Raw genomic sequence first — 288358 nt, forward strand, 5'->3', positions numbered from 1 at the left:
GGTCAAGACACACATTTACCTTTATTTAACTAGGCAAGTCAGTAAAGAACAAATTCTTATTTTCAATAACAGCCTAGGAACAGCAGGGGCAGAATCAAATCAAATTGATTTATATAGCCATTCGTACATCAGCTGATATCTCAAAGTGCTGTACAGAAACCCAGCCTAAAACCCCAAACAGCAAGCAATGCAGGTGTAGAAGCACGGTGGCTAGGAAAAACTCCCTAGAAAGGCCAAAACCTAGGAAGAAACCTAGAGAGGAACCAGGCTATGTGGGGTGGCCAGTCCTCATCTGGCTGTGCCAGGTGGAGATTATAACAGAACATGGCCAAGATGTTCAAATGTTCATAAATGACCAGCATGATCCAATAATAATAAGGCAGAACAGTTGAAACTGGAGCAGCAGCATGGCCAGGTGGACTGGGGACAGCAAGGAGTCATCATGTCAGGTAGTCCTGAAGCATGGTCCTAGGGCTCAGGTCCTCCGAGAGAGAGAAAGAAAGAGAGAAAGAGAGCATTAGAGAGAGCACACTTAAATTCACACAGGACACCGAATAGGACAGGAGAAGTACTCCAGATATAACAAACTGACCCTAGGCCCCCGACACATAAACTACTGCAGCATAAATACTGGAGGCTGAGACAGGAGGGGTGAGGAGACACTGTGGCCCCATCCGAGGACATGGGAATGACAGATTTTTACCTTGTCAGCTCAGGGATTTGATCTTGCAACCTTCACAGTTACTAGTCCAATGCTCTAACCACCAGGCTACCTGCCACACATGGACAGACTATGACAATACTGCCTTGTACACGCTTGCCTGCATCTAGTTGATATAGGGTGTATTCATTAGTCCAACAGTTGCAAATGAGAGTTTCTATTTGACAAATGCAGTTAGGTTTATCCCCGTTTTGTTCCGTTTGCTTCTGTTTAAGAAAAGTTTTTCAACAGAATCGGTGGAATGAATACACCCTGATCATGCGTAAAAACAGTTCACTTTCATAGCAGCCACATTGTATTCCTTTTCGCATCTATACCCTCTCCTCCTCTCATCTCCTCCATTTGTTTGTGGACTTCAATGCACCACACATCAGCTTTAAGTGACCAGGGGAAAAATCCTTTCCAAATTAAACTGCTGCACACAGCCTACATCGTTGTCACCCTATTAGCTAAAGTAACGTCATAGTCAGCATAGCAAATAGAAATAACATGTTAGTAAACTCGCTACAATCATGCAGTAATGTGAGTGTACAGTCAGTACAGTTACACCGGCAGGCCCCGGTGCCAATAAATTAGTAATATCAAAAGCTTACCTTGACTTGGAAGAGTTCCCGTGTTGTGTTGGAAAGTCATAGCCAGCTAGCTAACATAGCATCCCTCTGTTTGAGCAGTGTGTTTCAGTATAGTAAACTAGCTACCTGCATTTGCAAGCTAAGTAAGTGAAACTGAAAGTGAAAAAAAATGAAGAAATCTCTCTCTTTTTCTCTCTTTCTTCTCCTTCATTTTGGAAAAACATAATTTGTACAAACTGTTCAACTAATTGTCTTTCTCTCTCTTTGAGTCAACTACTCACCATATTTCATACACTGCAGTTCTAGCTAGCTGTATCTTATGCTTTCAGTACTAGATTAATTCTCTGATCCCTTGATTAGTTGAACAACTTTGACAGGCTGGAGGAGGTTCTCCAGAAGTTGTCATAATTACTGTGTAAGTCTATGGAAGGACCATGAGCTTCCTAAGTTTTGTATTGAAGTCAATGTACCCAGAGGAGGACAGAAGCTAGCTTCGGCTACACCATGGTGCTACTCAACAGAGTGCTTATGAGCCAACTGTAGACCTTCTTTGCAAAATAGTGTGTTTTAATCAGTTATTTGGAGACGTGATTATATTTAGTATAGTTTTATCTAAAAAAAAGGATTACTTTTGAAATGTTTTACATTTTTTTAAATGAAATGAAATGAACTGAGGAGGTTGGTCCTCCCCTTCTCTGAGAAGCCTTCACTGTTCAAGACATGGCATATGGTGGGGTAGTGAGATACCCAATGGGCGGCTGGACGATTCTCTTCTCATCACTCATCTTGAAAAAACGTATATTAAAAACTTGGAAGTCAAACAACCCGCCATCATTGACACAATGGAAAAATCTAATGATTTATTATTTCAATTTTGAAAGGGAAAGGGATAGGGGGATACATAGTCAGTTGAACAACTGAATGCCTTCAAAAATAGCATGGGCGACCAAGAAAAATAAATTAGAACAATTTAAGGCCAAGTGGCAAACAATAATGCAGACACTTGGGATGGAGGTGTGAGCATGCGGGTCTGGGCAGATTAGATGTAGTCATTGTTTGTGTGTCTGTAAATTGATGTTTGTATGTATACATTTGTATATGGAGTAATGGTATAGGTCTATGTTTTGCCTCATTAATAAACTGCAGTAACAGTGTCCAGCCAGCCAGAATTATCATATTTGTTATATTCAAATTCATTGGCACCTTCCACTCAGTGACTCCTCAGCTTGATTCTCTTAAGTGCTCGCAACTTACTTCTGCCTTCTTTACTGATCGATCAAGTTGAGATCTTTCTATTCTCCAACAGTGAGGCATGGAGGTGAAGACTTATTGTAGTCCATTTAGCTAATGACATCCTGCGGTAGAGAAATTACAGCATTGCTGTTTACAGTAAATGTGCCAATTAGTACATACTGTATATCCATTTTACAAGGCTCTTTTACGAAACGGTACTGTGCATCTCACTCAGTAATTATGAGGTTGTATCCATTTTTTTCACACTGTAACATTAACAGGAGGCATGGCTAGTGTATATCCATTGTGTCTTCAGGATATTGATTTTGTAGTTTGTACTTTAGACACTGTTACCTTGAATAACCTACAGACTTCCATAAAATCATAACCATCTATAATTCCCATCAAGTCATAACACTGGGAGTTTCCAGAATACTCAGAAGGTAATGTTCCTCCATTTCTGGTGTTCTGATTTGTTGCTCTGATTTGGTGTCTGATTTGGTGCTCTGATTAGCGCGCTGACTTACTCACTACTGAGTCGATTTCAATCGTGACTCCAGAAAGCACCATGGCTCCAGATCCCATAGCCTCACATTTGGGTGAAAATAATATTATTTTCTTGTCTGTGTAATGACTGATAATAGTAGACTTTAGCATTGTGCTCACAATAATGGAATAATGGAAATGTCTCTGCTTAAGTGTAAGGTGTGTACACTATATCAGACAGTAGAGGCCCCTTTCTGCTTGTCTCAATGCATGTCCACACTCATCTCCCTAGCCTCAAAGACAACCAATCACAGTACTATACATCCAGCTAGCTGACATGTCATATGTCTTTGTGGATGTAAAAGGCACCAGGCCTCGACATACATGTTCTCAAAAAGTATTTAACAATAACTCTAAAAAGTTGGCACATGATTCCATGGCACATGGTTTATGAACTTATACACAAAATGACAGATTCAAAATGTAGAGTTTTTCAATTAAAATGATCAGAATGTTATATATATACGGGTGATACAACCATCCCAGCTCTGCAGATTTTGCTGCGAAGAGACATAATCATTAGATCATTTGTTTTGTTACTGTCCATATGTAGCTTCATATGAAGCTTGTTTTTGGTCAAGGTTCAGGAATGGCTGAAGAATTGCAACATTTACCTGGAGCTAACTCTGCAAATAGCACTGCTGGGTAATTTGAAAAGTCATAGTCAATCGATCAATAATTTAATAATACTCTTAGCAAAAATGTTTACTTTGCAATCTGTAGAAACTATGGGAATAAAAATCTAAACTGGAGGGTGTTCAGAGATTTGAGGGGAGCTGAGAAGGAGGGACTAAAAATGAAACAACATAACTAATGTAAGATATACTGTGTTCCAAAAATGTATATAGGTTCAGAACTTTTGTGAAACATCACGGCACAGTTGAAAAATAGATGGCAAATAGAAATCCAAACTGGATAGATGGGAAGGTGTTGAGGGTAGCTGAAGGGTGGGACTAGGTTTTGTCGTGCCCTTTTCACAACTGTCTTGGTGTGCTTGGACCATTTTAGTTTGTTGGTGATGTGGACGCCAAGGAACTTGATGCTCTCAACCTGCTCCACGACAGCCCTGTCGATGAGAATGGGGGTGTGCTCGTTCCTCCTTTTCCTGTAGTCCACAATCATCTCCTTTGTCTTGATCACATTGAGGGAGAGGTTGTTGTCCTTGCACCACACGGTCAGGTCTCTGACCTCCTCCCCATAGGCTGTCTCATCGTTGTCGGTGATCAGGCCTACCACTGTTGTGTCATCAGCAAACTTTATGATGGTGATGGAGTTGTGCCTGGCCGTGCAGTCATGGGTGAACAGGGAGTGTAGGAGTGGACTGAGCATGCACCCCTGAGAGGCCCCTGTGTTGAGAATCAGCGTGGCGGATGTGTTGTTACCTACCCTTACCACCTGGGGGAGGACCGTCAGGATGTTTAGGATCCAGTTGCAGAGGGAGGTGTTTAGTCCCAGGATCCTTAGCTTAGTGATGAGCTTTGAGGGTACTATGGTGTTGAACGCTGAGCTATAGTCAATGAATAGCATTCTCACATACTGTAGGTGTTCCTTTTGTCCAGGGGGGAAAGGGCAGAGTGGAGTGCAATAGAGATTGCATCATCTGTGGATCTGTTTGGGCGGTATGCAAATTGGAGTGGGTCTAGGGTTTCTGGGATAATAGTGTTGATGTGAGCCTTGACCAGCTTTTCAAAGCATTTCACAGCTACAGACATGAGTTCTAAGGGTCGGTAATCATTTAGGCAGGTTACCTTAGTGTTCTTTGGCACAGGGACTATGGTATTTAAAACAAAAAATGTTTTTTTTATAATACAAAAACCAACTTACATTGCTACATCAAACATGTCTAACAAAACAAAACACAGGTATTAACAAGAAAATACTCAAACATACAAAAAATATGAATAAATTAGTACAAAAAAGAAACAATTTTAGTGCAGTTGTATTCACTCTGAAAAAATCGAATTATAATGATTCAGGAAGATGTTATTCTTGTTGTTATTCACTAGGGTTAATGTTTTAATAAGAAAATTAAATTCAATCAGAAAAATTTGCCATATTGGTATAGAATTTTGGATTTTTTGTTTGTGTATGAAGTATTTGGCAACAAGAAGAAAAAAATTAACAATAATTTCAGTGGTCGTGTTATCATTGCAATAGTAACATGTGATATCTTTCATGTCAAAAACAGTGTTCATAATGGTAAATAAGTTTTTTGCTTCTGACACAAATTCTGACACAAATTTACATTCAAAGAACAAGTGAGACAGATTCTCACATTTCTTTTTCACAGAAAACGCAGATATCATCAATAGCCACAAATTTGGATATCATAGAATTACATGGATATATCTTATGTAAAATTTTGAAGTGCACTTCCTTAACTTTGTTTTGTATACACTATTTGTAAGGCCTTAACCATGCATTTTTCCAGACAATGTCAGGAATAAGCATGTTCCAGAAAAACTTTCCTCTCGGTGTAAGTTGGTTTTGTGAATGAAAAATTGATTTTATATATTTATTACAACAAGATCTCTCAAGTAAAGCCCACGCCTTCCAATCTGAGTTCTGGATAAACTTTGTGATCATTCCCAAAATTAAGATGAGGGACTATGGTAGTCTGCTTGAAACATGTTGGTATTACAGAGTCAGACAGGGAGAGGTTGAAAATGTCAGTGAAGACACTTGCCAGTTGGTCAGCGCATGCTCGGAGTACATGTCCTGGTAATCCGTCTGGCCTAGCAGCCTTGTGAATGTTGACCTGTTTAAAAGTCTTACTCACATCAGCTGTGGAGAGCAGCGTGATCACACAGTCATCCGGACCAGCTGATGCGCTCATGCATGTTTCAGTGTTACTTGCTTCGAAGCAAGCATAGAAGTTATTTAGCTTGTGTAGTAGGCTAGTGTCACTGGGCAACTCTCAGTTGTGCTTCCCTTCGTAGTCTGTAATAGTTTGCAAGCCCTTCCACATCCGACAAGCGTTGGAGATGCTGTAGTACGATTCGATCTTAGTCCTGTATTGATGATTTGCCTGTTTGATGTTTCGTCGGAGGGCATAGTTATGGTCAGATTTGTACCTGTCTCTGTGTGTGGAGTAAAGGTGGTCTAGAAATGTTTCACATGCTGATAGAAATTCGGTTTAACTGAGTTAAAAGTCACTGGCCACCAGGAGCACCACCTCTGTGTGAGCGTTTTCCTGTTTGCTTATGGCATCAGGCAAGTAAGTTAAGAATAAATTCTTATTTTCAATGATGGCCTAGGAACAGTGGGTTAACTGCCTTGTTCAGGGGCAGAATGACAGATTATGACCTTGTCAGCACAACCTTCTGGTTACTAGTCCAATGTTCTAACCACTAGGCTATCTGCTGCTCTGTGGTGGTATGTAGACAGCTACGAAAAGTACAGATGAAAACTCTCTGGGTATTTAGTGTGGTCTATAGCTTATCATGAGATACTCTACCTCAGGTGAGCAAAACTTTGAGACTTCCTTAGATATCGTGCACCAGCTGTTGTTTACATAAATGCGTAGCCCCCCGCCCCGTGTCTTACCAGAGGCTCCTGTTCTGTCTTGCCAATAGAGTGTATAACCCACCAGCTATATGTTCTTAATGTCGTTGTTCAGCCACAACTCGGTAAAACATAAGATATTACAGTTTTTAATGTCCCGTTTGAGGGATATACGTGCTTTCAGTTCGTCCCATTTATTTTTCCGCGATTTAACGTTAGCTAGCAGAATGGAAGGCAGGGGCAAATTAGCCACTCGTTGCCTGATCCTTGCAAGGCACCCAAATCTTTTGCCTCTAAATCTCAGTTTCCTTCTCCAGCGAATCACGGGGATCGGGGCCTGGTCGGGTGTTTGCAATATGTCCCTCGTGTCTGACTCACTGAAGAACAACTCCTTGTCCAATTTGAGGTGAATAATCTCAGTTCTGATGCCCAGAAGCTCTTTTCAGTCATAAGAGACGGTAGCAGCAACATTATGTACAAAACGAGTTACCAACAACGCGAAAAAACAAACACAATAGCATGATTGGTTGAGAGTCGATAAGAAGGCAGCCCTACCCTCCGGCGCCATCATAAAGGAACAAGAGTAGCGTCTGAACATAACACAGAAACAATACTGCCTGATGGGTGATAACAAAGGAGTGCTAGATAAAGGGGGTGTAATCAGGGAAGTGATGAAGTCCAGGTGTGTCTAATTATGAGGCGAAGGTGTGCGTAATGAAGGTTGCCAGGTGAGCATAACTATGGATCCCAGGGCTGGTGGTTAGTAGACCAGCGACGTCGAGCGCCGGAGGGGAGGAGTGGGAGTAGACGTGACAGGAGAGGTGGTAGGTTTAGAAGAAAATAATAAAGGACATTTTATTTAAAAAAAAAAATAATTGCAGCACTGTTTCTGTGTCCATTTCACTCTCCTGTGAGTCAATGCCTCAGTGACGTTACCGATTGTCTAAAATGACAGTATGCATCTTGAAGCTGCTGTCACAGTTAACATACCTGTAGTCATATTCCAACTGTGTTGTAATGTTTGTGAGGTCAAATTCTCCAGGTAACAGTGTGTCCGATTGCGTAACAGAGGGAAATAAATAATTCACCTCTACACTATCCTGTAGCGATGAAAAAGTGAGAAGAGATCCTGTTGACATTGTTTCTGGATTGTGCTGTTCCTCAGTAGACACCATGGAATGATATAGCATGCACCATGTTGTATTTTATCTTTAGTCGCCCACGTTCAATCCAAAGCCTAGGTTTGCAAAACCATATTTTGTTGGAGAAAAGTAATCTCTCATATGAGAGGGATGGGATGGTTACCTCAGAGGAACAAGGGAGAATTATGAAACACAGAATGTGGGCTATTTGTAATACAGATGATGGAAAAACAGACCTATAGTATGCAATGTGTGTTGTACTGTATATGACATACATTCTGCACATGACTCCAATGCAACACAATGCACACGTCAGTATACATCCATATGTAGTTCTGTCCTTGAGATGTTTGTGTCTATTCATGTCCTGTATTATGTCATGTTCCATGTTTTGTGTGGACCCCAGGAAGAATAACTGCTACTTTTGCAACAGTTAATGGGGATCCTAATAAAATACCAAATACCATATGCAACATCCATGTACTGTAGTATTATCCATGATACAGATACATGTAGTTCATACAAATCAACAGCTTTGCTACCGCTAATGCCATGCTACAATATTCCCCACTGGATATATTAAAAGCTGATAAACATGTTATCATTACTATAATACAATTCATTCGGTGGTGTAAAAAACGAGCAGTCTTATTAAGCACAGCTCCTTAGGGGGTTGAAATGAATTGATACTTGTGAAAACAAACCGGAGCCTCCTCTCCCAGAAGAGGAACTGAAAAGAGAGGTCAAAGTAGTGGGAGAACAAGCACGTCAATTAGGGAAGACAAGCAGGCGTGAAGCTCTGCAACTCAGAGTGTGTCTTCACAGAGACCCAGGAGACTACATTGCCTTTAACAATGCACAAAGGAGCTAATAAGGCAATAACATGTGGGCCTTGTGAGTTGTGTCTGCAATCTGTTGACAAGAGGTCAGAGTAACTGTCGCCATCTTTACGGCAGAATATATTTTACGTGCAAATCACTACCTCACAAAGCCAATACACAACTCTGATGTGGAAGCTCTACTATTGATAAGGATTGTAAACCTCTTTCCATCCCTTGATTTGGTTTAATGTATACCAGAAAAACTTTTCATTACTTTTATGCTCAGTCCCATTTATATTTCAGAAATATTATTAATAATGTCAGTCACTGCAATTTGTATTCACCCCAACACAGAATATGCATTAAACCTCAAAATAACTGAAACAATAAAATAACAGTGCTATGAAAATATCTTTATTCTTTATTCATGGATAAATGTAAATATAACAGAATAGTTATCCCAGTGGGTGATGTGTGGCTCTGTGACATGTGATTTAGCTGTGTAGGGTGTAGTATCTTGGAGAGACCATGTGGGCGCTTGATTAAATTGGGGACAGCAAAGCTAATAGAGATGCTGTCTAAATCATATTGGCAGGGCTGGGCGTGGACCTGGCTACAGAAATACACTGAAAATACTCTAGATCGGTATACCTAAGTCACAGACTAGTGCAAGATCCCACATATAGGCCTATGTTACTGAAACATATGTACCTATATGTGCCATTATTAAAGTCATTATTGATCTGAAACCAATTATCATGTTATTGGTGACATCAGTATGAAATATGAAAAAAGGATGTCTTCATAAGTTCAATGGAGAATACAACTAGAACGTTTGATATAGACTACGTTCTCTGTATTGTTGGTACTCATTTGTTGTGTTTAGGGAGTAAGATTTTTTATTTATTTGACCTTTATTTATTAATAAACAGTATCAACATGGTCCTGGATGTGGTTGTGGTATGTGAATAGCCTTTTGCTTTTGTCCTGGAAAGATCCGTGTATAAACACTATATACCTTTTCTTACATGTGGATACATGCATGATGTTTGTTCTGTAACCATTAGGTCAAATTCAATTAAAGAATATTTGGTATATAATGTGGAACGCTGCATTGTGATCAAGGCTATGTTGATGAGCTGAGCATATACAGCATGATACGTTGGAAATAAAGGAAATGTTAATTAAGTGCCATGTACCATAATAAACTGCCCATGTTGGTAATGTTAAGTGTCATGTACCATAATAAACTGCTCATGTTGGTAATGTTAAGTGTCATGTACCATAATAAACTGCCCATGTTGGTAATGTTAAGTGTCATGTACCATAATAAACTGCCCATGTTGGTAATGTTAAGTGTCATGTACCATAATAAACTGCCCATGTTGGTAATGTTAAGTGTCATGTACCATAATAAACTGCCCATGTTGGTAATGTTAAGTGTCATGTACCATAATAAACTGCTCATGTTGGTAATGTTAAGTGTCATGTACCATAATAAACTGCCCATGTTGGTAATGTTAAGTGTCATGTACCATAATAAACTGCTCATGTTGGTAATGTTAAGTGTCATGTACCATAATAAACTGCATGTGTTGGTAATGTAAATGCCATGTACCACAATAAACTGATCATGGTGGTAATGTTAAGCGTCATGTACCATACTAAACTGCTCGTGTTGGTAATGTTAAGTGTCATGTACCATAATAAACTGCTCATGTTGGTAATGTTAAGTGTCATGTACCATAATAAATTGCTCGTGTTGGTAATGTTAAGTGTCATGTCCCATACAAAACTGCTCATGTTGGTAATGTTAAGTGTCATGTACCATAAGAAACTGCTCATGTTGAAAATGTTAAAGGTAGTGTACCGTCAGCTCTGTCTGCTCTTTACGATTCAAATCCCTTAGAGTCGATTGATCTGTGCTACAAACAAATAAGTCACCACCATCGACAGACAAACATGGCAGGCTCTACGACATCCACAAGCTGAACTCTGTCGCAGACGTCCTCATTTCGAAGAGGTCTTCACACAAAACTGACTGTCCAGACCGAACAGTCAGAGCTACAAACTAACACGAAGGTGTCGGTTGTTCTGCTCTAAGACACACACAAGCTTTAGTCTGAAGGTAACCCAATACCAGGGTGTAAAAATGGCAAAATGTGCCACTAATAACATGACCAGATTGCCAGATATAGGACAGTCACTTCAAAACCTTATTCCTTATTATTTATTTTTTGACTGTCTGTTTTGTCATATACAAATGTGGCATTCAATGTATTTCTATGGACTATAGCAGTAAAGACCAAATTCTATGTTTCACCAAATTATTTTTTTAAATATATATATATATATATTTTTTTATACCTAGAGACTCCTAAAATTCTAAATCAAATGGCTAAATGATCCATTTTATGACCATCTTAAAACAATTCCATGTTAGCTTAGTAGATATTGTGATATAAGGGCTTAGATAGATCATTGCAGAATAAAACAAGTACACCGACCCATATGTATCTAAAATACATTTTAATCTTGCTTAGATTCACAATTGTTACAATATTTAGATTCTTCTATCTTTTTCCTTTCACTCTTTAAACATACTGTACAATTAATGAAACGTGAAGAAGTGGTCAACATCAAGGCACAAGACACAGCCATGGTCAGGGAGCTTGTGGGGGCGGAGCTTGATGTAGTCTCCGCCCCCCTGCAGTGTGCTGCTGACACAGGAGAGAGGAGGGGTGGGGAGTCAGGGTCAAACTGTACATGTGCTCTAAGCCAAAACGGGACAGAACCAACTGGCTTGTACAGGGTAATGATCTGGAGAAAATTGACATAACAGAAGTTAGTTCTTTAATTTTTGTTGCAATCTTTTCTAGTTTGTTGTATCTCCTCATGGTTATAGAGCAAAAATGAATATCAGTAACACAGAGTATGCAAGAGGTATGCAGGAAATCAGTTCTGTAGTTTGAAGGTTGTCTTTTTAAAACAGTGAAGCGTTGTCATTCCCAGATGTCTGTAGTTGGTTCAGGACAGGATGTACTGTTGTCTCACTAAAGGGCTCATACTCTGCAGGGAGAGAAAATGGAAGGAAATTACTGTTTATCCTCCTTTCTACTGAACTCTAACTCCCAACTTGTATTCATCCATAAGACATAGACCAAATTTGAAGGCCGGCAAAGTTACAAAGAGACTGTCTGAAGAGTACTGAAGTAGAATAGATGTGGAAAGACAGAGGCTGGGGAAAGAGCATTAGAGATACAGTAGAGACAGACAGAGGTTGACAGAGGCACAGCAGTGGGGAGTGTAGAATGTTGTTATACCAAATCCCTGAGGCCTGTTGACACATTCACATAGGTGCTGTCATGGGGCTGTCTCTCCTTCGTCGTCCGAACGCCTTGGCGCCCACGTTGGTGGGGACGAAGTTACTGTTGCCCATTCCTCCTGATCTGTTCAGGAAGTCAGCCAGGCGGTGGGTGACACATGTGGCAGTATTACACGCACGCTTCTGTGCTGTAACGCTGCTTTTAGGAAGAGAAAGGACTGGTCATACAAACCTCTACTGAATTGAGGATTTATTACAAAGATACAAATCTATGAATTACAATAAAAAGTACAAAGGTACAGTACATTACTGTTTGCTGGAGAAAATGTATAATATATATCATGAAATTGAAAATAAAGACATTCAGAGATCTAAACAATTAGTTATTCAACTTACCTCAAATGTATTGTGAATTTACATTTACATAGCAAATAAACTGTGGCTTATATTGTTCAAACTGTTGTGAACTATTAAAGATGTTAAAAGGCTTTGTTTCACTTGAAAAATTAAGAAGGAAAATATGTTCTGGCATAAAAAAATATGTTTATTAAACAAGAAACCTAGTCATGGTTGAAAGAAGCATTGATTAAGATTTTTGTTTTGATTAACACTTTTAAATATTGTGAATGATCTGTATAGTAAAGGGATATCATACACCTTCAGATAGGGAAGTGAATCTAAATCATTATTCACTTTCTAAATCTAAAGGATTGGACTCTGCTTTGTACTTATATATTTTATTCTCTGTCAAAATGGGGGATTTTAACAAAAGAAAAAGAGAGCAGGGACATTGCGGGACATCAAGGTTTCTCTGCAGTCGGTCAAGCAAGATTCACATGCATCAGCAATCATCAGGCTAGGCTGGAACAGAGGGGTCAGGTTAACTAGGGCTGATGGAGGGGAGGACCGCTCAAATTCCATCATATGAGTCTCCATAGCTTGCATAGCGGTTGCTCTCAGGCAAGCTGCGTTTCTTGCCAGGCGTGCCACTTCCTGTGTTGGTGCGGGGGTACGTCTGCAATTTATGCAGCTCTTGGGACAGTTTGCCCAGCACACAGGTGCTGAGGTTGGAGCAACGCTTGGACATAGGCCTATCCAGGCTGTTAGAGAGAGAGACAAACATGCAGAAACAGGCTCATAGTAACCATGGCATGCAGATGCATCCTGCTGTTATCCACATGCTACAGTAATAACACTGTATTCCAACATCATGCATTTCAAAGTCAGTTTTTACTTGCATTTATATAAAAACAACAGTTTAAAGCCATGCTATCAAGTCCAACACAGGCAATTGAAAATAGTCTATAGCTATAATGACCTCAGTTACTTAGGCTCATGCGGCAATCCTGTTTATAGCATCGTAGTTAAATTATAACAAACAGCACAACTGCTGTCATGCGTCCCATTTCTCTTGCACTAATTCCCATGCTTTCTTCCAATTCTTTCGGGTTATTTATCATTTAGCATTCCGCAACAGGCTTTCTCATAAACAATGCTTAAATAATGAATACATTAAAATGAAGTGTTCCAAAAACCCATGCATAGATAAACACAGGGAATATATGCTTTAACTCTAGATCTCCCTGTTGATGGTTGGGTGATGTCCATACCTCTGTGTCTTTAATAAATACCCATAGCTCTGACTGCTATAGGAGGCAGCAAAGGACTGGCCACATATTAGACATTTGGGGTTATATGTTTTCTTGAATAATAGGAACATGCGTCATCCATATAGTATACACCAAGTAAAGAAAATGAAAATGAATGTTAATAAAAACAAGTTGTGGAGATGAGGAGAACTGTACCTACCTATTTCCTCCATTGGCTTGTTGCTCCAGTTCCTCTGAAGTCATTTGAACAAACTCCTTGACGATGGCGTTGAGTAGCCTTCGGGCTTCATAGTCAGTTAGCGTGACTTGGTCTGTCATGGACTCTAAACCAGTTCTGAAAACACATAGGCAATTAGGTTGATCACTTGATGAACTGCACCAGCACTGGGTTAAAAATAGTATGACGTAGGTTATGTGAGTTTGCTCCAGCTAAAAGCCATTGACTCCTGCTTTAAGGGATACGAGCCAAACTCAAAACAATCTGCTAAAAGTGTTCCTTTTAAAAAGCTGACAGGTAGCCAACTTAGAGCTTTATGACTAAATCAATATTGTAGTAAGAACGGTGACCAGGGTCTCTCTATCCAGAATATTGAACACCCATGTATTCTACAACCATTTGGAAATATTCTACATGCAATAGCAATCATCTTAGCCTATTGCTGTGGCATTAAGTTGGATTGTTTCCAAATGGATAGAAGTGGTTAGGAGGTTATACACAGAATGGCTTTATGAGTCACCGGATTGATTAGATTACGATATCGTAATGCAATTGGATCATTTTACTGAAAAGAGGGCATTTAATGTAACGTAATGTATGGATTTCTGTAATCACATCATGTTATCTGAAAACAAAATAATCTAAATTAGCATACATAAGATTTATGTGGCAGCCAAGATACCTCTTTAGAAAATGATCAATGAAATAACAGATGGCGTTTCCTTTTGGGATTGCTACAAATGAACATCTCTGTAGTCTATACATACATTTCAGTGACTGACTGGACATTACAGTGTATATAACGTGCTTTGATCCTCACCTGGCTGGAGCTGCATGTGAGCTGTACATCTGACAAATGACCAGGAAACAGGCAATGAGGAGGGCAGAGAGCTTCATCATAACCATGGTCCCTGCTGTAAAACATATTACATCCACAACCACAGAAACTTGGCTTTAAAAACATTCACATTTCTCTCAAAGCAGAATGAAATAAGCATTTCATCAAAACAAACATTTTCGTATGTCCCTACACATGATGTATCGCATGTAAGCTCCATCCATCCATCTCAGTTCAGTTTCTCACTGTTCTACTGGGAGTGAAGAAGCTGCCCATCTCACTCTCCCTGTCCCAAAGCATTCTCTTCCCTTCTGCGATGAGACAGTCCTACCAAAGTCCCTAGTTCCCTGCTATCAGAGTGAGCCATCTAGTCTCAGTGCTCCCCTCTAACTGAAGAGAAGAGCTGGGCTTGGAGACGCAGTACCAGACATTGAGGAGGAAGGCATTAGTGATACTATCTAGATTATGAGTTGGAGCCCCAGCCAGCCAGCCAGTCAGTGGCTCCCACAGGAGCCCATGCATTAGTGGAATGAGCTGTAGTCTAAACCCAGCTGTAGTTTAAACTCACAATCACCTCATCTACCCTTGAAAAGCCATCTGAACTGCATTTCTCAGCAGCATCTCACAGAGGGTCAACGGCCTAGGCAAAGTTTATGCCATCTCATTCTGTCCCCTCTATCATCACTGGAACACTCTGCAGATTTAACAGAATATCTAATAGCCACAGAAATGACATCCCATCCATGCTAACCCAATGCATCATGTACACAGAAAAGTGGTTGAAATTCTCTGCTTACCGTGATTGGTTGTTTTCGTGGACGAAGGTGGAATGAGTTGAGGTACTTCAAGCTTTAGACCAACTTGTGAATCTGTTGCACCCTGCTACAATGTCCTGTCTTATATATCTACCACTTGGGTTTCTGTATTGACTAAGAAGTTGTTAATTATCTAATTTTAGCCAATCAGAGCATTCAGCCCCATCCACTAGCCAATCAGGTACCGTCCAGCGGTTACGAGAAACCAGTAAAGACGATAGAACACAAATGACGTCATCGTTCTGTCACAAAATGCTCCATTCACAAAAATCTGCCAGTCATTTGCACCATTTGATATCATCATTTCCATTGAGGAGAGGGCCAAATCAGACAGGCAGATGCTGAAATCATCCCAAAATAGTTCTAAATATTTTAAAGGTCCCAACAATGTTCCATTGCTTTATGTTTTTGAGGAATCAAGAGAATAGGACATCCTTGTTGGACTTGCTGGGAGAGCCACCTACTGTACAAACAGACACATTGCAGCTCTTCAACTCCTGAGACACATTTGTTGTGTTTGTTTCAATGTCAAAGAATGAGACTGGGAACACTACTAAACCGTGCTTTGTTTTCCCAACTCCGGTCCTCCAGTTACTAAACAGCACACATTTTTGTTGTAGCCCCGGACAAAAACACCTGATTCAACTTGTCAAGGGCTTGATGATTAGTTGACAAGTAGAATCAGGTGTGCTTGTCCTGGGCCACAACAAAAATATATACTGTTGGGGGTACTCGAGGACTGGAGATGGGAAACGCTGTACTACAGAATTATCAGGCAACGATCATGTGTTGTTATATTCATTTAAAATATACATGTTTGGGTTTTTTGATAACAACTGTTATAATATTTTAATTGATGATATTGGAACATAATTGTTGAGTTGGTCAGGCTGCTTAATTTTGATTACAAGAATTACACGATTATCAGAATATACAGCATTCTTAGGGCTTTTCTACATCCAAAAATGGATGACATGTGTAACATTTTAGACATTATAAATTCAAAGATGTTGGCAGTTTAAACTAGCTCTGTGAAATGCTTGGACATTAGTCTTGTGGTATTTTTTGGAACAATGACATAGTTAATACTTCATATTCCATAATCAATTCCCATCCCCTTCTCCATACATTACACTACTGACTCCTCATTGAACTGCTCTTTTCAGGGAATCGATGGTGTGGCTGACAATAGTCGGCCCAATTTCTCAGACCCAATTACAGAGCTGTTGGTCTCTGGGCATCATCTTGTTCCCCTTACTTTACATTATTGGGTAAGGTATCGTAAAGCATCCTGCCCAAGAGTCTTCTTTTGCGTCACGGAGGAACCCCATTAGTGTGGATGAGGCTTTTAGTGCTATTGAACAGAGTGCCGGGCCTATGACGGAGCCACTAAATCAGGGAAATTGGACAGAGCCAGGGTCCACCCCCCTCGGTGCTCCCGGAGACAGCGGAAACTGCGGTTGTGTAGGCGTACAGGCTTGCCTGACTATAATTAATTGCCACTCCAGAATAAAGGCCTAACTATAAGAGAACAGATGCAGCATGACCACATATCTATGGATCATCTCAGTCCCTACCTCAACTTTCTGTTCCCCGTTTCTAACTTTCAATTCAATACAGTAACCTTTCCAATCTATTTTGGTCAGAGTATCTCACGGTGCATCAACCTGGTGTAAGTTATATCAGGAGACAGACAATCATTGTCTTATCTGAACAGAGAGGGAGGGAACACTGACATGTGACATGATGCACTGTACTGTAAATAAGCTTAGCTGTATCTATTTAAAGGGTGTTGAGATGACAGAAACACATTCATTATGCCTCCCAAATCAATACCACACTATGGTATTGGAATACAATATCAATGCCAAAATAGGAAAGATAATTTCAATGTCAAAGAATGAGACTGTATCATACGTGTCTGAATGCAAACATTAATGGCACTCAATACATACTGTAGCGCAGGCTAAGCATCTCCTACAAAAAGTAGGGAATTGACAATGTTTGATTACATGGAATAAAGACTGGAGACTGACACAAGCTTCTGCCACTTGATGCTCTCCATGGAAGGTTTGACCACCTGGAGACTGTGGTGACACAGGGATTACAGACTTAAACATGTACACTTGACCTGGCTGTCCTGTCAGGGCTTCGCTAGGGAATTGGATGGATGTTATCTAAAATCCACTTTGAAATGCAACTTACCTCATCTCTGGCGGAAGCAACAAAGTTTGCACTGTGCATCCTTGCTGGGACATTAAGGAAATGAGATGTAATCACAGAGCATAGGTTACCCATCAATCAGAGCTCTTCTGTTCTGTGTGATCACACTTCAGGATACTGCCACCTCTCTGACCTGGCCTGGCCATGGCAGCTCTCTCTGCATGGGGCTGGGCAGGCTCTCTTCTCCTGTGGCATAATGAGGAGAACCCAGTTAATTGCCGGTGCTAAAATTATACTTGTGAGAACCAAACAGCAGATTTTTATATTTGTATTAATAATATTTAGATTTATTAAATTACATTATTGTTTGTGTCATTGTGAGTCATGGGTGCATAGTCCTATGGGAGTAGCTGACTAGAGCTGGGTTGTGGACAAAAGAAGACAATAGAAGTCAATAGAAGAATAGAAGAACAGAAGAATATAATATAACAGACGACAATAGAAGACAATGGAACATAACATAATAACATAGAATACAATAGAAGACAACATAATATAACAGAAGACATTATACAACGGGTGGGCCTAATCCTGAATGCTGATTGGTTAAAACCGTATTACAGCCAGTGTCTATTTCACAAGTTACCACCCGCTAAATCTATAACGTTAACTATTTACTCGGTTCCATCTGACTGCACAATCCACTGTCTCATCAGCCCAGCCAAGCAATTTATAAACTTGATCTCCACTATAAAAAGCATCTAGAGATTTTCTCATATTTCTTTTAGATTAACATTTAGTTTTCAACAGCGGAGAGTTGTATAAATCTTGCTGTCTGTCTCTCCAACATTTGCAATATTGTTTCAATATTCAAATTCGTTTATTACTATTGCACAGCAAATGCAGCTACTGTGCTGTTATTCAACTGGTAGCGTCTTTAGCGACGAAACCGATAGAACAAAAGCCTGCTTGGGGAGCAACCCTAGATTTGTGTAGGGACTATATCTTGTGGAAGCATGAACTTGTATGAAAACATAAGCCAGTGTTTGGAGGATATATTGGCACTGGTGTTCGGCAAACAGTGCCAATATATCGACAAAACACCGGCTTCAAGGGCCAATATATCCTCGCTAGGGATAATCACACTTCTAAACCTATGACATTCAAATAATAATTATTATTTATTTATTCATACTATTTCATCCTTCCCCAAGATATAGTCCCTACACAAATCTAGGGTTGCTACCCAAGCCGGCTGGTTGTTTGTTCTATTGGTTCGGTTGCCTGAGACCTGACGCAAGCGTTCAGTGTTTTTGTTCAGTATCTATGGACGTGACCCAGTAGTTTGTTCCATTGCCAATCTGGCTGGCAACGTTCTTATCCCTTGCTTGCTAGCTAGACAACTACGGCTAACTTACAGTCACATCAAAAATAATAACAACAGTAGCTGCATTTGCATTTGTTTAAGCTCTTTTCTAGTGATATTTATTTGGATACATCCATAACACTGAGCTAATGAGGCGTGATTTCGCTTGACATGTTAGCCAACAACACAGCTAACACAATCACTTCAAACACTGAAGCTGTAAAGACCGCAAATTAGCTGCACTTTGTTTAGTTTCACCTATTTTCAATTAACATTTATTTGTATATATCCATAAAAATGATGCCAGCTGATTCCTGATTTCGACTGGCTGAGAAACGCTGACTACCTGTCTCCTCCCGACCCCAACACGTTCATTACTATGGGACAGCTGGAGATTGAATTTGAATATTTAAACAATGTTGCAAGACAGTAAGGTTTATAGAAATCTATGCTGTTGAAAACTAAATGTGAGATAATGTCTAGATGCTTTTTATAGTGGAGATCAAGTTTATAACTTGCCTGGCTGGGCTGAAGAGACAGTGGATTGTACAGTCAGATGTAACAGAGTAAATAGGCATTTGAATGTCCTAGGTTTATTGGTAACTTATGGAATAGACACTGGCTGGAATGCGCTTTTAACCAATCAGTATTCAGGATTAGACCCACCATTGTATAAGTGTGATTATAAACTGGTTGGTTCGAACATGAATGCTGATTGGCTGAAAGCTGTGGTATATCAGACCGTCTACCATTGGTATGACAAAACATTTATTTGTACTGCTCTAATTACACTGATAACCAGTTTTTAATATAAATAAGGCACCTCAGGGTTTTGTGATAAACGGCCAATATATCACGGCTAAGGGCTGTGTCCTAGCACTCTGCGTTTCGTTGTGCGTAAGAACAGCCCTTAGCAGTAGTATATTGGCCATATACCACACCCTCTCTGGCCTTATTGCTTAATTATAAATTGGGTGGTTCGAGCCTTGAATGCTGATTAGCTGACAGCTGTGGTATATCAGACTGTATACCAGGGGATGACAAAACCTTTATTTTTACTGCTAATTACGTTGGTAACCCGTTTATAATAGCAATAAGGCACCTCGGGGGTTTGTGGTATATCAAATCAAATCAAATGTTATTTGTCACATACAAGTGTTTAGCAGATGTTATTGCGGGTGTAGCGAAATGCTTGTAGTGTGGTATATGGCCAATATAACATGGCTAAGGGCTGTATACAGGCCCCCTGCATTGCGTCGCATTTAAAAACAGTCCTTAGCTGTGGTATATTGGCCACATACCACACCTCCTCATGCCTTATTGCTTAAATAGATAACAATGACAAGTCATCTGGAGAAAACGATCTCAGAATGAGTTTCTGTTTTACACCTAAGTAGCTGCAATAAATGACAAACTTAAGGTTGCTGATGTATATAATGGTCGATGAGGTTATATTTAAACATCTGTTAAAAAGATGCTTGAACAAAACTTGTCAACATATTTGACGTTGTGCCTACAGTATTCATGCAGTAAGGCTGATTTCCAGTAAACACAAGATCTGTTGGTCTGCCCTTCCCAACACAGTCACAAGTGGACATTTCCATTCAACAGTGAGAACAACTTAATTCAATGATGTCTTTGATTGATGTGTAAAATGCTTCCTGGACAGTTTGTTGTATCTGAGGGGCTGGCAGGAAGTAGAAAAGCAGTTCCTTGAATGTCCTCATTAAGTAGTGATAACAAATCCAAATCATTGGGCGAGGTCTGGGGAGACCAGTTTGTTACATTTGGAGAAAAAATAAGCATCTCTGCCAGCTGCCTCAACAAGAAGGAATGTCTGGCTGGGTAAACAGACATCACTGGTACTAATGAGGAGCAAGTCACCACACACTGAGTGGACAGGCAGTCGATACAGAAGACCTCCAGAATCAACGGGCACACTATTATTTGATCCAGATTTGGGCCCATATTCAAAAAGCTGGCATGCTTTATGAATATGAGCCCAAATCTGGATCAAAGGGTCGGTATTGACATAGACAGGAGGTACCTGATTCTGGATCGACACTCCTGTCTCTGAGATGCTTTATAAATACAGGCCCAGATCTGTGTTTATGTGTGTGATTAGTGAACAGGCACAGCTTAATTAATGATTCCATTTCATTTCCTTCATTTCTGCCAGTAGCCTATGGACAGAGCATAAAGGTGAGTCAAATCAAACCAGGTCAACTACAACTGGAAGAGGAAAGTTTGTGTAGCATAATGCATGAGAGGATAACTCTATAAGAGGGTTTGAATTATTCCCATGCTATGATGACTGTGACAACCCTGAACCAGTCCTGACCAGTCCTGTCCTGTCTGATGCCACCAGGGAGTGATGTTCTGAATCCACCTCAGACACTGTGCTTCTTTACAAATGGCACCATTATTCCCTATATAGTGCACTATTTTTAACCAGAGCCCTGCTCAAAAGTAGTGCACTATAATAGGAATAGGGTGCCATTTGGGATGTAGCCTGTGTTTCCTTTAGCCATCACAATAGCGCCATGGTGGTTGCAGGAAGGTTTCGTATATGTTCTAGACCCTTTCACAACCTCCACTGCTATCTGCAGGGCCTAAGACACACAACTGGAGAAATGTGTGGTATTTCATTGAAATGGCTGAGTAGGCTTTCCTTCCACACCCCAACGTGACCTGTTGGAGACTTGCAGTGGTGGAAAAAGTACCCAATTGTCATACTTGAGTAAAAGTAAAGATACCTTCATAGAAAGTTACTCAAGTAAAAGTGAAAGTCACCCAGTAAAATACTACTTGAGTAAGTATCAATAGTTATTGTAATTGCTAAAATATACTTATGTCTCAAAAGTAGAAGTAAAAGTATAAATCATTTCAAATTCCTTATATTAAGCAAAGCAGACGGCACCATTTTTAAATGTATTGGTGTTTAGTGAGTCCGCCAGACCATAGGCAGTAGGGATGACCACATGTTCTCTTGATAAGTGGGTGAATTAGAAAAATGTTCTGTCCTGCTAAGCATTCAAAATGTAACGAGTACTTTGGGTTGTCAGGGAAAATGTATGGGGTAAAAAGTACAATATTTTCTTTAATAATGTAATGTAGTAAAAGTTGTCAAAAATATAAATAGTAATGTAAACTACAAATACCCAAAACAACTACTTAAGTAGTACTTTAAAGTATTTTTACTTAATTACTATACACCACTGGAAATGTCCTCAGGTTCTCTCGATCCTCCAAAGGGCTGCGACAAGGTTCATTATAGTGCATCGAGTAGGAAGAAATGTGCCATATAGCACACGCATTGCTATTGTAATAATTTGTGATTGTTTTACATGATATGACAGAGACATTCTACACATTTGCTTGCAAGTTGCAAGTTGTTTGCTTTAATGACTGACACTAAAGTGGGACACTTGGGGAAAGACAATCATCTTTATATTGTAATACTCTTAATGTACAACCCAGACTACATACGGGTGCTGGTTTAGCCTACCAAAAGAAATACAGCCCAGACAGAATGGCACAATTGTAAAGAAAGTGATTGATCTATTCTTGTATCCTACTGATTGTAGGGTGTTCCAACAACACAGTATATGGCAACGTTTATATCCTAATACAACAACACTGTATAGGATGAAGTATATATCTTAATGCAACAACACAGTATAGGGTGAAGTTTATATCCTAATGCAACAACACGGTATAGGGTGAACTACAGTATATATCCTAATGCAGACAAGGACATGTTTTACCCCGTGACCTAGGTCTTTTAAAATTGTGTTATAGGTTAGGCCTATGTGTTATAACTGTTATAACTGTGTTATTTCACATGAATTTGAAATAAATATTGTATTTTATTATTATACAGCATTAGGCTATGAGTTATAGAAATAGCTCTCTTGAATCAATCAAACATGAACCTTGCTTTGACTGCACAATGCAATTTGTCTAGATATAAGACACTCACATAGAAAGTATGATATGACAATGGGATCAGCCAATTTGGACTCAGCGGTAGACGTAACACATAAAAATAAAAAAACGTATTCCAAGACACACAAATTAGTATGATATGTTAGGTTTGGTATGGTATCTATTAATTTGTCACTCTCCATCATCCATTTCATATGATATGTTACGAATTACAATTCGTATGATATGTTACGAATTGCAATGCATGCAATATGTTACGAATTTGCAACACATATGACATGTTATGAATTCCAACTTGTTGCGGATAACTTTAGCTAGGTGGCTAATGCCAACGTTAGGGTTAGGAGTTAGGTTAAAGCTTAGGGTTAAGGGGAAGGGTTAGCTAACATGCTAGTTGAAAAGTAGTTGCAAAGTTGCTAATTATCTACTCTGACTTTTGTTTTTGCCTTAAGTAAAATTCTGGATTATGTAACCGAAACAAATGTAATATATCATGCTGTTTTGAGTGTCCCGGGGGTTTCGTTTACTATGATATGTCTAGTCTATGAGACCAAGCTGGATCCGCGGTGACGAAATAAAGCTTTTAAATTACCAATTTGATCTGTGTGGTGCCAGCTGGCCGGCAAGTTATGCTGCATGTCAACAAATGGTCAGAAATCATCATTGGGAAATCAAATCCTCAGAAATAGCAGAATCACGATTTGTTGATTGCTAGAATTGATCGAAGGCTGATCAAAGTTCATCGATAGTCATTACAGCTAAACTTCCAGCCAATCTTTGCCTTGTGGAGGGAGAAGCATCCTATTGGGTAGAGGCAGGGAATATAAACATGTGCAAGATGATATAGCCTACATAACTATTTTCCTTGTAGAGGGAGAAGCATCCTATTGGGTAGAGGCAGGGAATATAAACATGTGCAAGATGATATAGCCTACATAACTCTTTCACAGAGGAGAGCTTAGTCTAGAAAGCAAAGTTAGAGATAGAAAAATGGTATTAATTCAGTTATCATCTCTAGTCTCAGAATTGTCGCATGGACAGGCTTTCTTAGGTCTGTGTAGTTTATTTATTTCCCTTATTGTTCTTTTGCTGATCCGGCAGCTTGTGAAGCAGAGGAGACCCCGAGGATTCCCTCCTGGACCGTCACCTATCCCTGTCATAGGGAACATTATGTCTCTAGCAACAGAACCGCACGTCTTTATGAAGAAACAGAGTGAAATCCATGGGCAGGTACGGTACTTAAATTATTGTGTCAAAGTGGCTTGACTAAACCTAGGCATTTTTTTGTGTTGGCTACTTGTGTGCACCCCCATGTAGGCTACTCTTCTTTTGCTCAAACCGGTTTAACTCTTGCGGTTTAGCCTGTTGAGTGTTCATTTATTAATTTTGCATTACAATAGATGTATTTTATATAGCGCTTTTCATTCCAGAACAGAATCTCAAAGTCGCTTTAATTTCACTGGTGAAAAAACTGTGCGAAATAAAATTTGTAATGGGGCGGCAGGTAGCCTAGTGGCTAGAGCATTGGGCCAGTGACCGAAAGGTTGCTGGATCGAATCCAGAGTTGACAAGGTAAAAATCTGTCGTTCTGTCCCTGAACAAGGCCGTTAACCCACTGTTCCCCGGTAGGCAGTCATAATAAATAAGAATTTGATCTTAACTGGCTTGCCATGTTAAATAAAGGTAAAAAAATAAATATCAAATCAAATCAAATCAAATTTATTTATATAGCCCTTCGTACATCAGCTGATATCTCAAAGTGCTGTACAGAAACCCAGCCTAAAACCCCAAACAGCAAGCAATGCAGGTGTAGAAGCACGGTGGCTAGGAAAAACTCCCTAGAAAGGCCAAAACCTAGGAAGAAACCTAGAGAGGAACCAGGCTATGTGGGGTGGCCAGTCCTCTTCTGGCTGTGCCGGGTGGAGATTATAACAGAACATGGCCAAGATGTTCAAATGTTCATAAATGACCAGCATGGTCGAATAATAATAAGGAACAATCCGGAACACACACATACCATAATTCCTAAGTGTGTCAAAGGTTAGTTAGGGTGGACGCTCAATTCTTGACCCTATGTCTTGCGTCAGCCTATAAAAAAGCTCAGAAAACTGAACAAAAGAGGCTCACTATTCGCAAATTTATGGCAGGCTCCAGCTGCGCTAGCAGGGTTTCTAAAAAATGGCGAATGTCCGCTTAGTCAGCATGCCTCGGCAAATAGAGTGAGGGCTACTTTCCTATTTTTGGACTAGCCTAATAAACTCAGCAAAAAAAAAAAAATGTCCTCAAGGAGGGGCACTTTTTGCCAGTCCTGTCTGGTCCAGTGACAGTTGGTTTGTGCCCATAGGCGACGTTGTTGCCGGCAATGTCTGGTGAGGACCTGCCTTACAACAGGCCTACAAGTCCTCAGTCCAGCCTCTCTCAGCCTATTGCGAACAGTCTGAGCACTGATGGAGGGATTGTGCGTTCCTGTTGTAACTCGGTAGTTGTTGATGCCATTCTGTACCTGTCCCGCAGGTGTGATGTTTGGATGTACCGATCCTGTGCAGGTGTTGTTACACGTGGTCTGCCACTGCTAGGATGATCAGCTGTCTGTCCTGTCTCCCTGTAGCGCTGTCTTAGGCGTCTCACAGTATGGACAATGCAATTTATTGCCCTGGCCACATCTGCAGTTCTCATGCCTCCTTGCAGCATGCCTAAGGCACGTTCACACAGATGAGAAGGGACCCTGGGCATCTTTCTTTTGGTGTTTTTCAGAGTCAGCAGAAAGGCCTCTTTAGTGTCCTAAGTTTTCATAACTGACCTTAATTGCCTACCGTCTGTAAGCTGTTAGTGTCTTAACGACTGTTCCACAGGTGCATGTTCATGAATTGTTTATGGTTAATTGAACAAGCATTGGAAACAGTGTTTAAAATCTTTACAAAGAAGATCTGTGAAGTTATTTGGATTTTTACTAATTATCTTTCAAAGACAGGGTCCTGAAAAAGGGATGTTTCTTTTTTTGCTGATTTTAGATCATTTGCAGTTTAGATGTTATGTCATACTGGACTATAGTCTACTTAAAAAAATTGGATGTCTATTTATTCAAGTATTTTATCTCAGATTTTCAGTCTTGATTTGGGAGGCTACTCAGCAGTGGTTTTGAATGGATATGATGCCATCAGAGAATGCCTGTACCACCAGGCTGATGTCTTTTCTGACCGGCCATCTCTGCCTTTATTTATGAAAATGACCAAAATGGGAGGTAAGAAAGTCAGTTATTAATGTATTCTGAATATGGACGTTATGACATTGTTATATTGTTATTAGTTATTATATGCAAATACAAGCTTGGTGTTATCGAACTCTAGGCTATTTGATGGTATTGACATGAAAATAGGTCCACCTATCCTGAGAATAATATTTAATATCTTCACCCATGCTCAGAACTAATCTCAATATCTTCCTTCTCAGGACTTCTGAATGCTAAATTTGGCAACGGATGGATTGAACATCGTCAACTGGCCAGCAACTCCTTTCGTTACTTTGGAAGTTTTCAAATGCCCATCGACCAGAAGATCTTGGAAGAGTGCATGTTTTTCGTGGATGCCATCGACAAACACAAAGGGAAACCCTTTAACCCAAAGCACCTGGTGACCAATGCTGTGTCCAACATCACCAACCTCATCATCTTTGGCGAGCGTTTCACGTACGACAACTGTGACTTCCAGCACATGATCGAGATCTTCAGTGAGAATGTGGAGCTGGCCGTCAGTGGCTGGGCCTTCCTTTATAACGCATTCCCATGGATCGAGTACCTCCCCTTCGGAAAGCACCAGAAGCTGTTCCGCAACGCAGCCAAGGTCTATAACTTCCTGGAGCAGATCATCAGGCGCTTCTCGAAGGGCAGAGTGAGCAACTTCCCACGCCACTACATCGATGACTATCTGAACAAGTTGGACAAGTGTGCTGGCGACTTGGGCACCCCGTATTCCAGGGAGAACCTAATCTACTCTGTGGGCGAGCTCATCATCGCAGGCACGGAGACCACCACCAACACCCTACGCTGGGCTATGCTCTACATGGCCCTCTACCCCAACATTCAAGGTCAGTGTGCTGCTTTATAGCACAGTAGGCCTCAGCATCAAGTCCTCTGCCTTGTCCACACTCGGGCCTCATAGCACCCTGCCTTGTACTTACTCAGGCCTCATAGCACCCTGCTCTGTCCTCATTCAGGCCTCATAGCACCCTGCCTTGTCCTTACTCAGGCCTCATAGCACCCTGCCTTGTCCTCTTTCAGGCCTCATAGCACCCTGCCTTGTCCTTACTCAGGCCTCATAGCACCCTGCCTTGTCCTCATTCAGGCCTCATAGCACCCTGCCTTGTCCTTACTCAGGCCTCATAGCACCCTTCCTTGTCCTTACTCAGGCCTCATAGCACCCTGCCTTGTCCTTACTCAGGCCTCATAGCACCCTGCCTTGTCCTTACTCAGGCCTCATAGCACCCTGCCTTGTCCTTACTCAGGTCTCATAGCACCCTGCCCTGTCCTTACTCAGGCCTCATAGCACCCTGCCTTGTCCTTACTCAAGCCTCATAGCACCCTGCCTTGTCCTTACTCAGGCCTCATAGCACCCTGCCCTGTCCTCATTCAGGCCTCATAGCACCCTGGTTTGTCCTTACTCAGGCCTCATAGCACCCTGCCCTGTCCTCATTCAGGCCTCATAGCACCTTGCTTTGTCCATACTAAGGCCTCACAGCACCCTGCCTTGTCCTTACTTAGGTCTCATCATGTTATGTGTTGCATAAAACCTCCACAACGTCCCTCCATCTCTTCCTGTCCTGTTCTATTCATCTTTTTTCAGATGAGGCCTATTCCGGAGATTAAGCTCAGTTTCAACGGTTCGCTAACAGGTCATCCTTGGTCTTTTTTTCTCCTCTTCTCCTCTGGTGTCCAGTAAAGGGACTTGCCTTGTCTTTATTTAACCTTTCTCCAAGCCATAATATACAGCAACTTTTATTTGCATACGTTAGATAACTAAGGTATAGATTTTTTTCTTTCAACTGTACAAAGGTATACACTCCCTCCCCTCGGACAGTGAAGCTACAATTGTAAATGTGTCTCTATACTTAACGGTTTTCTTCCGCTGAAGGAGAGGAGGACCAAAACGCAGCGTGGTTAGTGTTAAACATCTTTAATAAAGACGATAACCGAGAACACTACACAAATACAAAACAATAAATGTGAAAACCGAAACAGTCCTGTGTGGTGAAACAAACACAGACACGGAAACAATCACCCACAAACAATCAGTGAAACCCAGGCTACCTAAGTATGATTCTCAATCAGAGACAACTAACGACACCTGCTTCTGATTGAGAACCATACTAGGCCGAACACAGAAAAACAACCTAGACACACAAAACATAGAATGCCCACCCAACGCACGTCCTGACCAACTAAAACAAACAATTAACACAATAATTAGGGTCAGAATGTGACAACCATTTTAGATTTGAGAACAAATATTTAATATTAGGTGACAGTACAGAATGTCACCTTTTATTTGAGGGTATATATATATATATATATATATATATATATATATATATATATATATATATATATATATATCTGTTTTACCGTTTAGAAATGAAAGCATGTAGCTAATGTAGTTATGACATTTGAAGATGTCATAAGTATTTGGACAAGTTCACTTATGGTGTTTTAATGTAGTAAATAATGTAGTATTTGGTCCCATATTCCTTGCACACAATGACTACATCAAGCTGTGACTTTAAACACTTGTTGGATGCATTTACAGCTTGTTTTGGTTGTGTTTCGGATTATGCTTGGCCCAATAGGAAGTGAATGGTGGACAATGTATTATGTAATTTTGTAGAGACTTTTATTGTAAGCAAGAATAAAATGTGTTTTTGAACACAGCTACATTAATGTGGATGCTACCATGATTATGGATATCATGAATTAGAAATCAAATTACTCCAGTCATCATCCATCATTCATAACCCAAAATCAACCAAACCAAACTCCAAATGCATCCAACGAGTGTGTAGTCACAAGCTTGATGTAGTCATTGCGTACTAGAAATACGGGACCAAATACTAAACATTAGACCTCTTTAATACACTATAAGTGAATGTGTCCAAATACATATGATATCTTCAAATGGGAGGACTAGATACAGTGGGGCAAAAAAGTATTTAGTCAGCCACCAATTGTGCAAGTTCTCCCACTTAAAAAGATGAGAGGCCTGTAATTTTCATCATAGGTACACTTCAACCATGACAGACAAAATGAGATTTTTTTTCTCCAGAAAATCACATTGTAGGATTTTTTATGAATTTATTTGCATATTATGGTGGAAAATAAGTATTTGGTCAATAACAAAAGTTTATCTCAATCCTTTGTTATATACCCTTTGTTGGCAATGACAGAGGTCAAAAGTTTTCTGGAAGTCTTCACAAGGTTTTCACACACTCTTGCTGGTATTTTGGCCCATTCCTCCATGTAGATCTCCTCTAGAACAGTGATGTTTTGGGGCTGTTGCTGGGCAACACAGACTTTCAACTCCCTCCAAAGATTTTCTATGGGGTTGAGATCTGGAGACTGGCTAGGCCACTCCAGGACCTTGAAATGCTTCTTATGAAGCCACTCCTTCGTTGCCCGGGCAGTGTGTTTGGGATCATTGTCATGCTGAAAGACCCAGCCACGTTTCATCTTCAATGCCCTTGCTGATGGAAGGAGGTTTTCACTCAAAATCTCACGATACATGGCCCCATTCATTCTTTCCTTTACACGGATCAGTCGTCCTGGTCCCTTTGCAGAAAAACATCCCCAAAGCATGATGTTTCCAACCCCATGCTTCACAGTAGGTACGGTGTTCTTTGGATGCAACTCAGCATTCTTTGTCCTCCAAACACGACGAGTTGAATTTTTACCAAAAAGTTCTATTTTGGTTTCATCTGACCATATGACATTCTCCCAATCTTCTTCTGGATCATCCAAATGCTCTCTAGAAAACTTCAGACGGGCCTGGACATGTACTGGCTTAAGCAGGGGGACACGTCTGGCACTGCAGGATTTGAGTCCCTGGCGGCGTAGTGTGTTACTGATGGTAGGCTTTGTTACTTTGGTCCCAGCTCTCTGCAGGTCATTCACTAGGTCCCCCCGTGTGGTTCTGGGATTTTTGCTCACCATTCTTGTGATCATTTTGACCCCACGGGGTGAGATATTGCGTGGAGCCCCAGATCGAGGGAGATTGTCAGTGGTCTTGTATGTCTTCCATTTCCTTATAATTGCTCCCACAGTTGATTTCTTCAAACCAAGATGCTTACCTATTGCAGATTCAGTCTTCCCAGCATGGTGCAGGTCTACAATTTTTTTTTCTGGTGTCCATTACATACACCGTAGCCAAATACATTTAAACTCAGTTTTTCACAATTCCTGACATTTAATCCTAGTAAAAGATTTCCTGTCTTAGGTCAGTTAGGATCACCACTTTATTTTAAGAATGTGAAATGTCAGAATAATAGTAGAGAGAACAATTTATTTCAGCTTTTATTTCTTTCATCACATTCCCAGTAGGTCAGAAGTTTACATACACTCAATTAGTATTTGGTAGCGTTGCCTTTAAATTGTTTAACTTGGGTCAAACATTTTGGGTAGCCTTCCACAAGCTTCCCACAAAAAGTTGGGTGAATTTTGGCCCATTCCTCCTGACAGAGCTGTTGTGACTGAGTCAGGTTTGTAGGCCTCCTTGTTCGCACACACTTTTTCAGTCTGCCCACATATTTTCTATAGGATTGAGGTCAGGGCTTTGTGATGGCCACTCCAATACTTTCACTTTGTTGTCCTTAAGTCATTTTGCCACAACTTTGTAAATATGCTTGGGGTCATTGTCCATTTGGAAGACCCATTTGCGACCAAGCTTTAACTTCCTGACTGATGTCTTGAGATGTTGCTTCAATATATCCACATAATTTTCCACTCTCCTGATGCCATCTATTTTGTGAAATGCACCAGTCCCTCCTGCAGCAAAGCACTCCCAGAACATGATGCTGTGCTTCACCGTGCTTCACGGTGTTCTTGGTGTTCTTCGGCTTGCAAGCATCCCCCTTTTTACTCCAAACGATGGTCATTATGGCAAAACGGTTCTGTTTTTGTTTCATCAGACCAGAGGACATTTCTCCAAAAAAGTGTGATCTTTGTCCCCATGTGCAGTTGCAAACCGTAGTCTGGCTTTTTTATGGCGGTTTTGGAGCAGTGGCTTCTTCCTTGCTGAGTGGCCTTTCAGTTTATGTCAAAATAGGACTCGTTTTACTGTGGATATATATACTTTTGTGCCTGTTTCCTCCAGCATCTTCACAGGTTTGCACTTTCCGCACCAAAGTATAGTTATATCTAGGAGACGTCTCCTTCCTGAGCGGTATGACGTGTCATGCACAACGTAGATGTCCTAACCGACTTGCCAAAACTATAGTTTGTGAACAAGAAATTTGTGGAGTGGTTGAAAAATGAGTTAAATGACTCCAACATAAGTGTATGTAAACTTCCGACTTCAACTGTATGCACTGTCCCACAAAATTGCTAAACATAGCAAGCCATTCGCTGAGGGTGAATTCATTAAAGAATGTTTAATTGCCTCTGCAGCAATACTTTGCCCCGACAAGAAAGAGCTGTTTGAAAATGTTGAGGACATGTGTTGAGAATATAGAACAACAGTTGAAAGACAAGGTAAAGGAATTCACCTATTTCTCCTTGGCCCTGGATGAGAGCAGTGATGCATGTGACATGGCACAGTTGTTGATATTCAAATCAAATCAAATTTATTTATATAGCCCTTCGTACATCAGCTGATATCTCAAAGTGCTGTACAGAAACCCAACCTAAAACCCCAAACAGCAAGCAATGCAGGTGTTGAAGCACGTTGGCTCGGAAAAACTCCCAAAAACCTAGGAAGAAACCTAGAGAGGAACCAGGCTATGAGGGGTGGCCAGTCTTCTTCTGGCTGTGCCGGGTAGAGATTATAACAGAACATGGCCAAGATGTTCAAAAGTTCATAAATGACCAGCATGGTCAAATAATAGGTCTGGGACAGGTAGCACGTCCGGTGAACAGGTCAGGATTCCATAGCCGCAGGCAGAACAGTTGAAACTGGAGCAGCAGCACGGCCAGGTGGACTGGGGCTCAGGTCCTCCGAGAGAGAGAAAGAAAGAGAGAAAGAGAGAATTAGAGAGAGCATACTTAAATTCACACAGGACACCGGATAAGACAGGAGAAGTACTCCAGATATAACAAACTGACCCTAGCCCTCCGACACACAAACTACTGCAGCATAAATACTGGAGGCTGAGACAGGGGGGGTCAGGAGACACTGTGGCCCCATCCGATGATATCCCCGGACAGGGCCAAACAGGAAGGATATAACCCCACCCACTTTGCCAAAGCACAGCCTCCACACCACTAGAGGGATATCTTCAACCACCAACTTACCATCCTGAGACAAGGCGGAGTATAGCCCACAAAGATATTCTTACGAGGCATAACCCCAGACTTTGAAATTATAGAGGAGCTTACTTCAGGCAATGCAGAGCACAACCACAGGGAAATATTTATTGGAGGAGCTTAATAAGTGTGTGGCAAAGCTGGGACTGAGTGGGTGTGCAAATTTGACAGGAAAAAACATTGGCCTTTTGAAAAGGATACAAGATCAAGTAGCCGACCTGAACCCAGATCAGAATACATTTTTCTTGCATTGCATCATTCATCAGGAGGTGCTGTGTAAATGTGTTCTGAAAATGAGCCATGTTGTGGATACAGTCACTAAAGTGGTAAACTTCATAAGACCAAAATCTTTAAACCACAGGCTGTTTGTCTCACTGTTGGAAGAGACAGAGTTGGGTCATGCAGATCTCCCCTACCACACAAATATTGAGATGGCTGAGTTTGGGGAAGGTGCAGAAAAGGGTGTGGGACCTCAAGACTGAGATTTCTGAGTTTTTGCAAATGAAAGGAAAATATGTGGATTTCCCTCAACTGCAAGATAAAGAATGGTTGGCTGATTTTTCCTTCACAGTGGACATCCTGGCTCTCATGAATGAACTGAATTCCAAACTACAAGGGAAGGGCCTTTTTGCACATCAGATGTACAGCCTGGTCAAAGCCTTCAAGGGAAAATTACTCCTCCTGACCCGCCAAGTAGAAGCCAACAATCTCACCCACCTTCTGACACTACTAGTCTGTTCCCTATCAGATGACCAGATGGAGAAGTATACATCGCTGCTGCGTGCTTTGAACAGTGAGTTTTCTTGTCGTTTTGAGGATTTCAAAGTGTTGGAAAATGACATGCTGTTGGTTTCCTCTCCTTTCACCTTCAATGTGGATAACTCTCCCACTGACCTGCATCTTGAGCTTATTGATCTTCAGTCTGATGCAGTGATTGGAGAACTATTCATAACAATGTCACTGATGAGGTTCTATGCATCTCTCGATGAACAAAACTTTCCAAAGACTCTGGAAGTGTCGGGACAAGTTGTAGTTTTTCAAGACAGAGATGCTCACTTTGCACGCTAAGCACACAGCTTTTCCTTATATCTCAATAAATAAACATTTTGTTGTCCACTCTTGCTCATTATCTACTTTCCTTTTCTTTGAAAATCTAATTTTTGGGCCTCTGTGTGGCGCAATGGTTAAGGGCACTGTACTGCAGCGCCAGCTGTGCCACCAGAGACTCTGGGTTCGCGCCCAAGCTCTGTCGTGACCGGGAGGTCTGTGGGGTGACGCACAATTGTCCTAGCGTCATCCAGGTTAGGGAGGGGTTGGCCGGTAGGGATATCCTTGTCTCATCGCGCACCAGTGACTCCTGTGGCGGGCCGGGCGCAGTGCGCGCTAACCAAGGTTGCCAGGTGCACAGTGTTTCCTCCGACACATTGGTGCGGCTGGCTTCCAGGTTGGATGCTCGCTGTGTTAAGAAGCAGTGCGGCTTGGTTGGGTTGTGTATCGGAGGACACATGACTTTCAACCTTCGACAAGATAGTAGCTGCTAAAACAATTGGATACCACGAAATTGGGTAGAAAACGGGGTAAAATTCAAGAAAGAAAATCTCATTTTTTGTGCAATTTCTAGCTAGCTACTATTTGTAACTGTGACGTGTGTGTCAGTCACTGTCTGTCATCATGCAGTTGTTATTTATACGTGCCTTCAAAATAAATGTACCACAAGCGGTGGGAGTTAAATCATTACACAAAGGCGAGTATTCATTTGGCTTTACATTTGAATAACAAATATGTTTTTCAAAACTTTACTATCACAAATTCTTTATGTGATCTGAGCATGATTCCGGGGGCCGTATTGAATCAGGTCGCGGGCTGCATTACAGCCCCCGGGCCAGCCTTTGCCCAGCCTGTTATAGAAGGTTCAACAGGTCAGCACCTCAGGAGTAAATGTCTGTTGGCTTTTCGTAGTCGAGACAGCAGGTGAGGTAGAGAAAGAGATGCAGGGAGGGAGAGGGTTGAAAACAGCATCTGGTGAACAGGTCAGGGTTCCATAGCCAGCAGCACTACCAGGTGGACTGGGGACAGCCAGGAGACATCGGGCCAGGTAGTCCTGAGGTATGGTCCTAGGGCTCAGGTCCTCCAAGAGAGAGAGAGTGATGGGAGAATTAGAGGGAGCATACTTAACCTTTTTGTGATAGGGGGCAGCATTTTCACTTTTGGATGAATAGCGTGCCCAGAGTGAACTGCCTCCTACTCTGTCCCAGATGCTAATATATGCATATTATTATTAGTATTGGATAGAAAACACTATGAAGTTTCTAAAACTGTTTGAATGATGTCTGTGAGTATAACAGAACTCAGGCAAAAACCTGAGGTTTGTAGTTTTTCAACTCAGCCCCCATTGAAAATACAGGGATATATTATTTATGTTTCACTTCGAAAGGCTTCCACTAGATGTCAACAGTATTTTGAACCTGTTTTGAGGATTCTACTCTAAAGGAGGTGAGTGAGTGGTCTGGCAGAGTGCCACAGCCTCGGTCTGGCGCACTCACGTGAAAGGTAGCTACGTTCCACTTCATTTGTAGAGACAAAGGAATTGTACGGTTGGAGCATTAATTAAGTTTTATGTTAAAAACATCCTAAAGATTGATTCCATACTTAGTTTGGTATGTTTCTACGGGCTGTAATGGAACTTTTTGAACTTTTCGCCCGATGTTCGGTGCGACCTGAACGACCTTTGTTTACCAAACGCCCTAACAAAAGAAGATATTTGGACATAACTGAAGGACATTATCAAACAAATCAAACATTTATGGTGGAACTGGGATTCCTGGGAATGCATTCTGATGAAAATCATCAAAGGTAAGTGAATATTTAAAATGCTATTTCTGAGTTATGTTGACTACCCAATATAGCAGGTATCTTTTTGGCTGCTTTGTTGTCTAAGGGCTGTACTCAGATTATTCTCCGTAAAGTTTTTTTGAAATCTGACACAACGGTTGCATTAAGGAGAAGTTTATCTAAAGTTCCATGTATAATAGTCGTATCTTAATCAATGTTTATTATGAGTATTTCTGTAAATTTATGGGGCTCTCTGCACAATCACCCCATGTTTTAGAACTACTGAATGTAACGCGGCAATGTAAACTCAGATTTTTTCATATAAATATGAACTTTATCAAACAAAACATGTATTGTTTGTGTAACATTGTGTAACATGAAGTCCTATGATTGTCATCTGATGAAGATCATCAAATGTTAGTGATTAATTTTATCTCTATTTCTGCTTTTTTGTGACTCCTCTCTTGGGCTGGAAAAATGGCTGTGTTTTTCTGTGGCTTGGTGGTGACCTAACATAATCATTTGTGGTGCTTTCACTGTAAATCATTTTTTAAATCAGACACTGTGGCTGGATTAACAAGGATTTTATCTTTAAAATGGTGTAAAATACTTGTATGCTTGAGGAATTTTAATTATGAGATTTTTGTTGTTTTGAATTTGGTGCCCTGCACTTTCACTGGCTGTTGGGGGGGAGGGGTTCCCCACTAGCTGTCCTGGACAGGTTAACTTCTTATGGCTGAGGGGCAGTATTGAGTAGTTTAGATGAATAAGTTGCCCAAAGTAAACGGCCTGCTCCTCAGTCTCAGTTGCTAATATATGCATATTATTATTAGTATTGGATAGAAAACACTCTAAAGTTTCTAAAACTGTTTAAATTATGTCTGTGAGTATAACAGAACTCATATGGCAGGCAAAACCCTGAGGAGAAATCAAAACACTGATCACGCTTATTCCTCATGGTACCCACTTGCGTTCCATTGCTCATGAAGACACGAAGGAATACTCCGGTTGGAACTTTATTGAAGCTATATGTTAAAAACATCCTAATGATCGATTCTGTACTTAGTTTGAAATGTTTCTTCGACCTGTAATATAACGTTTTGAAGTTTTTGTCCGATGTAACGCTGACCAGAATGAGCGTTTGGATATGTATACCAAACGCGCTAACATAGAATATATTTGGACATAACGGATATTATCGAACAAAACAAACATTTATTCCTGGAGTGCTTTCTGATGTAGATCATAAAAGGTAAGGGAATATTTATCATGTAATTTCTTGTTTATGTTGACGCCATCGTTGCGGCTATTGTGATTTTTACTTTTGAGCGCCGTCTCAGATTATTGCATGGGTTTCTTTTTCCGTAAAGTGTTTTTGAAATCTGACACAGCGGTTGCATTAAGGAGAGGTATATCTATAATTCCATGTGTATAACTTGTATTTTCATCTACATTTATGATGAGTATTTCTGTTGAATGATGTGGCTATGCAAAATCACTGGATGTTTTTGGAACTAGTGAATGTAACGCGCCAATGTAAACTCATATTTTGATAAATATTAACTTTATCAAACAAAACATACATGTATTGTGTTACATGAAGTCCTATGGGTGTCATCTGATGAAGATGATCAAAGGTTAGTGATTCATTTTATCGCTTTGTGTGGTTTTTGTGACTGGCTGGAAAATCTTATGCTGGAAAAACTGCTGTGTTTTTCTGTGGCTATGTGGTGACCTAACATAATCGTTTGTGGTGCTTTTGCTGTAAAGTATATTTGAAATCGGACACTGTGGTGGGATTAATAACGAGAAAAGCTTTAAAAGGGTATGAGATACATGTATGTTTGAGGAATTTTAATTATGAGATTTTTGATGTTTCGAAATTGGCGCCCTACACTTTGACTGGCTGTTGTCAAATCGCTCCCGTTAACTTCTTATGGCTGCAATCCCGTTAAGTTCACACAGGACACCAGATAAGACAGGAGAATTTCACCAGATAGGACAGGCTGATCCTAGCCCCCCGGGCACATAGACTATTGCAGCATAAATACTGGAGGCTGAGACAGGGGGATCAGGGGACACTGTTGCCCTGTCTGACGCTACCCCTGGACAGGCAGGATATCACCCCAGCCAATTTGCCAAAGCACAGCCCCATCACCACTAGAGGGATATCAACAAGCTACCAATTTACTACACTGAGACAATGCTGACTATAGCCCAAAAAGATATCCTCCACCGCACAAGCTTGAGGGGGGCGCAACACCGGATAGGAAGATCACGTCAGTGACTCAACCCACTCAAGTCGAGTATAGTGAAAAAAGGCACGAAGTGTCACAGCCTTTCTAGGGACGGCATGGAAGAGCACTAGTAAGCCCCCATAATAAGGTCAGAGGCAGAGAATTCCAGTGGAGAGACGGGAGCCGGCCAGACAGAGAGCGCAAGGGCGATTCGTCACTCCAGTGCCTTGCAGTTCACCTTCACACTCCTGGGCCAGACTACACTCAATCATAGGGCCTACTAAAGAGATGAGTCTTCAGTAAAGACTAAAAGGTCGATACCAAGTCTGGATTTCTCACATGGATAGGCAGACCATTCCATAAAAATTGAACTCTAAAGGAGAAAGCCCTGCCTTTAGCTGTTTGCTTAGAAATTCTAGGGACAATAAGGAGACCTGTGTTTTGTGACCGTAGAGTACGTGTAGGTATGTATGGCATAAACAATTCGGAGAGATAGGTATGAGCAAGTCCATGTAATTGACACGTCTACTCCCACTCCTCCCCTCCGGCGTTCGACGTCGCCAGTCTACTAACCACCGGTCCTGGCATCCATCATTACACGCACCTGCAGATCATCATGATACTTACCTTCCTGATTACCTCCCCTATATCTGTCACTCCCTTGGGTTCCTTCCTCAGTTAGTATTGTTCCTGTATTTACGAGTAAACACCACTGTTATGTTGTCTCGTTTCATGTTTGTTGTTTTATTAAACGTTTCTCTTGTACCTGCTTCGCAACTCACAGTGTCATCGTTACAGTAATGCTTTGTAGGTTAGCAGTAAAACCTTGAAATTAGCCTTAGCCTTAACAGGAAGTCAAAAAGTAGAGAGGCTAGCACTAGAGTAATGTGTTCCAATTTTGTGGTTCTAATCAAGATACTAGCAGCCGTATTTCAAATCAAATTGTATTAGTCACATGCGCCGAATACAACAGGTGTAGACCTTACAGTGAAATGATTACTTATGAGCCCCTAAACAACAATGCAGTTGAAAAAAATATGGATAAGAATAAGAAATAAAATTAACAAGTAATTAAAGAGCAGCAGTAAAATAACAATAGCGAGACTATGTACCTGTACAGAGTCAATGTGTGGGGGCACTGGTTAATTGAGGGAATATGTACATTTACTGTAGGTAGAGTTATTAAAGTGACTAGGCATAGATGATAACAACAGAGTAGCTGCGGTGTAAAGGGGGGGAGCAATGGCAATAGTCTGGGTAGTCTAGGTAGAAGCTGTTTAGAAGCCGGTAGCGCTCCGGTACCACTTGCCGTGCTGTAGCAGAGAGAACATTCTATGACTAGGGTGGCTGGAGTCTTTGACAATTTTTAGGGCCTTCCTCTGACACAGCCTGATATAGAGGTCTGGATGGCAGGAAGCTTGGCCCCAGTGATGTACTGGGCCGTTCGCACTACCCTTTGTAGTGCCTTGCGCTCCGAGGCCGCGCAGTTGCCATACCAGGCAGTGATGCAACCAGTCAGGATGCTCTTGATGGTGCAGCTGTAGAGCCTTTTGTGGATCTGAGGACCCATGCCAAATATTTTCAGTCTCCTGAGGGGGAATAGATTTTGTCGTGCCCTCTTCATGACTGTCCTGTCTTGGGGTGCTTGGACCATGTTAGTTTGTTGGAGATGTGGATACCATGGAACTTGAAGCTCTCAACCTGCTCCACTGCAGCCCCGTTGACGAGTATTCCTTTTTCCTGTAGTCCACAATCATCTCCTTTGTCTTGATCACGTTGAGGGAGACGTTGTTGTCTTGGCACCAAACGGCCAGGTCTCTGACCTCCTCCCTATAGGCTGTCTCGTGGTTGTCGGTGATCAGGCCTACCACTGTTGTGTCATTGGCAAACTTAATGAGAGGGTTGGAGTTCCAGTCATGAGTGAACAAGAGGGGTCTGATCACGCACCCTTGAGGGGCCCCTGTGTTGAGGATCAGCGTGGCAGATGTGTTGTTACCTACCCTTAACACCTGGGGCTGGCCCGTCAGGAAGTCCACGATCCAGAGGGAGGTGTTTAGTCCCAGGGTCCTTAGCTTATTGATGAGCTTTGAGGGCACTATGGTGTTGAATGCTGAGCTGTAGTCAATGAATATCATTCTCATGTGGGTGTTTCTTTTGTCCATGTGGGAAAGGGCAGTGTGGAGTGCAATTGAGATTGCATCATCTGTGGATCTGTTGGGGTGGTATGCAAATTGGAGTGGGTCTAGGGTTTCTGGGTTAATGGTGTTGATGTGAGCCATGACCTGGCTTTCAAAGCACGTCATGGCTACAGACGTGAGTGCTACAGGACGGTAGTCATTTAGGCAGGTTACCTTAGTGTTCTTGGGTACAGGCACTATGGTGGTCTGTATTTTGCACTAACTGAACATTATTTAGTGCTTTATCCAGATAACCAGAGAGTGGAGCATTGCAGTAGTCTAATCTAAAAGTTACAAAAGCATGGATTTGTTTACTGCATCATTTTTGTACAAAGTTACAGATTTTTGCAATGTTACGAAATGGAATAAAGCTACCCTTGAATTATTCTTAATATGTTCATCAAAAGAGAGTCCAGAGCAATCAGAGGTCCTTCACATTTTTGAGACAACTGTACAACCATCAACATTCATTTTTAGGTCAAACAGCAGATCTCTTTGTTTCTTGGGACCTAGAACTTGCATCTCTGTTTTGTCCGAGTTTAAAAGTACAACATTTGCTGCCATCCACTTCCTTATGTCTGAAACACAAGCTTCCAGGTTAGGCAATTTTGGGGCTTCACCATGTTTAATCGAAATGTTCAGCTGTGGGTCATCCGCATAGCAGTGAAAGTTGACATTGTGTTTCCGAATGACATCACCAAGAGGTAGAATGTATAGTGAAAATAATAGCGGTCCTAAAACGGAATCTTGAGGAACACCGAAACTTTTTTTTGATTTGTGAGAGGACAAATCATCCAAAGAGAGTAAATTATATATTTTCTGACAGATAAGTTCTAAACCAGGCAAGAACTTGTCCGTGTAGACCAAAGAGGGTTTCCAATCTCTTAAAAAGAATGCGGTGATAGTGTCCCAAGCGGCACTAAGGTCTAGGAGCACCATGACAGATGCAGATCCTTGGTCTGATGCCATTAAAACGTCATTTACCACCTTCAAGAGTGCCGTTTCAGTACTATGATGGGGTCTAAAACCAGACTTGAGCGTTTCCTATGCAATCGTGGCCAAAAGTTTTGAGAATGACACAAATATACATTTTCACGTCTGCTGCCTCAGTTTGTATGATGGCATTTTGCATATACTCCAGAATGTTATGAAGAGTGATCAGATGAATTACAATTAATTGCAAAGTCCCTCTTTGCCATGCAAATGAAGTGAATCCTCAAAAAACATTTCCACTGCATTTCAGCCCTACCACAAAAGCACCAGCTGACATATTAGTGATTCTCTCGTTAACACAGGTGTGAGTGTTGACGAGGACAAGGCTGGAGATCACTCTGTCATGCTGGTTGAGTTCCAATAACAGACAGGAAGCTTCAAAAGGAGGGTGGTTCTTGGAATCATTGTTCTTCCTCAGTCAACCATGGTTACCTGCAAGGAAACACGTGCCGTCATCATTGTTTTGCACAAAAAGGGCTTCACAAGCAAGGATATTGCTGCCAGTAAGATTGTACCTAAAGCAACCATTTATCGGATGATCAATAACTTCAAGGAGAGCGGTTAAAATGTTGTGAAGAAGGCTTCATGGCGCCCAAGAAAGTCCAGCAAGTGCCAGGACCGTCTCCTAATGTTGATTCAGCTGCGGGATCGGGGCACCACCAGTACAGAGCTTGCTCAGGAATGGCAGCAGGCAGGTGTGAGTGCATCTGCACGCACAGTGAGGCAAAGACTTTTGGAGGATGGCCTGGTGTCTAGAAGGGCAGCAAAAAGCCACTTCTCTCCAGGAAAAACATCAGGGACAGACTGATATTCTGCAAAGGGTACAGGGATTGGACTGCTGAGGACTGGGATAAAGTCATTTTCTCTGATGAATCCCCTTTCCGTTTGTTTGGGGCATCCGGAAAAAAGCTTGCCCTGAGAAGACAAGGTGAGCGCTACCATCAGTCATGTTTCATGCCAACAGTAAAGCATCCTGAGACCATTCTTGTGTGGCGTTGCTTCTCAGCCAAGGGAGTGGGCTCACTCACAATTTTGCCTAACAACACAGCCATGAATAAAGAATGGTACCAATACATCCTCCGAAAGCGACTTCTCCCAACGATCCAGGAACAGTTTGGTGACGAACAATGCCTTTTCCAGCATGATGGAGCACCTTACCATAAGGCAAAAGTGATAACTAAGTGACTTGGGGAACAAAACACCGATATTTTGGGTCCATGGCCAGGAAACTCCCCAGACCTTAATCCCATTGAGAACTTGTGGTCAATCCTCAAGAGGCGGGCGGACAAACAAAACCCCACAAATTCTGACAAACTCCAAGCATTGATTATGCAAGAATGGGCTGCCATCAGTCAGGATGTGGCCCAGAAGTTAATTGACAGTATGCCAGGGCAGATTGCAGAGGTCTTGAAAAAGAAGGGTCAACAAATATTGACTCTCCATCAACTTCATGTAATTGTCAATAAAAGCCTTTGACACTTAAGAAATGCTTGTAATTATACATCAGTATTCCATAGTAACATCTGACAAAAATATCAATGACACTGAAGCAGCAAACTTTGAGAAAATTAATATTTGTGTCATTCTCAAAACTTTTGGCCACGACTATACATTATTGTTTCTTCAGGATGGCAGCGAGTTGCTGCACAACAGCTTTTTGTAAAAATGTCGAGAGGAATGGGAGATTTGATATAGGTCGATAGTTTTTACATTTTCCGTATCAAGGTTTGGCTTTTTCAGGAAAGGCTTTTTTTAGCTAGTTTGGTACACATACGGAGGTTAGGGAGCTGTTATTATGATCAACATAGCAGGGCCTAGCACAGGAAGTAGCTCTTTCAGTAGTGTAGTCGGAATAGGGTCCATTAGGCACCTATTCAGCGTAGAACTTTCTTGTATACTGGAGCCTCAGAATGGAATGAGTTGCCACTGCCCATACAAACGACGTCCTCTCTGGGAAGCTTTAAAAAATAAGTTTGATGTCCTCTGTGCCCATATGACGATGTAACTGCAATGATGAGATGGATGTTCTTTTTATGTTTTATTATCACAATGCCATACTGTGTCCAACTTGCCTAGCTATCTTGTCTCAAGAGGACCACAATGGAAATAAGCCCCAGACTTTGTGTGTTATCCTCCATGATTTTACTCATGTGCATATATGGCTTTTTCAAGTTGTGTGGGCTTGTTTTGTAAATTGGTAGAATTAAACTAAACAAGGTGTTACGGTTTTCTTCCGTCGAAGGAGAGTCGGACCAAAATGTAGCGTGGTTAATTCGATACATCTTTAATGAAGATGAAACACAAACAATACTAAACAACAAACGGACCGTGAAAACCTATACAGCCCAAACACTCAAAGAATATGGCTGCCTAAATATGGTTCCCAATCAGAGACTACGATAATCACCTGCCTCTGATTGAGAACCGCCTCAGGCAACCATAGACTTTTCTAGACAACCCTACTAAGCCACAATCCCAATACCTACTAAAACCCCAATACAAAAACACACCACAAAATAAACCCATGTCACACCCTGGCCTTGCCAAATAAAGAAAGAAAACACAAAATACTAAGACCAGGGCGTGACACAAGGGTAGGGGACAGGTTAAAGAAATATTTTTAAGGATTGAGACATGGATTACAGTGGCAAGAAATGGTAGGTGAACCCTTTGGAATTACCTGGATTTCTGCATAAATTGGTCATAAAATTTGATCTGATCTTCATCTAGGTCTCAACAGTAGACAAACACATTCTGCTTAAACTAATAACACACAAACAATTATACATTTTCATGTCTTTATTGAACACACCGTGTAAACATTCACAGCGCAGGGTGGGAAAAGTATGTGAACCATTGGATTTAATAACTGGTTGACCCTCCTTTGGCAGCAATAAACTCAACCAAACGTTTTCTGTAGTTGCGGATCAGACCTGCACAGCGGTCAGGAGGAATTTTGGATCATTCCTCTTTACAAAACTGTTTCAGTTCAGCAATATTCTTGGGATGTCTGGTGTGAACTCTCTTGAGGTCATGCCACAGCATCTCGGGTTGAGGTCAGGACTCTGACTGGGTCACTTCAGAAGGCGTATTTTCTTCTGTTGATGACATTCTGTTGTTGATTTACTTCTGTGTTTTGGGTCGTTGCCCTGTTGCATCACCCAACTTCTGTTGAGCGTCAATTGGCGGACAGATAGCCTTACTTTCTCCTACAAAATGTCTTGATGAACCCCCTCCACAATACTTTACAGTTGAGATATGAGGTTTTGATGTTGGTGTGCTGTGCCTTTTTTCTCCACACATAGTATTGTGTGTTCCTTCCAAACAACTCAACTGTAGCTTCATCTGTCCACAGAATATTTTGCCAGTAGCACTGTGGAACATCCAGGTGCACTTTTGCAAATTTCAGACTTGCAGCAATGTTTTTTTTGGACAGCAGTGGTGTCCTCCCATGAACACCATTCTTGTTTAGTGTTTTACGTATCGTAAACTCGTCAACAGAGATGTTAGCATGTCCCAGAGATTTCTGTCTTTAGCTGACACTCTAGGATTCTTCTTAACCTCATTGAGCATTCTGCGCTGTGATCTTGCAGTCATCTTTGCAGGATGGCCAGTCCTAGGGAGAGTAGCAACTGTGCTGAACTTTCTCAATTTATAGACAATTTGTCTTACCGTGGACTGATGAACATCAAGGCTTTTAGAGATACTTTTGTAACCCTTTCCAGCTTTATGCAAGTCAACCATTCTTAATCTTAGGTCTTCTGAGCTCTCTTTTGTTCGAGGCATGGTTCACATCAGGCAATGCTTCTTGTGAATAGCAAACTCAAATGCTGTGAGTGTTTTTTTTATAGGGCAAGGCAGCTCTAACCAACATCCCCAATCTCGTCTCATTGATTGGACTCCAGGTTAGCTGACTCCAATTAGCTTTTGGAGAAGTCATTAGCCTAGGGGTTCACATACTTTTTCCAACTTACACTGTGAATGTTTAAATGATGATTCAATATAGACAAGAAAAATACAATAATTTGTGTGTTATTAGTTTAAGCACACTATGTTTGTCTATTGTTGTGACTTAGATGAAGATCAGATCAAATTTGATGACCAATTTATGCAGAAATCCAGGTAATTCCAAAGGGTTCACATACTTTTTCTTGCCACTGTATATATGTGTGCCATTCAGAGAGTAAATGGGCAAGACAAAATATTTAAGTGCTTTTGAACGGGGAATGGTAGTAGGTGCCAGGCGCACCGGTTTGTGTCAAGAACTGCAATGTTGCTGGGGTTTTCACACTCAACAGTTTCCCGTGTATTGTAGGCATGGTCCACCACCCAAAGGACATCCAGTCAATTTGACACAACTGTGGGAAGGGTTTGTATTTGTATTTCTTAGGGATCCCCTACTCTTCCTGGGGTCCAAACATATTAAAGCACTTACATTACATATAAAATAAAATATAAAACAGTAAATCATATAACATTATAACACCATTACATATCTACAATACAAAATGTTTAATACCACCATACGACAATGTAACAATGTATTCATATAATTGTTATATAATTGTTAATAATAATATATAATTGTTATATAACAATAATTGTTATATAACAATATAACATATAACATTGTATGCATATCAGGGTGGCAGGGTAGCCTAGTGGTTAGAGCGGTGGAAAAGCAACTGAAAGGTTGCAAGTTCAAATCCCCAAGCTGATAAGGTACAAATCTGTCATTCTGCCCCTGAACAGGCAGTTAACCCACTGTTCCTAGGCTGTCATTGAAAATAAGAATTTGTTCTTAACTGACTTGCCTGGTTAAATAAAGGTTAAAAACTATAGTGTGTGTGTGTATCTTCACAGTCCCCTGTGCCATAAGGTATTTTTTTTCCTGTGTTTTAAATCTGATTGTACTGCTTGCATCAGTTACCTGATGTGGAATAGAGTTCCATGTAGTCATGGCTCTATGTAGTACGGTTCTGGTCTTGGGGACCCTGAAGAGAGTCCCCACCTCTGGTGGCATGTCTTGTGGGGTATGCATGGGTGTCAGCTTGTTAACACATCTTACAAAAACAAATAGTCAAGAAGTCAATCTCTCTTCCACTTTGAGCCATGCGAGATTGACATGCACGTCATTAATGTTAGCTCTCTGTGTACTTTTAAGGGCCACCCATGCTGCCATGTTCTGAGCCAACTGATGTTTTCCTAAATCCCTCTTTGTGGCAGCTGACCACACTACTGAACAGTAGTCTAGGTGCGACAAACCTAGGGCCTGTAGGATCTGCCTTGTTGATAGTGTTGTTAAGAAGGCAGAGCAGCACTTTATTATGAATTGGAGTCAACATGGGCTAGTATCCCTGTGGAATGCTTTCAACACCTTGTAGATTCCATGCCCCAACAAACTGAGGTTGTTCTGAGGGCAAAAGGGGGTGCAACTCAATATTAGGAAGGTCTCCTTAATGTTTTGTACACTCAGTGTATGTCTGTAGATACTAGACAAGAGTTGAGGAAGCGTTTACACCCCAGTATCTCTACCTGCACATTCATCTTCTTCCGATCTACCATTCCAGTGTTTAATTGCTATATTGTAATTACTTCGCCACCATGGCCTATTTATTTCCTTAACTTACCTCATTTGCACTCACTGTATATAGACTTTTTTGTTTTCTTTTGTTCTACTGTATTATTGACGGTATGTTTTGTTTATTCCATGTGTAACTCTGTGTTGTTGTATGTGTCGAATTGCTACGCTTTATCTTGGCCAGGTCGCAGTTGCAAATGAGAACTTGTTCTCAACTAGCCTACCTGGTTAAATAAAGGTGAAATAAAAATAAATAAAAGATAGAACATTGTGATGAAAAGGTATTGACAGTTTGCTGCTGGTGTTTCCTCTGTGTAGAGAAGGTGCATAAGGAGCTGGACAGTGTGCTGGGAAGTGAGAAGTCCCCCTCGCTGGCGGACAAAAAGAGGATGCCCTATGTGGAAGCGGTGCTACATGAGGTCCTGCGCTTCTGTAACATCGTGCCCCTGGGCATCTTCCGCGCCACCACTCAGGACACACTGGTGAGCGGCTACAACATCCCCAAAGGCACCATGGTCATCACCAACCTGTACTCTGTGCACTTTGATGAGAAGTACTGGTGCGACCCTGGAACCTTCTCACCACATCGCTTCCTGGACAGCAATGGAAACTTTGTCCGACGGGAAGCTTTTCTACCCTTCTCTCTGGGTGAGTCTGGCTTCTTTCCACTCTTAGGCCCCCAAAGAGAGTAGCACACTCTCACACACATACTGTACACACCCTCTTACTTGAATGCCTCTCCTCTTGCCTAATCTGTTTCAAATATTTGTATTAAACACACACAAGAATGGTGTATAGGTATACAAGACAGGTATACAATTCTTATCTAAACATAAAAGAGCGTACAGGAACAACAAGACCCAGAGTTCTGGGTGCAGAACAAATAATACAAAACACGACATACAAAACAAGGACACGTAGAAAGAAAGAGGGAAGATGTCCCCCTATCCCCCACTTATCCCCCCCAACTGCTCAGGTGGCAGGGCCAGCACATGCTGCCCAAAGGTAGATTAAAATATTACAATTGAGAGTGCGTTAATAAATACAAATTCACAGCGCCGACTCGTCCAAGTAGGAGAGGAAAGGCTGCCAGATTTGATCAAATGTTGCTAATTTATTGTTCAGAATATATCAAATTCTTTCTAAGTGTACAGTGTTTGCCAGTTCACTGAGCCATAATTTGGTAGAGGGCGCTTCCCTCCTTTTCCAAAACAACAAGATTAGTTTTTTTGCCGAGATGAGACCGTACGAGATTAGTTGTTTTTGGGGGTTGGTTAATCCGTTTAGGGACTCAGATACTCCCAGGATTATCAGAAGCGGGTCTGGATCTATTGAAGTCTCCAAAACTTCAGAGAGGATCCCAAAAATTCCACACCAATAACCATGCAAGCTAGAGCATAGGGCAAAGCAGTGGAGTAGTGTACCCTGCATAGCCTGACATTTATCACATGTAGGGGATGTGTCAGGAAATATCCTATGCAGTTTAGTTTTGGAATAGTGTAATCTGTGTAATACCTTGAATTGTATGAGACGATGTCTGGAATTAATGGAGCATGTGTGGATATACTCCAAGCTCTCTTCCCAGTCTGCCACCGAGATGTCAGTCCCTAGTTCTTCCTCCCATTTTGCCTTGATGGCATCTGTAGAAGGTGTGCTAACAGATTGAAAAGGATCATATAGACGCGATATCAGTTTATCTGAGGTGGGGCATATTTTTATGCATCCGTCAAACATGGAAGGTTTAGCATTCCCAAATGTTGGGAGGTGTTTTCTAACGTAGTCTCTAATTTGTAGGTATCTGAAAAAATTACTTCTGGGAAGATTATAAGTTTCCCTCAGCAACTCAAAGGAAGCAAAGGTCCCCTCTATGTATAAATCCCCTATGGTACTTATCCCCAACTCTCCCCATCGCTCAAAGGTGTTATCAAGGTTAGAAGGAGGCAAAGGAGGGATTCCTGGCGACAGGGAGCATGAATGACATTGGTCTAAGCTCAAAGTGGACTTTAATTTGCTTCCAGATTCGGACTGTGCTATGTATAATAGGATTGTTACAATAAAGTGACATCTCCAGGTTGACAGGCGACAAAATCACAGCGCCAATAGAGAAGGGGTGACACTCCTCACGTTCCATACTAAGCCAGCTGGATCCCGGAAGTACGTTGTCCAACAGAAACGTAACAACGCGGAGGTTAGCGGCCCAGTAATAAAATATCAAATTTGGGAGAGACAATCCTCCTTCCATCTTGGATTTACAGAGGTGTTTTTTTACCTATCCTGTGTGTTTTATAATCCCAGATGAAAGGATTGATAATTGAGTCCAGTTGTTTATGAAAGGATTTAGGTATGAATACTGGGATGTTCTGATATAGGTAGAGCAGTTGTGGGAGGAAGACCATTTTAATGGCATTAATTCTTCCGAGCAGAGAAATTGGTAGAGTTCTCCAAAATAGTATGTTTGCTTTGAGTTTTTGTATCAGAGAGGGGAAATTCTCTTTAAATAGTAAAGAGTATTGTTTGGTAACTAAAATTTTTCTGAAGATAACTTAAATGGGAGATGTTCTAGCCAGGAGGTATTTTGCGACCGTATGGGCATTAATTCACTCTTGTTCCAATTTATTCTGTATCCCGAGAAGGTACCAAATAAATTGATCACATCAAGAATAGCTGGGATACTAGCCTGGGGTTCTGTTAGATAGAGGAGGATGTCATCTGCGTATAGGGAGATCTTATTTAGGGTATCTTTAGTATTATAGCCGTGTATTGCTGCATGAGATCTAATCGTCTGAGCGAGCGGTTCGATAATTAGGGCGAAGAGCATAGGAGACAGCGCACAACCCTGCCTTGTCCCCCTATTGAGGTTAAATCGGGGCGACAATGATTGGTTAGTGAGTATTCTGGCACAGGGGTTCCTGTATAAAAGCTGGATCCAATTTATGAACCTATCTCCAATATTACATTTCTGTAGGACCTTGAATAGATAGGGCCACTCAACTTGGTCAAAGGCCTTTTCGGCATCAAGAGATATGACGGCAAGGTCCACGTTGGGTAACCTCTGAGAATACATAATATTGAAGAGGCGCCTGAGATTGAAGAATGAGTTTCTGTAGGGATAAAGCCGGTCTGATCCGAATGGACCAACTTGCCAATTAAAGTGCTAAGCCTGTTAGCCAGAGTTTTTGCTAAAATCTTTTGGTCTGTATTAAGGAGAGATATTGGTCTGTATGACCCTACCTCTTCTGGATCTTTACCCTTCTTATGTATAACTGTAATGAACGCTTCGTCCAAAGTAGAAGGGAGAGCTCCATCCTCATTGGCCTGAACCAACATTTTGTGCAAGTAGGGAGAGAGCATGTTGCTGAATGTTTTATAGAATTCACCAGGGTATCCATCTGGGCCGTAGCGTACGTATCCATCTGGACCGTAGCGTACGTGTAGGTATGTACGGCAGGACCAAATCAGAGAGATAGGTAGGAGCAAGCCCATGTAATGCTTTGTAGGTTAGCAGTAAAACCTTGAAATCAGCCCTTGTTTTGACAGGAAGCTAGTGTAGAGAGGCTAGCACTGGAGTAATATGATCAAATTTTTTGGTTCTAGTCAGGATTCTAGCAGCCGTATTTAGCACTAACTGAAGTTTATTTAGTGCTTTATCCGGGTAGCCGGAAAATAGAGCATTGCAGTAGTCTAACCTAGAAGTGACAAAAGCATGGATTAATTTTTCTGCATCATTTTTGGACAGAAAGTTTCTGATTTTTGCAATGTTACGTAGATGGAAAAAAGATGTCCTTGAAATGGTCTTGATATGTTCTACAAAAGAGAGATCAGGGTCCAGAGTAACGCCGAGGTCCTTCACAGTTTTATTTGAGACGACTGTACAACCATTAAGATTAATTGTCAGATTCAACAGAAGATCTCTTTGTTTCTTGGGACCTAGAACAAGCATCTCTGTTTTGTCCGAGTTTAATAGTAGAAAGTTTGCAGCCATCCACTTCCTTATGTCTGAAACACATGCTTCTAGCGAGGGCAATTTTGGGGCTTCACCATGTTTCATTGAAATGTACAGCTGTGTGTCATCCGCATAGCAGTGAAAGTTTACATTATGTTTTCGAATAACATCCCCAAGAGGTAAAATATACAGTGAGAACAATAGTGGTCCTATAACGGAACCTTGAGGAACACCGAAATTTACAGTTGATTTGTCAGAGGACAAACCATTCACAGAGACAAACTGATATCTTTCCGACAGATAAGATCTAAACCAGGCCAGAACATGTCCGTGTAGACCAATTTGGGTTTCCAATCTCTCCAAAAGAATGTGGTGATCGATGGTATCAAAAGCGGAACTAAGGTCTAGGAGCACGAGGACAGATGCAGAGCCTCGGTCCGATGCCATTAAAATGTCATTTACCACCTTCACAAGTGCCGTCTCAGTGCTATGATGGGGTCTAAAACCAGACTGAAGCATATCGTATACATTGTTTGTCTTCAGGAAGGCAGTGAGTTGCTGAGCAACAGCCTTCTCTAAAATTTTTGAGAGGAATGGAAGATTCAATATAGGCCGATAGTTTTTTATATTTTCTGGGTCAAGGTTTGGCTTTTTCAAGAGAGGCTTTATTACTGCCACTTTTAGTGAGTTTGGTACACATCCAGTGGATAGAGAGCCGTTTATTATGTTCAACATAGGAGGGCCAAGCACAGGAAGCAGCTCTTTCAGTAGTTTAGTTGGAATAGGGTCCAGTATGCAGCTTGAAGGTTTAGAGGCCATGATTATTTTCATCATTGTGTCAAGAGATATAGTACTAAAACACTTGAGCGTCTCTCTTGATCCTAGGTCCTGGCAGAGTTGTGCAGACTCAGGACAACTGAGGTTTGGAGGAATACGCAGGTTTAAAGAGGAGTCCGTAATTTGCTTTCTAATAATCATAATCTTTTCCTCAAAGAAGTTCATGAATTTATCACTGCTAAAGTGAAAGTCATCCTCTCTTGGGGAATGCTGCTTTTTAGTTAGCTTTGCGACAGTATCAAAAAGGAATTTCGGATTGTTCTTATTTTCCTCAATTAAGTTAGAAAAGTAGGATGATCGAGCAGCGGTAAGGGCTCATCGGTACTGCACGGTACCGTCCTACCAAGCTAGTCGGAAGACTTCCAGTTTGGTGTGGCGCCATTTCCGTTCCAATTTTCTGGAAGCTTGCTTCAGAGCTCGGGTATTTTCTGTGTACCAGGGAGCTAGTTTCTTATGAGAATTTGTTTTAGTTTTTAGGGGTGCAACTGCATCTAGGGTATTGCGCAAGGTTAAATTGAGATCCTCAGTTAGGTGGTTAACTGATTTTTGTCCTCTGGCGTCCTTGGGTAGGCAGAGGGAGTCTGGAAGGGCATCAAGGAATCTTTGTGTTGTCTGTGAATTTATAGCACGACTTTTGATGTTCCTTGGTTGGGGTCTGAGCAGATTATTTGTTGCAATTGCAAACGTAATAAAATGGTGGTCCGATAGTCCAGGATTATGAGGAAAAACATTAAGATCCACCACATTTATTCCATGGGACAAAACTAGGTCCAGCGTATGACTGTGACAGTGAGTGGGTCCAGAGACATGTTGGACAAAACCCACTGAGTCGATGATGGCTCCGAAAGCCTTTTGGAGTGGGTCTGTGGACTTTTCCATGTGAATATTAAAGTCACCAAAGATTAGAATATTATCTGCTATGACTACAAGGTCCGATAGGAATTCAGGGAACTCAGTGAGAAACGCTGTATATGGCCCAGGAGGCCTGTAAACAGTAGCTATAAAAAGTGATTGAGTAGGCTGCATAGATTTCATGACTAGAAGCTCAAAAGACGAAAACATCATTTTTTTTTTGTAAATTGAAATATGCTATCGTAAATGTTAGCAACCCCTCCGCCTTTGCGGAATGCACGGGGGATATGGTCACTAGTGTAGCCAGGAGGTGAGGCCTCATTTAAAACAGTAAATTCATCAGGCTTAAGCCATGTTTCAGTCAGGCCAATCACATCAAGATTATGATCAGTGATTAGTTCATTGACTATAATTGCCTTTGAAGTAAGGGATCTAACATTAAGTAGCCCTATTTTGAGATGTGAGGTATCATGATCTCTTTCAGTAATGACAGGAATGGAGGTGGTCTTTATCCTAGTGAGATTGCTAAGGCGAACACCGCCATGTTTAGTTTTGCCCAACCTAGGTCGAGGCACAGACACGGTCTCAATGGTGATAGCTGAGCTGACTACACTGACTGTGCTAGTGGCAGACTCCACTATGCTGGCAGGCTGGCTAACAGCCTGCTGCCTGGCCTGCACCCTATTTCATTGTGGAGCTAGAGGAGTTAGAGCCCTGTCTATGTTGGTAGATAAGATGAGAGCACCCCTCCAGCTAGGATGGAGTCCGTCACTCCTCAGCAGGTCAGGCTTGGTCCTGTTTGTGGGTGAGTCCCAGAAAGAGGGCCAATTATCTACAAATTCTATCTTTTGGGAGGGGCAGAAAACAGTTTTCAACCAGCGATTGAGTTGTGAGACTCTGCTGTAGAGCTCATCACTCCCCCTAACTGGGAGGGGGCCAGAGACAATTACTCGATGCCGACACATCTTTCTAGCTGATATGCACGCAGAAGCTATGTTGCGCTTGGTGATCTCTGACTGTTTCATCCTAACATCGTTGGTGCCGACGTGGATAACAATATCTCTATACTCTCTACACTCGCCAGTTTTAGCTTTAGCCAGCACCATCTTCAGATTAGCCTTAACGTCGGTAGCCCTGCCCCGGGTAAACAGTGTATGATCGCTGGATGATTCGCTTTAAGTCTAATACTGCGGGTAATGGAGTCGCCAATGACTAGAGTTTTCAATTTGTCAGAGCTAATGGTGGGAAGCTTCGGCGTCTCAGACCCCGTAACGGGAGGAGTAGAGACCAGAGAAGAATCGGCCTCTGACTCCGACCCGCTGCTTAATGGGGAAAACCGGTTGAAAGTTTCTGTCGGCTGAATGAGCGACACCGGTTGAGCGTTCCTACAGCATTTCCTTCCAGAAACCGTGAGAAAGTTGTCCGGCTGCGGGGACTGTGTCAGGGGATTTATACTACTATCTGTACTTACTGGTGGCACAGACGCTGTTTCATCCTTTCCTACACTGAAATTACCCTTGCCTAACGATTGCGTCTGAAGCTGGGCTTGCAGCACAGCTATCCTCGCCGTAAGGCGAGTACAGCGGCTGCAATTAGAAGGCATCATGTTAATGTTACTACTTAGCTTCGGCTGTTGGAGGTCCTGACGAATCGTGTCCAGATAAAGCGTCCGGAGTGAAAAAGTTGAAAAAGTTGAGGAAAAAATAAATAAATATATGAACGGTAATTAAAAAGTGAAAACCGTAAAGTTGTCAGGTAGCAAAACAGGTTGGCAACAAAACGCACAGCAACTCGAAAACAAGCCTGCAAGTTGTGACCGGAAACATCCCAAAAACTGACATTTTTTCCCATTCCTCCTTTCAAAACAGCTCGAGCTCAGTGAGGTTGGATGGAGAGCATTTGTGAACAGCAGTTTTCAGTTCTTTCCACAGATTCGATTGGATTCAGGTCTGGACTTTGACTTGGCCATTCTAACACCTGGATATGTTTATTTTTGAACCATTCCATTGTAGATTTTGCTTTATGTTTTGGATCATTGTCTTGTTGGAAGACAAATCTCCATCCCAGTCTCAGGTCTTTTGCAGACTCCATCAGGTTTTCTTACAGAATGGTCCTGTATTTGGCTCCATCCATCTTCCCATCAATTTTAACCATCTTCCCTGTCCCTGCTGAAGAAAAGCAGGCCCAAACCATGATGCTGCCACCACCATGTTTGACAGTGGGGATGGTGTGTTCAGGGTGATGGGCTGTGTTGCTTTTACGCCAAACATAACGTTTTGCATTGTTGCCAAAAAGTTAAATTTTGGTTTCATCTGACCAGAGCACCTTCTTCCACATGTTTGGTGTGTCTCCCAGGTGGCTTGTGGCAAACTTTAAACGACACTTTTTATGGATATCTTTAAGAAATGGCTTTCTTCTTGCCACTCTTCCATAAAGGCCAGATTTGTGCAATATACAACTGATTGTTGTCCTATGGACAGAGTCTCCCACCTCAGCTGTAGATCTCTGCAGTTCATCCAGAGTGATCATGGGCCTCTTGGCTGCATCTCTGATCAGTCTTCTCCTTGTATGAGCTGAAAGTTTAGAGGGACGGCCAGGTCTTGGTAGATTTGCAGTGGTCTGATACTCCTTCCATTTCAATATTATCGCTTGCACAGTGCTCCTTGGGATGTTTAAAGCTTGGGAAATCTTTTTGTATCCAAATCCAGCTTTAAACTTCTTCACAACAGTATCTCGGACCTGCCTGGTGTGTTCCTTGTTCTTCATGATGCTCTCTGCGCTTTTAACGGACCTCTGAGACTATCACAGTGCAGGTTTATTTATACGGAGACTTGATTACACACAGGTGGGATTGTATTTATCATCATTAGTCATTAAGGTCAACATTGGATCATTCAGAGATCCTCACTGAACTTCTGGAGAGAGTTTGCTGCACTGAAAGTAAAGGGGCTGAATAATTTTACACGCCCAATTTTTCAGTTTTTGATTTGTTAAAAAAGTTTGAAATATCCAATAAATGTCGTTCCACTTCATGATTGTGTCCCACTTGTTGTTGATTCTTCACAAAAAAATACAGTTTTATATCTTTATGTTTGAAGCCTGAAATGTGGCAAAAGGTCGCAAAGTTCAAGGGGGCCGAATACTTTCGCAAGGCACTGTATATATACATACACACCTATATACATACATATACATGTATGTATACATACCCACACAAACAAATCATATATAAAAATATATATTTAAAGAATATGTATATACATCCATATGCACATATACACATACACACATTCATACCCCAGAATAACAATCTACACTGATTTAAAATATACACATACATAATACTAAAATGCTAAGAGAAAATAGTAATAAAGTACAAATAGTAATTATATGTACACACACCTACACAGACATAAGCACTGCAGAGGGCTGGTGGGACTCTAGTCGGGAGAGAGAACGGCACAAAACATCAACTTGCTAACCAGGTGTCTGCCCCCTCCCAACCACCACCCCCAGTCCCTCGCAAGCAATAAATAAATGGTATGGCAGTAAGAATAATGTAAGGATTGTAAAATAAATAACGAAACAAAACAAAAGTGGGGGAATATAAGTATATCCGTCCGAAGGTGTCAGTGATCAAACCTGGAAGTAAAAAATATGCATCGCTCTGAGCACAGCCGGGATGAAAGTGAATTTAACGTTAAATGAGAGCTCTGACCGCCATTCATTGGTCTGCTCAGCGTCTTACATGTTCGGTAGCCCTTGTTGAGCCCGTTTAATACGTTTTCACCCAATATGGTATAGTATGGATTCGAGGCCTTGAGCAGACCCTAACACACAAGGCACTCTAACCTGTACGGGGGATTGGTGTATATCCCCGGATAAACTTCTCTGCGTCCAAAACCGAGGAGAGCCAAATCTTCTCACCGGAAGGCGGGGTAATTCTTAGTCTTGCAGGGAAGAGTAAGGCTGGGTGAAGATGGAGTTTGTAGAGTTTGGTCATGACATCTCCATAGTCGGCGCGATGCTTTGCCACATCGGGCGCATAATCCTCATAGACACGGAATAGATGCACTTTATGTGACAGGTTGCCCCTCATTCGAGCTTCACGCAGGATAAGATCCTTGGTCTTGAAACTGTGACAACAGATGATTACTGGGCGAGGACATTGGCCCGGTCCAGGCACTGGGACAAGGGAGCGATGTGCGCGGTCCAGCTGGGGATCCGAATCCAAAACATCCGATCCCATTGCATCCTTCAATAGCTTGGCGAAGAAGTCGGTGGGGCGAGAGCCCGCCTCTACCCCCTCTGCCAGACCAACAACGTGAAGGTTATTACGTCTGGATCGGCCCTCCAGGTCCACCACTTTCACAGAAAGCCTCTGCACAGTATCCTGCAATGACGTGCATAGCTTCTCTAACTCGTCGATCCTACCAGCGTTGAATTCAGAAGCTTTCTCAAGGTCCACAATACTCTGGCCATGCGAAGCGACCGTTCGAATGATGCTCTCGATTTTGGTGTCCAGTTCAGCAATAGTGGCCTTAAGATCCTCAGCTATAGCAACACGTAGCTCCCCCAAAGCCCGGGTAAGTTCTGTAAGTGTCACGTTGTTGCATGTGCCTCCCGCCATGTCTGTCTCGTTGTTTAGTGGGGAGTAGGCCTCCGCTGTGGATTTATTGTCCTTTGGTCGCTTATTACTCGGCATTTTCATATAAAAAGTTACAATCTTGTATTAGAAAGAAACGTTTGTTGTAAAAAGTGCCATAAAGTAGATTAAATTAGATTATTTCGCAAAAAAGTTGCAGTTGCATTGGCTAGAACTCAAATTGCTCGCCCACATGGAGGGAAAATAACACAGCACAGCTTCAATTAAACAGTCGCTTTCAAACTAGGGATTTCGTGTCTAATTGAGGTAAGACAGTAATTCTGCTCATAGATTATGCATGTATGAACTACACATTGAAAAATACTTTCTTTGTCGCCAAAGTACCGGAGCATGTCTTTAATGTCTTTAACCGTATACCCCAGCTATGATCTCATTTCATTTTACCTACAATGAGTCAAATGTAATAAAAGCTAGAGCCTCTCTGGTATGAAGGCCCAGTAATCTATTTGAGTACTTAATTAATAGACTGGTGAGCAAGCCTGTCCCTGGGGCTATTGCAGACTACAATGCTGCCATTAATAAAGGAAAGTACTGTTAAGACAGAAAAACACCACCATGTCAGTTCAAACAAAACAAATTCTCTCACCCATACATGTGGTTTCCTCTATTGCTCAAGTTGCGCTGTGTATGCAAGTGTAAACCTTTTCCCAGCCATATCATTGGATTAACCTATATGCTAAAAAGGTAAACACTAAACAGCTGATAACAGTGATAGTAAAGGACCTTTACTATCACTTAACAGATACATTGAGTACAATAGATATGTTGTATTGGTTGAATGTTCACTGGAAAACAGTAGTCAGTAGTAGCTGGTGTCACTAAATCGGCAGACGGCTCATTGTAATGGCTGGAATGGTTTGATACCGTTCCGTTGATTTCATGTCAGCCATTACGACAAGCAGTCCTCCCTTCACCAGCCTCCTCTGAGTAGAGTAGATGATACAAAGTATGACATGATCTTCACAAAACTCAATCCATGTTGTGTGGTTTGTCCTCAGGGAAGCGTCACTGTTTGGGCGAGCATCTGGCCAGGATGGAGATGTTCCTGTTCTTCACCACCATGCTGCAGCGCTTCCACCTGCAGTTCCCCCCCGGCACAGTGCCAAGCCTCACCCCCAAACTGGGCATGACACTGCAGCCGCTGCCTTACTCCATCTGCGCCGTCCGCAGGCAGCAGTGACAGATTCTCAGAAGGCACAGCCCGAAGGGGTGGGGGGGGTTGGGGGTTTAGTCAGAACAGAACAGGGGTCTAGAGCTTGGACTCCTACCCTGTGTTTTACACAGAACTGCTAGAATTCTAAACATCAGCCGATGGTTGTTTCTGAGCAATTGCATGTTTACACAACACCATTTGCAAAGTCACAGGATCACCAGAAATGTTACTGGCGAGATCCTGAAATATCAGGTGGAACTTCTCAGTAAGTTTAATCGAGAAGATAAGAAGTGTGAATATTTAAACAATACATACAGACATATACTATGAATTAACCTTGAATTAGAATTGACTTTTTATCTGTGTCCTTATAATCAAATGTCTCATCTTCCCTGCGGGATTACATCAATGATTGACAGGATGGACCTCTATGATGGTTCACAGCCCTGTCTTCTCTCTCACAGCCTGCCTAGATGAGAAATGGGAACATTACCCACTGGGCACACACTGGTTGAATCATTGTTGTTTCCATGTCACGTTGAATTGATGTTCCCAGTGGGTAGTTTCAGCTGTTTCTACAGCACAGTGAAAATAAGTGGACTAGCAGCCAGCCTTTCCTAGAAGGCTCTGGACATGGTGTTTAGTCTGGATCAGCCCCTTGTCAGTCTGAACTAACAATGAACCCTGATCTCTAGGGATTATTCCTTTAAGTAAATTGTACTTTTGTCTATTATGGTCATACTTTGTAATAAGAACAATGCCATTTGACCGTTTTTACAATGTTTATAGTGTGCCTTTACTAAGAGCAATTCAAGTCACGTAGGTTTTATGCCGCTTGTTCTTTTTCTTCAACGTGCTGACAGTATTTCTCTTAATAGGTTACAGGTCTATGTTTTCTCTTTCTCTTCCCATCTAAACTACAGTACAGGACTAGTCAGACATGGACTTTTGCAGTGAGCCGGCAGAATGTGTCCAGACTGGGTCGTCTAGGGACACAGACACAGCCATTATAAATAATCTTCATGTGGTTGGAGCTGAGCCTAGGGCGGCATCACCCATTTCCTTAAGTGACCTCTCACTTCTACTCTTTACTCAACAGACCAAAGGGCTGGAAAAAGACTCCAATGCAATGCTGTGCATACCTCAGACTTACTGGGTAATATTTCATATTGATTTGATGCCTCTAGCTCTTTTTGGCACCCAGCATACCTCTATTAACTAGTAACTGCACTTCTCAGAAAGTTATGCCGAGGTAGACAGACACTGCCAATTCACCTGGATGAGAGCCTTGTCTGTGTGCATTGGAAACTGACATTACAGTCATTTCAGCAAACATCACTGTTCCAACTGTGGTTGTTGGCAGGAGGATCTAAACACTAAGGGCAAAGTTATAATACAGTTACATTCAAGGGGATTTTTATGCCACACTCCTCACACACAAACAGTTACAATTGAGTAGGTGTGTGTATGTATCAATAAAATCATTTGAGAGAACAGTTATTTTAGGGATGGTGTTTTATGACAGCTATAAATAACAAAAATCATTTCCCCCACAATTTTGATATGGTTGAACAGTTACAACAGACATACAATATCTCAATGCTACATAAGGGTAACAGCCATTCATAGACACTTTTATGACAAGAACATTAGAGGACACTGTGGTTCGTGAGACTGCACAGTGACAAGCCAACAAACAAACTTTTACAACATAATGAGCCATACAATGTGGGGGGAGGTGGCTGGAGGTTGTAGAGGCATCACAATTCACCATCAGAACTTAAGTAAGAGACACAGTGTCGCTCAACCCGAACGGACTGAAGGGCCACGGTTAGGAGTCGTGAGCTCTCCTCCACAACACCTGGGCTGGGCTTCACCAGCATCACTTTGAGCCTGCTGTGGGACATGGAGCTCAGAGAGACCTCTGGGGCCAACCATAACAAGCCCAGTGTATGAGAGCCCAGAGGCTGGGCAGTGGGCAGTGAGCAGGGACAGTTTGGCACTGGTTGGGTGGATGGGTGGACTGAGTAGACAACAGAGTTAATAGAGATTACCAAGAGAGAGAAAGTGGTTGTGATAAGGAGCAGGGAGATGCTGAACCCAAAAGAAAAACACCAAACCCCACAGTTCAACATCTGTAGTATCAGATAAAAACTCTGGAAACAGGATGAGAAGTACAGGGTCTCACTGTACAATATATGTCAGCTGTGTGTAGAAAACAGATGCATTCTGTTGATTAATTAAAAAATATAATATATATTTATACACCATATTTATATGCAGATATTATTTTTGTGCAGAGGCTAAACACTTGTTTGGTAGTAAAATGTGCACATTTATATATATATTTTTTGTCTTTAAATATACTAGCTTGAATTACACTTCCTCCTTGAGAACTTCCTTCTCCAGAGAAAATGACTTGATAGGGTGATAAGTGAGTTCGGCTTGCAGGTCTGCCATCTCTTTCATTAAACTCTTTCTAGTGGAATGCCTAGAGTTTTTGCAGACAGAAATATAGAACTATTAGTATTAAACTGTCTTATGGTACAGAGAATAATATAAAAAACAAAACCAAAGTGAAGGTGAAACCCTGGATGACTTAACCCCCTTTACACACTGGCCTGGTTGTGGGTTTGGCAAAGATCTATAGTTTTTGTCAAAACATCAGTGTCTGTAGAATGACAAATGAAATGAAGAGGTTAGCTAGACAGAGTATGTGTAAAAACAATGCCAACAGCAATGCACTCAAAAACACCTTTACCTATACTGGTACATGAATAATCATGGGATTTTACTGTACAAAATGTTGCCTTGCTGCAAACAGGTCTTTTACAGTCAACTGACAATCAAGGATCCCAATTCTACAGTGAGGTCTTTAGAAGATCAAGCCAACGGCGCTGCCTGTGGGGCCCCGGAGTTTGACAGAAACACAGGACATACTTTGCTCTATCACAGAGGAGCAGTTCAATTGCTTGAATGTGTTTGTTTTTCAAGTTGTTCTTACAAAGCTTAAAAACTATTTCAATCACCGAGATTTAATTCTCTTTGTTTTAAAGTCAATTACTTAAATTCTTGCAAAATAATTATTCAACTTCACGAGAATCCTGAGTAACCGTGAAAAAATATATATAAATCAAAAGAAAAAAAACATCCCTTCATTGGAACAACAGAGAACATCTCATCTCTGATAACATTTCAATGACTGGCGACCAAGCGTTCCTGAAGAAAACACACACACACACACGCTCACACCAACTTAATTAAACCAACAAAAAAAGAAGGAAACATAAAAGGCAGGTGGTACACATGAATAAAAAGCATCAAAAACGATGCAGGTATAATGCTCATTTCCACAACGTCTCTGTGACTGAGTCAGTGATACAGTGTGTCGCCAGCAAGGGGAGAGGACTGCACAGACCAACCTAGGGTCTGGACCAGGGGACTCAGTAAAGGTTCAGACAGGCACATTTGATATATAGATCTAGAATATTCCTGACAGTGAGCCTGAAACAGTCTCAGTCTCTTGTCTTTCCACGTTTGAACTGTTCGCTTTGGTAACGGATGTCAACCACGTCAAGGTGTTTTTTCTTTTCCTTTATTTGAAATCATAGGATTTATTTTAGTACCGAAGGGAGAGTTAAGTGCTCTGCGTTCAAGGCAGCATTACAGCCAGATCACCATGGAGGGCACATCCAGACCCTTTTCCTCTCTTCCTCTCCACACCAGTGTCCTCAGCTCTGGTGTTTGTTCTTGGTCTACTCTCCATGGGGTGAAAGTGCATAGGAGTGGGGTTCCCAACATTGCAGCAAGAATCCCCTCACAGTAGTAAGGCCTTTTTTCAAAACAACATGACTGCATTAGCGTGTCGGCACAGTGACAATTTCAACGTGTGGAGATCCAGCAGGGTCATCCTGTGTGTGTATGTTTGTGTATATATCTATAATATGTGTGTGTATGTATGTGTGTCTATAAATGTGTGTGTGTGTGTAAGAGAGAGGAGTTGAAGGACTTTCTCTTTCACTGTTCCGCCCTTCCCGAGCATCCTGGCTCTGTCCCTCCTCTTCCACTTCTTCATCTTCCTCATGCTACTGGCGCTCCTCTCCTTCCTCCTCCTCCTGAATGACCTGGATCTGTCCCTCTTCCTCATCTTCCTCATGCTACTGGCACTCCTCTCCTTCCTCCTCCTCCTGAATGACCTGGATCTGTCCCTCCTCTTCCTCTTCTTCATCTTCCTCCTGCTACTGGCGCTCCTCTCCTTCCTCCTCCTCCTGAATGACCTGGATCTGGTCGTCGGAGGGCGAAGGGGACAGGCTGAGAGGCAGGCTGTCGGCCTGCTGCTTCTCCTTGCTCTTCTCCTCCTCCTCGATGGTCTTCTTCCACACCTTGTGGTTCTCTGTCAGGTGCTGCATGATGTTGCAGAACAGCCGACGCCGGCCGTTTCTCCTTTCTGCATGGGACCACACACAAAAAAGGATTTAACATCCCATAGCTTTTAGTTGCAATAGCAATGATCCAAAAAACATCCTGCTCTTGATAGAAATGTTAAATGCTCAATGTTAAAATTAATAAGTGTCAACTCATCATATAATTCAGAATGAGAGAAGGATAGAAAATTACGTCTTACTTGGTTCGAGCTCCTCCTCCAGCTCGTCTTCATCAGTCTCTGTGTCCTCCACCTGCTCTTCCTCATCCTCAGAGCGCTCCTCGTCGATCCAGTAGCCAGGGAGCAGGCCAGCGGCGTCGTACGAGTTGCAGAGCGGCCCCACAATGTGTGTGATGAAGGACTCCTGCAGCTTGGCCAGCTGGGGAGAGGAGCGGTCCATGAAGGGGCTGATGGGTAATCCCAAAGTGGCCTCCTCATCCCCCTGTAGATGATAGACAGACAGGCAGACAAACAATTGAACTAATTTGTCAATTAAGATTGTTTTATTCATTAATCTAATTTAACTTAACTTAACTTCCTAAATGGATACATGTGACATTTTGTTGATTCTAGCAGTAACAGACATCAGTAAATGAAGAAACAGTTCTGGGTAGGCTATGTCAGTGTTTTCCAACCCTGGTCCTCCAGTACCCCCAACAGTACACATGTTTATTGTAACCCTGGACAAGCACACCTGATTCAACTCATTAACTAATCATCAAGCCCTCAATGAGTTGTGGTTGTCCAGGGTTACAATAAAATGTGTAATGTTGGGGGTACTGGAGGACCAGGGTTGGAAAACACTGGGTTATGTGATATGTGAAGCATCAGTTCTAGGTAGGCTATGTGATATGTGAAGCATCAGTTCTGGGTAGGCTATGTGATATGTGAAGCATCAGTTCCAGGTAGTAGGCTATGTGATATGTGAAGCATCAGTCCCGGGTAGGCTATGTGATATGTGAAGTATCAGTTCCAGGTAGTAGGCTATGTGATATGTGAAGCATCAGTTCCAGGTAGTAGGCTATGTGATATGTGAAGCATCAGTCCCGGGTAGGCTATGTGATATGTGAAGCATCAGTTCCAGGTAGTAGGCTATGTGATATGTGAAGCATCAGTCCCGGGTAGGCTATGTGATATGTGAAGCATCAGTCCCGGGTAGGCTATGTGATATGTGAAGCATCAGTTCCAGGTAGTAGGCTATGTGATATGTGAAGCATCAGTCCCGGGTAGGCTATGTGATATGTGAAGCATCAGTTCCAGGTAGTAGGCTATGTGATATGTGAAGCATCAGTCCCGGGTAGGCTATGTGATATGTGAAGCATCAGTCCCTGGGTAGGCTCTGTGATATGTGAAGCATCAGTTCCAGGTAGTAGGCTATGTGATATGTGAAGCATCAGTCCCGGGTAGGCTATGTGATATGTGAAGCATCAGTTCCAGGTAGTAGGCTATGTGATATGTGAAGCATCAGTTCCAGGTAGTAGGCTATGTGATATGTGAAGCATCAGTTCCAGGTAGTAGGGTATGTGATATGTGAAGCATCAGTCCCGGTAGTAGGGTATGTGATATGTGAAGCATCAGTTCCAGGTAGTAGGGTATGTGATATGTGAAGCATCAGTTCCAGGTAGTAGGCTATGTGATATGTGAAGCATCAGTTCCAGGTAGTAGGGTATGTGATATGTGAAGCATCAGTTCTGGGTAGTAGGCTATATGATATGTGAAGCATCAGTTCCAGGTAGTAGGGTATGTGATATGTGAAGCATCAGTTCCAGGTAGTAGGCTATGTGATATGTGAAGCATCAGTTCCGGGTAGTAGGCTATGTGATATGTGAAGCATCAGTCCCTGGGTAGGCTCTGTGATATGTGAAGCATCCGTTCCAGGTAGTAGGCTATGTGATATGTGAAGCATCAGTTCCAGGTAGTAGGCTATGTGATATGTGAAGCATCAGTCCCGGGTAGGCTATGTGATATGTGAAGCATCAGTTCCAGGTAGTAGGGTATGTGATATGTGAAGCATCAGTTCCAGGTAGTAGGCTATGTGATATGTGAAGCATCAGTCCCGGGTAGGCTATGTGATATGTGAAGCATCAGTTCCAGGTAGTAGGCTATGTGATATGTGAAGCATCAGTCCCGGGTAGGCTATGTGATATGTGAAGCATCAGTCCCGGGTAGGCTATGTGATATGTGAAGCATCAGTTCCAGGTAGTAGGCTATGTGATATGTGAAGCATCAGTCCAGGGTAGGCTATGTGATATGTGAAGCATCAGTTCCAGGTAGTAGGCTATGTGAAATGTGAAGCATCAGTCCCGGGTAGGCTATGTGATATGTGAAGCATCAGTCCCTGGGTAGGCTCTGTGATATGTGAAGCATCAGTTCCAGGTAGTAGGCTATGTGATATGTGAAGCATCAGTCCCGGGTAGGCTATGTGATATGTGAAGCATCAGTTCCAGGTAGTAGGGTATGTGATATGTGAAGCATCAGTTCCAGGTAGTAGGCTATGTGATATGTGAAGCATCAGTCCCGGGTAGGCTATGTGATATGTGAAGCATCAGTTCCAGGTAGTAGGGTATGTGATATGTGAAGCATCAGTTCCAGGTAGTAGGCTATGTGATATGTGAAGCATCAGTTCCAGGTAGTAGGGTATGTGATATGTGAAGCATCAGTCCCGGTAGGCTATGTGATATGTGAAGCATCAGTTCCAGGTAGTAGGGTATGTGATATGTGAAGCATCAGTTCCAGGTAGTAGGCTATGTGATATGTGAAGCATCAGTTCCAGGTAGTAGGGTATGTGATATGTGAAGCATCAGTTCTGGGTAGTAGGCTATATGATATGTGAAGCATCAGTTCCAGGTAGTAGGGTATGTGATATGTGAAGCATCAGTTCCAGGTAGTAGGCTATGTGATATGTGAAGCATCAGTTCCGGGTAGTAGGCTATGTGATATGTGAAGCATCAGTTCCGGGTAGTAGGCTATGTGATATGTGAAGCATCAGTCCCTGGGTAGGCTCTGTGATATGTGAAGCATCCGTTCCAGGTAGTAGGCTATGTGATATGTGAAGCATCAGTTCCAGGTAGTAGGCTATGTGATATGTGAAGCATCAGTCCCGGGTAGGCTATGTGATATGTGAAGCATCAGTTCCAGGTAGTAGGGTATGTGATATGTGAAGCATCAGTTCCAGGTAGTAGGCTATGTGATATGTGAAGCATCAGTCCCGGGTAGGCTATGTGATATGTGAGCATCAGTTCCAGGTAGTAGGCTATGTGATATGTGAAGCATCAGTCCCGGGTAGGCTATGTGATATGTGAAGCATCAGTCCCGGGTAGGCTATGTGATATGTGAAGCATCAGTTCCAGGTAGTAGGCTATGTGATATGTGAAGCATCAGTCCCGGGTAGGCTATGTGATATGTGAAGCATCAGTTCCAGGTAGTAGGCTATGTGAAATGTGAAGCATCAGTCCCGGGTAGGCTATGTGATATGTGAAGCATCAGTCCCTGGGTAGGCTCTGTGATATGTGAAGCATCAGTTCCAGGTAGTAGGCTATGTGATATGTGAAGCATCAGTCCCGGGTAGGCTATGTGATATGTGAAGCATCAGTTCCAGGTAGTAGGGTATGTGATATGTGAAGCATCAGTTCCAGGTAGTAGGGTATGTGATATGTGAAGCATCAGTTCCAGGTAGTAGGCTATGTGATATGTGAAGCATCAGTTCCAGGTAGTAGGGTATGTGATATGTGAAGCATCAGTTCCGGGTAGTAGGCTATGTGATATGTGAAGCATCAGTTCCAGGTAGTAGGCTATGTGATATGTGAAGCATCAGTCCCGGGTAGGCTATGCGATATGTGAAGCATCAGTTCTGGGTAGGCTATGTGATATGTGAAGCATCAGTTCTGGGTAGGCTATGTGATATGTGAAGCATCAGTTCCAGGTAGTAGGCTATGTGATATGTGAAGCATCAGTCCCGGGTAGGCTATGCGATATGTGAAGCATCAGTTCCAGGTAGTAGGGTATGTGATATGTGAAGCATCAGTTCCAGGTAGTAGGCTATGTGATATGTGAAGCATCAGTCCCGGGTAGGCTATGTGATATGTGAAGCATCAGTCCCGGGTAGGCTATGTGATATGTGAAGCATCAGTTCCAGGTAGTAGGCTATGTGATATGTGAAGCATCAGTCCCGGGTAGGCTATGCGATATGTGAAGCATCAGTTCCAGGTAGTAGGGTATGTGATATGTGAAGCATCAGTTCCAGGTAGTAGGCTATGTGATATGTGAAGCATCAGTCCCGGGTAGGCTATGTGATATGTGAAGCATCAGTCCCGGGTAGGCTATGTGATATGTGAAGCATCAGTTCCAGGTAGTAGGCTATGTGATATGTGAAGCATCAGTCCCGGGTAGGCTATGTGATATGTGAAGCATCAGTTCCAGGTAGTAGGCTATGTGATATGTGAAGCATCAGTCCCGGGTAGGCTATGTGATATGTGAAGCATCAGTCCCTGGGTAGGCTCTGTGATATGTGAAGCATCAGTTCCAGGTAGTAGGCTATGTGATATGTGAAGCATCAGTCCCGGGTAGGCTATGTGATATGTGAAGCATCAGTTCCAGGTAGTAGGGTATGTGATATGTGAAGCATCAGTTCCAGGTAGTAGGCTATGTGATATGTGAAGCATCAGTTCCAGGTAGTAGGGTATGTGATATGCGAAGCATCAGTCCCGGGTAGGCTATGTGATATGTGAAGCATCAGTTCCAGGTAGTAGGGTATGTGATATGTGAAGCATCAGTTCCAGGTAGTAGGCTATGTGATATGTGAAGCATCAGTTCCAGGTAGTAGGGTATGTGATATGTGAAGCATCAGTTCTGGGTAGTAGGCTATATGATATGTGAAGCATCAGTTCCAGGTAGTAGGGTATGTGATATGTGAAGCATCAGTTCCAGGTAGTAGGCTATGTGATATGTGAAGCATCAGTTCCGGGTAGTAGGCTATGTGATATGTGAAGCATCAGTCCCTGGGTAGGCTCTGTGATATGTGAAGCATCCGTTCCAGGTAGTAGGCTATGTGATATGTGAAGCATCAGTTCCAGGTAGTAGGCTATGTGATATGTGAAGCATCAGTCCCGGGTAGGCTATGTGATATGTGAAGCATCAGTTCCAGGTAGTAGGGTATGTGATATGTGAAGCATCAGTTCCAGGTAGTAGGCTATGTGATATGTGAAGCATCAGTCCCGGGTAGGCTATGTGATATGTGAAGCATCAGTTCCAGGTAGTAGGCTATGTGATATGTGAAGCATCAGTCCCGGGTAGGCTATGTGATATGTGAAGCATCAGTCCCGGGTAGGCTATGTGATATGTGAAGCATCAGTTCCAGGTAGTAGGCTATGTGATATGTGAAGCATCAGTCCCGGGTAGGCTATGTGATATGTGAAGCATCAGTTCCAGGTAGTAGGCTATGTGAAATGTGAAGCATCAGTCCCGGGTAGGCTATGTGATATGTGAAGCATCAGTCCCTGGGTAGGCTCTGTGATATGTGAAGCATCAGTTCCAGGTAGTAGGCTATGTGATATGTGAAGCATCAGTCCCGGGTAGGCTATGTGATATGTGAAGCATCAGTTCCAGGTAGTAGGGTATGTGATATGTGAAGCATCAGTTCCAGGTAGTAGGCTATGTGATATGTGAAGCATCAGTTCCAGGTAGTAGGGTATGTGATATGTGAAGCATCAGTCCCGGGTAGGCTATGTGATATGTGAAGCATCAGTTCCAGGTAGTAGGGTATGTGATATGTGAAGCATCAGTTCCAGGTAGTAGGCTATGTGATATGTGAAGCATCAGTTCCAGGTAGTAGGGTATGTGATATGTGAAGCATCAGTTCCGGGTAGTAGGCTATGTGATATGTGAAGCATCAGTTCCAGGTAGTAGGGTATGTGATATGTGAAGCATCAGTTCCAGGTAGTAGGCTATGTGATATGTGAAGCATCAGTTCCAGGTAGTAGGGTATGTGATATGTGAAGCATCAGTTCCGGGTAGTAGGCTATGTGATATGTGAAGCATCAGTTCCAGGTAGTAGGCTATGTGATATGTGAAGCATCAGTTCCAGGTAGTAGGCTATGTGATATGTGAAGCATCAGTTCCAGGTAGTAGGGTATGTGATATGTGAAGCATCAGTTCCAGGTAGTAGGCTATGTGAAGCATCAGTTCCAGGTAGTAGGCTATGTGATATGTGAAGCATCAGTTCCAGGTAGTAGGGTATGTGATATGTGAAGCATCAGTTCCGGGTAGTAGGGTATGTGATATGTGAAGCATCAGTTCCAGGTAGTAGGGTATGTGATATGTGAAGCATCAGTTCCAGGTAGTAGGGTATGTGATATGTGAAGCATCAGTTCCAGGTAGTAGGGTATGTGATATGTGAAGCATCAGTTCCAGGTAGTAGGGTATGTGATATGTGAAGCATCAGTTCCGGGTAGTAGGGTATGTGATATGTGAAGCATCAGTTCCAGGTAGTAGGGTATGTGATATGTGAAGCATCAGTTCCAGGTAGTAGTGTATGTGATATGTGAAGCATCAGTTCCGGGTAGTAGGGTATGTGATATGTGAAGCATCAGTTCCAGGTAGTAGGGTATGTGATACTGTATAACAGGAAGGCATGGCATGGCATTACATTGCTAACCTGACATGTGGGCCATGCAGAGTGGAGGGGTTCTATACCTGCTCATAAAACTCATTGACAATGCCTTCTGTCCACTTGAGGTGCAGATCGCGTCCTTTGGCCGGCCCGTTGATGTCTGCCAGCTTAATGCAGACTTGGCACACCAGCAGCCGGTCATTCTCATTAGTCCAGTCGATTCCTGGACTGTTCACATCATTCACCTATTTATAGCAACACAAACATTCACACAGTGATTATAACTGCCAGGCTCCTCATTTCTAACAGAGATCCAGCATGTTCCTTTAAGTATCAACTCTATTAGCCATAAAGATAAGGCGTATTTTTATTGCCTTTGCCAGTATCGAAATGACAGGAAATACAAAGTATCAACAGAATGGAAACAGATTTTCTGAAAATGTGAGGTTCGTCATCATAATCTCAAACCTTCGAATTGAACTCGGCGAGGAAGTCAAAGTGCTTCTTCAGGTCTGTGGCGAGGATGGCCTCGATGACCAGGAAGCGAAAGCGTTTGAACTCCACGTGGTCCAAGTTGGCCAGGAAGTTGAACTCTGGCTGGGACAGGTAGAGGCTCCAGGCCGAAGCAGCGTGGTGGTTCTCCAGGACCGAACGGTCATTATACAACACCGCCTGGGGAACAGAGGGAGGAGAAGTTGAGGGAAGAAGAGAGTGAGTAGGAGGAAGGGTAGGTTGAGTGGAGAGGGATGTGGGTGGGTCAGAGGACAAGAAGAAGAAAGGAGAGGGTAAAATATGAAAGAGGAGGTTGAAGAAGGGAACGGTAAAAGAGGGAGGGGTGAGCAGGGGCAAGGAATTGGGGTCAGTGTGCTTCAGACTAAATAATGCAGCCGGTCTAGACATGTTGGTGGACAGGTGGGTGATTGACTGACTGCCAACATACTGTTAATCAATATGCCAGGGTTGAGCTGCGTTAGTGGCTACGAGAAAGGCATGGCCCACATGTCAGGTTAGCAATATAATGCCATGCCATGCCATCCTAGTTATACAGTATCGCATAGCCGACTACCTGGAACTGATGCTTCACATATCACATACCCTACTACCTGGAACTGATGCTTCACATATCACATACCCTACTACCCGGAACTGATGCTTCATATATCACATACCCTACTACCCGGAACTGATGCTTCATATATCACATACCCTACTACCCGGAACTGATGCTTTACTTATCACATACCCTACTACCCGGAACTGATGCTTCACATATCACATAGCCTACTACCCGGAACTGATGCTTCACATATCACATAGCCTACTACCCGGAACTGATGCTTCACATATCACATAGCCTACTACCCGGAACTGATGCTTCATATATCACATACCCTACTACCCGGAACTGATGCTTCACATATCACATACCCTACTACCCGGAACTGATGCTTCACATATCACATAGCCTACTACCCGGAACTGATGCTTCATATATCACATACCCTACTACCCGGAACTGATGCTTCACATATCACATACCCTACTACCCGGAACTGATGCTTCACATATCACATAGCCTACTACCCAGGAACTGATGCTTCACATATCACATAGCCTACTACCCGGAACTGATGCTTCATATATCACATACCCTACTACCCGGAACTGATGCTTCACATATCACATACCCTACTACCCGGAACTGATGCTTCACATATCACATAGCCTACTACCCGGAACTGATGCTTCATATATCACATACCCTACTACCCGGAACTGATGCTTCACATATCACATACCCTACTACCCGGAACTGATGCTTCACATATCACATACCCTACTACCCAGGAACTGATGCTTCACATATCACATAGCCTACTACCCAGGAACTGATGCTTCACATATCACATAGCCTACTACCCGGAACTGATGCTTCATATATCACATACCCTACTACCCGGAACTGATGCTTCATATATCACATACCCTACTACCCGGAACTGATGCTTCACATATCACATACCCTACTACCCGGAACTGATGCTTCACATATCACATAGCCTACTACCCAGGAACTGATGCTTCACATATCACATAGCCTACTACCCGGAACTGATGCTTCACATATCACATAGCTGATGCTTCACCACAGAAGAACTGATGCTTCACATATCACATAGCCTACCCAGAACGGATGCTTCACATATCACATAGCCTACCCAGGAACTGATGCTTCACATATCACATAGCCTACCCAGAACTGATGCTTCACATATCACATAGCCTACTCAGGAACTGATGCTTCACATATCACATAGCCTACCCGGAACTGATGCTTCACATATCACATAGCCTACCCAGAACTGATGCTTCACATATCACATAGCCTACCCAGGAACTGATGCTTCACATATCACATAGCCTACCCAGAACTGATGCTTCACATATCACATAGCCTACCCAGAACTGATGCTTCACATATCACATAGCCTACCCAGGAACTGATGCTTCACATATCACATAGCCTACCCAGAACTGATGCTTCACATATCACATAGCCTACCCAGGAACTGATGCTTCACATATCACATAGCCTACCCAGAACTGATGCTTCACATATCACATAGCCTACCCAGGAACTGATGCTTCACATATCACATAGCCTACCCAGAACTGATGCTTCACATATCACATACCCTACTACCCAGAACTGATGCTTCACATATCACATACCCTACTACCCGGAACTCTTGCTTCACATATCACATAGCCTACCCAGGAACTGATGCTTCACATATCACATAGCCTACCCAGAACTGATGCTTCACATATCACATAACCCAGTGTTTCCCAACCCTGGTCCTCCAGTACCCCTAACATTCCACATATCTATTGTAACCCTGAACAACCACACCTCATTCAACTCATTGAGGGCTTGATGATTAGTTAACAAGTTGAATCAGGTGTGCTTGTCCAGGGTTACAATAAACATGTGTACTGTTGGGGGTACTGGAGGACCAGGGTTGGAAAACACAACCTAGACAGTATGCACATTGCTATAATTAGGTCATGACAGTGCAAAACACTATTTATACAGTGGTATAGTTTCTTTGCCAACCTTTGCCATAATGTTGAAGCAAGACAAGGAATTCGCTGAATTCTCAGGATTTGTGGGAACCTTTCCCTGACATGTGAACTAAGTGTATTATTATACCAGTCCCTCACTTCATTGCTTTTACCATGAGATCCAAGGCTGATTAGAATCTGTCTATGTAGAAGGTTTTAGGCCAATAAAGATCTCATCTATGAGTCACAGGGACCAAATGAATGCTGTCTGTGACACAAGCACAACACTTCCCCTTTCCTAGGACTTAACAGCGTGTGGGAACACAAATGGGAACACTTACTGAAGTGACGGGATAGGTTAAACTTTCTCTTCCTGATACAGGTTGTACTGTTGAACAGGTGTGGGTTTGCTAGCTGAGATGGTAGAGCAGTGGCTTTTGGGATAATAGCACTTACCTGAGCTGCGTTAGTGGCTACGAGGAAGGCGTTTGTGCGACCGGGGTGGTCATAGTCATGCATGGCAGCTGCTACATATAGTGCCATGAGTTCCAGAGCAGGGATGTTCCACGCCAGGCAGCCGTAGTTGTCGTCAGAGATGGACGAGCTCTTGGAGGAGGCGTATGATACCCGGCCCGGCGAGATCCCACTGTCTGAATCTAGAGAGAAGAGCAGCAGCTTTCAGCAACGACATACTGGGACCTCACACTGGAACTACATCATAACTGGACTTTACTGGAGAAGACTTGACTGTGTTATAAAGTGAAAACAGCGAACTAGTGTCACATTAAGAACAAAGTATGTAGAGTAGGATTTCTACAGGCAGGTTAAGCTGGTGGCCCAGTGACTCAGACTACTGCACTCCATTTGAAAAATGAAAAGGGCCAAAAGAAGCCCTAAACACGCTGAGCTCAGCACAGATCTCTATCACGACAGAGGCTTGCTCACCACCCCATCTCCCCCTCTCTGTTTCTCCACCCTTCCCTCACCCTCTCTTTATCAGAAGGCAGCTGCTCCTCTGGCAGCTACTGAAGGATCAGTCAGCAAGCGAGCCTTAAATCATTTCCGATGGATCAAAGATGCAGTACATAAAATATAATTAGCAGGGACGGGACTGGGGATCCTGGCATTTTAAACTAAACCATCTGGTGTCTGCCGAGAAAAGGCCAAACACTACAGGAATGCCTACACTGGTACATGAAGAGGCTAGAACTAGAAAAGTCCCTTTCCTAAAGAAAATGTGTGCTTGCTAGCATGTTTTAAAGTATTTATGGTCGTGAAATAAGTTAGAGTAGATATAGTGAATAAAATACTAATGGTACTGACTGGTTAAAGTAGAAAAAGTAGCTAGATGGGAGAATTGAATGATTGATTGATTGAATAGCCTGCCCTGAACATGTGAAAGTTAGTTAGGTATCTCTAGCTTGAACGAGAGTTACTATTATTGTTGGTGGGTTAGTAACAGCCAATTTATGATCATTTGAATTGTTATAGTTTACAAAATGTTGAAGTTGTTTTAATGTATGTAGCTGTAATAGTTAAAGAGCAGTAGCATTTGAAATGAATACCACTGTGTTCTCATGGTTGAAATTGAATCCATTAAGTGTTATGCCAATGTATTATACATTAAAATAGTTTATTGTTTATGAAGGTGTGTTAGGATAGCCTGAATGTTTTAACGTTGGTAACTTCATTTAGCTACCACTGTATTTCTATGGTTCTCATTAAAACCCCACGCTAATTAATTCAGTTGAATAAGTATAGATGGGTGGAAAGATTGATCGATTGATAGGATAGCCTGAACATGAGAAAGTTAGTTTGTTGTCTATAGCTTGAGACAACCTGGAGGAGGAGGAGGGGCTATAGGAGGATGGGAGGGGCTATAGGAGGATGGGCTCATTGTAATGGCTGTAATGAAATTCATGGAACGGAGACAAACATGTGGTTTCCATGTGTGATGTGTTTGATACCGTTCCATTAATTCCAGTCCAGCTTTTGCAGTGAGCGTGTCCTCCTATAGCTCCTCCCATCCTCCTATAGCCCCTCCCATCCTCCTATAGCCCCTCCCACTAGCCATCACTGCTGTTGGTGGGTTATTTTAAACTAATGTCGCTAATTTAAATAGTTTGCTTGGAAAATGCCTAAGTTGTTTTAATGTTTGTAGTTGAAATGGCTAAAAAGCAGTAGTATTTCAAATGTCTACCACGGTGTTACTATGGTTGGCAATTAATCCATGTTTTGTAAATCTATGCAAATTTAAATGGTTTCTAGTTTATAAAGGTTTTAAAGTCTTATAGATTCATTTGTTATAATTTAAAAAGTATAAATCGTATAAAGAATCTGTATAAAGCTAAGTAGGGTCAGTCTGAACATCTCAACATTGGTTTATCATTGATAGCTTAAATGGTGAAAGAGGAGATAGGTCTCAAATTTTTGCGATTGAAATGCATTGGAGATCATATTATATAATGTTGTAGTTAAAAAATTATCAATGAAATAACAAATATTTTGTCAAGAAATCTAAGTTGGGGCAGTTTGCACATTTGGAAGTTGATTTTGTGTTAAAAAGCTTCAATCGTTTAAGCTCTAGAGCGTGCAGAAGATATCAAATAAGAGTATGTAAGAATTCTAGAATGGTCTTGCCTTCAGCAAGCACACTAATAATAGGAAGTACAGTGCCTTGCGAAAGTATTCGGCCCCCTTGAACTTTGCGACCTTTTGCCACATTTCAGGCTTCAAACATAAAGATATAAAACTGTATTTTTTTGTGAAGAATCAACAACAAGTGGGACACAATCATGAAGTGGAACGACATTTATTGGATATTTCAAACTTTTTTAACAAATCAAAAACTGAAAAATTGGGCGTGCAAAATTATTCAGCCCCTTTACTTTCAGTGCAGCAAACTCTCTCCAGAAGTTCAGTGAGGATCTCTGAATGATCCAATGTTGACCTTAATGACTAATGATGATAAATACAATCCCACCTGTGTGTAATCAAGTCTCCGTATAAATGCACCTGCACTGTGATAGTCTCAGAGGTCCGTTAAAAGCGCAGAGAGCATCATGAAGAACAAGGAACACACCAGGCAGGTCCGAGATACTGTTGTGAAGAAGTTTAAAGCCAATGGAATGGTTAAAAAATAAAACATATCCAGGTGTTAGAATGGCCAAGTCAAAGTCCAGACCTGAATCCAATCGAGAATCTGTGGAAAGAACTGAAAACTGCTGTTCACAAATGCTCTCCATCCAACCTCACTGAGCTCGAGCTGTTTTGCAAGGAGGAATGGGAAAAAATTTCAGTCTCTCGATGTGCAAAACTGATAGAGACATACCCCAAGCGACTTACAGCTGTAATCGCAGCAAAAGGTGCCGCTACAAAGTATTAACTTAAGGGGGCCAATTTTTCAGTTTTTGATTTGTTAAAAAAGTTTGAAATATCCAATAAATGTCGTTCCACTTCATGATTGTGTCCCACTTGTTGTTGATTCTTCACAAAAAAATACAGTTTTAGATCTTTATGTTTGAAGCCTGAAATGTGGCAAAAGGTCGCAAAGTTCAAGGGGGCCGAATACTTTCGCAAGGCACTGTATGTATGAAATCCAGAGTGGTCTTGCCTTCAGCAAGCACACTAATTATGCTAATAAATATGTGGCATATTATGGTAATAAATGAGGGCTTGGGGAAGTCCAGAGTTATACCTACTGAGGCAAAGTGAAATAAAGAGAACAGAAATAGTGCTACCTGTGTCACTTCCTGTCACATGCTCATTGTGGATCTGCTGGAACCCTGGAACAGGCCGGGTAGTCAGGTACCAGACAGCATGGAGAACGTCAGTGGCATGGACCCGGTTATGATCTGAGTACAGGCAGAGATTCACACAGGACATCACACATCAGTCACAGTAATACTTCACCACATCATTTACATGAGGTAGAAGCTTCGATTACATATGATGGTGCATGTCATGCTGTATGTAGTGAACTGTAGGCCTATGATTTCTACTTCATGACAACCCTAGGGTTAGTTTCTAAACCTGGGTAAATCATTTCAAATAATACTTGAAGTGGTCATAATTTAGCTGCCTGGAAAAGTCTAAACTAGCATAATTAAGCGGCATTCAAATACCTTCATGTTATTATTTGTACATATTTTTTACCCCCCTTTTCTCCCCCAATTTTGTCATATCCAATTACAATCTTGTCTCATCGCTGCAACTCCCCAACGGGCTGGGGTGAGCGTCCAAAGAAACATGACCCGCTAAACCGAGCTCCTTAACACCCGCCCACTTAACCCAGAATCCAGTCGCACCAATGCGTCGGAGGAAACGATTCAACTGAAGACCGAAGCAGCCTGCAGGCGCACGGCCCACCACAAGGAGTCGCAAGAGCGCGATGAGCCAAGTAAAGTCCCCCCAGCAAAACCCTCCCCTAATCCGGACGACGCTGGGCCAATTGTGCGCCGCCTTATGGGACTCCCGGTCATGGCCAGTTGTGACACAGCCTGAGATCGAACCCGGGTCTGTAGTGACACCTCAAGCACTGCGATGAAGTGCCTCAGACCGCTGCGCCACTCAGGAGGCCCATACCTTCATGTTTTACACCCAGGTCTGATCATTTCTACATCTGAGTAGACAATATACCAAGTGTTAATATGGGCTTTGTGCCTGGACTGAAGAAAGAATAGGTAGCACTATACTCACAGGGAATATCCCTATAGCCGTTCTCCAGAGCACAGAAATAGGACATGAACTCCCTCACGGGGATCTTAAACATCTCAAACAGACAAGTGTCCTGGAACAGAGTGTAGGTCACCTGGGGAGAAAGACAACAAATAAAACACCTAGATTAATTTAAAACACAAATAAAATGTTTGTTTTTTTACATTAACCAAGTCATTCCCCTCAGACACAGACAGTGAGACACTGGGAGAACACAGTGTACTCAAAACAGCACATAGAAAAATCCCCAAGACAACCACGAGCATTCGGGACATCATTCAGTCAAATATCAGTAATGGAGATCATACCGTTCTCAAAATTTAAACCAATCAATCAAGTGAGTTTCTCCAAATAAATAAATTCAATGGCTGAATCACAAAACTACTCTTAGCCCTATGGGTCCTGGTCTAAATTTGTGCACTATACAGGGAATAGGGTTCCATTTGGGATACAGCCCAGGTGTAGTTTATTCAAATATTAATTGATGTAACACAGTGGTTCCCAAACTTTTTATAGTCCCGTACCCCTTCAAACATTCAACCTCCATCTGTGTACCCCCTCTTGCACCAGGGTCAGCACACTCTCAAATGATGTTTTTTGCCATCATTGTAAGCCTGCCTCACACACACTATACGATATATTTATTAAACATAAGAATGAGTGTGAGTTTGTCACAACTCGGCTCATCTTTCAAGCTGTCAGGTATTCCCTTGGCAGCAAGAGCCTCTCGGTGGATGCTGCAGTGTACCCAAGTGGCGTCGGGAGCAACTGCTTGCACACGCGTTACCACTCCACTATGTCTCCCTGTCATGGCTTTTACGTCAGTACAGATACCAACATGAGCAGCAGCTACGTTTGGCTACATACAGACCGTTAGTGGAATTCCCGCAAGAGAGTAGCGGTTAATGTGATTGGATGTTAATTATTTGACTAGGCTACCTGTATTTGACATTGTGTTGTTATTTCTCTGAACACTAGATAGTTTAACTTTTATTTTAGGCAGTGAAACAAGGCTACTCAGGCAAGAAAAAACCCTTGCCCAAATGTATAGCCCCGTTGGAAAATATAAATGGACTGTTTGAAAATGTGAATATTTTCTTTCTCCAAATGTAACAAAAAAAATAAAAAATAAATAGAATGTGAATCACATTTTTATTTGGCGTACCCCCGACGGCATTGCCCCCAGTTTGGGAATACCTGATGTAACAGATCATGGTGTAATGACAGATAGATGGTTGCTATATGGTTGGTATGTGGTTGTACTGACGTAGCTGAGTATTCTTCCTGTCTTCCCTCCTGTTCTGTCCATCAGGTCAAAGATCTGGAAGTTCCAGCTGTTGATCTTCTCCATGAGGTCATCGTGGTTCTCCAGCAGGGGGTCTAGTCTGAACTCACCCTACAGGCAGGAGAGGACCACAGCACACACACATTTTAACACACACACACGTTTAGATAAACACACACAAGACACCACATCGTAAATCTTATGAATCTCATTCCTCTGTTAAGGGGATGGAAGCAGGCTCCAGACTGACTATGTATGCGTTGCTTTTGAATAATTCACTTTTGAATTACCCCACAGAATCCTCAGATGAACCCTACACAGTTGTCTTAACAGCTGGCTTGATTTAACAAGGCTTGGTTTGTCCAATAAAGAAAGTGAGCGCACAGCCCAAGTAAACGGCGGGGGCATTCCAGGACAGAGCCAGATCAACACTACCCCCCCATCACACTGGTTTTACACGGCTGTTAGATACATCACAACAGACTGAAAGACATGCACCCAATGAGTGTCTGAGGAAATCCTTTACTGTGTTCCCAGAACTAACTAGAGGACACATCCTATAGCTAGCTACACTGTTACATGTGTTGGCCTGAGTGTGTTCTCACTCAGAGGGAGTCTCCTGGTTGGGATAGTGTTAAGGGATTTTTATCAATAATGACAAAATTATGTATGCATTTCAATCAGGACTGACTAGTCAGAATACTATTAAATTACTGTATAGATGTATGAATTTTATGTTAATCCTAGTACTGAATATAATGTGTGTAATTATAATCAAGAATTTGAACAAAGACTGTCCGTTCCTTGGTAGAAACTAATTAACTTATCGTCAGACTGGCTAGAATGCTTATCTACACAGGGAGGCCTTGGCTTGGTCGTAAATTATCTAAACCGGTGGGGGTCGATGTAGGAAGGCTTGTGAACTATACTGCCATTGTACCGGAGTGGAGGAGGGATGGGACAGTTTGAAACCTAATGACGTCATTTTCAGTTTATAACCTGTTGTAAATTGTATCATGTTCAGTACTCTCGAGAATAAACGCTATTGCTTGATTTTGAGACTGGTCTCTACCCATTTTATGCAAATAAGTATCTTACAAATCCTTAGAAATGGGCTGAGTGTATTAATTGAATTGGGTAATAAACATATAGGAATTTAATTCCACTAACAGATAGTTTAGCGGCAGCAATGCTACACACAGGAAGGCTAACGAACGCTGTAAGGTGTTAGCATTGACTGAGACATATCCCTTCAAAGCTACTGTTATGTAACAGCGTAGCCTACCTTTGTTTCTTAAGTCTGCAGCACGGCGAGGTTTTATTTTTTAATTTTATTTCACCTTTATTTAACCAGGTAGGCTAGTTGAGAACACCTTTATTTAACCAGGTAGGCTAGTTGAGAACAAGTTCTCATTTGCAACTGCGACCTGGCCAAGACAAAGCATAGCAGTGTGAACAGACAACACAGAGTTACACATGGAGTAAACAATTAACAAGTCAATAACACAGTAGGAAAAAAAAGAGAGTCTATATACATTGTGTGCAAAAGGCATGAGAAGGTAGGCGAATAATTACAATTTTGCAGATTAACACTGGAGTGATAAATGATCAGATGGTCATGTACAGGTAGAGATATTGGTGTACAAAAGAGCAGAAAAGTAAATAAATATAAACAGTATGGGGATGAGGTAGGTAAAAGTGGGTGGGCTATTTACCGATAGACTATGTACAGCTGCAGCGATCAGTTAGCTGCTCAGATGGCAGATGTTTGAAGTTGGTGAGAAAGATAAAAGTCTCCAACTTCAGCGATTTTTGCAATTCGTTCCAGTCACAGGCAGCAGAGAACTGGAACGAAAGGCGGCCAAATGAGGTGTTGGCTTTAGGGATATTCAGTGAGATACACCTGCTGGAGCGCGTGGTACGGATGGGTGTTGCCATCGTGACCAGTGAACTGAGATAAGGCGGAGCTTTACCTAGCATGGACTTGTACCTAGCATGACCTGGAGCCAGTGGGTCTGGCGACGAATATGTAGCGAGGGCCAGCCGACTAGAGCATACAAGTCGCAATGGTGGGTGGTATAAGGTGCTTTAGTGACAAAACGGATGGCACTGTGATAAACTGCATCCAGTTTGCTGAGTAGAGTGTTGGAAGCAATTTTGTAGATGACATCGTCGAGGATCGGTAGGATAGTCAGTTTTACTAGGGTAAGTTTGGCGGCGTGAGTGAAGGAGGCTTTGTTGCGGAATAGAAAGCCGACTCTTGACTTGATTTTCGATTGGAGATGTTTGATATGAGTCTGGAAGGAGAGTTTACAGTCTAGCCAGACACCTAGGTACTTATAGATGTCCACATATTCAAGGTCGGAACCATCCAGGGTGGTGATGCTGGTCAGGCGTGCGGGTGCAGGCAGCGAACGGTTGAAAAGCATGCATTTGGTTTTACTAGCAGTTGGAGGCCACAGAAGGAGTGTTGTATGGCATTGAAGCTCGTTTGGAGGTTAGATAGCACAGTGTCCAAGGACGGGCTGGAAGTATATAGAATGGTGTCGTCTGCGTAGAGGTGGATCAGGGAATCGCCCGCAGCAAGAGCAACATCATTGATATATACAGAGAAAAGAGTCGGCCCGAGGATTGAACCCTGTGGCACCCCCATAGAGACTGCCAGAGGACCGGACAGCATGCCCTCTGCTTTGACACACTGAACTCTGTCTGCAAAGTAATTGGTGAACCAGGCAAGGCAGATGTTAGCCTAGCAGTAGGGTGCATTCACACAGGGAGGGCAACACAGAGTAAAATGACAGAGCCAACACAATGTATTTCAATGGGGAAGGTGCGTTGGAGTAGCGGAGGGGAAGCGTGTCAGGTTGCATGAGGTTGTGCTAAACAACGCACTTCCAAAACACTCTCACAATGGTACATAGCTCATACTCATCTGTTAGCTTGTGTGGGAATGCACCCTTAGAATACTGTAGCACTGCGTACCTCTGTTTCCTGAGTCTGCTGCTCTGTGGTGGCGCTCTGGTCCTCCTTGTCTGTCTGGCCCTGGCTCCCTGCGTCTGGACTCCTGTCCTCCATCGACTCGGCCTCCACACTCTCCTCCCTGATCAGTGCCTCCCCCATGAACTCTGACCCCTCACCTGCTGTGGAGGAGACACATTGCACATCACAGTGAGTTGACCACTAGTTTCGCATTTCGGTGGGAAGCATTATTCTAATGAATTAACTCTCTGGTACAGCATGTCCAAATGGTTCAGTCATTTGAGAGTGGAAACAGTAAGCTAAGCCATGGGAGTGCGCCCAAAAACACTGTGCAGCCTATGTCTGTACAGAGTGAGGCTACATTCCAGCAGGTGTCATACCTGAGCGTCTGCGCTGGGCCTCAGCATGACCAGTGAATGGCAGGTGTCCCTCCCCCGCCTCCATACTGGGCATGTTCTTCAGCATCTGACGACCACAGCTACAGGGTGAGCAGAGGGACAAACACAGCTGCCATTATCATCAACACACATGGTGAAATGCAACTCTACTCTACGGCTGAACTGGCTCTACAACACCAGTAAATAATGGAGGGGGAAGGGGGTAGTAAATTGCCCTACCTGGTGCACAGGGCAGCGGGGCTGCGATAGGGCCCCTGGAAGTCAGCGGAGCTGAGGATGTAGCCCAGGGGCTTGTGCAGGTTGACGCTGGGCTTGGTGAGGAAGTCAGCTGTGTCGGGAAACTCCACCGGGGGGCGCGTAACCTGGGAGGAGAGACCTCCCCCTTGAGGACTGTGGCTGGGGGAGCTGACAGGACTCAGACTGGGGGACGCACCTGTAGAGTGAGAGAGATAGGAAAGAAATGAGAGAGAGAGAGAGCTAGTCAAACAACTTAAAAACACATTCTACTTCCACACAGTGTATCAGACCTGTGTATACAGTAAATCCTCATGATCTCACCTGCTCTCCTGGGCCCGGCATGGTAGGTCAGGGTCACAGAGGAGGACCTCTGCTTAGGGATGGTCAACAGGTTTGCATTTGGCCCATTGGACAGAGACCCCGTGCTGGAACACACACACACACACCATGGCACTTACTGCTAGAACTAATGAGACAACATTAGTTAAAATGCTTCCATATTCAATCTACACCATTATAATGATGAACTTTTTCACACCCGCTCTTATGTATAAAGATGAACTTAGAGAAATGTTACATAGCAAACAGTAACACTAATTATATGACTCATTTGGTGCTCAAAATAAGACAATGAAAATCAACATTGAAAATGTATCCTTGAAGAAGTCAAAGATCCCTAAAAGGTCAAGTGAGTCATTTAAACAGTGTTGGAACAAAGAGAATGAAGGAATGTTATGGTCATTATCTGTTAGGCATATCAGCTTACAGAGCTTGACCACTACTGCCCCCCAGTGGATATAAAGGGGAACCACATCTTCAGGGAGTTTAATCAAAGACACATGGTAACAAAGAATGTGTTGCTGAGGGAGGGCCTGCTTGTTCATATCAGGGTAAAGACAGTGAGTGTGCCATGATGAAAATGACCTGACCTTGAAAGATGTGCTCCAGTACTTTTGTATACGTTTTAATCAGTAGTACTGAAAGTAGTGCCCGCGTGCAAAAGTGGTCCCCGAAAACGCCATACTACCTTGCAAATGTGCAGATATGAGCACCAAGTCATTGCTCTCTTTACTGTGTGTGTGTGTGTGTGTGTGTGTGTGTGTGTGTGTGTGTGTGTGTGTCTTGCTAGCTGTCACTGAAATGGTAGGGGGCTGAAGCTCATTTGCTAAAACTCTAATTGCTAGGGGACTAGCCCACATAGGGGTAAATGTAGAGAAAATGGCACCGCAAAGCTTCCAGAAAAGTTGCTTTCAAACTAGGGATTTCATGGCTAATTGAGGTAAGACAGTAATTCTGCTCATAGATTATGCATGTATGAACTACACATTGACACATCCAGCCGAAAGCGTGAGGTTTAAAAAAAAGTATTAGTCGCCAAATTACCCGGGGCATATATCTTTAACCTTTAACCTGGTGTCTGAACTCTGAAGTCCCACCTGTGTGTGATCGTACCTGGTCATATTGCGATCAGGGTGTGTGTGGTAATGTTGAGGTCAAGGTGTGTGTGGACGTACCTGGTCATATTGAAGTCACTGTGTGTGTGGTAATGTTGAGGTCAAGGTGTGTGTGGTCGTACCTGGTCATATTGAGGTCAGGGTGGGGTCCCGGTCTCTTGCCGTTGTTGCGTTCCCAGCGGGAGGAGACCGACTCCAGAGGGGGGAGAGGGGAGGAGGTGGAGCCGCGGCGGAGTTGGGGGGTTGGTAGGCTGTTCCTGCTGCTAAGACCCTAGGTGTGTGGAGGGGAGCAGGGAGACATTATTACATTATGGTCAATGATGCTATAACACAGTCAAAGGCAGATCTATATTCAGCTCACCACCAGGTTACATAGAGTAGAGCAGGTGTACAACTAAAAACACATAGAAGAGGAACATTCATTATGAGGATAAGATACCATGTATAAGTGGATAATGTGTTAGTGGATAATGTGTTGGCCTGCTAGTCTCAGCAGGCTTCTGTCTGTGTGTTAGTTATGATCTGCTAGTATCACATTCAGAAGGTTGCTGGAGGGCCCACCTTCAGGGGCTTCCTGTCGCCCCTCTCTGCAGGGTCCTCCACCTCGGTACAGGGGTAGAAACCTGGGAAGGGGGTGAAGGGGTTGACCCTGGGCCGACAGGAGCCAGAGAAGGTCCCCATGAGGCTGCTGACGCTGCGCAGGGACGAGACGGTGTGTGGCGACAGGGACGAGTCCATCAGCAGGTCAGACACCATGTTCCTGGCCTCGTTGATGACCGACAGGTCCACTCCGTTACCACTTACCGCTCCCTGGGGACATGGAGGAGACAAGGGGACACATGTCAGAGAGATCCCTCATTCAGCAGAGCACAAACATACAGTAGATACTGTACTAAAGAAGAGAGACTGGTGTCCTTTACAGTTTGTAATGAACCCAGAAAGGATTTAAATGACCAAACACAAAACCTTCTGAAGAAGAAATTCCTTCTTAATTGCCATTTTTTCCTTAACTATGGACTTATGAAGAAAGTTAAGCGAAGTTGCTATTCCTCAAAAAGATTATTGGAAATGTTCTTATGTTACTTCTTATGTATCTCCTTAAGCAAAAAGTAAAAAGAAATGAGATGCTTGAAAATAAAGTGATTCCCAGATAGCTAAACCCTTGTCTTAAACACATGGCAGTGAAAGAATATGCTAATGTGAGCTATTAAACATGTTCAATTGACTCAAACTTCATCTGAAAGTTTCAGTGTTAATTGTTTTTAGCCCAAGTTCATATTTTAGACCAGTAATCACAATTAGAAATATGCGAACATGATTGCCATTGCTAGATAGACAGCTAGCTGGCTGGGTTGCCTAACGACAAACATCTGAAGATTGTTAAGTTCATAAGAAGACACCTGAGAAGTTCATGAGAAAATCATGAATTCATTTTTGAGGATCTACACATATGAACTTATTTTCTTCTTGTTAAGAAGCTTCTTAAGTTTTTGCGTAAAAAGTGTTTTTGCGTAAAAAGTGTTTTTGCGTAAAAAGTGGGCCCAGGACATCTACAGGTATCACACATACGCAGGTAAGACTGTCAGATAGCTGTAACAGGACACTGCTGGCCTCATTGTGATGGGACTGTACTTGTCACTCCTCCTCTTACAGCAGTAGAGGGTAGTGTGAAGGGCAGACAGGCTCAATAGTGAGCTCATGGCATTGATGCTGGGTAATTGAAAGGCTGTTTGGACCAGTGATGTCAGTAATAAAGGGGAGTGGTGCTGGCAGGGCATGGTGCTGGCTGGGCATGGTGCTGGTGTGTGTGCATCTGTGTGGAGTAAAAGTGCAGCACTGGCACTTCCCTGGCCCAGTGACGACAGCTAGGACACTGTGTGTATGTCATGACGCTGACGGAGATCCTGCCTGCACCCCTACCCCTCTTCACCCTGCCTATCCTACTGACTGTTGCTGTGCTGATAGACCCCATATAAAATACTAGAGAGTTTGGAGAACTAGGCTACTTTTGAAGGCCCGGCTCTGTGGCCACAATGAGTGGTGAGTGATGAGTGGGGCAGACGTCAGTCAGAGGAGCACAGCTTCCTGTTGATCTACCTGTACAGCGTGTCTGCAAAACACTGTGGACCCCAACAGGATGACAAGACACACAAGGCACAAAATACACACATGGGCAGGCCTACATGCACAGTTCAAACATCTACACACACACACACATCTACACATACGGGCAGGCCTACATGCACAGTTCAAACATCTACACACACACACACACATCTACACATACGGGCAGGCCTACATGCACAGTTCAAACACATCTACACACACGGGCAGGCCTATGCACAGTTCAAACACATCTACACACATCTACAAATACGGGCAGGCCTACATGCACAGTTCAAACACATCTACACACACACACTCACACGGGCAGGCCTACATGCACAGTTCAAACATCTACACACACATTTACATACACGGGCAGGCCTACATGCACAGTTCAAACACATCTACACACACGGGCAGGCCTACATGCATAGTTCAAACACATCTACACACACACACACACACACACATCTACACACATGGGCAGGCCTACATGCACAGTTCAAACATCCACACACACACACACACCCACACACACACACACACACACACGGGCAGGCCTACATGCACAGTTCAAACACATCTACACACACATCTACACACACGGGCAGGCCTACATGCACAGTTCAAACACATCTACACACACACACATGGGCAGGCCTACATGCACAGTTCAAACACATCTACACACACACACACACACACACACACACACACACACACAGGCAGGCCTACATGCACAGTTCAAACATCTACACACACACACACATCTACACACACATCGACACAAACACACACACACACACACACACACACACATGCTTACAAAAACACAGATGCTTCCATTCTGCGATGCATAAAGTAGACCTAGCATAAAACGTGTGTCAGCGATTTGACAATAAATTGAAACACAAGGCCAGTATACTAGATTAGAAAGATTATGTGGAGGCTCTCCAAAATGTATTGAGATAAATCTGATTTCCTAAAAGTTTGGAGTTGGTAAAAAAAAAAATGCACCTCTGTACTTATTAATTCCAGCCTCAATTCTTTGAAATATGACTAAATTACAGTTACTACACTAATACTATTTTCAGTCAGTATCCTCTTTTACTTACATTTTATCAATTCAATGCCCTCTCTGGGAAATGTAATTGGTTAGAGCATTGGACTAGGGTAGCAAATCTGAGTGGTTAGAGCATTGGACTAAATAAGAATAACTGAAAGGTTGCTTGTTAACTATGTTGATGATCTATAGTTGTATTCATGTTATTACAATTCATTCGTGGATTGAAAGTAAAATATGAAATGATCCCCAACCCTAATGTGAATGATAGACTGCACATGTGCTCTAACAGTGATAGAATATATGTGTGTGTGTGTGTGTGTGTGTGTGTGTGTGTGTGTGTGTGTGTGTGTGTGAGAGAGAGAGAGAGAAAACACACTAACCTGATACTGGGGCTTGTACCACTGCTTCAGGTCCCAGTCCCATAGGATCATCTGAACGAGAGAAACACACAAAGCAGTCAGGAGGCCTTGCTAGGGTGTGTGTTACAGATACATAACTCAGCAAAAAAAGAAACATCCCTTTTTCAGGACCCTGTCTTTCAAAGATAATTTTAAAAAATCCAAATAACTTCACAGATCTTCTTTGTAAAGACTTTAAACACTTGTTCAATTGCTTGTTCAATTAACCAGAAACTATTTATGAACATGCACCTGTGGAACGGTCGTTAAGACACTAACAGCTTACAGACGGTAGGCAATTACGGTCAGTTATGAAAACTTAGGACACTAAAGAGGCCTTTCTACTGACTCTCAAAAACACCAAAAGAAAGATGCCCAGGGTCCCTGCTCATCTGCGTGAACGTGCCTTAGGCATGCTGCAAGGAGGCATGAGGACTGCAGATGTGGCCAGGGAAATAAATACATTTTCCATACTGTGAGACGCCTAACACAGAGCTACAGGGAGACAGGACAGACAGCTGAACATTCTCAGAACACTGAGAATAAATGAGGTTGACAGTGAGAGGACGTTTCTTTTTTTGCTGAGTTATATATATATGCACATGCAGGTATTCATTAATCACAACCAACGATTGTTGTTTTATCATAAGAGGTGAAGTACTTCAACACATGCATCAGTTCTAATACAATAGGTCCATAAAGAGAAAGTCATATTTTACAGTATTAGAGATAGTGTAACTGTTGTAGCATATTAAAGAGGTCAATGAGAAACAGTCTATTTTACAGTATTAGACATAGTGTAACTGTTGTAGCATATTAAAGAGGTCAACGAGAAAGTCATATTTTACAGTATTAGACAGTGTAACTGTTGTAGCATATTAAAGAGGTCAACGAGAAAGTCATATTTTACAGTATTAGACATAGTGTAACTGTTGTAGCATATTAAAGAGGTCAACGAGAAACAGTCTATTTTACAGTATTAGACAGTGTAACTGTTGTATCATATTAAAGAGGTCAACGAGAAACAGTCTATTTTACAGTATTAGACATAGTGTAACTGTTGTAGCATATTAAAGAGGTCAACGAGAAAGTCATATTTTACAGTATTAGACATAGTGTAACTGTTGTAGCATATTAAAGAGGTCAACGAGAAAGTCATATTTTACAGTATTAGACATAGTGTAACTGTTGTAGCATATTAAAGAGGTCAACGAGAAACAGTCTATTTTACAGTATTAGACATAGTGTAACTGTTGTATCATATTAAAGAGGTCAATGAGAAACAGTCTATTTTACAGTATTAGACAGTGTAACTGTTGTAGCATATTAAAGAGGTCAACGAGAAACAGTCTATTTTACAGTATTAGACATAGTGTAACTGTTGTAGCATATTAAAGAGGTCAACGAGAAAGTGTTGTTTCTTTATTCACCTCTAGTAGTTAACCTAAAGTAAACACATGAGGGTAAGATAGAATCAGGTCAAACAGCTTACATAGACGAATTGCCAAACGGTGGACTTTCAACTGCTGTAGTGTTATTTAGGCCGACACACACAGAGACTATTGTGTCTAACTTATGCCTTTTGTAGAAAGGAAAAACACAAAATGCAAACCACCGCAACCAGCCAACCACAATGAAACGTCAACAATGGTACTCTCAGATCTTATCTAGCCCCCATTACGTCAATGACCAGCATTTCCACATGATCTGTCAAGAGAAAAGTCACCAAACAGAGCTCAGTCTCACACAGACAAACTGCTACTATGCCACGAGTGTTGAACTTCCGTTGTCACATACTGGGTTGTAGGTTTACTTACGACACACTACAATAACTAGATCTACAGTGGGTGTTGAATTGATGTGAATTGGTTTCAATAGGCCTAGATCTGCAGTACAACCTCGAACGATACCATTTTTGCCATTTGTTGATATTATTTAATTCACTAGTTTCGCCTCATTTTGGACAGTATTTTCACTCCATTAAAACATTTTAAGTAGGATTGGCATATAAAAGAGTTTAAATGATCAAACTACCACTTCTGGGGAGAATAAAATAACAGCAACAAACACCCAACAGTATCTGTGGATGATCTATAGTCTAGACCGAGCAGAACAGTCTGTCCTGAAGGAAATGTGTCTTGGGAGCAGTTTGCCATCATACTGGGTGATCACTATACATGTCCTCTCAGGGAGGACACAGGTTAGTCGCCAGGTTAAACCCAGAGAGCAAACACTCATTCTCTCAAGACTCAGAGAGCATGCAGTCTTTCTACTGGCCACAAGGGTGTGTGCTAGAGGCATGTGGATGGATGGACACACTTCAAGGCCTCTGCTCTCTCTAGTCTTTAGTCACAGACCACCTCTCAGACTTAAACACAAAAACACACAGCAAGTCACATCTAAATAGACACAAAGCCCAATCCTAGGAAGTATAAGCCTAGTCATTATATAAGATAGTGCATACTGGTCTACTTCAATCTTATAATCACACTGTAAATCATTGGTGCATCGTTGATGCTTAAGTGTTAGTTCACTGGTCCCCAATGCACTGGAACATAGTGCAGGGCTATGAAAACAACCTCCTTTCTGCAATGTAAGAAAGCATTTATTATCCAGGTCTCTTTGTTTCACATAATTGTAAACGTTGACATGAATCACATTCATCCAACATGTAATCCTCAAAGACATTTGTTATTTAGCTTTAACTAACACAGTAAATAAGGATATCTTTGTGATTGCACAGGACCCTTAGTCTAGGTTGTGTGTTCAGTAGTAGACTGCTACAGAGTGTGAGAGCAGGTGTGGTGAGGAGTGATGCACCCTGGGAGTGAGAGTGATACCAGTGCTGTTGTAAATAATAATTCAGTATCAGAGACCAAGAATTGCGACCAGAGATCCTCTGAATGAACACAGAAACCAAAGCATTTATGTCAGGGGAATGTCATCCCAAAGCATATTTTATCTGCATCAAAGGACACCAGACGCAAAGAATACGAGGCCATTAAATAGGTTAGATTGGATGACAAGTGTATCTGTGCTGCGCTTCTATGAGAGGCCTTGTTCCTTCCTCTCCAATCAGAGGCAGTTTCATTGATCAGACCGGGATGCTCAGTGTTTGTCATCAGACTCTGTACAACACGGCCAAACATTTAGTACAGCAAATAAGCACTGCCATGGCAACTCAACAGAGCCCAGCAAACAATGCTCCAAACGCCATGGCAACGGGAGAGGGCCGGAGGAAAGATCTGTCGGACGTCTGTTTGTTTACAGAGAGAGCGGGGCGGAGGAGAGAGAAAGATGGGTCAGAGGGAGAGAGAGAGATGGGTCAGAGGGAGGGGGAGAGTGAGGAGAGAGAGAGATGGGTCAGAGGGAGAGAGAGAGATGGGTCAGAGGGAGGGGAGAGAGATGGGAGAGAGAAAGATGGGTCGGAGGGATGGGTCAGAGGGAGGAGAGAGAAAGATGGGTCAGAGGGAGAGAGAGAGATGGGTCAGAGGGAGGGGGAGAGAGGAGATGGGTCAGAGGGAGAGAGAGAGATGGGTCAGAGGGAGGGGGAGATGGGTCAGAGAGAAAGATGGGTCGGAGGGAGGGGGAGGAGGAGAGAGAAAGATGGGTCAGAGGGAGAGAGAGAGATGGGTCAGAGGGAGAGAGAGAGATGGGTCAGAGGGAGAGAGAGAGATGGGTCAGAGGGAGAGAGAGAGATGGGTCAGAGGGAGAGAGAGAGATGGGTCAGAGGAGAGAGAGAGATGGGTCAGAGGGAGAGAGAGAGATGGGTCAGAGGGAGAGAGAGAGATGGGTCAGAGGGAGAGAGAGAGATGGGTCAGAGGGAGAGAGAGAGATGGGTCAGAGGGAGAGAGAGATGGGTCAGAGGGAGAGAGAGATGGGGCGGAGGAGAGAGAAAGATGGGTCAGAGGGAGAGAGAGAGATGGGTCAGAGGGAGAGAGAGATGGGTCAGAGGGAGAGAGAGAGATGGGTCAGAGGGAGAGAGAGAGATGGGTCAGAGGGAGAGAGAGAGATGGGTCAGAGGGAGAGAGAGAGATGGGTCAGAGGGAGAGAGAGATGGGTCAGAGGGAGAGAGAGATGGGTCAGAGGGAGAGAGAGAGATGGGTCAGAGGGAGAGAGAGAGATGGGTCAGAGGGAGAGAGAGATGGGTCAGAGGGAGAGAGAGATGGGGGCGGAGAGAGAGAAAGATGGGTCAGAGGGAGAGAGAGAGATGGGTCAGAGGGAGAGAGAGATGGGTCAGAGGGAGAGAGAGAGATGGGTCAGAGGGAGAGAGAGAGATGGGTCAGAGGGAGAGAGAGATGGGTCAGAGGGAGAGAGAGATGGGTCAGAGGGAGAGAGAGAGATGGGTCAGAGGGAGGGGGAGAGTGAGGAGAGAGAAAGATGGGTCGGAGGGAGAGAGAGAGATGGGTCAGGGAGGGGGAGAGGAGAGATGGGTCAGAGGGAGAAAGAGAGATGGGTCAGAGGGAGAGAGAGAGATGGGTCAGAGGGAGGGGAGAGATGAGGAGAGAGAAAGATGGGTCGGAGGGAGAGAGAGAGATGGGTCAGAGGGAGAGAGAGAGATGGGTCAGAGGGAGAGAGAGAGATGGGTCAGAGGGAGAGAGAGAGATGGGTCAGAGGGAGAGAGAGAGATGGGTCAGAGGGAGAGAGAGAGATGGGTCAGAGGGAGAGAGAGAGATGGGTCAGAGGGAGAGGGAGAGATGGGTCAGAGAGAGAGATGGGTCAGAGAGAGAGATGGGTCAGAGGGAGAGATGGGTCAGAGGGAGAGATGGGTCAGAGGGAGAGATGGGTCAGAGGGAGAGATGGGTCAGAGGGAGAGATGGGTCAGAGGGAGAGATGGGTCAGAGGAGAGATGGGTCAGAGGGAGAGAGAGATGGGTCAGAGGGAGAGAGAGAGATGGGTCAGAGGGAGAGAGAGAGATGGGTCAGAGGGAGAGAGAGAGATGGGTCAGAGGGAGGGGGAGAGATGGGTCAGAGGGAGAGATGGGTCAGAGGGAGAGAGAGAGATGGGTCAGAGGGAGAGAGAGAGATGGGTCAGAGGGAGAGAGAGATGGGTCAGAGGGAGAGAGAGAGATGGGTCAGAGGGAGAGAGAGAGATGGGTCAGGGAGGGAGAGAGATGGGTCAGAGGGAGGGGGAGAGATGGGTCAGAGGGAGAGAGAGAGATGGGTCAGAGGGAGAGAGAGAGATGGGTCAGAGGGAGAGAGAGAGATGGGTCAGAGGGAGAGAGAGAGAGAGATGGGTCAGAGGGAGAGAGAGAGAGATGGGTCAGAGGGAGAGAGAGAGAGATGGGTCAGAGGGAGAGAGAGAGATGGGTCAGAGGGAGAGAGAGAGATGGGTCAGAGGGAGAGAGAGAGATGGGTCAGAGGGAGAGAGAGAGATGGGTCAGAGGGAGAGAGAGAGATGGGTCAGAGGGAGAGAGAGAGATGGGTCAGAGGGAGAGAGAGAGATGGGTCAGAGGGAGAGAGAGAGAGATGGGTCAGAGGGAGAGAGAGAGATGGGTCAGAGGGAGAGAGAGAGATGGGTCAGAGGGAGAGAGAGAGATGGGTCAGAGGGAGAGAGAGAGATGGGTCAGAGGGAGAGAGAGAGATGGATCAGAGGGAGAGAGAGAGATGGGTCAGAGGGAGAGAGCGGAGAGGGAGTGATGAGAGAGGGGAGTGACAGAGGGAGAGAGAGGGAGTGACAGGGAGGGAGAGAGCGGAGAGGGAGTGATGAGAGAGGGAGTAACAGAGGGAGAGAGAGAGGGAGTGACAGGGAGGGAGAGAGCGGAGAGGGAGTGATGAGAGAGAGGGAGTGACAGAGGGAGAGAGAGGGAGTGACAGGGAGGGAGAGAGCGGAGAGGGAGTGATGAGAGAGAGGAGTGACAGAGGGAGAGAGAGGGAGTGACAGGGAGGGAGAGAGCGGAGAGGGAGTGATGAGAGAGAGGGAGTGACAGAGGAGAGAGAGGGAGTGACAGGGAGGGAGAGAGCGGAGAGGGAGTGATGAGAGAGAGGGAGTGACAGAGGGAGAGAGAGGGAGTGACAGGGAGGGAGAGAGAGAGGCTGCCATGGAGTGTAGTGGTTGACGCAGTCGAGACGTGCTGCTGGCCTGGCTGTCAGACTGGAGCCAGGGAGTGTGTTCCTCAGACACGTGTGTCCCTGTGACGCTTTGTTCACACCTCTGTGAGCACGCACACACATACACATGTACGTTCTGTTCATATCTCTCTGTACACTCTATGTTCCTCTTTTCACCTCAACATGTAGTCTCATTCGAAAAATGCCAAGCTCTGTTCACACATGATTTGACAGTGAACGTAACAGTTCCAGAGACAGGGAAATGTGGGTCAACAGCAGAGTTCAATGGCCACAATACACAGGCCTGTTAGCTAGCCCCTGTGTGTGTAACAACAACATTATGCGCGCACACACACGCACACCTGCCTAATTACAGATTCACCAGTTTGTAGGTCAAAAGAGAGCATCATGTGTTATTCTTAACAAGAAAGAGGAGGATTGTCATGAGGATGAACACATCCAAATAGGCTACACATACAAACACATATGTTTATGTAACATGGTACAATACTGTGTACAACTGTACCAATGCAAATATGTGTGCTACATCCTCTCATCCTCTCCTATTTTAACACAACTCTACTTGCTCTACTTGTAAATTCAAATGGAGGTAAACATACTGGAACATTCTTATCTGTATGAGAGGGTCACAATTGAGGCCTGATAAAGTCACAATATAGGGCCTAGTATAGTCACAATATAGGGCCTAGTATAGTCACAATACAGGGCCTAGTATAGTCACAATATAGGGTCAAATATAGTCACAATATAGGGTCAAATATAGTCACAATATAGGGTCAAATATAGTCACAATATAGGGTCAAATATAGTCACAATATAGGGCCTAGTATCGTCACAATATAGGGCCTAGTATCGTCACAATATAGGGCCTAATATCGTCACAATATAGGGCCTAATATAGTCACAATATAGGGCCTAATATAGTCACAATATAGGGCCTAATATAGTCACAATATAGGGCCTAGTATAGTCACAATATAGGGCCTAGTATAGTCACAATATAGGGCCTAGTGTAGTCACAATATAGGGCCTAATATAGTCACAATATACAGCCTGATATAGTCACAATAGAGGGCCTAATATAGTCACAATATAGGGCCTAATTCCTAATATACCAGGCTGATCATATGTTTACAGCTCAGGTGAAATGTGGTGAAGATAAACTGAACAAAAATATAAACATGCAAGAATTTCAAAGATATGAGTTACCGTAAAGAAACCAGTCAATTTAAATAAATTCCTTAGGCCCTAATTTATGGATTTCATGACTTGGTCACATACACCTAAACAAAAGGTAGGGGGTGTGGATCAGAAAACCAGTCAGTATCTGGTGTGACCACCATTTGCCTCCTGCAGCTTGACACATCTACTTCACAGAGTTGATTGTGGCCTGTGGAATGTTGACCCACTCCTCTTCAATGGCTGTGCAAAGTTGCTGTATATTGACGGGAACTGGAACACAATGTCGTACACGCCGATCCAGAGCATCCCAAACATGCTCAATGGATGACATGTCTAGTTGAGTATGCAGGCCATGGAAGAACTGGGACATTTTCCGCTTCCAGGAATTGTGTACAGATCATTGCGACATGGGGCCGTGCATAATCATGCTGAAACATGAGGTGATGATGGCAGATGAATGGCATGACAATGGGCCTCAGGATCTCTTCGTGGTATCTCTGTACTTTCAAATTACCATCAATAAAATGTAATTGAGTTTGTTGTCCGTATTTATGCCTGACCATACCATAACCCCACCACCACCACCATGTGGCACTCTGTTCACAATGTTGACATCAGCAAACTGATCGGCTACATGGCACCATCTTCCTGGTACAGTTGAAACTGGGATTCATCCGTGAAGAGCACACTTTTCCAGCATGCCAGTGGCCATCGAAGGTGAGAATTTGCCCACTGAAGTCAGTTATGACACCAAATTGCAGTCAGGTCCAGACCCCTAGTGAGGATACAGAGCATGCAGATGAGCTTCCCTGAGACGGTTAGTGCAGAAATCCTTCGGTTGTGCAAACCCAATCCGAGTGACTGGTCTCAGAAAATCCCGCAGGTGAATAAGCCGGATGTGAAGGTCCTGGGCTGGTGTGGTTACACGTGTCTGCTGTTGTGAGGCTGGTTGGACGTACTGCCAAATTCTCTAAAACAACGTTGGAGGCGGCTTATGGTATAGAAATTAACATTCAATTCTCTTGCAATGGCTCTGGTGGACATTCCTGCAGTCAGCATGCCAATTGAATGCTCCCTCAACATCTGTGGCATTGTGTTGTGTGACAAAACTGCACATTTTAGAGTGACCTATTATTGTCCCCAGCACAAAGTGTACCTGTGTAATGATCATGCTGTTTCATCAGCTTCTTGATATGCCACACCTGTCAGGTGTATGGATTATCTTGGCAAAGGAGATATGTTCACTAACACGGATGTAAACAAATTGTGTATGAAACATTTCTGACATCTTTTACTTCCGCTCATGAAACATGGGACCAACACTTTGCATGATGCGTTTATATTTTTGTTCAGTGTAATAAAAAAAAGGTTTACAAAATCTCCAATAGTTCATTGATTGAGAAGACCGAATTTGTTAGGTGTTTTGGTTCTTGGTGTGAGGTGAGGTATTTGTGAGGAGGGAGCTGTGTGTTGTGAGTGGCTGGGAGAGGGGAAAGTGTCAGTATGTGCGTTTCTCACCTGCCTGCCCCTAGCCCTGGGTTATGACAGAGAGCCGAATAACTCCACACTGACATGCTACAGCCCTCAACCCACCCCGCCCCACCCGCCAACCAGGGCCAGCCTGTCAGGGAAGCACACCCAAACAACACCCTATAACACACCCTGGTCCTGCTGCAACACCAGCCATATCCTTTGATGACTGATGACTGCCTGGCCTTAACTGTCAATAACACCCCCACAGTCAGCCACATCCCCACAACCAAACCGGACATTTAACTACTCTACTGCAGTCTGCAGACAGACGGCTTGCCACACCATAGACCAGAGTTCCCCAACTGGCGGCCCGCGTGGTTTTATTTGGCCCCCAAGTTTCTGAGCAAAAGAAAAATCTGTTCAAATTTCTTTGAATTTTGGAAATATGTTCCAAAGTATTCCCAAACATGATTTATAAAATATATTTATCTAGACACTTTGTGTTTTTGATATTGCTACTATGAAAGTAACCATTTCACTGTATTGTTTACACCTTCTGTATCCTGGGCATGTGACAAATACACTTCGATTTAGTTTGATATAGTGTGTGTTTACCAGAGACGGTAATGTGAAGAACAACATGACCTGCACCAAAGTCAGGTTAGGGAATAGACCAAGGACTAGATAGAGTATTTTTACCTAGAGTTTTTCCTTATTGTAGGCTACTACTTCGTCTTGAAATCTTTGGTTGTTTACTAAACTACTCACTCTGCTTAGCACATGGCCTCACATGTGAATCTTTAAAGACATGGGTGGGGCTAAGGCTTAAGAGGGTGTGAACACGTGTCAACAAAGAAGAACTCTCCAGTAGGTGTACCAAAACATTCAATGGCCATTTCCTCAAAAGTGTTGTTAGTAACTTTCAAAGCAGAATTACTTTCCCATTGTTCCTCAACTGCAGTGGATGATATACCACGTTTTACCTCACAATTTTACATTTTGCTACATAGAACCGGATACAGGTGGTGGGTCACACACACCATAAATACAGTTGAAGTCGGAAGTTTACATACACTTAGGTTGGAGTCATTAAAACTAATTTTTCAACCACTCCACAAATTTCTTGTTAATAACAAACTATAGTTTTGGCCAGTCGGTTAGGTCAGCTACTTTGTGCACGACACAAGTAATTTTTCCAACAATCATTTACAGACAGATTATTTCACTTATAACTCTCTGAATCACAATTCACAAAGTTGACTGTGCCTTTAAACAGCTTGGAACATTCCAGAAAATGATGTCATGGCTTTAGAAGCTTCTGATAGGCTAATTGACATCATTTGAGTCAATTGGAGGTGTACCTGCTGATGTATATCAAGACCTACCTTCAAACTCAGTGCCTCTTTGCTTGTCATCATGGGAAAAATCAAAAGAAATCAGCCAAAACCTCAGAAAAAAATGTGTAGACCTCCACAAGTCTGGTTCATCCTTGGGAGCAATTTACAAACGCCTGAAGGTACCGCGTTCATCTGTACAAACAATAGTTTGCAAGTATAAACACCATGGGAACAAGCAGCCATCATACCGATCAGGAAGGAGATGCATTCTGTCTCCTAGAGATGAACGTACTTTGGTGCAAAAAGTACAAATCAATCCCAGAACAGCAAAGGACCTTGTGAAGATGCTGGAGGAAACAGGTACAAAAGTATCTATATCCACAGTAAAACTTGTCCTATATCGACATAACCTGAAAGGCCGCTCCGCAAGGAAGAAGCCACTGCTCCAAAACTGCCATAAAAAAGCCGGACTACGGTTTGCAACTGCACATGGGGAGAAAGATCGCACTTTTTGGAGAAATGCCCTCTGGTCTGATGAAACAAAAACAGAACTGTTTGGCCATAATGACCATTGTTATGTTTGGAGGAAAAAGGGGGAGGCTTGCAAGCCAAAGAACACCATCCCAACTGTGAAGCACAGGGGTGGCAGCATCATGTTGTGGGGGTGCTTTGCAGCAGGAGGGACTGGCACACTTCACAAAATAGATGGCATCATGAGGCAGGAAAATGATGTGGATGTATTGAAGCAACATCTCAAGACATCAGTCAGGAAGGTAAACCTTGGTCGCAAATGGGTCTTCCAAATGGACAATGACCCCAAGCATACTTCCAAAGTTGTGGCAAAATGGCTTAACTTCTTTGTAATCTGAAGATTTTCCGTGGTGCCCTGACTTCCTAATTAATTACATTTACATGATTAGTTTAAGGACAACAAAGCAGAGGTGTGGACTCGAGTCACAAATATGATGACTTGCAACTGGACTTTGACTTCAGCACTAATGACTCGTGACAACTTGGACTTGAGCCCTTTGACTCGGACTGACTTTACACCCTCCCCAAGCCCAAATATTAAAAATGATACTATTTTAAAAAAAAGTGTGCCGCGCATCAACTCTTCATTTAACGGATTACAGTTGGAATCGGACAGCAGCCAATCAAATTGTGGCAGCTGAGAAAAAGATGTGCGTTGCAATGCAGAGGAATGTCGGTGGGTGAATCCAGTCGGAGCCCTCGGAAAGATGATACCCAAAATTATTATTTTTGGATATGAAGACTACGCTGTAGTCAACAAAAACGTAACTAGCAAAACATGCGGGAAGAAAATTCAAAGGAGGCGCATCAAGTTCCAACTTGGTTCGACATTTGAAGCTGCACAAAGAACGTTAAATCGTGGCTAATATATCCGACAGCTATATAGAACTTTGCTTGTATAGCATGTAGGCTAACATAACATTAAGTCAATGAGCCTCCACACAGTCAGTCAGTGCGGGAACGTGATCATTACACCCAAGATTGAGCTACAACTCGGACTTGCCTGCCTTGACATGGGACTTGAGTGCTAAGGCTTGAGACTTACTTGTGACTTGTAAAACAATGACTTGGTCCCACTTCTGCAACAAAGTCAAGGTATTGGAGTGGCCATCACAAAGCCCTGACCTCAATCCTATAGAACATTTGTGGGCAGAACTGATAAAGCGTGTGCGAGCAAGGAGGCCTACAAACCTGACTCAGTTACAACAGCTCTGTCAGGAGGAGTGGGCTAAAATTCACCCAACTTATTGTGGGAAGCTTGGGGAAGGCTACCCAAAACATTTGATCCAAGTTAAACAATTTAAAGGCAATGCTACCAAATACTAATTGAGCGAATGTAAACGTCTGACCCACTAGGAAAGTGATGAAAGAAATAAAAGCTGAAATAAAGAATTCCCTACTATTACGCTGACATTTCACATTCTTAAAATAAAGTGGTGATCCTAAGACAGGGACATTTTACTAGGATTAAATGTCAGGAATTGTGAAAAATTGAGTTATGTTTTTGGCTAAGGTGTATGTAAACCTCCAACTTCAACTGTTGAAAAGTATATCGATTCAGCTATTTCAGCCACACCTGCTGCTGACAGGTGTATAAAATCGAGCACACAGCCATGCAATCACCATCGACCAGTTATTCCCAAACTGGGGTACGTACGCGCAATGCCGTCGGGGGGACACCAAATAAAATGGGATTCAAATCAAATATAAATAGATTTTCTTTCTCTCACATTTTCAAACAGTACATTTATATTTTCCAATGGGGCTATACATTTGGGTCAGGTTTTTCTCTCGCCTAAGTAGCCTCGGTTCACTGCCAAAAATCAAATGAAACTATCTAGTGTTCAATGAAATAACACCACAACGTCAAATACAGGAAGCCTAGTCAAATAATTAACATCCAATCACATTAACCGTTACTCTCTCGCGGGAAACCGCCACAGGAGTTTTTTTAGCGAGAATAAAGATGACTTTATAAAAGCAACAGATACCATTAATAAGAAGGGGCTAGAAGCGTCTTATATGGTGAGCCACCGAGTGGCTAGGACAGGCAAGCCCCATGCTATTGTGGAGAACTTAATTCTTCCTGCTGCCGCAGATATGGCTGGAACAATGCTGGGGGAAAAGGCCAACAAAAACTATACAGACAATACCTTCATCAAACAACACTTTCACAACGCATCAGTGACATGGCAGGAGATGTTTTGAAACAAGTACTGCTTCGCATACTAGCCAGTGAATTATATATGTGTTACAGCTGGATGAGTCAACAGACGTGGCGGGCCTGGCACAGCTCCTGGTATATGTCCGTTATGTTTATGGAGCGTCAATTAAGGAAGACATCCTCTTCTGCAAACTACTGGAAACCAGGACAACATGAGAGGATATTTTTAAAGTACTGGACAGCTTTGTGACATCAAATGGACTTTGGTGGTCAAGATGTGTTGGTATCTGTACTGATGGAGCAAAAGCCATGACAGGGAGACATAGTGGAGTGGTAACACGCGTGCAAGCAGTTGCTCCCGACACCACTTGGGTACACTGCAGCATCCACTGAGAGGCTCTTGCTGCCAAAGGAATACCTGACAGCTTGAAAGGCATTTTGGACACTACAGTGAAAATGGTTAACTTGGTTAAAACAAGGCCCCTGAACTATCGTGTATTTTCTGCATTATGCAATGATATGGGCAGCGACCATGTAAAGCTTTTACAACATACAACAGAAGTGTGCTGGTTATCAAGGGGCAAATTATTGACATGTTTAAAAAAAAATGTTTATTGAGAGACAAGCTTAAAGTTTACTGACCATAATTTTCACTTGTATGACCACTTGTATGATGACGAGTTTCTCACACGACTGGCCTATCTGGGTGATGTTTTTTCTCTCCTGAATGATCTGAATCTAGGATTACAGGGACTCTCCGCAACAATTTATGTGCGGGACAAAATTGAGGCTATGATTTAAAAGTTGGAGCTCTTCTCTGTCTGCATTAACAAGGACAACACACAGGTCTTTCCATCATTGTATTATTTTTTTTGTGTGCAAATGAACAAGCTTACGGACAATGTCAAATGTGATATAGCAAAGCACCTGAGTGAGCTGGGTATGCAATCACGCAGGTACTTTCCCAAAACTGACGACACAAACGACTGGATCCGTTATCCCTTTCATGCCCTGCCTCCAGTCCACTTACTGATATCTGAACAAGAGAGCCTCATTGAAATTGCAACAAATGGTTCTGCAAAAAATAAATTTAAATCAGAAGTCACTGACAGATTTCTGGATAGGGCTGCGCTCAGAGTTTTCGTGCTGAAGCGTGCGTTAAAATCATCTGTCTTCTGCTGCAACACTACCGAGCTCCAAACTGCCTCTGGGAGCAACGTCAGCACAATAACTGTTCTTCGGGAGCTTCAAGCCTAAGATCACCATGCGCAATGCTGAGAGTAGGGTAGGGTGGTGTAAAACTCGCCACCATTGGGCTCTGGAGCAGTGGAAACACGTTCTCTGGAGTGATCACGCTTCATCATCTGGCAGTCCGACAGACAAATCTGGGCTTAGTGGATGCCAGGCGAATGCTACCTTCCCCAATGCATAGGGCCAACTGTAAAGTTTGGTGGAGAAGGAATAATGGTCTGGGGCTGTTTTTCATGGTTCGAGCTATGCCCCTTAGTTCCAGTGAAGTGACATTTAACGCTACAGCATACAATGACATTCTAGATGATTCTGTGCTTCTAACTTTGTGGCAACAGTTTGGGGAAGGCCCTTTCCTGTTTCAGCATGATAATGCACCCGTGCACAAAGCGAGGTCCATACAGAAATGGTTTGTTGAGATCAGTGTGGATGAACTTGACTGGCCTGCACACAACCTGATCTCAACCCCATCGAACACCTTTGGGATTAATTGGAAAGCCGACTGCAAGCCAGGCCTAATCGCCCAACATCAGTGCCCGACCTCACTAATGGTTGTATGGCTGAATGGAAGCAAGTCCCTGCAGCAATGTTCTAACATCAAGTGGAAAGCCTTCCCAGAAGAGTGGAGGCCGTTATAGCAGCAAAGGCGGAACCAACTCCATATTAATGCCCATGATTTTGGAATTAGATGGTCGATGAGCATGTGTTCATATAGCTTTGTTCATGTAGTGTATGTGATCGTATACAAATATAAGCAAGGTTTGAAATGATTAGGTTTAAGTCAAATATTATATTGGTCAATTTGCAGCCTACAAATGATTTTGTGGTCTGTTGGTTTATTCTGTAGGTTGGATTACTTTGAACATCATTGGTGACAGTTTTAAAGCTTTTGAAAAAACTACGATCAGTGCATGTGACAGGAGCAATAATAAATATTCTGTTACACTCTTCAGTTGGCTCCACTTTCTTATATGGATAGTGTCATGACTGGCCTGTTCGGGTCAGGTTACCATGGACTACATTCATACAAGAGACATCTCTCACACCCACCAGAGTGGGAGAGATCGAGGTATCGAGGTGGGGGGTTTTTTATGACACCTCACGCCCATTGTAAATCTCAAGGCAGCAGACAAAATCTCTGTCCTCTCACTGTGGAGGAATGGAAAGTATGATAGGCCTATGGAGAACCTACCTCAGAACAGTAACATGCAATAAATGGACTTTGGGACCATATGACAATTTGGGAAATAGAAACTCAATAAAACCACATTTTCCCATGGTGCCCCAGGTTACGGAGTTAATAATTACCTAATTCATTTAATCACGTAATTATAAACAGTTAATAATTCGATGAACAGCAGTCGTCACATTAATCAATCCAATGTCATGACAAGAGGCTTGAAGAATGATTATTGTGATACTTCATTGAGAATGTATATGCAATTAACATTTGTCCATAGAATCAATGACTGAAAGACGAATTTTCAAAGTATGTAAATGATGTATTTTCAATGTCCGGAAAATCCGTAATATTTTTTGTTTTGATCCTTTTTCTTCCCAATTTCGTGATATCCAATTGGTAGTTAGAGTCTTGTCCCATCGCTGCAACTACGGTACAGACTTGGGAAAGGCGAAGGTTGAGAGCCATGCGTCCTCCGAAACACGACCTGCCAAGCCACACTGCTTCTTGACACACTGCTCGCTTAACCTGGAAGCCAGCCGCACCAATGTGTCTGAGGAAACACCATACACCTGGCGACCGTGTCAGCTTGCAGGCGCCCAGCCAACCACAGGAGTTGCTAGAGCACGATGGGATAAGGACATCCCGGCCGGCCAAACCCTCCCCTGACCCGGACGACGCTGGGCCAATTGTGCACCGCCTCATGGTCTCCCGGTCTCAGCCGGCTGCAACACAGGCCGGGATTGAATCCGGATCTGTAGTGACGCCTCAACCACTTAGACTGCTGCGCCACCCAGGACGCCGAAAACATATTTCCTGGACTTTAAAAAATTAAGTATTTTCGTCTTTCATTCAGCACCTAAAATGCACCTGATTTCAACGTCTGGAAAAGATGTCTAAAAGACGTCATTTTGCATACCCGGTTAATCTTTATCATAACTTAGTCCTGAATATTCTCCTAAAACACAGCAGTGATTTGTGCTGCTAATCAGTCCAAACCAGTCTTACACTGACCTGTTTGTTATATTTCCCCTCCACTAGCACTGATTGTGAGATCAGATAGGGTAGAAATCATAAAAGCAGGGTAATGAGTGCGAGGGGGAATGCGAGAAGGGGGAAACAGGCAGCTTGGGATTTGTATGGAGAGGAGCAGGTCAGTGCTGACGTCAGCCGCTAGCGACACACAGCGCGTCAGCAGCCCTCTTTAGACACACACACACACACACACACACACACAGATAATGAGGACAGAGCTCTTAGAGTCCCAGACATAGTCACATCTGGGAAGAAATACACATCTACAGAGAGCACACACACAACAAAGATAAGAGACACTGAGTAGACTAAATGGCAGAAGGAGACACAAGAACAAATATATCCATAGGGTGGTTCTACACTTTAGTCTGCATCGCTATGAAAAGAGCTGTCCTTAGCTAAGTAGATCACTGTAGCCTGCCTGCAGTCAGTCTCTGCTGCTCTATTCTACTTCTATGGTACGGATAGCCTGGATTGTAATCCAAAGTCTTGGCAGGGGGACTGACGTAGTGAGGAGGGTGCAGGGGACCAGCCGGGGGTCTCAGCCTCAGCCGTGTCACCAGGGCAACCTGGCAGGACCATGGAACATTCTTGGAGTGGGGAATGGGGTTGGAGGACAGCGTCATCCTTGGCTTTTCACACCAGTCTACCACTTCTCCTCTCAAGTGTTGATCTGGGGCTGCACCGTGATACCCCAGACCAAGCAGGCAGTCCCCCATGGCTTGCCTGCGCCCATCTCTCGCCCTCTCATACCAGCGATGGAGATATCATATTAACCTGGATTTTTACAATATGAAATATGTCTAAAGAAAACATTAAATTGTGGAGGGGTATGAGTATATAGCCTATGGTAGATAATTCTGCCAAAAATAAACAGTTGTTTATTTCCTTCAAATACACTGTTGTGCTGAGATGTCTTTATTTGGCTGGACAACAAAAGCCTTCAATCACAAGGTCTCTTTGTGATTATGTCTGTATGTCACAGGATCACTCAAACGTACCATGACAAGTCCTAATTCTTAGGCAAATATGCCAGCAAAGTCCATTTCATCAGATTATACTCAAATTGAACAATGCACTGTCCATCTCATCAACCCAAAATGAATAGAGTTGAGGGCAATAGGTGTGTGTGTGTGTGTGTGTGTGTGTGTGTGAGAGAGCTTATGTCTGTCTGTATGCTAGTTGAGGACCCTATTACTCTGAAAAGTTTCAAGGATTCAACCACCTCTAGATGAGCTAGCAGCTAAATCCTCCTGCTGCTGCAGGACATGGAGGACAGAGAGATCTAGGACACCAAACCAAACACCACCAGCGCAATGACGGCATCCAAATACAGCCAGCAACACATACTGTTGACCCTGCAATAGACTGCCTTCCTGTCTAGGCCTTGTACTTGTACATCAAGCTGTCTCACGCTACAGAAACAGGGGACATGCTCCTGCCCTATGGGCTGTTCTGGCTTGAACAAGGCTACTTTACTTTTGGAGGGGAGGGTTGGTTTCCTGGCTCTGTGTGTGGATCTGATGGCCAGCTGTGGCCCCTCATAGGGAAACACCAGAAACCAGACCAGAGACAAACCACCAAGGGAAAGAAATACGGTCATACAATGCAACATGGAACTCCTGAAAAGTAGATGGAAAAGTGTGTCCTGAGCCAGAGCCAGGAGCTGATCCCAGCACTGTGATGGGGGATGGGGACTGAAAGACAGGGATAGGGTCCAAAACGGGGACTGGGACTGCAACAGGGAATGGGATGGAGCTTGGACAGGGAGTCGGACATGGACAGAGAGTGACTTGGGAGGGAGACACTGAGCTCGGCATCCCGTCTCGAGACGGACAGGACCCGTTGTGGATGCGGGTGTCTGCGGGTCACGGCAGACATGCCCAGTCTTGGCTGCCCTTCCTCTGCACATAGCTTGCTCCTTAGCTGCCTCTCCTCTCCACATTCTTGGCACAGCATAGAAACACAGAACAGGAGGACTACAAACAATTCACAATGGGTTTTAACTAGAAGAAGAAAAAAATGAAATCTGACAAAAATACAAATGCCACCAAATTATACCTGTACACAGCAACATGGTTTTGATTGGAGTCAGTCGTGTGTGTGTGTGTGCGCATCTGGGCCACCGAAAAGCCTGTCTGTACCCGGTCCAGGAGTGTGACCAGCTGCTGCAGCTCAGTGATTTACGTCTCTCCTGCCCGGGGCCACCTGCCTGCAGCCCGCAGCCCAGACAGAGCTGATGACGCAGGCCTGTAGAAGGCCAGGTCTCCCCCCCCGCCGGAGCCTAACCACTACCACTCCCTCTCCCTCCAAACCACTACCCAAACCCTGCACCACAGCAATTAATGAACCACAGAGAGAGACTCCCACGTTAAGCTCCCCCAGGGACTGACCCTGCCCGGGCCACCGCTCCAGCCCCTGTCCATACAGAGGTTTGACAGCTGTGGAACAGGGGTGGCCCCAGGGCATGGGCCAGAAGGCTAGCGGGCAGGGCCAGGGCCCAGACAGGTCACAAGAGGCCTGCTCCTCCAGGGCCTGGCTCTGGGACAGGACGCCCAGCGAGTGTTTGTGGCGCCTGGCGAGAGAAACTCAATCCAGTCAAGCAGTAAATCTAAAGTGAAAGTGTTGTGCTGTTGCTCTGTTCTGCTGTGAAGCCCCAGCTCTGAAGCTTTCTTCTCCTGGGGATGTTTTACTTCCCATCTCCTATTAGCAGGTCTCTACCTCACTCTACCTGCAGTCTTCTCTGCCCTCTCATATGTCTCTACTACAATAAGGGCTGTTGTTATGGAGGGGAAGGATCATCAACCTGGTTCAGTTTTGTTTAGGATTAGAAAATAACAGAAAAAGACAGTGAAACCATTTACAGAGCAGAGAGAGATAAATAAATATACTCCAGTTGTTATGAATGTACGTGTGTAAGACAGACTTCCCTCCAGTATTTAGGCTAAAAGGAGTTGATGAGGTGACTGACGGGGTATTATGTTGAAACAGGAATGCGGAGCTTACTTAGAGGAGAAAATCTCAGCTCCACTGTCAGCTCTGCTTCTCATAGTTGAGGTTTTGCTCCTGGCTGCAGGCCAGACGGAGCGGAGCTTGCATAATGACAAACACGTGTTTTGCAGGAACAACAAAAATGCCACAGTCTGAGTAAGGTCAACCATATTACGTCAATGATGAACTTTTTCCCACAATGGCATGTTTCAGTCTCAAAGGCCCATTACAGTTCTGCTGTGCTCACTACCATAACTCTACAGAAGACCAGCCACCACGGCTCAGCTTAGACTAAGAACACAGGATTGGACCACTTTGTTCCCAAAGTTGATTAAAAGGCAAATTGAGAATTGTGGATCTAAAACTATGGTTTGAAACTATGGTCTGTTTCAGAGAAAGTTCATGCTTTTCAGAGAATTTTTGTCATGTTTTCTGATCTATTTTTGGATATAAAATGCCTGATGGAATATCTGTCAAATAAGCTCCCCTGGAACATCCACCTTTTACAACAACAAAACGATTTACAGGAGACTAGGTGATCATTCCAGATGGGACTTTCCTGGAAAGCCGAGGAGCTCTAGGGGTTGTGTGACAGGCAGTGTCCAGCCGTCACACACAGGACAGGAGTGAGATATAGGCTATTCCCTTTACTCACCAAGCCAAAGCAAAGGCCACAACTCTGCCGAAACGCACCACTAACACACTGTCTTCACTGTAGCCCTTTACACTCATAACCATATACGGGTTGAAAATGTCAGATTTGGGCACTGAGAAGCGCCTAAATTGGAACGCAGTAGCTTCACAGTAACATCCTATAAATTACGTCAGTTCTCAGTGTCTCTGTGTAACAGCTCTGTTTGGGTTTTGATTGACAGCCTTTCTGAACTTGAGCACCCCATCCCTCCTGCTAATTGGGCAACAGCTAGGGGAGCTAAAGAAAATGTTTTAAAAAATACACTTTACAGAAGAGACTTCTTTGGGTCATACAAGTTCATTGAAATGACTTAGGAAGTGTGCACACTTTGGAGAGAAGCGTGGCCACTTGGACACACCAGTTATTCCTCTCACTCAAACCCGTCATTTTTTGTGTCTTATGTTGCACCTACCCCACATTTTCCTGGAATATTCTTATCATGTTACTGAATGTATCCAGAGTATTTTCAGATTTTATTATCAACAAATGCTGAAATCAAATCAGCCTATAATTAATGATATGTGAGTCCTATAGGATTCTACTGGAAAATCACTAATCAATTTAGGATTTTATAGGCCTATATCGTAATAGATTCATAGATTAGCTACATGATCAGAGACAAAAAAAAAATTCAATAAAAGCATTCCTTGCGCATTGTTTAAAGGGAAAATAAATTCAATCTACAAACAGTTTTGTTTTCTGACATGTGAGTTTATATTTTGATTCACATATAATGTATTATAGGCTGATTGATTTCAGTTGCCAATCAATGAGCGATGATGTGGAAGAATTAGAAAAACAAGGAAAAATGTGTTTTCAATTTCATGAAATATCCAAAACAGAACCGAGCAAAATGTAGAGGTTCCATTTATGTAGTTATGAACAAGCAAATAACAAAAACACTGTAATTCTGAGATGATAGGCCTGATAATACAATTTATATACCTTAGATTTAAAAAAAAACCATAACATGTATATTCCCAGTAAAGGGGATTTAATCTCAGCGAGAGGAGTTTGATCTAAAGTTTATTGGCGACAGCTCAGTAAATCATCGTCCTATAAATAGTTGTAGGCAGTGTGCTGTGTTTCATGCACGTTAAGTTTCATCTATGCATAATATCCCTCGACCTGGACCTCAGCAATGCACCAGCCGACGGGCTTTAGAGCAAATAGGGATCCATGATCTGTGGAGAGTATTGGCAGGGTGCCCTGGCAGCATAAATACCTGGAATAGTCCTTCTCAATCATAAGCACTCCTTTTTGCTTTACTTTCATTTGCTGATCTGCGTCTTCATAAAAAGATCCCGGGTTTAACTACTTTTAACACAAGCAATTATGAAAGAGAATGTTGACCCAGTGACGCACAAAATGTACGATTTGTGCGACAGCCCGGGCAGCTTTTATATATCACCTGAAATTTATGAACAGATAATTTATGGACGTGAAATAACTTTGTAGGTCCTCTCCTGAGTGGCTCGACTGTTTCCACTCCCCTTTCAACATGAGTCCAGTGGAAACATCAACCCTGGATTCTTCATTGGCCAGAAGTTCTGTTTACAGAACCTCTTTCTCTTGGTGATCTAACTGTGTGGAAGAACCTGTTCGCTGACAATATTTTCAGCACATCTTTTGGCATTTTTATGTGTTTACATACAGGAACTATAAAAGAACAACACAAACTATTTTTGTCCTGAAATTCCAACCTCCCTAGCTCACTACATGTCCAAGTCAAAATGTAGGCTAAGCCTACTGGTGTTGTGGAAGTAACTTTTCGAGAGGACAGACGGCAGGCAGGCATTTATACTGTAATTACACTGTGAACGATGGGGAGAGTATTAGAGGTTTGTACTCTTCACAGCTCATAGGGGTGACATTACATCCAGAAACCTGGCCTACTGTACAAACCAAGAGAAAACTCCTACTGTTGGCTGACTTCAGCCTGGTGTGGCCCTTACACACTCAGAGATCAAGCTTGTAGTGTATTTTGACATTTCCATGACAGGCCATTTAAAAACATACCTAAATGATCATCAATCTAGAACAGGGGGTCTTCAACTTGTTCAGCAAGGGACCCAAATGAGAAATTCTGTGTTTTCCTTGGACCCAAGCTTAGGAAAATATGCAACTATATGTAAATATTGGTACATTTCATTGCCTTTATGCCTAAAACAAAAACAATATAGTCAAAAACAAATAACAATGAAATAGAAATTTAATTTATATTCCTATTTATTTTTTCCCATTAAAAACACCAATCTGTATAGGTTGGAACTGTTGCTGTTACAATACATAATTTTCATTCTGAAATGGAATAAACTGATTGATCACATCACACGGATGTAAACCAGAAAAAACACACACACAGTCCTAATGAGAGGTGTGGGGCTGGTTGAAGTTTTCAATAAGCATGTCTATTCTGGGCTCAGTTTTTGACAGTCTAACACTGAGGTCATGCTCAGCATTGAGCCCATTTCCTGAAATGGCGCCGGAGGAACAGCGATTACTCACCTCGAACTAAACAAAGATTTGTTCTTGAACGAGCCCGATGCGAAGGATATACTGCTTTCTTGGGAACGGGCCTAAATCCCCGTCACTTGCATGAAGAGAAGACGGAGAGGTTGGGCTGCCTTCTGAGAATTAGTAGGCGAGTGAGTAAACCCCCTCTACCATCAGTCCTATTAGCCACCGTACAATTATTGGATAACAAAATGGATGAGCTCCGATCAAGGACATCCTACCAATGGGACATTAAAAACTGTAATATCTGGTGTTTCACCGAGTCGTGGCTGAAGAACGACATAGATAAACATCTGGCTGGGTTTTTGGTCCATCCGCAAGATAGAACAGCTGCCTCCGGTAAGACAAGAGGTGACGATCTGTGTCTATTTGAAATAACAGCTGGTACACAAAATCGAATATTACAGAAGTCTCAAGGTTTTGATCGCCTGAGGTAGAGTGTCTCATTAAAAGCTGTAGGCCACACTATTTACCAAGAGATTTCTCATCTATATTTTTCAAAGCTGTCTATTTATCACCACAAACCGATGCTGGTACTAAGACGGCACTCAACGAACTGTATAGGTCCATAAGCAAACAGGAAAATGCTCATCCAGAGGCAGCTCTCCTAGTGGCCGGGGACTTGAATGTAGGGTAACTTAATTAGTTAGTTCCTCTGTCCAGTGTCTGTTTTCTTTTGCCCATCTTAATCTTTTATTTTTATTGCCCAGTCTGATACGGCTTCTTCGTTGCAACTCTGCCTAGAAGGCCAGCATCCCGGAGTCACCTCTTCACTGTTGATGTTGAGACTCATGTTTTGCGGGTACTATTCAATGAATCTGCCAGTTGAGGACTTGTGAGGCGTCTGTTTCTCAAACTAGACACTCTAATGTATGTGTCCTGTTGCTCAGTGGTGCACCAGGGCCTCCCACTCCTCTTTCTATTCTGGTTAGAGACAGTATGTGCTGTTCTGTGAAGGGAGTCGTACACAGCGTTGTACGAGATCTTCAGTTTCTTGGCAATCTCTCGCATGGAATAGCCTTCATTTCTCAGAACAAGAAAAGACTGATGAGTTTCAGAAGAAAGCTCTTTGTTTCTAGCCATTTTGAGCCTGTAATCGAACCCACAAATGCTGATGCTCCAGATACTCAACTAGTCTAAGAAGGCCAGTTTTATTGGTTCTTTAATCAGAACAACAGTTTTCAGCTGTGCTAACATAATTCTAAAAGGGTTTTCTAATGATCAATTAGCCTTTTAAAATGATAAACTTGAATTAGCTAACACAACGTGCTATTGGAACACAGGAGTGATGATTGCTGATAATGGGCCTCTGTACGCCTATGCAGATATTCCATTAAAAATCTGCCATTTCCAGCTACAATAGTAATTTACAACACTAACAATGTCTACACTGTATTTCTGATCAATTTGATGTTATTTTAAATGGACCAAAAAAGTAGCTTTTCTTTCAAAAACAAGGACATTTCTAAGTGACCCCAAACTTTTGAACGGTAGTGTACATATCCCAACCAGAAGCCATAGATTACAGGCAACATCCTCATTGAGTTAAAGGCTAGAGTGGCTGCTTTAAAGGAGTGGGACACTAATCCGAGTGCTTATAAGAAATCCCACTATGCCCTCAGACGAACCAACAAACAAGCAAAGCGTCAATACAGGATTAAGACTGAATCCTACCTCACCAGCTCTGACGCTCGTCGGATGTGACAGCGCTTGAAAACGATTACGGACCACAAAGGGAAACCCAGACGCGAGCTGCCCAGTGACAAGAGCCTACCAGACGAGCTAAATGCCTTTTATACTTGCTTTGAGGCAAGCAACACTGAAGCATGCACGAGAGCACCAGCTGTTCTGGATGACTGTGTGATAATGCTCTCGGTAGCCGATGTGAGCAAGACTTTTAAACAGGTCAACATTCACAAAGCCGTGGGGCCAGACGGATTACCAGGATGTGTACTCAAAGCAACTGGGAAGTGTCTTGCCTGACATTTTCAACCTCTCCCTGACCGAGTCTGTAATACCTACATGTTTCAAGCAGACCACCATGGTCCCTGTGCCCAAGGAAGGGAAGGTAACCTGCCTAAATGATTACCACCCCATAGCACTAACGTCGGCATGTATGAAGTGTTTTGAAAGGCTGGTCATGGCTCACATCAACAGCATTCTCCCGGATACCCTAGACCCACTCCAATTCGCATACCGCCCCAACAGATTCACAGATGGCGTAATCTCAATCACACTCCACACTGCCCTTTCCCACTTGGACAATAGGAACACCTTTGTGAGAATGCTGTTCATTGACTACAGCTCAGCGGTCAACACCATAGTGCCCATGAAGATCATCACTAAGCAAAGGACCCTGGGACTAAACTAGAGGTTGATCGATTATGATTTTTCAACGCCGATACTGATTATTGGAGGACCAAAAAAAGCTGATACCGATTAATTGGACGATTTTTATAGATATGTAATAATGCCAATTACAACAATACTGAATGAACACTTATTTTAAATTAATAAAATACATTAATAAAATCTATTTAGTCTCAAATAAATAATGAAACATGTTCAATTTGGTTTCAAATAATGCAAAAAAACAGTGTTGGAGATAAAATAAAAGTGCAATATGTGCCATGTAAAAAAGCTAACGTTTAAGTTCCTTGCTCAGAACATATGAAAGCTGCTGGTTCCTTTTAACATGAGTCTTCAATATTCCCAGTTAAGAAGTTTTAGTTTAGGGCCTCCCGGGTGGCGCAGTGGTTAAAGGCGCTGTACTGCAGTGCCAGCTGTGCCACCACAGACTCTGGGTTCGCGCCCAGGCTCTGTCGTAACCGGCCATGACTGGGAGGTCCGTGGGGCAACGCACAATTGGCCAAGCATCGTCCGGGTTAGGGAGGGTTTGGCCGGTAGGGATATCCTTGTCTCATTGGCACCAGCGACTCCTGTGGCGGGCCAGGTGCAGTGCGCGCTAACCAAGGTTGCCAGGTAAACGGTGTTTCCTCTGACACATTGGTGCAGCTGGCTTCCAGGTTGGATGCGCGCTGGGTTAAGAAGCAGTGCGGCTTGGTTGGGTTGTGTAACGGAGGATGCATGACTTTCAACCTTCGTCTCTCCCGAGCCCGTAAGGGAGTTGTAGCGATGAGACAAGATAGTAGCTACTAAAACAATTGGATACCACAAAATCAGGGAGAAAAAGGGGTGAAAAAAAATGTTAAGAAAAAAATATGTTTTAGGTTGTAGTTATTATAGGATTATTACTCACTATACCATTTGTATTTCATAGGCACGTTAGTATTGCCAGCCTAATCTCGGGAGTTTACTGTATTTGAAGTCATAAACAGCACTGTGCAGTAAAGTTTGAATGAAGTTTGAATGAATGCTTACGAGCCTGCTGCCTACCACTGCTCAGTCAGACTGCTCTATCAAATATCAAATCATAGACTTAATTATAATATAGAAATATGAGTCATTAGGTCATTAATTAGGTCATTAATATGGTCAAATCCGGGAAACTATCATTTCGAAAACAAAACATTTATTCTTTCATTTATTCTTTCTCTCCCTCAATGTGAGCAAGACAAAGGAGCTGATTGTTGACAACAAGAAAAGGAGTACTGAGCACACCCCCGTTCTCATCGACAGGGCTGCAGTGGAGTGGGTCGAGAGTTTCAAGTTTCTTGGTGTCCACATCACCAACAAACTATCGTGGTCCAAACACACCAAGACAGTCGTGAAGAGGGCACAACAAAAACCTTTTCCCCCTCAGGAGACTGAAAAGATTTGGCATTGGTACCCAGATACTCAAAAAGTTCTATAGCTGCACCATCGAGAGCATCCTGACAGGTTGCATCACCACCTGGTATGGCAACTAAGGCGCTACAGAGGGTAGTGCGTACGGCCCAGTACATCACTGGGGCCAAGCTTCCTGCCATCCAGGACCTATATAATAGGAGATGTCACAGGAAAGCCCAAAAAATTGTCAGAGACTCCAATCACCCAAGTCATAGACTGTTTTGCACGGCAAGTGGTACCGGAGCGCCAAGTCTAGGTCAAAAAGGCTTCTTAACAGCTTCATATATCTATATATACACATATCTATACACACATATCTACATACATAGAGTTGAAGTCAGTAGTTTACATACACCTTAGCCAAATACATTTCAACTCAGTTTTTCACAATTCCTGACATTTAATCCTAGTAAACATTCCCTGTCTTAGGTCAGTTAGGATCACCACGTTATTTTAAGAATGTGAAATGTCAGAATAATAGTAAAGAGAAAGATTTATTTCAGCTTTTTTTCATCACATTCCCAGTGGGTCAGACGTTTACATACACTCAATTAGTATTTGGTAGCATTGCCTTTACATTGTTTAACTTTGGTCAAACGTTTTGGGAAGCCTTCCACAATAAGTTGGGTGAATTTTGGCATATTCCTCCTGATAGAGCTGGTGTAACTGAGTTAGGTTTGTAGGCCTCCTTGCTCGCACAAGCTTTTTCAGTTCTGCCCACAAATGTTCTATAGGATTGAGGTCAGGGCTTTGTGATGGCCACTCCAATACCTTGACTTTGTTGTCCTTAAGCCATTTTGCCACAACTTTGTAAGTATGCTTGGGGTCAGTGTCCATTTGGAAGACCCATTTGCGACCAAGCTTTAACTTCCTGACTGATGTCTTGAGATGTTGCTTCAATATATCCACATAATCTTCCTTCCTTATGATTCTATTTATTTTGTGAAGTGCACAAGTCCCTCCTGCAGCAAAGCACCCCACAACATGATGCTGCCACCCCGTGCTTCACGGTTGGGATGGTGTTCTTCGGCTTGCAAGCCTCCCCCTTTTTCCTCCAAACATGACGATGGTCATTTTGGCCAAACAGTTCTGTTTTTGTTTCATCAGACCAGAGAACATTTCTCAAAAAAGTACGACCTTTGTCCCCATGTGAGGTTGCAAACCATAGTCTGGCTTTTTTATGGCGGGTTTGGAGCCGTGGCTTCTTCCTTGCTGAGCGACCTTTCAGGTTATGTCGATATAGGACTGGGTTTCCTCCAGCATCTTCACAAGGTCCTTTGCTGTTGTGCTGGGATTGATTTGCACTTTTCGCACCAAAGTACATTCATCTCTAGGAGACAGAACTTCGACTTCAATTGTGTGTGTATGTATATATAAATAAATAAATAACATGGAGCAACAATAAAGAACAATGCAGTTAATATGTATATATTTTTTTAACTGCATTGTTTAAGGGCTGCATTGTTTAAGGGCTTGTAGGTAAGCAATTAGATTTTTACTTGTTTTTTTAAAGTATGTCAGTATCTTGAGAACCCTGACTCGCATAGGTATGTGGTGCCAAACTGGATCAGAACATCTACTGCTTTCTAATTTAGGCAGGAGACAACTTCCTGCTGTAGATGAGCAACCCAGAACTGTATGTGTTTGCCTCAACAAATTGCTTGCTTCAAATCAGTTTATTCCAGTTCAGAGTAAAAAATTATTACTTGTATTTTAACAGCAACGGTTCCAACCTAGACTTATTTCCAACAATAACTTACATTAAGATGTACCGTAGGACTGATCATTTTTCATCTTTACCTGTACTGTTAGTTAGGGTTGCACTCTCAGTAGCTACATAGCTTGCTTTGGCTAACGTTAGCTATTAGCTGTGTACAAGGCCAGAATATTGTTTGAAAGAGAAACTCACATTTACTACTATGAGAGATAGTACTCCCTTACTATGTCTCATAGTAGTAGATGTCTAAGACACTACATCTCAGTGCAAGGGGCATCACTGCAGTACCTGGTTCAAATCCAGGCTGCATCACATCCGGCCGTGATTGGGAGTCCCATAGGTCGGTGCACAATTGGCCCAGCATTGTCCAGATTTGGCCAGGGTCAGTCATTGTAAATAAGAATTTGTTCTTAACGGACTTGGGTAGTTAAATAAAAGGTTCAATTATTTTTATTAAATCAAATATCTGCTTATCACCTGTTATAAAACGACAACAATTCCATGCTAGCTGACTTACTTTTCCACTTTGGAAGCACTGTTTCCTGAAACATTCTGCTGTTCTGAAAGAATTCCCTGGATTTATCGTCATGCTGTGGATGTTTGGTCAGGACGTGTCGTTACATTCATTTGTTCATTTTGATTGACTCATTACTAAGCACTTCCCCGCACAAAGCACATTGTGTGCGCTCCTCGTTATCTCTCAAAGTTTGTATGAAAGAGAGAAACTCAGTGTATTTCCGTTTTGTGACGATTGAGCTCAGTCAGAACTTGTTGCTAGCATGAGTCCATTTGATGACAGCGGTGAGGGATGAGTCAGTGCATCTCCCTCTCCCACTCGCGTAGCTGCCAAACTGAGCAGAGACCGCTGCTAAGCAGAGAGCGTACTGAGCAGAGAGCGTACTGAACAGAGACCGCTGCTAAGCAGAGAGCGTACTGAACAGAGACCGCTGCTAAGCAGAGAGCGTACTGAACAGAGACCGCTGCTAAGCAGAGAGCGTACTGAACAGAGACCGCTGCTAAGCAGAGATCGTACTGAACAGAGACCGCTGCTAAGCAGAGAGCGTACTGAACAGAGACCGCTGCTAAGCAGAGAGCGTACTGAACAGAGACCGCTGCTAAGCAGAGAGCGTACTGAACAGAGACCGCTGCTAAGCAGAGAGCGTACTGAACAGAGACCGCTGCTAAGCAGAGAGCGTACTGAACAGAGACCGCTGCTAAGCAGAGAGCGTACTGAACAGAGACCGCTGCTAAGCAGAGAGCGTACTGAACAGAGACCGCTGCTAAGCAGAGAGCGTACTGAACAGAGACCGCTGCTAAGCAGAGAGCGTACTGAACAGAGACCGCTGCTAAGCAGAGAGCGTACTGAACAGAGACCGCTGCTAAGCAGAGAGCGTACTGAACAGAGACCGCTGCTAAGCAGAGAGCGCACTGAACAGAGACCGCTGCTAAGCAGAGAGCGCACTGAACAGAGACCGCTGCTAAGCAGAGAGCGCACTGAACAGAGACCGCTGCTAAGCAGAGAGCGCACTGAACAGAGACCGCTGCTAAGCAGAGAGCGCACTGAACAGAGACCGCTGCTAAGCAGAGAGCGCACTGAACAGAGACCGCTGCTAAGCAGAGAGCGCACTGAACAGAGACCGCTGCTAAGCAGAGAGCGCACTGAACAGAGACCGCTGCTAAGCAGAGAGCGTACTGAACAGAGACCGCTGCTAAGCAGAGAGCGTACTGAACATAGACCGCTGCTAAGCAGAGAGCGTACTGAACAGAGACCGCTGCTAAGCAGAGAGCGTACTGAACAGAGACCGCTGCTAAGCAGAGACCGCTGCTAAGCAGAGAGCGTACTGAACAGAGACCGCTGCTAAGCAGAGAGCGCACTGAACAGAGACCGCTGCTAAGCAGAGAGCGCACTGAACAGAGACCGCTGCTAAGCAGAGGGTACTGAACAGAGACCGCTGCTAAGCAGAGAGCGTACTGAACAGAGACCGCTGCTAAGCAGAGAGCGTACTGAACAGAGACCGCTGCTAAGCAGAGAGCGTACTGAACAGAGACCGCTGCTAAGCAGAGAGCGTACTGAACAGAGACCGCTGCTAAGCAGAGAGCGTACTGAACATAGACCGCTGCTAAGCAGAGAGCGTACTGAACCGAGACCGCTGCTAAGCAGAGAGCGCACTGAACAGAGACCGCTGCTAAGCAGAGAGCGCACTGAACAGAGACCGCTGCTAAGCAGAGGGTACTGAACAGAGACCGCTGCTAAGCAGAGAGCGTACTGAACAGAGACCGCTGCTAAGCAGAGAGCGTACTGAACAGAGACCGCTGCTAAGCAGAGAGCGTACTGAACAGAGACCGCTGCTAAGCAGAGAGCGTACTGAACAGAGACCGCTGCTAAGCAGAGAGCGTACTGAACAGAGACCGCTGCTAAGCAGAGAGCGTACTGAACAGAGACCGCTGCTAAGCAGAGAGCGTACTGAACAGAGACCGCTGCAGAGAGCGTAAACAGAGACCGCTGCTAAGCAGAGAGCGTACTGAACAGAGACCGCTGCTAAGCAGAGAGCGTACTGAACAGAGACCGCTGCTAAGCAGAGAGCATACTGAACAGAGACCGCTGCTAAGCAGAGAGCGTACTGAACAGAGACCGCTGCTAAGCAGAGAGCGTACTGAACATAGACCGCTGCTAAGCAGAGAGCGTACTGAACAGAGACCGCTGCTAAGCAGAGAGCGTACTGAACATAGACCGCTGCTAAGCAGAGAGCGTACTGAACAGAGACCGCTGCTAAGCAGAGAGCGTACTGAACAGAGACCGCTGCTAAGCAGAGAGCGTACTGAACAGAGACCGCTGCTAAGCAGAGAGCGTACTGAACAGAGACCGCTGCTAAGCAGAGAGCGTACTGAACAGAGACCGCTGCTAAGCAGAGAGCGTACTGAACAGAGACCGCTGCTAAGCAGAGAGCGTACTGAACAGAGACCGCTGCTAAGCAGAGAGCGTACTGAACAGAGACCGCTGCTAAGCAGAGAGCGTACTGAACAGAGACCGCTGCTAAGCAGAGAGCGTACTGAACAGAGACCGCTGCTAAGCAGAGAGCGTACTGAACAGAGACCGCTGCTAAGCAGAGAGCGTACTGAACAGAGACCGCTGCTAAGCAGAGAGCGTACTGAACAGAGACCGCTGCTAAGCAGAGAGCGTACTGAACAGAGACCGCTGCTAAGCAGAGAGCGTACTGAACCGAGACCGCTGCTAAGCAGAGAGCGTACTGAACCGAGACCGCTGCTAAGCAGAGAGCGTACTGAACCGAGACCGCTGCTAAGCAGAGAGCGTACTGAACAGAGACCGCTGCTAAGCAGAGAGCGTACTGAACAGAGACCGCTGCTAAGCAGAGAGCGTACTGAACCGAGACCGCTGCTAAGCAGAGAGCGTACTGAACCGAGACCGCTGCTAAGCAGAGAGCGTACTGAACCGAGACCGCTGCTAAGCAGAGAGCGTACTGAACCGAGACCGCTGCTAAGCAGAGAGCGTACTGAACAGAGACCGCTGCTAAGCAGAGAGCGTACTGAACATAGACCGCTGCTAAGCAGAGAGCGTACTGAACAGAGACCGCTGCTAAGCAGAGAGCGTACTGAACAGAGACCGCTGCTAAGCAGAGAGCGTACTGAACAGAGACCGCTGCTAAGCAGAGAGCGTACTGAACAGAGACCGCTGCTAAGCAGAGAGCGTACTGAACAGAGACCGCTGCTAAGCAGAGAGCGTACTGAACAGAGACCGCTGCTAAGCAGAGAGCGTACTGAACAGAGACCGCTGCTAAGCAGAGAGCGTACTGAACAGAGACCGCTGCTAAGCAGAGAGCGTACTGAACAGAGACCGCTGCTAAGCAGAGAGCGTACTGAACAGAGACCGCTGCTAAGCAGAGAGCGTACTGAACAGAGACCGCTGCTAAGCAGAGAGCGTACTGAACAGAGACCGCTGCTAAGCAGAGAGCGTACTGAACATAGACCGCTGCTAAGCAGAGAGCGTACTGAACAGAGACCGCTGCTAAGCAGAGAGCGTACTGAACCGAGACCGCTGCTAAGCAGAGAGCGTACTGAACAGAGACCGCTGCTAAGCAGAGAGCGTACTGAACATAGACCGCTGCTAAGCAGAGAGCGTACTGAACAGAGACCGCTGCTAAGCAGAGAGCGTACTGAACAGAGACCGCTGCTAAGCAGAGAGCGTACTGAACAGAGACCGCTGCTAAGCAGAGAGCGTACTGAACAGAGACCGCTGCTAAGCAGAGAGCGTACTGAACAGAGACCGCTGCTAAGCAGAGAGCGTACTGAACAGAGACCGCTGCTAAGCAGAGAGCGTACTGAACAGAGACCGCTGCTAAGCAGAGAGCGTACTGAACAGAGACCGCTGCTAAGCAGAGAGCGTACTGAACAGAGACCGCTGCTAAGCAGAGAGCGTACTGAACAGAGACCGCTGCTAAGCAGAGAGCGTACTGAACAGAGACCGCTGCTAAGCAGAGAGCGTACTGAACAGAGACCGCTGCTAAGCAGAGAGCGTACTGAACAGAGACCGCTGCTAAGCAGAGAGCGTACTGAACAGAGACCGCTGCTAAGCAGAGAGCGTACTGAACAGAGACCGCTGCTAAGCAGAGAGCGTACTGAACAGAGACCGCTGCTAAGCAGAGAGCGTACTGAACAGAGACCGCTGCTAAGCAGAGAGCGTACTGAACAGAGACCGCTGCTAAGCAGAGAGCGTACTGAACAGAGACCGCTGCTAAGCAGAGAGCGTACTGAACAGAGACCGCTGCTAAGCAGAGAGCGTACTGAACAGAGACCGCTGCTAAGCAGAGAGCGTACTGAACAAAGACCGCTGCTAAGCAGAGAGCGTACTGAACAGAGACCGCTGCTAAGCAGAGAGCGTACTGAACAGAGACCGCTGCTAAGCAGAGACCGCTGCTAAGCAGAGAGCGTACTGAACAGAGACCGCTGCTAAGCAGAGAGCGTACTGAACAGAGACCGCTGCTAAGCAGAGAGCGTACTGAACAGAGACCGCTGCTAAGCAGAGAGCGTACTGAACAGAGACCGCTGCTAAGCAGAGAGCGTACTGAACAGAGACCGCTGCTAAGCAGAGAGCGTACTGAACAGAGACCGCTGCTAAGCAGAGAGCGTATTGAACAGAGACCGCTGCTAAGCAGAGAGCGTACTGAACATAGACCGCTGCTAAGCAGAGAGCGTACTGAACAGAGACCGCTGCTAAGCAGAGAGCGTACTGAACAGAGACCGCTGCTAAGCAGAGAGCGTACTGAACAGAGACCGCTGCTAAGCAGAGAGCGTACTGAACATAGACCGCTGCTAAGCAGAGAGCGTACTGAACCGAGACCGCTGCTAAGCAGAGAGCGTACTGAACAGAGACCGCTGCTAAGCAGAGAGCGTACTGAACATAGACCGCTGCTAAGCAGAGAGCGTACTGAACAGAGACCGCTGCTAAGCAGAGACCGCTGCTAAGCAGAGAGCGTACTGAACAGAGACCGCTGCTAAGCAGAGAGCGCACTGAACAGAGACCGCTGCTAAGCAGAGAGCGTACTGAACAGAGACCGCTGCTAAGCAGAGGGTACTGAACAGAGACCGCTGCTAAGCAGAGAGCGTACTGAACAGAGACCGCTGCTAAGCAGAGAGCGTACTGAACAGAGACCGCTGCTAAGCAGAGAGCGTATTGAACAGAGACCGCTGCTAAGCAGAGAGCGTACTGAACATAGACCGCTGCTAAGCAGAGAGCGTACTGAACAGAGACCGCTGCTAAGCAGAGAGCGTACTGAACAGAGACCGCTGCTAAGCAGAGAGCGTACTGAACAGAGACCGCTGCTAAGCAGAGAGCGTACTGAACATAGACCGCTGCTAAGCAGAGAGCGTACTGAACCGAGACCGCTGCTAAGCAGAGAGCGTACTGAACAGAGACCGCTGCTAAGCAGAGAGCGTACTGAACATAGACCGCTGCTAAGCAGAGAGCGTACTGAACAGAGACCGCTGCTAAGCAGAGAGCGTACTGAACAGAGACCGCTGCTAAGCAGAGAGCGTACTGAACAGAGACCGCTGCTAAGCAGAGAGCGTACTGAACAGAGACCGCTGCTAAGCAGAGAGGGTACTGAACAGAGACCGCTGCTAAGCAGAGAGCGTACTGAACAGAGACCGCTGCTAAGCAGAGAGCGCACTGAACAGAGACCGCTGCTAAGCAGAGAGCGCACTGAACAGAGACCGCTGCTAAGCAGAGAGCGTACTGAACAGAGACCGCTGCTAAGCAGAGAGCGTACTGAACAGAGACCGCTGCTAAGCAGAGAGCCTACTGAACAGAGACCGCTGCTAAGCAGAGAGCGCACTGAACAGAGACCGCTGCTAAGCAGAGAGCGTACTGAACAGAGACCGCTGCTAAGCAGAGGGTACTGAACAGAGACCGCTGCTAAGCAGAGAGCGTACTGAACAGAGACCGCTGCTAAGCAGAGAGCGTACTGAACAGAGACCGCTGCTAAGCAGAGAGCGTACTGAACAGAGACCGCTGCTAAGCAGAGAGCGTACTGAACAGAGACCGCTGCTAAGCAGAGAGCGTACTGAACATAGACCGCTGCTAAGCAGAGAGCGTACTGAACAGAGACCGCTGCTAAGCAGAGAGCGTACTGAACAGAGACCGCTGCTAAGCAGAGAGCGTACTGAACATAGACCGCTGCTAAGCAGAGAGCGTACTGAACAGAGACCGCTGCTAAGCAGAGAGCGTACTGAACAGAGACCGCTGCTAAGCAGAGAGCGTACTGAACATAGACCACAGTTGCACTTGGGCAAATCAATTCCAGTAATAAATTAAATAATTATATATCTGCTCTGATACGTCGCGACCAACCATTAACAGGTCTGGGACCCACTTTGGGTTGCGACCCATACTTTAAGAAAGGCTGATGTAAGAGATGGATCAGGGAAAGTAGGGCACACCCCTCACATGGACATCCAGCACAGGTATTTAAACACTAGTTAGGCACATGAATGAAAGTGGGGCTCCATTTTTCCGGTTCCTCGCATATCTGCTTACGTTCTTTTGGAAAATAATCCTGTTACTCTGAACTCACACACAGGGCTTTTTTACACATTACACACTGGGCTTTTTTACACATTACAGTATACATGGTGGGTAGAATTGACACGTTGTATATTAAAAAGGCTCTGTTGTATTCAAGTATAAACACTTCCATTAGTGTCCTTCATATGCAGCTGCGTTAGAGCCAAGCGTAGAGGCGCCCAATTAAAGGCCAGACAGCAGCTAGTGTTGAGCCTGGGAGGCTTGAGTACAACAGGAAGACTATACCTGATATGGACATGAGTGCCAGATCGAGGAGGCTGGAGGCCTTGTAAGGGAACATCTGGCTTTATCATGGAATCAGAGCAGGCTCCTCTCATAAACAAAGCCTAGCGCCTGAGCCCTAGAACTCAGGCCAATAACAAGCATGCGAACAGAGCCACCATCTATCAGAGGGAGAGAGAGAGAGCGGAGGGAGAGAGATGGAGAGAGAGGAGGAGGGGGAGAGCGAGAGAGGGAGATGGAGAGAGGGGAGGAGGGAGAGAGCGCGAGAGGGAGGGAGGGAGGGAGATGGAGAGAGGAGGAGGGAGAGAGGAGAGGGAGGGAGGGAGATGGAGAGGGAGGGAGAGAGCGAGAGAGGGAGGGAGATGAGAGAGAGGAGGAGGGAGAGAGCAAGAGAGGGAGGGAGGGAGATGGAGAGAGAGGAGGAGGGAGAGAGCAAGAGAGGGAGGGAGGGAGATGGAGAGAGAGGAGGAGGGAGAGAGTGAGAGAGGGAGGCAGATGGAGAGAGAGGAGGGAGAGAGCGAGAGAGGGAGGCAGATGGAGAGAGAGGAGGAGGGAGAGAGCGAGAGAGGGAGGCAGATGGAGAGAGAGGAGGAGGGAGAGAGCGAAAGCGAGGAGAGTGAGTGAGAGAAATTGCCTGTCGTCAAGTAAATCATTTACAAACAAGGGCCCACCGCTGGCCGCTGGCCCAGGCACAACGTTTTTATTTTACAATTATCTCAGCGGTCACTTGCCTCCAGCTTTCTCTCTATGTGCATCTCATTCTGGGTGCCAACAGGCCCTGAGGTGACCAAAAACAACACTAAAACAAACACAAACTTAACACTTCTCCTGTTTTCATGATGCTCACACATCATTACACAATGAGAGCAATGGGCCCCATAGCACATTACCATCACCTGAATTTCATAAGGAAACACTAAGGCCCTTCTAGAATCAGTGAAATAAAAGGTCAGCTCTGCTGCCTGCCACAGTGCTGTGTGAGCAGTACAAAATGCCACAGTGGTAGGCTACACAAGATGTTTGGGCTCAACTCACAGCCCTGTAAACTGGGCCTCCAGGCACTGGGAGAAGTTCTAACACAAAGCTATGGAGCATTCCCTTCTAACCCAATAGGATACGGTGGAAACAGCAGATCAGCTTTAGTCAGAGCTGCTCCTGCTCCGTGGGATTTAAAACAGTTTGAATTTGAATCCTACAACTATGTTGCGAAACACCTAAAAAATGTCTTCTTGTAGCCAAGTGTGAGAGTAATAAGTTTATGTTTTATGAGAATAATAAAATGGGGCTTGGGCTGGTAGGGAGTGTTTTCATATCGGCATTGTTGAGTCCCCGGTGTTCAGCAGCACAGCACATGTCATGAACTGAACTGAGAGAGTCCCTTGCCATGTGCCCTGTACTACCAGGGGAGAACAGAGACCCTGCCGCTAGGCTAGACTGACACAGACAGACAGGGAGAAGAACACTCGTCACTAAACACAGAGGAAGGGAGGGAGGGAGGGAGGAAGGGAGGGAGGGAGGGAGGGAGGGAGGGAGGGAGGGAGGGAGGGAGGGAGGGAGGGAGGGAGGGAGGACTGACAGAGAGGGAGAAGAACACTCGTCACTAAACACAGAGGAAGGGAGGGAGGGAGGACAGACAGACAGAGAGAGACAGACAGGGAGAAGAACACTCATCACTAAACACGGAGGGAGGGAGGGAGGGAGGGAGGGAGGGAGGGAGGGAGGGAGGGAGGGAGGGAGGGAGGGAGGGAGGGAGGGAGGGAGGGAGGGAGGGAGGGAGGGAGGGAGGGAGGGAGGGAGGGGGAGGGAGGGAGGGAGGGAGGACAGACAGACAGACAGACAGAGAGACAGAGAAGTACACTCATCACTAAACACGGAGGGAGGGAGGGAGGGAGGGAGGGAGGGAGGGAGGGAGGGAGGGAGGGAGGGAGGGAGGGAGGGAGGGAGGACAGACAGACAGAGAGACAGAGAAGTACACTCATCACTAAACACGGAGGGAGGGAGGGAGGGAGGGAGGGAGGGAGGGAGGGAGGGAGGGAGGGAGGGAGGGAGGGAGGGAGGGAGGGAGGGGGAGGGAGGGAGGGAGGGAGGGGGAGGGAGGGAGGACAGACAGACAGAGACGGAGAAGTACACTCATCACTAAACACGGAGGGAGGGAGGGAGGGAGGGAGGACAGACAGAGAGACAGAGACAGAGAGGGAGAAGTACACTCATCACTAAACACGGAGGGAGGGAGGGAGGACAGACAGAGAGACAGAGACAGGGAGGGAGAAGTACACTCATCACTAAACACGGAGGGAGGGAGGGAGGACAGACAGAGAGACAGAGAGGGAGAAGTACACTCATCACTAAACACGGAGGGAGGGAGGGAGGGAGGGAGGGAGGGAGGGAGGGAGGGAGGGAGGGAGGGAGGGAGGGAGGGAGGACAGACAGAGAGGGAGAAGTACACTCATCACTAAACACGGAGGGAGGGAGGGAGGACAGACAGAGAGACAGAGAGGGAGAAGTACACTCATCACTAAACACGGAGGGAGGGAGGGAGGGAGGGAGGGAGGGAGGGAGGGAGGGAGGGAGGGAGAAGTACACTCATCACTAAACACGGAGGGAGGGAGGGAGGGAGGGAGGGAGGGAGGGAGGGAGGGAGGGAGGGAGGGAGGGAGGGAGGGAGGGAGGGAGGGAGAAGTACACTCATCACTAAACACGGAGGGAGGGAGGGAGGGAGGGAGAAGTACACTCATCACTAAACACGGAGGGAGGGAGGGAGGGAGGGAGGGAGGGAGGGAGGGAGGGAGGGAGGGAGGGAGGGAGGGAGGGAGGGAGGGAGGGAGGGAGAGACAGACAGACAGACAGACAGACAGACAGACAGACAGACAGACAGACAGACAGACAGACAGACAGACAGACAGACAGACAGACAGACAGACAGACAGACAGACAGACAGACAGACAGACAGACAGACAGACAGACAGACAGACAGACAGACAGACAGACAGGGAGAAGAACACTCGTCACTAAACACAGAGGGAGGGGGGGAGGGAGGGAGGACAGACAGGGAGAAGAACACTCGTCACTAAACACAGCATCACTCACTGGAAGGGCTTTAGAGCAAGGCCAGAGCACATTTCACTTCATAAATCAGAACAGACATAGGAAGGAAAGGTTGATCTGATCCGAGACCAGTGCTCTGAGGTAGCCTAACTCTTACTCACAATGGCACAAATACCATCATGTGACAGCTCAGTCTATGGCACGTGTCTAACTCATTCCATGGAGGGCCGAGGGTCTGCAGGTTTTTCACTCCACCTTTGTACATGATTGATGAATTATTGTCACTAATTAGTAAGGAACTCCCCTCACCTGGTTGTCTAGGTCTTAATTGAAGGGAAAACACCCCTGGTCTATGGGAATGAGTATGTATTATTCACAATCCTTTAAATTCAGTCAGACGGAAAAATAAGAGACAACGTCATTTCCTGTTATGAATGAGACTCCACAATCCCACGCTCTTAAATGGTCTAGAATATGGTAATATGGTAACATTAAATGCCAGTTCCTAAAATATATTTGAGTGGCTTTCAACACAGGATGCTCCAATAGCATAGTTCCATCCCTGACAGTTGGCCTATTTCAAAATGTGAAAACAGATAGGCTAACTGGTTTGCTTGACTATTTATTTCCAGCTTTCAATCCATTTGGTCAACAATAGCCCCTGAAATGTCTTTGTGTTAGTCATTGCACTTCAGAAAAACTAAAATACACAAACAATGAGTGTTGCAATAAATCTTTAATGAAGAGGGAACTTTGTTATTGTCTTGCCAGTCTATGATAACAGACATGGTGTGATCGTTTGTCATTTTTATACATAGTATTAATGTTTTATATCTGTGTCCATATTGTCTATATGGTTCAAGAGAAGAAAGACTAATAAATGAAAAAAGTATCTAAATCAACAATGGCATTGTTTTCAATTACCTCATCTAACTATTTACTTTTTTCAGAATTGCCACCAGTTTGATGCCAAAACATTTACAACAAATACATACTGACATAATAAAAGAAATAAGTGTATAAAAAAAAAGTATAAAGGATATTTCATGCTGAAACCCTCATATTAAACACCAATGGTATTCAGAGTTTATGGTTTGAATTTAGGATAATGTTTTACAGCCTTCTCATATATATATATTTGTTTTATCATCTTATTTAATTATATATCTTATTTAATTATTTCATATATTTTACATGTGATAAGGCTTCAAAGAGGGCTAGAGATAATTAGACACCTGTGGTAATTTGAAGTACCCAAAACGCCCACTAGATGTCTTATGATAGATTACATAAAAACCTTGAAAGATACCAAAATTATTGTAGTTTACTGGTTAATTTCAAAGGTTTCAAGTAATCTACCCTCCATTTGCAGCCTTGGATGTAATACAATCATATTCTCAACAATACCATATCTTGGGGGTGTAAACATTGGGCATACCATGCTCTGTTAAGCAGGGAGTGTGTTACATGAACGGAAAATGGAGATACAAAAGTCACATCTTTGGAATGTGAAGGCAAGGGAGATTCCATTACTAGTTCATCATAAAAGATCCCTGAGCATCGACATCCAGGGTTGTCTGAGCAGAGCAGAGAGTCTGGAGCACAGCACAACCCAGTGAGGGCCCGAGCAACATCCAAGTATGAGCGCAGACTGAGGCAAACCCTGCCTTTTGTCTCCAGAGAGAGACCGGTGCATAAACACAAACGCTTCTTCCTCGCTCTCTCTCTCTCTCAGCAGAAGCAGGCTTACGGTGTCAGTAGAAGCAGGTTTACGGTGTCAATAGAAGCAGGTTTACGGTGTCAATAGAAGCAGGTTTACGGTGTGAATAGAAGCAGGTTTACGGTGTCAATAGAAGCAGGTTTACAGTGTCAGTAGAAGCAGGTTTACAGTGTCAGTAGAAGCAGGTTTACGGTGTCAATAGAAGCAGGTTTACGGTGTCAATAGAAGCAGGTTTACGGTGTCAATAGAAGCAGGTTTACGGTGTCAATAGAAGCAGGTTTACGGTGTCAATAGAAGCAGGTTTACGGTGTCAATAGAAGCAGGTTTACGGTGTCAATAGAAGCAGGTTTACAGTGCCAATAGAAGCAGGTTTACTGTGAAGACCGGTAAAGAACGCATAGTATATGTTACATCTGAGCTGAGAAAAAAAAACACATCGCAAAAATGACAGATCTCCGCAGAACACATTTTTCCCATAACTTGGCATTTCATGTCGTCAAGATAGTGCCGTGCTCTCTAGAAGAAATGGCTACACTTGAGTAAATTATCGCGTATAATTCTGACTGATGTCTCAATGAAATGATGAATTGATGCCGTGAATGTCGGTCTCTTGGTTTCCTCATCGACCATTCAGAGACACTAGAATTCCCCCTTTGTCTTATCTTGTCTATCCCCCCAAAGTAAAGTGACACACACGGCGTCCATTTGCACATCATCCTCTCCAGCCGACAGACACCACATCTCATTCTGGCCCACTGGCTCTTGGAACATTGATTAAAGGGAAAAGAAAATCACTAATACCAACAGCAGAAAGAAAGCCTGGTGAATTACAGGTCAATCAAAACTGTAATGAATGATCCTAGACCAGCAGCTGCAAGAGTCTCTGCACAGGTATAAATAAAAGCAGAAATGACATTTGCATGATTTCAGGGGTCTTAGGTTATCTGAAAGAAATCAAGCACATTCCACAGCTTGTAGGCTAGTCTTTAAATTACCTTTTAAATAGCTTGGAAATCTTCCCCATATCCTTTTGTCATTGTAATGGGACAGTGTTATTTTAACAAAGCACATAAGATCACAGCAATTTGGGCACAGTCAATAAACACTGACTATTCTCACTGACTGTGCCATTTACAACCCTAGCTAGCTTCCATAGTAGTCACATCACTGTCCCCGTCTGCTCAGAGTGTAGGCCTGTCTGTATGAGGGACACACAATAGTCTACCCCCAACCAGCTCCTGCTGCTCTCTGTCCCTGCTGCCCAATACCAAGGCCCATAACACCAGGAGCCCATAACCACAGAACCTCTGCTGGATCCTCTGACAGAGCAGCAGCAGCACAGGAGAGCCAGGCCACAGAAAGACACACAAACCAGCTGTTACCATCATTCCACACACAGCAGAAAGCAGCCAACACCAACAGACTGCACTCACAATCTCACTTCACACACAGGGAACCACAACCCACTGCACAAAACCAGTGAGCCAATTGTAATGTCAAGAGAAATGAAAAAAGTATCTACTTCTGAAGTGGGAATTAAATTATTCTCAATTTCAATATTATTAGCCAAGTACTTTGCTACAATGATCTGTATTAGGCTGCTCTGCCTAGGTTCATAGTTGGGCTGCACAATTAATCAAATTCACATCAAGATCTCAATATTGACATGTGCAATACCACATCGCAAGAAATAGATATCATAAGAGATATCCATATCACAATATTCTGAAAAGGCCACTCAGTGTAATGTCTGTTTTTATAGTTTACTCTGTCATCTCTCTCCCTCTATCCTCTTGCGGCTGCTTCCCACACAGAACTCCTCACTCCCCGTCACACAAGCAGGGCAGGTCCTCCTCCTCGCTGTTAGATTCACTAGAAGTTTGCATGCTGTACTGTTAGGTCAAATGCAGTCAACAGATTGTTCCAAACATGAACTCATTCCTCCATACGCTTTCAATAAAAGAAAGAATGTCCACAATTCACAGATTTCTCAACTGCTCTTTGACAGCGGAGCAGAGCTAGCAGGGCACAAAAACATCAATGTACAGAATCACTTGGGACATTTTGGATTTTAGGTAAGCTTCCCATTTAATATAAATCATTACATTTCTATGACTCCAACAGTTCACCCAGGGGTTTTGACCTTTATCGCAAGTCAAATTGCAATCACAAAGTTACAATATATACTGCTCAAAAAAAGGGAACACTTAAACAACACAATGTAACTCCAAGTCAATCACACTTCTGTGAAATCAGACTGTCCACTTAGGAAGCAACACTGATTGACAATAAATGTCACATGCTGTTGTGCAAATGGAATAGACAACAGGTGGAAATTATAGGCAATTAGCAAGACACCCCCAATAAAGGAGTGGTTCTGCAGGTGGTGACCACAGACCACTTCTCAGTTCCTATGCTTCCTGGCTGATGTTTTGGTCACTTTTGAATGCTGGCGGTGCTTTCACTCTAGTGGTAGCATGAGACGGAGTCTACAACCCACACAAGTGGCTCAGGTAGTGCAGCTCATCCAGGATGGCACATCAATGCGAGCTGTGGCAAGAAGGTTTGCTGTGTCTGTCAGCGTAGTGTCCAGAGCATGGCGGCGCTACCAGGAGACAGGCCAGTACATCAGGAGACGTGGAGGAGGCCGTAGGAGGGCAACAACCCAGCAGCAGGACCGCTACCTCCGCCTTTGTGCAAGGAGGATCAGGAGGAGCACTGCCAGAGCCCTGCAAAATGACCTCCAGCAGGCCACAAATGTGCATGCGTCTGCTCAAACGGTCAGAAACAGACTCCATGAGGGTGGTATGAGGGCCCGACGTCCACAGGTGGGGGTTGTGCTTACAGCCCAACACCGTGCAGGACGTTTGGCATTTGCCAGAGAACACCAAGATTGGCAAATTCGCCACTGGCGCCCTGTGCTCTACACAGATGAAAGCAGGTTCACACTGAGCACATGACGCCGTGGAGAACGTTCTGCTGCCTGCAACATCCTCCAGCATGACCGGTTTGGCGGTGGGTCAGTCATGGTGTGGGGTGGCATTTCTTTGGGGGGGCCGCACAGCCCTCCATGTGCTTGCCAGAGGTAGCCTGACTGCCATTAGGTACCGAGATGAGACCCTCAGACCCCTTGTGAGACCATATGCTGGTGCGGTTGGCCCTGGGTTCCTCCTAATGCAAGACAATGTTAGACCTCATGTGGCTGGAGTGTGTCAGCAGTTCCTGCAAGAGGAAGGCATTGATGCTATGGACTGGCCTGCCCGTTCCCCAGACCTGAATCCAATTGAGCACATCATGTCTCGCTCCATCCACCAACGCCACGTTGCACCACAGACTGTCCAGGAGTTGGCGGATGCTTTAGTCCAGGTGTGGGAAGAGATCCCTCAGGAGACCATCCACCACCTCATCAGGAGCATGCCCAAGCGTTGTAGGGAGGTCATACAGGCATGTGGAGGCCACACACACTACTGAGCCTCATTTTGACTAGTTTTAAGGACATTACATCAAAATTGGATCAGCCTTTAGTGTTGTTTTCCACTTTAATTTTGAGTGTGACTCCAAATCTAGACCTCCATGGGTTGATCAATTTGATTTCCATTGATCATTTTTGTGTGATTTTGTTGTCAGCACATTCAACTATGTAAAGAAAAAAGTATTTAATAAGAATATTTCATTCATTCAGATCTAGGATGTGTTATTTTAGTGTTCCCTTTATTTTTTTGAGCTAGATAGATAGATAGATAGATAGATTTTTTTATTACATTTTTATTGCCGATATTGTGCATCCCTAGTGATATTTGATACAGTGCCTTGCGAAAGTATTCGGCCCCCTTGAACTTTGCGACCTTTTGCCACATTTCAGGCTTCAAACATAAAGATATAAAACTGTATTTTTTTGTGAAGAATCAACAACAAGTGGGACACAATCATGAAGTGGAATGACATTTATTGGATATTTCAAACTTTTTTAACAAATCAAAAACTGAAAAATTGGGCGTGCAAAATTATTCAGCCCCTTTACTTGCAGTGCAGCAAACTCTCTCCAGAAGTTCCGTGAGGATCTCTGAATGATCCAATGTTGACCTAAATGACTAATGATAAATACAATCCACCTGTGTGTAATCAAGTCTCCGTATAAACGCACCTGCACTGTGATAGTCTCAGAGGTCCGTTAAAAGCGCAGAGAGCATCATGAAGAACAAGGAACACACCAGGCAGGTCCGAGATACTGTTGTGAAGAAGTTTAAAGCCGGATTTGGATACAAAAAGATTTCCCAAGCTTTAAACATCCCAAGGAGCACTGTGCAAGTGATAATATTGAAATGGAAGGAGTATCAGACCACTGCAAATCTACCAAGACCTGGCCGTCCCTCTAAACTTTCAGCTCATACAAGGAGAAGACTGATCAGAGATGCAGCAAAGAGGCCCATGATCACTCTGGATGAACTGCAGAGATCTACAGCTGAGGTGGGAGACTCTGTCCATAGGACAACAATCAGTTGTATATTGCACAAATCTGGCCTTTATGGAAGAGTGGCAAGAAGAAAGCCATTTCTTAAAGATATCCATAAAAATTGTTGTTTAAAGTTTGCCACAAGCCACCTGGGAGACATACCAAACATGTGGAAGAAGGTGCTCTGGTCAGATGAAAAAAAATTGAACTTTTTGGCAACAATGCAAAACGTTATGTTTGGCGTAAAAGCAACACAGCTCATCACCCTGAACACACCATCCCCACTGTCAAACATGGTGGTGGCAGCATCATGGTTTGGGCCTGCTTTTCTTCAGCAGGGACAGGGAAGATGGTTAAAATTGATGGGAAGATGGATGGAGCCAAATACAGGACCATTCTGGAAAAAAACCTGACGGAGTCTGCAAAAGACCTGAGACTGGGACGGAGATTTGTCTTCCAACAAGACAATGATCCAAAACATAAAGCAAAATCTACAATGGAATGGTTCAAAAATAAACATAACCAGGTGTTAGAATGGCCAAGTCAAAGTCCAGACCTGAATCCAATCGAGAATCTGTGGAAAGAACTGAAAACTGCTGTTCACAAATGCTCTCCATCCAACCTCACTGAGCTCGAGCTGTTTTGCAAGGAGGAATGGGAAAAATTTCAGTCTCTCGATGTGCAAAACTGATAGAGACATACGCCAAGCGACTTACAGCTGTAATCGCAGCAAAAGGTGGCGCTACAAAGTATTAACTTAAGGGGGCTGAATAATTTTGCACGCCCAATTTTTCAGTTTTTGATTTGTTAAAAAAGTTTGAAATATCCAATAAATGTCGTTCCACTTCATGATTGTGTCCCACTTGTTATTGATTCTTCACAAAAAAATACAGTTTTATATCTTTACGTTTGAAGCCTGAAATGTCGCAAAGTTCAAGGGGGCCGAATACTTTCGCAAGGCACTGTATATGTCCTTGAGTGTCCTCAGTGGCCAGTTTATGTACACCACCCCGTTCATGAAAACGGTTTGCTCCTGCCTGGTGTAAACAGTACAGGCAAGTGGTGGTGTAAAAAAAGCCTACCTGCACCTAAAATAAATGAACGTCCCAGAGATCCATGTAGCCAGTCTTTTATTTCTGGCCCAGCTCTCATTTGCTAGCTAACAAGGTTGAACAGTTCGAATTGTTATGAACATACCCTTCTGTCCGTCTCCAACTGTTTGAAAAGCATGTTTGCCTCTCCACTTTGTTCAATGTTGAAATCAAGTGGCCTACCTTATTTCTCAGAATGAGATCGAGTTGCCAATTCTTTATATAGTTGTGTTTATTCTTACTCCACATTTATAAAACACAGACTGCTAGTGGTACCCCAATGCTGCGCAGGACAAACTGAGCAGAATCAATGTTCATTGATACTCTCGTTTTAGTAGTGTCTGCTCTGCCCACAATTTGAGTAGTTGTGACCTAAAAAGGGTATCATTAGAAAAGTGAACTTCTCCTCTATTACAGTAAAATAATGTCTCAAAGTGTTTTGGTGGACCAAATCTCAAATGCAAATAGCGAGTTGAAACCGCTGGTCAGAGCAATATGACATCTCTGAACTTTGTTGGAGTGAGAGACGGGGGGGGACGTGCTTGATGTGTGTGTAAATCATAGAGGCGAAGCAAGAGGTTTCACTCTCGCTAAAAATCTGTCCAAAATGAGGCCAATGCGTTTCTATGGGCTTATTTTGGACCTAAGCCTGTCGCCTGCCTTCCCGCCTTTGGGACAACGAATCCCATTGTTAGGGTGGAGATGTGCATCTCTTCATTATATACAGATCTCTGGTGTAAATGGGAAGGTGCACACAGCACAGAGGAGCGAAAGAGATGAGACCAAAAATACAGAATGAGAACAAGCAGCTCATAACAAAGTCGAGTCTTACGATAAAAGCATTTGGAATATCGCGCAAAAACATACATTCTAATGAATCAAATCAAATGTGATACATTGCCCAGCCCTACCAGGCCACGTGATTGTGTCCTGTGGACAGTACACCCATCTCTCTGACCCTTCCTTACAGCAGGCATAGTACACAGTGGCTGGTTTATCTGTAGTGACAGCACACGTCATTCATAACTGACACACCAAAGACAGGAGGCTTTACGCACTTCTTCCGGCAGAGCTAGGCGAGAGTGGACACACACGCCGTTGTGGCTTTTGTGTTTTGCTACTGACGTCTTCATGAGTGCTTTTTTTCTCGTTTCAAGTGTTGACATAGTTTTCATCTAGGCCCATCGCTATCTCCACTGTGTAGTTTAGTGTGTGACAGTGAGTCTGATTGAAAGGCAGAGAGTGAAGAAACGCAGTGACTGAGGATAGAGACAGACACTTGGGAGAGAACAATATTAAACATGAATGACCAGTGCTGTTTCTCTTCTTTCTCAGAAACACAAAACCCTCTGTTCCTTTCCAAGCATGTAAAAGAGCTATGAGAATATAGAGCTATGAGAATGTAGAGCTATGATAATGTATAGCTATGAGAATAGACAAAAGTTTGAACAAAAACAAAACCACAGGCAAATGTTTTTTTTAACCTTTAGCGTGTGAATAGCACTACATACATCCCTCAGTAGAGGAGGAACACTATAACATGGTGTTCAAAAGGCTGTTTCACAGCATCTCAGACAGTGTAACAGGACAGGGGTGAGATTCTACCACTGGAGGGCTGGAACATAATGAGACAGACAGGCAGAGCTGGGATGTGTTAACCCCCAGGGGAGGGAGTCAGGCAGCCAGACACCACAGAGGAAGGGTCTAGGATGGATGGTTGGTTATACCCGTATGCAGGTAGGGAGGCGGTTCTCTTCACTGTCAGGTGGCCAGGCTTCCTGGTAGCTCGAGACTCTTCAAAAAAATGTTGTGTCTGACTCTCCTTGGTAGGGGAGAACTGATGAGGACTTGAACTGGGGACAACATCCAAAGCAGCAGCAGAAATAACGAAAACAACAGTGACAACAATACAAGCAATGCAATTGTGCAAAAACAATCAATAACCAGAGGAGTTCCATCAAAGTATTGCTGAGGGTAAGATATATACATTGCCTATAAATACTTTCTATTAGGGTTTAATATTTTCCCGGTATCGTTTTTTAAATGTTCCCTCTCGGGAATAAATCCCATTTCTCCCGGGTAACCCACTATTTCCCGCAAAAACCTGAAGTGTGATTCTTAAGCATATAAAGCATATATACTAAACAAAAATATAAATGCAACATGTAAAGTGTTTGTCCCATGTTTCATGAGCTCAAATGAAAGATCCCATAAATGTTCCATAAGCACAAAAAGATTATTTCTTTCAAATGTTTATGCACAAATTTGTTTACATGCTGTTAGTGAGGATTTATCCTTTGCCAAGATAATCCATCAACCGGATAGGTGTGGCATATCAAGAAGCTGATTAAACAGCATGACACACAGGTGCACCTTGTGCTGGGGACAATAAAAAGGCCACTCTAAAATGTGCAGTTTTGTCACACAATATAATGCCACCGATGTCTCAAGTTTTGATGGAGCATTCAATTGGCATGCTGACTGCAGGAATGTCCACCAGAGCCATTGCAAGAGAATTGAATGTTCATTTCTATACCATAAGTCACCTCCAACGTCCACAGGCCACAACCAATAGCCTGATCAACTCTATGCAAAGGAGATGCGTTGCGCTGCATGAGGCAAATTATGGTCACACCAGATACTGACTGATTTTCTGAACCTTACCTTAAAAAAGTATCTGTGACCAACAAATGCATATCTGTATTCCCAGCAGTGTAGGCTCCTCAGAGGAGGAACATCCTCCTCAGTGAATTTAATAAAAAAGTGAAACATTAAAAAAGTTTTCCATTTTATATACAACTATACAAAATATATTATGTCGTCCAATATGCTGTAATAGAAATATGGCCATGCTCATAAAAAATATATTCAAATCCTTCCTCATCTTAAATGGCACTGATCGCCACTGACTCCCAGTCATGTGAAATTCATTGATTAGGAACTAATGAATTCATTTCAATTGACTAATTTCCTTATATGAACTGTAATTCAGTAAAATTGTTTCAAATGTTGCATAGTGTTTATATTTTTGTTCAGTGTAGTATATTAACCTGACTATCCACAATAATCAAATATTGTGTGCATGTAACCACGCTCACTGACTCTAGGCATTTCAGCTTTTATTAATTTGTAAAAATGTCTAAAAAGTAATTCCACTTTGACATTATGGTGTGTAGTCCAGTGACCCAAAATCAAAAATAATCCATTTCAAATGCAGGCTGTAGTGCAAAAAATGTGGAAAAGGTTGAGGGGTGCGAATTAGAGTTGGGAGGTATCCAGATTTTCATATCCTCATGCCGCCCTTCTCTTACACCGGTATTTACAGTATTACACATGGGGACACCAAAAAATCCCATTGGATGTCTATTGACAGAATGCTAACAAAATTAGCACATGTAATAGCTACAGGGAGGTGACCAAGAACCCGATGGTCACTCTGACTGAGCTCCAGAGTTCCTCTGTGGAGATGGGAGAACCTTCCAGAAGGACAACCATCTCTGCAGCACGCCACCAATCATGCCTTTATGGTAGAGTGGCAAGACGGAAGCCACTCCTCAGTAAAAGGCACGACAGCCTGCTTGGAGATTGCCAAAAGGCATCTAAAGACTCTCACACCATGAGAAACAAGATTATCTCATCTGAGGAAAGGTCTTTGGCCTGAGGTCTTTGGCCTGAATGCCAAGCGTCACCTCTGGAGGAAACCTGGCACCATCCCTACGGTGAAGGATGGTGATGTTTTTCAGTGGCAGGGACTGGGAGACTAGTCAGGATCGATGGAAAGATGAACGGAGCAAAGTACTAAGAGATCCTTGAAGAAAAACAGACGGGCAAATGTTCACCTTCCAACAGGACAACGACCCTAAGCACACAGCCAAGACAACGCAGGAGTGGCTTCGGGACAAGTCTCTGAATGTCCTTGAGTGTCCCAGCCAGAGCCCGGACTTGAACCTGATCGAACATCTCTGGAGAGACCTGAAAATAGCTGTGCAGAAACCCTCTCTAACCAACCTGACAGAGCTTGAGAGGATCTGCAGAGAAGAATGGAAGAAACTCCCCAAATACAGGTGTGCCAGGCTCGTCATACCCAAGAAGACATGAGGCTGTAATCGCTACCAAAAAGGTACTTCAACAAAGTACTGAGTAAAGGGTATGAATACTTATGTAAGTAAGTAACAAAATGTGGAAAAGTCAAATATATATATATATATTTTAGATATATATAAAATATATATATATATATATATATATATATATATATATATAGCTGAAAAAATAAAGGGAACACTTAAACAACAATGTAACTCCAAGTCAATCACACTTCTGTGAAATCAAACTGTCCACTTAGGAAGCAACACTGATTGACAATAAATGTCACATGCTGTTGTGCAAATGGAATAGACAGCAGGTGGAAATTATAGGCAATTAGCAAGACACCCCCAATAAAGGAGTGGTTCTGCAGGTGATGACCACAGACCACTTCTCAGTTCCTATGCTTCCTGGCTGATGTTTTGGTCACTTTTGAATGCTGGCGGTGCTTTCACTCTAGTGGTAGCATGAGACGGAGACTACAACCCACACAAGTGGCTCAGGTAGTGCAGCTCATCCAGGATAGCACATCAATGCGAGCTGTGGCAAGAAGGTTTGCTGTGTCTGTCAGCGTAGTGTCCAGAGCATGGAGGCGCTACCAGGAGACAGGCCAGTACATCAGGAGACGTGGAGGAGGCCGTAGGAGGGCAACAACCCAGCAGCAGGACCGCTACCTCCGCCTTTGTGCAAGGAGGAGCAGGAGGAGCACTGCCAGAGCCCTGCAAAATGACCTCCAGCAGGCCACAAATGTGCATGTGTCTGCTCAAACGGTCAGAAACAGACTCCATGAGGGTGGTATGAGGGCCCGACATCTACAGGTGGGGGGTGTGCTTATAGCCCAACACCGTGCAGGACGTTTGGCATTTGCCAGAGAACACCAAGATTGGCAAATTCGCCACTGGCACCCTGTGCTCTTCACAGATGAAAGCAGGTTCACACTGAGCACATGTGATAGACGTGACAGTCTGGAGACACCGTGGAGAACGTTCTGCTGCCTGCAACATCCTCCAGCATGACCGGTTTGGCGGTGGGTCAGTCATGGTGAGGGGTGGCATTTCTTTGGGGGGCCTCCCATGTGCTCGCCAGAGGTAGCCTGACTGCCATTAGGTACTGAGATGAGATCCTCAGACCCCTTGTGAGACCATATGCTGGTGCGGTTGGCCCTGGGTTCCTCCTAATGCAAGACAATGCTAGACCTCATGTGGCTGGAGTGTGTCAGCAGTTCCTGCAAGAGGAAGGCATTGATGCTATGGACTGGCCCGCCCGTTCCCCATACCTGAATCCAATTGAGCACATCTGGGACATCATGTATCACTCCATCCACCAACGCCACATTGTACCACAGACTGTCCAGGAGTTGGCGGATGCTCTAGTCCAGGTCTGGGAGGAGATCCCTCAGGAGACCATCCGCCACCTCATCAGGAGCATGCCCAAGCGTTGTAGGGAGGTCATACAGGCACGTGGAGGCCACACACACTACTGAGCCTCATTTTGACTAGTTAAGGACATTACATCAAAATTGGATCAGCCTTTAGTGTGGTTTTCCACTTTAATTTTGAGTGTGACTCCAAATCCAGACCTCCATGGGTTGATCAATTTGATTTCCATATATCATTTTTGTGTGATTTTGTTGTCAGCACATTCAACGATGTAAAGAAAAAAGTATTTAATAAGAATATTTCATTCATTCAGATCTAGGATGTGTTATTTTAGTGTTCCCTTTATTTTTTTGAGCAGTGTGTATATACAGTGGGGCAAAAAAGTATTTAGTCAGCCACCAATTGGACAAGTTATCCTACTTAAAAAGATGAGAGAGGCCTGTAATTTTCATCATAGGTACACTTCAACTATGACAGACAAAATGAGAAGAAAAAAAATCTAGAAAATCACATTGTAGGATTTTTAATATATTTATTTGCAAATTATGGTGGAAAATAAGTATTTGGTCAATAACAAAAGTTTCTCAATACTTTGTTATAAACCCTTTGTTGGCAATGACAGAGGTCAAAAGTTTTCTGTAAGTCTTCACGAGGTTTTCACACACTGTTGCTGGTATTTTGGCCCATTCCTCCATGCAGATCTCCTCTAGAGCAGTGATGTTTTGGGGCTGTTGCTGGGCAACACGGACTTTCAACTCCCTCCAAAGATTTTCTATGGGGTTGAGATCTGGAGACTGGCTAGGCCACTCCAGGACCTTGAAATGCTTCTTACGAAGCCACTCCTTTGTTGCCCGGGCGGTGTTTTAGGGATCATTGTCATGCTGAAAGACCCAGCCACGTTTCATCTTCAATGCCCTTGCTGATGGAAGGAGGTTTTCACTCAAAATTTCACGATACATGGCCCCATTCATTCTTTCCTTTACAGTCGTCCTGGTCCCGTTGCAGAAAAACAGCCCCAAAGCATGATGTTTCCACCCCCATATTTCACAGTAGGTATGGTGTTCTCGGATGCAACTCAGCATTCTTTGTCCTCCAAACACGACGAGTTGAGTTTTTACCTAAAAGTTCTATTTTGGTTTCATCTGACCATATGACATTCTCCCAATCTTCTTCTGGATCGTCCAAATGCTCTCTAGAAAACTTCAGACGGGCCTGGACATGTACTGGCTTAAGCAGGGGGACACGTCTGGCACTGCAGGATTTGAGTCCCTGGTGGCGTAGTGTGTTACTGATGGTAGGCTTTGTTACTTTTGTCCCAGCTCTCTGCAGGTCATTCACTAGGTCCCCCTGTGTGATTCTGGGATTTTTGTTCGCTGTTCTTGTGATCATTTTGACCCCACGGGGTGAGATCTTGCGTGGAGCCCCAGATCGAGGGAGATTATCAGTGGTCTTGTATGTCTTCCATTTCCTAATAATTGCTCCCACAGTTGATTTCTTCAAACCAAACTGCTTACCTATTGCAGATTCAGTCTTCCCAGCCTGGTGCAGGTCTACAATTTTGTTTCTGGTGTCCTTTGACAGCTCTTTGGTCTTGGCCATAGTGGAGTTTGGAGTGTGACTGTTTGAGGTTGTGGACAGGTGTCTTTTATACTGATAACAAGTTCAAACAGGTGCCATTAATAAAGGTAACGGGTGGAGGACAGAGGAGCCTCTTAAAGAAGAAGTTACAGGTCTGTGAGAGCCAGAAATCTTGCTTGTTTGTAGGTGGCCAAATACTTATTTTCCACCATAATTTGCAAATAAATTTATAAAAAAATCCTACAATGTGATTTTTCTGGATTTCTTTTCTCATTTTGTCTGTCATAGTTGAAGTGTACCTATGATGAAAATGACAGGCCTCTCTCATCTTTTTAAGTGGGAGAACTTGCACAATTGGTGGCTGACTAAATACTTTTTTGCATGCGTCAACTTTGTTAATTTACACAATGTCTCTCGTTCACATTCACTTGTAAATGTTAAAACTCACCAAAAATGACATTGGGTAATTCATGTGTGTATGATATATACCATACACACATGAATTACCCAATGTCATTTTTGGTGAGTTAACATTTACAAGTGAATGTGAACGAGAGACATTGTGTAAATTAACAAAGTTGACGCATGCTTGTCTGAAGGAAGACCAGTACTGTGTACACACCATGTCTATGTGGGGTCTGGGAGTCGATAGGGCTCGGAGAAGATAGGGGAGGATCAGACAGGCCCAGAACGGAGAGGAGAAAAAACAAGGAAAAAAAGCTGCAGTGGCAGCTTTATAGAAAACTCAACCAAAGGGCTTTGACTTCTCAAACACGGCAGAAAGTGGACACAATATGATTCCCCATGACTGTATTAATTCAGCCACTTACTTAGATAGCTAGTAGTTAAACTTAAGGGTCGCCCTAACGCAGAAGTCTTCATTTTTTAAGCAGGAAATAATTACTAAAAACGCAAAATAAATATCTTGCTGTGTTTTGTAAACGCAGATCGAAAATGCTTCTTATTGTAATTTCTGCTCAGCATCAAACAAATGTTGTGCTTCTGTTGCACTTGGATGAGAATTCACACAGGCATTCTATCAAAAAGACTGATTTTTTTATTTTATTTAAAAAAATTAACTAGGCAAGTCAGTTAATAACAAATTCTTATTTACAATGACTGCCTACACCACCCAAACCCGGATGATGCTGGGCCAATTGTGCGCCGCCCTATGAGACTCCCAATCATGGCCGGATGTGCTCCAGCCTGGAATCGGACCAAGGACTGCAGTGACACCACTTGCGCTGAGTTGCAGCTCCTTAGACCGCTTCGCTACTCGGGAGCCCTGATGAGTAGCTACTTTTCTCAGGTACTTTGATCCGTGTAGCCAGACTACTTTTCTCTGGTAAAATGCAAGATTAACTTTATGCAAAACATTAAAAGAACGTAACCAGCTACATTTCCTATGAAAAACATTAGAAATATGATGGCAATTCATAGTTCTTAGCAAAGAAATGACCTTGCTTTTTCATTGTGAGCTCATTTACTTGTGTGGCTGCCAGCCAAATAGTTGTTGCACTTCTGTTGTCATCTGATGAAAATGAAGCTATTTTCTGCCGAATGTATGTGTTGCACTAATGTATTGTCTGTAACTACAAATATTAAAACGTATTGAAAACCTTTTTTTATTTTACGGTATTGACAGTATTGAAAAACTACCCCAGTATACCGCCCAAGTCTAGTCTGAATACTTTCTGAAGGCACTGTATTTATCCAGAGGAAAAGGGGGATACCTAGTCAGTTGTACAACTGAATGCCTTCAACTGAAATGTATCTTCTGCATTTAACCCAACCCCTCTGAATTAGAGCGGTGCGGAGGGCTGCCTTGATCGAAATCCACGTCTTCAGCGCCCGGGGAACAGTGTGCTAACTGCCTTGCTCAGGGGCAGAAGGACAACGGGTTTGGGCGGTAAATCTAGGTAACCTGGTTCCCCCAAATCAACCCATTTATCACATTGTTGCCTTACAGACAGAACTTTCAATGCATTAAAGACTGAAAAATACAATGGTCTAAACAACCTACTCTAGAATTTCGAAGTGAAATAAATTGTGTGAATTAGTCATTTATTTTGCTTACATTCAGCAGAATAGTTAACTTCCTTTACTAAAATGAATAAACATGCCAAGCCTAACTTGTGTGTCATTTGTTTAGGCTATGCACAGTGTGGTGTTGATCTGTGCTGTACAATAGGGCAGATGTTCTAGTCCAGAGAGAGAGAGGGATTGAGATACGGGTTCCCGGGAATTGGTTACACTAAACAATGGCAAGCAGGCTCCAGAGCAACCTTGGCAAGCTTGATTTTTTTCCCCCCTCTCCACAAAATCTTGCTTACGTCATGTGCTCTGAAAACGGAGGGGGTTCCTGGACTGGTATTTGAGCTTGTGTGTGTGTGTGTGTGTGTGTGTGTGTGTGTGTGTGTGTGTGTGTGGTGGGGGGTTAGAGAAAAGGAGACAGCGAGGGAGTAGGGAGAGAGAAAGATAAAAGGGGTTGGGTATTGGCAGGGTTGACAGAGGAGCATTTATTATTTTTTACCTCGTAATTCCTGATCACAGGTTTCTCTGCATGAAATGCTCACAATTATTTAGAGTGGTTATCCTTGGACACTGAAGTTTAGGTTTTCATTGCAATGACTAATAGTGCTTCATAGTTTTGCCCTTTACAGTGGGGTCTGCCCTCAGCAGCCAAACACACAAGACCTCCTCTGTAGCTGCCACTGACGTCAGCCGTCACCTAGCAACAGCCTTTTGGTGTAAAAGCGGCAGTTGCTAACACTGTTTTCACTTGAGTGAGAGGGACAAGGAGCAAACGTTTCATCAGAACAGTGAACAGTTCAGTTGCCATCTTGAATTTGACAGACAGGATTATTGGTGCTATTCAGTCAAAATAAGCAATGGTGTAAAGTACTTAAGTAAAAATACTTCAAAGCATTACTAAAGTAGTTTTTTTTCTGGTATCTGTACTTTAAAGTTTTTTATTGTAACTTCACTATATTCCTACAGAAAATAATGTACTTTTTACTCCATACATTTTCCCTGACACCCAAAAGTACTTGCTACATTTTGAATGCTTAGCAGGACAGGAAAATGATCTAATTCACACACTTACCAAGAGAACACGTGGTCATCCCTATTGTCTCTGATCTGACAGACTCACCAAACCCAAATGCATCATTTGTAAATGATGTCTGAGTGTTGGAGTGTGCCCCTGGCTATCTGTACATTTTTGAAAGAAGAAAATGGTGGTGTCTGCTTTGCTTAATATAAGGAATTCAAAATTATTTATACCTTTACTTTTGATACTTAAGTATGTATTATCAATTACATTTGATACCTAAGTATATTTCTAACCAAATACTTTTACTCAAGAAGTATTTTACTGGGTGACTAACTTTTACTTGAGTAACTTTCTATTAAGGTATCTATTCTTTTACTCAAGTATCACAATTGGGTACTTTTTACACCACTGCAAATAAGCTGTAATTGCCAAAACAGCAATAAGGCTTGTATAGAGGTGAGATACCCCCTGGTTATCCGTACATTTAAAAATCAAGAAAATGGTTTGCTTAATAAGGAATTTTTTATAATTTATACTTTTGATACTTAAATATATTTTAGCATTCTCCCCAACCCCATGCGAGCCAACTAACTCAACCGAGATCTTTCACTTACGTTACTAGATCTCTGATCTCACCTAACCACCCCTCCTCCCAACCCCGTTATAGTCTCCCCTGCTCTCCCTCCCTCCTATCTTACCCAGCCACTGGGCTAAACACACAGTCTTCTTTTTGTTTCCTTCACAGGACGCATGCAAGGTTCAACAACCTCCTTGTCGACTTAAAAGCTACCAGACCACCTTAATTGTTTGAACTGTTGGGAACCTTATGGTGCAATAATCCTTTCCAGATGAGCCATGCAGAAAATCCCTGCTCCTCTTGAAACCAATGAGAGGTGTTGAGTATATGGCTAATACAGTTCCAACAATCTGCCCCTGGGTTGAGCAGAGTAGGTTCTCTCTCCCTGTGATCAGTGGAGGTGTCCACAGTCTGAACACAGGCCCAGAGAGAGAAGCCTCTTAACTCTCAAATATAGCCATTAAATACTACTACTCATCACTGACCAACCACTCGGGAACTTTATGCACCGTTCCATGTGTTTCGACCACATACAGCACACACACACACACACAGATGAGAATAATGTCACATCAGGGCTAATTAGTAGAGCAATTAATGCAAACTTTCTCTGCCTCATCATCTCACTTTTATAATAAACACCACTCTTCAGGTCACTTTCAAAATATATACATCTTGTGAAAAAATACAACATATGAAATAAGATCAACTTTATTATCTTTGAAAACAATTTAAAAAAATAAACATTACAAAATATAGGTAAAAAACATTAATTATTTCCTAGCGCTGTTTGGAGCACAATTCCGTTCGCTGTTAGCTACTGCCATTGGACTAAGCCCTGGTAGACCTATCTTGAAAACTAAAGAGCTGCAAGATAATTGCTGGTGATCATGACGCAAACCGTTTCCAAGGTAACCCAAGTTTTGGAGTACCCGCTCCAGCATTTCCTCATCTGTTTGCACTCACACCAGCAGGCTGACAATGCAGTCGCTGCATCCTGTTTCACTCTGCAGTCAGCCAAACACACAGAGCACCTCGCTCAGCTGGCTCCCTGGCTGCTGCTGTTAACCCTTTCATTCAACAAGTCCTGATGTCTGCTGCCAAGTAGAAAATTAACACCAAACCACTGACAGAGAACAATGAATAATAAAAAGATAATTCAATTTAACTTTCAAATAAATAAGTTGCTAGAATACCTGATACCTGTGTATGTTTTATCTACCTAAGATATAAGGAGTTGTCTTAATTTGAGCTGAAATACAACAAGATAATAACAAAATATTAGACTAATACAAATATTTTTGTATTAAAACATGACTGATAATTTTGGGGTATTTTATGAATATTTTTCAAGTATTACTAATCTAATAGTGAAAAAATAAAACAAAGACAGCAACGATAGCTGGGCTGCACCCTATGTATCTGTGAATGGAAGTAGCAACGCTAACTAAGTTTTGGATTTAACTGACAAGCTCACACACAGATCTGAATATTCTGGTTAAGAGTCACACTGAACAGATATACAGTATGTGTCAAGAACTGTGAATATTGGATAGATCTGTTCACTCATAGCCGCTGGAAGAGATGTGCTACCTTTATTACCCATTATCCATCAAAGGGTCAAATCTGTTCCTTTTACGATGTATTGCTTTATATGTTTTGCATAATTCAGTAATTTATATTTCAAAATTGACTATAGGAAGCTTTGAGGACTTGTGTCTGGCAGGCCTGTGTTTGTCTACTGCCCTTATTGAAGAGGCCCTGCCTGCTGTGTGTGTGTGTGTGTAGCGCCCTGACCATGTGTTATGTGCAAAGGCCTGAGTAGTGTCGTGGCCTTAATTTAAGGTCTAATTTGATTACCGCTCATGCGTTAACTTGTGCAAGGAAGGAGGAATGACTCAATTCCTTAGTCCAACATTTCACATAAGTAAAAAATAAATAAAAACATTTACTTATCCAAAAAAATAGATCATGCTACTGCTACATTGAGAAAACCATGTTACATTGTTATCAAGCAAATGCTAGGCTACAATATTTGTCTTTGTGGATTTCTGTTCACAATATGTCTTAATAGTACTGACAGTGAACGGTTAAAAAGGTGTATTTGGGATTATAGAAAATCTAATTCAACACCATAAGCAATATACTGTCGCTAGCTCCAGCAGACTGTTGTAGCTTTGACCCCGTCAGTGCTTTCTAGGACTTGTTTTTCCGTAATTCCGGAGCCCCTCATCTCTGGGCTCAATAAAGCTGAGCACAAGAGGAGCTAATGTACTGAGACTACGCAGAAATAAATGAGTTGAGGAGATAGGAAAAAATATATAGACCTACTTGTTGTCTCAGTCAAGAATCACAGAATTGCTAGAAATTATCAAAAGAATGACTGAAGATATGGCCTTATTTTAATATTTAATGAAACTACTATGTTCCACATTCCAGAAACATGCACGCAAATGACATTCTCTTAATATATAGAAAAACATTAACTGTCTCAAAATATACAGTATTTAAGATATTACTAATTCACTCAAGCAATTTTACAATCAGTTTAGGCTAAATATTATGACCATCAATAACCAACACTTTATCTCTATTCAATTAAATGTTCATCTTCATAAAAATATTTACAAAAAAACAAGACAGATTCAATGTGAGAAAAAAAAAGAAATCACCTTGGTTTCTCAAGAATATTACATGTCAAAAATAAATGATAAATGATACATTTTATTTTACAACTTTAAACAGTCCTACATACAGCGTTGAATAGTATCTGCATTCTCTCCCCTTCTCATCACAGCTAGAGGCAGTCACTAAATTCTACAGGGCGATTAGTAAAACTTGCAGTCACACTCGTACTCGTCACTGGGTAGTGACGTCAATGTTATATCATTCCACATGGCTTTACAGCAAGAGAACGTGACAGCTGAGAGGCGCTCTGCTTTTCCACCGCCTTGCTCTCCCTCCCTCCCACTCTTTCCCTTCCCCTCTCTCTCTCTATGCAGCCTGCTGCACTGTCCTCATGTGTATAGTTAAGAGTTAGTTAAGAGCATTATTTACGCTCTCAAAACACCCAGGAGCACTAACACCACACAAACAGGGGTCCATCTATGGTTCACCCTCGCCTGACTAGGTTTAAACCACCCTTCCCTCTCTCCATATGGCAAAGGAACATCGCAATATCCTGTTCTTACAGGATATTTTTGAATGTTACATTGAAAAGCCATATTTCATACGACATAGTCATACTTAAATCACACAATGTTCCACTCATACTATGCTCTTTTAAATAATTGTGGTTAATTAGATTAATATGCAAACAGTTTTGACATCTGGCCCTGAATTGCAGAGTGGACCTGGTCAACACATGACTTGTACTCAAAGTAGGATGTGGAAAACAGAAGGATAATGTTGACAGCATAATTACGGGTCTGTCCATCAGAGCTATAAATGGTTCTGTAATGACACAAAGCGGAACATCATAAGTTGACAGTTTTTGTGACTGAAGTTATATTGTAGGAGATTGTAGAGATCATATTTGGAATATCTTACTATAAGACACAACAAATCCATAGTGCAGGGATGGGGATCATCAACTAGATTCAGCCTCGAGCAAAAGGTCAGGGGGGCGGAACATAATTTCAAATCATTTGTAGACTGCAAATTGACCACAAGAAGCCCAAACAGATATACAGTAATATTTGACTAAAACATAATAATTTCAAACCTTGCTTGCAGATATACAGTACCAGTCAAAGGTTTGGACACACCTACTCATTCAAGAGTTTCTTTATTTTTTTTAAATATTTCTACATTGTAGAATAATAGTGAAGACATCAGAACTATGAAATAACACATTTGGAATCATGTAGTAACCAAAAGTGTTAAAAATATATATTTTATATTTGAGAGTCTTCAAAGTAGCCACCCTTTGCCTTGAAGACAGCTTTGCATTCTCTCAACCAGCTTCATGAGGTAGTCATCTGGAATGCTTTTCCAACAATCTTGAAGGAGTTCCCACATGTGCTGAGCACTTGTTGGCAGATTTTCCTTCACTCTGTGGTCCAACTCATCCCAAACCATCTCAATTGGGTTGAGGTCAGGTGATTGTGGAGGCCAGGTCATCTGATGCAGCACATCACTCTCCTTCTTGGTCAAATAGGTATGTTATGGGTCATTGTCCTGTTGAAAAACAAATGATAGTCCGGCTAAGCACAAAACAGATGGGATGGGGTATCGCTGCAGAATGCTGTAGTAGCCATGCTGGTTAAGTGTGCCTTGAATTCTAAATAAATCAGACAGTGTCACCAACAAAACACCCCCACACCATCACACCTCCTCCTCCATGCATCACGGTGGGAACCACACATGCGGTGATCATCTGTTCACCTACTATGCGTCTCACAAAGACACAGCAGTTGGAACCAAAAATCGCAAATTTGGACCCATCAGACCAAAGGACAGATTTCCATCAGTCCATTGCTCGTGTTTCTTGGCCCAAGCAAGTCTTACTGGTGTCCTTTAGTAGTAGTTTATTTGCAGCAATCTGACCATGAAGGCCTGATTCTTGCAGTCTCCTCTGAAAAGTTGATATTAAGACGTGTCTGTTACTTGAACTCCGTGAGGTGCAATCTTGGGCTCAGTTAATTGCCGATTTATGAGACTAGTATCTATAATGAATTTATCCTTTGCAGCAGAGGTAACTCTGGGTCTTCCTTTCCTGTGGCGGTCCTCATACGAGCCAGTTTCATCATAGCGCTTGATTGTTTTTGCGACTGCACTTGAAAAAACTTTCAAAGTTCTTGAAATTATCCGGATTGCCTGACCTTCATGTCTTAAAGTAATGGACTGTCATTTCTATTTGCTTATTTGAGCTGTTCTTGCCATAATATTGACTTGGTCTTTCTTCTGTATACCAACCCCATCTTGTCACAACACAACTGATTGGCTCAAACGGATTAAGAACGAACAAAATTCCACCAATTAACATCTAACAAGGCACACCTGTTAATTGAAATGCATTCCAGGTGACTACCTCATGAAGCTGGTTGAGAGAATGCCAAGAGTGTGCAAAGCTGTCATTAGGGCTCTCGAGGGGTGCAGTGGTCTAAGGCACTACATCTCAGTGCTAGAGGTGTCACTACAGACCCTGGTTTGATTTCAGGCTGAATCACAACCGGCCGTGATTGGGAGTCCCCATAGGGTGGCACACAATTGGCCCAGCATCGCCCGGGTTTGGCCGGGGTAGGCGGTCATTGTAAATAAGAATTTGTTCTTAACTGACTTGCCTAGTTAAATAAAGACTAAATAAATTGTTTTATATAAAAAGGCAAAGGGTGGCTACTTTGAAGAATCTCAAATATAACATATTATTTAGATTTGTTTAACACTTTTTCGGTTACAACATGATTCCATATGTGTTATTTAATAGTTTTGATGTCTTCACTTCTATTGTGTGGGAATACTTTTCCAAATTAAAATGTGCTGGTGTTTTTACAGTGTTTTATGTCCAACCATTAAAAAAGATGAGGAACCTTGCCATAGAGCATGATTTAGGTGAGATGTTATTATTTTTATTAAATTGTGCCTGTCATTTCTTTAAATGCAGTTTACTTCCATTCTTAAAATGTGGCTGGCGGACATTGTGGGACAGGGGCAGAGAGAAAGCAGACTCAAAGGGCCTGACAGAGAGATGGGTGTCAAGAGTAAGATAGCATGCAGAATAAAGAGTAGTGCTTTATAAGAGGGTCTTATGAGACAGACACTGTGGGTCACATCCAGGCAAGGGGCCTGGGCTTCCTCAGTCAGGGGCCAGCGTTAACACTCCACCCCTCATTCCTCCATCTTTTATTATGGACCAGATGAGGATGAAGAAAAAGAGTGCAACAGCATTGCAATACATCTGTGGGTTACACACTTATACCAACGACTGACCTTTTAATAATGAGACAATTTATCAATTATTAAGGTCAAGATTATTTTTAAAAGTGTATTTCTACAAGTCTATCTTTGAAAAATTGATAGCTAGCAGATAGTGGAAAGGAGGACGATCGGTTCAGATATCAATATAAGCACTAAATTCTTCAATACCAACTAAGACTTTTTAATATCAGGTCGGTCCAGAATGTCTATATTAGCACATCCCTACTATAGCTAGACTGTTTGGGGGTTGTTTTCAGGATTTTAATTGGTGAGGATAATAGTTCCCGTGGATTTCTGATATAAATTATTTTGGAAAAGGAACACACTGAGGACATTTGTGGGAAATCCTTTTTGCCTATGCCTAACCATTCTTGGGGGCGAATTTATTCACTTTGTTCCGCTGAGGTGTTCATATGATTAAAAATGAAGCCTTCGCTGAAACAAAAACAGAAATCCCTCCCATCCTGCTCCATGAATTATGCATCAGTAGTCTCGCCATCACTTCATTAATACATTATGTTCACAGTGAGATCTCTAAAATGGCAGCAGCAGCATCCGTGTTGAGTAGGGCTTTCCCTCCCAGACCGCCTGACACATTGAAGGATCTCACCAACAACAGACAGATGTGTTCACTCCACACAGAGGTCGTCAGCATACAGCTGCACTGCAGGACATACCGACCAGTAGGTCACATGAACACAGGGCCACGGCTTATTGTTTTGAAAAATTGGTGATCCATTCGTTTTCTAGTAAAACACAAACGGCTATTTTGACACTTTCAGAGCCATGTAAATCAGACTATGGAAAGCAGCATAGGAATTAGAGGTTGACCGATTAAATCGGCATGGCCGAATAATTAGGGCCGATTTCAAGTTAACAAATCGGTAATCGTCATTTTTGGACGACGATTATGGCCGATAACATTGCAAACCATGAGGAGACTGCGTGGCAGGCTGAACACCTGTTACACGAGTGCAGCAAGGAGCCAAGGTAAGCTGCTAGCTAGCATTAAACTTACCTTGTAAAAAACAATACATCTTAACATAATCACTAGTTAACTACACATGGTTGATGATATTACTAGTTTAACTAGCTTGTCCTGCATTGCCTGTTAAATTGTCATCAGATCACAGCCTACTTCGCCAAACGGCTGATGATTTAACAAGCGCATTCGTGAAAAAAGCACAATCGTTGCACCAATGAACCTAACCATCAACATCAATGCCTTTCTTAAAATCAATACATAAGTATATATATATCTAAACCTGTATATTTAGTAAAAAGAAATTAATGTTAGCAGGCAATATTAACTGGGGAAATTGTGTCACTCCTCTTGCGTTCAGTGCAAGCAGAGTCAGGGTACATGTTTGGGCCGCCTGGCTTGTTGCGAACTGTGTGAAGACCATTTCTTCCTAGCAAAGACCGTAAATAATTTAACAGAATTTTACATAATTATGACATAACATTGAAGGTTGTGCAATGTAACAGCAATATTTAGACTTAGGGTTGCCACCTGTTTGATAAAATACATTACGGTTTCGTATTTCACTGGAGGAATAAACGTTGCGTTTTCAAAATGATAGTTTCCGGATTTTACCATATTAATGACCTACGGCTCGTATTTATTATGTTATAATTAAGTCTATGATTTGATATTTGATAGAGCAGTCTGTCTGAGCGGTGGAAGGCAGCAGCAGGCTTGTAAGCATTCATTCAAACAGCACTTTCCTGCATTTTCCAGCAGCTCTTCGCAATGCTTGAAGCACAGCGCTGTACGACTTCAAGCCTATAAACTCCCGAGATTAGGCTGGCAATACTATAGTGCCTATAAGAACATCCAGTCATCAAAGGTATATGAAATACAAATGGTATAGAGAGAAATAGTCCTATAATAACTACAACCTAAAACTTCTTAACTGGGAATATTGAAGACTCATGTTAAAAGGAACCACCAGCTTTCATATGTTCTGAGCAAGGAACTTAAATGTTATCTTTTTTTACATGGCACATATTGCACTTGTACTTTCTTCTCCAACAATGTGTTTTTGCATTATTTAAAATGAATTGAACGTTTCATTATTTATTTGAGACTAAATAGATTTTATTAATGTATTTTATTAAGTTAAGTGTTCATTCAGTATTGTTGTAATTGGCATTATTACAAATATATATAAGTAATAAAACATATCATAAAAATATATATTTTTATTATTATTTTGTATTTATTCATTTTTAAAAGTCGGCCAATTAATCAGTATCAGATTTCTTTGGTCCTCCAATAGTCGGTATTGGCGTTGAAAAATCATATTCGGTCGACCTCTAATAGGAAGCCTGCTCCATTCATTGACAGGTTTTTGTAACTTGTTCTAAACCTTGCTGTGTTAATGTCAGTCAGAAAAAATTCAACAACTGCTTAACTGAAAAGTTTGTTTAAGATGAAGACCAGATTTTCTACCTAAAATAGTAAAGTACATGAGAATATATATACATCTATATATATTGTTTCCAAAGCTAAAGTACATGATGAGAATAATAACACAGAGAAATACTATAATGTTATAATTAAGTCTATGATTTGATATTTAATAGAGCAGTCTGACTGAGCGGTGGTAGGCAGCAGCAGGCTCATTAGCATTCATTCAAACAGCACTTTCGTGCGTTTTGCCAGCAGCTCTTCCCTGTGCTTCAAGCATTGAGCTGTTTATGACTTCAAGCCTATCAACTCCTGAGATTAGGCTGGTGTAACCGATGTGAAATGGCTAGCTAGTTAGCGGGGTGCGCGCTAATAGCGTTTCAAACGTCACTCGCTCTGAGACTTGGAGTAGTTGTTCCCCTTGCTCTGCAAGGGCCGCGGATTTTGTGGAGCGATGGGTAACGATGCTTCGAGGGTGGCTGTTGTCGATGTGTTTCTGGTTCGAGCCCAGGTAGAGGCGAGGAGAGGGACGGAAGCTATACTGTTACACTGGCAATACTATAAGAACATCCAATAGTCAAAGGTATAGGAAATACAAATGGTATAGAGAGAAATAGTCCTATAAATACTATATTAACTACAACCTAAAACCTCTTACCTTGGAATATTGAAGTCTCATGTTAAAAGGAACCACCAGCTTTCATATGTTCTCATGTTCTGAGCAAGGAACTTAAACGTTAGCTTTTTTACATGGCACATATTGCACTTTTACTTTCTTCTCCAACACTTTGTTTTTGCATTATTTAAACCAAATTGAACATGTTTCATTATTTGAGGCTAAATTTATTTTTATTTATGTATTATATTAAGTTCAAATAAGTGTTCATTCAGTATTGTTGTAATTGTCATTATTACGAATAAAGAAAAATTGGCAGATTAATCGGTATCGGCTTTTTTTTGGGGTCCTGCAATAATCGGTATCGGCGTTGAAAAATCATAATCGGTCGACCTCTACTTTAAACATCTAAGAATCAATTTGGAGAGGCAATAGGACTGAATGAGCAGTAGGGAGGTGATTGAGGGCGTTGTGGCAGCCCATGCCTCCATGTCCTTTTCAGAGAGCAAAAGCAGTCATGCGCTGAGAAGCCAAACACCTGCGATAACAGGCCCTCCCTCAGCAAGCGTCAACGCCCGCCCACCACACCGACCCACTTGCCTCCAGCTGCACAATGCCAAACCCACAGACAAACTTCCTTATGAGTTCAAGATAAACCGATAAAACCACAACTGCCCATAGACTCACACCAGGAGAGACAGAACATACAGCTCAGTTACTTTGTGTGTGTGTGTGTGTGTGTGTGTGTGTGTGTGTGTGTATGTGTATGTGTATGTGTATATATATATATATATATATATATATATATGTGTGTGTGTGTGTGTGTGTGTGTAGGACACAAGTTCTTTAAGTCACTCATTAACCTTAGATCACTTTCTCTTTAAATACTTTATATTTGTTCTCATATCTAGCCTACCAATATGCCACAAAGTGTAGTGATGTGACACAGGATGTCAGTACACAACACAGGATGTCCAACCTGCCCCTTTGCAGGAATGACACACGTCAAATAGACAAAAAAAATCTGATTTTGTCATGATAGTCCAAACACCACCCAAAAAATGAGAAACAGTCTGGTACCAAATCATGGATTTCTTTTCCCCAAAAGACATGCAACGACTTTGGTTCATGCCTAGACAAAGTCACTATTTTTCATTTGTGTGAACTCTTTTGGAAGTGTGGGGCCAACATGTCTGTTCCATGAAAATATTGCTACAAACGTTTTTATTCTGTGAGAAATGTAACCTATACAGGTAAAAGCACTGTATGGTCTTTCTACCGTTCTCATGTGTGCAGTATTTTATCATTATTCTATCACTGAAAAAAGAACATGATAACAACTGTGTAATACTTCCAGAATAATACTGCCTATATAGTAGTGCCTAATCATGTAGGCTGTCCATCTTACTACAGAAATCATTTGATACAATTACAAGTTCAAAACCTCACTGTGTGAACTCAATCGTTTAATTGTTCTATTGACTGCTCCTATAGTATAATATGGAATACTGGCACATTATACTATAGGAATACTGGCACATTATACTATAGGAATACTGGCACATTATACTATAGGAATTCTGGCACATTATACTATAGGAATTCTGGCACATTATACTATAGGAATTCTGGCACATTATACTATAGGAATTCTGGCACATTATACTATAGGAATTCTGGCACATTATACTATAGGAATACTGGCACATTATACTATAGGAATACTGGCGCATTATATAGGAGCACGGGACCATGCGTTGAAAATATGTTTGTCAATCTCCTGTTTTCTGTAACCAAAATTGCATTTCAGGTAGAGGAGGTTCCATCACTGGGGACAGGAACCTGTTTTACTGTAGGCACTTGTTCACAGTTTCAGGTTAGGTTTTGCTTTCTTTTGAGTTTGTGCAATGCAAACTAATAATTCAATGTCAAACAGACGATGCACAAGATGTCAAACAGATTTCAAGCAGCACTAGACGCACCTTCTGGTCCATGCCACTGTAGTTGGGTTTAAAGACGTAGCAGGCTGCCCTGGTGACGAGCACATAGCCATTACACTGTGGGAAGGAAGGCTGTGACTCACAGGCAGGGGCCAGGGAGAGGGCCTGTTAGCTGGGCTCATCAGGTGGAGAAGCCATGGGGCCAGACATGACGTGAGACAGCGAATCAATGAGATATTCCCACAAAACTGCAATGACCAATTATCACTATAGTTGGCTAGTCCATCAGTTTAGGAACCACAACGGGGTCTGTTGGCTACCAACTGGCTAAAACACTTCAAAAGTGCAAGCGTAATGTATGAAGACTAAATTTCCAAAGAGAATCAGGAAGTGCAGGAGAGGCTGAGGTGTTGTGGTGTACTAGCTAGGTCATAAGATCACAGGACAGAGTGTGGCGCCTTAATCTCAACCAAGTAAGACGCTCATAAGCTTAATGTTGCTCTCCATTCACAACACATTCACAGCCATTTGCTAGTCAGCAAAGAATACAGATTCAATGTTTTTATTTCACCTTTAGTTAACCAGGTAGGCAAGTTGAGAACAAGTTCAATATACCTTCCTCAGTAACATCCCCTGAAAGTATGACAATTGTACTATCTATATGAGGGAGGGTACTATGACAAGATAATGAGCTACATTGTCTGTCCGAATTTTTTTTTAACCTTTATTTTACTAGGCAAGTCAGTTAAGAACAAATTCTTATTTTCAATGACGGCCTAGGAACAGTGGGTCAACTGCCTGTTCAGGGGCAGAACGATAGATTTGTACCTTGTCAGCTCGGGGATTCGAACTTGCAACCTTTCGGTTACTAGTCCAACGCTCTAACCACTAGGCGACGCAAGCAAAGATGCCCAAAGTTACTTTTTAAATAGTTTGGAATAGGCCCACTGCTGATGGCAATGTCGTGTGCAAAGCATTTTTACACTGTTTACCTGAACTATTCATAAATGATCCCTACCTTCCCACAGACATCGTAAAAAGAAGGCTACTGCCACTGCGTGTATTATGTTCTAGGCCTATTTGCGCTCTGCGAGGATTGTTTTGCGGACAGATGACGTCACCCTTAAAGTCAAGCTGCAATAAATTTCAAAGAATGTCAAGTAATCTTGAAAACAACACAATAAATAAGATAACACACTGATGATTATGTAGTGATTTGATCTGATTTGAAATGCAAGACATTTGTCCAACTGTGTGTCCAACACTTAAGAGCCAAACTAGTCGACATCTGGACTTCTTTTGCCTGGCTGTTTTGGCTGTACTATTCATTGCTTTTTAGCATGAACTATCAAGCTGAAATCCAAACGTCAGTATCTTTATGAAAAACATGACTGATGTGCCAATGTAAACCAAACATTAAAAATGTAAGGTATCAGAGTCCAAAATAAGAAATACTGTATCAGTGCTCATGGCCTATCACTGATCATTCATCTCTGGGACACTAAGTCTTACGCTCAGAACGTCTAACCTAATACCAGAGGTTTCAGAAAGACATTTTACAAAGTGAGGTGATAGACATGCAAATGAGATGTAAAACGTTCTCTTCTCTGCATTATGGTCCTCCTTAGTCATGCCTTTGTTGAACTATACAATTCATAATGAAGTAGACCTATATCATAGGTATTTGAAAAGTATTAGTAGGTGTACAAAGGAGTGTCAAGCACAGTATGAAGGCTTACATACAAAAATAGCATGGTGTAACTTTGTGTTCCACATTTAAAAAACAGCATAGCGAAATGTAGCAGCAGGGCTCTACAGTGCAACCATTTTACTTGCAAATGCGCCTAAATATTTTGCTGTGCTAACAAGAATTTTAATTTTAGGGGCATCTGTGCAACCCCTCCCCCCAAAAAAATAAATGAATAATAATCACCCAGATGATAATTGTTGCAACGATTACTTCACTATACCGCAGCCCATAGAGAATACACTGAGCACAGATTCATGACCGTCATGCTTGCACAATTAATACAAAGAACGTGGCTTGTTACCTCAAATATTTTTCATTGTGCTCCTATATTTCTTTGTGTGCTCCTACATTTTAACTTAGACGCACACATGGTCCCTGTAAAAAAAAGTCAGAGTCCTGAGAAGAATGTGATAGTGCTCCATAACAAGGCCTACATACAGTTGAAGTTGGAAGTTTACATAAACTACTTTTAATGACTCCAACCTAAGTGTTTCAACCACTCCACAAATGTCTTTTTAACAAACTATAGTTTTGGCAAGTCGGTTAGGACATCTACTTTGTGCATGACAAGTAATATTTCCAACAATTGTTTACAGACAAGACTATTTCACTTATAATTCACTGTATCACAATTCCACTGGGTCAGAAGATTACATACACTAAGTTGACTGTGCCTTTAAACAGCTTGGAAAATTCCAGAACTTGATGTCATGGCTTTAGATGCTTCTGATAGGCTAATTGACATCATTTGAGTCAATTGGAGGTGTACCTGTGGATGTATTTCAAGGCCTACCTTCAAACTCAGTGCCTCGTCGCTTGACATCTTGGGAAAATCAAAAGAAATCAGCCAAGACCCCAGAAAAAGAATTGCAGACCTCCACAAGCCTGGTTCATCCTTGGGAGCAATTTCCAAATGCCTGAAGGTACCACATTCATCTGTACAAACAATAATATGCAAGTATAAACACCATAGGACCACGCAGCCGTCATACCGCTCAGGAAGGTGACGCGGTCGGTCTCCTCGAGATGAATGTTCTTTGGTGCGAAAAGTGCAAATCAATCCCAGAACAGCAAAGGACCTTGTGAAGATGCTGGAGGAAACAGGTACAAAAGTATCTATATCCACAGTATAACTCGTCCTATATCGACATAACCTGAAAGGCCGCTCAGCAAGGAAGAAGCCACTGCTCCAAAACCGCCATAAAAAAGCCAGACTACGGTTTGCAACTGCACATGGGGACAAAGATCTGACTTTTTGGAGAAATGTCCTCTGGTCTGATGAAACAAAAACAGAACTGTTTGGCCATAACGACCATCCTTATGTTTGGAGGAAAAAGGGGGAGGCTTGCAAGCCGAAGAACACCATCCCAACCATGAAGTACAGGGGTGGCAGCATCATGTTGTGGGGTGCTTTTCTGCAAGAGGGACTGGTGCACTTCACAAAATAGATGACTACATGAGAAAGGAAAATTATGTGGATATATTGAAGCAACATATCAAGAAATCAGTCAGGAAGTTAAAGCTTGGTCGCAAATGGGTCTTCCAAATGGACAATGACCCCAAGCATACTTCCGAAGTTGTGGCAAAATGGCTTAAGGTCAACAAAGTCAAGGTATTGGAGTGGCCATCACAACGCCCTGACCTCAATCCCATAAAACATGTTATGGGTAGAACTGAAAAAGCATGTGCAAGCAAGGAGGCCTACAAACCTGACGCAGTTACACCAACTCCGTCAGGAGGAATGGGCCAAAATTCACCCAACTTTTTGTGGGAAGCTTGTGGAAGGCTACCTGAAACGTTTTACCCAAGTTAAACAATTTAAAGGCAATGCTACCAAATACTAATTGAGTGTATGTAAACTTCTGACCCACTGGGAATGTGATGAAAGAAATAAAAGCTGAACTAAATCATTCTCTCTACTATTATTCTGACATTTCACATTCTTAAAATAAAGTGGTGATCCTAACTGACCTAAGGACAGGGAATTTTTACTAGGATTAAATGTCAAGAATTGTGAAAAACTGAGTTTAAATGTATTTGGCTAAGGTGTATGTAAACTTCCGACTTTAACTGTAGTTATCATGTGAGTTCCAGCAAGAGACAGGCCTATTAAAACAGAGTTGTCTGTCAAAGACTAAATTATTTTGATTTCAGCTGCACATGGTCTCATATCAAAAGGTGTTGGTGTTGATACGCGTCTGGCAGCTAACACTGAACATTTGTTGTGTGGAAACTAGAAACATTTAACAAACAAGGCCTAAATGCATCACTGTCTGGCAACAAATGGATCTAATGCAGAACAGGACACACAGCATACCATCATGTCAATACCAACAGAGCTTCTGGACAAAAGCAAGGATCGTGTCTAAACTTTGTATGCAAACCAAAATGTGGTTGACCACTGATCGTATATGGTGGTGTTGTTCATTTGTGTAAAATGTTATTATATAAATTGTGTATTTTTCCACATTGTCAATGTTGCAAGACACAATCTCTTTTAAGGTAAAAAAAATATTTTTTTTCAAGTGACATGAGTTAGTCTTTTCCACATTCCACACAGCATGTGTCATAAGCATCATGTGCTGACCCCAAAAAATATAAATGATTTTACTATACATTTTCTGATGAATCAATGACCAACAAATCATGTAATGTCATGATACATGAGGCGCCATTTAATGTGTGACCAAACAAGTCCAGTAATCTATGCATGTGTCGATGACAAGTATGATCTATGGTTAGTATTACGTTTGAGTTCGTCCTTTCAGTTCCCAACTAAATGTGTCTGCTAAGACCATATTTGAGCTAGGCTTAATTACTATTAGTCTACACTACATCATGACAAAGTGTCACATTCAGGACTTGACTGTGGACACTGAACCTGACGTGCACATCACACTCTTAACGTCCTTGCCTGCGATATTAAAATATTGTCCTTCCGCTAGGACAGTAGCACGTTTTGGGTGATGCTGGCACTCCTGTCCTCTCTTGTTAAGTCAATACAGTTGGACAACAGGCAGTGACATCTTTATTTCACTGATCAATACTAGTCTACACAAATGCCCCTCACTGCCTGACAACATTACTGCTAGAACAGACCTGTATGGTAGTATCCAGACTTGAGTCTGCAATCTATTCCTGACAACATCCACTGCAGGACAATGAGTCAAATGAACAAAGAAAAAATTCAATGTTGTGTTGTATGAGTGAAGTGTGCTATTACAACACCGTAATAAAACATCCTTTATGCAGCTTATGTGTCTTATCTTTTCATAATAATCTCCATCTTTAAGGTAGTCCAGTTTACAACAAAGGCTATTGCTGAAACAATATTTGGCAGGGTACTTTTATAAAACGTCACAGGTTCAGACAGAATCAGAGAGGCAAAACTAAATTCGGATAAATCAAACTGATAATGAACAATATGATAGGCTAATCTAATATGGTCAGAGAGGGCAGAGCACATACTAAAATGTCAGCTGAACATATTGCCCTTGTTGGATTTGAAAACTCTTACTGTTAATGTGTGACATTACGCCTAAATATTTCACAAATAAACTAGAATCAGCTATCATCACTGATAATAAAATGAAGGCAGACTGCAATCCATAAAGTTTCTACACACAAATAGCCTGTTATTATAAATCTTTAAAGGAATTACATTCCTTTAGGGTTTTAAAATATGGAACATAATTTGATGTTAACGCCTGATGTCCATTTACTGTCAGAGTGGAGGGCCCTGTCCTTCCAAAAACAGCTTCTTTCTGATACACAATTGGTTCTTGAGCTTAGATATTGAAAATGTAAGCAAGCTAGCAATATTTCACATCCCTGAATGTTATGATTGGGCATGCATAAGAAAGTAATATGTTGTCAAGTCATCAAGTTGTCTTCTTCATAAAATCAAGGGGCATTTAAAAAACAAAATTGTAGCCTATAACATTTTACAGACAGAACCTTTAAAAGGGGCTTGCCTTGCTCAGCTGGGTCAGTGATATTGTTTGTTTACAATCAACTGTAAGTGTGAACAGGATGTTTGACTATTGGGGGGTCTTGGATGAATATCTTCCATCTTGAACTATTGGGGAAGGAATATCCTCAGTGGTCACAATACATTGCCTGGAATACAGTGAGTGTTGAAGCCAAATAAATACACTTGATGTTACTCCCACTTTCCATTGCAGTGGCCTCACACCAGGATATCCTAACTACAGTGAAATAATAACCTTATAGAGAACTTCAGAGATTAGTCAATATGTAGCACTAACCACTTCTTTTCTAAGCCTATATGAAAATTACACTTGAGAGTGAATTATTAAATAATGATCATTGCATTGATTACTCTACCATAAGTGATCACGCTTGAACATGGACTTAACTTGTTTGACAGGTTTTCCTGTCATCAACACAACACTCAACAAACAAGAATAGAATAGGATGTCTGAATAAAAGTTACTTAGGTAAATTAACTTTCTGGTGAGTGTGGCTGCATGTTTTAGTCATATGGGTTTAATTATTGCAGGACAATCAGAATAGTTTATTTCAAGAGACGATTATTTGGTGTGAGTAGAGGTGAATGACCTGGATGGTGAATAGTTCAGCAGTGTAGGGGTGATTGTCTGTCTGGACTACTGTAGGCCTATGCATTCTGGATATGGGGTTTAATTGCCTCCTTGCTGGAGACCACAGGTTCAAGGTTGTGTACTCTTGCGCACGTGTGCTCACTCTGAGCAGTCAGTGATACTTTTTGCACAAATGAATGAAGGCAATGATGAACTTTATGCCAGCCCATGACCTACCTGTTCTCTGGATATGCACGGTAATGAAGGTCTGCGAGGCATTTTACAGCTGCCATAATAGCTGGTCGACGTTTCCCCCAAAGAAACACAACTGGATCTTCTCCTGGGTCTGATCACAGGGACTTTCTCCTCGTTGCTGGAGATCCTATTCGGCGTTTCCCTCGACGGGTAATAATGGTCAAAACAGAGGGACAAGAGCGAGCCTGAGACACCCGCCAAACACGCAAACACGGGTCTCAGGAGTGCAGGCAGACAGCTCAGACTGGTGAAAGACACCAACCACACAACACTGGCAAACACCAGGATCAGAACACTGTGTTTGAGTTTCAAAGTGGGGATCAGTGTTAGGAGACCCACACACCCCAACACGAATAACAACCTGCCAAACATTTGCATCTGGTGTTGGTCCTCTCCCCACTGCAAAAACCGCAAAACTAAAAAATCCCCTAAGTAACATGATGCTGGCAGTGACACAAGCCAACATGTATTACTTTCCCTCTTTTTCCTCCTTAAATAAAAGGTCAAAAAGAAGAATGCACAGCCTATGCTAAAGAGAGGGCTGATGGACTGAGAAAAGCCCGACAGAAAAGTCCGCAAATCCCAAACGCTGAAGTCACTTTGTAAGCTCCTGGAAATAAGCAACGAAACTGCAAAAATTGCGAATGCACCCAGGTATAGGCCAGAAATTCGAAATATTTTTGAATTCAGAATGTCCTCATTGCAAAACCTACAGACGTTAAACAAAAATCCCCTTTGATGGTCTTGTTTTAAAGGGGTGACGCAGCTCTTCACATAGCCGTTCCTGAAGCTCTCTGTGCTGTTTGCATTGGCAACCCCATCGTGGTGCCTGATTTTACTGTGCAAAACCTCTCCTTCCTCGCGAACAGCCATGTTTTCAACTGTAGCTCCTTGGATTCCTTCAAAAGTTTCCTTCTCCCAATATTCTCGACGTATTAACACTCAACTACATGACGGCAAACGCACTCCATGGTCACTCAAACGTGCTCAAGCATTTTGACTAAAAGAAAGAGAAGGTGAAATGTTGTTGTTTTTAGATAAAAGGGACTCCGTGTCGCCGCCTAGATGTGACAATCCGCTACAAAAACTACAGATCTACACAGGCACGCGCTCTGCAGCACTGGAACAAACCGTGCACTCTCATGGTCGGTCAGAAAACGGAAGAAGAGTGCTGCTCTATAAAATCTAAGGCTGTCGGAGTTAATCAGCTCGAGTTAACTTTTTGTAATTTTAGTGCACGCGTTTTTTAAATCACATTTAATTGCATTGTCTGAACGCGTTCAAAATACACTGAAAACCTAAAAAAAAATGTTTAGATAATATGTACAGCTAAAAACAACCACACAACGTCAACATGTTGACAGTGAGCATTTATCAATTTACCTAAGTTTGCTTGCGTTACTTTGGACAAAATCCAAACGTCAAATGATCTTGCCTTCAAACAGATATGCAACTTGATCTGTTTCTTTAGGATTTTATGATTGATAAAGTACATTTTGGCCAACAATAAGGCCCATTATTTGAAGGTTTAGCCATTATTATTAGTGGTAGTAGAAGTAGTAGTAATAATAGTAGTAGTTATTTTCTAGTGTAATTACACAGCCAGGCTTGTGTACCCCTATCTAGGCCTAATTACTCTGGCAGGCCTGTGATATTGAAATATTTGCAAATATGTTCAACTAACGAAATCTACCACTTCATTTTTGAAAAAATGCTTAATCTTAGAATACCTATTTTGTATGTGTTCTAATGAGACTTTGTAAATGAAAGCAATGTTCCTCCAAGGAATCGCTGATTTTGAGCACTACATATATCAGAGAAGATGGAACCCTATTTGGATATATCATAGAAAGCAAGTGATATTTATGTAAGAATAAGGAACGCACCTTCAAAATCGAAATTTTCAGGGGGAAATAGTTATTTCGACGAGATTGTAGATCATGTTTAACATTAGGTGTATTGAGTAATTGCACGCTTTTACTTTGTGTATTGTGGGGGTTTCTGATTTCTTCAGCAGTGTCTGGTGAATAATTTCACAATACAGAACGCGGTTCCCCCTCTCTGTGATCTACTTGTTTCCCTTTGCGCAGACATCAATAGGAAAAGTAATCAAGCACTCATCGGTTATCTGAGGCTCTTGTTGGTGGAAAGCTCTATCATCATGGTAAGCTTGGAATAAATAATATAATATGTACGATATAGAAAAATGAATGCAAACGTATTAAGTAAATGCACCAGAAATCTCTGTTATCTGTAGTTGGATGGAAAGGCTACCTAGCTAACTAATTAGCTATCCAGCAATGAGTAAGCATTTAGTTAAGTTTACTAGCCACGCTACTGTTACCGGTAAAAAAAGGGTAATGAATTAGAAAGCTAGCTAAGACAACAACAAATGCTATGGCTGCATCCCTAACCTGTGACTATCCCATATTTTGGGTAGAATATGATAGGAGTAGCTAACATCTTGCTTAATGTTATTAGCTACAATTTTAATCAATGGTAGTAGCTAGCTAGCTAATGTTATCTATTCAGCTAACGTTAGCGAGCTTAGCTACTTCTTCACAACTTGAAGTCAAATTTCACTGTGTGAAGACCAAGCTGTGTTGCTAGCTAGTTAAATCAGCGCTGTTTTAGCTGAGTCATTGCCTTGTTAAAGACACTTAAGAAGTAACTGTTACCATTAAAAAGTGGGCTTTGGGCAACCAACATAAATATAAACAATGTAGCAATAATGGATTCCATAATAACATTTTCACATGCAAATGGAACTTGATTTCTATTATGGAATCAATGATGACACATTGTACTATGACAACAGCAACATGTAGGTTTCTTGTGGACTAATTTTTGTATTTTTCTTAGTTCCGCAACCAGTATGACAATGATGTCACAGTTTGGAGTCCACAGGTAAGTCTGCAAATATAGGTAACATAACATTTTGCAATTTCAGCTGCAATATTTGTGACTCATAACAGGTCACTGTTTTGTGTTTCAGGGGCGTATTCATCAGATTGAATATGCTATGGAAGCAGTGAAACAAGGATCTGCCACAGTGGGTCTGAAATCTCGCAGTCATGCTGTGCTTGTGGCTCTGAAGGTACAATTTACATTGATTTTACATTTGCATTCAAGGACATGATTATATGAAAAGTAGTGTAAATGTTGTCTATTTATAATCCTAATTTTGTGTTCTTGTCCAGAGAGCTCAGTCCGAGTTGGCTGCCCATCAGAAGAAAATTCTACATGTCGACAGCCATATTGGCATCTCCATTGCTGGCCTCACTGCTGATGCAAGGCTACTCTGGTAAGAGAGGATCTGTTGTGCATGGTTTTTCATATTCTTGAAGAGAATTAGACAGTGTTCTTCTGACTGAGGTTAACACTTTCTTCCATCATACTCCTTCAGCAACTTTATGCGTCAGGAGTGCCTGGACTCCAGGTTTGTGTTTGATCGGCCTCTCCCTGTGTCCCGCTTGGTCACACTAATTGGAAGCAGTATCCTTTTACCACAGCTTACTGCAAGTTTTTATGATGGTTAACATGAATTGTCTATATTGGTCATTTTAAAAGTTTTTATACCATTGCAACTAAGACAATCCACCTTGACCTAGCACTCAGAAACCCAGATCCCTACACAGAGATATGGAAGAAGGCCTTATGGTGTGGGGTTACTCATCGCAGGATATGATGTAAGATATGTTTTGGTTGGTTTGTCCCTCTATAAATATTAGTGGAATAGTATGTCATATCTAATATTGTTTGTCTCTTCTAGGATATGGGGCCACACATTTTCCAGACCTGCCCCTCTGCCAACTACTTTGATTGCAAGGCCATGTCCATAGGGGCCCGCTCCCAGTCTGCACGTACCTACCTGGAAAGACATATGGACACTTTTCTCGACTGTGAGTATTTTAAGCTTTTTCTTCTCTGCTTCTGATGTAAGCATTGTAAAACTTTCATTCTGTCTTGTAGGTGAACTGAATGACCTGGTTCAACATGGCCTTCGGGGACTGAGAGAAACTCTACCTGCAGAACAAGATCTTACTACAAAGGTAAACCTTACGCTTACTGCAAGCTCTATGGAGATGCAAGATTCAGAGCGTAGCGCAATGTTGGAATGTCATTTTTTTGTCACAAAAGGGGCAGCTTCTTGTAATACCATCCGGCATTCAACATGCTTTTCTACTACCTGAAAATTGAGATGCGCCGTATCATTCTTTCCGCAGCCATGGGGGGCAGTGTCGCTTGGTTCCTCAATCCGATCTGTAGGTTATTAATCAAGTAGCCTAATTTCCATTGATAACCAAACAACAAGAATCCACCCAAAAAGGTATTTTGTTTAGAAGTTATAACTATCAGGCTAGTGTGAAATGGTAGAACCTGCTATAGCCAACTAGTTAGCCATGTTCTTTTTTCTCTGTAAGCAAAACATTATGATGTTCTGTTTTAGCTGATATGGGAATTAATACACAAGCAGCATATCAAACTGGGATAGTGTTTTGGGCTACACTTAGTGATGTTACGTTTGATGCCTGAGCTCTGAGGCATGCGTCAAAATCTCTAAGAAGTGTACTTTGAAGCAGTGTGCCAATGCCTGTATCACTTTATCAGAAGAACGTTATTAATGACGTCCGAAGCTTCATTTCGTCGAACAACCACCTGATTGGTTTGTTAGAAGACAAAAAGGCTATGCTGAGCACACGCTAATTTGGCTGCTCTAAATGATTTTGAACAGTAGGCGTACACTGTGTTAATTAAAGCCTTGAGTAATGAACCTATTTGACACAATTGTCTTGAAAAACTCAGCTTCAGGAAGCTTTGTTCCTCCATCAGTAGTTAAACCTGCAAGTATACAAATATTTGCCAGTGCATATGTTTAAATTATACATCTGATTATTTCACATGGAGATAGATGTGGGATGTTAAGAAGGCTAGCTAGCTTCCTATTTTTAAAGCCAGCTAGCCAGGCTGCCAGCTTGCAACTAATAAAAATAAATAACATTACAAAACAAAAAGTCACTAAACCTCTACCTACATATAAATGTTTCCTCAATTACCTCAACTAACTCTGTACCAGTACACCCTGCATATCAAATCAAAGTTTATTTGTCACGTGCGCTGAGTACAACACCTTACAGTGAAATGCTTACTTACAGGCTCTAACCAATAGTGCAAAAAAGTTATTAGGTGAACAATGGGTAAGTAAAGAAATAAAACAACAGTAAAAAGACAGGCTATATACAGTAGCGAGGCTATAAAAGTAGCGAGGCTACATACAGACACCGGTTAGTCAGGCTGATTGAGGTAGTATGTAGATATGGTTAAAGTGACTATGCATGTATGATGAACAGAGAGTGGCAGTAATGTAAAAGAGGGGTTGGCGGGTGGCGGGACACAATGCAGATAGCCCGGTTAGCCAATGTGCGGGAGCACTGGTTGTTCGGTCCAATTGAGGTAGTGTGTACGTGAATGTATAGTTAAAATGACTATGCATATATGCTATGCATGCAGCCTCGCTACTGTTTTTTTTTATTGTTGGGCTTAAATTGTTATTTTTCTATTCTTTTCTTTTTTACTTCAGTTTATTTTAGTAAATACTTTCTTAACACCTATTTTTCTTAACTGCATTGTTGGTTAATGGCTTGTAAGTAAGCATTTCACTAAGGTCTAAACCTGTTCTATTTGATGCGTGTGACAAATACATTTGGATTTGATTTGAATGGGAGTGGGACCAGCAAGGATATCATTTTACCAAAACATATCCCCTGCTCCAAAAATCCTGCTCCACCCACATGCATGTAGATGAATGAAGTGAAGCTTGTAGTAACCCTAAGACTTTTCCATCAGGCTACTGTCCAATTATCTACTCCTCACCCTGAAGTGGGCTCTCATTCGCTCCCCATGAGGGGATGGACTGGTATAACTACTATTATGTGAAAACACCTAGCCATTCTTACACTAATCCAATGTTTTTAAATTCATGAGGGGTTCAGAGAGAAGGGTAGGGGATCAGAACACAACTTAAATCACAGATTGACAACTTACTGTCTGCCCTTTTAGAATGTGTCCATCGGGATTGTTGGCAAGGACATGGAGTTCACCATCTACGATGATGGCGATGTGGCATCATTCCTTGAAGGCCTTGAGGAGAGACCACAGAGAAGGGTAAAAAACAACGTGGCAAATTTTGAATACAAATATTTTCTCAGAGGAAACTTGTCAAGAGGAACGGTTATTGCCTTAACTGAATAATGTATTGTCACTAATCTTATTATCTCCATACCTGACAATGCACATGCCTTGTCCTCTTGTTGTGCTGCAGGTTGCCCAGCCAGATGACGAGGTGGTTGCAGAGAAGCCAGAAGAGCCCATGGAGCTCTGAGATTGAAGTGTGTTCCCAGACAGTGTGAAGATGACAAAGCTCTTATCCCTGATTCTTTCAGTCATTGGATGGCATCCTATCCACAACCAATATTCCACCCACACTCACTTGTAACTGTATCAACATGGAGAACAATTACCATTATGTTCAAGTCGACTATCTATGATTTTTGTTAGCCATTCAATGTTTGCATTCATTTTTTGTCATTAAAGACAACTTTTCTGAACTTGTCTGGTTCGTTAAAATAAATGTAAATGTGATGTTATATTTTATCATTACTGCATTGTCATTCTATGTTCTTATGTGGCCACTTAGTGGATGTTTTCAAAGAGAAGGTAGGAACTGAAGTGGGTTTATTTATACCTAAGCACCAACTGAACTTTGAACAAAAAATAAAGAAAAACAGATGTTCAAACATTATGACTAACCCGGGATTACTATGGACTTTATTGAATCATAATCACTGGTAACACAACCCCAACTGAAATGGTAGCCTTATATAATGTGGCTTGGTCAACCCTCTGGATTGGGCCATACCAAGTGATGGGGGATAAACAAAATCTACAATTCAATATTTCATAAAGAGCAAATGTATGATACTTGTAGGAAAAATATGTAAAGCATCGGTTCAGAGTACATATATGGAGGCAATATAGAAGATTGTTATATTGGGAAACACTCATAATTAGAATTTCGTCTTCGCGTCTAGATATCCGGGTTATTTGTCCCTTTTCACTTGCTGTTGCAGTGATGTGGCTCAGAAAGTAGCTAATCTTCCACGTCACAGGGAAGTTGGGAACGGACAGCTCGAGAAGATATCAGCAATTTTACAGATGCCCAATTAAATAACAGACGCGACAAATGATATTTTGAAATATAGTAAAAGGCAGCTACGTGCTTATTTCTCTATCGTGACCAAGTGTGGAAAGATTGGTTTGGGTAATTATTCCAAATATGTTTTGGTATCCCATCCACAATTTGCATGCTAACATTAGCTGTCATGGACGACAAGCGTTTGAGCTTGCTCAATTTGCAAAATCAAAACGTCTTAATAGGCTCTGTGAAGTGTTACTGGCATATTGCATATCTGTTTTTTTAGTGAATATCACTGATTGAGCTGCATAAATTCGTTAGGCCATTGACTTGTCAATAACTAACATACTAGCTAACTTAACAGCCGAGGCGGCCTGTGTGAATGAAGAAAATTAACTAGCTACTATAGTAACGTTACTAACTAACTACTATAGTACAAGCTAGCTAACTGACGTGTCGACTAGCTACCATATATTTCTTAGCTACAGCTGTGCAGTATTAGAAAGCACGAATCGTGTTCAGTAACTTATGTGCAATAGCATCTATGTTTACATTTTTCGGATTATGCATTAACATTACTTGATGGGTACTTCATAGGAATCATTTTAACAGTTCTGTTGATTGGGGTGTTGCAAGAGGAAGGACGATCCATCCGGCAAAATGACAGCCGCAGAGAATGTTTGTTACACTTTGATCAATGTTCCAAATGACACCGAACCTCCATCGGAAGTCAGTCTCAAAGCAGATTTAGGTGAGTGCCCTTTGTTGACCCTATCTGCATTGTCAATAGGCACCTAATTAGCCCTAAACAATCAGTGTGAATGATCTATGATTAGTGTGACTTTAAGAGTAATACAATGTTATTTTTTCCTGATATCAGAAAAAGGAGAGATCAAGGCAAAGACAGAGGCCCTGAAGAAGGTAATCATCATGATACTGAATGGAGAGAAGCTGCCAGGCCTACTGATGACCATCATCCGATTTGTCCTCCCACTTCAAGACCACACCATTAAAAAGCTTCTGCTAGTCTTCTGGGAGATTGTCCCCAAGACGACTCCAGATGGCAAGCTGCTTCAGGAGATGATCCTGGTCTGTGACGCCTACAGAAAGGTATAGTAGCATACTACACAAGTGTACTTTCTGTCTGAATGTTTGATAAATTATATAATTAGCACAATAAAGTATGATGTGTGACTATTATCCTTGAATAAGAGGCATTAAATGTATGTTTGTCTGTTTCAGGACTTGCAGCATCCCAATGAGTTCATCCGTGGATCCACCCTGCGCTTCCTGTGCAAGTTGAAGGAGTCTGAGCTGCTGGAGCCCCTCATGCCTGCCATCCGCGCCTGCCTGGAGCACCGCCACAGCTACGTTCGCCGCAATGCTGTACTGGCCATCTACACAATCTACAGGTAAACTTACTGTAGTGATACAATACGGAAGTTCGATATGACTGTTTATGACCCTTAATGGAGAACATGGCATTTACTTGAGCAAGTTTATTTCCATCTCAGGAACTTTGAAAATCTCATCCCAGATGCCCCTGAGTTGATCCATGATTTCCTTGTGAATGAAAAAGATGCCAGCTGCAAGAGAAATGCTTTCATGATGCTCATACACGCAGACCAGGTCAATTGCATCTTCAGTTTTTTATTTATTAGAGACTGCTCACCAACATTTTTCTGTGTCTGGGACTAACACTGGTCATTTCCACTGTGCAGGACAGAGCTCTGGATTACCTCAGCACCTGCATTGATCAAGTGCATACATTTGGAGATATTCTCCAGTTGGTCATTGTGGAACTAATTTACAAGGTGAGTCCTTCAGACATTTTCTCACCAGAAAATCTCACTAGAAACCTCCAGGTATCTCTTTTGAGAAATGTGTAAAGAAAACAACAAAGCTTCAATTGGAAATTATATCCACGTAAGTACTGGCATTTTTTATTTGTCATGTCTCTTGTTTCCTCAATGTTTAGGTGTGCCACGCTAACCCGTCTGAGCGTGCCCGCTTCATCCGCTGCATCTACAACCTGTTGCAGTCCTCCAGCCCAGCCGTCAAGTACGAGGCAGCTGGCACTCTTGTCACGCTGTCCAGCGCACCCACTGCCATCAAGGTACCCCCTCTCACTTATCTACAACACAGCACCGCTGTGGATTTTGGTCTGGTATTGTCTTTCAATGGCATTTGTGTATTTGTTCTAGGCTGCTGCCCAGTGCTACATCGACCTGATCATCAAGGAGAGTGACAACAACGTGAAGCTGATTGTCCTGGATCGTCTGATAGAGCTGAAGGAGCATCCCACTCATGAACGTGTTCTCCAGGTACTCCAACTTCACTTTCATTAATGTTGCTCCTGGTGAACAGACTCAATGTTAGGTACCAGTCAGTCTTTGAAGTGCAATAATAATCTGGTTAACATGTCTGTTCTCTGTCCACCCAGGACCTGGTGATGGACATTCTCCGTGTTTTGAGCACGCCTGACCTCGAGGTCCGGAAGAAGACCCTGCAGCTGGCTTTGGACCTAGTCTCATCCCGGAACGTAGAGGAGGTGGGGGTGTCATCCTCAGGACTAATCTCTCCTGTCTCTGTGGACTCTCCTCTCCTGTCTATTTTGTAAAAGGATGATTATTCTAACTAAGGTGTTCATGTGTTTGTGTTCCAGTTGGTGATAGTTCTGAAGAAGGAGGTGATTAAGACCAACAATGTGACGGAGCATGAGGACACTGATAAATTCAGGCAGCTGCTGGTGCGCACCCTCCACTCATGCAGTGTACGCTTTCCTGACATGGCGGCCAATGTCATTCCTGTGGTGAGTCTACCCTGTTCACACATACAAACCCTGAAACACAGCTAGGGTCATTCTGTCCTGTGTGATGTCATCTAAATAACATATGTGTGTCACTCAGCTGATGGAGTTCCTGAGTGACACTAATGAGGCAGCGGCGGCTGATGTGCTGGAGTTTGTGAGGGAGGCCATTCAGAGGTTCGACAACTTGAGGCCCCTCATCATCGAGAAGATGCTGGAAGTCTTCCACGCCATCAAGACTGTCAAGTAAGACCAAGACTGACAAGCTTGCATATAAATAGAGAATCACAGGATACTTTTGGAGAATTACAGATTTGTTTTATTTATGCCGACATCCAATCTTTTAAACTGTGTTAGGATCTACAGAGGAGCGCTTTGGATCCTGGGAGAATACTGCAGCACTAAAGAGGACATTCAGAGTGTGATGACAGAAGTGCGCAGGTCGCTTGGAGAGGTGTGTGTGCTTATGGATTATTCATTCACTTTCAGCGTTCAATACCAGAGTGATACTTGATGCCAGTTGCTCATGTCTGTCTCTTTTTCAGATCCCCATAGTAGAGAACGAGATCAAGAAAGAGGCTGGAGAGGGGAAGCCGGAAGAAGAGGTGAGCGCAGCGCCAGCAGCCAAACTGGTGACAGAGATGGGCACCTACGTCACACAGAGCGCCCTCAGCTCCTCCCGACCCTCAAAGAAGGAAGAGGACAGGTAAAATAAGTCACCTTTTGTGTCTAAAATACATAGTTTCTTAGCTTGCAGTGATTGTATTTCAGAAGTGGATGATATGTCACTAAATGAAACTGTCATCTCTTTCCCTGTAGGCCTCCTCTCAGGGGCTTCTTGATGGACGGAGACTTCTATGTGGCAGCCTCCCTGGCCACAACCCTGACCAAAGTGGCCCTGCGATATGTCGCCATCGTTCAAGATAAAAAGAGACAGAATGTAAGTATAGAACCTCTTATCTTCTGAAACGGTTGTGAAACAGTTTCGGTTGAAACGGTTGTGAAACATGTTCACTGTCCATTGAAAGTCATGAAGTGATTCTAATGCTCTATCACCATCTCCCATTCAGTCCTTTGTGGCTGAGTCTATGCTGATCATGGCCACCATCCTCCACTTGGGCAAGTCCTCTCTGCCCAAGAAGCCCATCACAGACGACGATGTGGATCGCATCTCTCTGTGCCTCAAGGTGCTGTCTGAGTGTTCGCCCCTCATGAACGACATCTTTAACAAGGAGTGCCGCAAGTCCCTGTCTCACATGCTCACTGTCAGGCTGGAGGAGGAGAAGCTATCTCAGAAGGTAGGGAGGAGCGCTGGCTGCTAGATTACTAGGCCATAGCTTCCAGTCCACTTCTCACTAAACCACTGCCTTCTCCCAGTTCAATCAGCTATACTCTAGTTCTCCCTTCACCTGGCTGCCTATCCATTTGGACACTGCTGGATTGTATTCTTATGTGCTAATGGTGTTCTGTGCTCTTATCCACAGAAAGAGTCAGAGAAGCGGAACGTGCTGGTGCAGGCAGATGACCCCATTTCCTTTATGCAACTGACGGCCAAGAACGAGACGTCCTCCAAGGAGGACCAGTTCCAGCTCAGTTTACTGGCTGCCATGGGAACCACTCTTAAGAAGGAGGCTAATGACCCCATGGCCTCCAAACTCAACAAGGTACACCTACAAGGACCCAGTAGACACACACACTGTTCTGTTACAGAATTACAAAATTGTGTGCTTGCGAATCACATGGTCATGTGCCTTTTTGGATAGTAGATGTATGTGATGTACCTCAAGTTGCCAGCAGGTGGCATTGTTTCCAATGTGACAGTGAGTCATAGCAACAGAGAAATCGGTGTTTTCTAGGTCTGTTCCATAGGTACGACTATGAAAGAGGGAATGAATATAACATTTCTAAGTTCAGGCTCTTACATGGATTGTATCAGGATCCTATTCAGAAATGTACGTTTTCATCTTAGCTATTAGTGCTGTTGAGGTAGTTATTGACAGTTACTCCGTTGTATAACAACAGGTTGGTGAGGACCATGTCATTCTGAGTGTATGTTGTATTGCAGGTTACCCAGCTGACTGGTTTCTCAGACCCAGTCTATGCTGAGGCCTATGTCCATGTCAACCAGTATGACATTGTGCTGGATGTGCTGGTCGTCAACCAAACCAACGACACCCTTCAGAATTGCACCCTGGAGCTGGCGACATTGGGTGAGGTTCTAGTCTATAGTTCATATGACTATATGCAGAGTCATACAACCTTACTAACGGCTGTTTCAGGGCAATTTCTCTTGTTTGCCATAGGTGATGTATGTCTAATGCTGATATAAACCTTTTAATCCAACAGGTGACCTAAAGCTGGTTGAGAAGCCTTCTCCTCTCACTCTGGCACCCCATGACTTTGCCAACATCAAGGCTAACGTCAAAGTGGCGTCCACAGAGAATGGCATCATATTTGGCAACATAGGTAAGAGGATCACTTCTAACTTCTGTCAGAATACTTGTCATGAATAATCTGATGCCAGCCTCCACTCCATGTGTGCGACATCAGTTCTAATGTCTGTCTGTCTCAGTGTATGACGTATCAGGAGCTGCCAGTGACAGGAACTGCGTGGTCCTCAGTGACATCCATATTGACATCATGGACTACATCCAGCCAGCCTCGTGCACAGACGCAGAATTCAGACAGATGTGGGCTGAGTTTGAGTGGGAGAATAAGGTACTACTGCTAGATCAGAGAACTGTCCATATTTTGTTTTGTTAGTGTGTTCAGTGGATGATCATAATAGCACTTTATTCTAGGTGACGGTGAACACCAACATTGCAGACCTGAACGAGTACCTCCACCACATCCTCAGCTCCACCAACATGAAGTGCCTGACCCCAGAGAAGGTACAGTAGTCGTGGAATATTGCCGATTGAACTACATCAATAGGATGATGTGTAGAACAGAATGGATGTTTTAAACCTGGCAGATAGGAAGGCTGAGTGGAAGTTGTCAGAGCGTCTAACATGTCTGTTGCTGCTACCTTTTTTACAGTGTTAGGATTTGATTTCTAAATGGCTTTTTATAATTATCTGATTGAATCAATCCGTTTGAAAAGAGAAGGGCGCCCTGCGAGATACAGGCAATATATACCTATTTATTTTGTTTCAAATTCTTCATCAATCCACTAATGGATTTAGACAGATAAGCTTGACTCTCTCTTGTAATAGCCCTGTCTTCAGCAAACTGAGCACGTTTCTACAGGACCAATCGGACTCATACTACTGGGTCAAATAGGTAGTAATGCATGTGATGCTCACTCACTCATTCCACCTTGTCTGTCCTTACAACCAGGCACTTTCTGGATTCTGTGGCTTCATGGCTGCCAACCTGTATGCCCGCTCCATCTTCGGTGAAGACGCCCTGGCCAATGTCAGCATTGAGAAGCCCATCCACCTGGGTCCTGATGCCCCTGTCAACGGACACATCCGCATCCGGGCCAAGAGCCAGGTGAGAAACTCACTTTCCACTCAGACTACATTCCAAAATGCACCCTATTCCCTTTATAGTGCAATACTTTTGTAAATAGGTTGCCATGTAGATGTAGTGCAATTAGTAATGATAGAATAATGCAAACATCGGGGTGGAATTATTTTGTGAAGTTTATACATTGCAAGTAACACTTCCCCTCTCTCTACAGGGCATGGCGTTGAGTCTGGGTGACAAGATCAACCTTTCCCAGAAGAAAACATCTGCATAAAGTCAACTGAAAACCAGCAGTCCAACTGAGAACTCCACATCACTGGACAAGATTCATCTGCAAAGAAATGTGCTTTCTGCTAGTCCTCTCTAGTCTCTTCTATCTGTCTCTGGCCATAAACAGATAGCTTTTTTAATGGCCATTTGATTAAGTACTGTTCTATATGTGGGTATAAGAGATGGTTTTACACCTCCTGTGTCAGGAAGATAATCCTTCTTACTGTCCTCCAAGTGATAGGCCAGGGATATCTTTAATTTTCAATAAACATGTCATATATAACAAAACATACTCCCAACATTTGTCAGCCGATGGGCTGTTTGCTTGTTCAGTCTTTCTTTACTTTAAGGGAACGCGAGGTAGGAAAAACTTCGGCTCCACCACCCCTTAACTACGCTGTTGACAAGTTATGACAGTAAAGTTAAGTGCAATGTCATAGACTAAACCATGAAATATGGATTCAGTTTGAATGCACATTCCATCCACTACGGGTGTGTTTACACGGGCAGTCCAATTCTGATGTTTTTGCTACTAATTGGTCTTTTGACCAAACAAATGATCTGAATTGGGCTGCCTGTGAATAAGCAGCTTAGCTGATCTCATGTCCCATTTGTCTTTACACTAAAGATAATGACTCATCAAAGTGGTTATTGTATCCGATGCATGCAAATGCCTTGAAAGTAAAACTTTAAGATTTGTGGGGAAAGGTTATTGCTTCTGTAAATTGCAAGTAATTGCATCAATGAAGTGAAGATGTATGTTTGTGCCAGGTCCCAAATTTCCAGTTATACAAATGTAGAGTGAATTACAATCAACGTGCTATATGAGATCAGTCTTTGCCATGTATTGAAATGGTGTAATGATGAAAGATCAGCATCAAATCAAAATCCCTTGTCAATTTCTTGTCAGTCACACACATTTAGATTGCTTCGACTGCCTTTTCCACCTCACCATTATATAAAAAATTCCCCAGTTGAATAGATACTCAAAAGTTCCCTTGCTTCTTGGAAAGGAAATTACATCACGTTTTGCCTTGTATGGAAAGATTTAGAATGTGAGCACTTCACACAAGTTTTCTCACTTTGACGCACCTCTTCTGAATTTGATACCCACATTTCCTTTTGATTCTCATATTGAGACAGGCATGTTTAAAGGCAACATTACTGTGAAATTATGATTGATTGTAAGAAAAGAGTTTGAAAAACACCATTTTAGGCCAATCGTCGAGTTCAGACAAACAAAACCCATGATGAATCATTAGGTCCTTTTCCTCTCAAGTCCTCATCTCACTCTAAAATCTGAAGACATAAAACTACACAGAATATAAATTATGAATATTCAGTGACTCACATTTTCAGTGATTCACATATTTTTCTTAAACTTCCTGTTCTTGTGTGGTATCACAATGACTGACTGGAAAGAAGAGACCCAAACAATGCAGTAAATCAACAAGATTTCTTCCATTACAAATATCTCTCCCCTTTTTCAACCCAGAATTCCCCTTTAGCCTAGCCGTTTTAACTTTGTCGACATAAGGATTTCAGAGCTGTAAATATAACATAGGTACAGAGCCATTAAGTGACCTACTGTAACATACTTAACAGGTCATATTTCCTGAAGTGTGGAGGGACTCGTGCACCGCTCCTGTTGTTCCTCTCCTACTCCACAGGCTGTGTGGACTATGATTTCAGCAGTTCATTTAAATTCCTCAAATGCCTTTGGCACTACGTTGCAGAGTGGGAGTCAATTGGAATTTGTTCATTCAGGAGTCTAAAATATAACATCTTGCTGAATAGCCCTCCAGGGAGGAGACAGAGGGAAAATGAAGGAGAATCATATTATGTACTGTTCAGAGATTTTGCTGAGTTACAGTTCATATAAGGAAATCAGTCAATTGAAGTCAATTCATTAGGCCCTAATCTATGGACTTCACATGACTGGGCAGAGGCGCAGCAATTGGTGGGCCTAGGGGGGGCGCATAAGCCCCCCCACTTGGGAGCCAGGCCCATTACAGACAGAAATACTCTTCAGCATCCCCCTCCTCTGACGATCCCGCAGGTGAAGAAGCCAGATGTGTAGGTCCTGGGCTGGCGTCGTTACACGTGGTCTCTACAATTCTCTAAAATGACAATGGTAGAGAAATAAACAAATTCTCTGCCAACAGCTCAGGTGGACCATTCCTGTAGTTGGCATGGAAATTGCACGCTCCCTCAAAACTTGAGACATCTGTGGCATTGTGTTGTGTGACAAAACTGCACATTTTAGAGTGGCCTTTTATTCTCTCCAGGACATGGTGCACCTGTGTAATGATCATGCTGTTTAATCAGCTTCTTGATATGCCACACCTGTCAGGTGGATGGATTATTTTGACAAAGGATAAAATGCTCACTGACAGGGATTTAAACACATTTGTGCACAACATTTGAGAGAAATAAACTTTTTGTGTATATGAATAATTTCTGGGATCTTTTATTTTAGCTCATGAAACATGGGACCAACACCTTGTTGCGTTTATATTTTTGTTCAGTTTACATATATAAACACATGCACCAGTGTTGCATAAAGTATTGCTATATACTGGCTGGAGGCTATAAAACATCCTTCTAGAAGCTCAGATATAGACCCACTTGTATGCGTCACCAAGATCACTGTGGTCACGCATGCATGCCATTGCCACAGAATAGCAGAACTCAGTCAGGCTTGACGGCTCTGACAAACACACACACACACACACACACTTTAAATCAAATCAAATCACATTTTATTGGTCACATACACGTGTTTAGCAGATTGCGGGTGTAGCGAACTGCTTGTGCTTCTAGTTCCAACAGTGCAGCAATATCTAACAAGTAATATCGAACAATTTCACAACATATACCCAATACACACAAATCTAAGTAAAAGAATGGAATTAAGAACATAAATATGTGGACAAAGTGCCTTTGTGGGAAAGCTCTCACTCTGGGGGCTTTGATATTGGCCAACGGTGTCTGTGAGGACAGCACTTCACAGCTGTGGAAAACAGACAGTGTCAAGCTGCAGCATATCTTCCCATTTTTTAAGGTAATACATAGAAATGAGCCAAAAGCCATCCTTCCAGGCCAGACTCAACTTGTCTTTCCCACTAACAATGATGTGCTACTTGGAAGATAGGCTTATTGATCATCCAGACCATCAGAGATGAAAGTATGAAATCCATTACAATCACCATCCATCGCTGTGTGGGCTGGATGGTGGATACTGTTAATTACATTAACACGGACATTAATACTGCATGACCTCATTGTAGCCTACTGAGGATAGTCTGTGCAAGGCCAAAATGAATGCTTATAAATGTTCTTGTTGGCACAGCACATAAAGAAAATAATGGTAAGCCCTACATGAAAAGAACATAGATCATAAAACGAGTATTCTACAATGGTAATATTTAAATGTCCCTTTAGTCGATGCTACTCATCAGAAGTAAAGTGCCCCTAGCGACGGACATTTGTATTGGACTAACTATTACTCCTTTCTGTTTCACATCTTAAAAACGCAGTGGTTAACAACGCTGTTGAGGGCGTATGGACTCGGTCGCCCGTATCTCAGTGAGCAGCGCCGTTAATTCCTCTAGTCTGGAACGGATTGTAGACGCAGTTATCATTTCAGTCTATTTAGGCTCGCGATTTTCCTTCGTTCCATTTTTCAACTGAAGGCCTTTCACTGAAAAGTGGGTGTCTCCTCACTACTGGTGTTCAGACAGCGGCGAGTGCAGAAGTGTGTCCTCGATGGCAGGGTGGAAGGACGGCTCGGTGCAGGAGAAGTATCGACTGGTTGTGGTTGGAGGTGGTGGTGTCGGAAAGTCAGCCCTAACTATACAATTTATCCAGGTTAGTAAATAGTCGACCGTTTCTCCAGCCACTTTGTACGGAATGTTTGGGAATCTGGAGGGAGGCTGGCTGAGCTGTTGCGAATGGGGACCCCACAAGCGTATGATGGGGGTTAGTTCATTTTCTTCTCGCAATAGTGGGATATATTCGCCGAGGCCTGTTTAGCACAGAACATATTCTGGGAAAAAACTTGAAATTGTGTTTAGATAAAATTTGTATTTTGAGCCTATTTTTCAGTATAATGAATAACAGGTCAATTGGCAACGTAATCTCGCTCGGCTATGGAAAGTAAATTGTGGAACAAATAGTGAAGAAATAGTCTCACAATTGTGATTTAGGTTGAACTCTGATGTAAGACTGTATAATCTAATTATTATAACATTCGGCTACCTGTACAGGTGCAATTTAAAAATACTTATTTTCAAAGTTGAGTTGTCAACATCTCTCTTGTTTTGGAGCTATATTTGAGTGGATCGCTACATCAGTCTATAATTGTTGGCTACAATATAACACGTCGTTCAGAACTTCTGGGCCTGCTGTACTTGAAAGCATACATCTGAAACAAAACTCCTATGTAAACTCACACTGAACAGGCACATTGAACGTATTTTCCATCAAACCCATTAGGTGCAGTATTGACAAATCTCTTGCCTACCATTTTTATTCATGTAGACCCATGTTCATTATCAGACATTGAATTTGCCTATTGAATAGCCTAATAACGGTTTAGCCAACAGACTAACTAACATTCATTTGGATCCAAAAAATCTAAGTGAATCAGACTATGATATAAAGAAATTCCTACACATCCATAACTGTAAGCATATTCATTACAGAGAATATCCCTGCATGCATGCCTTTCTCTAACATTGATATCAAGTGTGAATCTTGATCAATCCCTTTTGTTGCTCAAACAGTTGCAGAGCAATGACAGCTGCTGCTAAAGACAGTTGTTGTTAAAGCCAGTGGACCAAGCAGCCATTGCCCAGCCACAGTTGTCCTTTATAGTCTTGTCAATGGAATTCCAACACACACATTGTGTTGTCCATAGGTACCCACACTTTTAACTCTTTGTCTTTCCCCTTTCACTATCAAAACCTTTATATTCACAGTTAGTTTCTTTGTGAAGGTGCTCATTAAGATGTAACTGACAATGAGTGGACAAGCTTTGGAATCCTCTTTGTGTCTTCAGGAGTCTGTAATGCCAGGTCCTAATTCCAGGAGACTCGACTGGGGGCAGGCAGCTGCATGTCTAAAGTGACTGAGACAATAGTGGGGCAGTCAGCAGCATGTGCTGCTTGGGGATTTTGTTGTGATCTGAAGGTCTAATAAGGTTTCAGAAAGCTCATTAAATGTATACCAGGCATGTTGGTCAGATCAGATTTCTGTACCATGGTTCAGCCATTCTGACCCTATTCTTCTTTGGAATGGAACAGTAGGCTAAGTATTGTATAAACACTTCAAAGTCCTTTAGTATTTTTAGCAAATACTTGAGTTTTGGTCCAAACAAGGAAATATGCACTGTTGACTTGTTCCAGTAGGGATAGGAAACAGTAAACCACAGTACAAGTGCCTTATTACAGTGGAATGAGACAGTAATGTGATTAATTACCATGTGATATGAAAAGAATAATACTGATAGGACAGTAACACCAAGATAATAATAGACAGATTATTACATTTTGTTTAAGCAACAAGATTGTTGTTTGTTAACAAGATGAGTAGAATATAGGGTAGGTAGGAGAAGACTGTATGCAGCTCAGCGATCAGCAGTTCACAGATATTTTCTGGATGATTGCTTTGTCATGGCAACGGTGCCTCTGGAGCCTTTAGTTGAAACTTGCAGGTCAGTCCGCACTCACTAAAGAACATTCATTTGGGAAATAAGACCATTTTTTTTGTATGCACTTAGCATTTCCGAATATGTCCAATAAAGTCTTGATCAACACTTTTTATTCCTCTTTAATAACCATACCACAACTGTGTTCATTGTGAATAGCGGTATAAAATAATAATGTGCAACCATATCTTTTAGATGAGCATCAACCTCTTATTTGTCCCTTGACATCCAAAATGCAAAGGAATTCCCAATATATACAGTATGTTAAATCTGTGAGAAATGAGTGCAGTATAAACGGCCTATATGCTCTGCACGCATAGTCTATAGCCGGGTTCCCCAACTGGTGGCCCGCTTGTTGGACATAAAGTACTGTAAAAACACCAGGAAATCATCTCCAAGTGATTTTAATTTTGGAAATATTTTACAAAGTATTCTCACACATATGAGAGAGATGTGTGATTGTTTACAAATGTAAGCAAGGCTTGAAATGATTATGTTTTTGTTCAATATTATATCTGTTTGGCTTCTTGAGGTCAATTTGCATTCTGCAAATTGTTTGTAACAATGCTCCGGCCCTCTGACCATCCGCTCAAGAAAAAATCAGCTGAATCTAGTTGATGATCCCTGGTCATAGGCTCTGGATCCTCACCCAGCCCAAGCAATCTGATCCAAAATCTAAACCACAGAACTTGGAGGATGGGATGTCACTCACCCATGGCCCAGCCAGAGCACTGAGCTGAGAGAGAGAGGGCCAGGGGTCTTTCAGACAGTGCTGTGGGAGAACACACATACTTTAGCAGAATGTTACAGCAGGTTAATATCCTGGGCAGTGTGTGTGGGGGACTCAGTGACACACTGCCTGGCCCTGCAGCATTTAGGTTTCTTCTGTTTTATTTGTGCACCATTGCAGCTGGCCAAACAAGTGCTTGAGCTTAGTAACCAATATCATTCATCTGTTACTGGGTGATTCATAGCCCCTAAAAAGGCAAAGGAAGTTCTATACTTGGCTGAGCACCATTACAGTGTTTTATGCCAACCATTTGGCTGTCACTTTGCTTTTCACCTTGTAGGCAAGATCTAGTCCAAATTGTAGTTGGTGTGTTGACTGCATTCCTTTCCGTATTTCTTTTGTATGTCTGTGGATGTAAAGAAAATAAATGAATTTGGTAATGTGTAGAATGTTGACATCATGGAAAGCGCCTACATCCTATTAGAGTTTTCTAGAAGCCGGCTGCCAGGGGAAAAGCCTCGCAGCTGGCTGTTGAGTCCAGACTTTCCCATCCAGATCTGTGGAGGTGTGGAGGACGGAGGGTTGTCTGAGTCATGTTGGGTTAATGACCATGGAACAGCCGGAATCAGCGCCTTTGGAAAAGGAAGTCCCTCCACTCCTGTTCGTTTTCTATGGACCTCCTAGATTTGAAAAAGAAAACATGAGCTGCAGCCTGCCTAACTGGCTGGGCTTGTGGGTGTGGTGGTGTGCACTTGATGGAATCAGATAAGATTTACTGGTGAAAAAAACCCTGATGCCATATTTAAGGTAAAGGCATTACAGAGATACAACCACGGCTCAGTAACCACGTTTCCATCCACAGTTTTTATGCGAGTAAAGTCATACCTTATAAAAATCTTGACAGTTGTGATGGAAACAGGAAGTTTTGTGCAATTTTATAAATGTCCACAGATCCTTTGTTTGTTCGACATGGTGGGATCTTTTTGTGTCGGCAAAATTAATAATGTGAGAAATGGTGGGGGAAACGCTTTTATGCTCAAATAGACCGTTTATTAGGCTACAGATGAAATAAGTTAAGAATTTCAAAGGGTGGTGAAAGTGTACAATGATCTTGATGCTCCTTTCCAATAAATATCGAGGGTCTTATTCTGGTGACATGATGATCGATGCTTGACTGCCTTTTGACAAATACAAACATTCCTGCTCTTATCCTCACTCTTATAAACAGTCTACCCACACTGTATCTGTGAGCTGTTGGATAGAGCGCGCACGGGTCAAGACCAGAGTAGACACATTTTTGTATTTAACGCAATAGTTTTTTGTGACAAAACTATCGGTAGAGTTGAAAATGTGATAGAACCATTGAAGTTCAGATTTTAGTCGGAAACTATTTTTATCTGAAACACGCACTGATTTTTATCTGAAACAAGTCAGTTTGGTGGAAACACACCACTGGTGGGAAAATGTGCTTATTTTCTTTATGCCTATTTTAGAATATTCTCATGAAAATCTGTCGCCAATTGGATGGAAACCTAGCTCCTGAAACCGCTGTAGTGTATACTAGACTAGTCACACAATGGCTGAAGTGAGGGTCCTTTTACAGTGCAGGGAGGATGATGTCACTCTTCACCATAACAGAGTGACAGGGCCGGCAGGTCATCGCCACTGGGAGTAGTTGAAGTAAAGACACAGCCAAGCCAAGCCAGTGAGTAGAATGGTAGAGAGGTGACATAACATTGAGTCATCTAAAACAAATTGGGACACAGAGTGTTATTCAACAGATGGAAAACATGACTCAATGTGGGGTGGTGGGGTTCAAGCCATGATCCCATATCTAATGTCTCTCATTTGTTTGACCGATGTTATGAACAACATTTCTGCTATGGTTCCTTTGTGGAAGTTATCATTAGCAACCATGGCACCTGTGGGAGTGAAATGCTATCTTCTCGCCAGACTGGATGACAGAGTAGTAAAGCATGGTGTTGCATGAACACACAGCTGCTAATATTAGCCCTTATCACTGACTCTCTTTAATTTCTGCTGGAGTTGACTCCCCGCTGTGTGATTCAGTGGGAGAGCACAGTATCCAGCCTGATAGAGTCATGAAGGATTAGATACAGACCAGTATGATCAGAGGTTAAAGACACCTAAACAGTGAGTACTTAAGTGCTCTCTTTCTTTTTCTTTCTCTCGCTCTTTCTACCCCCTCTCTCTTCTCTCTCTCGCTCTTTCTACCCCCTCTCTCTTCTCTCTCTCGCTCTCTCTACCCCCTCTCTCTTCTCTCTCTCGCTCTCTCTACCCCCTCTCTCTTCTCTCTCTCGCTCTTTCTACCCCCTCTCTCTTCTCTCTCTCGCTCTTTCTACCCCCTCTCTCTCTCTCTCTCGCTCTTTCTACCCCCTCTCTCTTCTCTCTCTCGCTCTTTCTACCCCCTCTCTCTTCTCTCTCTCGCTCTCTCTACCCCCTCTCTCTTCTCTCTCTCGCTCTTTCTACCCCCTCTCTCTTCTCTCTCTCGCTCTCTCTACCCCCTCTCTCTTCTCTCTCTCGCTCTTTCTACCCCCTCTCTTCTCTCTCTCGCTCTTTCTACCCCTCTCTCTTCTCTCTCGCTCTCTCTACCCCCTCTCTCTTCTCTCTCTCGCTCTTTCTCCCCTACCCCCTCTCTCTTCTCTCTCTCGCTCTTTCTACCCCCTCTCTCTTCTCTCTCTCGCTCTTTCTACCCCCTCTCTCTTCTCTCTCTCGCTCTCTCTACCCCCTCTCTCTTCTCTCTCTCGCTCTTTCTACCCCCTCTCTCTTCTCTCTCTCGCTCTTTCTACCCCTCTACCCCCTCTCTCTTCTCTCTCTCGCTCTCTCTACCCCTCTCTCTCTTCTCTCTCTCGCTCTTTCTACCCCCTCTCTCTCTTCTCTCTCTCGCTCTTTCTACCCCCTCTCTCTTTCTCTCTCGCTCTCTCTACCCCCTCTCTCTTCTCTCTCTCGCTCTTTCTACCCCCTCTCTCTTCTCTCTCTCGCTCTTTCTACCCCCTCTCTCTTCTCTCTCTCGCTCTCTCTACCCCTCTCTCTTCTCTCTCTCGCTCTTTCTACCCCCTCTCTCTTCTCTCTCTCGCTCTTTCTACCCCCTCTCTCTTCTCTCTCTCGCTTACCCCCTCTCTCTTCTCTCTCTCGCTCTTTCTACCCCCTCTCTCTTCTCTCTCTCGCTCTCTCTACCCCCTCTCTCTTCTCTCTCTCTCGCTCTTTCTACCCCCTCTCTCTTCTCTCTCTCGCTCTTTCTACCCCCTCTCTCTTCTCTCTCTCGCTCTCTCTACCCCTCTCTCTTTCTCTCTCTCGCTCTTTCTACCCCCTCTCTTCTCTCTCTCGCTCTCTCTACCCCCTCTCTCTTCTCTCTCTCGCTCTCTCTACCCCCTCTCTCTCTCTCTCTCGCTCTTTCTGACCCCTCTCTCTTCTCTCTCTCGCTCTCTTACTCTCTGAGGTCATTTCTCTTCTCTCTCTCGCTCTCTCTACCCCCTCTCTCTTCTCTCTCTCGCTCTCTCTACCCCCTCTCTCCTCTCTCTCGCTCTCTCTACCCCTCTCTCTCGCTCTCTCTATCCTCTCTCTCGCTCTCTCTATCCTCTCTCTTGCTCTCTCTAACACCCTCTCTCTCTCTCCTCTCTCACTCTCCCTACCCCTCTCCTCTCTCTACCTCTCCCCTTTCTCTCCCCTCTCTACCCCCTCTCTCCTATCTCTTGCTCTCTTTACCCCCTCTATCTACCCCCTTTCTCTTCTCTCTCTCGCTCTCTCTACCCCCCTCTCTCTTCTCTCTCTCGCTCTCTCTACCCCCTCTCTCCTCTCTCTCGCTCTCTCTACCCCTCTCTCTCGCTCTCTCTATCCTCTCTCTAAATCCTCTCTCTTGCTCTCTCTACCCCCTCTCTCCTCTCTCTACACCCTCTCTCTCTCTCCTCTCTCACTCTCCCTACCCCTCTCCTCTCTCTACAGATTCCCCTCTCTACCCCCTCTCTCCTATCTCTTGCTCTCTTTACCCCCTCTATCTACCCCCATCTCTCGCTCTCTCTATCCTCTCTCTCGCTCTCTCTATCCTCTCTCTTGCTCTCTCTACCCCCTCTCTCCTCTCTCTACACCCTCTCTCTCTCTCTCTCTCTCACTCTCCCTACCCCTCTCCTCTCTCTACCTCTCCCCTTTCTCTCCCCTCTCTACCCCCTCTCTCCTATCTCTTGCTCTCTTTACCCCCTCTATCTACCCCTCTCTCTTCTCTCTCTCGCTCTTTCTACCCCCTCTCTCTGCTCTCTCTCGCTCTCTCTACCCCCTCTCTCTTCTCTCTCTGCTCTCTCTACCCCCTCTCTCTTCTCTCTCTCGCTCTTTCTACCCCCTCTCTCTTCTCTCTCTCGCTCTCTCTACCCCCTCTCTCTTCTCTCTCTCGCTCTTTCTACCCCCTCTCTCTTCTCTCTCTCGCTCTCTCTACCCCTCTCTCTTCTCTCTCTCGCTCTCTCTACCCCCTCTCTCTTCTCTCTCTCGCTCTCTCTACCCCTCTCTCCTCTCTCTCGCTCTCTCTACCCCTCTCTCTCGCTCTCTCTATCCTCTCTCTCGCTCTCTCTATCCTCTCTCTTGCTCTCTACCCCCTCTCTCCTCTCTCTACACCCTCTCTCTCTCTCCTCTCTCACTCTCCCTACCCCTCTCCTCTCTCTACCTCTCCCCTTTCTCTCCCCTCTCTACCCCCTCTCTCCTATCTCTTGCTCTCTTTACCCCCTCTATCTACCCCCTTTCTCTCCTCTCTCTCTGTCTCATTCTGAGCATGGTTTTGATTACTGAGATGAGGTCATTTAGGAGAAATACTGCTGCTCTGGGTTCTAATTGAATAAATACAGATTAAGCATGTAGGCGTCTTTCCTGGGCATTTGCAGGCAAGGTGTGCGTGTGTGTGTGTGTGTGTGTGTGTGTGTGTGTGTGTGTGATTGTGTGTGTGAGTGAGTGATGGGGTTTGGGGATTGTTTCATGCACATTTCTCTGAAATAGACGCAGCGGGCTAAGTAAAGTGTTTGTTTGCGGCAGTGGTGATGGGAGTGTGCATTCCCACAGACCCAGGACAAGGTGGCTGAATACCAGGCGGTGTGGAAACTGCCGTGACCAGCACACTTTAAAACTATTTTTGGACATAAGCAGTGTTGTAGCATTCTATCTAGCTTGGTGATACATCACATACCATATACCGCTGATCCATTTTGGTTTGAGCTGGTTGTTCATTTTCTTTGAGGGTGTGTGCGCGTGTGTGTGTGTTTGGTAGTGCTACCAAGGTGGGTGATGAGGGAACATTGTTGGTTTTGTTCTTCAGGAGGGTCACCTGTTGATTTCTCACAGAGCTGGCTCATTGACTGAGCGTTTCTGTGAAGTGAACCGCTCTCAGAGCTCATAGCAGGGAAGTGGTTTTCACAGCACTTCATTCCGAGCCACTAAAACAAACAACTCTCCTGCTTACAGACCAAAAACGTCCTGTAGAATTCATTTTTCCAATTCCATATGGGTGTTGTCAGAGGGAGAGAAAATGCATACATTTCCCTCTAACCTAAATGTTCTAATTTGATGAACATGTTATAATGACCATACACATTCCTATGAATGTATTTGTGTGATAGTTTTGAGTGCATGATGCAGCACAATGTTTGCGCAACATTGTAATCATGTTTAGTTCTTAAAGGCTTAGACTCAAGGGTTAAGAGATAACGTTGACATTATTTTGGTTTTCAATGACACAAGTCTGTGCTGGTCTCTTACCCTAAAGCAGGGGTTCCCAATTAGATTCAGCCGTGGGCCTATTGTTTTCTTGAGTGGAGGGTTGGGGGGGCGGAACATCATTATAAATCATTTAAAATCCTGGTGATTTTACAGTAATGTATTGATTCTTTGCTCAGAACTTAGGGGGGCCAAATAAAATTGTCTGAATTTGGCCGGCGGTCCGCCTATTTGGGAACCCTGCCCTAAAGGATAAGGAATGATGTAATACCAGTCTGTAACTTGATATTAGATTGAGTTTGAATAGAAACCCTATGGGGATCTAATCACAATTAAACCCATTCAGCAGGTCTTGCAGTTGGTGTCTGTTTACCCAGAGACTGATGTGATGTTATTCTGAGCAAAGATCAGGTTTACTATTGATGTATCATTAGACTGGGTGGAGTCAGGTTTCTCTACTATCTTTGTTTTCTGTCCAAACATCTAGCATTTGTACCTCAATAGGCAGAACATGGTTACATAGTAGTGCTGATCATAACATAGTACATTTCAATAAGGTCAGATCAATGATAAACTCACTCTCCGTGGTCCCTGTGGTAAAGAATAAGGCAGGAGATCAACTCTGACTGCTCTTTTAAAAAGTTTATGGAGGACCACTTCCTTGTTGCCTGGGTAACAGACCAGAACCTGGCATAGTGCCATGGGTCAGACCAACAACCATTCTCGTTCCCTGAGCAGGGGTGTCGACTAGCACAGACTTTGCTGATAACTACTTTATTGAGGGAAAATGTACTTGCGATGACTGTGATATGTGGTTGTCTCGTCAAGCTCACCCTTAAAGCACCAAAATAATGTATTTCGACCCATAAGCACCATAAGCGGTAATTTTTTACACAATTGGAAATTATGCCAAAATTATGGTAAAGAAAAGTCAAATAGTAACACTTCTTAATTTATTAACCTTTTTTAACATAAGTAAATGGTTTAAATTCCCCAAAATAAGCATATATTTGAACATTTTCACACATTTCTAGTCAAGTTATTCATTCACAGTGTTGTGTTTCTGTGATACTCAGAGGCTGAGAAATTGGCGATTGAGCAATTTTTTTAAACAATTTTTTATTTAACCTTTACTTAGCTTGGCAAGTCAGTTAAGAACAAATCCTTATTTACAATAACGGCCTAACAAAAGGCAAAAGGCCTCCTGTTGGGATGGGGGCTGGGATTAAAAATGATAATAAATGAAATAAAAATATAGGACAAAAGACACCAAGATAAGAGAGACAACACTACATAAAAGAGAGACCTAAGACGACAGCAACACATGACAACAACATGATAGCAACACAACATGGCAGCAGCACAACATGGAAGCAGCACAAAACAGGGTACAGACATTGTTGGGCACAGACAACAGCACAAAGGGCAAGAAGGTAGAGACAACAATACATCATGCAAAGCAGCCAGAACTGTCAGCAAGAGTGTCCATGATTGAGTCTTTGAATGAAGAGATTGAGATAAAACTGTCCAGTTTGAGTGTTTGTTGCAACTCTTTCCAGTCGCTAGCTGCAGCGAACTGAAAAGACGAGCGACCCAGGGATGTGTGTGCTTTGGGGACCTTTAACAGAATATGACTGATAATCTGACATACCGGTATGACCTAAAATAGCCACCGAAATGGGCGTTACAGGCAATATGGTCACCGGTGTCATCAGACTTTTAGGTCTAACTTTGGAACGCTATGGGCTATAAATTTGTTTCCAATTGCATCTGAAAGATGACTGAAAGATCAAATTGGTATAGAGACATTTACTGGAATCGTGGCCTCCATCATTCTTAATTGGAAGAAGTTTGGAACTACCAAGACTCTTCTAGAGCTGGACGCCCGGCCAAACTGAGCAATCATGTAGAAAGGCCTTGGTAAGGGAGGTGACCATGAACCCGATGGTCACTCTGACAGAGCTCCAGAGTTCCTCTGTGGAAATGGGAGAACCTTCCAGGAGGACAACCATCTCTGCAGCACTCCACCAAACAGGCCTTTATGGAAGTGGCAAGACGGAAGCCACTCCTCAGTAAAAGGCACATGACAGCCCACTTGGAGTTTGCCAAAAGACATGGCATAGTGGTGCCAGCATCATTTGGTGATGTTTTTCAGCAGCAGGGACTGGGAGACTAGACAGGATCGAAGGAAAGATGAAAGGAGCAAAGTACAGAGAGATCCTTGATGAAAACCTGCTACAGAGCGCTCAGGACCTCAGAATGGGGCAAATGTTCACCTTCCAACAAGACAACAACCCTAAGCACACTGCCAAGACAACGCAGGGGTGGCTTTGGGACAAGTCTCTGAATGTCCTTGAGTGACCCAGCCAGAGCCCGGACTTGAATCCGATTGAACATCTCTGGAAATACCTGAAAATAGCTGTGCAGCGACGCTCCCCATCCAACCTGACAGAGCTTGAGAGGATCTGCAGAGAAGAATGGAAGAAACTCCCCAAATACAGGTGTGCCAAGCTTGTAGAGTCACACCCAACAAGACTCGAGGCTGTAATCGCTGCCAAAGGTGCTTCAACAAAGTACTGAGTAAAGGGTCTGAATACTTATGTAAATGTGATGTTTCAGTTTTTTTTAAATACATTTGCAAAAATCTCAAATAAACTGTTATTGCTTTGTCATTGTGGGGCATTGTGTGTAGATTGATGAGGATAAACAAATATTTTATCCAATTTAGAATAAGGCTGTAACGTCCAAAATGTGGGTCTGAATACTTTCCAAATGCACTGTATATCTTTTCAGGGTACATACACCTACACCTGTACCAAAATTGGTGCTTTTATCACAAATCTTACTATTGAATCCATATTTTCATTTTAGCCACGCACAACTAGTATACAGAAGAGATTACATTTTTGACCCCGGTTGGTGATTTTATGGTTAAGATGAATGCATTCATTTTAAGTTTGTAAGTCTGCTAAATGACAAAAAATGTAAAGATGCATAAAAATAATAATGGGTCTGGGATTTGAATGGACAGGATGCACCCGCCCATCTGCATGTAGTGGGTAGAAGAGATCTGCTCGGGTCCAAAAAGTTGGGACCGGACCAGAACAGAGCCGAGGACAATTAGACCCAAACCTGAATGGACTCGACGACAACCAGACCTAGACACAACTCGTATCCTAACAGGTCCGGGCCTAGACCAGACCCGATTGGAACGAGTGACAAAAACTGCCTGGTCACAGTTGTAAATAAAGAACTTGTTCTCAACTGGCCTACCTGGTTAAATAAAGGTGAAATGTAAAAACATACAAAATATTTCCACATTTCTCTTCTGGTTAACAAATACATCTTTACATGTTGTCTATAAGTAAATAAATTCACCCTATTAGCGTAAAATAAATATGCTATAGCCTATGCAAATCCGTGGTCTGGTCCACTCTGGTCTATCAGCTGTAGTAAATAGACCTGAGACCCACTGACAATCAAATAGGACCCGACCTGAGGGAAAAGTTCCAATTTTGGACCTGGTTCGGGTCTCAGCTATTCGGGTTGGGGCCTCTGTATTCAGGTTGGGATTGAACTATGAAGACCTCTAGTGACCCGTGAATGCCTCTAGTAGAAGTGCTACCACCAATCAGAGAGCTTACTACTGTGAGCTTACTACTGTGTTATTCCTGTTATTCCTATTCCTTAATGTTGATAATGTATGGTCAGGTGGAATGTCCCTCCCTGTTGAGTTTCACTATACTTGAGTGCCACAGCAAAGAATTTTTGTTGTTGCTCTAACATGGTCATCGCTATTCATAGAGGAGATGAGATGATAGACAGGTGTTGAGGGAAACAAGTGATGGTTAGAGAAAAGCAGTGGGTATGTGTTTACCCCTCCCCCTCGATTCCCCACAGGGCCTCCTCTCTCTCTCTGTCTCTCCCCCCTTTGTCTCACATCAGGGCATGTATTTACTCCTGTGTCTTTTTAAAGGCCCTGCCTCTACTTTAGGTATCCTGTTTACCTGAATCAACTGCTTGTAGAAACCACACATACACACACAAGAAAATGAGACTGGGCTGACAGTTAGTCAAATAAAACCACAGCAATGGATTCTACCTCTCACCTTGCAGAGGATAAGAGTTGTTGTTTCCACTAAGCCAGTGAATTTCTTTGGGTAGAATTCAGTTTCTATTTCTATCCCCTTTTTCATGCAGTCACAGTAAAAAACTATTTCCAGTTCATCTGTGGGTTTAGCATACAGTGACTGTGATTCTCTATGTTCTCAGGGACAGCAGGGGAGAGGATCCAGAGAGTGCATGTGTTTCTGTTCAGATAATCACTTCCCACCATGAACAGGAACAGATTAGAATACGGCTGCCTGGCCTGGGGCTGTGTAAATGTTCATGGTCTGCACGGACACAGGGAACATATGCCTCCCATCTCCAAGCTCACACAAATGACATCTGCTGGAGGATCTGTCGCTTATGCTTACCAGCCTCCCCTCATTTGGCCCGATCCATAGAGTCACATTGAAACAGGGAATCTCAAAGAGTGACAAGAGGAAAAGTTACGTGTGTCACATCATCTTTAACACAATCTGCTTTGTGTGAGCTGGTGCTGTGAGAGCTCTGTAACTGTAACTTTCTCACATATTGAGCTTCGACTTGGTTGACTATTGACATAAGATATGGGGGCATGGGTTCCTCTCAAACCTCTATCATCTATGAGAGGGGTAGACAGCCCTGTTCCTGTAGTCCCGCAGGTACGGCAGGATTTTGTTCCAACTAGTCACCACACCTGACCAACTGAGCTAATTAAACAGTTCAGTGATTGCCTAAATTCAACTTTCCAGGTCAATTAAATCAAACACATAAAGTTCCTGTGGTCCTCCAGGACCAGGGTTGTCTTACCCCTGATCTATACTGAATACAAATATCAACGCAGCATGTAGATTGTTGGTTCCATGTTTCATGAACTGAAATAAAAGATCCCAGAAATGTTCCATACACACAAAAAGCTTATTTCTCTCAAATTTTGTGCACAAATTTGTTTACATCCCTGTTAGAGATAATTTCTCCTTTGCCAAGTTAATCCATCCACCTGACAAGTGTGGTAAATAAAGTAGCTGATTAAGCAGCTGGGGGCAATAAAAGTTCACTATACAATGTGCAGTTTTGTCACAGAACACAATGCCACAGATGTCTCACGTTTTGAGGGAGTGTGCAATTAGCATGCTGACTGCAGGAATGTCCACCAAAGCTGTTGCCAGAGAATTCAATGTTAATTTCTCTACCATAAGCTGCCTCCCCAACGTTGTTTTAGAGAATTTGTCAACCCGCCTCGTAACCACAGACCTCGTGTAACAACTACAGCCCAGGACCTCCACATCCGGCTTTTTCACCTGCTGGATCATCTGAGACTAGCCACCCGGACATTGGATGAAACTGAGGAGTATTTCTGTCAGTAATAAAGCCCTTTAGTGGGGAAAAATTAATTATGATTGGCTGGGCCTGGCTGCACCCCTGCCGAGTCATGTGAAATCCATATATTATGAATTTATTTCAATTGACTGATTTTCTTATATGAACTGTAACTCAGCGAAATTGTTGCATGTTACATTTGATATTTTTGTTCAGTATATGACATGGTGAGGCTGTGGGGGTGTGACCATGTGTGACACAGCACTGTATGTGCATCCTTTCCTTTGACAGCTCTTTGGTCTTGGCCATAGTGGAGTTTAGAGTGTGACTGTTTGAGGTTGTGGACAGGTGTCTTTTATACTGATAACAAGTTCAAACAGGTGCCATTAATACAGGTAATGAGTGGAAGACAGAGGAGCCTCTTAAAGAAGAAGTTACAGGTCTGTGAGTGCCAGAAATCTTGCTTGTTTGTAGGTGACCAAATAGTTATTTTCCACCATAATTTGCAAATAAATTCATTAAAAATCCTACAATGTGATTTTCTGGATTTTTTTTTCTCATTTTGTCTGTCATAGTTGAAGTGTACCTATGATGAAAATTACAGGCCTCATCTTTTTAAGTGGGAGAACTTGCACAATTGGTGGCTGACTAAATACTTTTTTTGCCCCACGCTCAAGGGGCTGTTTCAGTGGCTGTCTATGGTCAGTCCCCGGGGGCCGGAGTTGTCACTCTTTTCCCCCATCCCTAGCAAACACAGCTGATTAAACTAATTTCACTGTAATCTGAAAATGATGATTAGTTGATTATTGGAACTGGGTGTGTTAGCTGGGACAGGGGTAAAAGTGTGACACCAATCAGGCCTCCGAGGACTGGAGTTGCCCATCCCTGGTCTAGACTCTATGGTATGACTTGGATGGCTGTCAGTCGGCCTTGGGACTCCAAGAGCCCATGGCTTCTACCTGATCCAGAGAGAGGCAATTGGTCTCCCCCCTCTCTCTTGATCTGTTAGAACATAACATATTTGTCTGTCTGTCTTCCTGTATGTCTCTGCCTTTTATTTACTCTCAACAAATATGTAGTGTCAGATCTGCCAGGCTGTTTGGTTTGCTATACTGCTGCTACTGCAGCCCATTCTTTTAGTTATGATTTGTTGACATGTTTAATTTGCGCTCAGTGGGGATGCCCTGAGTGGGTTTGTTTTGAGAAACATTAAATTAGACATGGCTTTTGTTTTCTTCTCAAATCTGTCCGTAGAGGCCATAGTTGTCCACACTAGCCACACGATATTGTTGCCATAACATTTGACTATCATCTTGCAAAATCATGATCTGATCTGCCTAAAATGTCTTGTGTCAACAGTACCACAGCATTCCAGCCAGTCTGGTCCCTGATCTCACCACAGCACGTTATACTGGTTCTGTTTGTTTGATTTGGGTAGATCTGATCTGGGTCCCAAATGGCACCCTATTCATGACTGACTGTGTTGGAGTGTCTGAGACAACAGTGGCCTGGAGACATCGTGTAACGGATGGCTCCAACAACAAACAGCAGTGGCAGTTAGAGAAAGGAGAAGAACCCACAGCTTCTATTATCCCTCCTGTTTGTTTTGATTTCATTTTCTCTCCCCAACCTCTGAGTACAGCAGTCTCTCTGGGACAATGTCACCGTGGATTAGGCATAATGACTATTTCAGGAATTCACTGGATCAAGCTCTCTTTGTTGTTTAAAAAATGGAAGATGCTAGAGCTGTAACGATTCTCCTCTTCTTCTGACAAGGAGTAAGAGAGGTCGGACCAATGTGCAGGGTGGTAAGTGTCCATTTTAGTTTACAAAATAACAAAGTGAATGATACAAACGAAAACAGTCCTGAAATGTGAAACAAACATTACATCAGGAAACAATCACCCACAACTCAAAAGTGAAACCAGGCTACCTAAGTATGGTTCTCAATCAGGGACAACGATTGACAGCTGCCTCTGGTTGAGAACCATACCAGGCCAAACACAGAAAACCCAAAACATAGAAAAAGGAACATAGACAACCCACCCAACTCGTGCCCTGACCATACTAAAACAAAGACATAACAAAAGAACTAAGGTCAGAACGTGACAAGAGCCTTGATGTAGGGTTGGTCAGTTTGGTCCCCCAGTGTATGAGTAACGGTTTGCATTACGGAAAGATACAATCCCAAACGGGCATTAAAAAGCCACAGCAATCGTCAAAACAATAATTGGATTGGTCCCTATCCGAACAAATGTAGACCGGGCTAATCATGATACTCACTGATCACAATAGGAGGAATTCCTAGCATTCCTTCTGATGTTTGCTTGCTTAATGTGTGCTGTTGAGAACTAATGTAATGCTGAAACATACTCCCTCCAGCCCAACACTGCAATTTGACTAAAATCTAAACCTGTGTTTACTCAAATCACTCCTCACTCCAGACAGTCCTCTTCCCGACTCTTGTGCAGTCAGAGGATCTGTTAATTGAATTATTAATAGTTTGCTTATCGAGTTAGGCTTGTCAAATGCACCTCCTGTCTGAATCACAGATCAACTCAGGCTGTTGGTCCCTGTTGGCTGCCTGTCACCCAAGCAAGAGAGACTGACAGAGAGAAGAGAAGTGTGGGTACTTAGGAAGCTGTGTGTGTTGCCTTTGATAATCCCTGTCTCTATTCATTCCACTGCTGAGGCCTGTTTCACTGTGACAGTATCATTCCTCGCATCGGAAATTCATAAAACAACAAGATGACTATGGGAAAATGCCATGCTGTGAAGCTCATGCCCCCATATCTCTCAACCCCATGCAGCCAATCTGACTAAAAGGCTTTTATACTAGGCACAGAGGATACTCTTTAGTCAATTTGTTTAGGTATTGTTTCTCGGAATCTATGTGCCATTTGTCCCTCATTATCATGTCTCTATAGACGTTATTTTTCACTGTGGGTATTGTAGAGAGAGTGCCATGTCTCTCCTGCATCACTGTTATTTCCCATCTAAACGTTGTAGAGAGAGGGATTTCACCGTGCTTCTCTACAGTCCATTTCCCATGTGGGTGTTAGAAAATCAATGTCTGCATAGATGTAGAGAAGTGAGGAGCTGTGTCAGACAGAATGCAGCTAGCTGACCAAACCAAGGGCTTGTCTGTTAGAACGTCCACTCCTGGGACTAACCCCTCTGAGTCTGTTCCCAGGAGGACATGGAAGGCCAGGCAGACTGATTGTGTGTCACTGAGAGCCTGGTTCTGGGACGTCCCATCACTGGCTGCCCTACCCTGGGGCCTTGGCTATGCTTAGGCAGGCTCTGGGCTGGCTGACAGTTGGCACTGTCTGGGCAGGCTGCTGGCTGTCTTCAGACAGCTGAGGCTAAGCTGAGACTGACTCATTACTGCTGGGCACCTGCTGGAAGAGAGGGGAGGAGTGAGGAGGAGAGGAGAGAGAAGGGGAGGGGGAGAGGAGAGGGAAGGGGAGGGGAGGGAAGAGGAGAGGAGAGGGGGGGGGAGAGGAGAGAGAAGAGGGGAGAGGGGAGAGGAGAGGAGAGGAGAGGAGAGGAGAGGAGAGGAGAGGAGAGGAGAGAGGAGAGGAGAGGAGAGGAGAGGAGAGGAGAGGAGAGGAATGGAACAACCCCTCTCAACAGGTGAGGAGTGCTACATGATGACTCCCCATATGTGCTGATGACAGTGGGTGAGCAGGCGTGTGGCCTCCTATGCCCGTAACAACTGGTCCTGGGCCTGTCTTGTGGTTTGGCTCTTAATGGTTAAGGTTCCAGATGGGACATGGAGAGCTGATCTGTAATCTCTCCCCTCATTTTTCATGGGGTAGGTAAGAAATGGCAGTGGGGACTAGTGGGAGGCTCAGCTGCTGTTCTGTGGCTGCTAAGAGAGACCGGATCACTGGTTATGGCTCCTAATATGTACTCAGCACCAGTTGGTCTCAACAAACACAAATGAACGAGAATGTTTAGTTGGCACAAGCAAGCGCACACCAAGTCAACAGCCGCCTAGCAAGTGTGTTTCATAAATGCTTGGTATGTGGAACCAAAACATGTTCCTTTATCCTGCCCTCAACCTGACTCTAGACGTCATTTAAAGTGGCCAAGTTGAAGACCTGAGAGTCTTAGCTGTCTTACTACAACAAACAGTCCTGATGGCAATCAAGCTAATTGTTTCTGGATTTAAACATGACTAAAAGGGACTTGAGGGCCTCACTTCTTTGTGTGATTTAGCTCAAGTCATATCCACTTCCCTCAACGGGAACGGTTTGTGGAAGTGAAATATATCACCTATATTTATCATGTTGTTACGTAACGGCTTATGAGGCCGGTGGGCGGCTGGGCTAGGTCTATGTGGGGGAGGCCTGCCTGTCTGTCTGCCCTGGGCCTTGGGGCTGGGAGCAGGAGAGTGACGTCCATTAACTCTTATTTATGAGGAGCTGCCTGCTGAGGTAATAACATTTCCACTGTCTGTGTTGTGTGACTGGTGGCCTAAAACGGTAATGGTGCTGCGTTTCTGACACGCTGCCAAGGAGAAGCCTTATTCCTCCTGACATATCACCCTCTGCAAAGCTTACCATCTGGAGAAACACCACTAATGCAAATACATGGAGCGCTACTACAGCAGATGGAGGGAGATGAATCTGTAACAGGAGCTGTACTGTAAAGTAGGATACATGTCATACCTGCCATTACTACTAGTAAATGAACGTGGGTGGTTGGGTGCTAGGTGGAGGACACAGGGGTGTGTGTGTTTGAGCTGGGGTGGTCAGGAGAGGCCCTGTCCTGGGTCCCAGTCATGGTTTTTACTCACGACATGGCTGACTGGCCATAACTGACCCCTGACTCTCTGTGCATCTCTTCTACAGCAACCCGTAAGCTCATAGACTGTCCTACTTCCTGTAGTGGGAAAACAACCCTCTGTCCTATCAGATGCAGCTTTATGAGGGCTTATCAGTATTATGTACCCATCTCAAATCTCTGTCCCCATATCTCACTCATAATAAACAAGCCTAGTCAGAGGGGTTGGGTTTAATGCGGAAGACACATTTCAGTTGAAGGCATTCAGTTGTATCCCCCTTACCTTTCCCTAGTGTCCTCATCTCATACCAGACCTGTGTCAGAACTGTGGCACAGGTTGTTCATAGCCCATCGTGGCCATCTCTCTCAGAGTCCCTCTTACTGTGGGAACTTCAGAGCCAGCTATCACCCCACTCTCTTCTGTTAGCTTTGTTTCAGCCACCACATACAGTGAGCTCTAAAAGTATTGGGACAGTGACAATTTGCTGTTGTTTTGGCTCTGTACTCCATAATTGTGGATTTGAAATGATACAGGTTAAAGTACAGACTGTCCCCATTAATTTGAGCCTATTTTCATCCATATCAGGTTAACCGTTAAGAAATGACAGAACTTTTTGTAAAAGTATTGGAACAAATCCACTTATTTATTTTTTTATTTTTTTATTTTACCTTTATTTAACTAGGCAAGTCAGTTAAGAACAAATTCTTATTTTCAATGACGGCCTAGGAACAGTGGGTTAACTGCCTGTTCAGGGGCAGAACGTGTGTGTATTAAAATAGTCAAAAGTGTAGTATTTGGTCCCATATTCCTAGCATGCAATGACTACATCAAGCTTGTGACTCTACAAACTGGTTAGATGCATTTGCTGTTTTGTTTTGGTTGTGTTTCAGATATTTTATGCCCAATAGAAAATAATGGTAAATAATGTATTGTGTCACTTTAGTGTCCGTTTCATTGTAAATAAGAATAGCAAATGTTTCTAAACACTTCTACATTATTGTGGATTATACCATGATTACGGATAATCCTGAATGAATCGTGAATAATGATGAGTGAGAAAGTTAGACGCACAAATATAAATAACTTTTTTCTGCCCCTCATAGCAAAACTACCGAAGACCACAGAGAAGGCTACATCAACACCACCACAATGGTTAGGCTTAAGGCTAGCTTAATGGGGGGAAGGGGACATTGGTAACATCACATGACCTGCTGGAACAGCAACCAGGCTCGTTCACACAGCTCTTTACTGCACACTGTCGGCTCGAATAACTCTGTGGCTTTCTACTGTATCTAAAATGGTGCCTTGTGATGAGAAAACATGACCAGAAACTGGGGTTAAGAAAGAGATGAGGTAGTGGTGTGGTCAGGTCCCAGTGAACATGTTAAGTTGGCTGGGGATTCTGAATGCTTTGAGCTCTGGTGGCCAGCCGGGGAAGAAAGGCCTTTTACTGGCTCCTCTTTGATGGCGCCCTTTGAGTGGGTTCAAAAGCAGTGAAAGTCCAGCACACAGTGATATTTAGCCTGCCGATTGAAGTTATAATGCCACGGAGGGCAGAGGAGCGCCTGGTTGGCTCAGCGGACTTGATCAACATTTCCCTCCCTGCTTTAGACTCAGCAGGAACACTCTCCTTGTTGCTATGCTCTTTATGGTGTACAGTACCAGGACCACAAAGGACTTTCAAACCAAGGCCAGAACATATGATTTTGTTACCCATGTAGTTTCATGCCATAAAGCTACTCTGTCTCATGTTTGAGGTGAAACGTTGCTACTGCTGTGGCGTGTGTGTTTGTGCGTGTCTGTGTTCTTTTCCGTTTGGTGAAAAGTCATGACTCCTGTTCCAGAGAGCCCCCAGGCAACATGACCTAGTCCTGACACAGAGGAGGCCATGATTCTCTAATTGATGGTAACCTCACTATTATCCAGTCCAGAGCTGTTTGCGGGGTGAGACCAGAGCAGAGGCCTCAGTAGACTGACAGAGGGCTGCTGTGTAACTGTATATGTACACAGTATGAGACCTGAGCACAGGGGTGAAGAAGGCTCTAACTATGGAGAGCCAGTTAGCTAGTCGTTCCCCTGGTGATGTTTTGTACCATGGCCTGTGGCTGAGCCCTGGCTCCAGTGCAGTGAGAACATCTATTTGGGAGCTAAATAGATTTTGGTATCTGAGGTGGGGGGCTCCTCTGCTGGGGTGGGGCCTGGGCGTGGGCTGCTGAATGAGAGGCCCTGGCAGAGGCAGGGGCCAGGGGATCTGTTATATCTGGCCATTGGGAGGATGACAGGCTGGGGGCGTTCTGGACACTTCATTTCATCGCTTCATTTGTTCAGAATCATTCTGGAACTTTCCTGTCTTATGAGTTTTGAGATATGATAAAACAACCGGTAATGCTGGACATTGGCACTAGTTTCTGCTCACTAAGACCAAGGAAGAATTCAATCAGATGAAATAATTCCAGATGCTAAAGCTCTAGCCTCCACCTCAAATGTGGTCAGATGTGATGTGATGAGGAATTTATGAGGAATAGTAGAAGTGTTTTCAGTACACCTAAAAGATTTCCAACGTGGTGCTGTTTTCTATTGAAGCAGTGTAATAGCATTTACAGTAGAGTGATAGAGGCTTCCTTCAGCCTGAGGGGTGAGGTCCCTGGCGCCCTTTTAAGGCGGTGGACCCATTGTGTGCTGCTGTGCTCTCCCTCTTCATGTGTATTAGTTATTGAATATTTGACCTTTCTGGTTTGCATGAGCTCATGGGACAAGTGGGTTTTTCCCCAGGAAGTGTAGGCCTTTCTCTCTCTCTCTCGTGCTCCCTCTCCCTCTCTCTCTCCCTCTCTCTTTCTCTTGCTTACTCATACACACAACACATTGTAATTGTGTTCTTGGCTGGAACTCTCCAGTGGGATGAAGTCACACATGAAGGTGAGGAGAGGGATGGAGTAGAGCAGACAGGAGTATTGGACAAGCAGAACTCCTACGCTCCCATCTGCTTCATGTTAACCCTTAAGGGTGGCTATTTGTGCCGGGTGATGTCTGATTACTGACGGCTGCCGGAGGTCATTCGGCCCCTGGACAGTCCCCCAGGTTCAGCAGAGGTTAACCCTGTAGGACAAGGGAGGGCAGGGGAACAGGAAGGGGATGGCTAAGGGAGTGGTGTAAGTCTACAGCTGCCTGACTGACACATGAAACTCAATGTTCACAGGTGTTTATTTACTCTGAGCAGTTCCACAAGTGAGGCTGTTTTAGAGGACGGCTCAGTGTAAAAACTCTGGTTGGGGACAGAGATAAGATGGACTATGTTCTGAAAAGTACACCTTATCAATGGACTTTGACCCTAAAGAGACAACAAAGCTGGATGTTTGGGGGCCCATTTTTTGAATGCCCAACTGTGGCTAGTGGCTCTCATCCTAGTGAACCCTCAACATGACTGTACCTAACACCCCCAATGGAAGCAGTGACCAGTATGATAGTGTAGACTACCCCTATAACAGCCAGTATAATGGGCCAGTCCAGTTCGCCATTCACATCCATGATAAGCTGGGGAATGAAAGAGAATCTAGGGAAAGCCTGACTATGCAAATCCCTGGAACAGCTCTACTTCAAGGGTGGAGTTCTGTTGCTGCACTTCTAGAAACAAATGAGAGGGCTTAAGCAGGTCTGAAGTTAAAGCACCAGGCCTCACCGGGATCTGCTTTGAGCTGGCACTGGTTCAACTCTCCCATAAATCAATGCACATGAAAAGGCAGTTCAGTTCATCACCTGTATTTGCCGTCATCAAGTCCTGCATACTTCCAAAACATGTAAGATTAGCAGTTATTTACTTCCCTACCCCTACTACCCCGTCTCCCCTACCCCTTCCTGGACCTCTCCTCCACAGTGTCCTGGTCCTACCCTACCCCTACTACCCCGTCTCCCCTACCCCTTCCTAGACCTCTCCTCCACAGTGTCCTGGTCCTACCCCTACTACCCCATCTCCCCTACCCCTTCCTGGACCTCTCCTCCACAGTGTCCTGGTCCTACCCTAACCCTACTACCCCGTCTCCCCTACCCCTTCCTGGACCTCTCCTCCACAGTGTCCTGGTCCTACCCTACCCCTACTACCCCGTCTCCCCTACCCCTTCCTGGACCTCTCCTCCACAGTGTCCTGGTCCTACCCTACCCCTACTACCCCGTCTCCCCTACCCCTTCCTGGACCTCTCCTCCACAGTGTCCTGGTCCTACCCTACCCCTACTACCCCGTCTCCCCTACCCCTTCCTAGACCTCTCCTCCACAGTGTCCTGGTCCTACCCTACCCATACTACCCCGTCTCCCCTACCCCTTCTGGGACCTCTCCTCCACAGTGTCCTGGTCCTACCCCTACTACCCTGTCTCCCCTACCCCTTCCTAGACCTCTCCTCCACAGTGTCCTGGTCCTACCCTACCCATACTACCCCATCTCCCATACCCCTTCCTGGACCTCTCCTCCACAGTGTCCTGGTCCTACCCTACTACCCTGTCTCTCCTATCCCTTCCTGGACCTCTCCTCCACAGTGTCCTGGTCCTACCCCTACTACCCCGTCTCCCATACCCCTTCCTGGACCTCTCCTCCACAGTGTCCTGGTCCTACCCTACCCATACTACCCCGTCTCCCATACCCCTTCCTGGACCTCTCCTCCACAGTGTCCTGGTCCTACCCTACCCCTACTACCCCGTCTCCCCTACCCCTTCCTGGACCTCTCCTCCACAGTGTCCTGGTCCTACCCTACCCCTACTACCCCGTCTCCCCTACCCCTTCCTAGACCTCTCCTCCACAGTGTCCTGGTCCTACCCTACCCATACTACCCCGTCACCCCTACCCCTTCTGGGACCTCTCCTCCACAGTGTCCTGGTCCTACCCCTACTACCCTGTCTCCCCTACCCCTTCCTAGACCTCTCCTCCACAGTGTCCTGGTCCTACCCTACCCATACTACCCCATCTCCCATACCCCTTCCTGGACCTCTCCTCCACAGTGTCCTGGTCCTACCCTACTACCCTGTCTCTCCTATCCCTTCCTGGACCTCTCCTCCACAGTGTCCTGGTCCTACCCCTACTACCCCGTCTCCCATACCCCTTCCTGGACCTCTCCTCCACAGTGTCCTGGTCCTACCCTACCCATACTACCCCGTCTCCCATACCCCTTCCTGGACCTCTCCTCCACAGTGTCCTTGTCCTACCCTACTACCCTGTCTCCCTACCCCTTCCCAGACCTCTCCTCCACAGTGTCCTGGTCCTACCCTACCCATACTACCCCGTCTCCCCTACCCCTTCTGGGACCTCTCCTCCACAGTGTCCTTGTCCTACCCTACTACCCTGTCTCCCCTACCCCTTCCTGGACCTCTCCTCCACAGTGTCCTTGTCCTACCCTACTACCCTGTGTCCCCTACCCCTTCCTGGACCTCTCCTCCACAGTGTCCTTGTCCTACCCTACTACGCTGTCTCCCCTACCCCTTCCTAGACCTCTCCTCCACAGTGTCCTGGTCCTACCCTACCCATACTACCCCATCTCCCATACCCCTTCCTGGACCTCTCCTCCACAGTGTCCTGGCCCTACCCTACTACCCTGTCTCTCCTACCCCTTCCTGGACCTCTCCTCCACAGTGTCCTGGTCCTACCCTACTACCCTGTCTCCCCTACCCCTTCCTGGACCTCTCCTCCACAGTGTCCTGGTCCTGCCCTACCTTGGGCCCAGCTGTAGTGTGTGTCTCTCTAACTCTGTGTCAGCTCGACCTGGTGCTGGAATTGGTCAGGCTTGGCTGAGAGGGGAGCTGTATTGGGATTGAGGGATATTATAAAGTTGCAGCTGTTTGCATAATTTTCCTAAGGGATAATACAAGTTTTCCTACCATTTAATCTCCATTTTCTCATTAGAGAAGCTCAATTTCTTGATTTGGAAGTCAAGGTCTCTGAATCCTCATAGGGCATTAAGGGCACATATGGAAGGAAATGAACTGTGTCGTTTCCTCTTAGTCTGCTGTGTTCACGCTTATTATGATCCAGTAGGCAGGCATACCATTTTCCTCAAATATGTGTGTTTTTGTTAATTAATCGCCTAGAGTATTTTGGAGAGAAATCTCTGGCCTCCCTCCCTTCACAGAACTGATTGGTGAATCCATGGCTGAGCTCTGCTCTGGCTGTTTATCTTATGCTGGATCAGCTATACTGGTAATTAGGGCTGGGCGGTATACCATATTTGACTATATACCGGTATTGATACACGGACCGGTTTGGGTTTTTATTTTACCTTCTATAACGGTATTTGAATGTTTGGTTTTGTTCAGTCTGCATGGTCAATGTAGCGCATGCAACAATGTTGATGCCAATGAACTTGTTTCCTATTTGATCTTAATATAAATCCACAAGTGTTCGATAATTACAATATTAGTTTGTGTTTCTTATATCTGCAAACAGCTAGTTTGTATTTTCTTAGGAAGTTAAAGCTAAATCGTGTTAGCCACTAATGCTAATCGCTAGTTAGCTGGCTAGTCAGAGTAAACGTAGCTAGCTAATACAGCCTGATACCAGTGCTGGTGGAGGCCTAAGTCAGCATGTTGTTTAGTGCAATAGTATCTTCTAAATCAAAGAGGAATAGGCGAAGCAGGAACATGTTGGCTACGTGAATAAAGATTTAATGTAGCAAAAGATTATAGGGTCCCCTAGGAAACACTGAACATCACTTTTTAGTTTCTACCCTGTCACAATAACTTGTCCATGGCATTTTCATTCATTGTCATGTCAAACACTGTAATCAAAGTGCCCACTGTTATTTATATTCTAACTATAGAATTGAATAAACATTATATTTCCATGATTCCAAAAGCTCACCCAAGTGTTCGAAATCGCAATTGCAACATTTGGTTAAAAACAAGGCCTAGTTTTTTGCCCATATCGTGGCAGTGTGGAATCATCTCAAATGAGTGCAGGAAATGAAGAAATTGACGGAAATACAGGAAATTATTTTAGGTTGAAGTTGAATTTAACAGTATAACCCAATCAGGAAGGAGAAAGACCCTTTGAAATCACTTGCCATCCTATGGTCACACACTACTCATGAAGCACATTGGAACTTTTATTATTCTAAAACACAAAATACCGTGATACTGTCTCATTTTTTAAAAATACCGTGATATGTCTCATTTAAAAAAATACTGTGATACCGTCTCGTTTTTAAAAATATGTGATACTGTCTCGTTTTTAAAAATATGTGATACTGTCTCGTTTAAAAAAAAGTGATACTGTCATTTAAAAAAAAAACGTGATACCGTCTCATTTAAAAAAATACGTGATACCGTCTCATTTAAAAAAGATGTGATACCGTCTCATTTAAATAAAAAAAAGACGTGATACCGTCTCATTTAAAGAAATACATGATACCGTCTCGTTTAAAAAAAGATGTGATACCGTCTCATTTTTTAAAAAAAAGACGTGATACCGTCTCATTTAAAAAAATACATGATACCGTCTCGTTTAAAAAAATAAAAAATACCATATGATATGATATTTTGGCCATATCGCCCAGCCCTAACAGTAATGTACGTGAGACTCCTGCTACCCAAACGAGTTGGATGGCTGTCTCAGATAGAAAGGAGTGTATCTATATATAGCACGGTAAGCTGTTTGTGTGGTGAGGAAGTGGGTGAATGGCGTTTATTGCACGCCTACACGTATCCTTGTTTCCCATTGGTGGAGATGAAGCTGTCAGCCAGCAGTCGTACCACAGGATCTGTTAGATGGTCTATCAGAGAGTCAGAGACAGACAGGGTTACTATAGCAGCTGTATACTAGGGAGACGACTCCTCAGCGCTGCAGCACAATGTAGGCTAACTAAATCAGTGCAGAGGCTGCAGCTGAGAGAGACACTGGATCCACTGACCCTCTTTTCATGGTGAACAAACCGCTAATGTTGTCATGGTGTGGAGTGGGTGGGGTGGTGGTGCTGGAAGGCAGCAGTGGAAATGATTGGCAGTGGGTGGGTGGATTGGTGGGTTAGTTGGTAGGTGGGTGGTTAGGTGGGTGGGTGGGGATTGGTGAATATCTCCTCTGTGACATCAGAGGGCTTTGCTGGCCTGGGCCGGCTGCCCTGGTGTGTAGGTTTAGTTTACTTCCCTCTGGCTGAGTGGAGCGGAGGGCTCTGCTCTACTATATACACACCACTCTGCTCTACTCTACACTCCACTTTGCTTTACTCTACTCTATACTCTGCTCTACTCTACTCTATACTCTGCTCCATGATTTACTCTACTCAATACTCTGCTCTACTCTACTCTTTACTCTGCTCTACTCTATACTCCGCTCTACTCTAGACTCTGTTCTATACTCTACTCTATGTTCTGCTCTACACTATACTCTGTTCTACTCTGCTCTGCTCTATACTCTGTTCTACTCTACTATATACACTGCTCTGCTTTGCTATGCTCTACTGTATACTCTTCTCTGCTCTATACTCTACTCTATACTCTGCTCCACTTTATACACCGCTCTACTCTATAATCTGCTCTACTTTATACTCTTCTCTGTTCTATACTCTGCACACTATAATCTACTCTATTCTATACTCTGCTCTGCTCTATACTCTACTCTACACACCGCTCTACTCTATACTCTGCTCTACTCTATATTCTATACTCTGTTCTACTCTCAAATAAAATCAAATGTTATACTCTACTCTATACGCTGCTCTACTGTATACTCTGCTCTATACTCTGCTCTACTCTATACACCGCTCTATTCTATACCAATCTATACTCTATACTCTGCTCTAATGTACTCTATACTCTGCTCTATTCTGTACACTGCTGTGCTCTATACTCCTCTCTATACTCTACTCTATGCTCTACTATATACCATGCTCTACTCTACACCATGCTCTACACCATGCTCTACTCTACACCATGCTCTACTCTACACCATGCTCTACACCATGCTCTACTCTACACCATGCTCTACTCTACACCATGCTCTACACCATGCTCTACTCTACACCATGCTCTACTCTACACCATGCTCTACACCATGCTCTACTCTACACCATGCTCTACACCATGCTCTATACTATACACCATGCTCTACACCATGCTCTACACCATGCTCTACTCTACACCATGCTCTACACCATGCTCTATACTATACACCATGCTCTACACCATGCTCTACTCTACACCATGCTCTACACCATGCTCTACTCTACACCATGCTCTACTCTACACCATGCTCTACTCTACACCATGCTCTACACACCATGCTCTACTCTACACCATGCTCTACACCATGCTCTATACTATACACCATACTCTACACCATGCTCTACACCATGCTCTACTCTACACCATGCTCTACACCATGCTCTATACTATACACCATGCTCTACACCATGCTCTACTCTACACCATGCTCTACACCATGCTCTACTCTACACCATGCTCTACTCTACACCATGCTCTACACCATGCTCTACTCTACACCATGCTCTACTCTACACCATGCTCTACTCTACACCATGCTCTACTGCTCTATACTGTGCTCTACTCTATAGCCTAGTGGTTAGAGCGTTGGACTAGTAATCGGAAGGTTGCAAGATCCGATTACTAGTCCAAACCCCCGAGCTGACAAGGTACAAATCTGTCGTAACCCACTGTTCCTAGGCCGTCATTGAAAATAAGAATTTGTTCTTAACTGACTTGCCTAGTTAAATAAAGGTAAATAATAATACACCGCTCTATTCTATACCATAATCTATACTCTATACTCTGCTCTAATGTACTCTATACTCAACTATATACTCTATACTCTGCTCTAATGTACTCTATACTCAACTATATACTCTATACTCTGCTCTAATGTACTCTATACTCAACTATATACTCTATACTCTGCTCTATTCTATACTCTACTCTGCTCTATACTCTACTCTATACACTGTTGTGCTCTATACTCTACTCTACACTCTACTATATACTCTGCTCGAATCTATACTCTGTTCTCTGCTTTATACTTTACACCATGCTCTACACCACACCATGCTCTACTCTACACCATGCTCTATACTCTACACCATGCTCTATACTCTACACCATGCTCTATACTCTACACCACGCTCTATACTCTGATAGAGCAGTCTGACTGAGCAGCAGCAGGCCCGTAATCATTCATTCAAACAGCACTTTTGTGCGTTTTGCCAGCAGCTCTTCGCAAGCACAGCGCTGTTTATGACTTCAAGCCTATCAGCCTAATGGCTGGTGTAACCAATGTGAAATGGCTAGCTAGTTAGCTGGGTGTGCGCTAATACTGTTTCAAACGTCACTCGCTTTTAGATTTGGAGTAGTTATTCCCCTTGCGCTGCAAGGGCCGCGGCTTTTGTGGAGCGTTGGGTAACGATGCTTCGAGTGTGGCTGTTGTCGACGTGTTCCTGGTTCGAGCCCAGGTAGGGGCGAGGAGGGGGACGGATGCTATACTGTTACACTTGTCACGAACCGGCTCAAAGCCCGTAACAAAAGGGAGACAACGTGGAGATAAGGCGCAACAAAAGATATATTTATTAACTAAAGCAACTAAGGAAAATATACAATGGTGTGTGTAATCAGTAGTGTAAGTGAGTGTTTTGCATGCATGAATGTGATAATGCAGGGTGTTGAAAAGATGCTAAAGCAAACAACTCAAAACCACCAAGAAACACAACAAAATCCATAAAGGTGTCTGCATGGAGAGAGTCTCCTCCATGAATGGGGAAGTGGTGTATTTATCCTGGGAGACACCGGGCCCAGGTGTTTCCCATGTAGCTGACGACCCTCCCAACTCCGCCCACCGACATCCTAATAAGGAAACAACAAAGAGAGAATACGGCAGACAGAGTGGGCGGGTCGTCACACACTGGCAATACTATAGTACCTATAAGAACATCCAATAGTCAAAGGTATATGAAATACAAATGGTATAGAGAGAAATAGTCCTATGAATACTATATTAACTACAATCTAAAACCTCTTACCTTGGAATATTGAAGTCTCATGTTAAAAGGAACCACCGACTTTCATATGTTCTCATGTTCTGAGCAAGGAACTTAAACGTTAGCTTTTTTACATGGCACATATTACTTTCTTCTCCAACACTTTGTTTTTGCATTATTTAAACCAAATTGAACACGTTTCATTATTTATTTGAGGCTAAATTGATTTTATTGATGTTTTAAATTAAGTTAAAATAAGTGTTAATGCAGTATTGTTGTAATTGTCATTATTACAAATAAAAATAGTTTAAAACCGGCTTTTTTTAAATCGGTATCGGTATCGGCGTTGAAAAATCATAATCGGTCGACCTCTACTCTATACTCTACTCTGCTCTAATGTACTCTATACTCAACTATATACTCTATACTCTACTCTATACTCTGCTCTATTCTATACACTGCTCTGCTCTATACTATATACTCTACTCTATACACTGCTGTGCTCTATACTCTAATCTACACTCCTCTCTATACTCTGCTCTACTCTATACTCTACTATATACTCTGCTCTATATTCTATGCTCTACTATATACTCTGCTCTAATCTATACTCTGTTCTATACTCTGCTTTATACTTTACTCTACACCATGCTCTACTCTACACCATGCTCTATACTCTACACCATGCTCTACTCTACACCATGCTCTATACTCTACACCATGCTCTACTCTACACCATGCTCTATACTCTACACCATGCTCTACTCTACACCATGCTCTACTCTACACATTGCTCTACACCGTGCTCTATACTCTACACCATGCGCTATACTCTACACCATGCTCTATACTCTACACCATGCTCTACTCTACACCATGCTCTACTCTACACCATGCTCTATACTTTACACCATGCTCTACACCATGCTCTATACTCTACACCATGCTCTATACTCTACACATTGCTCTACACCGTGCTGTATACTCTACACCATGCGCTATACTCTACACCATGCTCTACACCGTGCTGTATACTCTACACCATGCTCTATACTCTACACCATGCTCTATACTCTACACCATGCTCTACACCATGCTCTATACTTAACACCATGCTCAACACCATGCTCTATACTCTACACCATGCTCTATACTTTACACCATGCTCTACACCATGCTCTATACTCTACACCATGCTCTATACTCTACACCATGCTCTACACCATGCTTTATACTCTACATATTGCTATACACCGTGCTCTATACTCTACACCATGCGCTATACTCTACACCATGCTCTATACTCTACACCATGCTCTACACCATGCTCTATACTTAACACCATGCTCAACACCATGCTCTATACTCTACACCATGCTCTATACTCTACACCATGCTCTACACCATGCTTTATACTCTACATATTGCTCTACACCGTGCTCTATACTCTACACCATGCGCTATACTGCTACACCATGCTCTATACTCTACACCATGCTCTACACCATGCTCTATACTTAACACCATGCTCAACACCATGCTCTATACTCTACACCATGCTCTATACTTTACACCATGCTCTACACCATGCTCTATACTCTACACCATGCTCTATACTGCTATACACCATGCTCTATACTCTACATCATGCTCTATACTTTACACCATGCTCTACACCATGCTCTATACTCTACACCATGCTCTATAATCTACACATTGCTCTACACCGTGCTGTATACTCTACACCATGCGCTATATACTCTACACCATGCTCTATACTCTACACCATGCTCTACACCGTGCTGTATACTCTACACCATGCTCTATGCTCTACACCATGCTCTATACTCTACACCATGCTCTACACCATGCTCTATACTTAACACCATGCTCAACACCATGCTCTATACTCTACACCATGCTCTATACTTTACACCATGCTCTACACCGTGCTCTATACTCTACACCATGCTCTATACTCTACACCATGCTCTACACCATGCTTCATACTCTACATATTGCTCTACACCGTGCTCTATACTCACCATACACCATGCGCTATACTCTACAGCATGCTCTATACTCTACACCATGCTCTACACCATGCTCTATACTTAACACCATGCTCAACACCATGCTCTATACTCTACACCATGCTCTACACCATGCTTTATACTCTACATATTGCTCTACACCGTGCTCTATACTCTACACCATGCGCTATACTCTACACCATGCTCTATACTCTACACCATGCTCTATACTTAACACCATGCTCAACACCATGCTCTATACTCTACACCATGCTCTATACTTTACACCATGCTCTATACCATGCTCTATACTTTACACCATGCTCTATACCATGCTCTATACTCTACACCATGCTCTATACCATGCTCTATACTTAACACCATGCTCAACACCATGCTCTATACTCTACACCATGCTCTATACTTTACACCATGCTCTATACTCTACACCATGCTCTACACCATGCTCTATACTTAACACCATGCTCAACACCATGCTCTATACTCTACACCATGCTCTATACTTTACACCATGCTCTATACCATGCTCTATACTCTACACCATGCTCTATACCATGCTCTATACTTTACACCATGCTCTACACCATGCTCTATACTCTACACCATGCTCTATACTCTTCACCATGCTCTATACTCCATACCATGCTCAACACCATGCTCTATACTCAACATCATGCTCTATACTCTACACCATGCTCTATACTCTACACCATGCTCTATACCATGCTCTACATCATGCTCTATACTCTATACTCTACACTATGCTCTATAATCTACACCATGCTCTATACTATACAACATGCTCTATACTATACACCATGCTCTACACCATGCTTTATACTCTACACCATGCTCTACACCGTGCTCTATACTCTACACCATGCTCTATACTCTACACCATGCTCTATACTATACAACATGCTCTATACTATACACCATGCTCTATACTCTACACCATGCTCTATACTCTACACCATGCTCTACACCATGCTTTATACTCTACATATTGCTCTACACCGTGCTCTATACTCTACACCATGTGCTATACTCTACACCATGCTCTATACTCTACACCATGCTCTACACCATGCTTTATACTCTACACCATGCTCTACACCGTGCTCTATACTCTACACCATGCTTTATACTCTACATATTGCTCTACACCATGCTCTATACTCTACACCATGCTCTACACCATGCTCTATACTTAACACCATGCTCAACACCATGCTCTATACTCTACACCATGCTCTATACTTTACACCATGCTCTATACTTTACACCACGCTCTATACTGTACACATTGCTCTACACCATGCTCTATACTTAACACCATGCTCAACACCATGCTCTATACTCTACACCATGCTCTATACTCTACACCATGCTCTACACCATGCTCTATACTTAACACCATGCTAAGCACCATGCTCTATACTCTACACCATGCTCTACACCATGCTCTATACCATGCTCTATACTCTACACCATGCTCTATACTTTACACCATGCTCTACACCATGCTCTATACTCTACACCATGCTCTATACCATGCTCTATACTCTACACCATGCTCTATACTTTACACCATGCTCTACACCATGCTCTATACTCTACACCATGCTCTATACTCTACACCATGCTCTATACTTTACACCATGCTCTATACTTTACACCACGCTCTATACTGTACACATTGCTCTACACCATGCTCTATACTTAACACCATGCTCAACACCATGCTCTATACTCTACACCATGCTCTACACCATGCTCTATACTTAACACCATGCTAAGCACCATGCTCTATACTCTACACCATGCTCTACACCATGCTCTATACCATGCTCTATACTCTACACCATGCTCTATACTTTACACCATGCTCTACACCATGCTCTATACTCTACACCATGCTCTATACTTTACACCATGCTCTACACCATGCTCTATGCTCTACACATTGCTCTACACCATGCTCTGTACTCTACACCATGCTTTATACTCTACATATTGCTCTACACCGTGCTCTATACTCTACACCATGCGCTATACTCTACACCATGCTCTATACTCTACACCATGCTCTATACTCTACATCATGCTCTACACCATGCTCTATACTTAACACCATGCTCAACACCAATGCTCCATACTCTACACCATGCTCTATACTCCATACCATGCTCAACACCATGCTCTATACTCTACATCATGCTCTATACTCTACACCATGCTCTATACTCTATACCATGCTCTATACTCTACATCATGCTCTACACCATGCTCTATACTTAACACCATGCTCAACACCAATGCTCCATACTCTACACCATGCTCTATACTCCATACCATGCTCAACACCATGCTCTATACTCTACATCATGCTCTATACTCTACACCATGCTCTATACTTTACACCATGCTCTACACCATGCTCTATACTTTACACCATGCTCTACACCATGCTCTATACTCTACACCATGCTCTATACTCTACACCATGCTCTATACTCTTCACCATGCTCTATATCATTCTCTACACCATGCTCTATACTCTACACCATGCTCTACTCCATGCTCTATACTCTACACCATGCTCTACTCCATACTCTATACTCTACACCATGCTCTATACTATACACCATGCTCTACACCATGCTCTATACTCTACACCATGCTCTACTCCATGTTCTATACTCTACACCATGCTCTACTCCATACTCTATACTCTACTCCATGCTCTATACTCTACACCATGCTCTACTCCATACTCTATACTCTACACCATGCTCTATACTCTACACCATGCTCTACACCATGCTCTATACTATACACCATGCTCTACACCATGCTCTCTACTCTACACCATGCTCTCTACTCTACACCATGCTCTACTCTACAACATGCTCTACACCATGCTCTACTCTACACCATGATCTTATCTACACCATGCTCTACTCTACACCATGATCTTCTCTACAACTTGCTCTACACCATGCTCTACTCTACACCATGATCTTCTCTACACCATGCTCTACTCTACACCATGATCTTCTCTACACCATGCTCTACACCATGATCTTCTCTACACCATGCTCTACTCTACACCATGATCTTCTCTACACCATGCTCTACACCATGATCTTCTCTACACCATGCTCTACTCTACACCATGATCTTCTCTACACCATACTCTACACCATGATCTTCTCTACACCATGCTCTACACCATGATCTTCTCTACACCATGCTCTACTCTACACCATGATCTTCTCTACACCATGATCTTCTCTACACCATGCTCTACTCTACACCATGATCTTCTCTACACCATACTCTACACCATGATCTTCTCTACACCATGCTCTACACCATGATCTTCTCTACACCATGCTCTACTCTACACCATGATCTTCTCTACACCATACTCTACACCATGATCTTCTCTACACCATGCTCTACACCATGATCTTCTCTACACCATGCTCTACTCTACACCATGATCTTCTCTACACCATGCTCTACACCATGATCTTCTCTACACCATGCTCTACACCATGCTCACCATGCTCTCTTCTCTACTCTATGCTCTACTCTATACTCTTCTCTATACTCTGCTCTAGACTATACAAGGCTCTACACTATACTATATATATACACACACACACACACACACACAAACACACACACTGGTGCTCATATGGAAAATGTGTCTAAGGCTGTCTCGTTGGTGCACACAAAAACAGAAGTTGTTTATGGAAGGGTTGGCTGAACTCTGTCAGACTACAGGAGCACTCTGTTTTGTTAAAGAGGGATTTAACCTCAGCTGCTCTCCAAATTCAAATTAAATGTAATTCTATGAAAAAGGCTCAGCTACCATTGAAGCAATTGGTTAATTCACTTGAGAGGAGAATATTTGCATTTTAGGAGTGTTTGAACAGGTAGTGTTTTTTTTCAGTTCCCACTGGCATCTGTGTTAAGGTGTGACTGAAGGTCAGGACACTTCACCATGCAAAGAGAGTCCACTGTGGGGGGTCGGTGGCTAGGTGTGTGTGTGTGCGTGCGTGCGTGTGTGCGTGCGTGCATGTGTGTGTGTGTGTGTGTGTGTTTGTGCAAGCAGACCAGACTTTAGACCCCCTGCAGATTGAATGACTGACCGGTCAGTCTGGACTCTGGACAGGATCAGCTGTCTGTGCAGTGATGGCTGTCCAGTGTTGTCATGGAGACAGTGGTGTGAGGCTGCACAATAGAAGTTCAGTGGCCTGGTCCCAGATCTGTTTGTGCTCTTGCCAACTCAAATGCTGTCCTTGTTAAGCCAAGCATGACAAGGAGTGACAAGGAGTTGGCATGATAGCACAAACACAATTGTACATACAGTGAAGACTGAATGGTGCTGGGAAGAACAGTGAGCTAAGCTCCTTCCCACCCTGGGAGGCTGTTGTGGTTGTGTTGTCCCAGTTAGTCACCCACCCCACAGTGGGAGTCATCCTGTGTTGAATATGGAGCTAATGGTGATGTACCCAATGAGCCATATGAGGATCACATCACATACAGTTGAAGTCAGAAGTTTACATGCACTTAGGTTGGAGGCATTAAAACTAGTTTTTCAACCACTCCAAAAATGTCTTGTTAACAAACTATAGTTTTGGCAAGTCGGTTAGGACATCTACTTTGTGCATGACCCAAGTCATTTTTCCAACAATTGTTTCTAGACAGATTATTTCACTTATAATTCCTCATCACAATTCCAGTGGGTCAGAAGTTTACTACATACACTAAGTTGAAAATTCCAGAAAATAACATGTCATGGCTTTAGAAGCTTCTGATAGGCTAATTGACATAATTTGAGTCAATTGGTGGTGTACCTGTGGATGTATTTCAAGGCCTACCTTCAAACTCGGTGCCTCTTTGCTTGACATCATGGGAAAATCAAAAGAAATCAGCCAAGACCCGAGAAGATAATTGTAAACCTCCACATGTCTGGTTCATCCTTGGGAGCAATTTACAAATGCCTGAAGGTATCACGGTCATCTGTACAAACAATAGTATGCAAGTATAAACACCATGGGACCACGTAGCCGTCATACCACTCAGGAAGGAGAGGCGTTCTGTCTCCTAGAGATGAACGTACTTTGGTGCGAAAAGTGCAAATCAATCCCAGAACAACAGCAAAGGACCTTGTGAAGATGCTGGAGGAAACCGGTACAAACGTATCTATATCCACAGTAAAACGAGTCCTATATCGACATAACCTGAAAGGCCGCTCAGCCAGGGAGAAGCCACTGCTCCAAAACTGCCATAAAAAAGCCAGACTGCGGTTTGCAACTGCACATGGGGACAAAGATCATACTTTTTGGAGAAATGTCCTCTGGTCTGTTGAAACAAAAATAGAACTGTTTGGCCATAATGACGATCGTTATGTTTGGAGGAAAAAGGGGGAGGCTTGCAAGCCGAAGAACACCATCCCAAGCACAGGGGTGGCAGCATCATGTTGTGGGTGTGCTTTGCTGCAGGAGGGACTGGTGCACTTCACAAAATAGATGGTATCATGAGGTAGGAAAATTATGTGGATATATTGAAGTAACATCTCAAGACATCCGTCAGGAAGTTAAAACTTGGTCACAAATGACCCCAAGAATACTTCCAAGGTTGTGGCAAAGTGGCTTAAGGACAACAAAGTCAAGGTATTGGAGTGGCCATCACAAAGCCCTGACCTCAATCCCATGGACATTTGTGGGCAGAACTGAAAAAGCGTGTTCGAGCAAAGGAGGCCAACAAACCTGACTCAGTTACACCAGCTCTGTCAGGAGGAATGGGCCAAAATTCACCCAACTTATTGTGGGAAGCTTGTGGAAGGCTACCTGAAACGTTTTACCCAAGTTAAACAATGTAAAGTCAATGCTACCAAATACTAATTGAGTATATGTAAACTTCTGACCCTCTGGGAATGTGATCAAAGAAATAAAAGCTGAAATAAATCATTCTCTCTACTATTATTCTGACATTTCACATTCTTAAAATAAAGTGGTGATCCTAACTGACCTAAAACAGGGAATTTTTACTAAGATTAAATGTCAGGAATTATGAAAAACTGAGTTGAAATGTATTTGGCTAAGGTGTATGTAAACTTCTGACTTCAACTGTATATTACTGGATACAGCCAGTGCTGTTTCTGGATATACATTCTCTCTTTCTCAGCCTACGCTTCACTGTTCTGCAGCCTCATCAATCAGGGGAACCAGCATGGAGAGAGTGGAGCAGCAGAGCAGGCTGCAGACATATGCAGGACCGCTGATGAATTATTGAACAGTGCCAAGTGGACATGATGTCGGCATGCATGCAGCGCATACAGAGAGGACTAGGGAGAGAGGGAGAGGCATGGGGGATAGGGAGAGGCATGGGGGATAGGGAGAGGCATGGGGGATAGTGAGAGGACATGGGGGGATATTGAGAGGAGAGACATGGGGGATAGGAGAGACATGGGGGAGAGGGAGAGGCATGGGGGATAGTGAGAGGCATGGGGGATAGTGAGAGGCATGGGGGGGATAGTGGGGCATGGGGGGATAGTGAGAGACATGGGGGATAGTGAGAGACATGGGGGATAGTGAGAGACATGGGGGAGAGGGAGAGGCATGGGGGAGAGGGAGAGGCATGGGGGGATAGTGAGAGGCATGGGGGATAGTGAGAGGCATGGGGGGATAGGGAGAGATATGTGGAGAGACATGGGGGAGGGAAATAGGCATGAGAGGCATGGGGGAGAGAGACATGGGGGATAGGGAGAGACATGGGGGAGAGGGAGAGGCATGGGGGATAGGGAGAGACATGACATGGGGAGGCATGGGGGGGATAGGGAGAGACATGGGGGAGAGGAGAGACATGGGGGATAGGGAGAGACATGGGGGAGAGGGAGAGACATGGGGGAGAGGGAGAGGCATGAGAGGGGAGAGGCATGGGGGGGGAGAGGCATGAGGGGTTGAGAGGCATGGGGAGAGAGGGAGAGACATGGGGGATAGGGAGAGACATGGGGGATAGGGAGAGACATGGGGGGAGAGGGGGAGAGGGACATGGGGGAGAGGGAGAGGCATGGGGGATGGGGAGGGAGGCATGGGGGATAGGGGGGAGAGACATGGGGGAGAGGGAGAGACATGGGGGAGAGGGAGAGACATGGGGGAGAGGGAGAGGCATGGGAGGAGAGAGGGAGAGGCATGGGGGTTGAGGGAAAGGCATGGGGAGAGAGGGAGAGGCATGGGGGATAGGGAGAGGCATGGGGGGAGGGGAGAGGCATGGGGGATATGGGGGGAGAGGCATGGGGGGAGAGGCATGAGGGAAAGGCATGGGGAAAGGCATGGAGAGAGGGAGAGGCATGGGGGGATAGGGAGAGGCATGGGGGGATGGGGGAGGGAGAGGCATGGGGGGATAGGGAGAGACATGGGGGAGAGGGAGAGACATGGGGGAGAGGGAGAGACATGAGAGGGAGAGGCATGACGAGAGGGGAGAGGCATGGGGGTTGGGGAGAGAGGGCATGGGGAAAGAGGGAGAGGCATGGGGGATAGGGAGAGACATGGGGGAGAGGGGGGAGACATGGGGGAGAGGGAGAGACATGGGGAGGGAGAGGCATGACGGAGAGGGAGAGGCATGGGGGGGAGAGGGAAAAATGGCATGGGGGGGAGAGAGGGAGAGGCATGGGGGATAGGGAGAGACATGGGGGATAGGGAGAGACATGGGGGGGGAGGGAGAGACATGGGGGAGGAGACATGGGGGAGAAGAGGGAGAGACATGGGGGGGAGAGGGAGAGACATGAGAGGGAGAGGCATGGGGGGATAGTGAGAGACATGGGGGGGATAGGGGAGAGGCATGGGGGATAGGGAGAGGGAGAGACATGGGGGGGGGAGGGGGGGAGAGACATGGGGGGAGAGGGAGAGACATGGGGGATAGGGAGAGGCATGGGGGAGAGGGAGAGGCATGGGGGGAGAGGGAGAGACATGTGGGGAGAGGGAGACATGGGGGGATAGGGAGAGGCATGGGGAAAGGGGAGAGAAATAATGCATGTGAGAATGGGGAGAGGGTAAGAGGGTTTGTTATGGCGGGAGAGGGAGAGGAATGAGAAAAGGGTGATTGAGGGAGAGAAAGATTAATATGGGAAGGGGCGAGTTTATGTGTGCAACAGAGAAATATGGAGAGAAAGGGGAATTTGTATGAAATAATGCATGTGAGAGAGTTGGAGAGTGTGTGGAGTAGGTAGTAAGAAATGGGTTTGTTAAGGGAGAGAAAGAGGCAGGGAGAGAAAGAGGGGTTTATTGAGGGAGAGAAAGAGGCAGGGAGAGAAAGAGGGGTTTATTGAGGGAGAGAAAGAGGGGTTTATTGAGGGAGAGAAAGAGGGGTTTATTGAGGGAGAGAAGGCAGTATATTTCCATCTGCATCGGTGGATTAACTGAAAAAGACAATGCATATTTTAACAGGTGGCCATGTGCCATGAATCAATACACATACACTGATTTAATCCACTACCAGATTAGATCCACTCCTGTCACAATCATTTGTTTAAAATGGAAAGATGATTCATGCATTGGAACAAACTTACACTGTTTTATTCATGGTAGCCTAGCGGTTAAGAGTGTTAGGCCAGTAACCGAAAGGTTGGTGGTTCGAATCCCTGAGCCTACTAGGTGAAAAATCTGTCAATGTGCCCTTGAGCAAGGCACTTAACCCTAATTGCTCTTGTAAGTTTCTCTGGATAAGAGCGTCTGCTAAATGACTCAAATGTAAATGTATTTTTACCTGTAGCGACATAATGTTGTTCTCAGCAGTGAGTCCACCCCTCCTGTCCACATGGAGCCAGTGCACTGTGTTCCACTCTGATATAGGACATGCTTTGTATGTCGTTCTCAGCTGTCACTTAACTAGTCCCACAGGAGAGGCCTACAAAACATGCAGAGAAAATGTAATAAAATGCACAGCTTCAAGCCCCGTCTCTACCTACAGACAGGCAGTCCCAGTCACTGCTTCATTACCAGCCTCTGGAAGATGGCTAATTAGTGTCATTGTTGGAATAGTGGCGACAGAAGTGCCAGTGACATTAGCAGTGTTTTGGTCATGAACACTCCAGATGACCTCATTTTCCTGTGGCCCTCAGAAACAGTGGAGTGGTTATGTGAGTCCGTATTTACCCTGGCTTTCACAACACACGGGTCAGGATTATGTGTTTACCTCCTGCATGTTGCATAGTAGTGTAGAGGTCAACGAGTTACTGAACAACACAAATGGATGGAGTGTTTACTCTCTAGAAGACCGAGCCAAAGTCAGTTGTTTATCTCACTGCCTTCTCTGCTGTCTGTCTCCTCAGTCCTTACTGTATACCATGTTCACTCTCCCTCTTTCTCTCTCCAGTCCTACTTTGTCACTGACTATGATCCCACGATTGAAGACTCGTATACGAAGCAGTGTGTCATTGACGAGAGGGCGGCCCGGCTTGACAGTAAGTATAGACCCTCAGCCTGTAAACAAACAGGAGAAATCTGACCACAACACTAAATTCCAGCTTTCACAGGAGATTACTGTTCTCTTGGAGGGTTTAGTTTTGTACAGTACCTTTTTCAGGAGAAGTGCTACTGTGTGTGTGTCTAACGTGTCTGTCCCTGTGTTTGTTAGTCCTGGACACGGCCGGACAGGAAGAGTTTGGAGCCATGAGAGAACAATACATGAGGACAGGGGAGGGCTTCCTGCTTGTCTTCTCAGTCACTGACAGAGGAAGGTGAGTGACAACCCAGTCACGTGTCACCCCCATGCTGCCTCTCTATCGGTCTGTGCCTCTCTCTGTCTGCCTGACTGTCCCTCTCTCTGTGTCTGCCTGAGTGTCCCTCTCTCTGTCTGCCTGACTGTCCCTCTCTCTGTGTCTGCCTGACTGTCCCTCTCTGTGTCTGCTGTGTCTGCCTGAGTGTCCCTCTCTCTGTGTCTGCCTGAGTGTCCCTCTCTCTGTGTCTGCCTGAGTGTCCCTCTCTCTGTGTCCTGCCTGAGTGTCTGCCTGAGTGTCCCTCTCTCTGCCTGTCTGCCTGACTCTCCCTCTCTCTGTGTCTGCCTGACTGTCCCTGACTGTCTCTCTGTGTCTGCCTGACTGTCCCTCTCTCTGTGTCTGCCTGACTGTCCCTCTCTCTGTGTCTGCCTGAGTGTCCCTCTCTCTGTGTCTGCCTGAGTGTCCCTGACTCCCTCTCTGTGTCTGCCTGACTGTCCCTCTCTCTGTGTCTGCCTGACTGTCCCTCTCTGTGTCTGCCTGACTGTCCCTCTCGCTGTGTCTGCCTGACTGTCCCTCTCGCTGTGTCTGCCTGACTGTCCCTCTCGCTGTGTCTGCCTGACTGTCCCTCTCTCTGTGTCTGCCTGACTGTCCCTCTCTCTGTGTCTGCCTGACTGTCCCTCTCTCTCTGTCTGCACCTATCTCTGTTTTCCCTTTCCTCTCTCTGTCTGCACGTCTCTCTATCTGCACGTATCTTGGTCTACATTTCTCTCTATCGCTCTCTTTCTCCCTCTGTCTGCCTGCTCCTCTCTCTCGCTCTCCCTCTCATGCTAAACACATACATCTCTCTCACTCACTCTCTCTTGTTCTCCCACACTTCCGTTCTTGCCAACCTGTGTCGTCATTCTCTTTTGTTCTCCTCTGCTCATATACCTCTCTTTCAACATCCACCTCTTTACAGGCTTTGGTTTTCTGTGTAAAAACCCTGCATTAAATCACCTGCATGAGAATGAATGCATCCCCTCTATATGTGCTGTCCTGTAGTGCTGTGGTCGGCAGTCTTGGGCCCTTGCCACCCCTCTGGTCCCTGTACAGCAATGTGATGGTGGTGTGTCTCAACCCACCCCTCAGAGTCCCCTCTCTCCGTGCTGTAAACAGTCTTTGGGCCCTTGTCACCCCTCTGGTCCCTGTGCAGCAATGTGATGGTGGTGTGTCTCAACCCACCCTCAGAGTCCCCTCTCTCCGTGCTGTAAACAGTCTTTGGGCCCTTGTCACCCCTCTGGTCCCTGTGCAGCAATGTGATGGTGGTGTGTCTCAACCCACCCCCCACCCCTCAGAGTCAGAGTCCCCTCTCTCCCTGTTGTAAACAGTCTTTGGGCCTTTGTCACCCCTCTGGTCCCTGTGCAGCAATGTGATGGTGGTGTGTCTCAACCCACCCCTCAGAGTCCCCTCTCTCCGTGCTGTAAACAGTCTTTGGGCCCTTGTCACCCCTCTGGTCCCTGTGCAGCAATGTGATGGTGGTGTGTCTCAACCCACCCCTCAGAGTCCCCTCTCTCCCTGTTGTAAACAGTCTTTGGGCCCTTGTCACCCCTCTGGTCCCTGTGCAGCAATGTGATGGTGGTGTGTCTCAACCCACCCCTCAGAGTCCCCTCTCTCCCTGCTGTAAACAGTCTTTGGGCCCTTGTCACCCCTCTGGTCCCTGTGCAGCAATGTGATGGTGGTGTGTCTCAACCCACCCCCCTCAGAGTCCCCTCTCCCCTCCCCCTGCTGTAAACAGTCTTTGGGCCCTTGTCACCCCTCTGGTCCCTGTGCAGCAATGTGATGGTGGTGTGTCTCAACCCACCCCTCAGAGTCCCCTCTCTCCGTGCTGTAAACAGTCTTTCCTTCCTCCATTGACGTTAGTCAAGGCTCTCCAGATTCACTATGTGCTCGCCAAGCTGCCCGCCGGGGGCCATTCACTATAACACACTCCTGGGTTTGTGGTTACATTCTGTTTCCCTTTCTCTCTGGGGGATATTTCTATGTATGCCGTTTGGTTCAAACAGTTAGCATGATATTTGTATTAAACTTAAAGCCTTTCAAGTCAACGGGGAGCAAAGCTCTGGTTAAAGGGACAGACCTGCTTAGTGCTACCCCTCCCTGGTCAATGGAAGGCAGGCAGGCAAGCCTGTGCTGAGGCTGCTCACAAGTTCACCAAGGCTTTACTGCAATGCTCATGCAAACATTTCTGGAACATTGAGGCATGCAGTACCACAGGAGTTCATTGACTTCTCTGTCTGTGCTCTGGAGTACCTCCCTTCACCCTTCACCCACCCTATCTGATTCACAGAGACGTCAATCCCGTCTGCCTGGGTGCAGTGGGGGAGGGGAGGGGGGTTCATTTTTTGTGGCTGTGAGACAACATTCCTGGGAGGTCCACAGAGGCACCAGCTTTATCTCAGCTTTATCTTTATGTCTGAGCTCTATGTCACAGTTTGGTGTTGTAATCAAGCTCCCTTCTGGCTGGGTAATGTGTAGAGTTTACTGGGGGCATCGAGTGATGCTGCGTGCTTTATGTTTCACAGCTTTGAAGAAATCTACAAATTCCAAAGACAGATCCTCAGAGTCAAAGACCGTGATGAATTTCCCATGATCCTTGTAGGCAATAAAGCCGATCTGGAGCTCCAGAGACAGGTGAGTAGCAGTCCTCCTAACGGCCCAGCTACAGTGCAAATACACATACATGTTAAGGTGATGTGAGGAAAGTAAATATAAAGCAACAAGCTTTAAATATGTGTCATTTCTAATTTACATTTTGAAATGTGAAAATGGATGGTGGTGGCTGGAGCTATTTGGGTAGACAAAGAGGGAGTGAGGAAAAAGAGAGAAAGAGAAGGTGACCAACAAAAACATTGTGGGAAAGAGGAGGGAGGGAGGAAGGGTATGAAAAGGAGAGCGCTCATTCCGTGGCCTTCGTTGGCTTTCAGCTGCAGTTCACTTTCCCACATGACTCCACACTGTCACCTGCTGGAATAAAACACATTCTCTCATCTGATCAAATATAAATGCATTTATCACATCAATTACTGTCATAATTATTTTTATTAACTGAATATAATGGGGGCCTCTGTTATTCTAAATGTGGTCTTTAACATATTGGTTAAGGAGTATGATTCAGTTCTACCCATTACTGGCAACTCAATGGGTTCAGCTGTTTTAGGACAGTAGAATAAATGATTTTGCAATGAGGTCTGGGCCCGTATCCACAAAGTATCTCAGAGTAGGAGTGCTAATCCAGGATCTGTCCATACAATCTTATTTATTATGAACTAAAAGGCTAAACTGATCCTAGATCAGCACTCCTACACAGAGACGCTTTGTGGATACGGGCCCTGGTCTCTAATCTTGTCATAATAGTTTAGGATGGACCAGAAGCAACAATATTCTAGCTAAGCACATAGAAATCAGGTGCTATTTGAATGTAAAATGTAATGTGATACATTTGCTGTATTGTTTATATATTTCTTAGTGACCCACTCTTGGATGTGAACCCTCTGACCCATGTGTTTCTCAACCTCACCAGCAGATGTCACTAGTTTCCTGATTCTTGTTTGATAATTTGAAACTGTTCTATTGGTCCTAAAGTGAAGTCTTCACCCAGCTGGGGCACAGGGTGATGCCAAGGAGTACATGCTATTTATCTACGATTTATCCCTGTACCTGTTTCGTCCCTTCAGGTGACCCAGGAGGAGGGCCAGCAGCTGGCCAGACAGCTCAAGGTGACGTATATGGAGGCCTCAGCCAAAATCCGTATGAATGTAGACCAGGCTTTCCACGAGCTGGTTAGAGTAATCAGGTGGGTGGATTCATTACCGACTTTATAGTTAGAGTAATCAGGTGGGTGGATTCATTACTGACTGTAGAGTTGGTTAGAGTAATCAGGTGGGTGGATTCATTACTGACTGTAGAGTTAGTTAGAGTAATCAGGTGGGTGGATTCATTACTGACTGTAGAGTTAGTTAGAGTAATCAGGTGGGTGGATTCATTACTGACTGTAGAGTTTATTAGACTAATCAGGTGGGTGGATTCATTACTGACTGTAGAGTTAGTTAGTTAGAGTAATCAGGTGGGTGGATTCATTACTGACCGTAGAGTTAGTTAGTTAGTTAGAGTAATCAGGTGGGTGGATTCATTACTGACTAGAGCTGGTTAGAGTAATCAGGTGGGTGGATTCATTACTGACTTTAGAGTTGGTTAGAGTAATCAGGTGGGTGGATTCATTACTGATTGTAAGTTGGTTAGAGTAATCAGGTGGGTGGATTCATTACTGACTGTAGAGTTGGTTAGTAATCAGGTGGGTGGATTCATTACTGACTGTAATTGGTTAGAGTAATCAGGTGGGTGGATTCATTACTGACCGTAGAGTTAGTTAGTTAGTTAATAATCAGGTGGGTGGATTCATTACTGACTAGAGCTGGTTAGAGTAATCAGGTGGGTGGATTCATTACTGACTTTAGAGTTGGTTAGAGTAATCAGGTGGGTGGATTCATTACTGACTTTAGAGTTGGTTAGAGTAATCAGGTGGGTGGATTCATTACTGACTGTAGAGTTGGTTAGAGTAATCAGGTGGGTGGATTCATTACTGACTGTAGAGTTAGTTAGAGTAATCAGGTGGGTGGATTCATTACTGACTTTAGAGTTGGTTAGAGTAATCAGGTGGGTGGATTCATTACTGACTGTAGAGTTGGTTAGAGTAATCAGGTGGGTGGATTCATTACTGACTGTAGAGTTAGTTAGAGTAATCAGGTGGGTGGATTCATTACTGACTGTAGAGTTAGTTAGAGTAATCAGGTGGGTAGATTCATTACTGACTGTAGGTGGCACCACAACCCCACTATACCTCCCTGAATACAGTGGCAATGGGTTGAGGGAAAGAAGTAGTTTCAGCTTTTGTTCCTTCACTGGCACTAGTCTGTCTTTCTCAAGTACATTTGAAAGGTACTTTATGCAATACTTCCACATGGAATGTCACTAAGGGCACTTTCACATATCCCCTTATGATCTGGACCCTGGAAAGTTTGGTACCCTGATCTGAGATATAAAGCATGTTTGAAACAGAAACAAACCCTAGCTGCAACGAATCCTGGTCCTGCGTGAGTCAGGGGTTCAAGACCCAGGACTAGAGTACCAGGTGGCAGTGCGAGACAGGTGGAACTTTTTGCCCGTTTTAAACAAGCTAACTTGCTAACATCATGTAGAACAGTGTTTCCCAACCATGGTCCACCAGTACCCCCAACATTACACAGTTTCATTGTAGACCTGGACAACCACACCTCATTCAACTAATTGAGGGCTTGATGATTAGTTAACAAGTTGAATCAGGTGTACTTGTCCAGGGTTACAATAAACATGTGTACTGTTGGGGGTACTGGAGGACCAGGGTTGGAAAACACTGATGTAGAATGTGCGTCTTGCTAATTGCACCCTGAAACTTTTATTTATCAAAACGTATTCTGTAGAATTCTCACAAACGATCCAGAAAACTGAACCAGAGTACTGAATTTCATACGTGAGAATGCCCTAATGTCAATGACAGGATGTGATCTCATCTACACTCAAAGCCAAAACAAAACAATTGTTGCTTAAATGAGTCAGATTATTTTGTTAGAATCTTTCTATCTCTGCTTACTCATAATGTAATAATGCACTTTCTCCTCACAGGAAATTCCAGGAACAGGAATGCCCACCCTCGCCAGAACCCACGCGGAAAGAAAAGGACAAGAGTGGCTGCCATTGTGTGATCGTCTGAGTGGGCCTTATCACTGTCACTCACCCAGCTACTGTCACAAGTCCCCGCCTCCTGCCTGACATGACATCTTGTATGGATGACTGAGCGCTGCCTTCTCCACGTGCATGACTTCAACAGAGGTTCCTGTGGTAGTTACCAGGAACTACTGCCCCCCCTGCCCCCGGACTTCACTTCTAGAAGAAACTGACAACGCCAAATGTTAAAAAACACCACTTGACCTTCAACAATAATCCAATTCATATGAGACAGTCCTAACACTAAACATTGCCTCTTAAATCAGCTAAACAATATCATTTTTTGTATTCTGAAGGACTTTTTCTTGCCTTGCAGTGACATTTGTACTTTTTGCCGAGATTGAATGAGAAATATATACATCCAGAATGTCAGAGGTTTACTAGTTACCAGTTTCTCATCAGAATAGAGAGGTGATCTTATGAAGCTCTGTGTATGTCATGCCATATCCGTTTTTACTTCCATGTGCTCATCCGCTACTGTACATAAGTGACATTTGTTGTGATTTTGAAAGCGCATTTGTAATGACTTATTAAATCGCCACAGTACAGCGTGTAAGGTTGATGAGTTTGGTTTGACTTCTATGAACATAACATGTATACAAGTATGTACACTGTACAGTATAAACCTAGATAGCCCTAAAGTTATGACAACTTAACTTTCCAGCGTCATCAGCGGATCCATTTCTATGTCTATGGATTCTGCACTCATCTCACTGGCCAAATATGGAATGTTTACTGTATTTGCATTGTAAGGTTCATAGACTTTAGGCTTCTAATATGATATCAAACCTGTTTTATTTATTTAGTTGTACAACTCTTCTCTGACTCTTACCTGTTGTTGTTGATTAGCTCAGAGTCAGGTTGGCCTAATCAGAATTAAACATTTTAAACTCTTTATATTTTTAATCTTTACCAAGCAGTGCAGAAGAGACCATGGGTAGTATTTATGTACCTCACTGATAATGATGATGTTAATAGCAGACCAGTTTCAGAAATGTTCCTCTCTGACATATCTTTTTAAATCAATCCCTCTCAGTTGGAACATAGATTTTTGTACCATCTATTTGGCTCTCTTTTGGAACGTAGTTATTACTTAAAGTAAATAGAGGTATTGAGCTGTTGAAGCTCACTCATAAACAAACTGTAACTTCATTTCAATGACATGGTTGTTTGTTACACACTGCCTTCAATTATTCTTGGAGATGTGTTCATGTTCTCTCCAAGGTTATTGGTGTGACTCTGGGCCAGTTTGGAGCTGTTTCCATGACTCCCACAGTCACATGGAGGTTATATCACCTGACCTCTCACCTTTTAAAGTTAACATCAAGACAATTCACACATTCTGTTGTCTTGTCATCCTTTTCAATATGATCTGTATTTATGCTTAATAGAAACCAATGAACTATTGTAGTCTTGTTATATCATCATGTAATATAAGACAAAAAGAAGCATACGAAAATGATTATTTGATGGACTTGATTAAATGTTTTTACTTTATACTTTTATACATTATTTTCTTATCAAACTAGTTGACAAGTATTTTTATATGTCTGTAAGTGAATATGCTCTCACAGCACAGCTGTGTGTATATGTAAAGAGGAACGTATAATTCCCTTAGCTGGTTTTGAACTGAAGAAGACTGTAGGCCTACATTGGTTCTTGACCAACCTGTGGTCCAGAACATTTCCTCCTCTCACGGTTTTGATTTGATATGATTGGTCCTCATTTGGCCTAATCTTCCAAGAGTTCTTGGTGTTGGTGACACATTTTCCTTGACCATTCCCCACTACCTTGCCCAATGCCCATTCTGCAAATGTCAACCAATGTGTTGGTTGAGCGTCTCCACTCAGCCCACCTGACCTACTAGCGGGGTGGATTGTGGGTAGGCCGTTCACTCTTCTCTTCACTGTTCTCTAGGTCAATGTTTGGGTCATAGATTCATGTGTTCTGCTCAATGGTGGAGTCTGTAAGTACCACCTCCTGTCTTTTGGCAGACTTTATGTACAGCACATTCAATTCATTTTTTTTTTCTTTTCAAGTCCATGCCCCTTGCCCCATGTATAGCTTCTGGTGCTATAATAAAATCTGTCATTCAGCCAACTATAATAGCGAATATTCCTTTTGTTTTAGTTTTTTCGAGAAGTCCTGCATTTGGTGAACTTCATATTTTGTTGACCTTGTATTGTGAAGCGAGGTGGAACAATAGCAGTTGTGTTGGCAGATATTGCTTTGAGATTTTTGCTTTGAGAAAATGGATGTATCCAATCAAAGAGGAATAAGATGAGAAGATTCCATCATTTTATACCCACTGAACACCTGTTGTCATAATGAGGATGGACCACTGTCTTCACTAATAACATTCCAACATTAACACCACCTCTGAACTGTCTGCGTGAAAACGGCTGTCTTATTGGTGATGTAACTCATTCTACTATAGCTTATTGTCTTCCAGCTGGATAGATCTGCCTTACAGGAACAAATGTGTTCTTGTATGGAGGGTAAGTGTACCCGTGTGGCTCACCTCTCTCTGGCTGATGGTCATGTTATTCCTGTCATCTCCATCATCACAGCAGAAATATGGGGTCAGACGCCAGGCAGCACTTCAGTTCTTCACATCTGATTGGCCGTCTCCAGAATGTAGAATACAACTCTGGAGGGGAGGGAGCAGGACAGGGACATGGTTGCCATAGCACCCTGCACAAATGTCTCACAAATCAACAGAGGATCACTGAGATTTGGTTTGAAAAGAACCCTTGAAGATAATTCCTACTTTTGGCTGTGTGTTCTCGGTGGCCTTGACTCTGAGTCATCTGTGTGGTGTTGCTGGGCTGGAAACAATACAGTGTGTAGTGCACTCAAGTAAAGCACAGTCATTTAAATGCTATTACCATTCTACCTGGCTTGGTCTCCAAATAACCATAAAATGTATAAAATGCTACGGCTGTATACTGGAGAAATCCTTACGTGATGTGGTGCATGAGTCTGAATGCATAGCCTCTGAACATCTACTGTGTCGGCTACTGGAAACCAAGATGAGCTGTTGTCCTTTGACTGGTTCTACATTATCTAAAGAATTGTATTGACTGGGGAACAGATGGCTATGGGAATCCAATCACATTATGCTTGGACTCATTCATAACAGCTGTAACAATCTACTGTCACTACACAAGTCAGAGACAGTTTTGTCACTGCAGGCCAGGCCTCTGTACCTAGAAAGAGACACAGGGGGCACACATTTGTCACTGCTGGACCTCTGTACCCCACAGGTGTCAAATCATTTCCCAGATATAAGCTCTGGTTATATTTGTGGAGTTAGGTTTGATCTGTAATGGTCCTAAAAAGTCATGCAGAGGACATTATTTTCATCAACTGGATCTCATTCATTTCTATCTGCTGGCAGAAATGAAAACAAGGCTTTGACCAGGCGCCATGGCAGCAGTTGGGCTCAGGAGACATTTCCCCCTTAATTCTCAGATAAATAATGCATGCAAGGCTGTGTCTGGAGATATGTCTCAGTTGGCTGTAGACCTCTGCTAAAATGCAGGCCTTTGATCAAAATACACAGGGTAGGGAGGGAGACCATAGGATGTCCTTAATTGTCTGTGCCTTACTGGCAGCACAACAGTATCCTTGTTGCTTTGATACAGAGCAGCTATGGCTGCACAGAGAGATGGATCCTCCTGATGCATACTAATGTACAGTATACTACATCCAACTGGCTTCTCTGTCAACCACATTTATACTCCAGTCAGACGCACACAGGTACTGTACTCAGAGAAGAGGATGTGCAGGGCTCTGAGGGTGTAATACTGAAGTAGGGAGAGGAGTAGAGATCTCTGACAATGCAGCAATTCTGGGTGAATAACTCCAGGTCTTCTCACCGAAGAATCACGGAACATTCCAGTCTGTTTTTCCCTCAGGGGTTCCTTTGTAGAGATGAACACACAGTGGCCTATACTGCATCTCTCCCACATGGCCACACAACTGCAGGCACTGTGCTTATGCACACACATTCATGTGGCTCATTAGAAGGTGTGACACCGACAGTTGTGTGTGTGCTCAGTGGTGTCCGTCAACTATCTGTTGCAGTGATTATCGTCTCCACTACAAATGAAAGGTGAGAGGGTCGGAGTATAACTATACTACAGTTTCTCCTTTCAGATTAAGGGAATGGGATACAGAGAAAATAGTACGTGTAGGGAGGGCATTATTCCAGCTCTGTTAAAATACCAGGATATTACCATCCTTTCACTGAGAGTTTAAGTTTGGTGGTAGTCATCTCATATATATGAGCTTTGTGGTTTCTTCAGAGCTTTTTTAGAGAGAGGTGAACTTACCGCTATTACCTTATTGCGTGTCATCTCTCTCTCCTCTCTCTCTCCTGTTCCTTAATTTGTTCTCAATCATTGTCTACACTAGAGGGAGCCGAGGTAGGATATATGTTGGGTAGTGCAGTGCCTCTTAAAGTCGTAAAACTGTTGATTGGACATATCAGTGATGATGGTGGATGATATTCCTTGTGTTTTAACATGGTTCAAACTAGAACCCTGTCTTGAAAACTCAGAATTGAATAGTAATGAAAGCCCCAAATACACAAATATCATGTTGTTGTAGGCATTTTATGTTTGAGTGACTCTCTTAAATGGATTTCTGCATGCCCTTGGTTACCATTTGTTTTCATACCCTCCACCTGTGTTTTGCTGACTCACTCTACTGTATTCAAAAGCCTAAAATGTGGGCACTAATAAGGACCAAGATTTCAATGGCAAATCACCTATCAACTGCAAATCACCTAATTAAATCAAAGGGAATTCTGTTCCTCGTTCGCCAGCACCATCATCAATCAGCAGTCATGCTGAGTTTCTCTGGGGGGAGTGGGAGATTTCTTTGAAAAGGTTACAAGACATTGTATAATTGTTACATGGTATTGTATAATCTCAACCGTTCACTGGGACACAATTTCCCAGCTGGCTCCTGTTTTTTAAAGTCGTGACTCAGTGGGCTACTGCACATCCCCAAACTCTCACGGTTTGTCTGAGCTGCCTGTCCCAGTTGTCAGGGAGTCAACCCCTTTTACTATTGAGCCTGGGTCTGATTCAACATGCCTCTGAGGGACCCCTATTGAGACTGCCAAGGTCCACCGCCACCCCCTCATAGCGTCTATCCATTGACACTGGGGTTTGGCAGGAGAAAGGGAGGGAGGGTGCCCACTCATCCACACTTCCTAGGCAAATCCCAATCTCTCTCAATGTCCCAATGAAAGATCTCGCTTTGCATTTGGCTCAAAGTCACAGTCCGGAAGGCAGGCATCCAAACCAGCTGCTTTAGAAAATCTGATGACCATTATATGTGTTTACCTCATTCTTGTCACTGACACAGTTTATTGTGTGAACTTTCAATGTACCTGATAATGAGGGACCCCTTTATTCATCCGCACACTCTCTTTCAATCCTGCTGTGCTGTTAGAAATGTTGTGAAATCTTATGAGTTGTACTTGGCCTCGGCAGGAGTGAGCTATTTACACTGAAGCAAAATATAAACGCAACAGGTAAAGTGTTAGTCCCATGTTTGATGAGCTGGAAAACAAATCCCAGAAATGTTCCATACACACATAAAGCTAATTTCTCTCAAATGTTGTGAACACATTTGTTTACATTCCTGTTAGTGAGCATTTCTCCTTTGCCAAAAAATTATCTCGCCACAGGTGTGGCATATCAAGAAGCTGATTAAGCAGCATGGTCATTACACAGGTGCACCTTGTGCTGGGGACAATAAAAGGCCACTTTAAACTGTGCAGTTTTGTCGCACAACACAATGCCACAGATGTCTGAGGGAGTGTGCAATTGGCATGCTGACTGCAGGAATGTCCACCAGAGCTGTTCACAGAGAATTGAATGTTCACTTGTCTACAATAAGCTGCCTCCGTTTTTTTGGTTTGAGAATTTGGCAGTACGTCCAACTGGCCTCATAACCGCAGACCACCTGTAACCATGCCAGCCCAGGACATCCACACATTCTTCACCTGTGGGATCATCTGGGGGAGGGGGGTTGTCTATAATAAAGCCCTTGGCTGCTCAGTCATGTGAAATCCATAGATTAAGGCCTAATTTATTTATTTTATTTCAATTGACTGATTTCCTTATATGAACTGTAACTCAGTAAAATCTTTGAAATTATTGCATGTTGCGTTTATATTTTTCTTCAATATAATTATGTTCTATATATATGTTCTACTATATGACTGCTCCAAATTGGCAACTGTCACTCCACTTTTTCAATGCCTTTTCTTAGCGACCTTCAAGGCCAATCCTAAGGGACATTGGCTGTCAGGCATTCATCACATCTCTCTCTCTCCCCCTCTGAGCTGTCAAGGAGAGTTTAAGGGATTCCGGGTCAACAGGTTGTGTTAAAGGCAATAATAAGCCTATGTGCCAAACACCTCCAGACGCAACACAAAAAGATTAAACCCATGCTTTCTGTAACTGGCTTATGTTATCAATCAGTGTTAATAAATACATTTGATTTTGCTAGAAAAATGTGTGTGTGTGTGTACGTGCATGTGTGTGAGTATGTGTGTGTGTGTGTGTGTGTGTTCAGAAGCAGTGATTTCTCTGTGTTATTAAGGCATTGCTTTCAGTCAACATTGATTTTCTGAAGCAAAGACATTTTTACAGAAGATATGTCTCCCCAGAATACGTAGGTATACACGTTATACACGTAGGTATAAGAAATGTCAACGGATAGCTCTGACCACTTTGTATATGCCTGAAAATGATCTTTCATTCACAGTGCAACCAGAAGAAAACATGAATATGTAAGCACGTGTAGGCTATCAATCATGCCCAAGGAGATAGAGTTCAATACTGTCCATTAATAAGTCAATAATAATGGAATGAATGGCAGGCCAACAAATACATATAATAATTCAAATCACAATGCTACACCTTTCCAACATCATCACCAGATGAGACCAACGGGCGTTACAATCTGAGGGACACTGTTACAGAGGATGGAGACTATAGATATTTTAATGAAATACAAGTGAAATTTGATGTTTTTGCTCTTTGTGATCTGAAAATTACGCGATGATGTATTTAATCGAAATAGACGGGAACATGCCTGCGTGCGCGCAACTAATGGAATAACCCATGCATTCGTCAAATTATTGACAAGCTTGTCAACTTGCGCGCACTGATTTTTTTCCCTTCACATTCCAAATGGTATAGCCTATAGAAAGTGAGTCCCTGAATCGATGTGCACCACATCTCAACTCCCATTCGTTCGAGGAGGAAACGCTAGAACTGGTGAGAAATATCGGCGTGGCATCTAAACCCAGGTTTTATTTTCGTGTCACGTTGAACTCTATTTATCAACACCCCGTAGAAGTCATGGAAGGAGTCAGCAGCAACAGGAACATGTCATACAGTCGATGGAGTTATGACAGGTAAGCGTCTATCCTTTGTCAACATTTACCTTCTTATGCGAGCTGATATCACCAACTTGCCAGCAGAACCTCTCCTTTGCCTTTGTTTAGCAGGCTACCATTGTCATATCTAATCAGAAGTTGGTTGTGATTTATAAACCAACCTACAAAACCAGTTAAATGCAGTAGCCTAGTCATATATATATATATATATATATATATATTAAAAAATCCTGATATTGATAGAATATGTATTAGGCTGTCATGCAGTCTACACTGTAAATCAGTCATCATGAGGCATTTTGACACTGGCATGACAAATTGATATGACCTAGATAAGTGTGTGTGTGTGTGTGTGTGTGTGTGTGTGTGTGTGTGTGTGTGTGTGTGTGTGTGTGTGTGTCGGAGCAGTGATTTGTCTGTGATACTACAACCATATTGCTTCTGGTCAATGTTGATTTCCTGAAACAAATACAGTGTGACGGATCCTAGGAGGCTGTATATCCTGTAACTTACATTTTCAGTTTTTTCTTTTCTTATTTTAACTCGCGGTCAGTTGAAACAGCTTTCAGTATATTTGAGTTGTAGTAAGCTTTGTCAGCACTGGTACAGTAAGTGGGGAAATAACTTATTTTTCTATGTCTGCATCAAACCGCTACAGTACAGAGCATTGCTTGCTAGTCTTTATGTTCTGACTATAAGATCTTTCCTTATTGGTCAGCAGACATGAGCACACACAGTCAGTCAGTAAGCAACATCCCACTGAGCACACACTGGTTGAATCAACATTGTTTCCACCTCATTTCAATAAAATGACGTTGAACCAACATGGAATAGACGTTGAATTGACGTTTGTGCCCAGTGGGATGCTTGTGGCCCGGCTCTCTTAAGCTCTTACCGTAACTGTGCTGATTGGGCATCCCAAGAGAATGCAGCGAGAGATTCTGGGTCTCCTACAGCTTCATACAATTTCTTTCAGCTCTGTGCAACAATGGGGGTGGGGAGAAGAGAGGGAGATTAAGCTGAAGCCTCTCAGCACGTCTCCTAGGCAGTAACACATTCTTGATGTTTGATGTTTTTGTGTTCATGATATACAGTACCAGACAAAAGTTTGGACACACCTACTCATTCCAGGTTTTTTCTTTATTTGTACTATTTTCTACATTGTAGAATAATAGTGAAGATATCAAAACTATGAAATAACACATGTGGAATCAAATCAAATTTTATTAGTCACATGCGCCGAATACTTACAGTGAAATCCTTACATACGAGCCCCTAACCAACAGTGATGTTTCAAAAAATACGGATAAGAAATAAAAGTAGCATGTAATTGACGAGCAACAGTAAAAAATAACAATATATACAGGGGGTGCCGGTACAGAGTCAATGTGCGGGGGCACCGGTTAGTTGAGGTAGTATGTACATGTAGTAACGTAAAAAGTGTTAAACAAATAAAAATATATTTTATATTTGAGATTCTTCAAATAGCCACCCTTTGCCTTGATCACAGCTTTGCACACTCTTGGCATTTTCTCAACAAACTTCATGAGGTGTGCCTTATAATATTAAAAGATCATTTATGGAATTTACTTCCTTCTTCATGAATTTGAGCCAATCAGTTGTGTTGTGACAAGGTAGGGGGGTATACAGAAGATAGCCCTATTTGGTAAAATACCAAGTCCATATTATGGCAAGAACAGCTCAAATAAGCAAAAAGAAACAACAGTCCATCTTTCTTTAAGACATGAAGGTCAGTCAATACGGAAAAGATCAAGAACTTTAAAAGTTTCTTCACGTGCAGTCGCAAAAGCGATCAAGCGCTATGATGAAACTGGCTCCCATGAGGACCGCCACAGGAAAGGAAGATCCAGAGTTTCCTCTGCTGCAGAGGATAAGTTCATTAGAGTTACCAGCCTCAGATATTGCAGCACAACAGACACATCTCAACTTCAACTGTTCAGAGGAGACTGCGTGAATCAGGCCTTCATGGTCGAATTGCTGCTAAGAAACCACTATTAAAGAACACCAATAAAGGTCAAGAAACCCGAGCAATGGACATTAGACCGGTGGAAATCTGTCCTTTGGCCAGATGAGTCCAAATGTGAGATTTTTGGTTCCAAATGCAGTGTCTTTGTGAGACGCAGAGTAGGTGAATGGATAATCTCTGCATGTGTGATTCCCACCGTGAAGCATGGAGGAGGTGTGATGGTGCTTTGCTGGTGACACTGTCTGTGATTTATTTAGAATTCAAGGCACACTTAACCAGCATGGCTACCACAGCATTCTGCAGCGATATGCCATCCCATCTGGTTTGCACTTAGTGAGACGATCATTTGTTTTTCAACAGGACAATGACCCAAAACACACCTCCAGGCTTTGTAAGGGCACCAAGGAGAGAGATGGAGTGCTGCATCAGATAACCTGGCCTCCACAATTACCCGACCTCAACCTTATTTGAGATGGTTGTGGATGGTTTGAACCGCAGAGTGAAGGAAAAGCAGCCAACAAGTGCTCAGCATATGTGGGAACTCCTTCAAGTCTGTTGGAAAAGCATTCCAGGTGAAGCTGGTTGAGCGAATGCCAAGAGTGTGCATAGCTGTCATTAAGACAAAGGGTGGCTACTTTGAATAATCTAAAATACATTTTGATTTGTTGAACCCTTTTTTTGGTTGCTACATGATTCCATGTGTTATTTCATAGTTTTGATGTCTTCACTATTATTCTACAATGTGAAAATAGTCCCCAAAAATTAAAACCTTTGAATGAGTAGGTACTGTATATGACATGCAAATGAATAGAGGCAGGCTGCTCTGCTCCTAAAATGTGACTGAGAGAGATGTAATGGTTTGTTGTGTGGAGAGATGCCAGAAGCTGTTCATTACTGTGGTGCTTGATCCATGTTTGACACACTAGTGATGTCTGTATGCAGTACACATGAAATGGCACTCCATCAGACACGTGTCACACAGGTTTGACACTTGCAATACAGTCATAAAAAGGTAGCTGACACAAACAACAAATATCAACATCCACAGTTAATAACCCACTTACAAATTAACAGCAGCTCTTGTATGTATTTATTCTGGCTACGATACTATGGGTATGGTATGTTAAATGTAAGTAATGATTGCTCCAGCTTCTATGCCGTGCATCTCTCACTGTTAGAGGAGAATTTGATCCTGATTTAAAATGCTTACATTTTTCATTCCAATTTATGAGTTCCCTCCGACTGGCCTCAGGTTCATTAGAAAATGTTTCTGGGCCGCATGTAGACTCAACGGTGCTGCTATGGTTTGAATATGCTCTGCTCATGGACCAGGTGTGTGTTTGTTCAGGCATCGTAATTCATGGCTGTGCCTGCGAAGGTAGGAGCAGTGCACTCACAATGTGTTAGTTCAACAGGCCTGGCAGCCAGTAAACACCACAGCAACCACAGAGCGATGGAGAGCCAAGGTGGTGAGGGGAGATACTATTCAACGAGAGGAGGGGATCACATTCTCACAGATTGTGTTTTCATAATTATTGTGTCTGCTGAAAAAATCTACATAAATGCCAGGAGATCTCATTAGTCTCTGATTTGGTATCGCCTCACATGGTACATTGCAGTTTTACAGCGCTTCTTTATGGACCTCTAACAATTCCTTCTTTACAGAAGGAACCTATTACATATCAATTATTTAATGCAATAATGAAGCCAGGACTACAATAAAGTGCATTACTGCAGGGGCAAACTTTTTACGTAATCATTTGATGTTTTTGTGGTTAGTGAGTAGTGTTGGTGAGAGTGAGCCATTTTCTGTGTGTGCTGCCATTGTATTTCTGAGAACATCTCTGGGGGTTAATGCACTGTTGGAGTATGGATGGTCCACTCTGCACACCTGCTTCTGCGTCACAGATGAATGGGTGATGACACGGGGTACCAACGTGTGAGAGCTCACATCTATAATCTGTGTAGTGGAGGGGAATGACACACACACACACAGAGACACTAGGCGGTAGGCAGGCATACAACATAGCTCATGGCTGTTAATATTGTAACGCCAATAATGACATTCGGTGCATAGTACATTAAATGCACACACACACACACACACACACACACACACACACACACACGCACACGCACATACATATTACTGTGTGTACTAACATATAAACTTTGGTACGAGTTCATATGCTATGTAGACACTGATCTAAAGACAGGAAGCACTATTTACTTTAATCGTACGACTAAATAGAGTAGAAAAATTATACGATTCCCACATCCTAACCTGTCTGTCTTACTGTTATTGATAATAGTGTTCTGTCTCAGTAACACAGGGTTATTTCCATTTAAAAGGACCCATGAGCACCAACGTAGGAGCATGTCAAATGAAAGCTAAGAGTCTCTCTTTAAAATGTTTTTTTTTATTAAGGCATATCCATTTTTCAACCCTTTTCCATCCTAAAAATGTGGAATGAGCAAAGGCTTTGATTTCTGGTCAAACAGATGGAAAAGGGGTCTTGCAAAACATCTACCAGAAAAAGTCCTTAAAGGTACTACAAATACATCAAAGGCCCTTGCCAACTACTATCAACATATATTTAGTTTTGGATACATTTTTCTGCCTTCTGCAAGTATAAGAAACATTGCCTTGTGGCTTGAAATTCCGTTACCAAAAACCCACATGCTGTATCTTTTAAGATATTTTCTATTTTCTCTCCCTCATGAGGAGGGATGATAATTAAAATTCACAGAAGTAACAAGTATAGGTAAACCTATCAATTAGATAGTGTTTTTACTGATATCAATTTTGTTTATGAATTATTAAGTGATTAAAACTCAATTTTGTTACCAAATCGGTAACGGAATTTAAAAAAAAATGGGTAATGGAATTGCTGTGATTGAATTGACTACAATGGGAAATCATAGTAGTCATTAACCACAGTTGGGTTCACAAGTTTGGATGGCACAGTACAGCAAATAAAAGTATAGTACTGTGTAGAGTACAGTAGATTAACTAGAGTTCAGGACACTATTGCACTGAACTATACTCTACTTTACTGTACTGAACTCTACTCTGCTGTACTAGACTCTACTGTACTCTTCTGAGCTCTACTGTGCTATACTTGATGTCAAACTAGTGAAACATAGATATCTAGGATTGGTTCAGATTTAGTCCAGACCAATAAATGTGGTCTTGTTTGGGGGCAGAGCTCATTAAAATAATAGCCAGTGTGTAGAATAATACCCAAATATGCAAAGGAGAATATTGTATATTTATACATTTTGTGTAGCTATTTAGGATAGATCATCATGAAGTGAATGACATTAATATCCATAATTATGCATTTCTGTGTCGTACAGATCAGGGATCCATGATGAAATTCTGTTACCGCAATTCCAATACCAGATTTAAATCCACTTCACTTATGTCAGGCTGCTGGTAAGAAGTCTGGTGCAGGAAAGCGGAGAGTTGTGATCAGGTGCACACTTTAATTGGCACACTTTAACAGACAGAAGCAACTGCGTCAAAAATTTCCAGCCAATTGGCAAAAGTGCAAAGAGCGACAACAGTCACAATCATGCATAAGTTAAACAATTAAAAAAACTCGGGTTCAACACGGTACCCATGGAAAAACCAGCCTAGCGCGTAACATGAAACACGTAACAAAACAGTTTCACACAAAGACATGGGGGAAACTGAGGGAATATATATCTGCATACATGTTGAATTTTTATTTGGAGCAGATATTTAACTAATGTGGACATAAACTTTTTGAGATTTTGCTGAATCTAAGTGCATCTAATGCATCTAAGTAAATAACAGTGTCTGTCTGCCTCTTATCGACTCAGAATGGAACAGAGGGGGCCTGGGTTGGAGAGAGCCGGGGCCTGGGTTGGATGAGCGGGGCCTGGGTTGGATGAGCGGGGGCCTGGGTTGGATGAGCGGGGGCCTGGGTTGGAGTGAGCGGGGGCCTGGGTTGGATGAGCGGGGGCCTGGGTTGGAACAGAGCGGGGGCCTGGGTTGGAGTGAGCCGGGGCCTGGGTTGGAGTGAGCGGGGGCCTGGGTTGGCGTGAGCGGGGGCCTGGGTTGGCGAGAGCGGGGGCCTGGGTTGGCGAGAGAGAGGGGGCCTGGGTTGGCGAGAGAGGGGGGGCCTGGGTTGGCGAGAGAGGGGGGGCCTGGGTTGGCGAGAGAGAGGGGGTTGGCGAGAGAGGGGGGGCCTGGGTTGGCGAGAGAGAGGGGGTTGGCGAGCGAGGGGGCCTGGGTTGGCCTGGGTTGGCGAGCGAGGGGGGCCTGGGTTGGCGAGCGAGGGGGGGCCTTTGTTGGAGAGCGAGGGGGCCTGGGTTAGGGAGAGAGGGGGCCTGAGTTGAACAGAGAGAGGGAGAACGAAGGGGCTGGGTTTGGACACAAGTGGGCAGATTTATAGGGGTTACACATATTAGAGACTGTTTTCAAAACACTCCCCCTGCTGCTGCTGCAAGGCCCAGACTGAATTCTGCTCTGTCAGTGCCAGACACAGGTTGGTGTGTGTGTCTGGGAGTGAGGTCAGGGCTCTGCTGGGGCCATTAGCCAGGGTTTTGATTGCAAACACATCACTGATGGATAATATCTGATGGTTGTAATATCAATGTAACAATGTAGGTCCTATGTTGAGAACTGTTCCAATAACTGGCCCTAGCAGTATATAGAGCACTCAATAGGTCTTAATCCAGTTCCCTGAGGCTTCACATCAAGGGTCATGGCATTGATGGTCAATCATTTCCAGTTGCAATCTTCAAGGCTTCAAAAACACAGCCCCCCAGGAATGTATAGTTTTAAGCTCCTGTAACTCTATGCTTTCTGAGTTTAGTTGGGTAAACACAAAATCCATGAGGTTGGGATATGATTTCCTCAGAGCATAAAGCTGTATAATGTTTGGGCCATTGTCTATCAGTAGTTAATTGAAGCCTATCCGCCTACCCTCTTACCTCTAATTGGATCCCATCTGATGAATCTATTGGAAGGGGAGACTTGTCGTCAGGCAAAGTTATTGTTCCGGAAGTAATGAATTATGAGACCAAGAGACCACTATGAGGGGAGCAGCTGTCTGCTTTTACCTGGCTTTCTACTAAATAGCTAGTGTGAATAAGAAGCATTACCACTGAGACTCTGGGAACTGCTGCTCTGCTCTGAGGAGTGCGCTACACTTCAGTAATTATAGCCCCCAATCAGATAGTGGTGCTGGAAGTGGAAATGCTTTTTTACCAATATGTTGTTTAGGGAGGCACACTGTGTATATTAGATTAGATGAACATTTGAATATTTCAATAATAGGCAGCTGGAGACAACCATGTTCACAGATGTTGCCTTTGGCTTTTATAAAACGGCACTGTATTTCAGTTTATACTATGTTTTATCTAAGGTCTCAAATATCCTATTTATATTTTACATGTAAAACTACAGTGATGTTTCTATCCTCACAACCTAATTTTACTGCCTAAGATATAGATTCACCCAGCTGGCTGTAGAGCACAGCTCCAGACCGGTCTGGTTGGCAGTACATTCATATTAATATTTATTTAAATGCAGCATCTTGCCAGCAGCTATCAAAATATATTATAATTCCTGGGTAGCTGTATGCATTTTTCTGTGTCAACCTCTAAGAGGAGTGGGATTTAATAAGTGATGCTTAACTCAGTTTCTTTAGCAGTCTGACAAACCTTAATATCTTACCTGTGTGACAGGACTACGACCACGACTAGGGCTGAGGTGCTTTGTCTCTGTTTTCAAGGATTTTTCCAAAGGGTTTGAATGTTTCCCCACCATCCTCAATCTGACTGTATTGTCATTTGTCATACTCTCATACACTACCTCACTTTCCCAACCTCAAAACATACATTATCAATCTGGTGGCATGGTAGAAAGGAAGTCGTTGTTCTGTTTGGTCCTTTGCTTGAGATGTCCTGGTTGTGTTCCTAATGGCATCCTATTCCCTTTATAGTGCCCCAGACCGTGTTCAATAGGTGCTATTACCTAGAATCTGGCTACTGTATATCACATGATTAGAGTTTATTACTTTCAGCTGAATCCCAGTGTTTGAATGATGTGTATTGACTGCAATATATGGCACAGTGTTCACTGATAGCTTGAATGGTAGGAGGTTGAACATAGTGATGAAAGGGTGTATGTACACTACCATTAAAATGTTTGGGGCCACTAAGACATTTTAAGAAAAACACATTTTTGTTGATTAAAATAACATCAAATTGATCAGAAATACAGTGTAGACATTGTTAATGTTGTAAATGACTATTGTAGCTGGAAACAGCAGATTTTGTATGGACTATCTACATAGGCGTACAGAGGCCCATTATCAGCAACCATCACTCCTGTGTTCCAATGGCACATTGTGTTAGCTAATCCAGGTTTATCATTTTAAAAGGCTAATTGATCATTATAAAACCCTTTTGCAATTATGTTAGCACAGCTAAAAACTGTTGTTATGATTAAAGAAGCAATAAAACTGGCCTTTAGACAAGTTCAGTGTCTGGAGCATCAGCATTTGGGTACCTGCACCTTTTTGAGCATTTGAGTGTGTCTTGTTAGGATTATGGAGGTTGTACCATATACGTACTATATCTTAACCCTTGGCTGTGACTGTGCTGGTGTACAGTATATGGAGATGTTATTACAGTGTTCACATCCACGTGTCCACTTCCAGACAGGCTGCTATTTTAATGATCAGAAGCTGCACTGCTGAAGAATATTGAGTTTTGTCACAATGGAGAGAGAATTTAATTGGTTAACAATCTTCTTTTCAAAGCATAATTGCGCAGTATGTAAAGAAAATATAATTAGATTTTCCAATTAAAATACAATTGGCTACTTATGTCATTTGAAATGGAATGTTTCTGTATCTGAAGGGGAGTTTCACTATCAACAAAAAAGAAGTCAATCTCTATTCTGGCCTGTATTTAGACAGAAATGTACACTCAGGTTTGCTTCCCAAATGCATCCTAAATGACACCATATTGTTCCTGGTCAAAAGTAGTGTACTACATATTCTTGCCTGCATCCAGATTTAAGAGACAGACTGGTCTCTCAGTCTACTGTATGCTAAACCTCTCTTTTGAATAATTGATCTTAGCGCAGGGAAGGTTGACCTCTGGTATGCTGTGTGGAATGGTATGCTGTGTGGAATGGTATGCTGTGTGGAATGCTAACATGTTTTAAAGTAATAGTCAGCACTTGACTTGGGCAGCAGCTCACTGGATCTGAGTACTGGCACCTCACATGTTCTACTGCTTGAGCTCCTGTTCCTCTTATTGAACATTAGTTCAGAAGTCTTGTGCAGCTCTTGCACCCAAATGTAAATAGCACCGGCCCCTATTTCAGTCCAAGTCAAGCACTGGTAATAGTGGGTACTATGGAAACAGTCAGACTATTTTTTTTAGTAATGATAGGGGTTTCTTACTGTAGAAATAAATTGGACTTTTATTATAAGCCTCGGCGCGCTGACTGTCTGTTGGAAACTACTATCTCTATAATTCATGGCCAGAATAATGCATGAGATCTCTCTACTGGCTCTACAGCAGGTTTCATTGTCAATTTCATTTGGTTCATTATTGGGTGAGATTCTGGTCCAAGTTAAAAATGTATAATTATACTCTGTCTTATTCATTGAGACATGTTGGTGTTACTGTATGGGAGTATTGCGGACCACTGTCTGTGAATGGCAGTGACTGAGTCTAACTCTCCTACACTGCTATAGTCAGTGTTTATATGTTGCAATGTCATGATAGTGTCACAGTACACTGTCGACCTCCTCGTCCCTTACTTTCCCAAGGACACAAAGTGTTTTGAGAAGAGAACAAACCTAGAAGTGAGTTAATAGTGGAGGACTGCAGCACGTGCACTGCCTGAGCTGTAGAGATCATTAAGGGAAGTGTGGAGCACCTCTTGTTAAAGCCAAAGTGTGCTGGGCCAATTGCAAAGACAGCAATTAGAGCTGGTAGCTGCCTGCCTGCGACTGACGATCACAGTGAATGCTACGTATATAATTATATAGCTAGACTCTAAAGGATACCAGAGCTGGAAAAGTAAATAGCCAATTTTACTGCTTGTGTTTTGTAGGTATGGAAGGGGCAAAGTGTTTGTGTACAGAAGCCTTACAGTGTGATGAATAGATGGTTCCGTTGTGAAGTGAAAATGGGAAATTACGAGTAGTTATGGTTAGGTCTTTATACACTGAGTGTACAAAACATAAGGAACACCTGCTCTTTCCATGACATAGATTGACCTTGTGAATCCAGGTGAAAGATATGATCCCTTATTGATGTCACTTGTTAAATCCACTTCAATCAGTGTAGATGAGAGGATGAGACCGGTTAAAGAAGGATTTATAATCCTTGAGACAGTTGAAACATGGATTGTGTATTTGTGCTATTGAGCGTGTGGATGGCAAGACAAAATATTTAAGTGCCTTTTGAAGGGGTTATGGTAGTAGGTGCCAGGCACACCGGTTTGAGTGTATCAAGAACTGCAACGCTGCTGGGTTTTTCACTTTCAACAGTTTCCCGTGTGTATCAAGTGTTGTGGGATTCGTTCCTTGTTCCTTTATAAGAAGCAGAGACTAGAAAAGACTGGAACAATATTAAACATTATAATGAATATATATATATATATATATATATTGTTAATATGTAGTCTATGACCCTATTAATGTAAGGAAGACCCCTCCCCTTCTATTAATACAACATGAGCATGATCAATTATTATAATACATCAAACATTTGTTACAGCCCCTATCATGACCCCAAGGTGAACCCGACACAAGAATGGTTCACCACCCAAAGGACATCCAGCCAACTTGACACTGTTGAATGCATTGGAGTCAACATGGGCCAGCATCCCTGTGGAACACTTTGGACACCTTGTAGAATTGAGGCTGTTCTGAGGGCAAAAGGGGGGGCAACTCAATATTAGGAAGCTGTTCCTAATGCCTTGTACACTTAGTGTATGATTCTACATAGTATCAGTATTATAAATCATGTTGGAGTTGTAGGTACCCCTCCATAGATGTTTTTTGCTGACCTTCTAACCATGAAGTGGAGTGCTTAGTGTATGTAGGGGTAGACGGGTACTGTAGACTGGCCATGCAGTGAACACCCTGAAAGAACTTCACTGGACTCTCTGTAAACTGGAAAACATATATCCTGTCTGCATTTATTGTAGCTGGGGATTTTAACAAAACTAATCTGAAAACAAGTCTCCCTAAATTTTATCAGCATATCGAATGTGCGACTCAAGCTGGCAGCAATCAAAGAAGCTAAGCGTCAGTATAGAGACAAAGTAGAGTTACAATTCAACGCACAAACACAAGATGTATGTGGCAGGGTCTACAGTCAATCACGGATTACAAAAAGAAAAACAGCCCCGTCGCGGACACTGACATCTTGCTCCGAGACAAATTAAACAACTTCTTTGCTCATTTTGAGGACAATACAGTGCCACTGACAAGGCCCGCTACCAAAACCTGTGGGCTCTCCTTCACTGTGGCCAACGTGAGTAAAACATTTAAATGTGTTAACCCTCGCAAGGCTGCTGGCTCAGACGGCATCCCTAGCCATGACCTCAGAGCATGAGCAGACCAGCTAACTGGTGTGTTTACGGACATATTCAATCAATCCCTATCCCAATCTGCTGTGCCAACATGCTTCAAGAGGGCCACCATTGTTGCTGTTCCCAAGAAAGCTAAGGTAACTGAGCTAAACAACTATCGCCCTGTAGCTCTCACTTCTGTCATCATCAAGTGCTTTAAGAGACTATCCAAGGATCATATCACCTCCACCTTACCTGATACCCTAGACCCACTCCAATTTGCTTACCGCCCCAATAGATCCACAGACGACACAATCACACTGCACCCTGCCCTAACCCATCTGGACAAGAGGAATACCTATGTGAGAATGCTGTTCATCGACTACAGCTCAGCATTTAACACCATAGTACCCTCCAAACTCGTCATTAAGCTCGAGACACTGGGTCTCGACCCCGCCCTGTGCAACTGGGTCCTGGACATTCTGACTGGCCGCCCCCAGGTGGTGAGGGTAGGAAACAACATCTCCACCCCGCTGATCCTCAACACTGTGGCCCAACAAGGGTGCGTTCTCAGCTCTCTCCTGTGCTCCCTGTTCACTCATGACTACTTGGCCATGCACGCCTCCAACTCAATCATCACATTTACAGATGACACTACAGTGGTAGGCTTGATTACCAACAACGACTAGACGGCCTACAGGGAGGAGGTGAGGGCCCTCGGAGTGTGGTGTCAGGAAAATAACCTCACACTCAACATCAACAAAACAAAGGAGATGGTCGTGGACTTCAGGAAACTGCAGAGGGATCCACATCGACGGGACAGTAGTGGAGAAGGTGGAAAGTTTTAAGTTCCTCAGCGTACACATCACGGCCAAACTGAAATGGTCCACCCACACAGACAGCATGGTGAAGAAGGCGGAACAGCACCTTTTCAACCTCAGGAGGCTTAAGAAATTTGGCTTGTCACCGAAAACACTCACAAACTTTTACAGATGCACAATCGAGAGCATCCCGTCGGGCTGTATCACAGCCTGGTACGGCAGCTGCTCCGCCCACAACCGTAAGACTCTCCAGAGGGTAGTGAGGTCTGCACAACGCATCACCGGGGGCAAACTACCTGCCCTCCAGGACACTTACAGCACCCGATGTCACAGGAAGGCCAAAAAGATCATCAAGGACATCAACCACCCGAGCCACTGCCTGTTCACCCCACTATCATCCAGAAGGCGAGGTCAGTACAGGTGCATCAAAGCTGGGACTAATAGACTGAAAAACAGCTTCTATCTCAAGGTCATCAGACTGTTAAACAGTCATCACTAACATTGAGTGGCTGCTGCCAACATACAGACTCAAATCTCAAGCCACTTTAATAATTAATAATTGGATGTAATAAATGTATCACTAGCCACTTTAAACAATGCCACTTTATATAATGTTTACATACCCTACATTACTCATCTCATATGTATATACTGTACTCTATACCATCTACTGCATCTTGTCTATGCCGCACGGCCATCGCTCTTCCATATATTTATATGTACATTCTTATTCATCCCATTACACGAGTGTGTGTGTGTGTGTTTGTGTGTGTGTGTGTATATAAGGTAGTTGTTGTGAAATGGTTAGATATTACTGCACTGTCGGAACTAGAAGCACAAGCATTTTGCTACACTCGCATTAACATCTGCTAACCATGTGTATGTGACCAATGAAATTTGATTTGACTCCCAGAGTATTCATTTGTCTTATAATTTTCTATTAGTCCTCATGCTCCGCTCTGCTTGTGAATGAGCATAACAACAGAACACAACCAGTAAATTCTCTGATAATTACTGTGTGGTCTCTGGAGGTGTTTTGAACATATCTGATATGTAAGGAAAGACCCCAACCATCCCAGTCTTTTCACTGAGCGAGGCGTCTTTGTTCCATTACACTGGCCAATTGCCAGAGTAAGCGGTCAGTGGCAAACTCACACATCATAGACAGGAACTGTCCAAGGACCTTGCAAATGATGTATATAAACCCTGCATAGCTGATGCTATGTTTTGGCCATGGAGAGACTTTGAAACCAACGGTCAGCCATATTGTCACTCCTCAGAAAAGCAGTCCTCCATAGGAATGAATGGAATTCTACAATATTTAATTCAAATGTTTTAAGGACAAATTAACATGTATTATTTTGTTTTAGTGGGGACAGTAACATTAGTACTTTCAAAGTATCCTTTAAGGAAAATGTTTTCATGTTTTTCTGTTTAGCTCACATAATATAATTTAAAAGTATGCATTAAGGTGACTGTAATAGAATAAACATAGCAAAAACAAATGTTCACAATAGTAAACTAATTTCTATCACTTCCAAAATATTGTTTACAATGGTGGGGGAGTGCCAAGATGGTGGCTTGTCAAAACAGCACCCCCTGTCAGTCATCTAGTGTATATATATAAATCATTGGTCCTTACATTGATCACACACTGATTAACTGTCTTAATACTTCAGCCTTTGACATGTTTCCTTCATGTGGACATTCTTGGAAATGCTCACGGCAATTTAAAAAACATGTTGCTGCTCCTTGCTCTGCACACCTGAAAGCAGTGTTGAGTCAATGAGGAACTCTGACTCTTCTACCCTGGAGGTGGGAGAGGTTGGAGAGAACAAATCCCTATGGACTGGATTAGTCATAAAGCTATAGACCAGCTCTCCATCCACAGACAGGGGAGGCCATGGGAAACCATTCGTTAAACTGGTTGGCTGATTGCAGGCTCCTAGTTGACAACGAGTAGGCCACTGTGTGGGATGGATACCACATTATCTCATCACATTATTGACCACAGATAATCTAGCTGGATGTTCTTTTTCTCCCTCGCTTGCCTGCTGTCTCTGAGCCATTGTTCCTGGATGTAATGATTCACTCATTGACAAGTTTCAGCAGAAAAAGTAATAAGAAGGTTAATAGATCATCAGTCCAGCAGCAGGCAGCCTGGGGTTTATCAGAAATTGATCAGCAGCCTTGGCTGATGCCTCAAGGTGAGCGTGGCCATTGTAACACTGGCTCAGTGATAATGATAAATGACTCTTCAATGAAGCAAACATATTATTAAGGCAGTCCTCCTACACACTTGTAGTTGAATGTTATCTTACATTTAAATGTTGTCTTTTTCCTTTCAATATATCATCAAATTATAACCATGCACCTGCAACAAGCAACCTCAGATGTACAAGTGCTTTTCCTAGGTGTTACGAAATTAAAAGCCTATTTTATTTCTTACATTTGTTCTGTCCCTACACCTGTATTGTTGCATCACCTCACTCCCCCTGTTTGGTAACATTATATCTAGGTACAAATGTGCTTATTCCTACTAAACTGTGATTTATATTTTTCTTTTCATCTTTGGCAATTACAGTTAAACGAAGGCTTTAGAGAAAAATCATAATCTCAGTGACACACCAGTATTGAGTAACAATGCTTGAATCAGCAGTAAATCACTCAGGACAACAGCAGATTGCAATCAATGTGCCATCCCATCGTGGTGTAAGTATTGAATGCGTGGCTATTATCACAACATTTGAGAGAAGTGGACAGAAATGGGACTGAAGGAGGAGTACTGGAGTATTGTAGAGGGAAAGGGGGGATACCTAGTCAGTTGTACAACTGAATGCCTTCAACTGAAATGTGTCTTCTGCATTTATCCCAACCCCTCTGAATTAGAGAGGTGCGGGGGGCTGCCTTAATCGACATCCACGTCTTCAGCGCCTGGGGAACAGTGGGTTAACGGCCTTGCTCAGGGGTAAAACGACAGATTTTTACTTGTCAGCTCGATGATTCGCTCCATCAACCTTTCGGTTACTGGCCCAACGCTCTAACCACTACGCTACCTGCCACCCCTATGAGGATGTCCCAGGGGCCCTATTTGAAAGCCTGAGCCGCACACGCCTGTCTTTAACCAGGTGAGGCAGTAGGTTAGCCACCACGTAACAACACATTATTGTCAGATAGTATACTCAGCAGTGTACTGCATTACCTCCAAGTGTAAGAAGACTTTGATGCAGAGTGCACACATGACAACCCAGTTGTGCCCTGATGCACCTGTGTGCTATCCCCTGGTCCAACAGAACATTCAGGTCAGTAGTAATGGTTGGTAGTGGAAGAATATTACAAATTACAACATTCTATTTTATATCCATTTTATTTTCATAAAATTAAATACATGCTTTGTACAGTATCGTAGAGGCATCAATTGCAGCTGGTTGCATCCCTTTCCTTGTGTTATAGCATGTTAGCTTTAAATCTGTTGCTTTCATTCATAAAAGTAATAAAAACCTCTGTCTTTCTGAGTTATTCACCTCTCTCATGCGGTGGGTTATTATTTAGCGTGATAACAGTAAATCTGCCGTGCCTACATTATTGCCTCCCTGGGTCTGCTGAGATTTAGCCCTATAGCAGCCTATGGGTGACTGATACATGATGAGATGAGGCCTTTTCAGAAGGACAGATTTACATCACACTCTGTTTCAGAGGGACTCTGACTGACACCAGAGAGAGAGAAAGAGAGCGCCTGTTCTCCCTGGGGGCGTGTGGTTTCCTGTGTTCACCTTTTGTCTTGTTTTCTTCCCTTCCTAAAATAGGAACTTTAATGTCCCCGAGGGAGGAAATGGTCTGAGACACACAGCAGACATGGAGGTATTTAAATGAAGATGAAGCTAACTGTGTTGGTGCAACCTTATCAAATAATATATCCTTATTTAATAGAAGGTTTCCTCATATCCTCTATAACAATGTTAGTGGTAGACTTCACAGTCTGGCATGAGTAATGTTAGGAAATAGAGTGAAGCAGATTTCTCAGTGGACCTAGGATCTTTTCTTCGGCATTGTCTGTCATTTATGTGAGTGTGAGTGAGAGAGCGTGTTTGTATAAAAGGTTCTTTCCCCACTGTGACAACACTACAGTCACTGGTTCCACAGTGCAACAGTAGAGAACTCCAGATATGTGCAGCCAGTGTAGATGAACAGAGAACAACAGAACTCTCACCTCAGTAGAGCTGAGACCCAATCTTATCTTCTTCTGCCTCTGAAGCATCACAAAGCAGCCATCTGTTGCTCTCCTTTATTCTCCCAATAACACAGCATGTGATGTGCTCTATTTACCCTATCTGACTGGAGATGAGTGAGAGGGTGAGTTAGCGGTACTGCCTGCTGTACCTGACAGACGCTGCCTGACTCACACACACACACACACACACACACACACACACACACACAAATGCATGCATGCATGCATGCACACACACACACACAAATGCATGCACGCACACACACACACAAATGCATGCACACACACACACACACGCAGCTACGTGCTACCAGCCTACCACACATAATCAGTTATCAGGCATTCCTCATGAGAGATTTCAGGGGCGCAGGAGCAGACATACACCAATTCAGACCCTGTTGCTGAACTGTAGGCCTCTTTAATCCTAACCCTGGATAGTAGACCTCTCGAACCCTAACCCTGGATGGTAGACCTCAAACCCTAACCCTGGATGGTAGACCTCTCGATCCCTAACCCTGCATGGTAGACCTCTCTAACCCTAACCCTGCATGGTAGACCTCTCTAACCCTAACCCTGCATGGTAGACCTCTCTAACCCTAACCCTGCATGGTAGACCTCTCGAACCCTAACCCTGGATGGTAGACCTCTTTAACCCTAACCCTGGATGGTAGACCTCTCTAACCCTGGATGGTAGACCTCTTTAACCCTAACCCTGGATTGTAGACCTCTCTAACCCTGCATGGTAGACCTCTCTAACCCTAACCCTGCATGATAGACCTCTCTAACCCTAAACCTGGATGGTAGACCTCTCTAACCCTAACCCTGGGTGGTAGGCCTCTCTAACCCTAACCCTGGATGGTAGACCTCTCAAACCCTAACCCTGCATGGTAGACCTCTCTAACCCTGCATGGTAGACCTCTCTAACCCTGCATGGTAGACCTCTCTAACCCTGCATGGTAGACCTCTCTAACACTGGATGGTAGACCTCTCTAACCCTAACCCTGGATGGTAGATCTCTTTAACCCTAACCCTGGATGGTAGACCTCTCTAACCCTAACCCTGGATGGTAGACCTCTCTCAAATCAAAATCAAATCAAATGTATTTATATAGCCCTTCATACATCAGCTGATATCTCAAAGTGCTGTACAGAAACCCAGCCTAAAACCCCAAACAGCAAGCAATGCAGGTGTAGAAGCACGGTGGCTAGGAAAAACTCCCTAGAAAGGCCAAAACCTAGGAAGAAACCTAGAGAGGAACCAGGCTATGTGGGGTGGCCAGTCCTCTTCTGGCTGTGCCGGGTGGAGATTATAACAGAACATGGCCAAGATGTTCAAATGTTCATAAATGACCAGCATGGTCGTATTAAGGCAGAACAGTTGAAACTGGAGCAGCAGCACGGCCAGGTGGACTGGGGACAGCAAGGAGTCATCATGTCAGGTAGTCCTGGGGCATGGTCCTAGGGCTCAGGTCCTCCGAGAGAGAGAAAGAGAGAATTAGAGAACGCACACTTAGATTCACACAGGACACCGAATAGGACAGGAGAGGTACTCCAGATATAACAAACTGACCCTAGCCCCCCGACACATTAACTACTGCAGCATAAATACTGGAGGCTGAGACAGGAGGGGTCAGGAGACACTGTGGCCCCATCCGAGTATAACCCTAACCCTAACCCTGGATGGTAGACCTCTCAAACCCTAACCCTGGATGGTAGACCTCTCAAACCCTAACCCTGGATGGTAGACCTCTCTAACCCTGGATGGTAGACCTCTCTAACCCTGGATGGTAGACCTCTCGAACCCTAACCCTGGATGGTAGACCTCTCCCTAACCCTGGATGGTAGACCTCTCTAACCCTGGATGGTAGACCTCTCTAACCCTGGATGGTAGACCTCTCAAACCCTAACCCTGGATGGTAGACCTCTCTAACCCTGGATGGTAGACCTCTCTAACCCTGGATGGTAGACCTCTCAAACCCTAACCCTGGATGGTAGACCTCTCGAACCCTAACCCTGGATGGTAGACCTCTCAAACCCTAACCCTGGATGGTAGATCTCTCTAACTCTAACCCTGGGTGGTAGATCTCTCTAACCCTAACCCTGGGTGGTAGGCCTCTCGAACCCTAACCCTGGGTGGTAGGCCTCTCGAACCCTAACCCTGGGTGGTCAATATCATCTCTCCTACTCCATATTACTCCATCTCCTCCACCACCTCCTCCTTCTACCCATGGAGCCTGTTGCTATGGTGAACAGTGATAGTGGAATAGGGAAATTGACAGGAGGATCCACTGACATTAAATTGTATGTGCTGCATAATTACTTTCCCCGTCTTTTTCAAGAGGAGAGCAGACTGAATGTGGAAACTTGCTAAGCCCTCTCCTCGTTCTCTTCCTCTCTCTCTTGGTCTCTCTCTTACTGTTTCTGATACTCTATACCTCTGTCTGCATGCTGTGTATGGAATCTATTAGCAGCAGGATTTCATGCTGCATTTACTATTAATAATTAATATGGCAGTGCGAGAGAGCCGAAGATCTGAAGTGACAACCAGCAATATTTAAAATCCCCTATTTGGTTAATGGCCATGATTACTTATCACAGAGGACTTTCCTGTTCCAAAGGTGGTTGGTTTATAGATGCATTACTTCACAACATTGAAAGTAAAATTCATCACTTATTCTTCATCTGAAATGGCTGTGTGGAAGATGTGATAGCTGCTGTTTTTGAGGACGGTTTTACTTGAAATGGTTGTGATATGTGTTTGTCATACCGACTACCTCAGTTGAATGCAATGACTGTAAGTTGCTCTGGATAAGAACATCTGCTAAAATGTAATCAGTCCAAGCATGTCCATGCATACTGTCTCGTGGCCTTGTATAATCACATGTAAACAGGCATTTGTGTAATCATTGAGACAGATGATGTGTTATGGACCAGAAAACAATGATTACATTGAAAGGAACTGATTAACTTAGAGGGTAGAGGGAGGGAATTCTGAAGAGTACAGTGATACTCATGATGTACTATGAGTACATGAGTACTACAATACATCTCTGGTCATATACAGTATGATGCTGAACAGCACCACCATGTGATGATGGAACAATGTCTGGAGTGGATCACATGATTCTCTAACTTCCTGGTGTTTGTGTTCCCTCCTGTGGCCGAAGGGAATAAGCACATGTGCAAGTCGAATTTGGTAGTATAGCGTCCATAAACTACCACTGTGTCAGGGTAGAATGCCGAGTAAAGCTGTTATCTACAGTATCATGGGTAGGAGGATATTCTTAACAGAAATGTCAATAATGATAGACCTCTTATACTCTACTGTATGAACCTGAGTGGGTTTAGTTTATGTTCACCTGCTACTAGTCAAGAAAAGAATCTTACCCTTATCTTTCCCTCAGTTCATCATCATAAATTGTAGCAAAGTAGCCTACGAGATATTTGCTTGTATGTCAGTCTCTATCACAGGCGGCTGGTGGCACCTTAATAGGGGAGGACGAAACAGAATGAATGGAATGTTGTCAACATCAAACACATGGTTTCCTTCTGTTTGATACCATTACATTCACTTAATTCCAGTCACATCATAACATGAATAAGATGTAATGAATCACTTAGGTTATGGTATAATGTGATGTGTGCAGTATTGCGGTTGACATATTGCTTGGTGCAGTATCTGTTTTGGGCAGACTACCACTAGGTGTCAGGGTAGTCTGTGGTTGCCATGGTCACGAGCAACCGAGCACAGCTAAGCTGTCTAAAGACATGGAGAAAAGATGACGTCAGTTCATTTACTGCCTTTTAATTAAATGATGTATGGGATGATTGCATGATCATGGAGCGAAGGACAGACACACAGCCAGGAGGAGATTCACATTTGGACAAAATACCGTCCACTCCTCACCTCCTCCTTCCTCTCCCCTCCTTGACTCGGAAATCAATAAGTGGTCGAGGAGAGTGTTAATTCGTTGGTAGGCGACTGAAGGAGGCTGCTCCCCTCCTCCATTATCTACTTCGTCAGAGGATGCACAAGAGTATCCTCATGGCAGGTAGCGCGGAAGTCTTTTATAATTAGCCACACCCCCTTTAAATCAGCTGTTGTTTTCTCAAAGGAGAAAGTATACAAACATTTAACATGATAAGTTGCATAATGATTTTATCTTTAAAATATATTGCACAACTAGCTAAACATATATTTTTTTATTACTTTACACATTTATTGTTGGATTCCACCCCTTCATTTGCATGATTACGCGCGAGTGGAGGAGTCTCATTTCCTGCAGGCGCATTTGTTTCCACGTTTCCTCCTCTCCTCGATTACCTTTGACCTTTTTCAAAAAGAGCAGAGGAGAGGACAGAGGATGGATGAGTTAAGGAAAACCAAATTGAGAATCTCCTAGGGTCTGTCCTTTTCTGTTGGAGTTGCCGCTGTAGTTTTTCACTAGATGGTGGTAGCGGTGTGGAGAGGTTTTGCTGCAGGCAGGTTTTCTGAACTGATGTTTTACCTTAATGGAAGTATGCCTCACATTTTTATCATTTCTACATGTCTAACAGCACTGGAATTCATAATGATGAAAAGAAGAACATTATGACTAACAACATACATTTCACACGTACTCACACTATTCCTTCAGTCTTACTAAATAGAGAGCGTCATTTGGCCTAATGTAAGACGGTCACGATTTGATAGTCTGTGAGAGTAGAATTAAGTATTTATCTTCATATTATCTATGGGTGTCTCATATTTAATGACATTGCCTTAACAACCATGCAACATTGTTTGCTACCATGGAAACTGCTGCAACATAACTAGGAAAAAGCATCTTGTGCGTAATCCTCTCCAACGGGAAGTTAGAACTTTATAAAATAATGAAATATTATGTTTAAATATTTTTGTTTACATAAATATCTGAATAAATGTTCAGCAAAGGTGTGTTGACACGAGATAAAACAAATTAACAGTTACAACAGAAATAAATGTATCAAACATTTTATTCACCAAGTCGAAGATGTACTGTTCACTCTTTTGTAGACTTTTGCCTGTTTCTCTCCCATCTGAGAGACTGGTTCAGTTCTGGAGAAAGATTCTAGGGAAATTGGGAACCATGACGACGAAACAATGGGAATGGAAATGTCTGCATCAGCTGAGAAAGTGTGAGATGTTCACGTAATGCCCTCTAAAGGTAGACATAGGGCAGAGATACTGTATTCCACTTGTCAAGATGGCACTCTCGTTTTTACACCCCCGTCTGTCTACAGGGCCTGAGGTGTGAGTGTGATCTGGAGCAGAAATCTGTCTGTCTGCGTGTGAGATGCACCCCGTGAGTGGCTGAGGTGGTGGCTGGTGATAAGAGAACTAGCTGTACCTTGTCTCTGAAACAACAAACTGCTTGATCTACTCAAACTAGTGTCAAAAACAACCCAGAAATGAACCCTGAGAATCCACCCTTTGTACCTGCTTCAGCGAAGCTGCAGAATCCAACAAACTGAGGAATCAAACATTTGCACCTGCCATCCTTAGCAACAATACCAGTTGTTTGCTCCACATCCTTGGTTTTCTCTGTATATCTCTGTTATTATTTATCCTGTTGCAGTAAGTATCCCTGGAATTATCCAAGGAACTGTTGGGAGTAGAGGCAGTCCATCTCCAGCCTCACTGGGACATCGGGACACTGTTTCATCCAGCCTGACATTTCCTAATCCAAATCATGTTTTATGCATGTTTCTGTTTGGCACTGAGAGATGAGGTAGGGGGGGCTGTGTTGATATAGGGTGTCTGGTGTGGGTGTGCGCGTTTTATGTGTTTGCGTGTGTGTGTGTAGTCTGCGGGCCCAAGTTCTGACTGGTAATCATGACTGCAAAACTAGATTAACGTCCTCTAATAAAAGTGAGCCTCTCTTCGCTTCATGTCTCCACTCTGCCCACGCAGGCCTGCTAAACACACTGTCATTCAGGCCTAGCCTGCTGGTTGGGCTTCCTGCTCCCATGCTGCTTAGTGGCTGAGAGAGCGCAGGGGCCTTCCTGGCCGACACACTCACACCACGCGCTGCAACATGCTGATCAGTGTTAGTACAGGGAGATGTGGTTGGCTACAGTAATTGATAGATTTTCTACATGTATTCTGCAGGTGATGGGGTCGTATTGGCATTACTCTGATGATGGAGGAATATTCTTAGCTGTAGGACTCTGTTCATCTGTATCACCCACACATTGTGCCAGTACATCTGTTATGGTCTCATGCAAAGCCCCAGTAAAAGCCTGCTCTGTGGGGGGTGTGTTTATCAACAAAGAAGAGTGAAGTGTGGGTGCTCGCTTCATCTCTTTCTCTGTATCTCTCTCTCCTGCTGCTGTGTGTTCCTGGGGAGGACCTGGAGGCAAAGGTCCAGCTGGCTTGGTACCACCCGGCTGGCAGACAGTGCATTGCCATTACCGGGGATCTCCGTGACCTTCACAGGTGTCCGGATACACTCCACTGATGCAGCAGCAGCCCATACCACTCACACACACACACACACACCTGCTCTGGGCAGGCTAATCCTCCTTCACCCTGGCCTGCAGTATTACCCATAGGGGACTGGGAGAAGGGACAGTGAGACCCAAACTGGGACAGAACCTACCGCTGGGCTGGAACCCCAAACACACACGTGTTGCTGTAACAACCATGGAACACATGGCTATAGATGCATTATCCTGAAGCATTTTTTGCATATGAATAGAAGGGAGGTTGTGCATGTGAGCACAACCCCAGCCTAGTTCTATCTAGGGAAGAGGGAGATAGGAAGGATGTTATTAGTGTTACCATTGCATTGATCTGTGTTGCAGAGTAAAAATAAGTCTATAAAAAGCAATAGCCATCCATCACCATTGGGTGGGATTGACTGACCAAGCTGATCCTTCATTGTTGAAACGGTTGCTTAGCTTCTACATGACCCCTCCATTCAAAAATAGACAAACCGATTTTAGCTTTTCCTAGTGTGCTCATTTATCCCATGTGGTTGAAAACACCATTGATTCTGATGGATTAATGGCTCCATGAAACAGACTACAGACCACAGTATAGTACATCACTACAAAGCAGTGTAGTTTGTGGCCATTGTGTAGTGGTGGGAAGCAATAATGCCAGCCTTGACATTTGGTGCAGCGACATCAAATCACATTTTATTTGTCACATACTCCAAATACAACAGGTGTAGACTTTACTGTAAAATGCTTACTTAGCCTTTTCCCAACAATGCAGAGTTAAAAAGTAAGACAAATTTGCAAAAAAATAAATAGGAAATTGTATCACAATAAAATAACATGACTATATATAAGTACTGGTACAGAGTCAATGTGCAGGGGTATGAGGTAGTTGAGGTAATATCTAGGTAGAGGTAGAGGTAAAGGTGACTAGGCAATAAACAGAGTAGCAGCAGCGTATGTGAAGAGTGTGTCAAATCAATCAAACTTTATTTGTCTCATGCGCCAAATACAAAAAATGTAGACTTTACCGTGAAATGCCTACGTACTACAAGCCCTTAACCAACAGTGCAGTTGAAGAAGAGTTAAGAAAATATTTACCAAGTAGACAAACATTTTTTTTTAACACAATAAGAATAACAATAAGGCTATATACCGGGGACACTGGTACCGAGTCAGTATGCGGGGGTACAGGTTAGTTGAGGTAATTTGTACATGTAGGTGGGAGTGAAGTGACTATGCATAGATAATAAACAGTGAGTAGATGCAGTGTACAAAAGGGAGGGAGGGGGTGTCCATGTAAATTGTGTGTGAGTGTATGTAGTGTTTGGGTGTCTGTGTAGTGTGTGCGTGTGTGTGGGGGGGGGGTAGAGTCCATTTAAGTGTGCATAGAGCCAGTGTAAGAGAGTCAAATAAAAAGGGTCAATGCAAATAGTCTGGGTAGCCATTTGATTAGATGTTCAGAAGTCTTATGGCTTGGGGGTAGAAGCTGTTTAGAAGCCTCTTGGACCTAGACTTGGCGCTCCGGTACCGCTTGCCGTGCGGTAGCAGAAAGAACAGTCTATGACTAGGGTGGCTGGAATCTTTGGCAATTTTTAGGGCCTTCCTCTGTCACTGCCTGGTATAGAGGTCCTGGATGGCAGGAAGCTTGGCCCCAGTGATGTACTTGGCCGTACGCACTACCCTCTGTAGTAGAGGTCGACCGATTAATCGGAATGGCCGATTAATTAGGGCCGATTTCAAGTTTTCATAACAGTCGGTAATCTGCATTTTCGGACACCGATTGTGGCAGATTTAAAAAAAATGTTTACCTTCTACTTTGTTATTGACTTGTTTATTGTTTACTCCATGTGTAACTCTGTGTTGTTATCTGTTCACACTGCTATGCTTTATCTTGGCCAGGTCGCAGTTGTAAATGAGAACTTGTTCTCCACTAGCCTACCTGGTTAAATAAAGGTGAAATAAATCAAATATTTTTTATTTATTTAACTGGGCAAGTCAGTTAAGAACACATTCTTATGTTCAATGACAGCCTAGGAATGGTGGGTTAACTGCCTTGTCCAGGGGCAGAACAACAGATTTTTACAGTGTCAGCTCGGGGATTCGATCTTGCAACCTTCCGGTTACTAGTTCAACGCTCTTAACCACCCGCCTTGCATTGCACTCCACGAGGAGCCTGCGTGGCAGGCTGACTACCTGTTACGCGAGTGCAGCAAGAAGCCAAGGTAAGTTGCTAGCTAGAATTAAACTTATCTTATAAAAAACAATCAACCATAACATAATCACTAGTTTAACTACACATGGTTGATGATATTACTAGTTTATCCTGCGTGTCCTGTGTTGCATATAATCAATGCAAACGGGTGATGATTTAACAAGCGAATTTGCAAAAAAAGCACTGTCGTTGCACCAAAGACGCGAATTTGCAAAAAAAGAGCACTGTTGTTGCACCAATGTGTACCTTACCATAAACATCAATGCCTTTCTTTTAAAATCAATACACATATGACTTTCTTTTAACTGGGGAAATTGTGTCACTCCTCTTGCGTTCAGTGCAAGCAGAGTCAGGGTATATGCAGCAGTTTGGGTCGCCTGGCTTTTTGCGAACTGTGTGAAGACCATATATTCCTAACAAAGACCATAATTAATTTGCCAGAATTGTACATAATTATGACATAACATTGAAGGTTGTACAATGTTACAGCAATATTTAGACTTAGGGATGCCAGATTTCAGGTTGCCAGATGCCAGGTTTCTAGATTTGACCATATTAATGACCTAAGGCTCATATTTCTGTGTGTTATTATGTTATAATTAAGTCTATGATTTGATATTTGATTGAGCAGTCTGACTGAGCGGTGGTAGGCAGCAGCAGGCTCATAAGCATTCATTCAAACAACACTTTCGTGCGTTTGCCAGCAGCTCTTCGTTGTGCTTCAAGCCTATCAACTCCCGAGATTAGGCTGGTGTAACCGATGTGAAATGGCTAGCTAGTTAGCGGGGTGCGCGCTAATATCGTTTAAATCGGTGTCGGCACTTGCTCTGAGACCTTGAAGTAGTTGTTCCCCTTGCTCTGCAAGGGCCGCGGCATTTGAGGAGCAATGGATAACGATGCTTCGAGGGTGGCTGCTTTCGATGTGATCCTGGTTCGAGCCCAGGTAGGGGCGAGGAGAAGGACGGAAGCTATACTGTTACACTGGCAATACTAAAGTGCCTATAAGAACATCCAATAGTCAAAGGTCTATGAAATGCAAATGGTATAGAGAGAAATAGTCATAAAATTCCTATAATAACTACAACCTAAAACTTCTTACCTGGGAATATTGAAGATGTTAAAAGGAACCACCAGCTTTCATATGTTCTCATGTTCTGAGCAATGAACTTAAACATTATCTTTTTTACATGGCACACATTGCATTTTTACTTTCTTCTCCAACACATTGTTTTTGCATTACTTAAACCAAATTGAACATGTTTCATTATTTATTTGAGGTTAATTGATTTTATTGATGTATTAATAACTTCTTAGGGCTGCAATCCCGTTAACGGGCCAGTGAAAGTGCAAGGCGCCACATTCAAAACAACAGAAATCTCATAATTAAAATTCTTCAAACATACATGCATCTTATACCGTTTTAAAGGTAATCTTGTTGTTAATCCCACCACAGTGTCCGATTTCAAATAGGCTTTACAGCGAAAGCACCACAAATTATTGTTAGGTGACCACCAACTCACAGAAAAGCACAGCCATTTTTCCAGCCAAAGAGAGGAGTCACAAAAAGTACAAATAGAGATATAATTAATCACTAACCTTTGATGATCTTCATCGGAAGACACTCATAGAACTTCATGTTACACAATACATGTATGTTTTGTTTGATAAAGTTCATATTTATATAAAAAAAATCTGAGGTTACATTGGCGCGTTACGTTCACTAGTTCCAAAAACATCCAGTGATTTTGCATAGCCACATCAATTCAACAGAAATACTCATCATAAATGTAGATAAAAATACAAGTTATACACATGGAATTATAGATAAACCTCTCCTTAATGCAACCGCTGTGTCAGATTTTTTTTTTTAACTACTGAAAAAGCAAACCATGCAATAATCTGAGACTGCGCTCAGAAAATAAATACAATTATCCGCCATGTTGGAGTCAACAGAAATCAGAAATCACGTTATAAATATTCCCTTACCTTTGATCTTCATCAGAATGCACTCCCAGGAATCCTAGTTCCACAATAAATGTTGATTTGTTCGATAATGTCCATTTATTTATGTCCAAGTAACTACTTTTGTTAGCGCGTTTAGTACACAAATCCAAACGCTCGTGCAGGTCCATCCGAACATCGGACGAAAACTTCAAGAAGTTATATTACAGGTCGAAGAAACTTGTCAAACTAAATATAAAATCAATCTTTAGGGTGTTATCATAAATCTTCAATAAAGTTCCAACCGGATAATTCCTTTGTCTGTAGGAAAGCCATGTAACGCAGGTCGAAATCATGTGAATTGCGCGTGACCAGCCCTTGGCTCTCTGCCAGACACCTGGCTCATTCAGCTCCCATTCAGCCCCACAACACAGTAGAAACCTAATTCAAGTTTCTAAAGACGGTTGACATCTAGTGGAAGCCCTAGGAAGTGCAACTTCATCCATATCCCACTGTGAATTCAAAAAGGGCTGGGTTGAAAATCGACCAACCTCAGATTTCTCACTTCCTGTTTGGATTTCTTCTCAGGTTTTTGCCTGCCATTTGAGTTCTGTTATACTCACAGACATCATTCAAACAGTTTTAGAAATGTTTGTGTTTTCTATCCAATAATAATATGCATACATTTGCAACTTGGACTGAGGAGCAGGCTGTTTACTCTGGGCACCTTTCATCCAAGCTACTCAATACTGCCCCTGCAGCCATAAGAAGTGTTTAAGTTAAAATAAAAGTGTTCATTCAGTATTGTTGCAATTGTCATTATTACAAATAAATAAATAAAAATCGTCCGATTAATCGGTATCGGCTTTTTTTTGGTCCTCCAATACTCTGTATCGGCGTTGAAAAATCATAATCGGTTGACCTCTACTCTGTAGTGCCTTATGGTCGGAGGCCGTGCAGTTGCCATACTAGGCGGTGATGCAACCAGTCAGGATGCTCTTGTCAATGTTGTGTGCTACTGGTACGAAGTCAGGTGTAGGAGAGCAGTGAGTTGTGATCAGGCACACTTTTATTTGGCAAAAGCACAAAAGACAGACGCAACTGCGTCAAAAAATCCTCCAGCCACAGGTAAAAGTCAATAAGCGCGAAACCACTCACAAATATACAAATGTATGACAAATACATACAATGGGTCAAAATACAATACCCGGGGGAAAAACCAGTCTGGCGCATCACACTAAACACGTAACAAAACAATTTCACACAAAAACATGGGGGGGAACAGAGGAATAAATACATGCAGTGTGATGAGAGAATGTAAACCAGGTGTGCAGGGAACAAGACAAAACCAATGGAACAATGACAACATGGAGCGGTGATGGCTAGAAAGCCGGTGACTTCGAACACCGCCCGAACAAGGAGAGAATAGGCGTTGTCTTGCCCTCTTCACGAAGGTCTTGGTGTTTGGACCATTCTAGTTTGTTAGTAATGACACCAATGAAATTTAAACTCTTAACCTGCTCCACTACAGCCCCATCAATGAGAATGGGGTGTGTTCAGCCTTCTTTTTCCTGTAGTCCACGATCATCTCCTTTGTCTTGAACATGTTGAGGGAGAGGTTATTGTCCTGGTACCACACTGCATCAATGGTTGCACATAGAAATGAGGTAAAACGGATTTAAGTTTCCCTGCATTAAAGTTCCCGGCCACTAGGATTGCTGCCTCTGGATGAGCATTTTCTTGTTTGCTTACTGCCTTATACAGCTCGTTGAGTGTGATCTTAGTGCCAACATTTGTATGTGGTGGTAAATAGACAGCTATGACAAATATTGATGAAAACTCTCTTGGTAAATAGTGTTGTCTACAGCTTATCATGAGATACCTCAGGTGAGCAAAACCTTGAGACTTCCTTCATATTACATTTTGAGCAACAACTACCACCCCATGTCTTACCAGAGGCAGCTGTTCTGTCTTGACGATGAACGGAAAACACTGTGTATTATCCATGTCGTCGTTCAGCCAGGACTCTGTTAAACATAAGATATTACAGTTTTTAATGTCCCGTTGGTAGGATAGTCTTGAACGGAGCTCATCCAGTTTATTCTCCACTGATGTACGTTGGCCAATAGGACAGATGGTAGAGGAGGGTTACCCACTCTGCCACAAATTCTCACAAGGCACCTGTACCTGCCTCCCCTGTATCGGTGTCTCTTCTTGAAAAGAGAACAGTGTGTGCAGCCTGAGGAAAGGAACAGAGCGCAAGCTTTTTTTCTTAAATCATCAATACCCTGTAGTCGCATCATGCAGCCCATATATCTTTTGATTTCTAAGGCATTTCTTGTATCATTCACAACGGAAGTTGACAAATAACTCTAAATCTAGCGTATAGGACAGGATTCATATGATTTTACGCTCAACATAGCCACTTCATATGCGCACTCACTCCGGAATGGACCAAAATATCCTTTCTATGTTATTTAGCTAAGTTCAATTATACTTATTACTATACAATGGCACGGGACTTATAAGCGTATACAGTCTCATTCTGTTCTGAAATACAATTTATTAATATCATAAAGATTCTTTAGACCTGCCTAAAATAAATAATGGATTTATTGTGATGGTGTGTATTCAATTGATTTATTCCACTTTTTAAAATGTAGATGTTCCAGAGGCGTGCATCAGCGGCTTGTGTCAGTGAAGGCCTGGAGATGCTAAACATGTTTATGTTAACGGTACATTACTGTGACACCTGCAGTCTTTTGCATGGGTCTAGAATTGGGGTGGGTCCAGAATTGGGGTGGGTCCAGCCTGATGCTACCTGGGGTGGGTCCAGAATTGGGGTGGGTCCAGAATTGGGGTGGGTCCAGAATTGGGGTGGGTCTAGAATTGGGGGGCCATGGGTCCAGAATTGGGGTGGGTCCAGAATTCTGGGATGATGGTGTTGATGTGAGCCATGACCAGCCTTTCAAAGCATTTTATGGCTAAAGATATGATTGCTACAGGACGATAGGCATTTAGACTGGTTACCTACCTACTCACAGCCTGATGCTACCTGAGCCTGATGGGCCATACATTTTATGGCTAAAGATATGATAGCTACAGGACGATAGGCATTTAGACTGGTTACCTACCTCCTCACAGCCTGATGCTACCTGAGCCTGATGGGCCATACATTTTATGGCTAAAGATATGATAGCTACAGGACGATAGGCATTTAGACTGGTTACCTACCTCCTCACAGCCTGATGCTACCTGAGCCTGATGGGCCATACATTTTATGGCTAAAGATATGATAGCTACAGGACGATAGGCATTTAGACTGGTTACCTACCTCCTCACAGCCTGATGCTACCTGAGCCTGATGGGCCATACATTTTATGGCTAAAGATATGATAGCTACAGGACGATAGGCATTTAGACTGGTTACCTACCTACTCACAGCCTGATGCTACCTGAGCCTGATGGGCCATACATTTTATGAGCTACAGGACTTTTAGACATTGATGGGCCATACATTTTATGGCTAAAGATATGAATTTAGACTGGTTACTTTTTTATGGCTAAAGATATGATAGCTACAGGACGATAGGCATTTAGAAAGAGTCAGGACGATTTTATGGCTAAAGATATGATAGCAAGCCCAAATGATTGTGCCATTATCAATACATACAGTTAATTTGGAAAGAATTTGGACTCCTTAACTTTTTCCACATTTTGTTACGTTACAGCCTTGTTCTAAAATGGAGTAAATAGTTTTCCCTCATCAATCTTCACACAATATACCATAATGACTAAGCAAAAACAGGTTTTTAGAAATTTTTGCAAATGTATTACAAATAAACTATCACATTTACATTCGTATTCGGACCCTTTACTCAGTATTTTGTTGAAGCACCTTTGGCAGCGATTACAGACTTGAGTCTTCTTGGGTATAACGCTACAAGCTTGGCACATCTGTATTTGGGAAGTTTCTCCCATTCTTCTCAGCAGATCCTCTCAAGCTCTGTCAGGTTGGATGGGGAGCGTCACTGTACAGCTATTTTCAGGTCTCTCCAGGGAAGTTAAATCGGGTTCAAGTCCGGACTCTGGCTGGGACACTCAAGGACAGTTGAAGCCACTCCTGTCTTGGCTGTGTGCTTAGGGTCGTTGTCTTGTTGGAAGGTGAACCTTCACCCCAATCTGAGGTTCTGAGCACTTTGAAGCAGGTTTTCATCAAGGATCTCTCTGTACTTTGCTCTGTTCATCTATCCCTCAATCTTGACTAGTTTTCCAGGCCTTGCCGCTGAAAAACATTCCCACAGCATAATGCTGCCATCACCATGCTTCACCATAGGGATGGTGCCAGGTTTCCTCCAGATGTGACGCTTGACATTCAGGCCAAATAGTTCAATCTTGGTTTCATCAGGCCATAGAATCTTGTTTTTTGGGTGCCTTTTGGCAAACTCCAAGCGGGCTGCCATGTGCCTTTTACTGAGGAGTGGCGTCCGTCCAGCCACTCTAACATAAAGGCCTGATTGGTGGAGTGTTGCAGAGATGGTTGTCCTTCTGGAGGGTTCTCCCATCTTCACTGAGGAACTCTGGAGCTCTGTTAGAGCTTGTTCACCTCCCTGACCAAGGCCCTTCTCCCCCAGTTGTTCAGTTTGTCTGGGCGGCCAGCACTAGAAAGAGTCTTGGTGGTTCCAATCTTCCATTTAAGAATGATGGAGACCACTGTGTTCTTGGGGACCTTCAATGCTGCAGACATTTTTTGGTACCTTTCCCCTGGCCTACCTCTTTCTCTGTTGCCTCATTCCATCCTCTCTTTCAACAGTTAAATTAATTATGTTTCGTTATCCTCATCTTCATCATTCTAATGACATCCTTGAATAATATAGGACTAGAATTAGATGCAGAAGGGTTTTGCTTTCGCTGGTTTGTCACATGTCTTGATCTCTGTCTGAAGCTTCAGACAAACCCAATCTAAATATTACTGTTGGTTGTGATGACCAGCACGTTGTGTTGTTGGACAGACAATACCACAGTCTCCTTGACCTCGTGTTCCTTTTGGTAGACAAATGCTCTCTGATTAGAAGTGGAGCACAGGGCAAATAGACTGTATAAGTCGAGACGTAACAGTAATTTTCAGTAAAAGCACACAGACATTTGTGTCTCACAGTAGAAGCTTTGTGGACTTTTCATGCGTGTGCCTGCTCTGTGCCCCCCTCCCCCCAGTCACATCAGACAATTAACACTGGGTAGCAGCCAACACTCCCATTGTTTTCCTATTCAAAGTGACACACACATACACACACACACACACACACTGTTGTAAAGCTGAGCGATGTAGTACTCTGCTTGAAATAAGGAAGCCTCTGTTTGTACAAATCCCTCACAGGCACCCTCTGAAACTGCCTCTTGGGTCTCCGCCACCACTCCATCACTGCTGATTAAGTTTCTGCTGGATAATATTTGCATGTACAATTCATACTCTAATGAAAGTGCGTGCAGAATCCAGCTGAATCCTCCTCCGACGGCTGTACTTGGTAGTAATTAGAAGCATATGACATCTAGCTACAGTGCCTAGGGAAAGTCTACACACCCCTTGCACAGTGTTCACGTTTTTCTGCCTTAAAATTCAATCTAAAAAGGGATTACGTTTAATTCTGTATTGTAGAGTAAAAATAAGTCCTATTAAAAGCAATAGCCATCCATCACCATGGGGGGATTGACTGACCAAGCTGATCCATATTTAGCTTTTCCTAGTGTGCTCATTTAGCCCATGTGGTTGAAAATATCATTGATTCTGATGGATTAATGCCATTAATGCCACCATGTAAACATACAGTAGTGTAGACCACAGTACATCACATATGGAATGGTGACGACAGAGAGGGCTGCCTCGCTTCTCACTCTTAGGAAACTTGCAGTATTTGTTTTTTTATGTATTACATTGTTATAGTCCAGAGCATTTTATGTTATTACATACAGCCGGGAAGAACTATTGGATATCAGAGCGGCGGTAACTCGCCAGCATTACGACCAGGAATACGACTTTCCCGAAGCAGATTCTTTGTTCGCAACCCCAGGGCGATTGAATTGATTCCAGAAACCGACCCAAAACAACACCTGGCGAAGGGGAGGTACTCGGAGCAGTCTTCTTTGCCCGACTTTACGCACACCACGCATAGCTTCAGAGTTTATTATTCGCACATGTTCAGTCTCTGGATAATAAAGTTGACGAGCTCAGGGCGAGGGCTTCTTTCCAGCAAGACATCAGGGATTGTAACATACTCTGTTTCACGGAAACATGGCTCTCTCGGGATATACTGTCTGAGTCCGTCCAGCCAATTGGGTTCTCAGTTCATCGCGCAGACAGGAATAAATATCTCTCCGGGAAGGAGGAGGGCGGGGGTATATGTTTCATGATTAACGACTCATGGTCTAATTGTGATAACATACAGGAACTAAAGTCCTTTTGTTCACCCAACCTAGAATACCTCTCAATCAAATTAGACCACAAACCAATTAGACCAATTAAACTTCACTGGACTTTATGCAAACTGGAAACCACATATACTGAGGCTGCATTTATTGTGGCTGGGGATTTTAACAAAGCAAATTTGAGGAAAAGGCTCCCAAAGTTCTATCAACATATCGACTGTAGTACTCGTGCTGCTAAAACACTCGACCACTGTTACTCCAACTTCCAGGTTGCTTACAAGGCCCCCTCTCAGCAAATCTGACCACGACTCCATTTTGCTTCTCCCTCCCTATAGGCAGAAACTCAAACAGGATGTACCTTTGCTAAGGACTATCCAAAGCTGGTCTGACCAATCGGAATCCACGCTTCAAGATGGTTTTGATCATGCGGACTGAGATATGTTCCGGGTAGCTTCAGAGAATAACGACGTATATACTGACACGGTGACTGAGTTTATCAGGAAGTGTATGGGAGATGTTGTACCCCCTGTACTATTAAAACCTACCTTAACCAGAAACCGTGGATAGATGGCAGCATTTGCGCAAAACTGAAAGCGCAAACCACTGCATTTAACCATGGCAAGGTGACTGGGAATATGGCAGAATACAAACAGTGTAGTTATTCCCTCCGCATGTCAACCAAACAGGCAAAACGTCAGTATAGAGACGAAGTGGAGTCGCAATTCAACGGCTCAGACATGAGATGTATGTGGCAAGGTCTACAGACAATCACGGATTATAAAAGGAAAAACCAGCTACGTTGTGGACACTGACGTCTTGCTTCCGGATAAGCTTTGAGGATAACACAGTGCCACCGATGCGGCCCCCTACCAAGGACTGTGGGCTCTCCTCCGTCATGAGTAAGACATTCAAGCGTGTTAACCCTCATAAGGCTGCCGGCCCAGACAGCATCCCTATCCGCGTCCTTAGAGGATGCGCAGACCAGCTAGCTGGTGTGTTTACGGACATATTCAATCTCTCCCTATCCCAGTCTGCTGTCCCCAATGCTTCAAGATGGCCACAATTGTTCCTGTACCCAAGAAAGCAAGGTAACTGAACTAAATGACTATCGCCACGTGGCACTCACTTCTGTCATCATGAAGTGCTTTGAGAGACTAGTCAAGGATCATATCACCTCTACCTTACCTGTCACCCTGGACCCACTCCAATTTGCTTACTGCCCCAATAGGTCCACAGACGATGCAATCGCATCACACTGCACACTGCCCTATCCCATCTAGATAAGAGGAATACCTATGTAAACTGCTGTTCATTGACTATAGCTCAGCATTCAACACCATAGTACCCTCCAAGCTCATCATTTAGCTTGAGTCCCTGGGTCTGACCCCCGCCCTGTGCTACTGGGTCCTGGACTTCCTGACGGGCCACCCCCAGGTAGTGAAGGTAGAAAACACTGGCACCCCACAAGGGTGTGTGCTCAGCCCTCTCCTGTACTCCCTCTTCACCCATGACTGAGTGGCCAAGCACGTCTCAAACTCAATCAGTGAAGCGAAGACTTTTGGAGAATGCCTTGGTGTCAAGAAGGGCAGCAAAGAAGCCACTTCTCTCCAGGAAAAACATCAGGGACAGATATTCTGCAAAAGGTACAGGGATTGCACTGCTGAGGACTGGGGTAAAGTCATTTTCTCTGATGAATCCCCTTTCCGATTTGTTTGGGGCATCCGGAAAAAAGCTTGTCCGGAGAAGACAAGGTGAGCGCTACCATCAGTCCAGTGTCGTGCCATCAGTAAAGCATCCTGAGACCATTCATGTGTGGGGTTGCTTCTCAGCCAAGGGAGTGGGCTCACTCACAATTTTGCCTAAGAACACAGCCATGAATAGAGAATGGTACCAACACATCCTCCGAGTGCAACTTCTCCCAACCATCCAGGAACAGTTGACGAACAATGCCTTTTGGGTCCATGGCCAGGAAACTCCCCAGACCTTAATCCCATTTGAGAACTTGTGGTCAATCGTCAAAAGGCGGGTGGACAAACAAAACCCCACAAATTCTGACAAACTCCAAGCATTGATTATGCAAGAATGGGCTGCCATCAGTCAGGATGTGGCCCAGAAGCTAATTGACAGCATGCCAGGGTGGATTGCAGAGGTCTTGAAAAAGAAGGGTCAACAATGCAAATATTGACTCTCTGAATCAACTTCATGTAATTGTCAATAAAAGCCTTTGACACTTATGAAATGCTAGTAATTAAACTTCAGTATTCCATAGTAACATCTGACAAAAATATCTAACGACACTGAAGCAGCAAACTTTGTGGAAATTAATATTTGTGTCATTCTCAAAACTTTTGGCCATGACTGTATGTTGTGAAATTGTTAGATATTACTCGTTAACGATTACTGCACTGTCAGAGCTGGAAACACAAGCATTTTGCTACACTCGCAAAACCATCTGCTAAACATGTGTATGTGACCAATATAATTTGATTTGATTTGGTGCAATGCCTTATGTTGCTGAATAACACTAATCTGTCACATGTATTGATCTAGGAAGCCCCACACAAACCCAAACTATATCCTACTCTTTCTTGGCAGTGATGACAAAAACCTTGTGTTGTTGGACAGACATTACCACAGTTTCCTTGACCTCGTGTTCCTTTTGGCAGATAGATTCTATCTGATGAGAAGTGGAGGACAGGGCTGGGTGCAAATAGACTGCAGATGTATAATTCAAGACATAAGAGTCATTTTCAGTAAAAAGCACACAGATGTTTGTGTCACACAGTAGAAGCTTTGAGGACTTTTTATGCGTGTGCTCCCCCCCATTCTCCCCCATTTTTTGAGGAGTGCACCATAAAAGTGTGAATGAGATTTGAATGTCAGTCAGGGTGCTGCTCCTCGAACTGAACACAGTCACATCAGACCCAATCAATACTGGGAAGCAGCCAATGCCCCCATTCACTTCCTGTTGAACACACACACACACACACACACACACAGTTGTAAAGCTGAGCGATGTAGTACTCAGCCTGAAATAAGGAAGCCTCTGTTTGTACAAATCCCTCATAGGCACCCTCTGAAACTGCCTCTTGGGTCTCCGCCACCACCCCATCACTGCTGATTAGGTTTCTGCTGGATAATATTTGCATGTACAATTTATGCACTAATGAAAGCGCGTGCAGAATCCAGCTGAATCCTCCTCCAGCTGCTGTACTTGGTGGTAATTAGAGGCATATGACATCTAGCTACAGTGCCTAGTGAAAGTCTACAGACCCCTTGCACAGTTTTCACATTTTGCTGCCTCAAAATATAATCTAAAAAATTCAATTAAATTTTTTTTCTACTGATCTATATATACTACGCCACATTTTAAAACATAGAAACAATGATGTCTTGATTGCATTAGTACTTGGTTGAAGCACCTTTGGCAGTGATTACAAATGTGAATACTTTTGACTGATACTGCCAACTTTGAACAACTCTTAGGGAAACATATATGCATTGTTTTTATCAAAATTGCTCATGCTCAGTACATTTGGTTGGAGGTTATTGATGGCCAGCAATATTCAAACCTTCTCAAATTTTCAAGTAGGACTGAGACTGAACCCCTCAGGAACCCCTAACACTGCTTGGAAAGCCATTCTGGTGTGTCTTTGGCATAAAAATGTGTAATAGTCTGGTTGAAATATAGATCTCTATTCGGTTAGGTATTCAGAAGACTACAACAGGTTTTCCTCTAACTTTTTACCTCGGCTTTGCTACTTTATTTTTTGATCCTGACAAACTGCCAGTGACCAAGGGTTGAAACCGTTTTTAAAATGTATTTATTATTTTACCAGGTAAGTTGACTGAGAACACATTCTCATTTACAGCAACGACCTGGGGAATAGTTACAGGGGAAAGGAGGGGGATGAATGAGCCAATTGTAAACTGGGGATTATTAGGTGACCGTGATGGTTTGAGGGTCAGATTGGGAATTTAGCCAGGACACCGGGGTTAACACCACTACTCTTACAATAAGTGCCATGGGATCTTTAATGACCTCAGAGAGTCAGGACACCTGTTTAACATCCCATCCGAGAGACAGCACCCTACACAGGGCAGTGTCCCCAATCACTGCCCTGGCGCATTGGGATATTTTTTAGACCAGTGGAAAGAGTGCCTCCTACTGGCCCTCCAACACCACTTCCAGCAGCATCTGGTCTCCCATCCAAGGACTGACCAGGACCAACCCTGCTTAGCTTCAGAAGCAAGCCAGCAGTGGTATGCAGGGTGGTATGGTTCAGGGAACAGAATCGAAAACCGGAAAATAACCAAATGATTTGAGGTACAGAACCCAAACTGGAAACGAAAATGATCTACACTGTTCCGGAACAGAACCGTTGTTTTAAAAGCATGGGAACCAGTTAATAACATTATTTTATGCTCCGGGCATTTCTTTCCAGTCCCACAGAAATTGCAACAAAGCGCCTATGCAAAGCCCTCACTCTTTAGTCCTACCTGTAGATAACAAAAAAACTCTGCATCCCTGACAAGAGTAGCCAAACTGTGTTTAGTATGCCCAGTGGCACAGCAAGCACGGAGAGGCCGCTGCTGGCCTGCTCTCCAGGCACCATTACATGAGCATGAAGCCGCAGACTCTGTCCAAACTCGTTTCTAAAAATGTATTCAAAGGCCCTGTAGACTGAGCTTAATAAGGCATTTTCCGTTAAATGTGTCTTTATTTCTAACTACTATAAGTCTCAGCCTGTATGCACAATTTATAGACTATAATGATTTAATACAACGAAATGTTGTTTAAATGCTGAGCGCTTAACATCCCTGACTCCCTACCAGCCTTGTGTGTCATACTCTCAAATGCTTCACAATGTATTACTTTGTAGGCTATAATTGAAATAATATAGCCTGAATAATTCATTTTCTTAGGCTCTCTGTCTGGCTCCTGACCTATTGAGTGTTTATATGCTGTTTAATGTGACTTTAGCCTATTTGAAATAATAAGCACTTCTTTACGTTCACATGTTTAAAAAAAATACTTTTCATTCAAATCATATGGTTTGGTTTCAATATTACAAAACAAAATGCTAGGTTCAGGTAGTCACAACAATGGATGGATGTTGGTTAATTGTGATTTTAATGAATGGAGTGAATCTTTCTTCCTGTGAACGAGTGGTTTTTAGTGGAGCGGTTGGAAAGGAGTGTTGAAGCAGAACTCCATGAGCAATGAGCGGAATTTCCGACCGCTCAACTCCGCACATATACTCTGCTCTGCACACACACACACACACACACTTTTTCTCTATCTATCTACCCAACGTTTGCTCTGGTCCAACGTTAAACCAACTCGGAAGTTCAAAGACATTCAAAGATCCTTCATAGAAGCCTCTCCTCTGTTGGTATAATTCTGTGGGCCAAATTCAGATAATACATGTCATAACTTGATGTCCAGCGCTTCAAGGCAAGCTTCTTCCATCCTCTCTCCTCCCCCTCAAAATTTAAGTTGCATCTCTCACTCTACACTTTGACACTGTGTGTGTGTGTGTGTGTGTGTGTGTGTTTGTATTTCATTATGGTTAAACCACGCTGTTACTGAAACATACAATTAGCTCTTAACGACTTTACTACACAGATTAAATTGCTAACCCGCTCCATAGCAAGCTGCTTTATCCGCACTGATTGGTGAAGTAATTTAATGTTGTATTTTTTAAAAGTATGATTTCAGAGGTTTTAAAAATAACAGAAATCTGTACTTTATTTGGTTCGAACCGGTTCAGAACATTATTTTGCTGGTTGGAACAGTGGAGTGGAACGGGGGGAAAAAATGGTTCTGTTCAAAACGAAATGATTGGAAAATTATTTTGCTTCCAACCCCTGCCAGTAACAAACATACCCATAACATGATGCAGCTGGCAAAAAAATACATACCTATAACATGATGCTGCCACCAAAATGCTTGAAAATACAGAGGGTTGCAATCTGTAATGTATTGGATTTGACCCAATTTAAGACAAAGTAAATTTCTTTGCCTTGTTGTCTTGCAGTATTAATTACGTGCCTTGTTGTCTTGCAGTATTAATTACAGGCCTTGTTGAAAACATAATGGATGATTCGGAATGGATTTTGTAACACATCCTTTCATTTTGTCATTAATTTTGTCATTACATTTTTGGTTAATTTACAATTTTCTATCACTTTGAATCCATTTTAACCCCTTCTTAGATGGCAGCATATAGGGCTGTTTTAGTTCTAAAGCAATCGCTGGACCTATTAAAGGGCCTTGTCCTGGCTGGTTGGTGCTGGGCAGAACTGAAAAATCAATTGATACAGTTGAAGTCAAATACATTTAAACTTAGTTTTCACAATTCCTGACATTTAATCCTAATAAAAAGTTAGGATCACCACTTTATTTTAAGAATGTGAAATGTCAGAATAATAGTTATTATTTCAGCTTTTATTTCTTATTATTTCAGCTTTTATTTCTTTCATCACATTCCCAGTGGGTCAGAAGTTAACATACACTCAATTAGTATTTGGTAGCATTGCCTTTAAATTGTTTAACTTGGGTCAAACGCTTCGGGTAGCCTTCCACAACCTTCCCACAATAAGTTGGGTGAATTTTGGCCCATTCCTCCTGTCAGAGCTGATGTAACTGAGTCAGGTTTGTTGGCCTCCTTGCTCGCACATGCTTTTCCGTTCTGCCCACAAGTTTTCGATTGAGGTAAGGGCTTTTGTGATGGCCACTCCAATACCTTGACTTTGGTGTCCTTAAGCCATTTTGGAACTTTGGAAGTATGCTTGGGGTCATTGTCCATTTGGAAGACCCATTTGCGACCAAGCTTTAACTTTCTGACTTGTGTCTTGAGATGTTGCTTCAATATAGCCACATAATTTTCCTGCTTCATGATGCCATCTATTTTGTGAAGTGCACCAGTCCCTCCTGCAGCAAAGCACCCCCACAACAACATGATGCTGCCACCACCGTGCGTCACGGTTGGGATGGTGTTCTTTGGCTTGCAAGCCTCCCCCTTTTTCCTCCAAACATAACGATGGTCATTATGGCCAAACAGTTCCATTTTTGTTTCATCAGAACAGGGGACATTTCTCCAAAAAGTACGATCTTTGTCCCCATGTGCAGTTGCAAACCATAGTCTGGCTTTTTATTGCGGTTTTGGAGCAGTGGCTTCTTCCTTGCGGAGCGGCCTTTCAGGTTATGTCGATATAGGACTAATTTGACTGTGGATATAGATACTTTTATACCTGTTTCCTCCAGCATCTTCACAGGGTCCTTTGCTGTTGTTCTGGGATTGATTTGCACTTTTTGCACCAAAGAACGTTAATCTGTAGGAGACAGAACACGCCGTCTTCCTGAGCGGTATGAAGGCTGCGTGGTCCAATGGTGTTTATACTTGCGTACTGTTTGTACAGATGAACGTGGTACCTTCAGGCGTTTGGAAATTGCTCCCAAGGATGAACCAAACTGGTGGAGGTCTACAATTTTTTTTCTGAGGCCTTGGCTGATTTCTTTTGATTTTCCCATGATGTCAAGCTAAGCGGCACAGAGTTTGAAGGTAGGCCTTGAAATACATCCACAGGTGCACCTCCAATTGACTCAAATGATGTCAATTAGCCTATCAGAAGCTTCTAAAGCCATGACATAATTTTCTGGAATTTTCCAAGCTGTTTAAAGGCACAGTCAACTTAGTATATGTAAACTTCTGACCCACTGGAATTGTGATACCGTGAATTATAAGTCAAATAATCTGTCTGTAAACAATTGTTGGGAAAGAAACTTTGTGTCACGCACAAAGTAGATGTCCTAACCGACTTGCCAAAACTAGAGTTTGTTGACAAGAAATTTGTGGAGTGGTTGAACATTTTATTTTAATGACTCCAACCTAAGTGTATGTAAACTTCTGACTTCAATTGTACTTGATTGAGACAGAAATCCAGGGATTTGTTTTAAAGCAAACCGGTGCTGTTCAACAGCTCTGGTTGGAATATGTAATCAGTGGGATTTTAAGAGGCTGTGTCTTCAGAAACATTATGCTATTGTGTTTTCCAGGTGTGAAGAGGTATTCTCAACAAGCTTTGTGTCTAATTCCTTCAGAGTACTGTAATACTTGTCTCTCTTAGCAAGATGAATTAGTTAGATATTGAAATGTCTTTTGTCTTCAATCAGTTGGATAAGCAGGTTGGCCACATGCTGTTTTCCAATTACACAACAAAACAAACACTCGCGTGCGCATACAGACACATTGACAATGGTAAAAGTGGTTCATCAGAGAGTGTGCATGGCATGTCCTGCATGCCTGATCAGACTGATGTATTATTAACAGTGTGGCTCCTCTCCTCCAGAACTAAGCTCTGTGGCAGTGCATCACACTGGCTGGACCAGATATTTGAAGAGACCATGCACATTTTACCCAGAGCAGCATTTTCAAAGGGAATCACATCAGCAAGGGTCCAGGGCACAGGACCATTATCACAATCACTGATCCTGCCATCCTCCAGTTTCCACAATGCCTCTGGACAAGCCTCTCACAAAGGTCTGTTTTGGGACAATCTAATTGCTCTGGGTAGTTTATAGTGTTACTCCTTTAATGATATAGCCATGACAAGAGACAGCGCCTGAAACTTTTCTCGTTGAATTGATTCTGTCCAGGGCTTGTTGGACATTTACTGCAGTATATTACATTTCTGTCCTTGGACATGTGAAAGTGTAGGTGAGTGTAAACAAGGAGGGAGGGAGTCTGGTAGCAGGGGCACAGTGAGAATTATGATGATGATGTGATGGCTAGCAGGGAGGGAGGGAGGGAGGGAGGGCGATCAGGGAGGGAGGGAGGGCGATCAGGGTGGGAGGGAGAGACCAGAGAGGGAGTCTGGTAGAGGAGGCACAGTGAAGATGATGATGGAACTAAAGGGGCCCCCTGCTGTCTGTCATCTACCTGACCAGATCAGCCCCAACTTAAAAGGGCTCCCCCTCTGGCATCAAATATTTACCAGCCTGTTGTGCTTACACCTGCTCTGAGAAGACGAGAGGGGAGTAACTCGTCTGTCTGTGCTTTCAGACATCACACACTAATAAAGTACAGCACTCACTCTGGTGGACTGATGTTAGTAATGTCAAGGCTTACTATGACAGTCCCACTTTACTGTCATGCATTTAGAAATGTGTTCACAGTGTTTTATCACAGGCTAAGCAATCTGCAGCACAATGTTTAGTGTTGAAGTACAGTCCAGTGGTGCAGACAGACTATTATGGCTGAGCTTGATGATGGTAATGATGATAACTGTGAGGATGGTGATGGTAGTGGTGATGAAGATTTTGCTTATTTTCAACAAGCCAATATGTCAGAGGCACCTTTTTATTAGCGCTGTTGCCTAGCGAGAGTTGTCATATGGAGCAGCCCAGCACTCAGAAGATCAGAGTATGTGGATCTCTCACTATACAGTTTAGGAGGGACAGAACGTTGTACTTACTTAGTATCCCTGCACATTGTAAATATAGTTCTGGAACTGACCCTGTATACAGTATAGTATGCTTACTTACTTTATCGTGTTCTTATTTTTTATATCTTATGTGTTTTTGTTCTACCTTTTTTATTTTTAGTGTTACACTGTTGTTGATTACTGCGTTGTTGCGGTTAGAGCTTGCAAGAAAGGCATTTCACTGTACTTGTGCACGTGACATTAAAACTTGATACTCCCCCAGGGCCCAGGCTTTCTCTGGATTGGCTTATTTCACAGAATTTGTTTTACCATGACTGTAATTTACCTACATTTTATATTTCTACAGAAGCCTGGGTGTATTGCCATTCAGTTCTGTGTTTCCCAATACACCAGCGTAGCAATGAACAGTAGCCTACGGATCAGTGATGCCTGTCGTTGAGGCATACCGTAAATAATTGAGAGAGAATGCTGAAGCGCCCTCAATACTGCCTGCACTGCATCTGACGTGTTAATCTGTCACATGATTCCAGTGACATTTTGACTAGCATTGTGTGCTATCGTGACTAATATGCAGTGAAAAAGAAAGCAGATGACAGTATATCATGCCATAATGTGTGTGCACAGTATCTGTATCAAAAGAACAGTCTTATCTACACTGCTCTGACCTTGTTGGGGAAAATGCATGCATGTTCCCCCATGTCTCAGCATACAGTAGCACATCCCTAAGAGTATGTGTGTGTGTGTGTGTGTGTGTGTGTGTGTGTGTGTGTGTGCGTGCATGTGCGCGTGCGCTGGGTGGTGCAGCAAAAGATCTGTCAGCAGTGCTGAATATTAGAATCAATAGCCAGGTTCACTGAATGCACACTAAATCAAAGTGACTGAATGTGACCATGATGGAGATGAGCAGGAAAGAGCACAACATCCCGATGATGAAATACAGTTAAAACACTGTGTCTGGGGATGTTGTGGTGAAAATACAGTATATGGAAGGGCATTTTTGTTACCATATAAAACTGGATGTTCACCAGGTCAGTCTATGTCATGGAAATGGCAGGTGTTCTTAATGTTTTGTACACTCAGTATAGGTTTGACAGAGAGAGCAGGCTGGTGTACCAGATTAATAGTTTATATATTTTATTTTGAAATTGAATGTTTATTAAACACATCTGATTTGCATTTTCAGATTGCTGATTAAGCCAACATGGAATTGCATCAATAAGCAGTTTTAAGGGAAATATATTTGATTGATTTCATGTTTAGTAATAACCATCAGAACACACTAACGGTGGGTGGGGGGCAGCAAGTGTGTGTGTGGGTGTGTGTGTGTGTGAGAGAGAGAGAGAGAGAGAGCGGGAGAGAGAGAGACTGAGGCAGTCATTATCACAGACAGACAGTGTCTTTGTCCGGAGCATGTTAAATGACTATTACTCTGCACAGTCATATGTTAATGACATTCACTCTCAGAGAATGAATAAATCATGTCTCAGAAAACACATCTGAGTCCATGCTTTAGCAGCTAGGTGTGTGTGTGTGTGCGCGTGTGCGTTGACGCGGGAGGAAAGACCAAACGGGAACACTACGGCTGAAACATTTAAAGCAGCAAGACAAAAGAGAATCTCTTGTACCTGTTTCCTCCGCCTTGCAGCTTGGTGCTCGATTCCGCTCTAACTGATGCTCAGAGAGATCGTGTGAGAGATTGAGTGCCAGGGATAGAGAGGTGGAGGAGAGAAGTGAGAGAGCGCTGAGAGCGGGAGTGAGAACAGAGCAGGGTGTGAGCGAGATAGACAGAGCACGAGAACCAGAAATAACGCGCACATGAAGGACAGGAGACTGAGAGAAGGGGGTTGTTTTATGTGTGCTGCTTGTGTGCATGAGTGAGGAGCCTTCCTGTCTGGATCGTTAGTCATCTCCAGCCAAGCGCTGGGCTCTGTGCTCCATAGGCTGTACTGACTAAGGAACACAGGGACATACAGACAGAGGCTAGGGGACTTTGAGAGGGCTGTGCAGAGGATGTGCTGGCTGCATGGGCTCTGTCGCCGTGATCGCTGTCTCCAGACCCCTCAGCTGCCTCTGCTTCGCTCGGCTGCTGGCGCAGGTCCCCACTTAGCCCAGCACTTGGAGGACATCAGCAGTCAGTGGTAGAGAGATGAGCTCCAAGCACTCTTCCGACTGGATCCCCTACAGGTACAGTACAGTTCTCTGTGTGCTAGTCAAGACTCAACAGACCACAAGAGAAGGGAGTGGGTGGATGTTTGTGTGTACAAGTGTGAATAGCTATGCATGTTCTAGCACTATTAAGGATAGAGAGAATAAAGGATAACACCTGGGAGCATGCTTGGAAGTTTAGATTGTTGCCATCAATTGACTATTCGCTAAGCCCCACCTCAGAATTTTGGGCAACAAATCTCAGTGCTTCAATGGATAGAAACTTTCCATGAGTCTGACACCTCAGGCAACCTCATGTGAAAAATGGTTTTCTTTAAAATATAAATTGTTTAAATGGTTAAATAATTGAACAGTGCACATGGGGTAGTACTTTCTACTGTGATTCCTGAAATGCAGAGCCTCTTGGAGTATTTTTCAAATCTGAAATTATTTGTTTATTTGCTCAGCTGGTTAGCTATCTCAGTCTCATTGACCACAAAATGTTGCTTACTAGCTAGCCACTTAATATAACTTGTTTTCTCTAAATGCATGTTAGCTAGCGAAGTTAGCCATGTTGTTGATACAACTCCCAACTGCTGTCAACATCAGGATACGATTTGAGAGCACTAGCTAGTTTAGCTCCAAAAGGGATCTGCATGCATCCCAATATGGTGACCAGAGTATGGGCGAGTGGGTGTGTCGAAAGGAAAGTAGTGGGCATGTGGAAAGGAGAGGGTGTGTTGAAAGGAAAGTAGTGGGCATGTGGAAAGGACTGGGTGTGTCGAAAGGAAAGTAGTGGGCATGTGGAAAGGACTGGGTGTGTCGAAAGGAAAGTAGTGGGCATGTGGAAAGGAGAGGGTGTGTTGAAAGGAAAGTAGTGGGCATGTGGAAAGGACTGGGTGTGTTGAAAGGAAAGTAGTGGGCATGTGGAAAGGACTGGGTGTGTCAAAAGGAAAGTAGTGGGCATGTGGAAAGGACTGGGTGTGTTGAAAGGAAAGTAGTGGGCATGTGGAAAGGACTGGGTGTGTTGAAAGGAAAGTAGTGGGCATGTGGAAAGGACTGGGTGTGTTGAAAGGAAAGTAGTGGGCATGTGGAAAGGACTGGGTGTGTCAAAAGGAAAGTAGTGGGCATGTGGAAAGGACTGGGTGTGTTGAAAGGAAAGTAGTGGGCATGTGGAAAGGACTGGGTGTGTCAAAAGGAAAGTAGTGGGCATGTGGAAAGGAGAGGGTGTGTCAAAAGGAAAGTAGTGGGCATGTGGAAAGGACTGGGTGTGTCAAAAGGAAAGTAGTGGGCATGTGGAAAGGAGAGGGTGTGTCAAAAGGAAAGTAGTGGGCATGTGGAAAGGAGAGGGTGTGTTGAAAGGAAAGTAGTGGGCATGTGGAAAGGAGAGGGTGTGTCAAAAGGAAAGTAGTGGGCATGTGGAAAGGAGAGGGTGTGTTGAAAGGAAAGTAGTGGGCATGTGGAAAGGAGAGGGTGTGTCAAAAGGAAAGTAGTGGGCATGTGGAAAGGACTGGGTGTGTTGAAAGGAAAGTAGTGGGCATGTGGAAAGGACTGGGTGTGTTGAAAGGAAAGTAGTGGGCATGTGGAAAGGACTGGGTGTGTCAAAAGGAAAGTAGTGGGCATGTGGAAAGGACTGGGTGTGTGGAAAGGAAAGTAGTGGGCATGTGGAAAGGACTGGGTGTGTTGAAAGGAAAGTAGTGGGCATGTGGAAAGGACTGGGTGTGTCAAAAGGAAAGTAGTGGGCATGTGGAAAGGACTGGGTGTGTCAAAAGGAAAGTAGTGGGCATGTGGAAAGGACTGGGTGTGTCGAAAGGAAAGTAGTGGGCATGTGGAAAGGACTGGGTGTGTTGAAAGGAAAGTAGTGGGCATGTGGAAAGGACTGGGTGTGTTGAAAGGAAAGTAGTGGGCATGTGGAAAGGACTGGGTGTGTTGAAAGGAAAGTAGTGGGCATGTGGAAAGGACTGGGTGTGTTGAAAGGAAAGTAGTGGGCATGTGGAAAGGACTGGGTGTGTTGAAAGGAAAGTAGTGGGCATGTGGAAAGGACTGGGTGTGTTGAAAGGAAAGTAGTGGGCATGTGGAAAGGACTGGGTGTGTCAAAAGGAAAGTAGTGGGCATGTGGAAAGGACTGGGTGTGTGGAAAGGAAAGTAGTGGGCATGTGGAAAGGACTGGGTGTGTTGAAAGGAAAGTAGTGGGCATGTGGAAAGGACTGGGTGTGTCAAAAGGAAAGTAGTGGGCATGTGGAAAGGACTGGGTGTGTCAAAAGGAAAGTAGTGGGCATGTGGAAAGGACTGGGTGTGTCGAAAGGAAAGTAGTGGGCATGTGGAAAGGACTGGGTGTGTTGAAAGGAAAGTAGTGGGCATGTGGAAAGGACTGGGTGTGTTGAAAGGAAAGTAGTGGGCATGTGGAAAGGACTGGGTGTGTTGAAAGGAAAGTAGTGGGCATGTGGAAAGGACTGGGTGTGTTGAAAGGAAAGTAGTGGGCATGTGGAAAGGACTGGGTGTGTCAAAAGGAAAGTAGTGGGCATGTGGAAAGGACTGGGTGTGTCAAAAGGAAAGTAGTGGGCATGTGGAAAGGACTGGGTGTGTTGAAAGGAAAGTAGTGGGCATGTGGAAAGGACTGGGTGTGTCGAAAGCACTCTGCTATAGGTTAGATGGTTTTGATTGGTGGTGGGTGTTTTTATTTTCTTTCATACAATTACCGCACATTGAGCTATCCCACTGTGAGAGTTTGGACTTGTTTTTAAACCAGAGGATTAACCTGAGTCGTATTTCACTGTAAGTTTTATACAAAGAACTGTACATTTTCAGTTATAAAACTGATGATTGCTTATTTTTTATTAAAAATATTGATGGTTGTACTGTTGCTTCATGCATTGTATGTGTGTGCTTCCTATGACTGTCACCCTGATATTGGTTACTAGTTAGCTACTTCGCACGCTGTTGCCGGACAGTAGTGCTTGTCAAGCGGGAGAAAAGGGCACTGTGTCCTGGTGTTGCCATTCATGCCCTCCCCATTGAGTAGTAGACAGTTATCAATATAGGCTGCTATCCTAATTGATATTAAAAAAATGGCCACGTTAGCTTCCGCCGGCGGTTATCGACACGTGGTGCAGTCCAATCAGACACGCAAAATTGTCTTGAGTGGCAATAAATCTGCCCAATTGGCTGATTTGCTTTCCATACACCCACTCCTTTCGACACACCAACTCGCTCATACTTGCCAAAAGCTGTTAGCTAGTAGCTTTGACTGCAAGCTCTGGAACTTTGGCAACTGCTAAGAATTTTTTTAACCTAACGCTTTGTGCTGGATGTGCCGATGTTCAAAGCAAATAGAGCAGCTTTATTTAGGCAAGCCAAAATTACACTGAGTATACAAACATTAAGAACACCTGCTCTTTCCATGACATAGACTGACCAGGTGAATCTAGGTGAAAGCTATGATCCCTTATTGATGCCACATGTTAAATCCACTTCAATCAGTGTAGATGAAGGGAAGGAGACCGGTTAAAGAAGGATTTTTAAACCCTTAGACCAGGTATTCCCAAACTGGGGTAAGCGCAATGCCATCGGGGGTGTGCCAAATAAAAATGTGATTTACATAATAAAAAAAATCAGTACATTTATATTTTCCAACGGGGCTATACATTTGCGAGAGTTTTTTTTTCTCACCTGAGTAGCCTTGTTTCACTGCCAAAAATTAAACTATCTAGTGTTCAGCGAAATAACAACACAATGTGAAATACAGGTAGCTTAGTCAAATAATTAACATCCATCACATTAACCGTTACTCTCTCGCGGGAAACCTTCACTCTTGCGCAGACATTTAGAAATGAAACATGACAATTTGAAAAATAAGCCACAAGTTTTTTGAGCGAGAATAAAGATGACTTTATAAAAGCAACAGTTACCATTCATAAGAAGGGGCTAGAAGCGTCTTATATGTTGAACTACCGAGTGGCTAGGACAGGCAAGCCCCATACTATTGTGGAGGAAAAGGCCCACAAAACTATACAGACAATGCCTGCATCAAACAACACTGTTTCACTACGCATCAGTGACATGGCAAGAGATGTTTTAAATCAATTACTGCTTCGCATACAAGCCAGTGAATTATATGCGTTACAGCTGGATGAGTCAACAGACGTGGCGTGCCTGCCACAGCTCCTGGATATGTCTGTTACATTTATGGGGGGTCAATTAAGGAAGACATCCTTTTCTGCAAACCACTGGAAACCAGGACAACATGAGAGGATATTTATAAAGTACTAGACAGCTTTGTGACATCAAATGGACTTTGGTTGTCAAGATGTGTTAGTATCTGTACTGATGGAGCAAAAGCCATGACAGGGAGACACAGTGGAGTGGTAACGCGCGTGCAAGCAGTTGCTCCCGACACCACTTGGGTACACTGCAGCATCCACTGAGAGGCTCTTGCTGCCAAGGGAATACCTGACAGCTTGAAAGACAGTTTGGACACTACAGTGAAAATGTTTAACTTTCTTAAAGCAAGGCCCCTGAACTCTCATGTATTTTCTGCATTATGCAATGATATGGGCAGTGACCATGTAACGCTTTTACAACATACAGGATTGTGCTGGTTATCAAGGGGCAAAGTATTGACACACTTTTTTGAATTGAGAGACAAGCTTAAAGTTCTCTTTACTGACCATAATTTTCACTTGTCTGACCGTTTGCATGATGACGAGTTTCTCACACAACTGACCTATCTGGGTGATGTTTTTTCTCACCTGAATGAACTCAGTCTAGGATTACAGGGACTGTCCGCAACTATATTCAATGTGCGGGACAAAATTGAGGCTATGATTAAGAAGTTTGAGCTCTTTTCTGTCTGCATTAACAAGGACAACACACAGGTCTTTTCATCATTGTATGATTTTTTTGTGTGTGCAAATGAACTCAAGCTTACGGACAATGTCAAATGTGATGTAGTGAAGCACCTGAGTGAGATGGGTGCTCAATAATGCAGGTACTTTCCCAAACGGATGACAAAAACAACTGGATTCGTTATCCGTTTTGTGACCTGCCTCCAGTCCCCTTACAGACATCTGAACAAGAGAGTCTCATCATAATTGCAAAAAGCGGTTCTGTGACAATTTTATTTAATCAGAAGCCACTGCCAGATTTCTGTTTCTTGCCTTGGCAAATCTCGCTGTTGAGACACTGATTCCCTTTGCAACCACGTACCTATGTGAGAGTCAATTCTCGGCCCTCACTAGCATGAAAACTAAATACAGGCACAGACTGTGTGTGGAAAATGATTTAAGACTGAGACTAGATCCCCCGAGCTCTCCAATACAACCCAACATTGCATTGAGTTATGTGCATCCTTTCAAGCACACCCTTCTCATTCATTAACCTGTGGTGAGTTTTTCACAATTTTTGATGAACAAAGAAGGTTTTATATGTAAGATGGCTAAATAAAGAGCAAAATGATTGATTATTATATTATTATTTGTGCCCTGGTCCTATAAAAGCTTTTTGTCACTTCCCACGAGCCGGGTTGTGACAAACTCGCACTCATTCTTATGTTTTAATAAATGTATCGTATAGTGTGTGTGTGGATATAGAAGTCCTCGAAGGCAGGGAGCTTGGCCCAAGTGATGTACTGGGCTGTCAGCACCACCTTCTTTGACGCCTTGCGGTCGAGGGGGATGCATTTGCCATACCAAGCAGTGATGCAGCCAGTCAATATGCTTTCGATGATGCAGCTGTATAACTTTTTGAGGATCCGAGGGCCCATGACAAATCTTTTCAGCCGCCGTGCCCTCTTCACGACTGTTTGGGTGTGTGTGGACTAGAGGTCGACGGATGATGATTTTTCAACACCGATACCGATTATTGGAGGACCCAAAAAGCCGATACCGATTAATCGGCCGATTAAAAAAAATATATATATATTTTATTTTATTTATTTGTAATAATGACAATTACAACAATACTGAATGAACACTTATTTTAACTTAATATAATACATCAATAAAATCAATTTAGCCTCAAGTAAATAATGAAACATGTTCAATTTGGTTTAAATAATGCAAAAAGTTTTGGAGAAGAAAGTAAATGTGCTAAGTAAGAAAGCTAACGTTTCAGTTCCTTGCTCAGAACATGAGAACATATGAAAGCTGGTGGTTCCTTTTAACATGAGTCTTCAAAATTCCCAGGTAAGAAGTTTTAGGTTTTAGTTATTATAGGAATAGGACTATTTCCCTCTATACAATTTGTATTTCATTAACCTTTGACTATTGGATGTTTTTATAGGCACTTTAGTATTGCCAGTGTAACAGTATAGCTTCCGTCCCTCTCCTCGCTCCTCCCTGGGCTCAAACCAGCAACACAACGACAACAGCCACCCTCGAAGCAGCGTTACCCATGCAGAGCAAGGGGAACAACTACTAGAAGGCTCAGAGCGAGTGACGTTTGAAACGCTATTAGCACGCGCTAACTAGCCAGCCATTTCACTTCAGTTACACCAGGCTCATCTCGGGAGTTGATAGGCTTGAAGTCATAAACAGCGCAATGCTTGATGCACAACGAAGAGCTGCTGGAAAAACGCACAAAAGTGCTGTTTGAATGAATGTTTACGCGCCTGCTTCTGCCTAACACCGCTCAGTCAGATACTTCGATGCTTGTATGCTCAGTCAGATTATATGCAATGTAGGACACGCTAGATAATATCTAGTAATATCATCAACCATGTGTAGTTAACTAGTGATTATGATTGATTGTTTTTTATAAGATGAGTTTAATGCTAGCTAGCAACTTACTTTGGCTTACTGCATTCGTGTAACAGGCAGTCTCCTTGTGGAGTGCAATGACAGAGAGGCAGGTCTTTATTGAGTTGGACTAGTTAACTGTAGGTTGCAAGATTAGATCCCCCGAGCTGACAAGGTGCAAATCTGTCGTTCTGTCCCTGAACGAGGCAGTTAACCCACCGTTCCTAGGCCGTCATTGAAAATAAGAATGTGTTCTTAACTGACTTGCCTAGTTAAATAAAGGTGTAAAAAATAAAATTTTAAAAAATCGGCAAATCGGCGCCCACAAATACCGATTTCCGATTGTTATGAAAACTTGAAATCGGCCCTAGTTAATCGGCCATTCCGATTAATCGGTCGACCTCTAGTGTGGACCATGTTAAGTCCTTATGTGGATGCCAAGGAACTGGAAGCTCTCGACCCGCTCCACAACAGCCCTGTCATTGTGGATAGGGGCGTGCTCTCCTTTCTTTCTCCTATAGTCCACAATCAAGTCCTTGGCCTTACTGACATTTTGGGGAGGTTGTTGTCCCTGGCACCACAATGCTAAGTCTCTGACATCTTCCCTGTAGGATGACTCGTCGTTTCATCAGCAAACTTGGTGATTGTGTTGGAGTCGTGCGTGACCGCACGGTCGTGAATAAACAGGGAGTACTAAGCACAATTTATGCAGAAATCCAGGTAATTCCAAAGGGTTCACATACTTTTTCTTGCCACTGTATGTGTATTGAACACTATTCCAGAGGAAAAACAATACTGCGTGGATGTTTTGGAGTCTAATAACTCTGAGGAGGACATTGGGAAAAAATGTATTGGGTATTGAGTAGACTGATACCCCATTTCATTGATCCCCAATCCTTAGGTAAAGCTGTACAGTCCAGTGCAATATGAATGTCAATACACACAAAAGGCTGACACGGGAGGGGATTTCACACAGTCACAGTCCCACGATAAGAGCTACAACGCTAATATTTGCGTAAACTCTTCACAGTTGTATTCTGTGGGTGTCACCAAATAGACTGATACCCCATTTCATTGCTTCACATTCCAACCTTGTTTAACATGATCTATTCTAAATATGGCACGATTCCACCATTTGTAACCTTCTGCATCACTTTCAAAAACATACTTTTATTTTGAAGGCAAACCGCAAATTCCACTATTGTGCCTAATCCTTATTGTGGCTAGCTTCACAACACATAACCCGGTCTGGTCGAGCCTCACTAGCCAGATGAAGCTAGCTGTCTGCTTGTAATGTTAGCTTTGTGCAACAGGGTAAAGTAGCTGGCTAGCTATTTATTTTCATGAACCGAAGTTCAATTTTATTAGGCAAACAACAAGTGGCTACCTAGATAATACTTACTCACAAGGATTCATAAATCATTGCTAAGAATAATGAAAATGACTTCAGTTTCTACTGGTCATTTGTTTTCAGGCTGGTTGTATTGGTACTAGCTAGGTACCAAGCTAAAGCTAGCTAGCTACCCCAGAAGTTGCGGTCGACTAAATAATGCTTTATTACTAACGCGGTATTGTAAACACATTGTTTGTGGCCGGTGTTTGCTTGTTTGCAGATATTTCTGTACAGCTTTGACAGTGCTACTGATAGTAGTGGTGGCACTTGGCTTGCACGTGCAAATTCAGAACACACAACATTCTATAATAGAACTGTATTATTTGACGTGTCAAATTAAGAGCTTATTTAACGCATCAAATAGTATTATTTTACTTTTATTTTTTTGGACACGCAAGACCCAAACGGCGTTCCATAGTATGTCGTGAAGCTAATAGCAGTGACGCTATTACTGTGTAGCTCCGGTAGGGCAACATCTAAAAATAGCACACTTGGTAATGTGTACCGGTGCTCGACCAGTCGGCGAAAGCCAACATCACCCTCGACAGAGAACGATTGATTGTCAAGGGCAATGAATTCCATTATCTTGGCGTTAATGGATCTCGCTTTTGAGTTGTCTCGCTGAAATGTTCTTACTCTTTCAAATGACTGCTCGACTTGTTGACTGTTCGATCCACACAGCAGACTTCGTGGGCTAGGTTAGGAATGCTACAGTATGTGTAGCGCAAAATTTTACACGGCATCATTACACCATGTACCTACATTATATAGGTATGCAAGTCAGCTTTGACATCGGTTTTGCACATCTGTGTTAAGCTAGACGTCGGTCCGATACCGATGTTGGCATTTTTAGCTAATATTGTCCGATTCCGATATGTTCACCGATATATTGTGCATCCCTAGTTGAAAGCTGAGCTGTAGTCTGAACAGCATTCTCACGTAGTTATTTTCCCTCCCGTTGTCCAGGTGGGAGAGGGCAGTGTGAAGTGCAATTGAGATTGCGTCATCTGTGGATCTGTTGGGGCGGTGTCGCGACTCTCCTGTGAAGATCTGAAGGATCAGGTTACAGTGGGTCCGCTCTACAGCTCCCTCTCTCTCCCGTAAATACCTTGTAGAAATTCTGCCTTTGGGCTTTGCAGGAGGAGGGGAAAGAAAACAGTAACATCAAAAGGTTGAATAATGAAACAATATTTCTGTAATGGGTCCGTGGGTACTGAAAGAACAATTATCATATCAGTTGTTGTTTTGGGATCTCATTAAGGACAGTAGAACAGCATAACTATCTCAATGTGTATATTTCCCATTTATCAGATTTACATCTAAATGTTGTGGAACTTGCATGATTAAATATTAAACTATTTGTGAGAAGATGAAATGTGATGTTGGCCTTCTAAATGAGAATTGTTTTTCATTTAAAAGTTTTAACCAGTCAGTGACCACACCCACGTGAGCACAGACATTATGTCGGCGTCATGGAACGCCCCTTTTGGCAGAGTTTATAAGAACTCGCTAACAAAATTTACATTAGACCCGAAAACGTGAGAACGCAGTCCATACGCTGAAATGGTTAGGAAATTTAAATCTCCAGAGACCAGTACATTACCGGGTTGCTATGGGTGTGTAAAATGGTTCTAGCTCTACATTAGATCAGCGTGACCGACAGCATGAGCTGAAAGGTACGAAATTGTTATAAACTCTGAAACTCGAAGAAGACTATTGAGGAACATTCAGTCTGCAGCTGTTTAAGTACTTTAGTCTAGTAAACTCGACCGAGAACAACCGGGTGGTACGTTGAAAGATCCATTCTAACGAACATTTCCTCTGGAAGATCCGTTCTCACAGACACCTGAAACCAAGAAGCTACAACTACAAAATACATGGTGTTCTCTGGTGGACAACCAGAGACTTACACAACCCAAGACTTTCTGTCCAATTACTCGCCGTAGATGGATTGAGTGTTTTCAACAGAGAGACAGCAAAGACATACACACGTAAATATGTTCATTGCAATTCTTTCGAATGAGCGGCCGTTCATGTGCAAAGTATTCACATTTCCTTGAGCATAGTTATCAGCTGTGTGTACGTTAGTGGAATTCCTTTCTCTCCCTTTCCCTCTCTTTTGAATCCGCAATTTTGTGTAACAAGCTGCCATATCAGTTTAGTCCACTAGGGACTTTTCATTGCATTGTGTATTAATTAATGTGTAAGCTATCCTGTTTGTGTGTTTATGTAATTCTGTGTGATTATTTAGTTACTTAGTAAATAAATAATTAAGCCAATTTGTGTATCGCTGATTCATCATTTATGCTAGGGTTCGTGCAGATATCCAAGAGTTTTGTGACATTCAGAATGAAACTGAAGGTAAATAAGAATTCATGATTTGACTGTGACTGATGTAAGAGATATATCTTTAGAGATTAGTCAGGAGATAGTAACTTGTTAAATAACTTTTCCCGTGATGCCCCTGATTACTACTTAATTAATTGTTATATGAATAATTTAATTGTGTAAAAATTTAATGTGGTATGTAATCATTTTATAAAATAGCAGACACGTTAATGATAGTCAATACACGACAGCGGTATGCAAATTGGAGTGGGCCTAGGGTGTCTGGGATGATGGTGTTGATGTGTGTCATGACCAGCCTTTCAAAGCACTTCATAATTACAGATATGAGTGCTACAGGGCGATAGTCATTTAGGTAGGTCACCTTTGAGCTCTTGGGGCTTTGCTTGGCTCATCGCGCTCTAGCGCCTCCTTGTGGTGGACCGGGCGCCTCCAGGCTCACTTCGGTCATCAGTTGAATGGTGTTTCCTCTGACACATTGGTGCAGCTGGCTTCCGGGTTAAGTGGGCGGGTGTTAAGAAGCGCAGTTTGGCAGGTCGCATGACTCGACCT

At 43.3% G+C, this 288358-nt stretch overlaps 6 protein-coding genes across 11 annotated transcripts; 4 read left to right on the plus strand and 2 right to left on the minus strand.

Annotated features, from left to right (window-relative positions):
* Window positions 1-11053: 11053 nt before the first annotated feature.
* LOC112263817 (calcitonin-1) lies at window positions 11054-15434 on the minus strand. Of its 4 annotated transcripts, XM_024440432.2 has the most exons (5): window positions 14705-14957; window positions 14512-14605; window positions 13674-13808; window positions 11863-12060; window positions 11054-11608 (listed from the first exon to the last, which is right to left on the minus strand). In XM_024440432.2, the coding sequence occupies exons 1-4, from the start codon at window positions 14751-14753 to the stop codon at window positions 11889-11891; spliced, it is 450 nt and encodes a 149-aa protein (XP_024296200.1). In that variant the 5' UTR covers window positions 14754-14957; the 3' UTR covers window positions 11054-11608; window positions 11863-11888. The 4 variants fall into 4 exon arrangements, with proteins under 4 accessions (XP_024296200.1, XP_024296201.1, XP_024296197.1 ...); XM_024440433.1 differs by lacking the exons at window positions 11054-11608; window positions 11863-12060; window positions 14705-14957 and adding exons at window positions 12067-12964; window positions 15327-15434; XM_024440429.2 differs by lacking the exons at window positions 11054-11608; window positions 11863-12060 and adding an exon at window positions 12067-12964 and having other exon boundaries at window positions 14705-14937.
* An 8234-nt stretch (window positions 15435-23668) lies between these two features.
* On the plus strand, window positions 23669-59094 carry LOC112263818 (vitamin D 25-hydroxylase-like). The gene is made up of 5 exons (XM_024440434.2): window positions 23669-24051; window positions 25921-26062; window positions 26272-26904; window positions 46462-46791; window positions 57440-59094. Exons 1-5 carry the CDS (start codon window positions 23812-23814, stop codon window positions 57619-57621), a joined length of 1527 nt encoding a protein of 508 aa, XP_024296202.2. The 5' UTR covers window positions 23669-23811; the 3' UTR covers window positions 57622-59094.
* LOC112263819 (cGMP-inhibited 3',5'-cyclic phosphodiesterase B) lies at window positions 59091-161149 on the minus strand. 2 transcript variants are annotated; one of them, XM_042330997.1, is made up of 16 exons: window positions 160002-161149; window positions 86312-86362; window positions 83321-83569; window positions 82882-83030; window positions 81627-81730; window positions 81288-81501; window positions 81051-81148; window positions 80674-80828; window positions 77674-77802; window positions 76389-76500; window positions 75431-75544; window positions 72147-72346; window positions 69093-69296; window positions 68708-68869; window positions 62219-62459; window positions 59091-62041 (listed from the first exon to the last, which is right to left on the minus strand). In XM_042330997.1, exons 1-16 carry the CDS (start codon window positions 160890-160892, stop codon window positions 61833-61835), a joined length of 3282 nt encoding a protein of 1093 aa, XP_042186931.1. In that variant the 5' UTR covers window positions 160893-161149; the 3' UTR covers window positions 59091-61832. The 2 variants fall into 2 exon arrangements, with proteins under 2 accessions (XP_042186931.1, XP_042186930.1); XM_042330996.1 differs by having other exon boundaries at window positions 80674-80831; window positions 160002-161147.
* A 916-nt stretch (window positions 161150-162065) lies between these two features.
* LOC112263820 (proteasome subunit alpha type-1) lies at window positions 162066-166828 on the plus strand. The gene is made up of 10 exons (XM_024440436.2): window positions 162066-162183; window positions 162882-162926; window positions 163015-163116; window positions 163220-163323; window positions 163426-163514; window positions 163638-163708; window positions 163792-163921; window positions 163992-164071; window positions 166080-166184; window positions 166342-166828. Exons 1-10 carry the CDS (start codon window positions 162181-162183, stop codon window positions 166399-166401), a joined length of 789 nt encoding a protein of 262 aa, XP_024296204.1. The 5' UTR covers window positions 162066-162180; the 3' UTR covers window positions 166402-166828.
* Window positions 166829-167160: 332 nt separating this feature from the next.
* copb1 (COPI coat complex subunit beta 1) lies at window positions 167161-174056 on the plus strand. The gene is made up of 22 exons (XM_024440437.2): window positions 167161-167340; window positions 167812-167965; window positions 168095-168324; window positions 168457-168626; window positions 168729-168843; window positions 168936-169028; window positions 169193-169330; window positions 169419-169538; window positions 169658-169765; window positions 169880-170026; window positions 170124-170269; window positions 170381-170477; window positions 170569-170729; window positions 170843-170963; window positions 171094-171321; window positions 171508-171687; window positions 172089-172233; window positions 172370-172489; window positions 172596-172741; window positions 172825-172914; window positions 173363-173518; window positions 173709-174056. The coding sequence occupies exons 2-22, from the start codon at window positions 167875-167877 to the stop codon at window positions 173766-173768; spliced, it is 2862 nt and encodes a 953-aa protein (XP_024296205.2). The 5' UTR covers window positions 167161-167340; window positions 167812-167874; the 3' UTR covers window positions 173769-174056.
* Window positions 174057-177280: 3224 nt separating this feature from the next.
* Window positions 177281-226759, plus strand: LOC112263826 (RAS related 2). 2 transcript variants are annotated; one of them, XM_042330998.1, is made up of 6 exons: window positions 177281-177634; window positions 218515-218602; window positions 218776-218878; window positions 221419-221527; window positions 222571-222689; window positions 224555-226759. In XM_042330998.1, exons 1-6 carry the CDS (start codon window positions 177533-177535, stop codon window positions 224640-224642), a joined length of 609 nt encoding a protein of 202 aa, XP_042186932.1. In that variant the 5' UTR covers window positions 177281-177532; the 3' UTR covers window positions 224643-226759. The 2 variants fall into 2 exon arrangements, with proteins under 2 accessions (XP_042186932.1, XP_042186933.1); XM_042330999.1 differs by lacking the exon at window positions 177281-177634 and adding an exon at window positions 182272-182358.
* Window positions 226760-288358: the final 61599 nt, after the last annotated feature.

Source organism: Oncorhynchus tshawytscha, linkage group LG12, assembly GCF_018296145.1.
Source record: "Oncorhynchus tshawytscha isolate Ot180627B linkage group LG12, Otsh_v2.0, whole genome shotgun sequence".
Taxonomy (NCBI): domain Eukaryota; kingdom Metazoa; phylum Chordata; class Actinopteri; order Salmoniformes; family Salmonidae; genus Oncorhynchus; species Oncorhynchus tshawytscha.

Excerpts from the sequence above, each read along its gene's own strand:
- copb1 (XM_024440437.2), top strand. The coding sequence starts at position 167,875 with ATGACAGCCGCAGAGAATGTTTGTTACACTTTGATCAATGTTCCAAAT. Across the intron at positions 168,325-168,456 it reads TCTGTGACGCCTACAGAAAG|GACTTGCAGCATCCCAATGA; the intron begins GTATAGTAGCAT and ends TGTCTGTTTCAG. Across the intron at positions 169,539-169,657 it reads CTCATGAACGTGTTCTCCAG|GACCTGGTGATGGACATTCT; the intron begins GTACTCCAACTT and ends CTGTCCACCCAG.
- LOC112263817 (XM_024440429.2), bottom strand. The coding sequence starts at position 14,753 with ATGGATGGAGCTTACATGCGATACATCATGTGTAGGGACATACGAAAA. Across the intron at positions 14,606-14,704 it reads GTGTAGGGACATACGAAAAT|CAGGGACCATGGTTATGATG; the intron begins GTTTGTTTTGAT and ends TATGTTTTACAG. Across the intron at positions 13,809-14,511 it reads TCACATGCAGCTCCAGCCAG|AACTGGTTTAGAGTCCATGA; the intron begins GTGAGGATCAAA and ends ATGTGTTTTCAG.
- LOC112263818 (XM_024440434.2), top strand. The coding sequence starts at position 23,812 with ATGGTATTAATTCAGTTATCATCTCTAGTCTCAGAATTGTCGCATGGA. Across the intron at positions 26,063-26,271 it reads GAAAATGACCAAAATGGGAG|GACTTCTGAATGCTAAATTT; the intron begins GTAAGAAAGTCA and ends CTTCCTTCTCAG. Across the intron at positions 46,792-57,439 it reads TTTTCTACCCTTCTCTCTGG|GGAAGCGTCACTGTTTGGGC; the intron begins GTGAGTCTGGCT and ends GTTTGTCCTCAG.
- LOC112263819 (XM_042330996.1), bottom strand. The coding sequence starts at position 160,892 with ATGGCTGTTCGCGAGGAAGGAGAGGTTTTGCACAGTAAAATCAGGCAC. Across the intron at positions 77,803-80,673 it reads AGCAGACTCAGGAAACAGAG|GGTGAGTTCAGACTAGACCC; the intron begins GTACGCAGTGCT and ends TCCTGCCTGTAG. Across the intron at positions 72,347-75,430 it reads TGTGACAGGAAGTGACACAG|ATTCAGACAGTGGGATCTCG; the intron begins GTAGCACTATTT and ends TCTTCTCTCTAG.
- LOC112263826 (XM_042330998.1), top strand. The coding sequence starts at position 177,533 with ATGGCAGGGTGGAAGGACGGCTCGGTGCAGGAGAAGTATCGACTGGTT. Across the intron at positions 218,879-221,418 it reads TCAGTCACTGACAGAGGAAG|CTTTGAAGAAATCTACAAAT; the intron begins GTGAGTGACAAC and ends TATGTTTCACAG. Across the intron at positions 222,690-224,554 it reads GAGCTGGTTAGAGTAATCAG|GAAATTCCAGGAACAGGAAT; the intron begins GTGGGTGGATTC and ends TTCTCCTCACAG.
- LOC112263820 (XM_024440436.2), top strand. Across the intron at positions 162,927-163,014 it reads TCACAGTTTGGAGTCCACAG|GGGCGTATTCATCAGATTGA; the intron begins GTAAGTCTGCAA and ends TTTGTGTTTCAG. Across the intron at positions 164,072-166,079 it reads AACAAGATCTTACTACAAAG|AATGTGTCCATCGGGATTGT; the intron begins GTAAACCTTACG and ends CTGCCCTTTTAG.